Source organism: Meriones unguiculatus, chromosome 10 (assembly GCF_030254825.1).
Source record: "Meriones unguiculatus strain TT.TT164.6M chromosome 10, Bangor_MerUng_6.1, whole genome shotgun sequence".
Classification (NCBI taxonomy): Eukaryota; Metazoa; Chordata; class Mammalia; order Rodentia; family Muridae; genus Meriones; species Meriones unguiculatus.
The window spans coordinates 32774390-33055568 of NC_083358.1; the positions used below are offsets into that span (position 1 = coordinate 32774390).

At 50.6% G+C, this 281179-nt stretch overlaps 7 protein-coding genes, 2 long non-coding RNA genes and 2 pseudogenes across 27 annotated transcripts in view; 5 read left to right on the plus strand and 6 right to left on the minus strand.

Annotated features, from left to right (window-relative positions):
- Positions 1–2128: 2128 nt before the first annotated feature.
- On the minus strand, positions 2129–28073 carry LOC110551172 (large ribosomal subunit protein eL31-like; annotated as a pseudogene).
- Kifc3 (kinesin family member C3) lies at positions 15907–106667 on the plus strand. Of its 9 annotated transcripts, XM_060392164.1 has the most exons (22): positions 71781–71909; positions 76368–76572; positions 79121–79263; positions 84138–84276; positions 86823–87004; positions 95584–95649; positions 96112–96255; positions 96347–96586; positions 96980–97153; positions 97615–97762; positions 97837–97967; positions 98913–99024; positions 99805–99986; positions 100682–100786; positions 102435–102565; positions 102960–103083; positions 103701–103830; positions 103917–104146; positions 104326–104460; positions 104960–105068; positions 105808–105834; positions 106022–106667. In XM_060392164.1, exons 1-21 carry the CDS (start codon positions 71796–71798, stop codon positions 105810–105812), a joined length of 2949 nt encoding a protein of 982 aa, XP_060248147.1. In that variant the 5' UTR covers positions 71781–71795; the 3' UTR covers positions 105813–105834; positions 106022–106667. The 9 variants fall into 9 exon arrangements, with proteins under 9 accessions (XP_021497263.1, XP_060248148.1, XP_060248147.1 ...); XM_021641588.2 differs by lacking the exons at positions 71781–71909; positions 105808–105834 and adding an exon at positions 15907–16043; XM_060392165.1 differs by lacking the exon at positions 105808–105834 and having other exon boundaries at positions 71718–71876.
- Positions 106668–107508: 841 nt separating this feature from the next.
- On the minus strand, positions 107509–127241 carry Katnb1 (katanin regulatory subunit B1). 2 transcript variants are annotated; one of them, XM_021641603.1, is made up of 20 exons: positions 127132–127241; positions 125502–125797; positions 121089–121219; positions 118151–118268; positions 113136–113236; positions 112787–112828; positions 112178–112261; positions 111883–111998; positions 111442–111513; positions 111171–111321; positions 110879–111069; positions 110645–110775; positions 110251–110301; positions 109368–109435; positions 109136–109255; positions 108889–109038; positions 108586–108662; positions 108440–108514; positions 108189–108305; positions 107509–107929 (listed from the first exon to the last, which is right to left on the minus strand). In XM_021641603.1, the coding sequence occupies exons 2-20, from the start codon at positions 125539–125541 to the stop codon at positions 107797–107799; spliced, it is 1968 nt and encodes a 655-aa protein (XP_021497278.1). In that variant the 5' UTR covers positions 125542–125797; positions 127132–127241; the 3' UTR covers positions 107509–107796. The 2 variants fall into 2 exon arrangements, with proteins under 2 accessions (XP_021497278.1, XP_060248153.1); XM_060392170.1 differs by lacking the exon at positions 127132–127241 and adding an exon at positions 126936–127063.
- Positions 127242–127500: 259 nt separating this feature from the next.
- LOC132656829 (uncharacterized) lies at positions 127501–128383 on the plus strand. The gene is made up of 2 exons (XR_009594580.1): positions 127501–127927; positions 128098–128383. It is a non-coding gene; the product is annotated as an uncharacterized LOC132656829 (long non-coding RNA).
- A 1126-nt stretch (positions 128384–129509) lies between these two features.
- Drc7 (dynein regulatory complex subunit 7) lies at positions 129510–153046 on the minus strand. The gene is made up of 18 exons (XM_021641551.2): positions 152995–153046; positions 151715–151945; positions 151162–151336; positions 150109–150234; positions 149382–149576; positions 146748–146906; positions 146251–146469; positions 139893–140018; positions 137217–137289; positions 136359–136487; positions 136091–136219; positions 134869–135089; positions 133106–133321; positions 132439–132549; positions 132241–132351; positions 131198–131392; positions 129836–129975; positions 129510–129752 (listed from the first exon to the last, which is right to left on the minus strand). The coding sequence occupies exons 2-18, from the start codon at positions 151909–151911 to the stop codon at positions 129659–129661; spliced, it is 2616 nt and encodes an 871-aa protein (XP_021497226.1). The 5' UTR covers positions 151912–151945; positions 152995–153046; the 3' UTR covers positions 129510–129658.
- An 11085-nt stretch (positions 153047–164131) lies between these two features.
- On the minus strand, positions 164132–186874 carry Adgrg3 (adhesion G protein-coupled receptor G3). Of its 2 annotated transcripts, XM_060392171.1 has the most exons (13): positions 186480–186874; positions 182175–182322; positions 174622–174757; positions 173088–173234; positions 172266–172400; positions 171732–171771; positions 171497–171588; positions 171257–171369; positions 168808–169088; positions 168561–168654; positions 167970–168244; positions 166448–166492; positions 164132–165368 (listed from the first exon to the last, which is right to left on the minus strand). In XM_060392171.1, exons 1-13 carry the CDS (start codon positions 186529–186531, stop codon positions 165256–165258), a joined length of 1671 nt encoding a protein of 556 aa, XP_060248154.1. In that variant the 5' UTR covers positions 186532–186874; the 3' UTR covers positions 164132–165255. The 2 variants fall into 2 exon arrangements, with proteins under 2 accessions (XP_060248154.1, XP_021497260.1); XM_021641585.2 differs by lacking the exon at positions 166448–166492 and having other exon boundaries at positions 186480–186869.
- Positions 186875–188629: 1755 nt separating this feature from the next.
- Adgrg1 (adhesion G protein-coupled receptor G1) lies at positions 188630–225209 on the minus strand. Of its 7 annotated transcripts, none has more exons than XM_021641559.2 (15): positions 224821–225209; positions 224328–224426; positions 199588–199673; positions 198688–199116; positions 196830–196962; positions 196276–196423; positions 195846–195977; positions 195413–195529; positions 195005–195050; positions 194673–194776; positions 193710–193828; positions 192418–192686; positions 191572–191680; positions 190342–190610; positions 188630–189902 (listed from the first exon to the last, which is right to left on the minus strand). In XM_021641559.2, the coding sequence occupies exons 3-15, from the start codon at positions 199649–199651 to the stop codon at positions 189772–189774; spliced, it is 2070 nt and encodes a 689-aa protein (XP_021497234.1). In that variant the 5' UTR covers positions 199652–199673; positions 224328–224426; positions 224821–225209; the 3' UTR covers positions 188630–189771. The 7 variants fall into 7 exon arrangements, with proteins under 7 accessions (XP_021497234.1, XP_021497230.1, XP_021497235.1 ...); XM_021641555.2 differs by having other exon boundaries at positions 224303–224426; XM_021641560.2 differs by lacking the exon at positions 224328–224426.
- Positions 217987–223266, plus strand: LOC132656830 (uncharacterized). The gene is made up of 4 exons (XR_009594581.1): positions 217987–218095; positions 218345–218656; positions 219775–219865; positions 222862–223266. It is a non-coding gene; the product is annotated as an uncharacterized LOC132656830 (long non-coding RNA).
- Positions 225210–257649: 32440 nt separating the features above from the next.
- On the minus strand, positions 257650–266821 carry Adgrg5 (adhesion G protein-coupled receptor G5). Its single transcript, XM_060393257.1, is given in 12 exon segments — positions 257650–257688; positions 257691–257758; positions 258010–258287; positions 261035–261152; positions 261808–262076; positions 262303–262424; positions 263053–263205; positions 264420–264536; positions 265019–265138; positions 265436–265592; positions 265893–265962; positions 266031–266821. Coding segments are annotated over 12 exon segments (1575 nt in total). The 5' UTR covers positions 266095–266821.
- On the plus strand, positions 259477–259913 carry LOC110551168 (pancreatic progenitor cell differentiation and proliferation factor-like; annotated as a pseudogene).
- A 13665-nt stretch (positions 266822–280486) lies between the features above and the next one.
- Positions 280487–281179, plus strand: part of Ccdc102a (coiled-coil domain containing 102A) — a 15131-nt gene continuing 14438 nt past the window's right edge. Inside the window, exon 1 of one of the 3 annotated variants that reach the window (XM_021654967.2) lies at positions 280487–280602. The gene's annotated coding sequence lies outside the window, so the exon portion shown is untranslated. Of the gene's footprint in view, positions 280603–280902 lie in introns of those variants that run through there. The other 2 variants (XM_060392172.1, XM_021654968.2) reach the window with 2 other exon arrangements.

Consider the following 281179-nt stretch of genomic DNA (forward strand, 5'->3'; position numbering starts at 1 on the left):
CCCATCCATCATTATTTCAACTCTATCTACTCTGCAAGGTGGTCTGGCAAATTGTCAGAAATGGGTGTAATCTTTTCCTAGGAGACAAGTTCCTCTCTTCCTGGCACCAGGATTCAGCCTTTTCCATACCTGCTTGAGGTTCCTGGGGACATTCTAATTCCTTGGGGTTACTTGTTCAGTAGACTGAGGGGTAGGGCATAAGCATCTTTCTTTAGAATATCTTTGCTGCTGCAAGGAAGGTTACAGGTCCTTGTAGACAACAGGGAAGAAATTTTTAAAATTCCTAGAATCCAGATCAAACAAAAGCATAATCTATTAGAACACCTGGGATATAGTAGAGGCAATCCTAAGAGGAGACTATGTTAAATCAGAGTGATAGCAAAGAAATAACCTAATGATGTACCATAAAGTCTTAGACAATCAAGAACAAGCTAAGAAAAACAAATTCAGCAGGTAGCAACAATGAGGATTAGGGCAGAAACTAATAAAATGAAGATGCAAAGAACAATACAAATGACAAATGAAACAAACAGTTGGGTTTTTTGTTTGTTTGTTTTGTTTTCAATAATAAACAAGATCACCAAACCTATGGGGCCAGCAGGATGGCTCGGGAATAAGGATTCTTGCTGCCCAGTCTGACCAGCTGAGTTTGATCCTTAGGACACACATGATGGAAGGAGAGAACTGACTCCCAGATGTTGTCCTCTGATCCCCACATATGTACCATGACACATGTACACATGAACACACACATAAAATAGTCAACAGACGAACAAACAAACAAGAACTGGAAGGATGGTGGAATGGTTAGGAACACAAGTTGTTTTGCAGAGAGGACTGGAATTCAGATCCCAGCATCCACTTCAGGAGGCAATAACTCCAGCCTCCAGAGGCTCAGATGCCCTCTTCTGGCCTCTGTCTGCATACTTACAGACATACACATAAATAAAAAGTAAAACAAATACACGTCACAAACAAACCACAACCCAGGAATTAGAGATGGCTCAGTGGTTAAGAGTGCATACGACCTCTGCAGAGAACCCAGGGTCGGACCCCAAGTGGCTCCCAACAGCCTGTAACTCCAGCCCCAGGGGCTCTCACATGTCTGGTCTCTACGGGCAGCAGTACCCATGCACACTTACTTACAGACAGGTACACACATATACACATTTGAAGTAAGATTCATCTCCAATAAATAGCCAGGCACGTGTGACTCTGCGACTCTGGCACTCCCTATGTGGAGCAGGCAGGCATCCAGCTTACAGCCATCTCCCTCTGCTCACTTAGCACTGAGACTGCAGCTTTGCCAGGCTGCACCCAGCATGGTGTTCAGTTTATTTAGATCTTTTTCTGTTTTAGATGCTAATCCCCTGTTGGATGTACAGATGATAAAGATTTTCTTGGATATTGTGAACTGTCTCTCTACTTCACTGATTTTTTTTTCCCCATGAAGAAGCTTTTAACTTCATGCAATCCCATTTCTCAATTCTTGCTACTGTTCCCTGATCTATTGGGGTCCTTTTTCAGAAAGCATTTTTTTTTTTTTGGTCTCTGCCTGTATCTTAAAGTGTTCCCCCTATTTTCCTCTAGCAGCTTCAAAGTTTCAGATCTCACATTAAGGTCTGTGTATCCTCTCAAAGGCGAGAGCTGGGATACAATTACATTGTTCTGTATGTGGATATCCAATTTTTACAGCACCATTTGTTGAAGAGGTGATCTTTTCTCCAATATATGCTTTTGGTACTTGTGTAAAAAACAAAACAAAACAAAAAATCAGGCCTGCATGGGCTTATTTCTGAGTCTTCTATTTTGTTGTTCTACATGTCTGTATTTGTGTGGGTTCCATGCTGCTTTTGTGTCTATGGTTCTAGAGTATAATTTGAAGTCAGGTATGTGCTGTTTCCAGCATCACTCTTTTTGCTCATTGCTTTAACTTTGAACTATGCTCTCCTCGGATGACAGGCCCAGGGCAGGATTCGTGGACATGTAGCCAGACAAGGCTCTGTGTCAAAAGACCTCTGTTTGTAATTATTGTTGTTGATTATTAATATTTATTATGTATCTTTTAGTTAAACAGCAGTTATTCCTAAACCAGCTTTATACCCAAATCACCACACAGAGACTAGGATTTATTTAATTAACCTAGAGCACAATGCTGGGCAACAATTACTCCATCCTAAACCTCCAAGTCTGCATAGTTTTCTTCCATTCAGATTTTCCACATTATACTTGCTTTTAGTCATATCTTAGGTTCAGTTCATCTTTCCCCATGGTTCCAAGTCCTCTCTTGCTGATCTCTGCCTCCTATTCCCCCTCTCTTCTCTCCTCCTCTCCGGACCAGGATGTCCCACCCTATTTTTCTTCATTGCTCAGCATTGTGTCTGGTTGTTTTATTGACAATGCAGAGAACAAATGGTGGCATGTTTACACAAACTTGAGACAGAATAAGCATTACAATGCAATGTTCAGATTGAAACCAGGTAGTAGGGTAGAGAAACCAGCATTTGAAATGAACAAGGGTAAATTGTATACATTCCACAAGACCATTATACCAACAATTGATGTTTTTTTATTACAAAGTCCAACATTTTGTTTGTCCTGGGCCCCACAAATGATAGAGCCAGTCCTGGCAAGGTGAGTGGTGTGATTGTGATACAAGATATTCCCCAAAAGCACAAGAGTTAAAGGCTTGGTCCTCCATGAAGTGTTCAGAACTGGGCTTTGGAGAAGTGGCTGGATCATGAGGGGTCTGACTTACCCATGGATGGATTTGGACTTGAATGGGCCACTGGGAAGTGGTGGGAACTGGGGAAGCTGGGGCCTGACTTCCCAGGCCATGACTTAGAAGGGTTTGACTTGCCTCCAGTCACTTCCTCTGGATCTCAGCTTCCTGGCTGACATGAGCAGCCTCCTCTGTTGCTCTTGCCAAGTCTTCTACCTCCCCACCAAGCAACAGATCTCACTGACCTTGGATTTAAACCTCTGAAACCAGGAGCCAAGTTAAGGTTTTCCTCCTGGAAGATGAGTTGCTCAGGTGTTTTGTTACAGCTGCAAAAAAATAAATATTAAACAATCAAATAAGTAATAAGTGATGAACACAGTCTATGACACAGTGTCTGAAAAGGCCAGTGGCAGAGAAAAGTAGAGATGTACTTTTTTTTCTCTCCCTCTCATCTTCCATCTCCCATCCTCTAGCTTCTAGTCCCAGGATCCTTTGGGAGGGTTGCCTTTCCATCCTGCCTGGTGTTGTGCAGGACTAGCCTCTGAGCCAGACTGCCACCATTTCCAGGAGTTCAGCTGCTCCTCAAACATCACCCCAGTTGACCTTGTTAATGTTGACCTTCCCTCCTGAAAGGAAGGAGGGGAGGGGAGTCACAGGACTGTCACCTGAGTATCCAGCTACCCTGCCCAGCCAGTTATATGCACTTCTGTCCTAACTGCATGTGGTTTCAAGGGCTCTGGGAAAGACTAGAGGATATAGGTGGAGAAGGATGAGGGGGGAGGAGGACCTGCCTAAGGGGAGTCATCCGTGCCAAGTGCAGACCTTCTGGTGTGGCTGCTTTAATGTGCTCCTGCCTGTCACCTCCCCCCATACTTTTAAGTATGCCTAATAAGATCATGGATCCCCAGAGTAAATTAGGCGGACTCGAACACACCATTGGTTGGTTATCTTCTCCAAGAAGGAATATCAGCAACAAATGGTCACTCAGGCATGGCGGCCTCAAAGAGGCAACAGAGAAGCTGGGTTTTGAGAGCTATTAGTTCTTCTTCCTTACACCGATTTAATTATGCGCCGAGCATGACAGTCCAGGAGAAGAGCCCTGTCCTAAGATGATCCCTGCCTGCTCTCCTCTTGCTCTACACTTGCCTGACAGCCTTCCCTGTTATAGGGGTGAGCATTTGACCCAGTTCTGACCACAGGCTATAAAGGAAGGAGGATGGAAGGTCTTGATAAAATGGATACTCCATCCTTGCTGCCTTTTCTTCTTTTGTTACATGGCCGGGGTGGGGGTAGGGGTGGAGAAGTGTATTTGAAGCTAAAACAGACATCTGGTTCCAAAGAGCCAGAAAATCAGGACAGAGGGATATAGCTGAAGTGTAGAGCATTTGCCTAGGTGAGTGTGAGATCCTGAGTTTGATCCCCAGCACCACACAAACAGCTGTGCAAAATGAGACATGTGGGTCATTAAATATTTACCAACTCAACCCGGAGACCACTCTACACCAGAGTGCCCATCACATAAGACAACTGTATACTGTATTATTTAGGCTGCTCTCTGACCCTGACATCAGCCATGAACGGAGACGAGCACAAGGTAGATTCGGTCAGATAGATTCAGATTAGATCCTCTGAGCAGGTGAGAAATGAAGTCCCATTCAGTTTCCACGGGTGTCTGTATTCCTGCCTTTCCTGGGCTGATCTTCAGCTTTTCCCTTGAATCCCATAAGCTGCCTTGTGTCTTTTGAGTCTATACGTCAATGGGTCAGACTTGGTTTTTGTTGTTCACAATTGGAGAGGCCTTAGCAGAGTAGGTGAGGCACTTCCTGGAGTCTCCGGATGATTTGCTTCTCAAGATCTTGGCCTCCCACTCTGGGTGTGACTCTCAGCATAGCACAGGTCTTGGTTTCTGTTCAAAACCTGTTTATAAACAGGTATTAGTTTCTAGATGTAAATACCAGAGAGGGCAACTGGGGAAGAGAATAAACCGTTTTGACCAAGACAGAGGTCAAATGCCTGTTAGAGGATGGTCAGCTGACTGAAGAGATGGGCTTTGTCTAAGGAGGTAAACTTGAGTATCAAGGCTCTTTGACCCCAGGCTTTTCCCAGATCCCTACAGCACTAAAAGGAAAGGCCACAGGCAAAGGCCCCTCATGGGTGTCTATCAGTCTGGTCCTGCTCCATAAGAAAGAACCATGTTCTGGTGCTTCAGAGAGCTTTCCCTCTCAGTCAGTTTTGACTGCTATGCTCCTGCAAGTTGACCAGGAAGGAAATAATCAGACTCAACTTATAGACAAGGAAATTCAAACTTAAGACAGAAAGGAAACCAAGAGTGGAACACACACACCTATAATCCTGGCACTTGGGAGGATGAAGCAGGAGGATTGGAAAAAAAAAACCTGTCTGAAAAAGAAAATTACAGCAGCTGTGATGGTGCGTGCCTGTAATACCAGCACTAGGGAAGCAGAAGCAAGAAGATCAGGAATTCAAGTCTCACTACTTAGCAGTTAGGGGCCATGAGATCCTGAATAAAAATACAAAATAAGTAAATAATTCTAAACAAAAGGAAAGGGACTTAGTCTGTCGCTGGCTAGAGACAGATTCACCCAAGTGGAAAGTCCCCAGAAAGGCAGGAGTCCACTGTCCCACTCATGGTGCTCGCCTACATTATCACCTAAACTTGGCCACCTTCATTTATACCATTTTTAGCTAGGTGTAACAGTGCACACCTATATCCCAGCATTTGGAAGGCTAGAGGAAGAGGGCCTTGATTCCGCAATCAGCCTAGGCCGCACTGTGAGATGCTGACTTTTATAGGCTAGAGAGAGAGCTCATGCAGTAAGTGTGTTTATTGTTCATGAGTTCAGTTCCCAGCACCTACATCGGGCAGTTCACAACCATTGTAACTTTAGCTCCTGGGGGTCCAATATCTCTAGACCCTGGGAATACCTCACACAGGTGCACATACCCACGCCACACATAAATAATTTAAAACAACAAACTACTAAAAAAGAGTGAAGGAAAGAAAAGAAGAAGATTTTACTGTTCTAGCTACACTTTGCGCCCGAAGGCTTCACCTCTACAGATTCTTATAAGAACACTTGTGTGGGGAGGGGCTGAAGGGCTGGCTCCAATAAGAGAACTGGTTGCTCTTGCAGGGGATCAGGATTCACTTCCTAGAACCCACCTGGTAACCCACAACCATTGGTAACTCCAGCTCTAGGGGAATTAATGCCTTTTGACCTCTGAGGGCACAAGGCATGCTTGTGGTACACATACATACATGCAGGCAAAACATTCATATATATAAAAAATACATCTAAAAAGTTTAAAGTATGTTAAGTAGACACTTGATTAACTAATAGGGACCTAAATGTGTAGATGTGAGCATCTCCTGACTCACTATGTCGGGTACCACCTCCTTTAAGCATCCCAAAATGAAGGGAAGAACAATATACCCTTCATATCTCACTGCCTCAGTGGGCTGAAGGTGCTGCTGGCAGTATCCCTGGCCATCATCAGAGCCAGATTCTGGAAACAAAAACATAGGATGGCCATTTCACTTAGATATCTGATAAGCAATGAATATTTTCTGGAGCATTATTTCATGAAGTGTTTGTTATGTGCCTATGCTAAATGATGTTTGTGTTACTTATCTGAAACTGAAATTCAGTTGGGTGTAGTTCACCTGCCATCTTTAGGCAGAGACCAGTGGCTCCTGTTCTGCAGAATTAGGGTGCAGTCTTGGCACCCCATGGCTTGGAGAGGCGGGCCCAAGCTTTTGAATGGATGCTTTATATAAAAAGAACTGACTTCTCCAGTCAGTTCTGATTGATAGAGGAGTGTTAACTGGGCTCAGGCACCCATCCCAAAATTTCAGCTAAAGAGATGAGAGCTGGTGGAAAGCAGAGGCGATTTAACCGGTGCACATGAGAAGAGGAATAAAATGTCCAGAGACACCACCACCACCATGGGGCAGGGAGGGTCTGGAACAGGGCATTGTAAAAGCTGCAGCAATGTGCCTTTGCTATCCTTCTCTGTGTGCTTTTAGCTGTAAAGGAAAATGAAGTAGGTTAGGCTGTACCCATTTGTTTTGACCTGGAGCTGTGCAGCCCAGGCTTGCCTCAAACTCACAATCCCCCTGCCTCAGCTGCCTGAGTACTGGCATTGCAGGTGTTTCCTATCAGTCTTGTCTATCAGCAGTATTTAGATAGACACTCGGTGACAAAGGGCCTACAAGCAGAGACAAGCAAGTGCCCCAAAATAAAGCAGTCAGATGTTAGGGCTTCATGTTCCTTCAGTTTCTTTGCAGGCCCAAGGGAGGAGTCAGTACTCCTTGGCAAGATTCCACCCCAAGTGCCTGCTAAGCGGGGAGAGAAGGGACTGGCCACAGCCTGCTGTCCCCGATCAGTGCTTATTTAACATGCATCTTAGTTTTGTCTGGATGTTAAGTAATAAATGCATTGCCGTCTCCTGATCTTTTTGCTCATCTCCACGAGCTATGGGCCACGCCACAGGTGAAAAGACAAAGAATCTCATTTCTCTACCAATAAAAGAGAGGGCCAGAGAGATGGTGCATACTTCCCTCCAAAGCCGACAGCCTGAGCGTGATCCCTGGGACCCACACAGCAGGACAGACATAACTTTCTCAAAGTGCCCTCTGATGAGCACTTGTATGCCAAGTCATGCACGCGCCCGTGTGCACGGGCACACACACACACACACACAATAAAACCTAAAGTGTAACTAAAAATGCAGAAAGGAAGAAGGTGGCCATCCCCATCTTCCCTCATGAACGGGAGTCCCCCACAAGCAGGAAGCACAGTGTGAAGTCACTCCAGACTCCTTTGAAAACTCAGAGGTTAGCTGGGTGGTGGCACATGCCTTCAAATCCCAACACTTGGGAAGCAGAGACAGGTGGATCTCTGCATTCAAGGCCAGCCTGGTCTACAGAGGGAGTTCCAGGACAGCCGGGCTACACAGAGAAACCCAGTCTAGAAAAACAACAACAACAACAACAAAACTCAGAGGTCTTTAAAGTCTGGGACTTTGTGCCATTTGGCCTGTAATTGCCTGAAGAGGCAGCTCAGGAATGCCCTTGAGCAATGACCTAGGGACCCCAGGCTACTTATAAAGCCCCTTATAAAGCTACTTATAAAGCTCAGATGCAGCCACTTGTCCCTGTCCCAAAGGTAGAGTTTGTCATCCTTTCCAGTGAAAGCAATTAACTCTTCACATGGCTGAATAGCTAATTACAGGTACGTATGGAGTCCCAGGGCGCTTGGGCCTCCAGCTTTCACACTCCCTAATTCCTGAAACCCAAGAGAGTTTGGAAGGCAGAGGGATTGCACAAAACCCAAAGCACTGCAGACCGATACAAAGAAAACATTCAGGAAACAGCCATGTGTGATGGGGCACAGCTATCACCCCAGTGCTGGAAGGCAGAGGCAGGAGGAGCGTAAGTTCAAGGCCACCCCAGGCTACTTATAAAGCCCCTGTTTCAAAAGGTAAAAAGGAGCCATGGCCCCCCGCACAGAACATCACAGATGCTGGAAAGCCCACTCCTGAGTGAGGCGCTACTGCCAGCTAATGGTTACTGAAGAAGTCTGCTTGGTTTGTTTACTTTTTAACACTTATTTTCTTATGTATATAAATGTTTTGCCTACATGTATGCAGGTACACCACATGTGTGCCTGGTGTCCACACAGCGGAAGAGAACATTTGGTCTCTTGTAACTAGAGTGATTGCAGGGAATCAAACCCAGGTCCTCTACAAAAGCGGCCGGTGCTCTTAACCACTGAGCCACCTCTCCAGCTGTTTGGACAATGGATCTCGCTGTGTAGCTCTATAGACCAGGCTGGCCTTGAACTCTGCCTTGCTCTACCTTGCCTTTGCCTTCCAAGTGCTGGAATTGAAGGCACAGACCACCACACCAGCTTCTTTTTCTATTCCTAGCCATGCGTTCCTCAAGCTCTACACAAGAGTGTAGAATCGCACTCTGAATTGAGGTCCTTAGCATGCTTTCCCCATCACTGGGCTTTCTTGCTGTCTCTCTGACTTCTGTGCCTTGCTTTAGGTGTATGACTTTTTTTTTTTCTTTTTTTTTTTCTCATCTCCCCTCTGGTTACTGTTCCGTTGTTTGCCTCTCAAATTTTAAGCACTTTAAAATCAGATGTATCTCAGTTAAAGTTCGGTGTAGGATAATATACTGAACTGCCTTCAGCAGATCCATCAGTAAGTGGTGCCTGCCAGGAGAGAAGATTGCCAAGAAGAGATGGCTGAGCTCCTGAGGCTGGACCCAGAGGCTGTACTTTGTAATGTCAGCATCAGCATGCTGCATTTATATGAAAGGATAGAATCAGGGGCTGGAGGAGGGGGGTCAAAAATAAAAGTGGCAGATCGTTTATTTCTGAGTATTCATGAGCATCACATGACAACTACGGCGACGGCTGGAAACTGTGATTCAGATTTGAAATGTCCACTGCAGGCTGCAAGTCATCGCCCAGAAATGACTAATTCCTCTGCGGACAATTAAACCAGGCAGAAAGGATGTTGAATCACGGATTTCCAGCTCTGGGTGGGGGAGGGGGAAATGACAGGGCACCTACCCAATTCTAATTAATAAGCCAGCCCTAAAAATATCTGCTTGACTTTGCTGATGGGAAAATGGCAGCGTTACCGCCGTAGTAAATCTGTCAGCAGGTGACACGCCGCTGCATGGTGCAATTGTCAGTGCCCAGAGTCGGGAGGAGTCCCAGTCGTTCTCCTTGGTAGTTATTTTACCTTAGATGCTTGCCAGATGGTTTAAAGAAAATTCACTGGAGGAGTATAATCAGAAGAGAGTTTTAGGACAAAGTAACAAAATGAGGAGATGATCATTGTACGCATTGCTTAGATGTTTGGTAAACTTTAGTGTCTGGTAGAAGCTGGTTGAGTCCTTATGTTCTCTACTTTAGAAAGCCATGGAGCTAAAGCTGGGCATGGTGATGCCCGCCTGTGATCCCAGTACTTGGGGAGGTAGAAGCAGGCAGAGCTCTGAGTTCAAAGCCAGCCTGGTCTACAAAATAAGTCCAGGACAGGCAGGGCTACACAGAAAAAGCCTGTCTGGAAAAACAGAAAGAAAAAGAAAGAAAGAAAGAAAGAAAGAAAGGAAGGAAGGAAGGAAGGAAGGAAGGAAGGAAAGAAGGAAGGAAGGAGGACACAGATCTGCTCTCTTCCAGGAGCTTCTTTGCACTGCATTCATTTGAGTGTCTCATCACTGAGACTTCTCAGAGCCCTGTTCTCATCACACTGGACTGTTTGTGGGTGGTGCCTTATCATTGGTTTATTTCTTGCTCATGACCTCAAGCATTCTAGGGGAGGGCTGAGCTATATTGAACTTCACCCCCAGCACCTTTAGCAAATCTAGATGTTGCTCTGATTTGGTGTGGACCCACTGTGGTTTGTACTGTTTCCTCCCAAAGATCACACTGGAATTTGGTCGCCACTCAACAGTGTTGAGAGGCTTGATGGGCTATCAGGGCAAGCGGATGGAGCCATGTTTCAGGACTGGGTTAGTTATAAAAGCAAGTCTGCTGGGCATGGTGGCACACACCTTTAACTCCAGCACTCGGGAGGCAGAGGGAGGATCTCGGTGAGTTTTGAGCCAGCCTGGTCTACAGAGTGAGTTCCAGGATAGCAAGGGCTACACTGAGAAACCCTGTCTCAAAAGAAGAAGGAGGAGGAGGAAGAGAAAAGAATGGAAGGAAGGAAGGAAGGAAGGAAGGAAAGGAAGGAAGGAAGGAAGGAAGGAAGGAAGGAAGGAAGGAAGAAAGAAAGAAAGAAAGAAAGAAAGAAAAGGAAAGAGGAAGAAAGAAGAGCAAAGCAAGTCCAAGTGCTTTTGAGGCCAGCCTGGGCTGTGAGAAGGAGGAGTTTTTTCAGCCCTTCTGACCCATCAAGTTTCTCCAGTGCTCTCTGCTTGTGAGATGCCTTTCCTTGTGTTGTCTTGCAGCAAGACATGACCCTTCACCTTGCCTCTTCCAACCTCCAGGATGTGAGAAATCAATGTCTTTTCTTTATATGTCATCCAGGCATGGAATTCTGTTACAGCAACAACAATGGAACTAAGTTGGTAATTTGGCTTGGCTTGGCGGACCCAGGCCCTGTGGAGCCTGAGAGTGCCATGCTTCCTTGCCTGCAGTGTCCTGATTCCCGTTCTATCTGGGCCCTGATTCCCGTTCTCTGTTGGCCCATTAACTGTTAACCATTTTCTGTTTTTTCATGGTTGTGGAAATCACACTCTGATACTCTCCGGTCTTCGCTTCTCGAAATCTACATTTTCTGTATCTGTCTCCCAAGGACTGGAAGACGTGGCCATTGGCTGGTTTTGTTTTTGAGCAGGGTCTCCCTCAATAACCTAAGCTGACCTTGAACTCGGGATCTCGGTGCCTCGGCCTCCCAGGTGCTGGGCTCAGGTGTACATCACCATGTCCAGTTAGGGTTTGCTTTGGTTATTTTGGCTTTATTATTAGTAGTGTGTGTGGTGTGTCTGTTGGTCCAGCCACAAGCACAGAGGTTAGAGGACAGCTTTCAAGGGTCGGTTCTTTCCTTACACCGGGACTTTTGGGATAAAATAGCAAGTGCTTTTACCCATGGAGCCATCTGGCCAGCCCCTGCTCTGGTTATCTTGTTTGGGCCTCAGCACAATTACATAAGTACTGTATTCACACACTGGAATACAGTTTTAGGGTAAACCCATTCTTTTTACAACTTTGGGCTCTCCAGTCTTCAATCCTATTGAAATTATTCTACCCATCTGCCCGCCATTTCCCTAGAATGATAATGTCTGATGCAGCTGTGTGGAGCAGCCCCTGATTCTACGCATTTGCCATCAGAGAGCTCTGTTTTCCCTCTGAATAATCTCAGCGACTATATACACGTGTAAGCAAAACTGACTGTCAAAGCACACGCCTTTGGGTTCTGCTACAGATTCTATTTCTACAGTCTCCATGCCTTTGACTTGTAAGGGTGTGGTGCTGGTGATGAATCCCAGGCTTCCCGAGTGCTAGAAAAGCACTCTATCACAGAGTAAGCCCGCCAGGGTTCCTTTAAAGGACTGTATCTTTATTACAGTCATTCATTTATTTTGTGTAAGTGTGGGGTGTACATGCATGGGGTCCCACCGAAGAACTATTTTTCCTTCTCAAGCAACTCTGTTATGGAACGCTGTGCCGGCTAGTTTGATGTCAACTTGATATAAGCTAGAGTCATTTGTAAAGAATGAACCTCGTTTGAGAAAATGCCCCCCTCCACCAAATTGGCCGGTGGGGGAATTTTCTTGATTGATGATTGATGGGGGAGGGCCCAGCTCACTGTCATCCCTGGGCTGGTGGTCTTGGGTGCTATAAGTGGAGCAAGCTGGCCAACAGCAGCCCTCCATGTCTTCTGCATCAGCTCCTGGGGCCTCCTGACTGTGGACTTGTAACAATGAAACAAACCCTTTCTTCCCCATGTTCATTTTGGTTATGGTGTTTTGTAACATCTCTGGAAACCCTAACTCAGACACAAGCCTTTACTTACCTCTAGGTAAAATCTGCGTTGCTTAAGACTGATGGATGTACACATGGATTTATATGGTTCCATTGCAGTGTAACTGTCGGGAGTGAAAAACTGAAAAGTAAAAATGGGGGTAGGATGACGCTTACCGTGCAATGCACATTATCTGACAAAAGAAATTATTTCTGCCAAATTAAATAATTCAATGATCCACTTCAATTTGTCACTAATAAGGTGACCCTTTCAACTAACAAAACCCCACATGAAATACAGGGTGTCCCCGGAGGCTCCCAACGCTCACGGAAGAGAAGGGCTTGGACAACAGGGATAAGAAATGACATTTTTCAGTTGAGCCTTTGCGGGTGTGATATCAGCTCCTGGAGCTGGAAGGTCCATTAATCAGGGGACAGTTACATCCAGCAGGCTGGAAAGACAAGCCTGAGCCACTGAGTGTTCATTACACGGGGGAAAAAAGAGCCTCTTGCAAAGAGCCTCAGGCAGAGAATTCTTATCAAGGAGAAGAGAGGAAATGAGCATGGCATCTATGGGGCGACAGAATTCCAAATGGAATTTCAGGACCAAGCAGGAGAGTTTGGAGACAAGACCACATTTACATTTCAATGGCGTGAACACAGAGGGTAATTTTTCATGTGTATTTAATGAATTTTAAACTGCAAGCCCTGAGATTCATTGTGGGCATGCTCCTATCTGGGTTTTCTTACCAAGCTGACGATTCTGAACTGGACTACAGTACTATTTAAGCCCCAGTAGAGTGGATATTTATTTATTTAAAACTTGTTTTCCAGGAAGGCCTTACTCTATAACCCCAGCACTGTAGGGGCTGAGGCAGGAGGATTTTCGGTTTGACACAGCTTGGTGTGAGAGAGAGAATTCTCTCAAAAATACAGTAGATACAGCCAGAGAGATGGCTCAGCTTGTTGCCAAACCTGAGGACCTGTGTCCAGTTCCTAGGACCCATGTGGAAGACGACAATAAACCCCATTCTCTGCACACATGTCATGGCACAGGCAGCCATCCCACCCCACACAAATAACTAGATGGGAGGGAGGCAGAGGCAGGCAGATCTCCATAAATTCAAGGCCAGCCTGGTCTACAAAGTGAATTCCAGGACAGTCAAGGCTACACAAGGAACCCTATCTCAAAAAAATTATATATATATATATATTTTAGGGAGTAAGGGAGAGGATAATGAGTGATATGATCAAAGTACATTATATGTATATGAAATTATGAAATAAATACTAAGTAAAAGTCAGACACAGAGCTGGGCCTGGTGGTGCACGCCTGTGATCTCAGCACTCTGAGAGCCAAAGGCAGGCGGGTCTACAAAGCAAATCCAGGACAGCCAAGGCTACACACAGAAACCTTGTCTCAAAAAACAAAGGACAACAACAAAAAAAGTCAGACATGGCGTAAAATGGTAAGAGCTAGAGGCAGGAGGATCAGGGATTTAAGGCAAGCCTCTGCTACCTAGAGAGTTTGAGACGTTCTGATCAAACCCAGGCTACCCAGCCCTAGACAGACTGTTGTTCATCCTTGCTTTGTGTGAGGGGGTGGAGAGGCGGATCAGCGGTGGAACCTCTGCCTAGTGTGTGTATGAGGCCCTGGGTTTGATCCCGCACCACAAAACCCAAACAAAACAGTGTAAGTTTCAAACCCTCTTTGAATTCATCAGATAAAATGGAACGTGTTGTCCTTTATGTAACAGTAAGAACCACCAGAGAGGCCCATACCGTGCTTACAGGTTGGGGCATAATTCAAACCGCAGGTAAAATACAACAATCAGGTACAGGCCTGCCTCAGAAGTCCGTGGCCCACAACTCATGGTGTTCTGTTTTGAGTGTCTGACACACCTGTGCCCAGAGAGCCAGCCCCTCTCTTCAGAGCCATCTTCAAAACTCGCCCCACAGCGAGGCTGACCGTTTCCTGGTTCCGTCACTTTCAGGTTAGTTGTATGTGTGCCAGGAAGGAGACATCTGGAGATGGTATTTAGTTTTTCTGTTGTTTCTATGCACACACGCATGTCAGCGCAAAGTGGCGCTGTTTGGATTTGGACAGTGCAGCGCCTCCATAAAGTGGCCTCACTTTACTATCACGCTGTGTGTGTCTGGGGTCACCACTCAGTACAGTGGGGCGCCATCAGATCCCAGTGAGGTAGGATGGAAAACCATAGGCCTGCAGATCAGCATGTGTGCAAGCCGTCATTACGCGCAGGAAGCTGAAGCAGGAGCACGGCAACTTCAAAGCCTGTCTGGATAACTTCGTAAGACTTTGTCTCAAAAAGATACAAAAGCGCGGACACTGGGCGTGGGGGCGCAGACCCTGAAAACAGCACTTGGGAACCTGGGGAAACGGATCGGATGTTTAGGGTCATCCTCATCTACACAGGGGCACCCTGAATGGAGGAAGACACAGAGAGGCCGACAGGACACAGGAATTGCCTTGTTTCTGTTTACCTTCACCTCCACCTAGGCAGTTTCTGCTTCCCCCTGGCAGCCCCTCCCTTGCTTCTAGACCACTTCCTGCCAAGCCCCACTAGGTGGCGCTATGATTCCGGTTATCACCCCCAGAGACCCTAGGAGACCGCTGAAGCCCAGGCCTGATTGCTGGACCCAACCAAGGCTGCAGGGTAAATCCGTAATTCAGAATCTCACAGTTCTTGCCTCTTCTCTTCCCATAATCTGCTCCTAGCTTCCGACATCATCACACCATTCAGGAAGAAGCAGAGCTCGGAAACGGGAAGCGGGGTTTGTACTGTCCTCCTTCTCCCGGCCTTGAAGAATTGTCTAAAAAAGAAGGAAAGAAGAAAACTGGAAAACTTTTTTTTTTTGTTTGTTTTGTTTTTTGTTTTTTGAGACAGGGTTTATGTGTATAACTCCAGCCTCGAACTCACCGGCAGAAAACAAAAAAGTTCAAATAGTCTAGAGTGGTGACTCACACCAGTATTTGGAAGGCTGAGGCAGAAAGATTACAATGAGCTGGTGGCCTGTCTGGACTACATAGCTCAAGTCCAGTCTGAGCTGCAGTGTGAGTGTCTCATCAGACCAAAATAACAAATACAGCAAAATTTAAAAGAAGCCATGAGCAGATCGCTCAGGGTTCTGGAGAGAATAAAGAACATGAGATGAGGATCGTAGAAACTCTCTCTTAAGAAATAAAGCAATGAAGATCCCAAAATCAGTGTAGATGTGGTTTATGACAGAGGTTTTTATGGTGCTGGGGACAGAGCCCAGGCCCTCTGCTTCTGAACCACACGCCCAGTCCTTACGGCAGGATTTTAAAGGGAAAGTTTTTGGTTTTGTTTCTGTTCATTATGACAAGGTCTCACTGTTCGGCCAAAGCCGGCCCTGAACTTCAAACCCTCCTGCTTTAGCTCCTTGAGTGTCAAGATTGGGAAGATTTTAGTGAGACAACCCTGGAGACTGAAAGACACAGGGGCTCTGCAGTCTCCAAACAGCGTGTTCTTGAGGGGCAGTACTCTTGGAAGGTTTGGCTGGAGGGCGGCCAGTTGTGACAGATAACTAAAGGACGCCTGGCAGAGCCAGCTGGGGAGGGAGGAGGGGGACGGCCGAGAGCCCTCAGGGAGGTGTTCTGCTTAGGAATTTGTACTTTAGCCCGAAGGCTGTGGGGCAGTCGGGAAGGCAGCTAGCTAGCTCAGGGAATGTCCTGGGCTGAGCTGCTGTTTGGAAAGGGGACCGTGGCAGCCTCATGGAGGTCAGGAGACAAGAACAGGTCGGAGTTGGAGACTGGGGGCGCACAGCAGAATGAGGTGAGAACCAAAAGGGTGTGGGACAGTGGGGAGGAGAGGTGAAAGCAGAGAGAGGTTTTCAGGTAAGACAGGTTTCCCTGGCAGGTTTCTCTGCTAGACTTCTGGTGTTACTTATCAAGCTTGGGAAAAATGACTTTAATTAAATTTATGTTTCGGGGGGGGTAAGAGTTCAGAAATTGCCTTTTCAAGTTAACATTTATTTATTTATACATACATATAAATATATATGTTTATGCACGAGCAGGAGCACACACATAGGTGGAGATCAGAGAAGAACCTGTAGGCGTGATTTCTCTCCTCCCACCATGCACTGGCCCTTGGGATTGCCTTTAGTTTAATGGCATTCCAAATGGATTCCAAAGAGCCAATAATCTCTCAACTAAAGGGGGCCACGCTAGAATACTCCCCAGCCCGACTCCACCCACAGCATTGATTAGCATTATAAGTCAATTTCCCAGGGCTGGAGAGATGGCTCAGAGGTTAAGAACACTGGCTGCTCGTCTATGGGTCATGAGTTTGATCCCCCACTACCGTTTGGTGGCTCACCACCATTTGTAATGAGATGTGGTACCCTCTTCCGGCGAGCAGGTCTACATGCAGACAGACCATTGTGCACAAAAAAAACCTTAAAAGTGAGCTATCTCTCTAGCCTTCTTTTTTGAGGTGCTGGATTTGGAACCCAAAGCCTTGTGCCTACTAGGCAGGCACTCTACCACTGGGCTATACCTCCCAAACCCTGTCATTTTGTCTGTTTGTTCTTTCCTTTTTTTCTTCCTTCCTTCCTTTCCTTCCTTTCTTCCTTTCTTCCCCCCATTTTAAAATCTTTTTTGACAGAGTCTCACTACATAGTCCTGGCTAGTCTAGACTCACTATGTATACCAGGCTGACCTAGAACTCACAGAGATCCACCTGCCCCTCGAGAATTAAGATTAAAGACATTTGCCGCCACACCCAGCCCCAGTGTCTTTAATTACCCAAATTCTTCTGCCCTCAGAGCCCTCTTCCTCTGGCTGCCACCACTGACTGAGGACATTATTTCTCTCTCCTTGGCTCACTGTCATGGAGTTCAGCCTCAAGTGGCCTTTGTGGTAGGCAACTAGGCAGGGCCTTGTGCTTGGATAGACAGAATGTCTGGGGTTTGGAGAAAGGGGGTTATTCAGGGATGGCTAGGTGTCTAGAAGCATTTCCCAGTACAGATTCCCTTGCTTCCTTAGGGCTAGATCGGGCACTGATTTAGCCCGTCAATACCCAGGACGTCGCTTGGCATCTCAAACTAAAAGATCTGCAAACTGAATCAAAGTGCAGTGTGTCAGGGAAGCTGGGGCAAAATGATGGCCCTTTCCGTGTTCGAGGCTCCCGGTGAATTTGTCGGGCTTACACAGGTTTCTGAACCTGTTTGATGTTTTCTGAGAGAGCTGGTGTTCACCCCTGCTTGTTGGTTTTGTTGTTTGCCTTGCCTTGTTTGTGATGGAGCCCGGGCTGGCCACCAGATTTCCATCTTCCTTTCTCAGCCGCCAGAGTCCTAGGAGGGCAGGCACACGTCAGCATGGCTAGCTGGTCACTTTCTCTTTTCATGGCTTGTACTGTGCCTTGATTGATCTGGGCTCCCTAGGAGCCTCCAGAGCCTTAACATGATGAGCTCAGGTGACATGACAGGACCTCAGGGCGGGCTCTTTTCCGGGAATAGAGAACCATTCTGAATTCATGCCTGAATCTATGAATCTAATCCTACATGGGGACATAAGAATGGTGAGAGAGGCCTTTCTTTCAGAGGGGGTGCTTTTTTTTTTGGACAGGGTTTCTTTGTGTAACCCTGGCTGTCCTGGAACTCACTATGGAGACCAGGCTGGCCTCGAACTCAGAGATTATCCTGCCTCTGCCTGGGATTACAGGCATTAGTGCCTTGCCACCACTGTCCAGGGTTGAGGTGTCTCTTCTGCTGTGAGCTGAAGGGTGGGAGGAGCTGCTGTGTACAGGCAGACGAGAGGAAGCCCACCCCGCCTGCGGGCTGTGCTCCTAGCAGCCCATCCTTCCTTTCTTCCCGTCTGCACACGCTGCCTGCCAGCACTTTAGCTTCCTGAACCTGGAGCAGTCTCACCTTTAGGGACCCTTTGCTCTCCTGGCCTGCAGTTTTCTTGGGAGCACTAGCCCTGGCCAACTGCGTCGGATTTACCGGATTGAGGAGCTGCACCTGCAGTGGTCTGTGGGCGAGGAGCTGAGGCTCGGTGGCAGAGGGGAAGACTGTGTGAGCTCCTTCCATTCAAGTTGGTTTGGTTTTTCTGAACTTTGCTCCACCTTCCCATAGGTTCCAAGGAAGGGCCAGGAGGCTTTCATCAGAGCTGAGTGTCTGCCTTGTAATCGTGGGCGGGGGCATGTGCGTGTGCGTACAGGGGCCCTTGGAGGCTGGAGGTGTCAGATCCCCTGGAGCTGGGGTTGCAGCAGTGGGCGTGGGAAGCAGCTCAGGTTCTCTGGAAGAGCCCTGGCTGTTCTTACCTCTGCACTCTCTCTCCAGTCCCTTGTTCTATCTGACAGGGTCACAGATAACCCAGGCTTCCCTTGAACTTCCTGTTTCATCAAGGGTGACCCTGAACTCCGGATCCTCCCATCTCCACCTTTGTAGGGCTGGGATTATGAGTTCATAACGCCACACTTGGCTAGGAACGCTTTTTAAAAATGAAACCAACCCTTGTTATTAGTGGTTATTTTAGTTTACCTACGGTTGTCTGCACATTGTGACTATGGCATGAATGAGGGAAATTTCTAAGATCAACGTGGCGGGCATAATCACGGGTTCTGTGGTAGCTCAGCAGGAGCGGAGGAGACCCCTGGGGGGATTCCGAGAGCTGAATACAAACAACTATAATTAGTATTTCATTAAGTGACACTTTTTTTTTAAACTTTGTTTGCTTTCTGTGGGCAAAGGAGGCTGGTGCTGGGATGGAATATAGAGGTAGGGCCTCAGCATGCTAGAAAATGCTCTAGACTGAGTCTCCATTCCTCCTTAAAAAAAAAAAAAAATGAATTAAAAGTCCTCCATGCCATTTCAATAGCTTTAGCCCTGTCTTTGGAAGAGGGAGGGAGGGAGCAAATGCCACACAGCTGAATTTGGAAGTGGAAGCAAGAAAATACTCAAGCAAAGAAGTCACCCCAGTGTTTATTTGGGGTCTGGGGAAAATAGTTCTCTAGTAACATTTCCAGAAAGAGTTATGTCTCTGTAGAATGAGCTCCAAGCCAGCCAGCGCTACGTAGTGAGATCCTGTCTCCAAATATTAACTATTAGTTAATTTAAAAAAAATAAAATCAAAGTCAGCTTCAGATGCTTCTAAGCTTCACGGAAAGGAAGGCCTCGGCTGGGGAAAGCGCAGTTTACAGGTGCTCATTTTCCTCGTTTTCTTTCTTTCTTCTTCTTTTCCTGGCTGTCACAAGGCTCACTATGTAGACAGGACTGGCCTGGAATTCACAGTGGTCCGTCCTCCTGCCTCTGCCTCCTGAGTGCTGCGATTAGTGGTGTGCCCCATCAGGCCTAGACGCCCCTATTTTTCTGACAGTATGAAAAACAGATTTTAGTAGCTTCTTTAAATATCGGATTAAGGAATGGAATCTTATTTGGCCGGGGATGGGTCTTAACTGGACATTCAACTTTTAATGGGTATAGAACTATTTAGCCTTTTCGTTTCCTCTTAGGGGAATTGTAGCAGTTTGAGGCATTAACAAATTGGTCCATTTTCTCCTGAATTGTCAGATTTCTATGTTGCACCTTCTTATTGATTTTGCCAAAGAATCTGCTTCTGTTTTTTTGTTTTGGTTTTTTTCTTTGTTTTGTTGGGTTTTTGAGATAGAGCCTCACTGTGTAGCACAGGCTGGTCTTTCGGTTTAGTTTTCTTCAAGACAGGGTTTCTCTGTGTGATGACAGCCTCGGTTGTCCTGGAACTCACTCTGTAGACCACACCCTGCTTCACAGGCTGCTCTTAAACTTGTAATACTTTTGCTGAGGTTATAAGTAGGCTCCCAGGCACCCCTGTACTCAGCTTTGTGTGTGTGAGTGTGTGTGTGTGTGTGTGTGTGTGTGTGTGTGTGTGTGTGTTTCTCCACAAAGACCTCACTTGCTGCTCAGGTTGGCATAGCGCCCCCCCCCCCTTTTTTTTAAATGTCTTTTAGAATCCTGGTTCTTCTATGTATTGTCCTGGAGCTCACTATGTAGATCAGGGTGGCCTCCGGTTTGTGATGATCCTTCTGTCCTTGCCTCTGAAACACTAGGATCACCAGTGTGAGTCACCTGCCCAGTTTCAGTCTAGAAGTTGCAGGCTTAGGTGGTTGTCTTGCCTCAGCCTTCGCAGTAGCTAAGATAGGCCTGCTCCACCACAGCAGCCTTCGCCTTTTGTTTTCATTGTTCTTTTTTTCTTTCTGTTTTCCCATGTTCAGCATATTCAATGTTACTGACTTTTTTCTCTTAGCTTTATTATTTCCTTGCTTTTGCTTATTTTGTTTGTTGAGGAAGATTAGTTCTCTCTCTCTCTCTCTCTCTCTCTCTCTCTCGTGTGTGTGTGTGTGTGTGTGTGTGTGTGTGTGTGTGTGTACAGGACTTTGAGGTAGCCCAAACTTGCTTTAAAACTTCCTTTTCTCCTGCTTCTCCCTCTTTAGGGCTCGGCTTATAGGCATGTGCCACCATGAGCTATCTAGATTAGTTTTTCAACAGTGGCTCTTATTTCTTCTAAGGTAAGCATTTGATGCCATAAATTTTCTCTAAGCACTATTTACCGGAGTTCTACAAATTTTCATAAGCTGTGTTTTCATTTTTGTTTGGCTTGAATGGTTTTTCTATTCAGACCAAGACCCCCACTTTAGGAGGGTGCTGCTGCTAAGTACGGTGCCACATGCCTGTAAAATTCCAGCATTCAGGAGGCAGAGGCAGGGGGATTGCTGCAGTTTGAAAAGCTAGTCTATACAGTTAGTTCTGGGCCAGCCAGGGCCCTAGAGGAAGACCCTGCCTCAAGCAAAACAAAATACAAATACAAAATTAGACCAAACTAAAGAAGTATACTATTTATTCCTAAGTATTTTCCCAGGTATTTTTTTTTCTATTGGCTTCAAATTTAATTCCTTTTTGGAAAACAATTTTTACATCATTTTAAGTCTTTTATAGAAGGCAGGAGAGATGGCTTAGCTATTAAAGGCTGGGCTTACAACCAAAAGGATGAGCTCCTTTTAAGTATATTGGGATTTGTTTTATGACCTACAGCATGGTCTAACAGTATCCTACTTGCCCTCGAGAAGGCTGTGTATTTTGTTTTTATTAGATGAAAGATTCCATAAAAGTCAATGGGGTCCGTTCAGGTGCTGGGATGACTCAGTTCCATAGCTATGTATATTTTTTGCCTCCTCATAACATCAATCACTGAGGGAGGTGTGCTGAAGTCCCTAACTATAACGGTGTGTTTCCCCATTTCTTCTATAGCTTCTACAGATTTTGCTTCCTTTATCTGAGGCTATTTTTTTAGGCGCGTGTGTTTAGGATGGTTCTGTCTTCTTGGGGAAGCAGGTACTAGATCCGGGTCCGGGTGTTCATTCTGTGGAAAGACCAGTGCTTGAGAGAGGGGTGCTGGGGATAAAGACTGTATAGCAGTAGAGGGCGAAGGCTGTGTTCAGTGAGCAAGGAAAGGAGAGGAGAGACCTTTGTTCCTGAATCAGGTTTTCCAGCTGGACATGGTAGCAAATGCCTACAAGCTCAGCGGTCAAAGGCTTAAAGCAGGAGAGTCACAAGTTCAAGGCCAGCCTAAACTACCTGTGAGTTCCAGACCAGCCTGATCTACATGGGGAGGAGGGGTTGCTTCTCAAAAAATCATAAGACAAAACAATAAAGAAATCAATGAAATCAGCTCCTTTACCCTATTTAGATAGGAATAATGAGGGAAGAGATGGCCAGTAAATGGGAGGAATGAATATTCATAACATTAATATTATGAATATTCATGACATTTCTGCTAGGTAGGGCTCTTCCAGGCACTCAGGAGGCCCCTTTTTTCACTGCCTTCTTGGTCTGGTGTTCTTAGTCATGGTGGCTGTGGGTGTCATTAGCCTGGAAGACTGGGCAAGGGACCTATGAGGCATGTCTAGGTCAAGTTAACCCTCTTTTATAATTTTGGACAACACATTTCTCAAATGCTTAACATGCTTACGTGTAGAACTCAGCCGAATTTAACCTGAAGGCTATGGCGGAGAGGAGACAGGCACAGGCGAAGGAAAGGCCGCCCTCTCATCCATCCTAATTACCTGTCTGTCATCTGCAGGCCCAAGCAAAAAGGTAGTGTTTTGGGGGTTCCTAAAAAGGACAGCCGGAGACAACACACACAGCAGGGGTGCTGTCTTTCAAGAAGGCAGCGGAGACTAACAGTGTACCGCCTGATCAGGTGACCCCCCAAATCAGTGGTTTTCAGTCCAGCTGGGGAGTTTCTTCATGTTTCCGTGGGGTCATTCTCTACGAGGGAGCTGGTTTAGCTCTGACAGGATCCGTGGCCTCTGGAGTGATTGCGAAGACTTGCCGACAGCATCTCATGGGACGAGGTTTTCTTCTTGGTGACAAGCTGACCCTTTTCTCATTATGTAATAACACTCTATTCCTGGTCACTTTCTTGCTTTGGTATTTATCTAATATTAATATAGGCACTCTGGCCTTACCCCTGCATGGTATGAAGTTTTCTGTCGTTAGGTGTCATATTCCTTTGCCATTGTATGTGAAGTACTTCTTAGGAGGGGGGGTCTTCTTAGAAATCAGAATTCAAATGCTGGGTGTAACGGTTCATGACTCTGATTCCAGTACTTGAGAGGCTTAGGCAGGAACACTGGCATGAGTTTGGGGTTAGCTTTGACTACAGAGTGAGACTGTCTCAAAAACAAAACAAAACAAAACAAAACAAGGGTTGGATAGACTGGCATAATCCAATAATCCTAATACTTGAGTAGGTGAGGATTGGCATGGGGATGAGGCTAGCCTGGGCTATGGCAAAATTTGGTCTCCAAAAAAAAAAAAAAAATCAAACTGAACAAAAGGCCCAATTTAAATCTGGCCATATTAGGTCCTACACATAATCTCAGTATATTAGAGGCTGAGGCAGGAGGATTACTATGAGATAAAGGCAAACAGGGCTACATAGTGAGACCCTGTTTCAGAAACCAAACCAAACCAAACCAAACAGTTTAGTGATTTTTGCATTTCAGTTGGTGTACTCAGACAATGCACTATTTTTTATTGTTGTTGTTGTGTTTTGCTTTTTCTTTCTTTCCTTTTTTTTTTGTTATTGTTTGTTTGCTTTTTGAGACAGGGTTTTCTTTGTTTAACAGAGCCCTGGGCTCTCTTGGACTCGATTTGTAGACTAGGCTGGGCTCGAATTCACAGAGATCTCCCTGCCTCTGCCTCCTAGAGTGCTGGGATTACAGGTGTGTGCCACTGCTCCCGGCTAGTTTTTGGTTTTTCAAGAAGAGGGTTTTACTGTGTGGCTGTCCTGAAGACAATTTACATTTAATGTAATTATATTTTTTGAATCTAGTTGACCATTGGGTTGTTTTTATGTTTGTCTCCTCTATTTTTTTATTTCTCCATTTGCCCCTTTACGTTGTCTTTTAGATTACTTTAAAACTTTTAAAAGCAGTTATTGTTAGTGTGTGTGCCTCCGTATGGTGTGTCACAGTGTGAACGTTCACATTAGCTCTGTGAAGCTGGCTATCGCCTTCTACCCATACGTGGGTTTTCAGGAATGGGACTCGGGAGGTGAGGGCTAGCACCTTCCCTGGCTAAGCCATCTTACAGGCCTGCTGGTATAATGTTCTTGTGGAATGTGTACACTTCACCCTTGTTCATTCAAATGCTGATTTCTCTCCCCCACTCTCTGGTTTCAATCCCAGCATTGCATTGTGATACTTATTCTAAGCATCACCTGTCTCAACTTTGTGTAAACATGCCAAAATAAAGCAACTAGCCACAATGTTGAGCAAGGGAAAGGAAGCAGGAAGAGAGGGAGGAGCCAGAGGACGGAAGGTGGGAGGCAGAGGAGGATGAAGGGGAAGAGAGCTGAGAGAACAGAGGCAGGAGCAGAGATTTTGGAACAATGTGGCGAGATGGACTAGACCTAATATATCACTAAACAGCAAGTATAATGTGGGAAATCTAAATGTTAGGAAACTATGAGGGCAGGATGGAGTAACTATTGCCTATCCTTGTGTTCTAGGTTAATTAAATAAATCATAGTCTCTGTGTGGTGATTTGGTTATACAGCTGTTTAGGATTAACAGCAGCATTAATAAAAGATATATCAATAATAAATCCTAAATACAACACAGGCCCTATGTAAATATTTCAAGTGTACTATTTTAACTTATTTACTGTGTACAGGTTTTATTTTGTTTTGTTTCTGCAAAAGAGTGTTGCTGCATCCTTGCACAGCTTGGGTCCCAGAATCCTGACTAGGGACAACAAGGAAATGAAGAAATGACAGCCACACAGACAGAGGAAAGCTGAGACTGGGTGGTCTGGGCCCTCAGATGGCATTGCACACATCGGAACAGGGAGATGGGGTTGGTACACACTGATAAAGAAAGAGGCAGGTTATCATAATCCCCCAAACAAGGAGGCAGGCTTGGCTGATCCCCGGAGTCATCTCAGCAGGGAAGACTTCCAGCTGCACGCACCATGGGGGGAGCAGGAAGAAGGGTGCAGTGGACATTTTCCGCACACACCATCTATATCTGCACATAGACCACAGGAAGGCTGTGCCATCCCTGTGAGCCTCACCAGTGGAGAAGGCTTTACCACTCCCAGGAGGCACAACCTTGTCAAACAACTCACTCAGAACTTTAGTGTCATTGTCTAGCCCTGGCTTGCCTTGAACTGATGAACCTCCTGCCTTAGCTGCCAAATTACAGGGATTACAAAATGCGCCCCATGCCTGTTCTGCTGTCTACTGTTTTGTTTTGCTTTTTGAGACAGTTCTGCTCTGTAGCCTAGGTTACCTTGGAGTTTACTGTGTAGCCCAGGCTGGCCTCAAATTCATGATAATCTGCCTGTCTTAGACTTTTGAGATTTTCCTGCTTTTATGGTTGCTGATTAAACCTAGGGCTGTGTGCGTGCTAGACAGGTTCTGTAATCACTGAGCTGTGTTCCAGCCCCAAATGCACTTTCAGTTGGTTTTTGTTTATGTGTTTGTTTGTTTTAATTTTTGAGACAGGGTTTCCCTGTGTAGCCCTGGCTTTCCTGGAAATTGCTCTGTAAGCTAGGCTGGCCTTGAACTCAGAGATCCACCTACCTCTGCCCCCAAGTTCTGGGATTAAGGGTGTGCTCTACCACCAACCAGTTTTAAAATGCATTTACTTATTTTTAAGATCAAACTTCATTTTGTAGTCTAGGTTGCTTTGATTTCTCACCCTTCTGCCTCAGCTTTCTGAATACTGGGATTATAGGCATGTAGCAGGGCTCTGCTAGTTTCTTTCTTTCTTTTTCTTTTATTTTCTTTCTTTTTTTTTTTTTTTTGAGACAGGGTCTCTCCTCTCTACATACTCTTGGCTGTCCTGGAACTCACTATGTAGACCAGACTGAGATGGAACTCACAGAGATCCACCTGCCTCTGCCTCCTGACTGCCGGAATTAAAGACATGCATATTTCAAGAGAAAACTAGCAGCTGAGTATGGGAGCTCATGCACTCAGGAGGCAGGAGGATCTATCTCTGTCCGTTGGAAGCCAGCCTGGGCTACATACCAAGTTTCAGGCCTACCAAGGCTACATAGAGCAGTGGTTCTCGACCTTCCTAATGCTGTGACCGTTTAATACAGTCTCTCATGTTGAGAACCACTGTAATAAGGGCTTTATAAGCTAATTAAGTTGGTCATACATGTGCATGCATGCATGCACACAGCAGTTTATCTCAAAGGATGGTTGTAAATTTTATTATCTTAAGCCGGACGCAGTGGCACATGCCTGTAATCCTAGCACTCTGGGAGGCAGAGGCAGGTGGATCATTGTGAGTTTGAGGCCAGCCTGGTCTAAAAAGTAAGTCCAGGACAGCCAAGGCTACACAGAGAAACCCTATCTTGAAAGAAAAAAAAAAGTTTTATTATCATTACCTAAAAGGTAATTTATCTCAATTAAACTAGGCTGTACAAGAAGAAATAAAAGACCAAGCATGACAGCTCATGCCTTTAATCCTGGTGCTCAGAAGGCAAACACAGTGGATCTCTGCGGGTTGGCAGCCAGCGTGGCCTGTGTGGTGATACCCTGTCAATCACAGTCAACCAATAAAAAGAAACTGCTCGACAGAAATAAGTTGATGAGTAGAGTGGAATCTGAAAGCTGGGTTTGACTGTTTTGCCTTTTTAAAAAGAAACCTTTATTTTATGTGTATGGGTGTTTTGCTTTCATGTACGTCTGTAGACCACGGTGCCTTCCTGGTTCCCTCAGAGGCCAGAAAAGGGCATTGGATACCCTGGGACTGGAGTTACAGCTGCTGTGACCTGTCCTATGGGTCCTGGGAATCAAACCCAGCAGCCAGTGCTCTTAACCTCTGAGCCATCTCTCCTACACCCGCTCACACACTCTGTAGCCCTGGCTGGCCGGAAACCAGCTACGTAAACGAGGTGGCCCCAAACTTAGCGCAGTCTCTATCTGGCTCTCAGGTCGTGGGGGCAGAGGTGAGCACCGCCACGCCCGGCTGTGTTGCTTATTTACAGCTTACCTTTTGGACTGAGGTATCCGTTTGTCTGCGGCAGGTTCCGAGAAGTGCTAAAGAGACACACTGGCTTCCTTATTCGTGGCTGTTAACAAAATACCCAACAAGAAGGCAAATGAAAAGAAGAAGGGTTCTGGCTCACCGTCTCAAAGTGCAGCCCCTCCGAGCAGGGAAGGCAGCAGGAAGTGCTCGCAGTTTGCTTTCTGTGCTTCTCAGGCCCTCGGCCCACTGGCGCTGCCCCATACTCAGGATGGCTCCGCCCTCTTCAGTTAAACTTCCCTGGGAATGTCCCCACAGACAGACCCCAGAACGGTGCCTCTGTGCTGGTGCTTTTTTCATTTCATCAAGCTGGCCATTGAAAGGCTTTTGAGCCCTGCAGTCAGGCCCACGGAGCTGAGAGTGTAAGCGCTAATGTGCACAGTCAGTCACTGTTAATTCCCGGGTCCTCTGATCACTCAGCTCTTAGAAGACAGAAAAGGTACATTCTAGCCAATGGCAAAGGGAAGAACCTTCTTAGATTCTAGAGTTAATGTTTAAGGGGGTAAGAGAAAAGTAATTAAATCATCATAGAAGTTTCATTATATGTACATATTTGTGGTTTTGTTTTTGTTAGTTCTGCAACTTTATTTGACATCCTCATCCACATTGACCGTCTGTAGATTTTTGAATGTGGTAACAGGCACATAAATTACCAACATATGAAGCTTGTTTGGTGAATCCTCATCTTGATTACGTTTTCTGGACAAATATACAAGGATGCGATATGGAACATTCCTTATTCCTTTGGTCCAGACAGCTTTATCGAGCCTGGTATCTATGCACACATCTGGAGTCCCCATCTCCTTCATGGCAAACTTTCGATTTCTTTGAGTGCCCGAGGAGCACGCTTCTTGAAACCCACCCCATGGATGCACTTGTGGATGTTGATGGCGTTCTCCCGGATCACCACCCCATTGATGGCAGAGCGGCCCTTCTTCTCTCCATCCTTCTTTGCAGGAGTCGTTCTGCCAGGCCCAAGCTGGGAAAGCTGTTTGTTGCTGACCAGGCTGGCCTTGAACTCAGAGAGATCTGCCTGCCTCCGCCTCCAAGTGCTGGAATTAAAGGTGTGTGCCACCACTGCCAGACATCTTCAAAATTCTAATAGCAACCAGGGCCTGCAGTTTCTCTTCTCTTTCTTTACGGTCTTCTTTCCTTCTTCAGCCTCAGCTCTCTGTCTGCCGTTGCTCCTGCCCTGGGCACTCTCTTGAACTGTTCAGCAGCTTCTTCGCTGCCTCGCTGCCTTGCTGCCTCGCTGCTCTCTCTGATGCTGCTTTCCATTGTTACCGCTCAGCCCACGCTACTAAAACTAGGCGCGTGAAAAGCAGAGACTGACTGAAGGGCTTTTGTTGGGCCTGATGTTGCAACACCAGAGGAGACAGCACAGCATGGTATCTGTGTCCCAGCCAGCTCACCAAGAGTGCCTTCTGAACAGCCTGCCCAGACGCCAACAGAAGGGGCGATTGTAGTAACAGCACCACATTTTGCTCAAAGATGAAGATCTGTGACTACACCAGTCACTGTTTTGTCTCTAGCACCAGTCACTCTGGTCGCTTTGCTGGACCACTAGTGCAAGTGTTGTTCCTCCCGCTGGGTGAAGATGGCTGTAGGATCATCTGGAGTTTACTAAGGCTCCAGCAGCAAAATGTCTGCCCCTTGTTGTCCAGACAGTTCAGGCTGCAGCTACTGCGTCTCCAGGAGAGAGGCAATCGGCTGGGGCTATGTAATTTTCCAAGAGCTCCTGAGCAGCTGATGCTGACAGGAGGACAATGCGGTGGTTCTCATCTTGTGGGCGGTGGCTCCTTTGGGAGTCCAAGGACCCTTTCACAGGGGTCACATATCAGATATTTACATCACGATTCATAACAGAGGCAAAATCGCAGTTATGGCGTAGCAGCGAAAATGATATGATGAGGGGGTTTGCAACAACATGAGGAACTGTATTAAAGGGTTGCGTGTGGCATTAGGAAGGCCGAGAAAGCACTGGGGTAATGGCTGGCTTGCCGCCAGATATGGAATCAGATTGCCCCAACTCCCAATTTCTTTGATGCTTCAGTAGGAGCTTAAGGAGCTTATTCACAGTAATCATGATCTTAACAGCAATTTGCCAGCATTTAACACCTACCCCAGGCAGAGGTGGGTCCCTACTCCACTCCCATTTTGTCCCATTTGCACATGCCAAACCTGTGCTCTAGTCCCCTCCCCCCCATAAGACACCCTGAAGGCTGGTCCGGAACCTCAGCCCTCTGGATGGTCCTTCCCTCAAGTAAACCAGCCCTGTTCCTAGTTTCATACCAGAACCTTGAGTAAATGAGGATACTATCAGACAGTGCATTCTCATCTGGACAAAATGAGTTTAGAGCTTTAACAGACTCCCCAGTTACACTGGAATTTCCAGGCTATAGACATAAAAAAATAAGGACTTACTAGCGGAACTTTGGCATCCAGTTTTTAGTAAACAATAAAGATGGCCCAAACACAATCGCTCAGAGCATTTTTAAATTGTTTTGTAAAGAACTCTTCTGGACTTGATATGAAAATGGGTTTTAATCCCACAGATTGGAAGAAAAAGATCACGGACCCAAGTCATGGCCAAAATAACTAAAGCAAGCTTTTTGTTTTTGTTGTTTGTTTCTTTACATGGGCTGTCTCTCCCTGAAAGCAGGGTTCAAGAGCTCAGCATTGGACATAAGGAATATAAGGGCTTGTATAGTCTAGGAGTGGGGGTTTCCTAATGGGGGATTTGGCAAATAGGTGGGGTTACTGAGGAAGAACATAAGCATTATAAGTTGTTCATAACAACTTGAAACAAAGATGTGGTGGCAGAGTGGTCATAACAAGGCAGTCACAACAACAGGCGGTCATAACAACATTTTGAAACAAAGTCATGCTTGTCATTTCCTGAAACAGGTAGTACAGAACCATTTATAGTTAAGGTAAGGATGGAGCAGATCCTAATCCCTGAGAAACAGAGATTTAATCATAAACAGGAATGAACCTAGTTCATCTTTACCATAAGATGGCTTTTAAGCCTAAGCTCGAGGCAAGCTGATTCGTCATGGTGAGACTCAGTAACAGAGCCTGCACTTAGCTTGTCTCTCCGCCCCAAAACACGAATAAGAGCCAAACTAAATGAGACGTGGAAAGTGCACTCCTGGCATCCCAGCATCAGAAATAAGTTTGGAGTGGCAAAAGAAAGAGACCATCACTCCAATCCAAGTGTCTGGACAAGGCAGACTTTACCCTTCATCAAGAGGGTGGGCTCAGAAGAGCAAATGCTCTGAGACAGGAAGTGCTTGCTCTTGGTTTTCATTCTAGCTCAGGTTTTAACTGTCTCTCCCCCCCCCCCCCATTGCCTGAGGTCCAACCCCACAGTCTTATTCACTTGGCTAGCCTGAAAAAAATAAAAATGGCACACAGGAAATGAAGGAGGAAGCAGAAAGAGGTTACTGCCCCAGACCATCATATCCCTAGAGCAGTGGGCTTCTCTGTGTAAATAGAAGTTCTCCTGAAAGGGGGCACTGAAATGTTTGCATAAAAGTTTTACTTGGTGAAGGAGATAAAAAGCATTTTAATTCCTATCCTAAACATAATATTATAATATTTGATAGGAAATATACCCTCATATTTGATATGGGATTTAACAGCTTTAATAGGAGGAGAGCTATTCTGAAAAAAAGATGCTCATCCTCTACCTTTATTGTCCCAAAGAATAAATAAAAGCTTCCCCAGGACTTCCACTGCATGAAGGGATGGGCTGCAGCCTCCAACCAACCAGAGCAGGAGCTGGCCTTACAGGAAGAGAGTCCACAGTTCTCACAACTTACACTAACACATGCAGATTTTAGGCTTTATTTATTTCTAAGGAGCAAAGGACCCCCCTACCGCCTGGGCATGAAAAAGGGAAGGCTGCGGTAGGAGAGGGGAGAAGTTGGAGAGGGAAAGACCAGCGCTGGCTGCACAGTGAGTCTCTCACAGTGGGCTGAAGAGTTAGAGTCCACAGCGGCAGTGAGGGGCACAGCTTCACAATGCATCCCAAAATCTGGAAGAGGGTTCCTTTATCCTTTTGGGGGACCCTGCCTTCAGAAAAACTGAATCCTTGGCTTCAACACAGAAAGGAATTTCCGAATGAGCCAGTGTGAAGCAGAGTTAGGGTTTGTTTTTTAAAAGGCATTTGAGCCAGGCTCGGGGGTGCATGCCTTTCATCCCAGCACTCTGGGAAGCAGAGGCAGGCGGATCTCTGTTCAAGGCCAGCCTGGTCTACAAAGTGAGTCCAGGACAGCCAAGGCCACCCAGAGAAACCCTGTCTCGAAAAAACAAACCAAACCAAACCAAAACAAAACAAAAAAGCATTTGAAATACAGATTTTTGAGCACAAGGGTTAACAGTAAGATTAAGACAGCAAGGGTGTAGGCTTCTCATTCCTATTTCATTGTCTTTACAATAGCCAAGATATGGGGTTTGGGTGGATCTTAAGGCGTTTGTCTTTCAAGGATTGCAAAGGAACAGAAAGGAGATTACAGTGCGTTTGTGAGGGGCACCGGCGCCCTGCACCTGATAGGGCGGCAGATGAGCCTAGCCCACCACAGAGGCACTTCACTGGGAACAAAGCTAACAGTCTTGTTTGAGGTTCCCAGGAAACAACTGGGGAAAAAGAGGCGAGGCACAGATACACTCAGGCCTAAGCCTGGCTCATCGTTAATTTAACATAAAGCAGCCTCCAGGGTGACTGTGGGTCCTCGAGCTGAAACTTTTCTTCTCAGCTGGTGAGAGGTTTCAGCCAGATTCCACTGTGAGGAGTACTTCTCTATCCTCTCTCTTTCTCTCTCTCTTCTTCATATCCCTGTTATTTTCCTTGTTTTTAAAAATCCAGTACAGGGCTGAAGAGATGGTTGAGAGCACTGACTGCTCTTCCAGAGGACCCAGGTTCAATTCCCACATCCGTCACTCCAAGATCTGCCACTCACACAGACGTACATGCAGACAAAACACCAATACACATAAAAAAAATAAATAAATGTTTTTTTTTTTAAATCCAGTAGAATAGGTACTTACTTAGCATACATTAAGGCAGAATGCAAAGGCAGAGGAAATGTGATGGACTTGAGAAAAGGGAAAAGCCTGTCACTGGAGCATCTGGTCGAAGCCTTTGCAGCTATAGGTCAGAATTCTAGCACAATTAACCACAGCCTAAGGCTTTTCTTCCTTCTTAGCCATGAACCGCACCAGAAATCCCACTGACAGGGAAAAGACATTACCAAACTTGTGTGAGACATCTGTAGCTTCGCTTGCAGCCTCAGACTACTGTGATCCCCTCTAGGGCATCTCTGGAACCACATCAAATACCTCTCTCATTAAAAGAGAGAGGGGGGAACACCCCCTACCCACCTCCACCGCATTCCAACCCCCTCACCCTCACACAGCACAAAAATTTTCTTTTAGTCAAATTAGATTTGTTTGTTTGTTTATTGGGGCGAGGAGGCCTGGAACTTACAAATGTAGATCAGGCTGGCCTTAAACTCACTGCCTCTGCCTCCCAAATTCGGAGATTAAAGGCGTGCACCACCACGTCCATCTAACAATAAATATTTAAACATAAAGCAGTAAAACCCTCCAACTCTGCTCTGGTAAACTGGTCAGCCCTGAAAGTCTCAGTGTTGACGTCAGACTCTGCGAGGTCCTTAAAAGCTCTCCAGGCTGTGTGGAACTGTGTCTGTCCTGTCACTGTTGACAGCGTTGGAGGCCAAGGGTTTGAACATAAGGAAAGTCTGTCTTCATCATTTCCTCAGCACTTATGTCACATGTAAATTCACTTCTGACTCCCTTCCCCCAGGGTGACAGGAAATTGGGCCGTCCTACCTGTGTATATTTGACACACACAGACTCATTTGGGAACCTCTGGTCTCTTCCTACCTCATAAAACATTACTGATGTTTTAAGAGAGATCATTCAAATTATAGCCCTTAGTAGCCAAATCCTCCTCCTGGTCTTGAACCTCCTAAAAGGAAGCCTCCAGCAAAAACCCGGGTTTCCTGAGTACCCCCCAGTCTGCTGTCACCTATTCCTCTGGAATTCCTCTGTTGCTTCAGACTTGTCTTGTAATTGTTGCAAACCCAGTGAGCCCTTATTTTCAGTTCTTTGAATAAGAGGCCAGGAACCTGGACACATCAGGCCCCATACCTGATAACCTGTACTAGTTCAAGGCTATATACTCTCTTCCGAGGCTGGTAGCACATCCCCAGCCGCTAAGCTTTCTGATTGACAGGCTGTAAGTTCAAGAGATGCCACGGCCCCTCCTCAGGAGGGCTGAATTGCTGAACAGCTCCCAGCATGCAGGAATTTAGCTGTGCTTAAACTGATTGGCTTATCCAAAAGATGGAAGACAGAAAGGGCTGGGCCAGGGCTTCAAGCACTTGCCCCTGCCCTGACCCAGGGGTTGTAAATATCTGATGTGCTACCCCAACGGGGTCTCAACCTACTCGTTGAAAACAGCTATTTTAGGAGCTATGCAGAGAACTTGGAACCACAACTAAATATGTTTCCCTACACTGCAGAATCGTAAAGAAACGTGAAGTCCGATCGTCGCCCTGTTCTGTTCATAAAAAGAGCTTCCTCTGGCACAGTAAAGCTTGGGAGATTTCTCAAAACTCAATAAATACCTGAGTGTTTGAGGAGGAAACTGAACCTATGGAAATAAGATGAACATGGGTGGGCCGGCTGGTGGTGCAGCCATAATCTAGCCTTGTGGGAGACATTTTTAATCTGTTTTTCTCTTATGGCTACTAAATGGGAAGAGGGGAGGAATGATGGGCCATAGGAGCCTGGCTTAGGAAGGGCTTGACAAGAGAATTGGCACCTGTCTAGGCAGTGCCACATCCCAGTCCAGGTGGCCAGCTTTCTCACCACGCTCAGACGCCCACAGCTGCATCTTACCTTCTTCAATATTATAGTTCAGAGCCTGTGTCTGGATCTGAGGTACTGGAAGGCCACAGGCAGGGATCTAGCTCTGCTTCTCCTAGCTGAGGCTTCAGGCGTGGGGACCAGAGAGTGAACCTAGGTGCCTTTCTGAGACCCTGGACCTGAGTGTCTTGCCTACCCTACTCTGGAATGGGTGGAGCCCTCCCTCACACCTTCTCTCAGGCATCTCTAGAGTTTTCACTTCTGGGTGGGTGGAAAGGTGGAGTTCGGTGTCTGTATGAGGTCTCTAGCTCTCACCCCAGCAATCTCCCCCAGGGGCAGGAAAGTCAGAAGTATACCCTCTGTTCTTTCTTGCTTAAACAGCTATTCCATACCCTTCCTTCATAAACCTTTGCAGGGCCTTTGCTTCACACCAGGCTGGGGGCAGATGCCTGGGAGCCCTTGGCAAACAGTGTGGACAAAGATCCCAACATGTGGAGCTTGCTGTCCTTCGCAGAGGGCCAGGAGACCCTGGATCTGAGTAAAGCATAAGCCAACAGATGCCTTGTCACAGCATATTGAAAGCCAGTAAAGCTGTAACAACAACAAAAACAAACAAACAAACAAAACAAAAACCCCAAGAGAACAAAGCCAGGCCTGGTGGAGCTCACCTATGATCCTAGGTGAAGGAGGAAGGGCGAAGTGGCAGGATCTTTCAGGGATTCAAGGCTAGCCCGCGCTACAGAGTGAGCCCTGTCCCAAAAGCAAACAAGAGCAGAGTGGGAGAGCTCGATACAGACAGGGAAGTTGAGGGGCAGTTTTAAGAAAGTCGGATGGAGTACCCTGAGGAAAAGGCACCCACACTGCTGGGGAGGGGAGAGTCGAGGGTGCCCAGAAGATTGAGAGTGGAGGGACAGGGGGATAATGGACAGCATGAAGCAGAGTGCTTGAGGGACACTGTGCTTGGTGTATTGCATGAGGTAACATGGGGGCCATTGAAAGCTCTGAACATGAGGGTGATGGCACTGGGCTTTGGCTTTAAGAGGGTCCCTGATGCTAGGACGCAGCTGGAGGTATGGTAGGGCTCCAGGCAGAGAGACATGGTTGAATTCTGGATTATATTTGAAGGGAAGGTCTACCAGAGTCGGATGATAGGGTATAGAGTGTGAAAGAGCTAAATGCGATGGCCTACACTTGTAATCCCGGCACTTAGGAGTCAGGGGTAGGAGAATCTAATGGTCAGGGTCAGCCTGTCAACATATTAAACCTCTTTTTCCAAACAAACCAAAAGACACAAATATGCAAGCATCAGGATTGTGAGCCGGCTCAGCAGGGAAGAACGTTTGCCATACATCCCTGATGACCTGTGTTCCAGGAACCCAAGTGTGTTCTTAGGTGCCTTCCTATGATCTTGGACCTGGAGCTAAGCCAAGGCTCCTGGGGCAGGAGAGAGCGAGCTAACTCCCCCACATTGTCTGATCTCCACACGCATGCTGTGGCTACACACGCACTAACATAATACAGAAACACAAGCAAGGAATGCCTATGAAGCCTCCCCCCAGGTCACTAGGTGGAGGAGGTAGTTGCTGTTGGCTGGGCCAGGGGTGCTGAAGGTGAAACAGGATTTGGGAGGCTGAAAATCACTTGTGGATAAACTGCCAGCCCTCGGGAAGTGGAGTCAGGAGGATCAAGGGTGTTCAAGGCCAATCCTAGCCGAGAAGAGAGTCTGAAGTCAGCCTCAGCTGCTTGGGACCCAGTCTTTGAAAAAACATCTGCACATAGCAAGTTTCCAGTTGGAAGTCAGAAGCTGTTGGCTGTCATAACTGCAGAGGAGGCAGCGTGCCTAAACACCCTTTAGAAAAGGTGGTTGCTCCAGGACCCTCACTTTTGACCCAGGTGATTCAGGTGACAACTCCCTGGAAGCCAAAGCAGATGTCGTCTTCAGAGCCTTTTAAATGCTTTACTAAAACCGAGTGCTTCCGTGTTCACAGGCCCAAGCCACTGCTGGTGGAATTGGTGAACCCAGCACAAAATTCCTGGGCACGGGCTGCTGCAGGCTCCAGCCCGCATGAGTGTGCTGTCAGGGCAAGCCTGGCTGTAGGTGCCGTGTTTGTAGGGCCAGCCCTGGTCTGGATGAGTTGGAACAGCTGGGCCCAGCAGCAGGGAGAAAAGTGGGAGAAAGACGCCAGCAGAGACCTGGAGGGGGCTGCTGGCTGGTGGAGGCCCAGCCTCAGCACCTCCAAAGATGCTTCTACAGCGCCCCAAGCTCGCTCCAGGTTCTTGGTGGGCTGGGAGGCCTGGGCCCCTGAACTCCAGGTAAGGGGTAAGGATCTTCCTAAGGTTGGGAAGTTTGGAAGTGTGTTTGTTTGCTTTGAGGCCCTGCAAGCATGCCTGAAATATATACTATGTTATTTTTTTCCTACTAGCTCCTGTTCTGTCAGAAGTGCCTGCTGTTTAACACAGATATAACTGAAAGAGGCAGACCAGGTGTCTTTTGTTTTTTGTTTGTTTGTTTGGGTTTTTTGTTGTTGTTGCTGTTTGAGACAGTCCTGGAACTTGCTTTGTAGACCAAGCTGGCCTCGAATTCAGAGATCTGCCTGCCTCTGCCTCCTCCTTTGGGCTCCTCGAGTGGACTAGGTGTTTCTAATGATGAGTTTCTCCAGCAGGAACTAAATCCAGAAGGGGTTCCTTCCCTCTGTTAATGAACCAAGCCTGGTTTTTACAGCCCAGTGTGTCTATGACTAAAACGAGGCATTCTGCAGAAGAGGAAGTGCTCGTTGGAGAGGAACACATGGAGGCAGTGAGCTCCTCAGATCCCAGGCTGGAGGTAGGGGAGTGGATGGGGTTAAAATGCAGGGTACTCTGAGGAGTGAGGAAGGCAGCTCAAGGAACAGTAAAGCAGTTGCTGGTCTGCAAATGGCTCCTCAAACACTGGTGCTTCAGGAGCCGTATGGTGTGCTACCAAAGTCTGAGGTTGGAGTTTTGTCTGTTTGACATCAAAAGGTCACACGCTGACACATGTGTAGGGCCCCATAAAAGACCTTGGACAGCTTGAGAGAGGCAGATGGCCTCCTGTAAAGCAACCTTAGGTGCCTTTTCTCAGTGTGTAATACTTCAGAGGTCTAGGCACGTCCTGTCCAGCTGCTGACTTTGATGGGTAGTGTAGCCCAGTGGTGAGCCTTTGTTTAGCATGCCCAAGGCTCTGCTTGTATCCTTGGCATCAAAATAAATGAATGGGGTTGGTGATGGAAGCAAAAGAGTCAAAGGAAGGGTTTCAAAGAGTTGCTGAGTGACAGGCAAACCAGAGGCCTGTGTTTTAGGCAAGAGAGCTTTCAGTGAATCCTGCACCCGCTGGCAGCCAGCCATGGTGCAGCCAAAGGGTTGTGTCAGTAGACGGCTCAGTGGTAAAGGTGTTCCGTTTCTCCTCATATGTTTTCGTTTTGTTCTGTATTTTTTGTGACCAGGTCTCATTCTGGAGCCGAAGCTCTCTTTGCACACTAGGCTGGCCTTGAACTCTCAGAGATCCACCTGCCTGTGCCTCCTGAGTGCTGGGATTAACGTGATGTGATTTTAATACCATAGTATTTCCATGTGATTCTACAATCCAGTTTATTTTGATGAGTTTATAGGGAGGCACTCTTTCTGATACAGTCTAGGGGTCTTGATGAATTTGCTTTTTTTTTCTTTTTTTTTTTTCCTGTCAGTTAAAGAATTAAAAGGCAGGAAAAAGTTAGTTGTGGCAGCTAGCAGTGGAGAAATCTGAAATACAGCAGCAAACAGAATCAGCAGTTGAAGAAAGGCATTTGTTGTGATGAGGACACACACACACACACACACACACACACACACTTTACTAAAACCAGAGAAAAAGACCCTCTACAAAGCACTCCGGAAGCTGAAAATTTCCGTCTTCTTGGGATCTGTTTTTGTTTGTTTTAAGTTTCTGAAGTTCTCTTCCCCTAATTTGGGGTTGGTCAGCTTGAAGAAACTTAGGGCCCTTGATTGATTGGTTGGCAGCTGTTGTGTGTCTTGATCTGGCCATCAGCAGGGGTCCTCCACGGTTGGGAGGGAGAAAAAGCTTACTAGGCTTCTGTTTTCAGCTGCAGACTCCTGTCTCAGGTCAGAGGGGAGGAAGAAGCCAGCCATCTTGGAAGTTTGCCATGTTTATTTTATTTATAGTCATGGTCCCTCTACCTCTACCTGCCTACCAAACAGTCTAACTGCTAGTGTCTCTCTTCTACTTTTAGGATTAAGGTATTTATCAGCCTGTGCCTCGTGGAGGGCCTGGACAGACTGTGTGGTTTACATGTCCATCAAAGTGCAGAATCATCCTCCATTCAAAAAATGGAGTCTTCCAAAGGCAAGGCCTAGCACAGTAAACCACTGTTTTACATGATACGGAGAAACTTAGGGCAGGACTCAGCCTGACCATAATACTTACACCATTCCCAGCACACAGTGGACGTTCAGGGGTACATGAGGGACCTGTGGTCTGGTGCTAACATTCTGGTTCTACCCTATGCTGGCTGTGGGATTTTGGGCAAGTATAAAACATCTTTTAAGCCTTGGGAACCTAGTAACAAGAGAACAATGATTGTTCCTTCCCTGGGTTGGATAAATGGTAATAAGGGATGGGGGCTTAGAATGAATGCTCTTCCTGAGAGAAATTATGAAATTGAATTCTTAAATTACAATTGAATTCTTTTTTATTTTATATTTTTTATTTCTTTTTGTTGTTGTTGTTTAAGATTTATTTCTGAGTTGGAGGTCAAGGCCAGCCTGGTCTACATAGTGAGTTCCAGGACAACCAGAGGTACATAGTGAGGCCTTGTCTCAGAACTTAAAAAATAACTTTTTAAAGTTTATTTCCATAGATGTTTTGCCTGCATGTATACCTATGCAACACATTCAGGCAGTGCCTGTGGGGCCCAGAGAGAGGGGTCAGAGCCTAGCAACTGGTGCAGGTTGCTGTTTGCTGATGTGTAGGTGCTGGGAACTGTACCTGATCCTTTGCAAGAATAGTAAGCACTCAGAACCCCTGAGTTATTTCTATAGCTTCCACCTCCAATTTCTTTTGGGATAAGGTCACACCCTGTAGCCCAGTCCACCTGAGCACTGCTTGAGAGCGCTTATTACTTATTACCTTATTACTGCTGTCGTTGTTGACAAACGAGAAGAGCCTGAGGTGCGGGTTGGAGGTGAAGTCCTGAGTGGGTCTAGCTTTGGAACACTGGAGCAAGTGAATTATTACACCCTCATTATCCGGCTCTGTTTGATCTATTGATTCCCTCACTCCATAAATATACACCGGAATGTGTGCATACCCTGGCTCAGTCATAGCCGGGGAGACCTGACCCTGGGTGATCTGCTCCCTTGGAGTTGGCATTCCTGGAAGAAAACAATGTGGTTTCAGTGACAAGAGGGAGGCTGTGAGGATGAAAACAAAGAAGGAAGGTGAGCCTGTCAGAAGAGGGCTGTCCCTGGAGGAGGGTTAGACGTAAGGGTGACTACAGATGGGAGCCAGCTTTGAGGAATGTGTAGGGGCCCTAGGGGCTTATGAAGGACTGTAGGCTGAAGGTGGTGGGAGGCAGCTTGCTTCTGCACAGTAGGGCACACTGGCCTTGGCACAGGTCTGAGAGGGCTCCAGACACTGGGCTTTTCCCGTTAGCCTCCTGCCCCACTCCCCTGTGCATGCTAGGCAAACCCTTTGCCTCTGAGCTATGCTCCCAGTCTCAACCCTCTGCCTCTGAGCTATGCTCCCAGTCTCAGAATCTTTGATCTGAGCAGCTGCAGAACGTCTGTAACTGGGAGGGTTGGGGGAGTCCATCAGGGAAGAGAGCATTCTAGGAGGTTTCTGGTAGAGCGGAGTTCTCAGCGAGGAAAGGAGGTGCTTAGAGCAGCAAAGACAATGTCCACCTGACAAGCAGGAGTCGCTTGAATATGGTAGAATTTTAGAGTCATGAAGAGAGAGGAAGGACAGAAAGAAATTGGTCCATTTCAAATCTGAGCATTCAGGTAAATAAACCTGGAATCATGTCCAATTCGAATAGGACAATAGTGTTAAAATATGTGGTTTTGCTAAGTATGGTGACTGGCGTGTGCCTTTAATCCCAGCGCTCCAGATCTCTGTGAGTTCAAGGCCAGCATGGCATACAGAGTGATTGATTTCCTGTGGAGGTCAGGAACCTGGGGCGGTGGGGGGGAGTGAGTGGTGACAGAGCCTATGCAGAATCTGGGGAATCAGGCCCTGGAAACCAGACTCAAAGGTGTAGCTCTAACTTTATTATCCAGTGTAAACAGCCTTCAAATGATTGAAAGGCCAATCAGACCATCCCATGCTAGCCTCAAGCGCCAGTATCAATCAATCAATCAATCAATCAATCAGGGAGGTGCAGCTATAAGGAAATGTGGGAGATTGGGGAGGGGGCGAGGTCATCTCAGGAGACTGCCATAAAGAAGGAGAAGCAGTCACCACCCTAGATCCATTTTGCCACTTCACTAGTCTGCTAGGAGTCCCTAGTGGATCAGAACTGTGTGCAGTGGATCAGGACCTTTTGAGGAGTCACTGATGCCTCATTTGCCATTCCCTATGGGGCTGCAAAAGGCTTACCTCAACCTTCCCCACACAGGCCAGCCAAGACTACATATTAAGACTGTCTAAAACTTTTTTTTTAAGCCTGTATTTTCAAGTTAGAGGTAAGGTTAAAAACAATAAAAAACATGTTCTGTAAGCACAGGGGAGTGGTACAGAGAAGCCTCCCATTTAATGATTTGGGAAGGACATTTTAGACACAGAAACGTGTAAAAATAATCTCCAACTTTGTATTTCTTTACCTTGAGGGGGCTGGGCATTACACCCCAGCTAAGCATGTGCTGTACCATAACCTCACTATTTTAGCAGACAGGTGCAGACATAACAAGACCTAGCACTTGAGGAGGCCTGGGCTCAGTCCTCAGCTGGGATGGGGGACAGGCTGTACAAATCAGTGGCCAGTTGTCCTTGGAGGCATTCCATCATTACCTTGTTCCTGGTCTGTTCTTGCCTTGATAAAGTCAAGGGACAAGGGGCAGGCCCAGCTCTACATTGTAACCAGGCTCTATGGGGTAAGACCATGAGGACCCATATCTCCTGTCCCCATGAGGACCAATACTATCCTCGACACTAAGGCTTACATTCAAAATGCTGCTCTGTGGTTTTTGTTTGGTTGGTTTTGGTTTTTCGAGGCAGGGTTTCTCTGGGTAGCCCTGACGATCCTGGAACTCACTCTGTAGTCTAGGCTGGCCTCAGATTCAGAAGTGCAGCTCTGATCCCTGAGTGCTCTGATTGCTCCGAAGGCCTCTGATTCCTGAGTGCTGGGCTTAAAGACACGACACCACCATCAGGCTAAATTTTTTTTAAAGATTAATTTTACTCATATGAGTGTTTTGCCTGCACTTATGTCTGTGCACCATATGTGCCTGGAGCCTGAGGAAGTGGTGGGGCTCCATGGGGGTGCTGGAAACCAAAGCCAGGTCCTTCGAAAGAATGAGTGCTGTTAACCACTGAACCAACTCGCCAACGCTCGCTCCTCTTCTATGTTCTCAGGAAGAGGCCCTGTGCATCGCCCCTCCCCTCCCCCACCGTGATGCTCCTCAGGCCTCCCCCACCTCTCGCAGAGACCATTCCATCTCAGTCATCTTCCTACCTAATTCATCTCTGCATCTGGCAGTGCCTTTGTGTTTGGTTTATCACACACGCATGGCTACTACTGGTTTTTATAGGATGAGGTCTGAGGTGACTTCAAGAGGCAGCAGAGATTCAGGACTCAAAGATGACATTCCAAGCCTAGGAAGAGACTGGTTCCACAGAGCTATGATGAAGTCAAACCCAATGAGCTTCTCAGAAAACATTTCTTTCTTTTCTTTTCTTTTCTTTTTTTTTTTTTTTTCCAAAATGCATGCTACAGCTCCATCGAAATTTCAGCCAGTTCTTTTCTCTCAGGCACATCAGAAAAGCAATATTTTCCACCTAGTGATTTTCCCATCCCTGCAAAAATGATTTGCCGACGGCTCATGTTTTCCTCCTCAGAGCCGAGCTTTCTGAAGACTGTCTTGTCCGTGTATGCTTGGTTATAGACATGCACAAAGCCCCGCCTTGGAGAGAAAGCCCCGCAGACAAGCAGTAAGCAGGTGGCAGTGTTGGAACCTCTCTGGGTTGTGTTTAGTATTCTGTGTGCGTTGTCCTCAGAAAGCTAGTGGTTGTGAAGACTAAGGCAAAGCTGCCTGTCTGTGCAGCTTTCTGCGTCTTAGCAGAAAGGTCTGTAGCAGACATCAGTTGCTATAGCAGATAACTCTGAGCTTAATGCTGTTCGACCATTGCTGAGTCCAGGAAAGAGGCCCCTGACTCTCTTCTCCTGGCCTTTGGCAAATTTGCTGACAGTATGACGTATGATGTGTAAATGAGGGTGATTCGAGAGGATAGAAGGGTCCTTGCATATTTTTTGTGTTTCAGCTATGCTGTGCTGTCTGCATTACCCCCCCCCCCTTTGTTTTTTCAGCTTCCCCTATAGAATTTGTCTTAACAGGCCAGCCTGAAGCAGCTGCCAGCTGTCAGCGGGGCTCTGCTGTACCCACTCTGCATGGCCGTCCTGAACCTCAGCATCCTATCCATGCTGCCTTTACATGGTGAGGTTAGCTTTTCTGACTGGGGATGCTGTGTGCCTGTTAAACACCCCAATCCTCAGGGCCCTGCCTGGGAGTGGTACCATCCCCCACGTGATGAGCACTGGCAGGAGGACGCGTGATACCCTTATTCTCACACATCCCTGAGGACACGTGTCTGCCCCACCTGCCCAGAACAAATGCTTGGGAAATGGAAATGTCAATTAAGCAGGGTTGCCATAGCAACCCCAATCTCATGTTTGCTGTTAATAGAAAAACCAGCACAAGGCTGAAGACTGAGTTGGTTGAATTCCTCAGTTGTTCCATTCACCCTTTCAAAATGCACAAACACTGTACACAGTGGTTTGTAAAGACTATTACAGCCAATGAAGCTGTCTTAAATGGTTGGAGGGAATGAACCCAGGGTGTTATTCATGCTAGACAATCCCTCTCCACGGAGCCACACCCCAAGCCTCCACAAGGCATCTTTGGTTTTATTCATCATCATCATCATCATCATCATCATCATCATCATCATCATCATCATCGTCCTGTCAGGAGGGCACACATGTGGAAGTCAGAAGACAACTTAGCCGAGTTGTTTCTCTCCTGCTTTTATGTGGGTTCTGGGGCTTGAACTCAGGTCCCAGGCTTTCATGGCAAATATGATTCCCCTCCTGAGCCAGCTGGCTGGCCCCCTGTGGATGCACCATCTTAGGTTGGCTTCACATTTGCAGAGCTCCTTCTGCCTGAGCTTCCGGAATGCCAGGATGACAGGTGTGAGCTACTAGCTCTATGGTATACCCTTTTGAGGTAGAACAATGAGATAGAGGCCCAGAAAAATTCTACTATTCTCTTTTTGCCCTGGCATGATTTCTGCTGCTGCTGCTTTTCATTGTATTGTTTGTTTTTTAAATAGCGCCTCTCTATGTAGCCCTGGCTGGACTGGCACATTCTAAAGTGACCAGCCTGGCCTCAGACTCACAAGGGATCCACCTGCCTCTGCTTCCTGAGTGCTGGGATCCAAGGTGTATGCCCATACCTGGACTTGTCCTTAAACTCTTAATCCTACTGCTTTTACCTCCTCAGCACTGGGGCTTCAAGACTATCTCACCACACCCTTCATTTACATGGTTCTAGGGACAGACTGGTGCATTGTAGGCAAACAAGCTACAAACTGAGCTACATCTCCTACTGTTCTCTGCCCCCTCCCCTCCTCAACTTTCTGAGACAGGGTTGCTCACGAACTCCAACTCAAATACCCAAAACTCTATGCCTAACAAAAATCAGAGAAAAACAAAGGAGAAGCCAGGGTCTGATACAAGAATATAGACCCACTTCGGTGTGAGTTCAAGACTAGCTAAACAAGACCCTGTCCCAAAACCAAAGGTACAAAGATGGCACTGTGGGTGTGGGCACACACCTTTGATCCCAGCACTCAGGAAGCAGAGGCAGGTGGATCGCTGGTGAGTTTGAAAGCAGCCTGGTGGCTTTAGGATGTGCCAGTCCATCAAGGGCTACAATAGAGAGTCGCTATTTAAAAAACAAGCAACGCAATGAAAAGCTTAGCCCTCCCAGTGCTGAGGTTACAGGTAGATGCCACACCAAGATGTTTTTTCTTTGTCACGATGTCCTCCCCCATGCCTGTGGCTCTGATAAGGATCAGCTTTCAATTCCCTAGAAGAGTAACCTGAGGCTCAGATCCAAGTGAGAAGCTTTCACGCTGGAGTCTCTCAATACTGTGTGAGAAGCAAGGGCCCAGAGACAGAGGCCAGGGCTGACACACTGGCTTGCTTTTCCATCCAGGTTTCAATGCTGAACGCTGAACCCCAGGCCTCGAGCATGGTGGCAGTGCAAAGATCGATCTTGATGTCCTATTCTTCTGCTTCAACTTCCAGAGTGCTGCCACCCACCCCTGGCTGTTCCGTGCTGGGAGTAAGCCCTGGGCTTCATGCATGCTGGGCGAGCATTCCACTGTGACTGAGTCCCCTGGATCTCTTTCCTGACTTTTGAGATGCGTTCCAGCTGTCCTTCGGAGCTGGCTTGGCTGGGTGTTGCTAATAGCATGTTTCTCTCTCTCCCTATCAATATACAAGCTGACTTAGTTTTGTGCTTCTTCATTTTTATTTTCTACCCTTGCCAGTGCTGGAGCGCAAACCCAAGGCATGATGAGCTGAGCATGTACAAAGGCACTGAGATAACACTCTCCCTTTTAAAAAGAAGGTGGTTCAGGCCTGCAATCAAAGCACGCAGGAAGTGGAAGCTTGAGCATCAGGGGTTCAAGATCATTCTCAGCTACATAGTGAGTTGGAGGCTACCCTGGGCTACATGAGATCCTGTCTCAAAAACAAAAAGACATGTTTAGGACTGGGGTGTGGTTCAGTGACAACACTTGCCTAGATACAGCAGGCTCTGTTGTATGCCGAGCCCTACAGGACAGTTGTGTTTTGTTTTGTTTGATGAATGGTTAATCACAACTACTCACATGTTGGTATTGAACCCCTTGGGCAAAGAGGCAGCATTTCTCCCATGACTGTCTCAGAACAAAAAAAAGGAGCCTCCTCCTTACTCACAGGGCGGAGGGACCTGCAGGAAGTAAGCCAGCCTTGGCAAAGAGGAAGACCGGGAAAGATGCTTTCTTTGCCTCTTTCCCCGTCCTAAACTTTGCAATCACATCCTGCCATCTCCCAGATCCAGCCCTGGAAGGAAAGATGACGGCAGAGGCCTGAGGAGTGCCAATCAATCACTGCTTCTGCAGGGAGACTGCCAAAGAGACGGGAGGCGGCACCCATTCTGGAGAGCAGCCAACCTGCATTTCAGAGTTCAGAATTTTAGAACAGAGTGAAGAGGTAGGAGAGAGGGGGAGGGAAGGAGGGAGAGGAAGAGAGAGAGAAGGAAGGAAGGTCAAGGAAAGAGAGACTAGAGAAAAGAAAAAGGACCAGCAAGATGTAAAGTCTCAGTGAGTAGAAACACTTGCCACCAAGCCTCACAGCCTGAGTTCAAATCCCGGGGACCCACAGTGTAGAAGTCAAAAGAGCGACTTTTTTATTCTTTTTTATGTGCATGGGTGTTTTGCCTGCCCGTATGTTTGTACACCATGTGCTTGTTTCTGAGACCAGAAGAGGGTATCAGATGTCCTGGAACTGGGGTTATAAATGGTTGTGAACTACCATGAGGGTGCTGGGAACAGAACCTAGGTTCTCTGCAAGAGCAGTAACTGCTCCTCACTGCTGAGCCGTCTCTCTAGCTCCCTGTTTGGGATTTTGAAACAGGGTCCGATATTTAGCTTTGGCTAGTCCTAAATTTCTTAACAATCCTCCTGTCTCAGCCTCTCCAGTGTGGAGATTAGAGTACATACCACAACTGGCTTGTAACTAGCAAGGTTCCATTTACATTCATTAAACAATTTATTTGATAATATGTTCCTACACTTACTCTTAGCCTAGAGGTCAAGAGCAATGGTAACATGTTTCTAAACTACAGCACATGTATTACTTTAAAAGCCAAAGGGTAAATGTATTTCCTAAATAGGAACTCTTATTAAACTAATCATAAGCAGTGGGTATAATTCCTCACTGAAAATGTGACTGAGCCTGTCACTGCAGCCTGTAATCCCAGTACTCAGGAGGCAGAGGCAGGAGGACGGAGAGCTCCAGACCAGCCTGAGCTACAGAGTGAGACCATGTCTCAATAAAACCAAAACCAAAACCCTGCAATGGGGGCTGAGAGCAAATGGCTCCATCTGTGAAGTGCATGCCTTGCTGACAAGAGAATCCGTGTAAGGTCCCCAGGACCCACATAAAGTGCCAGTCCTGGTGGCACACTCCTGAATCTCAGCCCTGGGGAGGCAAACATAAGATTCATGGAGCTTCCTGGCTAGCCAGTCTAAACTATTCAGAGAGTCCTAGGCCAGAGAGAGACCCTGTCTCAAAAGAGATGGATGGTGTCCCTAAGGGCGACACCCACAGTGTCCTCTGGCTTCCATGTACACACATATACAACAACAAAACAAAAGTTAGGAGTGTGTACAACAGGTCTGACCCTGAGTTTGGAGAATGGTGGCCATAATTCCCATTTAGTAATTTTAGCCCCTCTTCCTTAAAGTTTAAGTTCAAGTTTAGGTCCCTTGAACAAGGAACTAAAGTCACGGTTGCGGCAGGAGTTCCTTTTGTGTTGTTCTATCTCAGTGTCATGACCTCTGATGCTGACATCATAGGTGTCTTTTGACCTTTGCTTCCAGGTGAAGTATCCCTTGGGGTGAGACTGCCCAGACGGTGCCCGGAAGCTACCCTCACAGGGCCCTGCCTGGCTGCTTTGGTGGTGTGCATACCCTGCCCCCAGGGTAGTCTCATCTCTCTGGGTCCCTCGTTTGCTGGGGTTTGCCTCCCCAGAGTGCAGTTTACGACAAATAGTTGGGTTCAGCTGGAGCTATTGAATTCTTCACCATCTCTTTGCTGTCCTCCCCCCTCCCCCAACCATCTCTTTGCCGGGGGGGAGAGGTGGGGGGAATAAGATTACCTGTCCCACATGCCACTCGAGTCCCTGGCCTTCTTTTCTACAACAGTCTAAGATGATTCTGTAAGACAAAACCCTTAAAAATAACTACGCAGAGGCTGGCAAGATGGCTCAGTGAGTAATGTGCCTGCAGCATTAACATGAAGAACCAAGTTCAGATCCCTAACATCCCATAGAGAGCCATGACCTCTGGGTGGTGGTGGGTGACACCTTTAATCCCAGCACTCATGTACGTGGGAGTCAGAGGCAGCCGGATCTCTGTGAATTCGAAGGCAGCCTTGTCTACAGAGCCAGTTCCAGGAGAGCCATGGCCACACAGGGAAACCCTGTCTTGGTAAAACAAACAAACAAAACAACAAAAACAAAAAGCAAGGCCCAGCCGGAGACAGGATGATCCTAGGGGTTCACGGATCAGCCAATGTACCCTGTGAGTGAGCCTCAGGATTGATTAATTAGAGACTCTGTCTCAAAAACTAAGGTAGCAGGGCAGCCGAGGTGGGTCAGTGGGTGAAGGTGCTTGTTGTGAAAGCCTGAGAGCCTAGGGACAGGACTGACTTCCAAAGTTGTCCTCTGGCTTTCACCTGCATGAAAGGCCACGGCTCACGCGCACCTGCTCTTGCATGCACACATTAAAGTAATAAGTAAAATTTAATCGATTTAATTTATGTAAACAGCAATGGAGAAAGGCAGCTCTGGCCTGTCTATATGCACTGATACAGGCACACTCTTACACACACAAACACCACAAAGATAAAACCAACAGCTCAGACTCCAAGTCCGCCTTTCATATCTTTTTGTTTGTTATTTGACATATTCTCATTCTGCAGCCCAGGCTGGCCTGGAACTCATGTATTCCGGGGCGGCTTTGGATTTGTGGCAGTCTTCCTGCCTCTGCCTCCCATGTACACGAGTCACAGGGCTGGGTCACATCTCATCGCAGGACTAGCTGACTCTTGAAGACAAGGGATTCAGAGGCTCTGCTCTGTGTGGCCGGCGGTGCTACTGTTGCCAAGCTGCCTGCCTCCCAGAGCTTTAGGGGAGCCCTACGAAGCCATCCCCTGTGGGGGCACAGATGGGACTGTCTTCACGCAGCTTGAATATACACTGAACCCAGCCTGGCTCACCTGCCCTTGGTTCTCTTTCACAGTTTCTGCCTTGAGCAATCCCAAGCTTGAAGAGCTCAAGCCCTAGTCACCCTGACTAAAGAATTTCTGTTTCCGTATGCTTGAGTTGGAGGCCAGGTACCCCTTGTGGCCCCAGGGACTTGCTTTGGTGACATTTTCAAATTTATCAAAGTCTCAGGCAAGCCCAGAGCAAAACAATTACTTGAGGCCCTGGGGATTTGCGGTTAATATATTTTTCTTTTTTAAATAGATGAGTGGCCTGGCTTTGTTTGTTATGATGGCCTTGCAATATAGAAAGCATTTGATTACAGACTGTTCTCATTATAATCATTTTTGCAAAAGGGGAAACACGGAGAGCTGAAGTAATCTTTCCAGGGCTGTACAATCAATTACAGAGCAGAGCAGGGTCCAAAACTAGGTCTGTGTTTTTGAAGTCAGAATGATCTGACCACCTTAGGGAAAGCAGGACCAGGCCAGGCGAGGTGCACACATCTCCATCCACCACTCTGGAGACATAGGTAGGTACATCTCTATGAGTTCCCAGTAGTTCTCAACCTTCTGAATGCTGCACCCCTTTAATACAGCTTCTTGTGTTGCAGTGACCCCCAACCATAAAATTATTTCATTGATAATACTGTAATTTCGTTATGAATCATAATGTAAATATCTGTATTTTCTGATGGTCTTAGGTTACCCCTATGAAAAGGTCATTTGACCACCTAAGGGTCATAATCCACAGGATGAGAAACACCAATTCTGGGCTACCTTGGGCTACATACTGAGTTCTAGACCAGCCGGAACTACACAGTGTAAACGTGTAAAAACAACAACAGTGCAGCAATCTGATGGCACAGACTGGTGGCTGCTTCCTTTCCAGTGTTCTGGTCCTTGCCATTCTTGTGTCCTTGCTCAGGGGTAAGCACCTGCCCGGGCTGGCACTGTTCCTGCCTCTTCTCCATGAATGACCATCCTTTGAAATACAGTCTTTCTGCTCTGATGGCTTCCTGGAAGGCCAGGAATTGAGCTCGGGCTGCTTGCCCACTAGGATTTGTGGCCAGCTGGGCAGACTGGCAAGTGGCTGTGCTAGCTGTGACCCTGTGGTCCTCCAGGGGACAGGTATAGATAGTCTCTGCTACTCTCTGAGATGGCCTGGCAAGCTCTTCAGTCCTGGGGATCAGCCAGACCAGCATGGCTTCTGGAGGGAGCATCCGTGGGTTCAAGTTCTGCTTTCACAGGGCTGCATCGTGCTTCTTCAGTCCTGGGCACCTTTGCCTTTGTGAGCTTTCTCTCCACCAGAAAAAGGAGGCATTGGTGGCATTTCACTGCTATAGTAGGCTAGGGAGCAGTTCGTGCTGTAGGAAAAACATCTCATCCTGGAAATTCATATTCCTCCTTTTGGTTTTAATTGAAAATTTATAAATTACTCCTTGAACTCTCTTCCTGCCTCTGGGTGCTGGAATTACAGGCCTATGCTACCACACACAGCTTAAGTTGTTGTGTGTATGCATGTATGCATGCATGTATGTATGTATTATGTGTATATGTGTGTGCATGTAAGACAGAGGAGAGAGAGAACACACAGGGGCACTTCTGCGGTAACTCTCATGTAGAAGTCAGAGGACAACTTGGGGAGTCCTTTCCTTCTGCTGTGGGTTCTGGGGCTCTAGCTCAGGTCATCAGGCTTGTCATCAAACACTTTTAAGTGCTTTTACCCACTGAACCATTTCACTGACTCTAAATTCATATATTTTACGGACTCCTACAAGTATTACGAGCCCTAGGCACCTTGCCTGCCATAACTACTGGACTTGTTTGGTTTTGGTGTTTTGTTACTGGGAATTGAAGCTAGGAACTTCTCTTTTAAGAGATTGTTTCTTTGTGCTCTTCTGGGTAGGCTGTAACTCCCTATATTGATCAGGCCAGCCTCAGATTCTCTGAGAGCCAAGTGTGTCTGCCTCGTGAGTGCTGGGATTAAAAGTATGTGCCACTGTGCCTGGCTAAGGCCAGGAATTTACATGGTAAGCAAGAACTCTACCACTGGGCCACATTTCCCAGCCTAAGATGACTTTTTTGTTATGTTTTGTTTTGGGTTTTTGTTTTTCATATATATACAGGGTCTCTCTGTATAGCCCTAGCTGTCCTGGAACTCACTTTGTACACCGGGTTGGCCTAGAACTCACAGAAATCTGCCTGCCTCGGCCTTCTGAGTGCTGGGATCAAAAAGGCGTGTGCCACCACTGCCCAGCCTAAGTTGACATTTTTGTAGCCAGTTTTGTCCTGTGTAAAGTGGGTATAGGGACACGTCTGTTCTGACCCACCAGAGGGGGGGGCATTGAGGAGGCTCCAGAGCTGTTGGTATCTAGTTGGTACTCCTGGAACCTGGTGGTACTGTTCTTCTTGCCCTCTGAAGGGCCAGCGTCTCGATGGTGGCCAAGCTTGCCATGGAGAGGTGACAGGCAGCTCCTGTCAGGGCACTAACTCAGAGGGTTGTGATCAGGCGTGGTGAACCATGCTCTTAAAGCCCAGCACTCTGGAGGCCTCGGAGGGAAGTTTGTGATTCTGAGGCTCGCTTGTACTACATAGTAAAACTCAGCCTCAGAAGGAAAAGAGGGAAGCAGGCACTATGGTGGGTTCTGCTATCAGCTCTTTTTCTAGCTCCTGCGTCTCAAACAGTAGGGCCTGAAGGTCCCAGGCATGGCTGTCTGTCCAGCTCAAAGACGGTATCTGTTCATCAGAGCCAGGGCCAGCAGCCAGGGTGCCACTGAGCTCTGCCTGCCTGTCTCTCCAGGGTGCTCTCTCGGGCGGACCATGGCAAGCAACCTTGGCAAGGACACAGGCAGGGCTTCTCTTCCAGCCTCCCTCCTCCCATTGGCAGCCCACGCCACCTCCTCAGCCTCACCCTGGCTCATTCTGCTTTCTCATGGCCACACGCACACGTGGACAGCCGCGTGCAATGCCCAGGGAGAACTTTAACGACGGCACGGCCCTGGGCTGAGTCCCAGCTCTGTTGCTGACTGGCTGGGCAGGTTACTTCCCACCAGCTAGCTCCCTTTTCCAGGAAAGGGACATAACCTCAGTTTCTACCTCACAAGTGACACCAGAAGACACAGTTTCGGTGCCTGCGTTGTAGCCAGCACTAGTGTGGGGCCCATCCTATCCTGAGATGGAAGTAGGGAAGGCCATGGAGCTGCTAGAGATTCCTCAGTTGTCCTAGCAGATGAAGAATCACATAAGGACCTACCAAAGTCATAGGTTTACCAGGGTGACAGATTCCAACCAGTGGCATAACTTTGAGTCTGCCCACCACTCTTTGCACCTCAGTTTCCTCACCTGAAAAAGCACAGATAAGGCTAGGACTAGTCAAGATGAAGGAATAAGTGTTATCTTATCTAGTATCCAGAACCTGGTATCTAGTGAGCCTTTAAGGAGATGCTGAGCCTTAATATTATTATTGTTGTTGTTGTTATTTTGGTCTCAGATAGAATGACTGTAGTCTTCAGGGAAGAGCCTTCTAGAATGGACACCAATTTCCAGTCATGAGAGTTCTCAGTTCCCGCCTCTCCTGAGTGTAAGAGACCCATTCTTGTACCTGCAGGAAGAGCTGTGACTCAGGGAGCGCAGGAGAGTTTCTGGGCACCCAGAGTTTCATGAGGGCAGCTCCTCAGCCCTGAAAATGGCCTCCACCAGAGGAAAGGCTGTGGATCTAAGGTCACTGTGGGTATCACAAAGGCAGGATGAGGCTTTGGACAGGGTTTCAGCTCCAAGAACCTGGAGAGAAGGTGTCCCGTGTTCCCACCATGCCAGGCACCCCAAAGCTCCTTGGCTCAGCCCTGGTTTGTGGAGACTAACCTGGGTGAGGAAGCCTTTTCAGGTGAGTGGGCCTGGGGTTGGTCAGCCAGGTCTTTGGCTCTCTGGTCTCAGTTCTTGCCACATTTTCAGAGTGGGCATTACCCTTAGGTGTGTAGCCAGCACGTAAACAGCCTATAGCCACTGAAGACTCTGGATCCCAAGGACACTGAAGTCAAAGCATGGCTTTTTGCAGCTTACTTTCCTTTTTGCTTATCTCTCAGGGGTATCCCTTTAGTCCTAAGCAGCACCCGAATGGAAGACGATGGGGTTCTTGTTTTGTTTGTCTCCTTCCTGAAGTAACTTTTGTTTCTCTTGAGTCCTTCCTGGCTGTTGGATAAAATATTAATGCCTCACTGGGTGTGTGAGCTCCTGAGTCTTCCTGAGCAGGCTCTGGTTTCACAGTCCCGAGGCTGCAGCTGTCCTCAGGGTCTGCAGCAGGCCCCAGGGCCCCACACCTCAGCGTAATTGTGTCCAGCGGCCAGCCCAACACTTACACTGCACGACAGCCACATCCAGGGTGTTCAAGGCCAAGCAGCATGACAGCATGGGAGGTATGTACCCTGGCGATAGATTGGATTTGGACTTCCTTATCTGTTACAGCGGAACATGCTGGTGACTTCCTTAATAATGGCCAAATGAAAATTCACAGAGAAGTGATGGGAGGAGACCAATGAAGTCAGGTCTGTCCTACTACCTGGGTCCTGGGGATCAAACTCGGGCTGTCAGAATTGGTGGCAGGCACCTTTACCTACTGAGCCATCTCAGAGAAAGAGGACTCGTCTGTTTTTCAGACAGGGCTTATTATATAGGACCAGCTGGCCTAGAACTCATTATGTAGACCAGGCTGGCCTTGAACTTGCAGTGACTCACCTGCCTCTAGACTATTGGGATGAAAGGTGTGCACCAAGCCTGCTGCTTCTTTTTCTCCCTTTTCATCTTCCTTAGCATGAACTCTGTGAGCCTCCGTGCAAACATCAAATGCAGAAGAATCACATGGCTTTATATTCTGTTTCTAAAATTAGATTCCCAAAGGGGTGGTGGGAGCTCTAACTGTGTAACTTCAGTCCCAAGAGATCCAACACACTCCTCTGACCTCTGTGGGCACCAGGCATGTATATGACACATATACACATGGAGGAAGACTACCCACATACATAAAACAAAGACAAATCTTAAAAAAAAAAACCCTAAACAAATAATAATAAAATAAAATGGTAGTATAAATGTCAGCAGTTCTCTTCCAGGGTTCTCTGTTACTCGCAGGTGATGGTGAAGATCCAGGGTACAAAGGCTTTCTGGAAACATTGTGGTTGCACAGGACCATAAGTAGCTCTGTTGTTCCCAGGCTGGATGTGTTTTCTGAGGCAGGGTCTCTTAGCCCAGAGTGGCCTGGAATTGATGTGTGGCCCAGATCTCCTCCTTCGGCCTCCCAAGCCTGGGGGTTCCTGGCGAGCACCACCACACCTGGCTTAGATATTTCAGTGTGGTTGGTCTGTGGTTTTCAGTAGATTGATTAAATCAACCGGGCACACTCGCTCTTTGAAAGATGTCCGAACGCTGTGCAGGGGAGGTGGCTCAAAGTGCCTGGTTGTGCAGGCTCCTCGGGAGAGTTTGGTTTGAAGAACCGAGTGCTGGACGATATATGAACCATGCTAACATGTGAGGGGGAGGGGAGCAGTTCTCAGTCTGAGCTGATGAATGGAGCTAATTTCTGATGGTGACAGTGGTCTCAGAGGAGTGGGATAGAAGGCAGAGGGCAGGCAGGGAGCCATACTCTGCTTGCATGGGAGGCTTATATTATTTGAATTTGGATGGTTTAATAACTGTTATACAATGAAATAGTCTCACAGCAAAGTGCTGACTTGGTTTCCAAGAGAATCAAAGCTGACAGGCCTGTGGGCGGCAGAACCAAGGCTGGACAGGGGCAGCTAATTTGGGTGGGCAGCTGACACCCCTCTAAATTAAGCAGACGATCCAGGCCAAACCCTGCCTCACAGCTGGCCCTGCAGTGCCCCAGGAGTTAAGCCGAGTGGCGTCCTCCCGCATTTATATGCACGCCTATGTCCTTATTATGGTCACGAGTGCCTTGGCTTCCATGAATGGATCTCAAAGCTGGGGTGCAAACCCCATTTTCCCTCCCAGGCTGGGGACAGAGGCTTGACATCTGAGGGGGAGGTAGACAGTGACTCATGAGGTGGTGCCTCTCCCTGGCCTGAGTCCTGTGTGAGGAAAGTCCCTGACAAGGTCACCCAGGTGTAGACCAGCCCAGGACTACCCACAGGCCAAGCTAGCAAGCTGCCAGGTGGGCTGGGTGGGGTGAGGTGTACCTCGGGTCACATTCTTTGGCCATGAAGTGCTCTGTCCCAGCTCTTTCATCCTTCACCTGAGATTCCAACCCCAGTGATGGCTGAGCAGACTGGGGATGCAGGTTAACTATTTGCCTGAGGCCCTGGCCAAGAGATGCTTCTCGGGAGGAGCAAGGTTCCTCCTTCTTTCCAGCCAGGGGCCTGAAAAGGGATGCAGATGGAAGGCTATCCTCTACAGAGAACACGCTGTCATGATAATAGGGCCGTAGCTGGCTCTTCTAGGATGTGCTGAGCTGTCTTGTGTGAATTTAGCCTGCTCACTGTAGCCCTGCCTCAGTCACCTTGGTGGTTCCCTCAGTGAAGCTTAGGATTTATCTCTGAGTTAGTCTTCTGTCTCTCTGTCTGTCTCTGTCCAGAGTTTTAATTTGACACCCCAGCTGGCCTCCAGCTCAATACCCTGTCTCAGCATGCTGGAGACACAGCAGTATGACATTGTATCTGGCTCGCCGATAGTTTTCATCTACTGCTTGGGGAGTCTTCATTCAAACGCTTGGGACTAGAAGTATTTCAGATTTTAAAAAAATATACTATTTCTATACACATGATGAGATCTCTTTGGGAGGGGGACCCACATCTAAACCTAAGATCTCTTCTGCTTCATACTGCCTGATGGGAAATTTGTGCCCACATCAAAAAAATTTTTATGTGGGTACTGAGGATTCAAACTCAGGTTCTTCTGCTTGCAGAACAAATGTTCTTACCCACTGAGCAATCTTCCCAGCTGGTATTTATGCTTTAATTTTTTAAATTATTTTATTAGTGTATGGGTGTTGTGCCTATATGTGTATGTATCTCTGTGTATGTGCCACATGCCTGGAGCCTGAGGAGGCCAGAGAAATGGAGGCATAGGTGATGGAGAGTGGCCATGTGGGTGCTGGGAATTGAACTGGGGTCCTCTGGAAGACCAACCTCAGAGCCATCACCTTAGTTTATTTTTAAGATTTTTTTTTTACAGTTTATTTAATTTTATTATTTGTGCATTGGTGTGAAGGTGTCAGAATCCACAGAATTGGAGACAGTTGTGAGCTGCCACGTGGGTGCTGGGAATTGAACCCAGGTCCTTTGGAAGAGCAGACAGTGCTCTTAACCACTGAGCCATCTCTCCAGCTTCCTATTTTTAAGATTTTTATTTAAAAAAATTTTTTTTGCTTGTTTTTTTATCTTTTTTATTTTTTATTAATTACGGTTTATTCATTTTGTATCCCTCCCATAAGCCCCTCCCTCCTCCCCTCCCAGCCCCACCCTCCCTCCCCCTTCTTCTCACTTGTCCCTCCCAAGTCCACTGATAGGGGAGGTCCTCCTCTCCTTCCTTCTGATCTTAGTCTATCAGATCCCATCAGGAATGGCCGCATTGTCATTTTCTGTGGCCTGGTAGGGCTGCTCTCCCCTCAGGGGGAGGTGATCAAAGAGCAGGCCAATCAGATTATGTCAGAGGCAGTCCCTCTTCCCATTACTATGGAACCCAGTTGGATACTACGCTGTCATGGACTATATCTGTGCAGGGGTTCTAGGTTATCGCCATGCATGTTCCTTGGTTGGAATATGAGTCCCTGGGGAGACCCCTGTGTTCAAATTTTCTGGTTCTGTTGCTCTCCTTGTGGGGTTCCTGTCCTCTCCAGATCAAAATTTTTATGTGTTTTGAGAAGGGCCTTGGTCCTCCCGTCTGCCTCTGGTGTGCTTGTATGATCAGGCCAGTGCCACCTCATCTGGCTTGTGCATTATTTTTAATGTGTCTGCTTTTCAACCGTGACCTGTCACATGAGGTCAGGTGTGGAATCTTCCAGCGGAGGCCTCCTGTCGGTGTGCAGCAAGGTTCCACTAAGATGCAATCCTATAATCTCCACACTCTGGGGAATGAGGCAGGAGGATCAGGAGCTCGACACCAGCCCCTGAGGGCTACCTGGGAGCGGAGTGACCAGCCATGCTGATTCTTCACACAGAGCAGGGAGATTTCTTGGACTAGGAGCTTCCAGCACAAAGGTCAAAACAGATCTTGGCCCACAAGGATGGGGCCACCAGCTGGAGACACTCTGCATCCTTTCAGTAGTGGGGACAAGACATGGCTTCTCTTTGGTTTTCCATAACTACAGGCTCGGTAGAAAAGCTGTAGACTATATGCATATATAGTCTGTTAGATATATGTATATATAATCATGGCTTATACCTTTAATTCCCCAGCACCTAAGAGGCCGAGATAGAAGGATCCAGACTTCAAGGGCATGCTGGGCCACAAAGCAAGACCCCATTTGAAAGAAGAAGACAATAGTTCCTGGATACCCAGCCTTCCTTGCATTTCTGTTCCTTCACAGCTGTTTAACCTTGTCTTTTCCCACCTCCTGGGCTCTTTTATTATTATCATCATTGTTTTGTTTGTTTGTTTGTTTTGTTTTGTTTTGTTTTGTTTTTTTAGTCAGGGTCTGACTATGTAATTCTGTCTGGCTTGGAACTCACTCTCTACAGAGAGTGACCTAGACTCTGATCTAGAGATCTGCCTGCCTCTGCCTCGCCAGTTCTGGGCGCTGGGGTCAGAGGTGTGCGACACCAATACCTCGAAGCTCTGACCTCTTTTAAGAGATTTCAGACATAGTGTCTCTTTCCTCTCTCATTCAGAAGAATGTCCTTCTGTAAAACACACACACATAGTGCCACCCTCTTGCAGTGTATGTGCATATTAGCTCGTTCATCCTCTCTTTCAGGGATGAGTGACAGTCTATCTTCTTTTTCTTTCTTTCTTTTTCTTTTTCTTTTTCTTTTGTTTTTTGTTTTTTGTTTTGGAAACAGGGTTTCTCTGTGTAGCCTTGGTTGTCCTGGACTCACTTTCTAGACCAGGCCGCCCTCGAACTCACAGAGATCTGCCTCTGCCTCCTGAGCACTGGGATTACAGGCGTGCGCTACCGGCAGGACAGTCCATTTTCACAGGCCCTGCCAGGGTGCAGTGTCTTACCTAAGGCTGCTGAGCTATAAGGTGAACCCTCAGAGTTTTTCTCTGGGGCACATTTCCTTAAGTTTTTCATTGGACCACCTGGCCCTGCTGGTATTTCTTTTGACTTACAGAGTTCCAGTGTCACCAGATGTCCTCAGGGTCCTTAGGTATCCCTTCCCCATCCTTCCCCTCCTCCCCATGAACCTTCAGAGATAGGCGGATCTTTGTGCTTTCCCCAGACCTTCAAGAAAGAGGGTGCAATTAGCCTTCGGTACCTTGGAGAGATTCCAGCAAAAAAGCAGAGAATTACAGGGCAATCATTTCACCTTTGAGTTTGAAGTACATCACCTAATCCCAGTCACTGTTGTTGTTGTTTTGTTTTGTTTTTGTTTTCGAGCTGTGCATGATGGCATAGATCAAGGAACTCTTCCCTGATCAGTGTCTGTAACAATATCTGGAACCGGGGCAGCAAAAGTGTCACCTGGCTTCTCTTTCTAACTCTGTGGCCAGAGTTGGAGGCTTTTCTCACAGAGCTTCTAACAGACTCCTGTGGCAACCCAGGTTGTTCAAGGCTGGCCCAAAGATGATGTTCAAAATACACTCCCTCAGCCATCCCTTCTGCTTGGCCAGTCTGTCCCCAGTGGCTTCCACCTGGGCCTCACCCTCTTGGGCCAGTCCCCTGAAGCCATCCACCTGTTTGTTCTTTGTGTCTCTGCATTCTTACTAGACTTGGTTAGATTCTTTTGTTCATTAACTGACTGTCTATTGAGGACCTGGTACATGCTGGGCAGTGTGGCAGGTGCTAGGGCAGCAGGGAATGGAGAAGCCTTTGCCTCATGGAAGAAAGACAACTGGGAAGCAGAAGGAAATTGCAGATGGTACTAAATGCCATAAGGAAATGACAATAGCTAGAAATGATGGAGCGGGGGGACTCTGCCTGACTCTAAGGTGGCTCAGGAGGAGACAGTTTTGCTGAGAATTTAAGGGTGAGAAGCTAGCATGCAGCATGCAGGGAAGGCTTTTCCAGGCAGAAGCAACAGGAAGGCCTGGTGACATGTTTGGGAATCAGGAGGAAATCTGTGACTGGAGTTAATTGAGGAGGACGGTGTTATTTGACCATCCTTGAGCAATGAAGGCTGTTTTAAGCTCCACAGGAAAGTGCTGGGGCTTAAAAAAAAAAGAAAAACAAACAAACAAACAAACAAAAAACAAAAGTAAATGAAAGTAAGCCATGTGTTATGGCTCAAACCCATAATCTCAGCACTCAAAAGGCTTGAGGCAGGAGGAATGCCTAGATCTTGAGACTATCCAAGATTACAGAGTGATCTTGAGGCATGACTGGGTCATAGAATAATAACCAAAACAACATAAAGTATGTTAAAAGGATGGGGCTATGATGATGGAATTTAATATAGGAAGAATACATTTAAGTCTCTTCTTTAGGCTTTTATTTGTAAGGCAACAGAGAGGCCTAGAGTAGAGGTAAATATTTCTTGAGTCTTGCAGCAGGCCAGAGACAGGCCATGACAGATCATCCAGCAGCATGTGACCCCAAGAACCCATCAATGACACCATAGCTGCCAAGGGCCTAATTGAAATCCATATGACTAAAGTATTCATGATAGTTAAAATTAACAAAAAGTGTGTTGAATGCTTTTGGAGATAAAAGCAAAGCAAGGCCTGGTAAATCATTGGACAACTTGGGAAATCATTTTAAATAACCATATATAATAGTAACAACAACAAAAACCCAGGTCACTGTCTATAGTCCAGGCTGGCCTCAAAACTTGCATGCTTCTCGTCTTGGTCTTTGTGCTTATGGGAATATATGTGCCATGTCTGTCCTTATTTGTTAAGAATTATTCTTCTGTTTGTGTATGGGTATGTGTACATGGCACAGGTGCCTGTGAGGCCAGAGGAAAGTGTCAGAGCCCCTGAGTCAGGGTGCTGGGAACGGAGCTCAAAAGCAGTGTGTGCACTTAACCACTAAGCGTTCTCTTTAGCTCTTCCCATGGATTCTTAGTCAGATCTCCCCTGTGTGACTACCACACCACTGGCCTTGATGCCCACAGAGAGCAGCAGGCACAGGTCTGATACCTGAGGAGGCCAGCTGGAGCCTTTTACAAGCTCCGCGGGTGTAGCAGAAGCGGATGTTATCAGCAAACACGGTAATGCCGTTGATGACTCTGGGCTGGGAGCTCTGACTGGCTTAGTGAAGCCACAGAATGTTTCCCGTTAGATTGCCCGGGAGAGGCTGCATGGTAGAGCATGCCGAGCTGGACCCGAAGGACCTGCCACTTGTTCAGTGCATTAGCTTGACCAATAAATGGAGTCCCTCCACCCTCATTTCCTTTGTGAACTTTAAACCTAGCTCCTCAAGGTTGTGCAGGAAGCACTTTGTGGGCGATGTGAGGAGGGTGAGGTGAGGTGAGAGGCAATGTCACTGGGACTCTAGGGTCAGAGGAGCCCAGGTGTGGCTGTGTGATCTCTGGCCAGTTGTTTAACCTCTCTGAATCTCTTGTCTGAGAGTTAGGATGCAGGTAAGAGCAGGATCTGCTGTGTCGAGAGAATTGCCTGTGAAATACTGGGTTGAGTATTGTGTGTGCCCTAAACTAGCGACTATGCCCATTTTTTAGAAATACAATCTTTGCAGATGTCTGTGAGGTCACATTGGATTAGACTAGGCCCTTGAGTACAATATGGCTGGTGTCGATCTAAGAAGAGGGAACTCTAGATACAAGAGAAGTTCAAACTATGAGATAGAGACTGGGAGAAGCAAGTCACACTCTATCTTCCAGCCAAGGAAAACCAAGGATCGCCACAACAAGCAGAGAGGGAGAGGCAAGGGCACTCCCCTAAGGCTGGCAGGAGGAGCAAGGCCCCGCTCATGATCTTGACTATGGACTTCAGCCTTCAGAACTGCTGGGAATTTTCTATCAGTTCTTTTTTTTTTAAAGCTACCTGCTTTGTGGTAATTTTGTTCCACGGCCACAAGGCCCTCCCAGTACGGCTTAGGAATGTGGTGTGCAGAACCCCACCTCAGCATGGGGTCAGCTGTTGTCATTGCTGTCACCATCCTCAGTAGTCATGGCTCAAGACTGGCCTCGATGCCTGCAGACACCTTTAGTGAGTCCTCCAACCTCCCTGACCCCACGTCTTACTCCAGTGGCATAGAATGGTGGCCCGGGGTCACATTTCCCCCTTTGCCTTGCTGGACGACTTCTGTTTCTAAAAATCTTATTTATTCTAGGGAGTATGCCCATGCCATGGCCACATGTATGGAGGTCAGAGGACAACTTGGGGGAGTCAATTCTTTCTTTCCACCATGTGGGTTCTGGGGAGCCTCAGCCCATCAGGTTTGGCAGTGGATACCTTTATCCACTGAGCTGTCTCGACAGCTCCAAGGTGGTGGCTGGCTTCTTTGAGTCCTCAGGGGGTGTGTTGAGGTTAAGGGTCCCTCACACATCCTTGTATGAGGGGGTGGGGGCTGTCCCAGACACCGCCCCATGCAGCAGGAGCCTAACCTGGTTTCGAAGCTGGGATGTTTCATAAACCTGTCTGGCAACAACATTCTTCCGACACCGAGCTGTCACCGTGCAGTCTGTTGTGGTTTGGTGAGATAGCTTGGGCTGCTACCTGTGAAGGCAGCTGTGAGTCACAGGGGCCTCAGAACTGGGACCAGGTCTCATGAGCAATGGTAGTCAGAGCCCTTGACTGGCAGCCCAAATTGCCCTGAGATTAAGACTGGGTTCTCAGAGGCCTTCCTCCCTGAGACGGTGCGGGGGGAGCCTCTGGGGTGAGAATGGGGAAGAGGGAGATCACGTGAGCTTAGAGAGGAGCAACCTCAGAAGATCCTCTCCTGGTCCCTTTCTTGTCTTGGTCACATACTCTCTCTTCTAAAATTGACTGTGTGTGTGTGTGGGGCAGTCATCAGGCTTGGCAGTAGCACTTTGATTCACTAAGCCATATTGTTGGTCCCAGATCATCTTTTGGGGACTTGGTTTTTCTCACCTGTATTATTTTTTATGAGACAGGGTTCCTCTGCATAGCCCTTTGGTGTCCTGGAACTCACTTTGTAGACCAGGCCGGCCTTGAATCTGCCTGCCTCTGCCTCATGAGTATTGAATCAAAGGCATGCACCACCAATACCAGCTGGGCTTTTGGGGATGGGCAGTGGTAGGTTGAAACAGGGTCTTTCTGTGTGGCCCATACTGGCCTGAAACTCCTTATATAACCTTGGCTAGCCTCAAACTGAAAAGCTTGGTGCCTTAGCCTCCTTAGTTCTGGAGTTACAAGTATGTATCACAGACGTAGCTTAATGGGAATATTTTAAGACTTGTCCCTAGAACTAGGGGATCTTTCCTCACCTGTCCTCCTCTCCATCTCTGTATCATCCATTAAACAGCTACAGGTAGCCAGACAAATGGCTCAGCTCTATCAGGAAGAGAGTTTCTTGGTATCCTTTGCCAGGGCCTGAAAGTTACACTGAGATTAGGCCTCAAGGGGGAAGGAAACTGGACTCCTAGAAGCCTTCGAGGAGGCAGACAATTTGTAGCAGGGTTCCTGGCCAAGTCCACATGTGAATGGCATTGGGGACCTAGCAGTACTTGCTATGGGGCACAGACTCAATTTAGGTACCCAACCCTGTGTGGGTGTCTGTGGCAGGGAGTAGCAGGAAGTCTGGGGGTGTTTGGGACATTTGTGGTCAGATGAAAGAACTTGGTGACACCATGACCAGGCTACCTTGCTATGGAACCGAGCCTTTGTGCGGCCCCAGGTAAACAGTTCCATATCGGGCCTTCCTGCCTCTCAGAGCTGGAACCTGTGCCTCCTGACAGGAGGATTCCTAGTGGAAGAGGGAGGACAGGAGGCTGATATAGTCCAGCCTAGCTAATTTGGAAACAAAGGGAAGAAAACCTTGAAAGGAGCCCTCGAGGCTTCTGGGAGATGGTTGGAGAGAGGAGACAAGTGTTTGTGAGAAACTGGAGCAGGGCTGGGGAGATGGCCCAGTGGATAAAGTGTCTGAGGTGCAAGCATGAGGACCAGAGTTCGAAGCCCCCAAACCCTATGTCAGGTGGGCATAGTGGCTCACCTGTGATTCCAACACTGAGAGGGTGGAGACGAGATCCCCAAAGCACGCTGGCTGGCCAGGTTGTCACGTTCTGGGGTCAGGTCAGAGACTCTGCCTCTTAGGAAGGACTCCCTATATCAACCCAGTGCCTCCACATGCGTGCACACACATGTAAGTACACACACACAAAGAAGGAAAAAGAGAAAGCACTAAGGTGGGTTAGAGCTTGGAGCAGAGATATGGGGCCTTCTGCCCCTAACTTAGAGTCTCACTATGCAGCTGGGGCCATGCTGACCAAGCTGGCCTCAAGTCAAGCTGGTCTCAAACTCAGTGATCCACCTGCCTCTGCCTCCTGAGTTCTGGGATTCAAGGCCTGGCTGCACACTCTGCTTATTGAACAGCTTCATTATCTACTTATTTATGTGTATTTTTCTTGAGTGTCTTAAACTTTTTAAATTAATTTTTATTTACTCTATTAATATTTATTTACTCCATTTAATTCATGCGTGCATACACACACACACACACACACACACACACACACACACCATGAAGCATATGTTGAGAACAACTTGTGGAGTTCCCCAGGGGCTGAACTCAGGTGGCTTACAGGCAGTCTGTGTGTGGCTAGCCTATTCGTATTGTCCAGGATCACCTGCCCATGGACTAGCACTGCCCACTGTGGCCTGGGCCCTTCTCCATTAGTTAATCAAGATAATCTCTCCTAGGCGTTTCCACAGGCCCATCTGATACAGACAATGCCTTAACTGAGACTCTCTTCTCTCGTGACTCTGGGCTGTATCAAGTTGATGACGAAAGCTGACTATGACAAATATTCACTCACTGGCTGCTTTAAGGATTAGCACACAGTAAATACTTAGTTAATCGCACTGACCCATAACATTGGGGCTCAGAAAGGTTAGCTGCCTTGCCCAAAGTCACACCATGTTGTGGGGGAAGGGTCTGAATCAGGGAGTCCTACTCTGCCTAATGGAGGAGACTGTGAGTTCCCCCTCAGTCACACTCCAGCACTAGGTGAAGTGGGGGAAGGAGGAGGAAGTTCTGGCGACTTTGGACTGGGTATTGTCAGGATGGCCTCATGGAGGAGGTTGTATCAGCCACTTCTCTGTTGTTGTGCTGAAATACCGTGACCAGAAGCAGCCTACGAAAGAGTTTGGTTCCAGATGACTAGAATCCATAGTGGTGGGGTGACATGGGACCAGCAGCAGGAAGCTGAGCTCTCAGCTCTGAGCATCTCAGCTGCCAACAGGAAGAAGAGGATGAGCTAGAAGTGTGCCAAGGCTATAAACTCTCCTCCCCCGGGATGAACTTCCTCCAGTAAGGCCCTGAGTCCTGAAAGTTCCATAATCTTCCCAAACATTGCCACCAACTGAGGACCAAGCGTTCAATACACAAGCCTTGGGGTACGTTTCTCGCTCAAACCGCCACAGGTGATAGTTTCACCGGTGGTCGCATGGTGAAAGGGCCAGCTATGGAATGACCGTGGCACAAGGTCTGCTCTGCTCTGCTCTGCTCTATGAGTTGTGTAGCACAGAGGTTACACCCTGGGCAGGAACTAGCCTGCCTTGGGCCAAGTCCACATGGAACCATACAGCTCACAGCAGCAGGAGGGGGGCCGTGCCCCGTCCTCTTACCTGTGCTGTGTTCTCCCTCTACCTCTGCCAGACTGACCAGTAAGGCTTTTAGTTTTTGGAGGGCACTCTGTCCAGCCCTGTGGCCGCAGCTCTCAGCTTCCTTGAGTCTCTGGGTCCTTGGGCTTCTTTCCTCTGGGCACATGTTACAGGGGCTATGATAGTGAGGGTGCTGAGCCCACCCAGTAAGCAGCTATGGGCTCCTGGGAGGTGCTGGGAACTAAAATTGGAGGTGTCCTTTAGAACAATGAAATCTCAATTACTGCCGTGCTAGCACTTGGCAGGCGTATGGGTTTGACTGGGCCTGATGCTCCAAAGGTGGCAAGTTTACCCAAAAAGCATCCTTTACTGTCTCCCTAGGACTGGTCATCTGCAGCCGCTGGTGCTGGCATTGTCCTTGGGAGGGCTACACCTATCTGCAGGTCCCAGGATTGTCATCAAGATGGGGTACACCAGATAACAGGGACTTTTGGAGACCTGAAGCTCCCAAAGTTTCTGATTCTCATTCTGGAGTGAACTGTGCACTCTGCTGCAGCCCAGGCCCTCTGCTCTCAGGCCCAGCCCCTGCCCTGATTCACCAGCTTTCTCCTGGTCAGGCCCCATCTATTTTTTTTTTTTTCACCTCTTCCCAACTCCAGATCCACATACACAGTCTCTGTAATACCCAGAAAGGCAAACAATAGAGACTGGGGTAGGAGCACCCTTGGCCCCAGTTGACAGCTCTCCCTGGAGCCTGCACTTTGGGTGACATCACACACACACCCTTCTCAGACCCTAGAGCTGCAGCCTATGGGGGAATCCCTGGAGGAGGCTAGGGGCTGAGCCCTCCTCCCGGAAGGCAAACCCTGAGGCATCTCTGGGTAGATCTCTCTTTACTGTGGCCTCCTTTCTCGCCACCCACCTCCTCTTTCAACTACAACCATCCTGAGCGGTCAGCCAACCTGAGCGGTCAGCCAACGTCCTTGTCACTACGGTGCTGGAAGAGCCACGAGCCTGCTCTGCTCTAGTCCCTGACCGGGGAGTGGGGCAAGACCAACAAAAGGGCAGGGATCTACCCCAGATCACACAGTGGGCCGGAGAACAGCTTAGGTCTTGAAATACACCCTCCCCCCTTATAGCTTTCTAAGCTACCTTTCAACAGTGTCCCCTAATCTATACTCATGGGCCTCCCCTGGCCATTCTCATAATATACTATCTCAGTTTCTCCACCTTTAAGATGGGAATGAATGATCGTGCCTGCTGCACATACCCCCATGAAATGAGGTAAGGAGTGTTCGTGGAGTCCAGGCCACCTGGGCTGGGAATGGTTGTCCTTAGGTAGAAGCCAGCTGAAGTGACATTCCAGGTCCGGCACAGCTTGGCTGTGAGGCTGGCTGAAGTTCATTCCTTCCCTCCCCTGGAAGATGAGCCATGGAAGCCACAGAAACTACAGGGATCCTTGTCATTTCTTCCCTGTCACCTGGGTGCTGGCAAAGTCCCATGTGGAAGGTTGAGACTTGTGGGGATGACTAAGAACTGGGAGCCGTGGGAGGCAGGTTAATCAGCAGTGCAGCGTCAAAACTTCCGTTGCTGTTTGCAAACAAGGGCCACCCCCCAGAGGAGGAGGACAGGCTACAGGGAGCAGCTGGCAGTGGTGGCCTAAGCCAGGCAATGCTGCAGCTAACACCAGTAGTGGCTGAGGCAGCTGTGTCACCAGATTGCCACCAGGGTAGTCAGGCAGGGAGCTATGTGTTCTAGAAGAATGAAGCTTCTTTGATCAGGTGTGGCCCTTGGTCCCTGACCACCAGGGTTTCCTTCCTAGAGGTTTCCTTTCTAGACTTTTTTTGCAAGAAGCAGGAAGAAGCTGGTCGCAGTGATGCATGCCTGTAATCCCAGCATTGAGGGAGGCAGAGGCAGGCGGATCACTGTGAGTTCGAGGCCAGCCTGGACTACAAAGTCCAGGACAGCCACAGCTACACAGAGAAACCCTGTCTTGAAAAACAAACAAAGAAACAAACAAAAAGCCTGAATATACTGTCTGGGTGGGGCGGGAACAGGAATGATGTTGCTAGTGGCTGCCTGAAAATAGTGTTCCATTCAGAGCATCTCTGTGTGCTCCTGGATCCTGGCTGACGGGATGTCACATGGTTCCCTGGGAAGATGTCAGAGACTGGAGAGCTGGTGGGGAAGGGGAGCGTGAGCCTGAGCCCGTAGCCAAACCCAGCCAACTAAGGTGACAAACTCCTGGCCTGAAGTCTGCCGGCCTAACACAGCCTGTTCTTGTCAGCCACCTCTCAGAGCCATCTCTTCATGTGCTCCCCCAGAGAACCTGCCAGGGAGAGCATTCCAGATCCAAGGGAAGAACTGTAAATTTGTGTGAAAACTGTTCTTCTCAAAAAGTGCTGCCAACAACAGGGTAAATTTGGTACAGAGCTTCTGAAGGCAATCTGGTAACATGTAGAAAGCTACAGCAAAGTGCTTAAGCTGTGTTCTGGAAGGTTTTCTGAAGCTGATAGCCCCTGTTCCTTATCCCTGCCCCAGGGAGGTTGTGGGGTGAGGGGCAGGGAGCTTGTTCATTATGAAAGAGAAGAGGGAGAGCTATTTAAATATGGACTCCCATTAAATGGCGGGCTCATTTGGGTCCCAGCCACTCAGTGGAGTATCACACAGCCATTTGAAAAACACTGGTGATGGAACTGGGCACGGTGGTGTGGCTCTGCACTGTAAGTTTTTGGGAGGTAGTAGCTGGAGGACCCGGAGTTCAAGGTTTTTCAGGTTCAAGGCCAACCTTGGCTGCAGGAGACTCTCAAAACCCATAAATTTATAAATTAGCCAGGCAAGCTGGGTGGTGGTTGCTCACATCTCTGATTTCAGGGCTTGGGAGGCAGGGGCAGGGGGATCTCTGAGTCAGTGGCCAGTCTGGTCTACAGAGTGAGTACCAGGGCAGCCCGGGCTACCCAGGGAAACCCCTTCTCAAAAGTGATGACAACCCGTCAGGCACCAGGCAAAGTCGCACAAGTCTGTCATTTCAGTACTTGGGAGGTACAGACAGGAGGATCAAGAGTTTAAGGCCACACTTAGGTACAAAATAAATTTGAGGCCAGTCTGTGGGGGTACGTGAGATCCTCTCTCAACAGAACAAAACATTAAATAAGACAGTGGTAAATGGGCTGAGGGGCAGAGCTCAGGGATAGAGTTTGGGTGAAATGTGTGAGTTCCCAGTACTGCAGATAAAATAAAGCAAGTGATTCCTTTCATCAGGACCATTGCTTCATGGGATCTGAACCTTAGCCTTTATCGGGTTCACAGAGAAGAACAGACCTTTTTAAAATGATGTAGTAGCCAGGTGTGGTAGCACTAATTTGTAATGCCAGCAGGCAGCCTGTGTGGTATGTAGCAAGACCCTGATGAAAGGCAACAGAAACAACAAAGAATTACATGGGAAATATTTAAAGTTTTTTTTTTTTTTTTTTTTTTTAGTTTCTCAAGACAAGGTTTCTTTGTGTATCCTTGTTTGTCCTGGACTCACTTTGTAGACCAGGCTGGCCTCAAACTCACAGAAACACGTGCCTCTGCCTCCCTGGGTGCTGGGATTAAAGGAGTGTGACATCACACCCGGCTGGAAAGATTTTTAAAGTGAGAGTCTAGAGTAAAAAATAGCATCCAATCTGTCTACCATCAACTGCTACTTGCATTTTGATACTGCTAGCTCCCTGCAATGGTGGCTTAAGGTGCTTCAATGTGCTCACATTTCTATTCCACAACACCTCATTGCTTAGGTACAATAACCCTATGTTCACGAGAAGAAGCTGAGCCAAGCTGAATGGAGCCCATGTCTAACCATTGTCTGTCTGTGTTGTCTTACTGTAGATTGAGATCTGCTCACAGCCCTTGACTAGGTAGAAATTCTAGACCAACAACCCAAGTAAAGAGCCATAGGATTTGGGGACTTTTCCAAATTTCATTGGCTTCTGTTTAGTTATACATTTTTTAAAAATTATTTTGCACACACCTGCAAATCCCAAGCACTTTGAAGCTGGTGACAGAAGGACTCAGGGTTTTGAGACTGGCAAGAGGGCATCATAGCAGGTGGCCATCTCAAGACAAAAACTTTATTTGCCTTTTTCCCTTTATTTTATGTCTGCGTGTTTGGGGCTGCATTTACACCTGTGCATCACATACATGAAGCACCCCGCTGAGGCCAGAGGAGGCTGTCGGAGCCCCTGGAACTGGAATTAATGGCGATTATGAACCACATTCGGGGAACTGAAACGCTGGTCTACAAAAGTGACAAGCACTTAACTGCTCTGTCCATTTCTCACATTTAAAAGTTTATTTGTTTGTTGTATGCATGTGTGTGGGGGCCGTGTGTGTGTCTCATGACAAGCTGGTGGAGGTCAGAGGACAACTTGTGGAAGTCGGTTCTTCTAATATGGGTGCCAGGGTTTGAACTCAGGGTTAGTGGCAAGTGCCCTTGTCTAAGAAGGCACCTCGAAGTACCTGTACAAAAGCTTTCAAAACACTACTGGGGGCTAGAGAAATGGCTCCACAGTTAAGGAGGCAGAACACCAGTGCCCATGAAATAAAAAATAAGTAAATGAAAACATTACGAGGACCCACTCAGTGTTAGGCACTCGCCTGTCATCGCCAGGCTCTTTGTATTGACCCAGAACCATTAAAAACACAAAGCCCAACCAAACACCAAAACTTCAGACAGGGAGAGATTGATGAGCAAGAAGGAAAAATGGGAGCACTGAGGCACAGGTGATGATGAACAAGGGCAGAGGCCCTGGGAGCAGGAAATGAAGCCAGAGAGTTTGTGGAGGACAGAGGCTTTTGTGTTTGGCTGAGAGGATGAGTCAGGGAGGTGGTGTGGGGGTGAGGCAGGGCTTGTCCACTGTGCCTCCCCCAAGGTCACTCCTGGATTTATTTGTTTGGTTTTTGGTTGTTTTTTTTTTTTTTTTTTGAGGCAGGGTTTTGCTCTGTTGCCCTTGCTGGCCTGGAACTCAGTTATCCACTTGCCTCTGCCTTCAGACTGCTGAGGTTACAGGCCAGCACACACACACACACACACCCCACCCCACACCCCCACAAATATACACCCGTCTCTGGGTCATTCTTGCTAAATCTTTTTATTACCTGGTATAAATACATTATCACTGCAGTGTTTGCATTCCTCTCATTTTTTAGACTACAGGGGATGATAAGGGTGAGAAAGCCTCTGTTTGAATGCCAAATTCCTTAGCAGGTCAGATGGAGATTTTTAGCTGCCCTCTTGGGAGGGTGGGAGCGCCAATTGAATGAGGCTACTGGGCAAAGGGTGACAGGCCATGAGATGTGAGAATTTCAAAGCTAGGTTTGGGTGGGGCAGGGTGCCTTGCTTCCCTGTAGAGTCCCCCTGAAAATGGGAGAATTGTTTCATGCTGTTAATATGGCTTTTAGAAAGTGGAATCAGGCAGGGGTTGAGGGAGCCAGGTGAAAGGTATTTATTCCTTCAGGGATTTCCAGTGTCTGTGGGAACTGAGTCTTTAGCAGACAAGGGCTGGAATAATTTATAATCTGGCCAAGAGTGGTCCAAACCCCTTGGCTTCTACTATGCTCAGGCTCAACTCATACTGTGTGACCAGGTACAGGCTGCTCTTACCTTCTTCAATGATGCACAACTTCAGGACTATCAGAAGATGTGATTTCAATGAGCAGGACCACTTACTGTGAGAGTCAACCCTAGACTGTTGTCTTACTTCAAAGAACCTGGGTGCAGAGGCATGTGCCTGTAGTTAGAGCTCCTTTGAAGCTGAGGTGGGAGGATCGATTCTGTGTAGGAGTTTGAGGCTAGTCTGGGCAACATAGCAGGGTAATCCCTCACCCCTACATCAAAACAGAAACCAAATAAACTAGAAGTTCCTGCAGCACGGAATGACAATAAACTTTCCCCAGATGCAGGGGTTTCTTTCTGGCCACACAAAAACAACCATCTAAGGATCCTTCTTCTGTCTTCTAGGAATTATCTTCCATTTGCCAGGGAGGAAGTCCATTTGGGTAGGTTTCCTGCCTCTTGCTCTCTGAGTCCCACCTGACATGTGTATACTCATGAGCTGCCCTGTATGTGATGACAGGCACCAGAGTGAAACCTTAGAGCTTGTGATGTCTGGAAAGGGCCCTGTCCTCAAGGAGGGAATGGTGTGGACAGGCTACAGTCATGGCCATAGTAGTGGTGTCGTGTGTGTGTGTGTGTGTGTGTGTGTGTGTGTGCCATCTTTAGGGGTGGAAAGTCTTCCTGATGTCTGCTGCTCCCTTTGAATGAGCTTGCTGAACTTGCAGAACTCCAAGGTCATCCGGAATTGATGAGATAAAGGTTAGCAGAGGCAGGTGGGGGTGGCGTAAAGGAATGAGGCCTCCAGGCATTTGCAAAGGCTGGAGGTGACTAGCCAATAAACTTGCAGCCTGCGTAACTGTGGCGGACTTTGGCCACTGTGAGAAAGAGGGTGAAAAAAAAAATCACAGCAGGGTCTCCTCAGTTTCTCTGTTCTGCTTCTCTCTAGGGAAGAGCTCTTGGGTGCTTGGCTACTTCTCATAGATATGTGAGGGGTTTTCATGCCCTTTGAGCACCTAGATGCCACTGCTGCCCCCTTGCCCTGCAGATGTGGGTGGAGGTTTGCTTTCTGGCCACTGCCTTTTATCTGGCCCTAGACAGCTCCATCTCTTCCCTAGAGTGGGCAGGAAGCATCAAGGCCAGTGGCAAGGATTCTGGGAAATCTTTCACTTTTCCCATGGTCAGGAGAGTTGGCAGCCTTCACTGAAACTGCCGGGGAAATGGAGCTGGTATGCAGTTCCCGGTGACATTCTGTAGCCAGCAGACTTTGAACTTAAAGCCTCCCCAGTGGCTAGAATGACAGGCCCGTGCCACCTGGGACCAGCAGAGTGTGAATTCTTAAATCCGTAATAATCATTGAACAATTAGTTCTTACATTTCAAGCTCGAGCCTTGCTGGAATTTTAAAAACGCTTCCTCCTGGTCGGTTTTCCTTTGCTGGCGCTTCCGTGCTCCTATGGTGGTGCTCTGCGGTGCATGTGCACACATCTCCAAGGGATGTGCGCCTCAGCGCTGGCCCATGCACTCTTCCTCCCTCGGGCCCACCTCCCAGGCTCACCAGTGGCAAACAGGATCTTTCTGCCAGAGAGCACAGCACAGTGCCTGGCACTGTGCTCACTAGGAATAAATGGTGTCTATTATGTGTACAGGGGAAAAGGACTATACCAAATAAAGTATTGGCAGACTTATCTCTAGTGGGTGAGATTATGGTTATAATGAACATCTACTACTTTTGTGATCGGAGAAAAGAGAACAATAAATGTTTTTATTAATAAAACAACAACAACCTGGTTTTGGCTTTGCTAGAAGGAAGTTGAAGTTAATGTCAGTGTCCCAAGCAAGACAAGGCATCTGTTTTTATACGAAGACTTTAATGACAGACGAACCCCTTCCCCATAAACAGGGCCTCCAGGAGAGCTGTGGGCCTACCATCCTGTTCGGACACCAGGCCCCCCTCGAGCCCTAAGCCCTGCCCTCTATCGTGGTCCAGATTCTTCACTCCCAGGCACAGGTCTCCACAGCAGAAGCAGGAAGCAGGCTCATCTGAGGCGACATGGCCATCTCCAGTTCCCTCCTAGGCCATCCCTGCCAAGCCTGAAGGGGTAGACCCCCCCCTTCTCCAGTTATCTGGGACCATCAGCCTCCCCTAAATAGGCTCCTGCAACACTCTCTCCTTCCGCACCCTGGAGTGGGCACAGTGTGGCTGAAATAAATGCTCCTCTGTTTGGGAGACAAAGAACAGAGTGGCTCCTCTGGGTCAGCTGTCTCTCTTGGCTGGCTGAGCCTGCTCTCCTCCAAGGCCTCTTCCGAGGCTCCTAGGCGCCCCAGGAAGGAGCTTTTAAAGACGGACTGGGGGCTGTGGCAGTCCGGAGCTGTTGTGCTGGAGCTTAAGGGAATGTGTTACCTTAACAAACCCCAAGCCGGCTGCTCGGAGAAGACGTTCATTGGCTGGGGAGCAGGGGCGCAGCTGGAGAGGGTATACGGCGGGCTGGGCGCCTGTAGAGACAGGGTGCGTGCCTGTGTAGCAGAGCAGGTGAAAGTGTGTATGTGCTTGATCTGGATCGTGTGCAAGGGCATGTGTGAGTTTGCTAGAATGAGAGAACGTGTTCTTAAGAAAATCTGAGTCTGTGTGTGAATCGTAGCTGGAGTGCGGGAAACTTCTGCACCTGGGTTTGGGTGCAGAACCGTTTCCCAATGTTAATACCGGGGTGGGAGAGAGAAGCCTGCGTACCTGAGCGCTGGGTGAGGGCGCGTGTACAGGCACGTGGTGTGCGGTGGAGGGTGTGAGCCTGCTCCGCAGGCGCAGGCTAGGTTGGCCCGGCTGGGCTCGTGCACCAGTGGGTGAGCCCACAAGTACGTACCAGCCTGTGTCGGGGGTAGGACTGGAGGGGGCACGCGCCAGGGGCGGGCGCGTGCGCGAGAGTGCGCGCTCGCCCCGCCGCCCGGGCCCGTTGCCATGGGAACGCGCCGCGGTCGGAGTTAATCATTTCCTGTGGAAAGTGCGGGAGGGGCGGGCGCGGGGCGGGCCGAGGAGGCAGCGGCGGGCGGCGTGGAGCTGCCTCGCGCGGGCGGGCCGGAGCGGGCCGAGCCCCGGGCGCTGCGGCGGCGCTGGGATCCTGTCTCCGCCAGGCCGGTGAGTCGGGGTCCCGGCTGGCTGGGGGTGGACTGGAATGGGCTCCTCCCGGCGCGTCCGGTGAGCGCCGCGCCCGCCCTGCTTGCGGACGCCTGTGTCCCGACCCGCCGCATGCACTGTGATCAGGCCCCACAGAGACCCGGCTTGCGCGGGGTCCCGCTGCCTCGTGCAGCCGGAGGATCTCGCTCTGCCCTGGACGTGAGGGTGGCACGGCCTCTGGGGTCGCGCCGCCTTAGACCCTCTTCAGGTCTCCTTGGCAGGGAATGTGCAGAGCCTGCCTACCTGGGAGCTGCGTGTCAACCAGGGCACCCCCATCCTCCGCAGGGGTCGCTCCCAGGAAGGCTGCTGTTTGGGCCCTCCCTCTGTGTCCCCGGGTAGTTCTCTTTCTCCGGCCAGGCCCGGGGTGGGGTGCGACAACCCCTAGATTAGGAGGAAGGGCCTCAGAGATGCCCCTCGCAAGCTGCAAGCTGTGAGGAATCAAGTCATTGACAGCTGCAGCTGAGGAATCCCCGCAGGGAGGGGGAGCCCAGAGGCTGTCTGCCCCCTCCAGCCTTCCCACTGCAAGTAACTGCAGAACTCTGGCCGACACAGTCAAAGGCCCGGTCCTGAGACCTTTTACAGAGGAAGCTGGATTTAAATTAAGTACCGTTTGTCACTCACCCCATTCAATGCATATCGCAAGGTCCGGGGCTTTGGGACTACCCCTAGCTTCACCTTCCTGAGTGTCCTTCTGCTCCAGACGGTGAATGCCCTTCCTAGCCTGGTAGGACCTACTCCCTGGTGCCCTTCATAAGGGGCAATCTCCTTGGCCGGAGAGAATCATTTGCTAGGAATGCAGCTCCAGAACGGTTTTGTGTATCTTTGTGGCTGTTAGTTCTGCTGTCTTTAGGAGTAGCAGGGAGCAGAGAGTTTGAAATCTGGATGCCCCAGAACATGTTCTGTGTGCCTGGGATGACCCAGATCAGTCTAGCCACCCCCCAAAAAAATGCTCACCCAGGCTATCGCCAAGCTATGAAATCTAACCGCCCCCACTCCAGTCTTTACAATGACTGTGGTCTAGGGCAGCTCCACCATCCTTGCCTAGGCCCAGAGAGGCACACGCCCCTCCCCCAGCCAGGATCTCTGTGTTTCACCCACCAATGGGACACCGCACTAAAAGATAGCATCTTGAGCTCTTTGTATATGCCAACACTTCATACGTGCACTGTCTGATGTTTATACCAGCCCTGTGAGGTGAAGTTCTCACCACTTTATACATGGAGATGATTAGACAAAGAATGGGTAATGAATTCTCCTAGGTGGCAGAGCCAAGGCCTGAACTAGTGTCATAGCTCTACCCCATGGCTTCTAGGTTAGTAGAGGTCTCAAGGCCTTAGAGCCAACACCTGCATAGGAGAGTGTGCCTTTCTCTCTTGGCCTAGAATCCTAGGCCTGTTTGAGATTCCTTGATACTCCTGACCTCATGCCGGGGTTTCCAGCTGCTAAATTCGGCTGCTTTTTCCTCTCTGGGACCTAGCACACACCCTTCCTCTTTCTTCAGGCTGCCTCTCCAACTTCCCTTCCTGATAGCACAGCCCTCCTTGACTGCCTGATCTCCCCTAGAATCCTCTATCCCACATTGGTCTCACATGGTCCACCCATCCTCACCGGTCGGCCTGCAGGGCTGGCTTTGTGCCTGGCTCTGAGCCAGGCTGCTGGGGTAGGGGACATTTGTATCTGCTCCACTTGCTTCTTCCACCTCAGGGCCTCAGTGGTGGGGGGCTACTTACATTGGTCAGAATCTTTCTGACACTTCTCTCCCATATCCCTACCCCCCTCCCAGTGAGTGCCCCACATTGCCTTCAGTCAAGGAAGGAAGAGACCACTGTCTTCAGTACTTGGCCCTGTAAGCATCAGATCTCAATTCTTCAGTCTCCAATGCCAGATTCTTGCTCTTTTTTTTTTTTTTTCCTCCTAACTCTAGATGCTTTGTTCCTGGCCCTCTGTCTACCCGACGTGTTACCGATCACCCATCCTATAGAGCATATTCTCTCAGTTCATCTCCTTATCCTAGCTGAACTTCCCCCCAAAAAGGAAACATCTGCCTCCTAGCCTTCTCCAATTCCTTGAGCCACCTTGAACTTGCTTTGCAACCTAGGCTGGTCTGGGCCTTGAGTGTGAGCCCCCATACCCAGCTCCCCCTTGGCTTCTGTTAAAAGGACCCCTAGGGCTTTCTTTTACTTTGCTAAGGCCGTCTAGCCTGCCCTTCCTACTTGCCCTGCAGCCACTTCTGAGGACTTTGTGCTTGCCCTGGGCAGCTCCTGCCACCTCTCAGTCCTTCCTCTTCCTTCAGTTACTATTTCCACCCCCTGCTCCCAAGCCTAGCCCTGTCCTCACTTAGTACCACCTCCCCTCTTTTTCAGCCTTGCAAATTTTGTCCTCACCTTTAGCAGCGGTGGCCTTTAGCTCTGACCCTAGGTAGCTAGCCTGGAGAGGATTATCCAGTAAACCACCATGGAGCATGTGGGCACAGCTCTGTGAGCCCCTCACCCTCAGGGAGTCAGAGAGTGTGGGGAGACTTGTTCAACATGTTCCTGCTGCCTGCCAGGAAGTACAGTGAGGGGTAGGGAAAGTGAAAATGGCCAACAATCCAGGTAGCTCTGTAGGAAGTCACTTGGATGCCCAACTTAGTCTTCAGATTCCACAATGCCTCTTTAATCTCACTTTGTTTCTGTAACTGGCATCACAGCCTGAATCTGGGGCAAAAGTTTGGTCAGCCTAAATGTCCTTGAGGCTGCTCTGCACACAATAGGTACAACAATAAAGACTTTTGCGGTGAGGAAGATGGAGAATCAAGGCTAGCCTGGGCTACATAGTGACACCCTGATTCAACCAAAACAAAACAAAAACTCCAAGTATAAAGATTTGTGTTTGAATTCTATCCATTTGTTCACTTCCCATGCACACTTACACTTCCAGGCCCGGAAAATCCCTCTGATCTCCCTGTAAACTGCTCATACTGTAAAAATTTGTTTGTTTTGAGACAGGGCTTCACTGTGTAGCCCTGGCTGGCCTGGAACTTGCTATGTAGACCAGGCTGGCCTTGAATGCCTAAAGATTTCAGCCTCTGGAGTGCTGGGATTAAAGGCTTGTGCCATCATTTCAGCAAACCTTTACCTGAAGCTGTGAAGGTTTATTGAAGGTTTGCTCTCTTCTGACTGGAAGTTTGAGGCCCCATTTCTCCTGCTAGGTGCTCAGCGCACAGTAGGCACTCAGGAAAGGATTATGAAATGGGAACTGAATGATGCCTGGCAGAGTGCCTACCACACCCTCAACACTGTATTACTTGCACGTGTGAATGAACTGGTGCCGAGAATTTGCCGAATGTAAACCCAGTTTGCCCCTGGCCCTAAGCCAACCCTTTCCTGAGCTCCCCTTCAGTGAGATGCTGGTACTCAGAGAATGAGCTGCTGGGCCACTGGCTTGGGACACAGCCCGAAGGCTGAGACTTAAGCAAGCAGCTGGGTGCAATTAGATGTAATGGAGGAAAAGGATTAAACTCACCACTGTTTGGAAGCATAGTCCTGGAGGTTTCTCCATGTGTGGCTGTCACCCGGTATGTCCTCTGGCAGATCTTCGCAGTGGGTGGCAGACACACTGACTCCGGGCCCTCTCGGAGATGGCAGTCAGTAGCAAGCCCCCTCCGCTGAGCCCAGGGCCTGTAGGGGTTGCTGCACTTGGGGCTGCTATCCTGGTTGGCAGGTGATCCTTGTTTGTAGACCCTTCCAGATGGTACAACGTGTGGACTACCCACTCCTCTTAATTAAAGCTCCTTTTCCCTTGTTCTCTCCCCAGCCTGCCCGGCACCCACAAGAAGTTGCTGAGCCCCGGGCCATGGTCCCGTCTCGCAGGACGTGGAACTTGGGAGCCACGCCTTCACTGCGGGGCCTGTGGAGAGTGGGCCGGGTCCAGGAGCCCAAGCCTGGGATGGCTCGCCCCGCCCCAGCCAGCCCAGCCGCCCGCCCTTTCCCACACACCGGCCCGGGGAGGTTGAGAACTGGTGAGTCCGCATTTTTAGAATGCCTCTTCATTTCCCTTCCTTCCTCCAGATCCCAGAGATGAGACTGAGGCTTCTCACTGCCGTTCCTAAACTCAGTCAGAGCTGTCAGGTAATTACAGGGTAGCCAGCAGCCCAGAGCCGGCTGGGCGTGGAGCGCAGCGCAGCGTCACCGAGTACTCCTTCCCTGCGTCCAGCCTAGGAGGAGGAGAAGGCTGGGGCCGGTTAAACTTTAACAGTCCATAGCACGGCGGCATTCAGCCACGTTCCCGCCGGCCGAACCAGGTCAGGGACTCTGAGATCTCACTTGGGTCCTCTCTAATGTCAGCTGAAGGCCAGTAAACAAGGTAGGTGAAGCCGACCTCCTGGGTGCCCTGCTCATCACCGACACCTGATTCCGCCAGGCTGCCCTGGGCAGGAGTGAGGAGCGAATATAGGCTGCTCAAGAGTGTTGCCCAGCAGGTCCTAGGTTTTAGGTGTCAGACAGCCCACGGCTGCTTTCAAAGCGATCTTACCAGCAGGTCTATGTGAGAGGGTCCTGGAGCCTGGGCTGCTATACCTTAGGGAGCTGCCCGAAGTCAGCTTTCTGGGTCACATCCCAGGTGCGGAGACTGTCAAGGAGCCAGCAGCTCTTCGTTCTGGTTAGGGGCTGGGTGTGGGGGTGAGGAAGCTGCCTTGACCCTTTCCCTAGCTCTGTGTGGGCAGGTGGGCAGGGTGCCTGGTTGTGTGGGAAGGCAGAGTTATCCTGGAGAACTGCCTTCAGGTATTTGTTACCTTTTGCTCCTGACCCACAGGGAGAAGTGTCCAGATTACCAGTCTGGCCCTCTGGGTCATGAGGCCGTGGAGGTGGGTCTAAGCCTCTTAGTGTACAGAAGGGGATGCGTGGAGGCTCAGAGATGGCCCATAGCACAGTCCTATCTCTCCCTTTCTAACTGTAGCACATGCACTCTGCCAGCGGCAGCCAGGCAGTGCTTTGACCAGCTTCCAACTTCTGTGGTTGCCCCAGGCTGACCATCCCCTTATATCCCAGGGGCCTTCAGGCAAAGTAGGGGCTCTGTGAGTCAGTCAAAGCAGGTTGCTTGAGAAGGGCAAAGCACGGTCTCTACAAGGTTGTTCCCAGGGTGTGAATGTAATGGAGACAAATGCGGCTTTTCTGGTTAAAAAAAAAAATCACCTTGGAAAGCTCACCAAGCTCTTCATTTTATGTGTGTGTGTAATGAGTACTGTGACAGGCAGGTTTAGGCTTGGCACTTAAGAGTCTCAGTCAGAAAAGGGCACCCCAGTCCCCTCCAGATATCCCCTGCTAATGTCGTTGTCATCTTGGAAGGGATAGTCAGCCAGGATCAGTTGGTACATGGGGTTTTAATACAAGCCTTTTGTGACACTAGGCATGTCACAACCATTCAAGATCTCTGGTTTTCTCCCTTTCAGACCAGGGGAATGTCCTCACCTGCTTGGGTGGTGTGATGGCAATCACCGTCCTAATGGCTAACATCTGTGGGTCCTTTGTGGTTTTGGCACAGGGTGGGCACTTGCTGCGTTTAGTCCTCTTTGACCCTCACTATGGGATTATGCCCTCAGGATATTAGTTTATCCCAGGGTCATGGCTGTGCTTTTTTTTTTCTTCTTCTTTAAATACAGGGTCTTACTATAATTTCCTGCTATGTAGACCAGGCAGGCTAGCTTTGAACTCACAGAAATCTGTCTGCCTCTCTCCTTCTGAGTGCTAGGATTAAAATGCATGTGTCTGGTGAAAAAGCTTCTGTTGAATTGACTTTTTAAAATATTTATTATTTTAGTTTTGATTTATATGTATATCTGTGTCTGGTTAAATGCACATGAGTAGAGGTACCTACAGAGTTCAGAGGCATCAGATGGCCTGGAGCTGGCCTTACAGGCAGTTGTGAATGCTGGGGACAGTGTGAGTGTCTGGGTGCTGGGGACAAAACTCCAGGCCTTCGCAAGAGCCGTGTGTGCTCTGGGGCTGAGCCTTCTCTCCAGCCTGTGGCTCTGCAGTCTGACAGTAAGGCCAGTACCGTTTCCCACCCTGGACAGGCTGGAGGGCAGGTGTCCTGTCCCCGTAGAGGCCCCAGAGCATGCACTTCAGTTGTTCCTGGGTATTCTTCTGGAAACAGCGGGGACCAGGTTACCCGGTGGGGTTTGCTTTTAATGAAGGCAAGGGAGAAATTGCCACCTAGAGGCAGCCTGGATATTAAAACTGTTTCTCTGTGGTATATAGCTCAACCACCCAATATCTTGGCTTCCTCTTGCTGCTCTCTGCAGAGGAGCTGCTGAACAAGCTTGGACCCTGAAAGCCACTGTGGCAACTGGGAAGTCCCTGGCAGGGTCTTGGGTACCTTCTAGGAAAGAATCTCAGGGTCCCTTTCAGTAAGGGAATCGGGCAGCCCCACCCTGTCCCTACCTGTGCTCCTTTGTGGAGAGAGCCTGTGAGGCCATGTGAGGCCCTGCTGTCAACACCTGGGCAGATCAGAGGGGGAAAAAGCTGAGCTGCCAAATATGTCATCTCACTTGTCTGTCTGTCCTGGGACAGGGCGTGGAAAAGATATCCTAACTGGTGGTGAGGAAGACTCCACCGCCCGGAGCACAGCTCGGCCGTCTCTGGCACAGTGCAGGGCCCTCAGTGTGGACTGGCCCCGCCCTCGGAGTCCCCACAGACTCTACCTGACAGTACAGGTAAGCTCCAGCTCTCAGATGCAGGGGCAAGGGTGAGTGTGGCTGTGTGCTCTGGTCCTCTGAGCTCCAGCAGCTGGGTCTGTCAGGGAGAAGAGCCAGGCACCTGTTGGCTAGCCCTTTGCAGCCCACAGCTGAGAGCCTGAATGAATGCAACAGGATGCCTTACAGTTTATCTCAGGGAAGATCTCTAAGGTGACGGGAGTGGTTCAGCCACACCCTGGCTGAGGTAGGAAGTGAGGGCTTTGGTAAGATTTGTAGAGCTGGAGGAGATATTGGGGGAGCTGGTTTGGGGGAGCTGTTTATTTCTGTGTGGACAATGCCTGTGTTCCCTTGTTTGAAGAATCAAAGGGAGGGTCAGGCTGGACACGGTGCATGTCTTTAATCCTAAATGAGTCAGATTCAGGAGGATCTCTGTGAGTCTGAGGCTAGCCTTGTCTACAAAGCAAGTTCCAGGCCAGCCAGGGATTCATAGACTCTGGCTCACAGAGTCCAAAGGGAGATGTTGGGGAGTGGGGGGAGATTTTTTTTCCTCTGCAGTTGTCATTGATTTTCAAAAGGGGCGGGGGGAATTTGATTGTAGGAATAATACGAAGAGCTAGTGGTTTTTATTCAACACTGTTTTGGAACACAGGCATTCAAACTCATGTCTCAGCAGAAAGATACTGTCTTATATGAATTTTAGAGATGAGGACAGGGAGGCTCAGAGTGGTTAAGCAGTTTGCTGCTAGTCACATAGTAGGGCTGAGATCAGAACTACTAAAAACAACTACTTGATTACAAATGGAGTAAAGAGGTATAAAAAAAATGGTGTAGGAGGCAGAGGCTGGCGGCTCTCTGAGTTCAAGGCCAGCCTGGTCTACAAAGCCAGGTCCAGGGACAGCCAAGTCTACACAGAGAAACTGTCTCAAAATCACAAACAAAACCCCAAATGGCATAAAGAATTTAAAGAATTCACAGTTCAATCCCTAGCAGCTGGATGCCCATCTTTTAGTCCTTTTGCAAGTCCACTGTGAAAGGTTCCTCTTCATCCACTTAACCTTACCGTACCACCACCAGTTACAGGGTGGTGGTACACTGTATTTCCCCTTCCACATCGCTCTGCGACTTGCTGTCTCCTTCACAGCCATCTTCGAGATGTCTTCACACACGTTAGTCATGGAGAACTACCTCCAGTCCCTCAACTACTGCACAATATTCTACTCTCGATCTTCCCATAAACTCTAACTGGGCTGTGTGTGTGTGTGTGTGTGTGTGCGTGAGCATTAGAGCGCTGGGCCTGGCACACACGAGGCCTGCAGTTCATCCCATCACCACCACGGAGGATGGTAGGATCCTCCGTGTCTGCCCTGTGTGTTGTCTCTGATCACAGTGAGCTCCTTCGATGTCCAAGCAGTCGTGATGTTCATCTTTTACACAACTTGTGTGTGGGGGTATGCAGTGGCATGGGTGTCGGGGCAGCACAGTGCCTGTGGAGGCTGGAGAACAACTTGTGCGAGGCAGCTCTCCTGCCAGGTTCTGGGGACCAGAACTCGGGGCATCAGACGCCTTCATCCATTGAGCCATCTTGCTGGTTCACATCAGTCTGTTGTTGCTTTGTTTCGAGACAGGATCTCGCTATTTTAGCCCTGCCCGGCCTTAAACTCGCAGAGATCTACCCAGTCAGTCTCCCAAGCACTGTGATTAAAGGTGTGTGTTACCATACCCAACTGCCTTAGTTTGGTGTGGGGTTTGTTTGTTTTTAAGATTTTATTTTTATGTGTATGATTGTTTGCCTATATATACGTGTATATATGTGTATACACACACACACACCCCATGTGCATACCTAGTACCTGCTACCTGAGGATGCCAGAAGAAGGAATCAGATCCCTGTAGCTACCATGTGGGCGCTGGGAACTGAACCTAGGTTCTCTACAAAAGCAGCAAGTGCTCTTCTTTTAAAATTTATTTTATTTAAGGTATATTTTTTAAAGATTTATTTTTATTTTTATGAGTATAGGTGTCTGCCTGGGTATGTGTCTGCACCACATGTATTCAAAGGCCAGAAGAAGGTATCAGATCTCCTTAGACTGGAGTTACAGGTGGTCAGGAGCCACTATGTGGGTCCTGGAAATTGAACCTGGGTCCTCTGGAAGAGCAGTCAATACTCTCAATCGCTAAGTGCTCTCTTTGCCCCGCCCCATAAATATTTTAATACATGCATTTGCTGAACAGATATTTATGGGTTGGCTGCTTTGTGCGAATGCATCCTTAGCACAGGTACAGGATGGTGAGAGGGGAAAGAGAGGTGGTAGCCCGGCAGAGGCCCCATGTGGCCTCAGATGCCTGAATATAATCAGGAGAGCACCAGGAACATGACTTCAGAGCATGAGTGCCAGGGTTAAGAGAGAGGACTCAAAATCCCTCCTCTTCTTTCTTTGTTTTTGAGACAGAGACTCCCTCCGTAACGTGGGCTGGCTTGGAACTCATGGCAGATACTCCTGCCTCAAGTGCCCACGTGCTGTGGTTATAGGCATAAGCCACCATGCTTGGCTTTTTACCAAGCTTCTTCGGGCCTCACGCACACATCCTGGCCCTCCAGGTAGCCAGTGTGTGGAGCTGGGATGAAGCAAGTGCGGCTAGGAGGCAGGATGGGTGTTGGGAGAACACGCAGCTTTGAGCCATCCTCCCTCCAGCAGATGCAGTCCTGGCCTGCTGCCCTCGTGATGACGGTGTTTCAGGGACAGCCTTTGTTTTACCGTTTCTCTTGGTTCTCGTGAGATTCTTCTGCAATCTGAACCGACCATACTTCTTTCCTTTGTGAGGTCTTCGAGGAGAGAGGGTCTGGTGAGACAACAGTTAAGGAAACCAGAGGGAAGTTAAATCGGGAGGTTGTGGTGAGGAGCTGCAGCTCAGCTGGGTGGTGGCCCTGTTCTTGAGCTTTGATTATAGGGTCCCAGGCTGTGGCTGCTACGGAGGCCTGGGCTCTGCAGTTCTGCTGACGTTCCATTCAGAAGCCGTTAGCGACTGGCTTCCAAGTTCATGTCCTTCCGGCCCCTGCAGAGCTCTGCCATGTTTATGGATAAGGCTCTCTGCTGAACTGTGTCCCAAGCACAGTGAGGCGACCTGCAGGTCACAGGCTCAGTTAGTCCAGCCTTGCTCCAGCAAGTAACGCCTGAGTAGTAGCTCCAAGGGTATTGTAGGAATTCCCAGCACCTCCCCCCCCCCGCCCCTCTGGGGCGTCTGTCTTTCCTATTCTTCGGCCAGCAGCCCAAAAATAGTGTAACCTTTGCTCCTGTCTGAGGGCAAATAGAAACTTCCAACTGTTGCTGTCCCTGCCACCCCCACCTCCCCCAGCCTGCTTGAGATTGTGTAGCAGTTGGTTGAAGGGTGGGGATAAAATTAAGCTGAGAAATTTCCTAAATACAAGAGAGGAAGGAGAAAGAGGCTGAGGGTGTGGCTAATCAGGCACCTGCCAGGCGATTTTCATTCTTGCAGTTCTTTTGATTGGCATTTTGACGCTCAAAGTGAAAGAGTGGAGATTAGAAAAACTATAAACCTATCCAGGCTATCTATGTGGCACCTACTGTATGCAAGGCGCTTTAAGTGTACCTCGCTGTTGTCATTATTTTGCCCACTGGCACTAGAGGGCAGATATTAGTGGTTCTAGACTGAGGAGGAGGGAAAGGTGCAGGGTGGGTGCAGAATTTGTTCGCAACCACACAGTGTACAGGTGGCATGCTATCTCTCTGGGGCTTTGCCCTCCTTGTACTGAGCGTTTAAAAATAAAGAGATTGGCAGAAACCTTTAATTCCAGTAAAATAGTGAGGAGGCAAAGGCAGATGAATCTCTGTAAGTTCCAGGCAGCCAAGGCTACAGAGTGAGAACCCGTAAATTAAAAAAAAAAAAAAATAGAAGCAACACTTGACTTGAGAAGGCATAAAAGCCTCTTTCCAGATGCCTCTGTGGACATAAACAAAGCAAACTGTTTATAAGGTGAAAACATTGAACCACAGATGGGTCCAGAATGACTTGGAAGGCCCTGTCTGCTCAAATCCTTTTCTCCTGTTGTGAAGTTAATTTCCATTCCCAAATTTAAGTTGCTCCCATTTCTACCTTAGTGGGCCTCCGTGTGTGCACACCTCCCCACTGAGCACACACGTAGGCCCACTGTCTGGGAGCACTCCAGTTCCTGTTCACCTGTATCTCAGGTATCACCCTCAAATGAGCTCACACTTTCCCACACTGTTCTGACCCTTGCTTGGTATCTATTGTGCGCTATACAGGATGTCTTTGAAGGAAGCACCCATTTCCACCCCTCCACTCATCTGTTCCAGCCCAGCCACCTTTGCCTCACTCCCCTGACCAGGACATGGGATCACATTGCCTGTGGATAGCTCCATGGGACAGAGTGTAAAAGGAGGCAGGGTGGTCATTCTCCTGGTCAGATGGTCATGCAGCCTCCTAGTCCTGGGAGTGAGAAGCCATCTGCCAAGGTGTACAAGGTAGTTTCCCCAAGAATGTTGTGTGTATGGCAGGTCTGGAGAGTGACCTGCGATGATGAGGCTTGATAGAAACAGGATGTTCACATACCGGTGTCTCCTGCCCCTTGGAGCCTGCAGGGATATCACAGACCTCACCTGGGGGACATAGGTACTTATTTATGAACCTTTTTTACTGGTGTGGAGGCTGACTACCGTGGAGCCCAAGAGTAAAGTACCGTCATCTTCCTGGGGGACGCTAGTCTGGCCTCCCAGGACCCCAGGCAGGACTGCTTGTCCATCCTCCATGAAGACACTGCTGGGCCCTGGGACCAGAATGCTCACCATCCCAGGGCAAGGGTCCCTCCTCAGCACAGTCCCCTTCACGAGAGGATTCTGGTTGTGTCTTGGCAGCAGGCCCTGCAGGACAAGGGGTGCGAGAGCAAGAGTCAGGGGACGAAAGAAGACAAGCTCCTGAAGAGGCAGGCGCCGGCCCCCAGGCGGGACCGGAAGGCCCCCGAAGCTGGTGGTACCGTGAATGTAGGAAAAACAGGTAAAGGAGGTCAGCCCCACCATCCACCTGACACGCTCTGGCTGAGCTAGTCGAGGAGGGAGGCTCCCGTGCAGTCCTAGCTATCCGGTGCTGTTCCACAGCTGAAGGTGGCACAGCCAGACTGACCACCTGACATGAACTTGAGACTCCAGCCAGCTTCTTCCAGATCCACGGACAGTGGGTGTCTGTCCTCTTTCTTGTCCTGCCCCTTGTCCCAGGGCCACCAGGGCTCCACCCAGTGATAAGAGACCTTGGCCACCAGAGGCTGGGGTTGAATTTCCCATCTTTTTGTCTTTTCCCAGCACCCATCTAAAGCAGGGCCCAGGAGCAGCCTCCCAGACGCCACTGGTGTCTTCAGCAGAGGCCTGGCTATGTTCTGGTGAGAGGCTCCAGAGGGCAGGGATTTGTTTCCCCTCCCTTCAGGCTGAGAAAAATAAGCGTGTGGTTCTGTTATCCTCTTCCTCCCTGTTGGCACCTACAGCTGACTGAATTTAGAAGGTTCTCCAGGCTCCTTTGCAGTCGGTTGGGTTTTTAGCAGTAAGTACTGGCCGGGCAATCACAGGGAAAGAACATCCCAGGGAGCCTGAGGGCAAGGCCAGGAGAATGGGGGAAAGGTGCTGTCCTTTCAGCCTGTGTGTCTGAACTTGCTGGGGTGCTGGAGGAGGTCACTCCCTCCTCTGGATTGGAGCCAGCGCCTGTTCTGCATGAGCCCTGGTCCACCTAGATTCAGGGCAGATGTAGGGTCCAGGTAAGTGATGGGCAGCCAGGTTTTCAAAATGGCCACCATCTGGCCAGCTAGGTAGGATAAGCCCAGAAGAGGAAGGCTAGGTCCTCTTAGCAATGAGGACTGCCACAGCCCCTGAGCCCTGGGCCCTGTGGTGGGCCATGCCTCCAGAAACTGACCTGTTAGGTGGTAGCTCCCTCAGCACAGGGCGTGTTCTGCTCAAGCACCCTCTTGGGCATCACCTCTCTTCCCTTCTTCCCATTCTCAGAGCTCGCTTAGCTTCTTCAAGAGTGTTTCTTCCACTACCCATGACTCCACAGGTTCCACTCAACTCCTGGTCCCCTACACAGGGTACCGTGCTGAGGTTTGGAGCTCAGAGCCTCCCAGGAAAGAAGCCGAGTCACGGATGACAGGACTGCTGAGGCCTGTGACAGACAGTCACATCTGTGTTACCTATGGGATCCTTTCCCAGGCTGCTTTTGCGCTAGGCACACTGTCCCTGTTTGGCATAGGAAGAGCCTGCAGGGTCCCTTCCATGTGACTCAGAAGGCAAGACCAGCCCTCAGCCGAGCCCAGCACATTCTGCTGGGCACCAATGCAGCCTGTGGCCACACCGATCACCTGTCACCCGTGGCAGCCCCGTGTGCTGGCCTAGAAGCATCGGGCTGCCCTTGTTCCCCTCTAGAATAGGTCACAGAGACTGGGCCAGCTCTGTGTGACTTTCATGCTTGTGTCACATGCAGAGCCACACAGCTGAGGCCACTTGCCAAGCAGGGATTGTCAAGCCTCAGCTCTCTGGAAGGAGAGGACACCGGCCCCGCTCATGGGAAAAGAACCCCTCACCCCAGTCATCCTAGCTACAGCTGCTGAATCTCCCCACTCCCGTTTTCCTGTGCCACTCTGGCACTTTACAGAACTGCTGTCGAGGGTGCTAGTGGTATGGGGGTCAGGCGCCAGGAGGCCCCTCACCTCTGGGAGAAGCAGGAGCTAAGGCTGAAACCAAGTGGAAGGCCCACTGGCCAGCAGCTCCCCTCTGCACCCCTGGCACTCTGCAGGTCCCACTTGAGCTGCTGAGGGGAAGAGGCAAATCCTTCTCGGATTCTACTGGACCTCTGCTGGCTCCTCTCTGCACAGGCCGTGGTCCTCTTCAGTGCTTTGGAACAAGCACCATAGCCCCATTGGAGATCACGACCCCTGGATGCTTGTCCTGTCTCCCTCCTGATGACAGAACAGTGGAAAATGTGGGAGGGGGAGCTGAGGCCCTGCCTGCTTTGGTGTTTGTCCCTTTCTTGTGCCTGAGTGGTCCCCATGTGCAGGCATCAGCCTGAGAGTGTGCTGGCCTGTCTGTGCCCTGATGCGTTGCGCTTGCACACTTTCCCTTGTCCAAACTCTTCCATGCACAGGTAACCACTTCCCACAGAGCAGCTGGGAAAGCCTGGTCCTCTCTGCTGTGCTTTTGAGAGAGTGTGAATTAGCATGAAGAGCCATTTCTGAGTAGGCCTCCTTTCTCTCTCAGTGGAAACTGCCTGAAGGCTGGCCACTGAGAGAGGCAGTAGCCCTGGCCTGGAACACACCGCTTTGAGGGGATTCAGTAAAAGTTGCTTTTCAAAGTCTTGGTTTAGGCAGTTCTGTCCCCAGAGCTACTGTTAAAGGTGAACCTGAAGGCCCCCTGCAAAACCATTTTGCTGTAGCCTTCAGACCTTGTCTTAGCCTTCACCTCTTTGTATCCTCATCCCATCCTGATGGTGCGCCCCGTCGTGATGGCCACCTCCTCCAGGCAGACCTCCACAGTCCTGCTGATCAGCCACTACTTTGCTTGTAGGTGGGCGGCTCTTTGGCATCGGGAGGTGCTCAAGCCTGTCGGGGTCACCAGGCCCAGACCCTGTGGTACATAGGACCGTGGAGGCCATGTCCCAGCTTCAGGAGGAGCTGGTAGTCCTTCGGGAGAGGCTGGCCCTCCATGACAGTGACCGGCAAGCCACAACCACCCAGCTGCAGAACCAGGTACCTGGGGAGGCAGGGACAACCAGAGGCCAATCACTGCCCACTGTGGAGCAGGTCAGAGGCACCTGGACCCTACCAGAAATCAGATGGTGTCACTCTTCTGGTTTGGAGAGATGCTTCAGGATGCGGAGGTTCAAACTCAAGTCGTCTTACTTGGCAGCAAGTGTCTTTAGCACCTGAGCATCTTCCCAGCCAAAAACATCTTCACCCTAATTGATGAACTCTATTTGCTTCTTAAGAGGGGAACTTGAAATCGAAGTGCCCAGTTTTTCTGGTATCCCTGGCCCTGTTCTCTCATCACCTTTAAGGAGGACCTCCAACCCACCCTCAGGCCTCAGATGACCTGGGAATTCCAAGTGGTGCCTCGCCTCTGCTCAGGTTGTATCAGTGAGCCTTTAGATTACCTGTTTATTTATTACAGTGCTCTTAATAAATACTTGTAATACTCTTAATTGATACTTGTAGCTCCTACTGTGAGCTGCTCTCCGTAGGGTCTGATCCCATGGAGACATGGCCAACCTTTTGGGCCTGGACCCGGGGGCAAACCCTGACTCATTAGCCCTATGGCCCTGGCTAGTAACTACCAGTCTGCGCCTCATTTGCTCCTATGTAAACGATGTGACAACAGAACCCAGACGTGCTGCTCCCAGGAAGCGAATGATGCTGTTCTGTGCTGCAGCTCGTCGTAGGGGCAGGTGTGGCTTTGAAACCTGGAAATAGATCTGCCCGAGACTGTTCTGGCTGTGACGCCGCAGGGAGCGTTGTCTGCCCTGTGATACTCATTTTCCAATTTCCAGCCAGGCTGGTGAGTGTGGCTCTGTGGTTATCAGAGGGGTCGGTGTGGATAAGAAGGTGGTTATGAACTTTAAAGTGTGGTGTCCTGTGGTGGTGGTGGGGGCGGTGCTGTTCCTGTGGACCCTTGCCTCCCTGAGCCTCACAGTGGGTTTTGTTGCTTTGTGTTGTTGGCTGTTAGTTTTTCTGAGATAAGCTCTTGGTCTAGCCCCGTGTGCCCTGGAACACACTAATTAGCCCTCTCATCCTGATTTTTCTATTAACTCCACAGTGGGTAGTGCCCACTTTTTGGGCACTGTGCTTAATATCGCTACCAATACCTTTGTACAGGTCTTTGTACAAGACACTTCAAGTCTCTGCTCTCAGTTCTGTGGTGTATATGCCCAGAATTGGAATTACTGAACCATGTAGGTTTCATTATTTATTTATTTGTTTTTTAAAAATCTTTATTATGTATACAATGTTGTGTTTACATGTACACTTGCGCACCAGAAGAGGGCACCAGATCTCATTACAGATGGTTGTGAGCCACCATGTGGTTGCTGGGAATTGAACTCAGGACCCCTGAAAGAGCAGCCAGTGCTCTGAACCTCTGAGCCATCTCTCCAACCCCCATCGTCATTTATTTTTGTTTATTTATTGTTGAGACAGGGCTTTCTTTTTTTTTTTTTCTTCTTCTTCATTTTAAAAGACAGGGTCTCACTGTGTAGCTCTGGTTGGCCTAGAACTTCCTGTGTAGAGCAGTCTGGCCTCAAACTCTGCCTTTCAAGTGCTGGGATTAGAGGTGTATGCTGCTGTGCCTTACTAAGATGAGATCTCATCTTAGCTCCAGCTGCTGTTGAACTTGGGATGACCCTTCTGTGCTTGCTGCTTCCTGTACACTGGGCATTATGGGTTTAAGCTACACAGCTGACTCAATTTGTTGTATTTACCATTTTACTTTTTTTCTTTCTTAGACAAGAGTTTTGCTATGTAGCCCTGGCTGGCTTGGAATGCACTACTTAGACCAGTGTGGCTTGAACCCACAGCCAGTAATCTGTCTCTGCCTCCTGAAGGCTGGGACTGTAGGAGTGCACCTCAGTCTTTAATTATTTGAGGAGCTTTCCAAGGTGGCTGTACCATTCCCATGTTCCCCAGCAGTGCCCAGAGGTCTGCTTTCTCTGTATCCTCATTGACATTTATTTAACAGCCACCTCAGTGGGCGTGGAATGGCGTCTCGTTTTGGGTTTTAAGTTCCTTTTTCTTTCCTTCCTCTTTTGTTTTTGTTTGTTTGTTTGCTGGCCTCAACCTCAGAGATCTACCTGCTTTTGCTTCCTGGGTGCTGGGTTTAAAAGCATGCACCACCACAGCCAAGTTCTTCATTTTTCAATCCAGGTGATTTGATGTCTGTTGTTGAGTTGTGGTTTTTCTAGATATAAAGTCTTTCTCAGTAATTGGTTTTCACAGTTCCTCCCACTCAGTGGTTACCTTTCTGCTTGGTGTCTTGTGTTTTGGGGGGTGATTCCTGAAGCTCTGTAGGTGTCTGTAGGTATGTGTTTGGCCTTCTACAGGTACGTGGTACCTGTATGTACCAGAGAGGGTATCAGATCCTGTGGGACTGGCGTTGTTAGCCGCAGTGTGGTTGCTGGGAATCATACCTGGACAGGGAGCAGCTAGTCTTCACTCCCATACCATCTCTCCATCCCCATACCTGTGGTTTTTGTAGGGCTGTATTAGTACAAAAGTTAATTTTTGCAAAGACCACTTAGCTATTTTATTCTAAAGTGTGTTTTAGGGTCCATGTCAAAACAATCACTGCCAAATTCAGTGTCATAAAGTTTTTCTCTGTATTCTTTTAAGAGCTTTATTATTTAATTTCTTGTGTTTGGGTCTTTGTTCCATTTGCTTTTCTTTTTGTATATTACTATGTGTTATGTGGGAAAGGGCCCAGCTTCATTATTTGACACGTGGAGACCCAGTTTGCCACTCCCAACTGCCAAAAAGCTTGTACTTTGCACACCTGTCAAAGTCATTAGAACATAGGTGAGGTTTATTTCTGGACTTGCTTGTCCTTTCTGTCTTCATGTCTGTCTTTCTGCCATAGACACACTGCTTTGATTGCTGCAATACTGCAGTCGATACAGACTCCCACCTTCCTTTTTCTTGTTCAAGACTTATCTGCTCCGTATCTTTTGAGTTTGCATATGACTTTTAGCATGAATTTGTTTTGTTGTGAAGTCTCTAGAAAATGCTGTTAGGGTTTTGGTCTCGGGTCTTAGGGAGTTGTCTCGGCTCTCCAGATTGCTCTGGGTGTTGTTGAAGCCTTGTTTATTGAGTCTTCAACCAACAAGGTGCTCTTCCGTTCCTGCCGTCTTTAATCTCCTTCGACAACCTGTGTAGTCTTCACTGTGCTTTGCCTTCTTGGTGTGTGCCTGCATGTGCACATTCACATGGGTTTGCTGGCTCGTGCACCTGTGCGTGCCTGGGTGGAAGATAGAGGCTCACATGGAGTGTTTCCCTCTATTTCTGTCCACCTTAGTTTTGAGATAAGGCCTCTCACCGAACCTGGAGCTCACCATTTCGGTTAGATTAGTTAGACTGGCTGGCTAGCTAGGCCCTGGGATCTATGTTCCTGTCTCCGTCCTTCCAGCACTCATGTGACAGGTGTGTGCTGCCATGTCTGTTTTTATGTGTGTCGGTGTTCTGCCTGCCTCATGTCTGTGCAGTGCCCTTTGAGGCCAGAAATGGGTGTCAGATACCCTAGGGCTGCAGTTACAGATGGTAGTGAGCTGCTGTGTGGGTGCTGGGAAGTGAACTGAGATCATCCGTACAAGCAAGCTTCCAGAGTTCTTAACCACTGGGCCATCTCTCCAGCCCCAGCCACGCCCAGCTTTTTACAAGGATGATGGGGACCTGAGCCAAGGTCCTTATACTTGAGCCATTTTACCAGTGAGCCATCTCCCCCGCTCCTCTAGTTTAAATTTATTCTGATTTCCCTTTTTTGATGCTACTGAAGTAGAATGAGTTTATTTTCTACTTTGGGTTGTCTGTTGTTATAGCAACAAAACTGATTTTATGTTGATTTCATTCGTATCCTGTGACTTTGCTGAAGTTAATAGTTTTTACTGGCCTGATTTTAAAATCAAATTAGTTGCCATCTTTAAATGTTTGTATGAAAATCTGCCCCTCCTCCGCCCTTCCAGTGCTGGGGACTGAACCCAAAGTTTTGTGTGTGTTAGGCCACACCCAGGCCCTGGCCTTCACTTCTGTTTCTAACATTGGGAGATGTGGCTCCTCTGGGCTGACATTCCCACATGGCAGCCCCTGGGTGAGGTCATACAGTGGTTCTGGTCTTTAGTGGAGTGGGCATCCGTTAGCCCACCTTAGTCCACCCCCCCCACGGGCTAACTTCATCACCCACAGTGGCATTTGCGGGCACTCCTGAATCAGCCTTCGTCTACATGCATTTACTAGGAAGCAGCCTAGTGCAGAGCACCAGGAATGCAGCCCCCAGGGTCACTGCATCTCGCTTACCATCGCCCAGGGTGTGAGCATCCCTAATCCCCCAACCCCAGATGCTTCAAAGTCCAAAACCACGTACCAGCACGATGCCACAACTCTTGACAGCTAAGCCTGAGCAAAGTTTATTTCATGCCAAAAATGTTATTTAAAGTGACCTCAGGCTATGTGTTTAAGGTGCATTTGAGACACAGGTAAACTTTGCTTTGGCCTGGACCCCATGCCCAAGGTGTCTCAATGTCTATATGCAAAGATTTAAAAATCCGAACTCCAGAGAAATTCTGGTCCTAAGCATTTCAGATGCCAGCCATTCAGTTTGTAGTGGAATACGTTGGGTGCTGGCCCTTGGCAGGCACGTTACGTAGATTCTCTCAGCCGGTAGATTCTCTCCCGGACCTTGATGTGGCTGCCTCATAGTGCAGGTCGGGGCTTGGAGAGGTGAAGGGCCTGTCCACGGTGACTCTCATGAGCTGAGGTCTGGTTGGGTTTGACACGGTGTTTTCAAATGCTGTTCTTGCCCCTCAGGGGTGGAGGATTAAGGGGACTTACCTGACACTGGATGTGCTGTGTCCACAGGCCCGGCCAGCCTTCTGCCTGGGAGAGTGTGCTGGGGCAGCAGAATGGGTCAGGCGCTTGTGTGGGGGTTACTGTCTTAATTCCCCAGGGGTTCCAGGTGAAATGTCAACTCAGCAAGGCTCTGTAGTACCCCTGGCAGAGCCCCCCCCCATAGCTGCTGACCATGCTGCCTAGGCACGGTGGGAGGTATAGAGGTAATCACCGGGTTGGGAGCAGACAGCCAAGAAAATGCAGACCTAAGTGGGCACCCTCCCTCCACCCAGCCACTCTGCCATGGTAAATGAGGCTTGTGTCAGGTCGGTAGACAGACAGGCCCCACTCATTCTGCCCCCGCCTCAGTTTCTCTCTCATTGTTTCTCGACCTTCCTAATGCTGCAGCCATTTAATACAGCTCCTGATGGTGTGACAATCCCCCAACCATAAAATTATTTCCATCGCTACTTCATAACTGTAATTTTCCTGCTGTTATGAATCGTAATGTAAATGTTTTTGGACATAGAGGTTTGCCAAAGGGGTCAGGACCCACAGGTCGAGACCTGCTGCTCTAGCTGATAACCTTAGATGGGAGAGGAATGTTGCCCAAGGCCAGGCCAGTGGCCCCTGTGCTCTGGTAGGCTCCACACTCCCTAGGTTCCGGTTCTTTGACTCAGGAGTTAGGCTTACCGCCCTCTGCTTGCAGTTGGATCACACTGAGCATCTATCCATGTGTGCTTGGCCCATGCGCCTTTGCGGCCCTCCCCTCCGAGGCTCACAGCCTCAGGCCAGCTGTGTGTGAATGGGGGAAACCCAGGCTCGCAGGATGCTGTGCCTTGTTCTCTGTGCTTTCTGTTCCTGTCTTCCATCCCGCTCCCTGGGCATTCCATTTGTTTCAGGCACTTGCCTGCTTTCCCAGACTCAACACACTTACTTGTTCTGCCCTCAAGCCTTCCAGAAGCAGAGCAGCCCCCCAAGTGCAGGCAGGGCCCTTTCCTGGCAGCAGGTTCTAATGCCCTGTCCCAGGTGCAGCTGGTCCTCTGGAGCCTTGAAGGATTTAGTGGGTTGTGCCTGATGGGCAGCAGTGGCTACCCCTCACGGGGGTAGAGACCAGCAGAACTAGGTTCCCCTTCTCTGCTTCCTAAGATGGGCTCACAGGTAAGAGCCTGATATCTCAGATCAAAGGAGTCTTTTGTGGTCCCTCCCTCCTCATCAACAAGTCTTTCCCATCACACCCATCTCCTGTGTCCCCTTGTTGGTCCCAGCAGAGCCAGCAGCACCTGAGTTCCCATTGTGATGCAAGAAGGAGCTAGGCTGTAGACAGGCCAGAGGTCCTAACTCTCAGGAAGCATTGACAGCCCCACGTTCCCTACAGCAGGGCTGAGAGGCCAGCATCAGCCAGCATTGGAAACAGCCAAGGTCAGAACTTCAGTCTTGGGCGTGGCGAAGCAATGTGGAGAGGTAGGAAGTAGAGGGAAATGCAAGAGAAAAACCATACACTTAGCACCAGACGGGAAATCACGTAGGGTCTGTCAGCTGTGATTGTATAGACTGGGGCCCCCGCGCCCCTTCGTATTACCCACACGGGTTTCTTTGATTGATGCTATGGAGCCGCATGGAGCAGGCTGCAGAGGTTCAGGGCAGAGTTGTGGAAAAGGACTGAAAAGACCTCCACTGGTCAGAGAATGTTATACAGCAAGTCCACTCTGGGCCTGTTGGGGGCTAAAGGCTGTAGATCTGGGAGACACAGCTGCAAGGTGGCACTTCAGACTTGAAATTTTGCCCTCAGAACACCATTGAGCAAGTAGTTGCTTTTTACAGTTGCCTTGCAGACAAAGCTGCTTCCCCAATGGTAGGACTTCAGACCATCTTGGTTTTATGGCTACTAACTCTTCCTGGGGCCAAAGGGCACACATGCACATGTACCACACACATTGGATTCTCAGTCCCTTATGGGCAGTGGTAATGGATGGAGAAATGACATGGGCTTTGCCTTCTTGCTGGGCTCATGGCTGGGAGTGCCACTAGGGAGAAATATGCTAGAGGTGAGAACAGAGGGAAGTTTTCTCAGTCTTAGCTTTTAGGTCACCTGCTTGTCCCCTGGAGGAAGGGCCTTGCAGTCTCTCAGTGGGGCCTCAGGACACCAAGGGTTGACCTTCCCTGGCCTGCTGGGTCGGCAGAGGTACAGAAGGGTCTTGTGGCCTTCTTCCTCCTGATTTGACCAGAGAAGCTAGCTTGCCCAGCTAGCTACTCTGTCCACTCTGTCCAGTCCTAGGGAACAGTGGCCTCTGAGGCCACATGCTACCCAGAATCTTGTCACATCCAAACATCCAGACCCCACCTCACCCTCTGTTTGACAGGGTCTTACTGTGTAGCCCTGGCTGGCCTGGAACCAGACTGACCTCAAACTCAGAGAGAGCTGCCTGCCTCTGCTGGGATTGAAGATGTGTACCATTATGCCTGGCATTCATCTCTTGTGAGATAAATTTGACAGTACTGGGCATGAGTTGCCATCTGTGGCCCATGGGGACCACACTGCAGATGCTTCTTTGGGTGTCCTTTTTTTGTTGTTTTAAGATTTATATGGTTTTTCTGCCTGCATATGTGCCTGTAGGCCAGAAGAGGGCACCAGATCTCATTATAGATGGTTGTGAGCCACCATGTGGTTGCTGGGAATTGAACTCAGGATCTTTGGAAGAACAGCCAGTTCTTAACCTCTTAACCTCTGAGCCTTCTCTCCAGCACCTCTTTGGGTGGTCTTTAGGCATCCAGGTCTGTGTCGGGGGTGAGGGGTCACCGGCCTTATCTGCCTGGTGCCTATGGGCAGTATTCCCCTTTACCTCATGCAGTAATCAGAACCTAATACTTCTGTGGCCAGGATACATACACCCCGTAACTCAACCGTCTGCCCGACTCTCACCACATCTTTTTCCAAGCTGCACACAGGCATCTACAATGATCTGAAGGAGAAATCCAGCATTTTCTGGCCAATTCTGCCACCAGGGCTCCTGGGGTAGGCTAATGTGGGTTTAGGGTTAATCTGGGGCCTTCAGGGAGAGTAGCCTGCTGGAGGCAGCTCCAGGGAGGAAGAGTCATTCATTGTTCTAGGATTTTTTTTTTTCCCAAGGCATTGTCACCACAGAGGTTCTCCCTCACTGAGTACCTGGCTTGCCTGTGTGTACTTCCCCCTTCCTGGTCGCAGTTCTTCAAGGTCCTGGACATGGTCTGAGTGTCGAAGGCACAGTTCCATGGACCGAGTCACTAGAGACTGTCTAAAGTGGAAAGTGCTGGGGACTGGGCAAGCCTGAGCCCAACAAGTGTTTATGTGTTCTTGTAACTTCAGAGTCCTCTTTAAGAGGAGAATATTAATTTTCTTTTCTCTGTCTCTCTCTCTCTCTCTCTCTCTAGCTCTCTCTCTTTCTATTTTTAAACAGATAAATAGTAGGCAGAACCAGGGCTTCAGAAGAGGAATGTGCCAGTGAGGGGTCCTGAGTTTCCAAAGAGTACCTCTCCCGGCCTTCCTGAGGAGCCATGGCTGGCACATTCCTGCAGGGAGGGGCCACTGAGAACAGGCTAGCTTACCAGAGTTCCTGGCATAGCCTGGTGCTTGAACATAGGGAAACCTGAGCTCCTGGGGTCAGGGGGGTCACACTGGCTATCACTGGAGCTGGGCCCAAGGCCTGTGTGTGGGCTGATGGTGAGGACCTGCGCTTATGATGCCCTTGGCTTTGTGCCCACAGGTAGAGAATCTAAAGGAAAAGTTCATTAGCCAGGCCCAGGAAGTGAGCCAACTGCGATCAGAACTGGTGAGGACCCCAGTACCGTCCTGAGGAGGGGTGGGTGCCGAGCTGTGGTTGCTCTTCCTCCTCTGGCTGTGGCTGTCTCTGTGTCCCCAGGCCCTTCCTACCTGAGCTTATGTTGTCTTGTCTCAAAGGCTTGTCACTTCTCACCACAGAGCAGGAGGTTGGATCTCATTTGCTGATGTAAAATAGGAGTGTGAAACTCTGTGCATAAATGTGACTTTGTGTGACTTTCACACCCGGGAAAATAGACTGAGTGCGCGGCCGGCGCAGCAGGGATGTTCCTGCCTTGCCTTGCTGGCCGCCTTTCCCGTCTTTCTTTTGACTTCTTTCTGAGCCCTGGCCTCTTCCTTTGCCTGCCTGGCCCCTTCTTTCCCCGCTTTCTCTTTTCCTTTGTTCTCCTAGCTTTCTCTCACTTCTACTGCTGTGGCCTCACTCATGCCTCCTCTGGGCCCTGGCTCTCCACAGGGAGGCACGGACGTGGAAAAGCACCGAGACAGGCTGATGGTGGAAAATGAGCAGCTAAGGCAGGAGCTGAGGCGCTGTGAGGTGGAGCTGCAGGAGCTTCGGGCACAGCCAGTGGCGCCCTGCGAGGGCTGTGAGCACAGCCAGGTAAGCTGTCAGGGCGGCCACCGCCCTGAGCTTGTGGGTGCAGCTGCTTTGAGATGACCCTGTACCGTCCTGGCTGCCTTGACTATCGCAGGAGAGCACCCAGCTCCGTGACAGGCTGTCCCAGCTGCAGCTGGAAGTGGCTGAGAACAAAGGCATGCTGTCCGAGCTGAACCTGGAGGTTCAGCAGAAGACGGACCGCCTGGCAGAGGTAGAGCTGCGCCTCAAGGACTGCTTGGCCGAGAAAGCACAGGAGGAGGAACGGCTTAGCCGGCGCCTGCGAGACAGCCACGAGACTATCGCCAGTCTGAAGGCCCAGTCCCCACCTGTGAAGGTGAGTGGCCAGATAGGCCGCAGTGGGCTCAGGGCAGGGCTTTCCCCTAAAAGGGTCTTGTCTCAGAGAATAGCCAGTGTGTAGCTGAAAAGCTCCTTCTAGTCTTGTTCTTTAGTTCATTCCTTCCTCACTCACTGCCAGGGCAGGCTCTGTGAAGGTGCTCGCTCTATGCCAGGTACAGGTGCACCTGCTGTTGTCTTTGTCCTTGTCAGTTTGTGCCCAGCCTGGGCTCTGTCAGGCTTCCTGCAGGGTCCTCTTTAGAAGATCCTAGCAGGCCCTGCGGCAGTCTGCAGAACAAACCTTTCAGCTCCTATGTCGTACCTGTTGTTGGGCTGGGTCTCTGTGGCTCAGCTGCCTGTAACAGTACTGTCCTGTCCTTCCCACTCCTTACAGTATGTCATCAAGACCGTGGAGGTGGAGTCACCCAAGACCAAGCAGGCCCTCAGCGAGTCCCAGACCCGGAACCAGCACCTGCAGGAGCAGGTGGCCATGCAGCGGCAGGTGCTTAAAGAGATGGAACAGCAGCTGCAGAACTCCCATAAGCTGACAGTACAGCTGCGGGCTCAGGTGCGCAGGCCAAGAGGGCTACAGTGGGGACTCCACACTCGAAGTTCAGTGTCTCCTTTGTTCAGTGTGGTCAAGCCCTGTTTCCTTACCTGTAACATGAGCTGGTCACAGGAGCCCCTTCACAGTGGGGACACAGGAAATGATAACAGAGGCCTAGCCCCTGCAGCCCACAGGTGTGCTCAGTCTGTCCTAATGCTGCTTTGGTCTCTCCAATCTCCTGAGCACATGTGCCTTTGGGGGCATGTGGCCTAGCACCTGTTATGTATATAGACCAGATGGGCCAATACAGGGAGGTGATAGCTATGACAGCCCTGTGGGGGGAAAGCAGGCCATTCCACCCCTCTATACCAGCCAGCCATGATACGTCCATGCCCTGGAGGGAAGGACGTTTCCTTCCCCCACTTGCCCTTCCCTTCTTTACCCCCAACCCCCACTAAACCTTTTCCTGGCCTGGCCATCAGATTGCCATGTATGAGGCAGAGCTGGAGCGGGCACATGGGCAGATGCTGGAGGAGATGCAGTCCCTGGAGGAGGATAAGAACCGGGCCATTGAGGAGGCCTTCGCACGGGCCCAGGTGGAGATGAAGGCTGTACACGAGAACCTTGCAGGTGAGCCTGAGGCTGGCTCTGCCCCTCCCCAGCCTCTGCCTAAAGCCCGGATACCTGACACCTGTGCCCCGTAGGCGTTAGAACCAACCTGCTGACCCTGCAGCCTGCACTGAGGACCCTCACCAATGACTACAACGGGCTCAAGCGCCAGGTGCGGGGTTTCCCCCTGCTGCTGCAGGAGGCCCTCAGGGGTGTGAAAGCTGAGGTGAGTGAGCCGGGGGGTGAGCTGGGAGAGGCCTGACACTGAGGCCCTGGGCAACCGTGCCTTGCCGTACTCCCAAAAGACAGATGAATGTGTGTGTGTGCGCACACACACACACACACACACACACACACACACACACTCCTCTCAGGAACTCTCATCCATGCTATAGTATCCCTATATCTGTTATGTTTGTATGTTTATTTTTGAGACAGGGTCTTGCTCCATAGCCCAGGCTGACCTTGACTCTATATTTTCTTGCCTTAGACTCTTGAGCGTTGTAATTACTGGCATCTGCCACCATGCCTGGCTTGCTATGTTTATTTACTTTCCTTCTTGCTATGGCAGGGACTGAGCCCAGGGCTTCACACCTGGTAGGCAAATGCCCTAGCACCAGCCTTCATCCCTAGCTGCTCATTTTGTCTTTTAAGCCATCCTCACATAGTGTGAGAACAGCCTCTTAAGTGTCACCCACATGGCTGTCTTTTACAGCTACTGGCTTCTCATGTTCATAGGCCAACTCTGCAGACACAGATATATTCTGGGGAAAGAAAATAGTTCTTTAAATAATTATGTCAAAAACACACAAATGTGGTGAAGAGGTCAACCCCAGGGCGTTCTGAGCATCATCACTCTTGGGTTAGTGTCATTATGTCCCTTAAAGCGATGGAGGGAACACACTGCATGTGTTCTTGTCCCTAGCTCCTTGGGAAAGGTTACATTTGAGAGCAGCCGAATCACACTGTCGCCAGGTTCTCCAGTCCCAGGTGTTTGCTCATTCTTAGCCTGGAGCTCACTTTTTCTTCATCCGTAAAATGGGGGTTACCGGCTGGACCTCCTCAGAGGGATTATTGGGAAAGGTTGGTCTGCTATGTGAGACACTCGGCCTGGCAGGTGAAGGGGAGCTAACCGAGCCAGGCTTCTGATGGCACGGCGCATGCTCCCCAGATCAGCCAGGCCATTCAGGATGTTAACAGCAACAACCAGGAGCTGTTGCGCAAGTACCGCCGGGAACTGCAGCTGCGCAAGAAATGCCATAACGAGCTGGTGCGGCTGAAGGGTGAGTTATCCCCAGAGTTATACTTGCTGCTGCCACCGAGGATTTGGGGACCCAGAAAAGCCAGGAAACTTGCTTAAAGACACACACCTAGTAAATGGTGCACTTTGGATTTGAACTTGATCTTCTTCAAAGCCCCTTGCCCATGGTGGGTTCCAGTCAGACCTGGGGGATGTGGTAGGGTACTGTGCAGTAATGGCGCTTGCTTCAGGTTGGGGCGTCACTGATCTCGGCCCTGAGAACTAGGGAGTACCTGCTGTGTCAGCTGCTATTGCAGCTTCTGGGAGTCAGCTGTGTTCCCTTACCATGCTGGTGGTGGCTGAGAAGGGACAGTGCTCGCCAGTCGTCCAGAGAACCCCAGCAGTGTCCCCTCACCAGTGCTGGGAGCTTATGTGTAGCAGTCCTGCTGTCTGTTCCCTGGATACACTGCCAGTCACCCCTTCCCTTGCCTTCCAAGTCCTGCCTAGCAGTCTCTGTGCCTCTTTAGAGTAATAGAATAAATCCCTTGGTTCATGGAGTCCAAGCTCCTTGAACAGATGAGGAAACTCAAGTCCACAGAGTGTTACCAATATTGGCTGCAGTGTTTAGCCACGAGGCAAAGCGCCCTGAATTTGTCTGCTCAGGAAGAAAATGTACTAAGTGAATTCATGGACTAGCGATAGCGACTGATCATTCATTGCTTCTGGGTCTTTGCATAAAAGATGGGACCTCTCGGCCACTAGTCTGTCTAGAATTGCAGTCTGGCATTGATCCACACCATCTCTCCATCTTCAATCAATCTAGGGAACATCCGGGTGATTGCGAGAGTCCGGCCAGTCACCAAGGAGGATGGGGAAGGCCCTGAGGCAACCAATGCTGTGACCTTTGATCCTGATGATGACTCCATCATCCACCTACTACACAAGGGCAAGCCTGTGTCTTTTGAGCTGGACAAGGTCTTCTCCCCATGTGCCTCACAGCAGGATGTGAGTGTGGCTCCATGAGCAGGGCACTTGCAGGGACATGGAAGGAGCAGCAGAGGAAAGGACAGACACAAGGGCAGGGGTCAGGACTTGGTGGAAGAAATAACCTTAGAGGGAAGGAGCATGAACCACTCTTCTTCCATTTGGAAGAAAGAAGAGGGTGGGAAGGTACAGTTGGAGGCCTTTAGGGATGGAGAGCCACACAGAACCTGCCTTACCCAGGGACGGCAGCTCTGCCAATCACCATGGTGTCTCCCACTTAAGGTCTCACTCATCTGCCACTAGGCCTGGAGGCTGGTCTCCCCTGCTGAGAGTTCTTTGCCTGTAACAGTCCCACGGAACTGTCTAGAACTCATAACTGTCCCTGACCCTCCCAGGGCCAAGGCTGGGCAACATGAATACCATGGGGGTTACAGTTTCACACTCTTCACATCTGCTCTATCCTATTGGGTCAGACAGGCCCAAGCCAGGGATGTGCCAGGATGTTCATTCTCTGTTGGTTTGGTCAAGCCTCCCCTGAGAATGAACAAGCTGGGATTGGGTCCCAAACTCTGTGCCGGTGATAGTGGTTAAACCTTCTCCAGTGATATGGTTCTCATTGTTGGAGGCGTTAGCTGGGAGGTGGGTGAAGTCGGAGCTGTGGGGCTCCACATGCCAGCAGCACTGGAACCCTTGGTCCCTGCTCCCTGTCTCCCTAGGTGTTCCAGGAGGTGCAAGACCTTATCACCTCCTGCATCGATGGCTTCAATGTCTGCATCTTTGCTTATGGCCAGACAGGTGCCGGCAAGACATATACAATGGAGGTGGGTGTTTGCCCAGAGGGATGGACTGAGGGACCTAGCTTTCTTCCATGACCTTTGGGTTTTGCGTGGTACATGCTTCATCTTATTAGTGTGCTGCTGTTCCTTGCATTGGCTCCAAAATACCAGGCCTGAAACAATATCTTCTTCCCAGGAGCCTGCTTCGTGGGCTTGCATGTCTCAGGTGCAAGCCCGAGAGGTGGGGCAAACCATTAGAGGACTCTTGTCCTTGGTCAGACCGGGCCTTCCTGAGGAAAGGCCTGATCTCTTGGTTGTAGTTCAATACCTCAGACTAGGCTCAATATTCCCAGGATATTGGGATGAGTGAAAGTGGTCTCAGTCTTCAGGGAGGTCCTGAGCCATGGGGGAGACTAGCTAACCTACATGACTATAGTTGTTGGAAGCTGGGCTCTCAGAGCAGGCCTCGTGAGCAAGGACTGGGGTGCCTGTGTTGGACAATTTGGGTTTTTGGGTTTTTTTGTTTTGAGACGGGTGTCTGTGTAGCCCCAGTGGCCCTGGATCTCACTATGTTGCCTAGGCTGGCCTTGAATTCGCAGAGACCCACCTGCCTCTGCCTCCTGAGTACTGGAATTAAAGGCATGCATCAACTCTTCCAGCCCAGAGTTGAAGAATCTTGACTACAGAGAAAAAGAGAAAACTCTAGCCCTGTGGGGTATTGCTTTGTTAGTAGTTTTCTGACTCCTTAGAGGCTGCTCTCGACTCCTCAGCATGGGACAGAGGGACTGGCCCAAGAGGGCTTGTCAGGTCCTGCTGATCAGGCCACTGGTTACTTGTTGTGGCTACCCCCCAACACCCCTCTCCCTCATCCCCATGCCCTGTGTTCTGAGCAGGGAGACTGGTTAGCAGGACAGGGCAGGAGGGCTATGAATGGGGACAGAGTACTTAGCTCTGTCCTGAGCTGTGTAGATTTCAGGTTACTTCCAAGAGCCCCAAAATGTCCATCCTCTGAACCCTCTGCTGAGGCCTGAGGGACCATGACAGAACAGTTTGCCAGGACTCGGCCTGGTGGTTGGGACAGCAGTGAGCACAGCAAATCAGCAGGTGCCCATCCGGTGCCAGGGACAGTAAAGTCAGTAGTGAGGCTTCAGCAGTGATGGGACACCGAGGCATGGGGAAGCCTCTGTGGAAGAATGGGAGGCCCTGAGGGAGCTACCGTGGAAGAACTGCAGTCAGGGGGACCTGCAGGACTTTGGAGCGAGCCTGGCAGCCATCACACTTGATGACAGGGTGAAGGAGGTGCCTTCAAAAGGGAGGGAATGCCTCTAGGGCCCAGGTGGGCTCCAGCTCTCTTCTGAAAGGTGGTCACCTCATCCATTGTCAGGCCCTTCACCCATGAAGCCTAACTTCTCCACCCTCTCCCTCCAAGGAGCCTCCTGGGGGCAATGGGTGGTAATTTATTCATTTCAGCTGCCCCTTTCAGAAGGCCCGGTAGACCATAACCCCTGGTGCTCAGCATGGGTATGCACACCAGCCCTTCACCTCATTGAACCCCTGTCATTCTCACCATCTTCCTGGCAGGGAACTGCTAACTTCAAGGAAGGGAAACTTGCTTGTACCTAGTAGAGGGTATTCTGAGGGCAGACCGCATGCAGCATCTGTAGGGCCACTGGGCCTTTCCTTTTGCCACCAGGGGACCCCCGAGAACCCAGGCATTAATCAGCGGGCCCTGCAGCTGCTCTTCTCTGAGGTGCAGGAGAAGGCATCCGACTGGCAGTACAAAATCACAGTCAGCGCAGCTGAGATTTACAATGAGGTCCTCAGGTGGGCCTGGGCCAGAGCCGGGCGGGGCTGGTGGTGGGGGGGCTTCTCGCTTCTCCAAGTCTAGTTCTAGATGGGGCTGGGAAGAGGCTCTGCCCAAATTTAGAAGGTGGGTCCTCCCTTATCTGGGACTCCTTTCCCTGTTGTGGGCTGCATCGCCCTGGGTAGGGATGGGGGCGGGGATCCCTGCCCAGTTCAAGGGGCATGCCATTCTTGGGACTTTTGTGGAAGTTTGTACTCCCTCAAGTTTTCTGGGTGCAGGGGAGAAACTGGATGAAGAAGAGGCCAGCAGACCAATTGGTCGTGGCGGCACAGACGGGCTAGGGAGTGGGTTGGGTATAAGGCACGCAGAGGCCAGAAGTGAGAGGGAGAAGTAATGTCCCACTTGCCCCTCCAGAGACCTGCTAGGGAAAGAGCCTCAGGAGAAGCTGGAGATCCGACTGTGCCCAGATGGCAGTGGGCAGCTGTATGTGCCAGGGCTGACCGAGTTCCAGGTGCAGAGTGTGGATGACATCAACAAGGTAAGGAGTACTGGGAAGTGCTGGGAGACCCTGCTCTCCAACAAGCAGCGGCTCTGCAGGCAGACCTGGGCTCAGGGTAGGCTTGGCCACCGTGTGACTGCAGCTTGGCTGAGTCCCCAGGCCTCTCCAAGCCTGTGTCCTCATCTGAAATGAAAGGCAGGCATAGGAGCACACCTGTAAGGCTCAGTCAGGAGGATTGTGGCTCTGAAACCAGTCTGCCTAGCAAGAAGACCCTGCCTCAAAAATGTCACGTGGCCAGGTGTGCATAGCTTTAACCTCAGCGCTAAGGAGGCAGAGGTAGGTGGATTTCTGTGGGTTTGCAGTCTGATCTACGTAGGGAGTTCCAGGGCAGCCAAGGCCACATAGACCATGTCTCAGAAACAAAAAATTAAAGACGTAGCAAGACGTGATGATGTACACCCTTTTATCCTGGTATTTGAGAGCCAAAGGCAGGCAGATCTCTGTGAGCTAGAGGGCAGGTTGGTGTACACAGTTAGACCTTGACTTTCCCCAAAACCAAACCAAAAAAAAAAAAACCAAAGAAACCTCAGTGTATAAATAAAACATGCCGGGTGACATTACCTTTCCAAAGAGAGCCCCACTGCCTTTGCCCCCAGGTGTTTGAGTTTGGCTACAACAACCGCACCACGGAGTTCACCAACCTGAATGAACACAGCTCCCGCTCCCACGCTCTGCTTATCGTGACAGTGCGAGGTGCGGACTGCAGCACAGGCCTCTGCACCACGGGTGAGAGCTGCACACTGGGCATTTTGGCCAAGTGCTCCACAGGTAGCCTTTGTGTGGAACTGACCTGCCCTTTGCCTTGCCTGTAGGGAAGCTGAACCTGGTGGACCTGGCTGGCTCAGAGCGTGTGTGCAAGTCAGGGGCCGAAGGCAACCGCCTTCGAGAGGCACAGCACATCAACAGGTCACTGGCCGCCTTGGGGGATGTCATCGCTGCCCTGCGCTCTCGACAGGGCCATGTGCCCTTCCGAAATTCCAAGCTCACCTACCTGCTGCAGGACTCACTCAGTGGTGACAGCAAGACTCTCATGGTAGTACAGGTGAGGGCCTGGGGTTCAGGAAGGGCCTCCTCAGGCTGTCAGCTCCCCCAACCCCCACATAGACCCCACTCACATAGTCCCTCCTCATGCCGCTGGCTTTCTACATTTTTGCTGCCACCTCCTGTGCCATGAGGGCAGCCAGTTGACATGAGTTGAACCTGAGCTCTCTGTCCCCCTAGGTGTCCCCCGTGGAGAAGAACACCAGCGAGACTCTGTACTCCCTCAAGTTTGCTGAAAGGGTTCGCTCTGTGGAGTTGGGCCCTGGGTCCCGACGCACAGAGTTGGGTTCCTGGTCAAGTCAGGAGCATCTGGAGGTGCACCGCCCCCCCCCCATGAGCATGACTCAGGCTGGTACTGAGTAGGGCAGGGTTGAATAGGATGGTGTGGTGGGAGAGGAAGCTGCCACAAGGTGGGTGAAAGTAGTACTCAGTGGTACTTTTGGTTTTTTGAAGCAGGGTCTCTCTTTGTAGCACTGACTGGCCTTAGAATTTGCTTTGTAGACCAGGCTAGCCTCAGACTCAGAGATCTGCCTGCCTGTTTCCTGATTGCTGAGATTAAAGGCAAATGCCACTACCCACAGCTCCCCCTTAGGCCATCTTTAGTGTGGGGGCCAGCAGTAGCCCATGGTAGAGGCACAATACAAATTAAATTCCTCCTTTAATATTTAGTTTAATTCCTGTGCTGACTTCTTAAGGCAGTAGTGTCCTCTGTAGATGAGGAAACATTGTCAGCAAAGAAAGGAAACACGATGGATGGAGGAGAGGAGCCAGGGCAGCCTTGACTCCCATAACCTCCTGCCTTCTCTGCTCACAGTGGGAGCCGGCCTGCCAGACACCACAGCCTACAGCGCGAGCCCATTCTGCCCCTGGCTCTGGGACCAGTAGCCGCCCAGGCTCCATCAGAAGGAAGCTGCAGCCGTCAGGTAAGCCTGTCTAGGACTGGACCGGGTGGGAGGGCAGGGAAGCAGCAGCCTATGGGCCAGGCCTGGTGGCCCCATCTGTTATCCCAGCTACTTGGGACACTGACACTAGAGTGCTGGAAGTTTGAGGCCAGCCCGGTCGACACATAGTCTCAAACAGAATTTTAACAAGGAGGTAGAAGTGGGCATGGTAACTTGTGCCTGTTGCCCCAGCATTTGGGAAGCAGAGGCAGGATTGCAGGTCCTGGGCTTACATGGGTTACACAGTTAAGTTCCAGACCAGTGAAGGTTATACAGGGAGACTGTACCTCCTAAAGGGAAGCTACTTGCCGAGAAATGGGAAGCCCTCCCTGGGTTCTATCCGCAGTTGCGCAAAAACCATGTTTAGGACTAGCCGCCTTCCCTTGCCTGCCCCGGGCAGGAGTCAGCAAGCAAGAACTATATTTACTGAGTCCCAAGCCCCTGGAACGGGTGACAAGAAATCTTGCTTTAGAAGCTCCTGCCTGCACTGTGGACAGAGCCGCCCTCGCCCTGGCAGGCCTCCTCTAGTTCTTGCCTCTACCCGCAATTTCCCACAAAGCAGTCCAGACATCCCCAGTGAAAAAGGGGGCCTCACTACAGGCCTGTGACCTGGGATCCCTGCCTGCTCACTTGGAGGGCCTGGCCTCTCACTGGGTCAAGAGGAGGGGTGGTGGCAGCTGGGCTAACCCCCCAAGTGAGATGTCTATCACTTTGATTTCAGCCTGACGGCTGGGGCTGCAGTCTCCAGGTGAGTGGGGGCCAGTGGCCTGGGGCTGCCTGCCTGCTACCCGCTGTTGGTTGCAAGGCTGTTGTACGGAGCCAGTCCTGTCCTCTGCTGCCTGCTGTCTGTGTGCTTCCGCCGGCCTCCTGCTCTATACTTGCTTTTGGCATGCCTGCTGAGGCAAGAGGCTGAGAGCTCCTTTCTCCTTTTCTAGGGAAGTTGAGGCCAGTGCCTGTGTGAGGATGTGCCATGCTGCTAGGCCTGGAGCTGGGCCCTGTGGCCTGGCTATGTGCTGTAACACCTACCATGAATGCAAGAGATGGGGCCAGGGTGGAGGTGCTCCCATCCTACTGTTCCTCATAGATGAGAAACATGTTCAGAAGGAAGCGAGTCTCTGTGTGGTTCTGGACACCCAAGCATGGGCTTCTGGAGGGGCCAGGGTGGACCTCTGTCTGGTGGCAGGCCAAGGCCATGGAAGTTGGGCCCTTGCAGGGAGGGTGGGCCCTCTCCCCAACCTGCCTGCTGGCTGGGTGTTCCCTACTAGTGGGAAAGGCTGAGGAACCAGCTGGGGGTTTGGAAGAGCAAGAACATCTCTGCCTGCCCTCCTGGGGAGGGGAGCCCCACCCGGGGTGTGTATATATTGTTCCTAGGTGTATATAGGAGCCCTCACCCTGTCAGGGGTCTGGGCTATATTTATGGCTGGCAGAGGCCAGTGGAAGGGCTGGGGCCTGCTCATCTGCCTGACACCAGGCACTCTCCCTGCCCACTGATTATCACCATGTTCCTCCCCCAAATCCTATTTAAGAACTTTTGGAAGCTTAGCCATTTTTACTTATTAAAATTAATGTCTTTTTACACAAGTGTCGTCTGAATCATTGGTATTGGGAGACCCTGTGGATAGATGATGGAGAGGGAGTGGACATTGCATGCCCCGTTACTCTCTATTGCTGGGTGACCGTGTGTCTCCACCGAGAGCCAGGAACTCTGTCCCCATACCTTTTCTATCACTATGAGGCACCCACTATGTGTGTGCCTGTAACTGCTGTCCCTTAGTGGTGTCACTTTCATGTTACAGATGGAAAACAGGCTTTGGGGAGCTTCAAAGACCTGTCACGTTTGCCAGCTCCACTGCTCACCCCGTGCTGGCCTTTCCTCCCAGTCTTTGGAACTGTGGCCACTTGTAATCACCCCACTACCTACTCACGCATTTGTGCCTGGTACTAGCCCTGGAGAACAGGGCCTGCAAGGACTCCTCCTTTCTTGCTGGCCACATTAACAAGCTGTTCTGGAGGTCAGACTCTCAAGGGAGTGCTGCCAGAGCAGAGGCCAGTGCTCAGCCAGCAAGCAGAGGTAGGTTCCTGTGGGCTCTACAAACCACTCTAGACTCTTCCCAGGTCATGCAACCATCCTGGTCTAGTCTCTCAAGGCATCCAGAGGTCAGAGGGAGGGTGATGACAGACTCGTAGCTAGACCCAAGGATAGTTGGGAGTGTGGCTAAGACACCATGGCCTCACCTGTTCATGTCCACTTCCTCAAAGAGAAGCTGACCAGGCAGCCCTTTCTTTCATGCCTGGCACTCTGCTGTCTCCTGCTGGCCACAGCCGGAAGCTGCACTAGGGCTTGGATAGAACAAGTCTCATCCTCCAGAGACCTCTAGGCCACACTGTCTGAGAGAGACAGGATGTCTCTCTCATAAGGAAGTCAGGAACAGTTATAAATTTAATAAATCTGCCTGATAAGTTACAGTAGCAGCTCCGAGGCTGGAGTTGCCCTGAGAAGCAAGGGCTGTGCAAGACTGCAGCTGCTGCTGGACAGGAAGTTGAGTCCACAACTGTGAAGGTGGTCAGTGTGGCTGGCAACAGCACCTCCAGGATGGCCATCTGGGCAAGAGTGGAGGCCAGGCTGAGGCTCATGGACCACAGGCATACAGCGAACTGGAGTATGAGGCCAAGCCAGGGAGGGCTGCTGGTTCTCCCACCCACGAGTTCCTCAGTCCAAACTGGCCATGAGTAGGTGCAGCTCACGGAAGGCACTGCCATGGCGGCCACTCAGACCTGACTTGCTCTTGACGAGGCCACTGATGCTCTTAAGTTGTTTGTAGCAAAGTCGACACTTGTGTAGCCTGTAGGCCAAGAGGCAGCACCTGAGGATGGAGTCCACCTACCTCTCCTAGCCACAACACCTGCCAGGCTTTTGCTTCCCTAACCACTCCAGTTCCTCCTACTAAGAGCACAAAAATTTTCTCCAAGCCATGCTGGTGTATAGGGATAAGCAATGCCCTGAGGGAACCCATGCTCTGGCCACTTCCCAGACACTTCTCTGTAAGCTGTCTGGGGACAGCCAGTTAGAAATGAGGATAAGGAATACACCATACCCCTTACCTCTCCTCTCGGCTGATGTCCACACCCACAGAGGGCGGGGCTGCCATAATGTCATTGATGAGGGGCAGGAACCGCTGCAGGATCAGCTTCAGGGAGGCGCACCCAGTCTGGACATAGCTTCAGGAGCAAGATGGATAGAGTCATACACAGATGGTCCCAGAGGTAAGACAGAGAGATCCTAGATAGAGGGGCAAAGACACACACACGCCTATTTCCACTCTGCTGGCTCCAGGGTGGGAGGGGCTCCCTACCTCTCATACTTGCTCTGCAGAAGTTTCTCAATCTGTGGCAGCACTGTGGTGCACAGGTCCAGCTTCCACAGGGAGCTAGAGAGACAGCTGGGTGTGATGCCATCAGCCAGCCCTGACCACCCCGCTCTTCTCCTGAGGCCACTTACGCTTTCTGGTTGACAATGTTCAGGAGGTCCACCACCACAGACAGGTCATTAATGGCCACTGCAGAGTCCACTGATGTCTACAGACAAGCTCCATTAAGAGGGCAGCACAGGATAGGAGTGGGCGGGGTTTGAAGGTATGTTAACAGACTGCACCAACAAGGAGGGCAGGGCGCAGCCTGACATGAGTGCTCAACTGATGGAAGCTGGTTACTGAAACACAAGGCTGCCGCACCCTGAGGTCCCACTGTGTGGCTTCTTGTTCAGCCTAAAGCCCAAGCAACGGGTGCTAGGGGTCACCCTCACCTTGATATCTCCTGTGGTCCATACAGCCCGTACAGTGTCCAGGTTCTTGTGGCGGCTGGCGAGTACCACACACATGGTGTCGTGGCCTTTGCGTATCTGTGACATGGCATCCTCGTCCACCAGCTCTGCCTGCTGTGGGACCTTCACGGCCTATGGGGACAGTTCCCAGATGCTGGCACAGAAGCAGATAGCACACTCCATTCCCCGCTCAGCCCTCAACCCTACTTCTTGGGCAGGTCCCACTCACGGGCAGGAAGTCAGAGGCCTTTAGGCCAATGGGCTCATTCCGAGTGGCAGGAATGACGACAGGCTCACCCTTAGCTACAGGAGTGGAAGTCATGACCGGAAGTCTTGCTGGGACCTCGAGCTGCAGGGAGCAGAGGCTGAGCTAGCACCAGCCTGAGCCTCTCCTCAGCTCCTGACAGGAAGGTCCCAACCCTGGCTCAGACCCATAGGACGCCCTCTCTGTTCAGACATACATTTGGCACTGGCAACTGCACATCCATGGCTTGGCTGGGTTTGGAGGCCTCCTTTGCTGTGGCTGTGTCTAGGAGTAAAAAGAACAGCTCACTGTCAGCCTAGAAAGACCAGATGGGAAGAGGTCAGAGGATGGGATGGGATTCCAGGGCGTCTGTGATTGAGAAGGTACCAGCAGATGGAGAGGGGAACCAGAGAGCTGGGAGCCTAGCAGTAGGTGTGGGTACTGGAAAGCTGAGGCAGGGGCTATCCTTGGATGTGTGTGGATGGGACCCACTAGCTTCAGGACAATCCTGCCATTAGGAGTGGAGCATATGGAAAGGGCAGATGAGTGCATAGTAAGCAGGAAACAGGGAGAGGTTCTCAGGACATGATCTCACTAAGATAAAAAAGAGGCACTGGGTCCCCAAGAGAAGCCAGGACAGAAATGCTATAGAGGACAGACCCTCTGCCATCCCAAAGCAGACTGGATTGTCCCTTTCTTCAGTCCCAAACTCCTGGCCAGGGCTCTATGGGTCCGGCCTCCAAATTGGCTCTCTGGCTTCTGCTCCAGGTCTGGGTCCTGATGATTTCTCCCTACACAGCTCTTCCCTCCCTCTGCTCACCAGCCCTCAGGCCTCTTAGAGCCCTGCTCCCTCATATCTGCAGTAGACCCACTCCTCAGGAGCATACACCCCAGGGGCAGGCCCACCTGTGTGTGTTTCTCTCCAAGCATTCAGGCATGGGCTTCAAGGAAGCACCTGCCTGCCTTATGCTGCCTCCAGGGCCTTCTCTGGGGCCAGGCACATGGCAGGCACTTTTAGGTAGGTATGGAGATAAGGTCTTAATTGGGTAGGCCAAAAGAGGCAAGGCCTGGTCCTCAGAGGCCAGCACTGCCCAACTCACCATCTTCTGGGGGTGCTGGGAAGGGCTCACTTCTCCGGGGTGGTGTCCGACCTGCCAAGGCAAAGGGGGCTGATAACCGAGTTCTCATTGGCTCTCTGGGAAAACAGGTGTGAGGCCAAGGTCTTAATCAAGATAAGACGCATAGCTTGGAGGGTGGTCTCCAAGCAGACGATCCTGGCACCATGAACCCATATGCACCTATTGACTCTCTTTGCTTAGAACAGGGCAGAGGGCTGGGCTGGGGCCACCAGTGAGCGGCAGCTGGACCTCTGCTTCAAGTGTCCAGGTTCCTGTTTTTAGACATCAGCCCAGTACAACATGTGGAGACCAGGTAGGTTTTAGGGGATATGGCCACAAGGTGAGGGGCCGTGACGGGTAGAGAGGGCGGCCTCACTGATGCTGTTCTTGGGCTGGAAGATCTCATTGTAGTCCTCAGCATTCTGGATCTCGGCTCGGGACTCACGCTCATCCCTGTCATCTTCGCTGCTGGGGCTGCGCCGTTCACTCTCCGAGTTGTGCTTTACCCTAGTGGGTTACAGAGCCAAACACGAGGCCAGGGCCCTCTGTGAGGTTGAGTGTTCTGGAGCCTTCTTGGGACATATTCCCTGCCAGGGCCAACAGCACCTACCTCTGAGGCTTGCTGCAGGTCGTGCTGGGCCGCTCGTAGATGCGGCGCAGGGAGGTACCAGGATTGGGGGTCTGCTGTGTCAGAGGCTGGCTAGCCTGCACAGGGTCCTGGGTCACAGTTCCTGTCCTGGTGACTCTCGTCAGGTCCACCACATAAGAGGAAACATTACTCTGGGAGAAGGCCACACCTATCTGCGGGGCATGCAGAGTTGGTGAGGAGTTGGGCCGGACCCCAGGAGGCCTAGTGGGGGTGTGTGTGAAGGGGAGGGGGCGCTGGGTGACTTGACCCTCACCAGCTGGTCATTGCAGATGGCCAGGTCAGCCACCTTGCCCCAGTTGACAAGGACCACATCAAAGCAGCGCTCAGGCTCCCAGCCATAGACACGCAGAGAGTCCTGGCAGCCACTGTACAAGCAGCAGCCATCGGGGTTGAAGAGGACGCTCCTAGGGCAGATGAGAATGGGCTGTCAGGCCTAGGGCATCTCACTAATACCCGGCACTGGCAGAGGCAGAGATCACCCTTACCCGCATCCCACTACTTGAAGGCCCATGTGCTCTGTGTACCTGACAGGCCCTGGCTCCCCTTCAATGCAGCTCACCACCTGGAACTTCTCCAGGTCCCAGAAGCGGATTGTCCTGCAAAGATGGCCACAGGGAGCGAGTCCCTCATGCTATCCAGGGCCCTCCCTGCAGGGGCACTAGCAGTGATGTCTGGGGCAGGGATGGCCCTGTGCATACAGAGGGAGGGTGAAGATGACCTAGGCTGTGCCTGACAGCCCTGCCTCGTGGTTGGCCCCAGGGTGCCTGGCGGGTCCCTGCACTGTGCCCAACTAGGAAGGGTGGATCCTAACAGGTCAGATAAATACAAGAACAGGGCACTAGCTAGGGGAGGGACGTACCAGGAACCAATCTGGCTTAAATTCAGTCTACAAAGGCTTTTAGGCTTATGGCGGGATAAGAGAAGGCAGGGACAAATGTCAGGTAATGTGCCTCAGTCCTCCTCACCTGTCCGAGCTGCCAGAAGCTAGTAGATACTCATTGGGGTGAAACTCCACCACGTTGACAGGCCCTGTGTGACCAGGGAACTCGGACATCATCTTGCCAGCTGTTAGATCCCAGAGCTGGAGCAGGGTGGGAAGAGGTAAGGGCCAGGCGTGCCCTTGAAGGTGGGCCTGAGCAACCTCTCTACTCCCAACCAGTCTGAAGGCACATGAGGCTGGTCAGCAGGGAGGTCAGGGCACTGTCTGGGTATGACCGGCATACCTCTGGGCCCAGCCTGCATGCCCACATGACGAGTTACCTTTACTGTGTGGTCATCCGCTGCTGAGGCCAGCCACTTTCCATCAGGGCTGAACCGGAGACACCGTACAGCTTGGCTGTGCCCCTGAGAAAGAAAAAAATGAACCGCGCTGTGTGGACGGCCTGCATCCCATGGCACCTCCCATGCCCACGGCCTGCCCCAGAACACAGGGCTATCCTAAGGACCAGCCACAGAGAGGATGGAGGTTCACTGCTGGAGTCATGAGGAACACTTCTATGTCCTCCCAGGCCTCCAGGAAGTCCCACGTGTGCAGCCTGTTAACATGGTGAAAGTGTTTTATGATCTTCTCCAAAAGGCCTAAAGAAGGATTCTGTTGGTCACAGAACTGCCACATACATACCTCAGAACAGGAAGCCCTGCACCCAGGGCCACCTGAGCCAGCTACCTGACTGCAAAAGCAAACATGGACTACTTATATTATGGGGTGCTGAGAACTGGTGAAAAGCTGGGGGTCCAGATAGACCACCCAAGGCACTTCATCCTGTGCCAGGTCTGTTTTGAGGTTTCACCTGCAATGGACTGCTGCCCCCCCACCCCTGTAGTGTGGACCCAAGCTGTGTGATTGATGCCACATAAGGCCATGCTTACCCTATATCGGAATACACAGCCTTTCCTTCTGATGTCCCAGAGCTGTAGGGAAGAGAAGCAGGGGCGGGGTAGAGAAGGTGGATCGTGAGAGGTTATGATGGCCCCGGGGGCTAGGCCAGAGGGGAGAGTGCAACTCTGAGCAGAGAGGACTCGATACCTCTGGGTCACGACAGCCCCAAAGAGAGAGGTTGGGAGGTTTGCCCAAGCTGGACACCCCAAGTTGAAGTGTCTGGGCAGAGTCATCAGGTCCTCTGTCCCAAGGATGGTGAGGTTGCTGGTATGGAGGATTCCCTTACACTTGACAGAGGCAGAGGTCTGGTAGGGGACGGGCGGCAGAGTGGCACCTCACCTTGATGTTTGTGTCCTGGGACCCTGAGGCCACAAATTCGCCATAGGGGTGGAAATCCAGGCTGCAGATGTTGGCTTTGTGCCCCATGAGTGTGCGAAGAACTAATGAAGCAAAATAAAGCACAAGTGCCTTGTAAATGTTAGCTGGCCAGCAGAAGCCAGCCAAACCTCTATGTGTACCAAGGCCCCTGGGCAGCGGCAGTCACAATCGCCTGATCCAGGCCATGCGGCCGTGGAGCTACCATGCAGCGCAAATAATGCCCAGGACAGTACCAGGGAGAGAGCAGAGAGGCTGCAGTGGGGCAATCTGCTTGGCGAAAGAATCCAGGGAGACAAGGGGCAACATCAGGTGGATGGCAGTCATGGGAAAGAGGAGGATATGGCTGGGACTCACCGTGCCTAGTGGGATGGCGCCCGTGTAGTGACCTGGAGGATGGCCCTCAAGCAGGTGGGAATGGAGGATACAGGGCAGATGCAGCCAGCAGCAGGCCCATCATCTGCCGCTGCACCAGGGACACACCTAACCCATGGAGGTCCTGCAGCCTGGTGGCTCCCTGTGTCTCCGGGTATTCCAGGTAGTGTTCAAATCCTTCCCTTGTCTTGCTTCTTGAGAATTTTATGCTTCTACTACCCAAATAAAGCCTACCAGCCCATGAGTGGCAGGCCAAGGGCTACAGAGTCCCGGAATCCTGAGGTTGCACCAAGGTTCAACAGGGAGTGAGCTCTCCCGTTAGGGACAGGTACACAGGAACCGAGTACCTCCACTGCAGAACCCACCCATGCACAGAGATGAGCTTGGCAGCCTGACGAAACTAGGATCAGCTCTGGCCCTCCTGAATTACTGTATGACCTTAGGCCGTTCCTTGCCCTCTCTGACCTTCAGGTTGGTTTCCCTGAACTAAGAAAATAAGAATGGGACGGTGCAGGTTTCAATTATTCCCACCCTAGTTTGCTCCTACAGGCCTGCCTTCACGTCCTCCAGTCTGCCTCAGGATCTCCTCCTCCCCGGACCTCAGAGCACATGTTTTCTCCTTCGTGTGGTCTCATTGAGGATGCGCTGCACAGTGCTATGGCCCCATCACTGCACCTCCACTGGGTATTTCTGGTGTTTAGGGAGCCGACTATACATTAGCTCAGTCCTTCTGACAATGCTAGGTGGGGGGATGACGGCTCAGAGTGAGGAGTCCTGCTGAGGCTGCACTGCAGAGGATGGATGGCAGGAACAGCACAAAGGGAAACAGCTGCCCTACCCAGGACCAGCTGATACCCAGGTCCACTGTCCATCTAGCCTCAGTGCTTGATTTCTTTCTTTCTTTCTTTCTTTCTTTCTTTCTTTCTTTCTTTCTTTCTTTCTTTCTTTCTTTCTTTCTTTCTTTCTTTTCCTTTCTTTCTTTTTCTTTCTCTCTCTCTCTTTTTCCAAAGATGTATGTATGTATATGAGTGCTCTATCTGCATGTACACCTGTGTGCCAGAAGAGGACATCAGTTCCCACCATAGATGGTTGTAAGCCACCATGTGGTTGCCCAGATTTGAATTCAAGACGTCTGGAAGAGCAGACAGTGCTCTTAACCTCTGAGCCATCTTTCCAGCCCCTTGGTGCTTGATTTCTGATGGACGTTTCAGCTGGGATGATGCCTTCTTCTCATGCCTGAGGATTCTGCCAGGGTGCCTGACTCACCTGTGGTATGGATGTCCAACTCAACTACACCCCACAATAAGCCCTTGGCTTTCCCTGTTTCTTAGCTGTCTTGTATTGCTAGAAGTTCAGGAAGCCTGGGTAACATACTGCCCTAGCCACCTTTGACCTTGTTGCCACAGCAAGGGAAACTCAGTCACTAGAGGCTGTGGTGGGACCTACCGAACGTAAGCCAGCTTCCTGAGGTGTGGGCAACTTCCTGTGGGACCCACCGAGCCTGCATCCTTAGCTCCCAGCTGCAGTGTGGAGAGCTGGCAGGACCACATTCTTCTGCCATGACTTCTGCCCTCACTTGTCTTTCCCAGAGGATGCCTAGCCTTGGTCACAGGCTCTAGGGACTGCAGAGTGGAGGAGATGTGGACCTGTCTGCACATGTGGGGACCTCAAGGCTTCCCAGTGGACTGGTTGTTCAGCTTCTGCCCACATCCTCCAGTGTAATTGCGGCTCCCCGAGAGTCCCCTGTGTACCTATAGCTTCTCTGGCTTCTCATCTCTTCTGCCAGTGGGGTGGCAGTGGCCTTAAGGTCTTAGCTCTCCCTTCTGAGGGCAAGCTTGAGAACTGCCAACTTGAAGTAGCAGACGGACAGAAGAAAGCACTGGGGCAGGAGTACTGACCCCAGGATTCAAGTTCCAGGTTCTGCCACCTTCAGCCTCAATGTTTTCACTAAGCCCTGTGCCTCTGATGGCCTCAGTCTGCCCCATATATCAAAGAGGGGGCCCTGCCAACCAGGCTTCACAGTCCATTTCCACCTTGCTATTTGAAGGAATCACTCATCTCCCAGTAAAGCACAGTGGCCGAGGAAGTCTGGGGTGGGCCACGGCCTCACAGCTTTTCCCTTTGGCCCTCGGCTCTTTGGTGACTCATGAAGAGTGGTGCTAGTCACTGGGGACTGGCTGCCTGCTCAGTCAGAGCCTGCCATCGTGGCACGGTCCTCCCTGCCTCCCAGGTCCAGTGAGAAGCACAGAAGGCTGAGGCATGATGTAGCTTGGCGGAAAAACCTCTGCTGAGACACAGTATACAGCTGTGTGTTACAGAGGAATCTGGAGCTGTGTTCAACATACGATCAACATCTGGTCACTTCAGAGGACTGAGGGATGCCATCTGGCCCGGGGGCCACAACACAAAACTGCCAACATTCCTGGACCAAATTAGGCTCGCTGCAGGGCATACATGCCAGTGGCTACTCTATGGCAGCAGGACCTGTGTCAGAAGGACCTTTTAGGCTCAGAGAGCTCTCACTGGACAAGGAGGGCTGGAGCCTTTTAACCTGAAGCAGGTGGCCCCAGAAACAAGCCAACCAATGCTACTAGGGTCTCCTGGGGCTGGCCTGGACAATGGTTGGTAAAACAAAGCTGAATTAGCTGTCAATACTACAGAGCAGGGAGGAGGGGTTCCACAACAAATTTCAGATTCTTGTGACAAATCTGTGGGGCTACTGGGGCTGGCAGCACCCATAGACTAGGCAGGACTCAGTGTAAGCCACAACCCAGGGTAAGAGTTTCTGACCAAGAGGAACCTGTAAGTTACAAGCTCAGATGTGAGAACGCACCCACAGAAAGGCTTATCGCCATGAGGCTGGGGCACATCCTACAAACTGAGGGAGGGAAAGAAACAGATCCCAGGAAAAGGGCCAGTGGAAAAGGGCACTGATTCTGCCAGCAACTCCGGAACCTAAAAGCAGTGCAGCGGCACCCTCAAAATCCCATTCTATTTCCACTAGAATTCTACACTTGAACTCTAAAAGAATAATGTCGCTTTCAGCCATGGACGGTCCCTAACCTTGTGCCTGCCATTTGCCCCCAGGGCCAGAGGTCAAACCGGGGCCTCAGACATGTCAGCCACTGAGCTATGCACTTGCCCGCACTTTGAGACAGGATGGGCTTGAACTTGCATTCTTCCTGTCTCTGTCCCGGCTCCCTTCAGCCTTTTGTAGTAGATTATGGAAGAAAGTGTTCCATCTGGAAAGGAGGAAACCAAAGAAGACCCCGGGACAGCCAAGATAGAGATGAAGACGCCATGGGTGATGGCTAGCTTACAACCTTGGGGCTCCCAGGCATTGGGCCTGAGGAAAAGAGAGAGCTGGATTATAGGAGGGGTTGCAAACTGACTGCTTTAGCAGTGTATCTGTGGTGATGATTGATCATGAGTATGACAGTGATTTTAAAAATGCACATGGAATAAAGAGCAATCATTCACTCCAAGGAAACCAAGTTACAAAAAGAAACACGGGGTCTTTACAGCATGAACGCAGACCATATAAACGGTAACAGAGCAAAGACAGGAAGAGAAATGTGGGCAATGGGATTGGGCCTGGGGTGGCTGCTGAGAGCCAAGTCCTGCCTCTCACTGCAGGAGGGTACCCTTTTTATTTGAGGGTCTTTTGTCTGCTTGTTTGAGGCGGGGGCGTCTTACACCATAGGCTAGGCTGGCCTTCAACTTCACGGCAATTCTCTTGCCTCAGTTTCCTAAATGTTGTAATTTTAGGCAGGCACCACTGTGAGGGGTCAACCTATTTTTTTCTGTTGTTCTAAAGAGAAAAGAAAGTGCAATGCCATGGGTTTAGGAGAGGGATGGTGGTGGTAATGATGGAAACAAAGCAAGGAAGGGAGAACAGAGACTCTTAGAACAAGGGCAGCCCTGCGGCAAAGACCTCACAAACCTTGTGCCATAAAGGTTCATGCTAAAATAAACTTTTCAAAGCATGTGTTATTCCCGTCAAAGTGAAAATTAAAGAAGACAAAGGGAGGGGCTGGAGAGATGGCTCAGTGGTTTAAGAGCACTGTCTGTTCTTCCAAAGGACCCAGGTTCAATTCCCAGCATCCACATGGCAGCTCACAACTGTCTGTACTGCCAATTCCAAGGGATCAGACACCTTCACACTAATGTACATAAAATAAAATTAAATACATTATTAAAAAAAAAAAGACAACACAACAACAAAGGGAAAGGAAGCGAACAGAAGACCCAGCCACCCAGCTCTAACCCCAAGGTGGGACGCTCCCAGTATTAACAGCTCTTCCCACACGCCAATCTACTTATCCACATGCCTGCAGGTACCTCCTGGCATTTGATGTCCTTCCGGGTTGTGAATACACATGTACACACGAACACACACCTTATTGTTTGTTACTTAGGCACCTCATGTCAGCAGATGGCAGTGCCCACTGCTGCTGGGTTGATGGAGTGGTATGGATGACATGACACCCACTCTGGTCAGTGCTTGGGAAACAAAGCACCCAAACTTCCTGAAGGAGGCATCCCAATGTCCCAAGCTGGAAGCGGGGCCCGCACACAAAGGAACAGTAAGCAGGGAGGCCTACTTTTGGCAGCTTCCAGGTCCCAGACGCGGATGGAGCCGGACTGGGAACCGGCTACAATGAGCTCCTCAGGGGTGTTGAGGCGGACACTCTCCACAGGAGACGTGTGACCTGTCAGGCTCTGTAGAGGGAGGGAGGTAGTTCCAGTGAACTGCAGAGGTAAGCTACCCCAAATTTAGGGTCCCTGAGAATGGTTTCAGTAAGAAGTAATATGTGGTGACCTGTTTTCTGGGGCCCCACCTATGCTCTGACTCAACTGAACTCAATCATCAACATGGATAAAGCAGTACTTCAAACATCGGTGACCTTAGCATTTGGGAGACAGAGGCAGGAGGATTAATTCCAGGCCAATCTGGACTACATAGTTAGACCCAGGCCAGCCTTGGCTATATGCTGAGACCCTGAATTTTAAAAAGGAAAAGAAAAAAAAAGAAAGAGTCCAAACTAAACTCAATCCCTAGGCATCCTTCAACCGTGGCCCTTCTTCAGTGCTCCTGGCATGGACATCACCTATAGGAATGGCTCTGAGACACTAGAAGGGAATAGGAGATCAGGGTGACATGCTGAACCTCTGCCCTGAGTCTGAATGATCCCCTCCAGCCTATCCCCATCTCTATCTACTCTGTCTGAGCATAGAGGCCATAGCAAGCTAGGGATTCGTCTCTACTGCCTGTCCCTGGGTGTCTGTCCCCCTGGAGGCTGCCTGTTTTATGCTCCCAGGGGCCTGGAAGGTCTGCTGAAGAACAGGGAGGTTCTTGCACATCTAGAGCACCCAGAGCAAGGAGAGCTGGGCCAGGTGAGGTGGGAGCTGTTGTCATTTTCAGCTTTGCGGAGGGAAGGCCAGAACCCAAATCCGTGGTGTCTGACACTGTGCTCAATGCTGGTCAAAGCACCGTGGCCACTTCACTGCTGCATACTAAGGTTTCTAAGGCAACAATCCTGATGGGGACATTTGGGAAACAGGGGCATTCCTCAGCACCAGTGCCTGAAGCCTTGCAGTTAGTTGTAGCAGCTCATCTGACACCTGTCGGACAAATGCTAGGGGCCAGGCTTCAAGGTCCACAACTGGGCAAAAACTTCAAATCCACAATCCAAGGCTGGGTGTGGTGACACACATCTGTGATCCCAGCAGTAAGGATTACCCCTGGTCTCTGAGGCAGGACAATCTCCAAGCTCAAGGCCAGCCTGGACTATACAGTAAGATCCTGTCTCAAAAAACAAACAAACAAACAAAAAAAAACAATAGAACCACAATTCTTCAGGGACCTTATTCTCCTCAAGCACGAACCCAAGGTTATTCATGGCAAGAGACTACAGTCCATGTAAATGGCCACCACAGTAAAACCCTTCAAACATAAGGAAGACTGAGCTCCTCAAGGCTAGGGTGGTGTACGCAGAATGAGACCACTAGAAGGAAACAGAAGTATTTAGTTGTCCATGGACTAAATAATTCCAGCACACAGAAGGAGGCTTTGCTATCTCCTGGGAGGACACAAAAGTCACTGAAGGGAGAAGTACTTCAGCATTTACCTTCTAATCTTTTGGTGAATCTTTATTTTACTTTAAAATATTTAGGCAAACAGTCTGCCGCTGAGCTACGTCTCTAGCCTATGCTGATTCTTTTTCAATTTATGTATATTACTTTGGCATTTTATAGGGAATGAAAATATTTCAGTTCCACAGACAAAATGAAACAGGAGCTGGGGAGATGGCTCAGTGGTTACAGGAACTGGCTGCTCATCCAGAGGCCCTGGAGTCAATGACCAGCAAAAAAGCGGCAGCTGCCAACCATCTGTGACTCCAGTTCCAGGAGATCCAATGCCACCTTCTAGCTTCTACAGGCACTGCACGCTCACGGTGCACAGACACACATGTAGGCAAAACACCCACATACATAAAAACTAAAATAAATCCATCTTAAGGAAAAAAATAAAAGCCTGAGGTACTGGCTATGACCTGAGTGGGTCTCCGTTTCACTCACAAAATCACTGAAAAAGCCAACTTCTCACTAACAGCTATCACCTTCCTCCAGTTTTTGTTTACTTGGTCAAAAGTCAAAAGAATGACAATTGTTCAAGGTGGCAAGGACACGGGCATAGCCACGCTCCCATGCTGTGGATGAAATGTAAAGTAGCTTCTGGAGCCTGCTGTGACAACTTTTTAGAACCGCACATTCTGGGCCTAAATGCAGTTATCACAGACCTGCTCAAAAGTGTGGACAAGCAAGAATGTTCGACATAGTGTGGTTTAGCAGAAACTAAAGGCTGGAGCCAGCAGTTTTGCTGATGACAGGGTGTGGCAAAGCTAATTACAGCTCATCCCTGTGATAGAGACCAAGAAGCCACTTAAAAGCATGCTGTAAATCAGTATTTGTTGGCAAAGGAAAATGCTCATGACAATGTCATTCTATAGAACCACGTCCACGGGAGTAAGAGAGTACTCTGAGATATATGTGTGTATCAACAGCTATGTGCTTCCATTTTGCTGTCTAGAAAGGCACAGACTAAAACCTGCTCCTCTCTGGCCAATAGGACTGCCTGAAATTACTGGTTTTCCCTTCTGCTTATGCTGGCCTGCCTTGGAAAGCGGCCCGAAGTCTTGTATATGGTGTGCGACCAATAAAGCTGCTTAAAGAATGCCCTCACCTGAGCCTGCTCTGATCCTTTCTTTAGACAAAGAAATGCCCACACAGAGCTGGCAATGGAGAGTGGGACTTATTTAATCCTTCCATGAATACTCTGGAGTTCTGTCCCATATCTGTGTCACCCCTCTTCCTGAGGGCTGGCCACCATGCCAGCTGTCCTGGGCTATCCTGGGCCATACTGAGCAGACAACTGGGGTAGCACTAACAGTGTGCTGGACCACTTTGGTGACCTGGGATCACCAGCGCCTGCCAAGGGTGACCCCCCCGGGGTGGGGGATGGGACGGTTCATCACTCACCATGATGCAGTTAGGCTTGTTGATGGACCACAGGTTGACACGGCAGTCATCTCCACCAGTGGCCAATAGCCTCCCCGAGGCCTTGCCCAGCACCAAGGAGGACACATTGCTGGCATGGGCAACGATCTCCTCTACATAGGAAAGGAGGGAAAGAAAGTGGTCAGGGGACTTTGACAGGCCGTATGGAGGATGCTCAGCCACCAGCTCTGAACACAACGGCCAGAGAACCCCCAGCAGCTTCAGGACCAGCAACAGGGCCAAGTGTAAGCCGGAGACTGAGATGATTGTCTCTCTACCTCAGACCCCCCGCTCTTAGGCCTCCTCCTGAGTTCCTTTCTCTTCACATCAGCTGGCAATACAGACTACACAGTGCGCCCCTCATACACACATACTCAACCCACCGCTAATGGGGCATGCTTGGGATAGGTGCATCCGTAAGGCTGGGCGCATGGTGCATACTTGCAAACTCAACACGTGGGAGGCTGAGGCAGGAGCATGAGCTCCAGGCCAGCTTGGGTTACACGCAAGACCCTGTCACAAAACAAAACAAGCCCCTGTACTTATCAGCGTGGATAGACTTTTCCTCGTTGCAAGTCTATAAACAATATAATATACAAAACAGTTAAACAACGCTGCACTATATTAAGTATCACAAGAAACAGAGCTGAGTCAAAGTGCCCAGAGGAAGTGCAGATTTCCCCACAAATACCACGTCACTGTATAAAGGACTGAGCACACGTCCTATCTGTGTAGAGGGGTCCTAGAACCAGTCACCACAGGCACTATGGGAAGACAAAGATCACTTTTAAAAACTGACTTCCTATTTTTTTTATCTACCTGTTTTAAGCACCAATATCCAGACAGACTCATAATACTTCTTCTATGATAAAAAAAAAAAGACATTAAAAAATATCTATTTTAAAGTGGGCTCATATACCACCTAAGCGCCTTTCAACTGCTCAGGTGCCCCCCATACAGAGAGCGCCCACCTGGGACACACCTTCAGAGGAGTTCAAGTTCTGTCTAGATCCTGAATCAGGTGCTAATCTGAGCTCTGCCAGCTGCACAGCCTTGGGCATGCCATTCACCTCTGAGAGAGAATTCCTGTCTGGAGAACAGAACAACTCCTGAGCCAGGTCGTTGGGAATGGACTGACAGGCAGACAGAAGGACTGGCCACTGGGACAGAGTAGTCACCAGAGTCCCAGGAAGGCAGAGAGTATGTTCCATAGAGGTAATGGCAGGAGGAGCTGGAGAGATGGCTCAGAGGTTAAGAGCACTGGCTCTTCTTCCAAAGGTCCCGAGTTCAATTCCCAGCAACTACACAGTAGCTCATAACCATCTATAATGAGGTTTGGTGCCCTATTCAGGCATGCAGGCACACATACAGAATACTGTATAAATAATAAGTAAGTAAATAAATAAATCTTAAAAGAAAGAAAAGATAGTGGCAGGAGGCAGCAGACTCAACAGGAGCTGGGTGGGGAGAGGCTGACACTTGACTGGGAGGCCTATGGACAGTCCACCAGAGCCCCTGATCTAGACCGTGGCAGGAGGGTCAAAGTGAAAAAGGGTCAAAGGGAAAAACAGGCAGGAACTGTGGGCACTTATCAGGGTTCTGAAAAAAACAAACTCAACAGAGAATCAAGAAGCAAACTAGGCCTCCAGGCCACCAGTCTCTGGTCCCCAGCTTTCTCTGGGAACAAGCAGAAAGGAGAGGGCAAGCCTCTCATGCAGGGAAAGGGAAACCCCAATAGGCAGATGCCCTAAAGGAGCTGGAGGCTGGCCTGGGTGACATGGAGAAGGACATCATGGCTGTTGGTAACCCCCAACACCCACCCCAAGCCCATGTTCTACTCTACCCAGCCGTGGGTAGCTCTTATGTGAACAGGTCCAGGAAAGCCAGACAGTTTGGGCTTCCAGAGATGCACACCTTCTGAAATGACACCTCGCTGCAGGGCCTGGCAGGGCACAGCTGGCACAAGCAGGGTGGGCGGTCCTTGTAAGCCCAGATTCTTCCAGTCTAGGCACTGGAACACCTACCCAATGGAGTAGGGTCTTGCTCTAGTTCTCATCGCAATCACAGACCTGTCCTGCACATGTGGGGACAGCTGCCTGAAACTTGAGCCATAAACCCTTATATATCTGTCCATACATAGGAGGGCTATGCAGCTGTTCCTGAGCATTCTGCTCTGGTGGCTCCACCCCGTTTCTGCAGTCAGAGACACCCCACCCCGCGGGTATCTGCCTTGGATAGCACTCTTCCCAGGCAAAGAGAGAAAGGTCTGGCTGAGCTCCACCTCAGCGAGTCTCAGGACCGCCTCCAGAGCCAGCCATGAATGGGCAACAGAAGACATCGGCTCTAGGCCTGGCACTGCTGTGGAAGCAGAGCTTCCTGCCTTCAGGCTCTAGGGGATCAGATGGATCCTGGGAAGGGCCTGAAACTGGAAGAGTCGCAGGCAGAGAGTACGGGTATGATGACTCGTAGGGGCTGATGGGAGCCTTGCAGACCGGAAGACACAGCACAGACACCAGCAAAGGGATGCACAAGCCCTCAAAGAAGGCTCCTCTCTAGCTTAGCTTAGCAGCAATGGCCTGCACGTGGTACTCGATTTTCATACAAACAGATCAAATTCTTCAGTGTCTCCTGGCAGGCCAACAGCACCTCTCTCAGCCCCACCCAAGCCCCAGCAGTATAGCTTGGCACATCTCAGCCAAAGCTGGGAATCACTCTTAGTCTGCTAAGGTCTTACATCCTAAGAGGAATATACAAAGGGGTTCAGCAATCCCACACTGGTAAAGATCCTCACCACACCCTGGAGCCCCAAAGAAGCCCCAGCCTGTGTGGCCTCAGGCTATATACCCATAAACCTCTGCACACAAGAAACTGTCAGATCCCCAGCATACTTGATCACATTACTGCCTGCTGCTTAAAGACTTTGATGCTTGGGGTCTTTGATGACAAGGGTCTTGGCACTTGTGCCCCTGCAGAACTCACTAGGGTACGTGGTACCACTTTCTCCTTGCTGATATGTGACAGCTACATGGTCTTTGTACTTGCTGCTCACTCACCCTCTACCCTCATCAGTAGTTCAGTGATTCAAAGTGAGGGCGCACATGTACACATACACACTCAGAATTAGAGCAGAATTGGAAACGGATGTGGTTTTGATTCCTGCCTGTGGTCTCCCATGGCTGAGCTCCCACTATCCGGTGGCCTTGGCTATTTGGGCCTTTACTTGCTCGCCAGCATCTGCTTCTACTTTCAGGCAGGACGAGCCATTAGAGAGCTGGACACATAATGCCACTAAGTGCCAAGCTACTCTGCCCAAAGTATACCTTTCTTGAGTGCCGTCAACGGCGTTCTCCCAGAACCCCAGAGCTCTGGAGAACTTGAAAACAGTCCCAATCTCTCCTTTCACAAATGAGGACACTGAGACCCAGAAAACAGCTTTGTCTGAAGTCTCCATATCTGCTCATGGACAGTTACAGCAGAGTGGGACCAGGCACAGCACACTAAACCTACTGACAACCAAACACGGATAGAGATGCAGTTCCTCCAAACACAATCTAAGGATCCCCAAGAGCCTTTTAGAGGCTCCAGAAGAACAAAGCTATTATCTTAAATACTCGGATGGTATTGGCCTTTGGTACTCTCATTTTTTTCCAGAGGAGTCTTCAAGAAGACACACAGCATGTGATGCTATCATCACTACTGTCAGGTTTTTGTTTTTTTTTTTTTTTTAAACATAGCATGTATGGATAAGTATAGCATTTGTAAATGAAAGCCCTTTGGGGTCCTCGATAATGTTTAAGAATATAAAGATGAAAGAGCCAGGGGTGGCGGCACAGTCCTTTAATCCAGCACACGGGAGGCAGATCCACGTCCCAGCTCGTCCAAGGCTCTGGGGACCCCTTATCTCAAAACAAGGAAAAGACGACCATAAGAGAGTTTAGACTAAAGGATTCGCAACTGTTTTCGTTCCATTACACTTCATCTTTGAGTACCCTCCCTTTCACTCCCATTCCAAGAGACTTTCATCTGATGGAGGAAAGGGGACTTGGAACAGGTCTGAGATTCCTAGAACACCCTTTAGCCCTTCTCAAAACACTCTGCCCATCAGCCTGACTGAAAATCCTTTACAAATTGCTTTACTGTTGAGATCTCACTTGATCTCAGAGCAACCACAGAGCATATGTATAGGTGCAATTATTTTGCTGCACAGGGAAGGAAACTCAGCCTCAGAAGGATTAAGCCACCTGCCCAATGTGATCTGCCTATCTGTCTACCTTAAAACAAGGACAGTGAGTCACCCTTGTGCCAAGAAGAGACAGAGGGAAGGGTTCAGACTATCCATCGACTGAGCAGCTCCCAAAACAACAGTGTGATAAAGAAAAATGGTTAAGTACTTACGCAACTTCCAGGCAGTCTTGGTGACCACAGGGGTGGCCATGCTTCAGGGGGTGGCACCTGAGACCCCACCCACAAAACAGATAGTGTATTCTCTGTGGGGTGGGGGTGGATCCCCCCCAGATCCGACAATCAAGTTGGCAGGGAGTTCCCACACATCCAGGCAGAGAGTCCTCCTCTCCTGGCCCAGGACTGCCTGGTGGTTTAGTTCATCTGCTACAAAGCAGCAGCCTGTACGCATAGGTCAGGATCCCAGATCATGGAATGTCAGGCTTGGGCCATCTCAGCTCAACACTGGGCTAGAATACAAGCAGAGGTGAAGGTGCATTAGGAAGTGCTTGAGAGGAGTTGTAGTTCCCTGGTCACTTGATACAGACCCACCCAAGCCCCCAGGGCCTGCAATGAATGCACACTGGCTCTGAAAACCTGACCAGGAAGGAGCACCCCTGTGACTTAGATGCCAAAGATGAAAGACCTTTCCTAAGTAGCTGGGCCTGGAGGTAGCATGTCTCTAACCCCAGCACTCAGAAGCCCGGCAGGAACAGGGGGATCTCCGTCAGTTCAAGCCAGTCTGGTCTACATAATGAGATATCCCTATCTTGAGGAGGAGGAGGTGGAGGAAGAGAGAAAAAGAGGAAGACACACACACACAGAGACAAACAGAGAAAGACAGATTGAGAGAGAGAGAGAGAGAGAGAGAGAGAGAGAGAGAGAGAGAGAGACATTAACTTCCTAGAGGCCTAGAGTGGTAGTCCAGGATGCTAGTTGTCTTAAGTGCCAGCACCTGCAGGAGAGGAAGGAGGACCACGTGTCTGCAGTTCATACAGATTTGCACCTCTTGTATTGGATGGTGCTCTACGATTAGGGGCCCATGAGAGGCACCCAAAAGGCAGAGACACACACACAAAGACACAGAGATAGGTTGAGAGACAGAAAGACAGAGAAACAGAGTGAAGAGAGACTAGACTGTCAGTAAAGGCCTTCCGGGGAAGGCCTTCGGCAGGATCCTGAGGGTCCCATCTTCTGGCTTCCACCTTCCCCAGCTCCTGGTAGGGGAACCACGCCCACTCCCTACAACTCTCAAGGACATAGCCAGGAACTGAGTTTCCAGTCCAGGTGTGAATCGGAATGACTCCTCAATTCTAAAAGGCCAGAACATGGATGGAGCCTCCAAAGCCTCAGCCCTTCACCTCTTGCCTAGGAGCCCTCTAGCTGCATTCTTTTTCTCCTGTCGCCTGTGCTCCCCCTCAGACACATCTTGAGCTCCCTAAGTTGGCCACGCCTCGCCAGACCCTCTTTACTTCTCTTTCCCCGCTGCTCTCAGAGTCCCCCATTCATTCGCTCCCCTGTTTCTGGAGCCCCAGCTCAATACGGTCCTCCGCACACCCTCGGCTCTGCTTCCGGCCCTCTAGGTTTCCCTCTCTGGTCTCCACACACCGGTCCTGCTCGCTCATCCCAAATCTGCTACTGGTCCCTCAGTTTCGCCTGTCTCTCCGCCCCTCTGTCTTGAGGGGCACTGGCTCAAGCCTGGCCTGGCCGAGAGCCCTCTGCCGGCGACTCGACTGTCCCCTCCAGGTTCGGCGAAGACCCGGGCCATCTTCCCTTGATTCCAAGACCCTGAAGGCCACTCTACCTGCAGCTGTAGCTCTGGAGGCCAAGGCTTCCCACCAGGCGCGACCCCTACTTGCCTCCATCCTCTGCCCTGATTGGCCGCTGCTTGACAACCGACCCTCACAACAAAACCTCCGGCCTAGAGTCCCTCCCACTTCACTTCTTACACCAATCAGTCGCCATGGACGCTCCGCCTTCCTCTGGAATTGACCAATGGAAGCAAGTGCTTCTACCGAGCTTCGTAACTGCCCGCCTCCTTTTCCCGACTCAGACTAATCACGAGAAAGAAGCGTTTACGGGCCGCCCTTAGGTCTCAAAGGAACCAATGCGGGCTTTGGTCTCCTTAGTCCCGCCCCCGCGCCGGGCTGGCCATTTCCGCCCTTCCCCTTCGCTTCCTGGAACCCGGTAATGTTTGAAAAGTCCGCGAGCCGCACCCGTGGCGGCTGCACCAATCACTTCGGCAACAGCCCCAGTTCGACCAGTAAAGGTCCGTGTTATTGGAGAACCGATTCCGAGCTAACCAATGGGAAGGGGAGAACCCTGGAGCAGCGTGAAGTCGCAGATCTTCCATATTGGAACAGGGCCGCCCGGACCCCGCCCTGCGCCTGGGGGTGTTGACCGCGTGCTCGGAGGTCTTCTCTTCGGAGGCCCGCGTCGGCTTGAGTTCCCTCCGGGGAGTTGATGCTGAGCCCCGGGGCCCTTCTCTTAGGATGGCGGCGGGATGAGTAGGCTTGTGTCTGCTGAGACCACGGAACTAGGGAACCGGAGAAGGGCTGACGTGTGTGACGCCTCGGGGGGGAAAGGCTGCGTGACCCAGCGTGAGTCGGGGGTTCGGAGCTCTCACTGATGAGAAACTCGATTCCAGCCCATGGCAGAAAAAGCCTCCGACCCCCGTCTGTCCTCCACTCCCGGTCGCCTCTGCTTGGGGCCGCTGCGTTTGGCGTTCTGCTCCACGCAGCCCTAAACGGTAGGAATTCTCCGTTTATAGATGAGGAAACCGACGCTGTGGTGAAAAGGCGGAGCATATGGAAGAACGGGCCCCAGGATGTGAACCTTTGTTCTTAAAGTCAAAGCGTGCGAAGTCCCTGCTTAAGCGCAAAACCTCTCCAGAAGACATCCACCGGCCTCCCGTATTCTGGGAAGCCTGCCCTTGGGAATTATTAAGAGAGCCGGATTCGGAGAATAACATTCGATCAAAACTTTGTCGCTTGCTGTTCCCTCCGCTTTTCATTACAAAAATTGTCAAATTCTTGATTTTGACACATTTTGCCCTATCTGCTTTGTCTATGTGCAACTATTTGAACATAACCGATCCCAAGACATTTCAATGATGACAACACCGAGCATGAGGTTCTTGGTTGTCATCCCAAACTACAGGCTCAGTGAGAGACCCTGACTCAAGGGAATAAGGTGGAGAATGACAGAGCAGAATCCATAGTGATAGTGTGGGACTTCTGTACACACGGACGGACACAACACACACAGTGTATCTTAACTAGGAACCAGACAAGATTCAGCATTCTTGGCCTACTTGGCTCTTCCAAGTTCACCCTATTTCTGCCCCTCATATCTCTCTTCCTCCACCTCTCCTCTCTCCTCTTTCTGTATCAGGATCTCACTTTGTAGATTAGGCTGGCCTTGAACTGACAAGAGATCGAGAGCTGGGATTAAAGGCATGGACCACCACATGTGGCATGAGCCTAGTGTTTAATCATGGGTTTGGAACTATGCATTGAAGCCTGCCTGGTGGGCTCACCTTTGAGTAAAGACAATGACTGCCCCTCCTCCAGATTTCATCAGTAGTCAGTAGTTCAACATAGAGCAGCAGGCCCCCTAAGTCCCTCCCTGATCCGTGACTGCCTGTTCACTGGCCCATGTTTGCACAGGCAACCACAGCTGCAATGTGATCTTTCACAAGGGCTGTATCATCATGCCCTTGAGACGACTGACAAGTTTTTCTGTACTTTTTTTTTTTTTTAGAGAGTCTCAGGTAGCCCAGGCTGTCCTCAAATTCCCTAAGTAGCCAAGGCAGATCTTGAACGCAGATCCTTCTGCCTCCACCACCTGCTGGGATTACAGGCATGCTCTGCTATGCCCAACTTTCTCTGCTTTCTAAGACTTACTTGGGGAAACAATGCCAGCCCCATTTCACAGGTAGTAAACAGAAGAACCTGGATTCAGTCCCTTGTCCTCTAACCACAACGCTTGGTCCTGGGTGTGCTACTTTAGCCAGGCCTTTCCCACTTCATGAGCTGGCCCACCATCAACATACTGAGCAGATGTTGGCAGGAGGCCCTGGGACCATCTGCAGGCGGTAAACACTTGATGTTCCAGCAGGGAGGATGACAGAGAAAAGTCTTGGGGTGGTGGGGACTGGGGTTTGTGAGGACTGAAGCATAAATGACAAATAGGAAGTATGTTTATTTGAGGGAGAGTAGGAGGGGCAGGGATCCAGGATGGCAGTGAGGCTGGTATGGGGTCACAGTGGCTGGGGAGAAGGGAGGGATTCTGTTCTCCGGCAGCACCTGCTGTGTTCCCACAAGGGACCATCAAACAAAGACTTTGACGAAGTCTACCAAGCGTGGGTCCTTGTAGAGCTTCTCCTCCAGCGCCAGGTACTTCAGTGGAGCCAGCTCTTTGTGCCTGAGCAGAGTGAGAAAGGAGAAGGTGAGGGATGGCCAGGCGATCGGAGGGTTCCCAGGAGTCCTCCCAGCTGTGCCCCTTACCGATTGAGCCGCTGTTCTAAGATTCGGATGCGGAACATGGCCTGAGAGCAGTAGCTCAGGTACAGGTCTTCTTCCTCCGGCGTCAAGGTTACCTGGTTCTCCTGGTACCACTGCTGCTTCTTCTGCAGCTCCTGGGTCTCCTGGAAGCATGGTGGGGTGGCATATGGAATGTGTGAACTGGTCCATAGCCAGGCCGTAGGCCCATAGATGACCAGGTATCCCCAAGAGGATTACAGAGCCACCCACAACCCCCAAGCTATGGAACAGTTAGAGGATCACAAACATATCTTGAGTGGGAACTGCTGGAGTCATGATTTGAAAGACAGCATGTGCATGCAATCAGAACAGGGTCGAAAGAGCTAGTCGGGGCCAGGAGTGTGCTTTAGTGCACAGTCCTGGGCTCTTCCCCTAGCTCCTCATAGACAAAATCAAAACAGCTGGGTGTGGTGGTGCACACCCTAGCCCCAGCTCTCATTAGGCAGAGGCAGGTGGGTCTTTGTGAACTTAAGGCCAGTCTCATTTGCACAGCAAGTTCCAGGCCAGCTAGGGCTACAAAGGGAGACCCCTTCTCAAAAAACAATGCAGGGCGCTCGGTGCTCTCCAGAGGACTAGGGTTTGATTCCTAAAACTCACATGGAGGCGCATAATCATTTGGAATTCCAGCCCCAGGGGATCTGATGACCTTTGCTGGTGTCTGAGGGTACTAGGCATGCACATGGTGTCTACACACGTGCAGACAAAACACCCAGACACACGAAATAGCCACCTGACCCAGACAAGTTGCTAATGTGCTGAGAGGGACCACTTGTCTTCAAAAAATGAGAATTATTGTGTCCCACCCCACCCAGCTCTGCTCTGCGAACTCTGTGAAGTGCAAGCTGCCGCAGGGGATCGCGTGGTGTGTACCTCAGCTATCTCAGCAGTGGGCCAAGGACTAGGAGCTGCGCTAAAGCACCATCCCTCAGTCCATCTGCACACAAACACACCCACCCATTCCTCCACCCCTCTGCCCACTCGTTCATCCCCCCTCTCATCCATCCATCCGTATCCCACCCTTAATCCTCAGCCACATCCATCTACCCACACATCCGTTGCACACACCCACCATCCCCCCACCTAGTCACCCACCATCCACTCAGTCCACTCACCCATCTACCCGCCAATCCATGCATTCTCACCGAGCCACCATCCACCCACTTACCCAGGAACAATGGGGGAGAAGAAAATCAGGAAGTTACAGACACTCTCCAACCACCCGTCTCTCACAGATCTGTGAGGCACTGAGCAAAGACATCAGGCCCCATTTTCTGGCTGAGGATGGTGAGGTCTCCTCCCCTGCCCAGGCCTGGGCCTGTGCCGCACCTTCTCAAAGCGAGCCTGGATGAGGTTAGCCTTGTCGATGAGGCGCTGCTTGAAGTCGCTGAGACACTCGTCCTTGAGACGCACCGCCTGCCAGCGTGTTAGCTTCTCGCCTGGAGGAAGCTGTGCCAGGAACGGGGCCAGGTAGTCCAGCTGGGTCTCCACCTGCCGCATGTGCTCCTCATGCATGACACGCTCCTGTGGGCCAAGAAATCAGCTGAGAGAGCAGGACCTCCAGGAGACCTCCAGGGCAGCTGAGTCCATGGTGCGAGAGCACAGAACAAGGTCCCAGACCCAGGTCCCAGCATAGTTCCTATGAGAGAGGATTGCCTCTTGACCCATGTTTAAGGGTGACTGTTTCTGACTCGAATGCATCTCTCAGTTTGAGCCTCAGTTTCCTCCTCTGAAAACAGACCAGCTCAAGTCTGGAAAGCACAGCGCTCAGGCCTAACAGTCCACAGCAGGTGTTTACAGTGAATGGTGGCGGGTTAGCAATGATGCTGAGCCCCCATCAGTTTCCTCTTTTGCCCACAAGGCCCTACATGGGGCACACAGGAGCCAGAACAACTGGAGACACTGTCCTTCTCTATGGATCCAAGAACGATCCAAAGCCCAGCCTTGCCAGGCCAACTCTAAACTGCTTTATCTGCACTTCATGGTGAAGAGGATCTAGAAGCGAGCCTGGGAGCACAAATGGGGCTTCCCAGTTGGGAAGTTAAGCCAAAGCCCTGTGTTGCTGAGTCCTGCTGCTCAACTTGTGCCTGTGCCTGGACTCCCAGCTCAGGCCACAGCCTCAGTGGAAACCCTGATGGAGGCGGACATGTGGCTTTCATTTGACCATAGTCCTGGATAAGTACACCTAGCCTGGATCTTAAGTGCTCTTTAGGGTGACACATCAACACAGTCCATTTGGCAGGTTAGAGTCAACAAGAGTATTCACCTGCTGTCACCAGTGACATCGCCCCTTGCAAAGGGTTCTCATGTTCTCCCTACCCTGGAGGCCAGGCTCCGAGGGAAAGAGACTCAGAAGCATCAGGGAGGCTCACCATGGCCTCCCGATACTCCTTGCTCTTCTCATTGCGTTTGGTATCATAGATGGAGACAGTCAGATTATGCGCCTCGTCCTCCTCTTCCCGAAGCTTCAAGATCTCCAGCACCTTGATTGCACAAAATGGAGGATATGCACAGCTAAGACACCCCCCCCCCCATCTCCCTGCTACATCCTCTCTCTGGTAGGACCTTACCTCGAGCTCTGACTCCCAGGCCTGATGTCGGGACAGCTTTTCTTCGTGCTTCAGGTGAATCATGGTCTCATACTGGTAGAGAAGTTTCTTGGTGTGCTCCATTGGCTCCACCTGGGACCAGAACCGCCACAGTGATGGAGAGGCTGCATCTGCTCAGGTCCAGGGACCACTTGGTTTAAATCTATTGTCTTTTTCTAACTGTGACCTCCAGCAAGGTGCTTAACCTCTCCAGACCTCAGCATTCTTCTCTACAAAATCACAGTAACAAAGAGGGCCCAGAGAAAGATGCAGAGGCTTAGGGTTGTGCTAATTAGAATAGGAAGGTGAGACCATTCTAGATTCTAAGACATAAGAATATCCTGCCACCTCTAGGTTGGGTCCCCGGGACCTGGGTTCTAGGCTTCCCAGAGGTGCAGGCAGGGACTGTGAGGAAGTCTCAGCCTGCTATATTCTCATTTTGGTGGAAACAGGATGATTTGTTTCAGAGGAGCTGCAAGGGAAAGGGCTTCAGGTGGGAGATGGGTTTCCCAGTGGAGCCTTTAAGATGGGCTGGGGTGGGAGTGGGGGCGGGGATCCACCTGGGCTTTCCCAAGTTGCCAGAAGACTCTGCTGGCATAGTTTCCGGAGTGCGCCCACCGTCCCCTGTGGCACGCAGCCACCAGCCCACCTCGAAGCTGATGCACATGTCGGGAGTCATGATGATCTTGTTGCCTTTGCTGTCCACCTCCATGCGCCGCAGGAACTCCCGCTTGGATGCGGTGATGTAGTCATCGCGGCAGTGGTAGCGGAGCTGGATGCGCTCCTCCTGGATCAGAAACACGCGCTCGGCAACGTCTTCATCCGCAAGCTTCTCTGGATTGCGGAAGAACCGCTCTGTGATTTTCTGTGGGTCCAGAACATGCAGAAGAGGGTCATGCGCATGTTCCGTGGGCAAGAGCAAAGGACTTGGGACCCCAGGAGTTCAGGGGTGCGGCTTGTGGATCAGCCCCTTCTAGCTAGGCAATGGATTCTGTGACCCACGGTGGGTCAGCTTCTGAAAGGTATTCAGCCTTTCTCCAGTTTCCTTCACCAGACTCTGCTTGCCTGCTCCTAGATGGCAGGAGCTCACACCCTCTCCAAGTGCCCCTTGCTATGGAAGGGACCACCTTTGGTGTGTGGCTGGAAGCTCAGTGGCCAAGAGTTTTGTAGCATCTTAGAGGAAACAAAGCCCCATCTGACACAGAATGGGTGAAAACAGAGGTTCTAATCACCCCAGATCACGATAAGTTTAAAGCCTGTTGAGAACAAATTGAGCGTGTGCTTTGGTGCGCAAACACTCATTTGTGTGATGACCAGAGGCTAACACTGTCTCTCTCCATTGCTCTTCAGCTTATTTTTTGAAACCAGGCTTCCGTTTCAAAACCTGGACTCAGCTGAGCTTGAAGCTTACTGGTTTGGCTTGACTGACTGGCCAACAGACCCTACGTTTGCCTCTCTGGTGCTGGGATTACAGATGTGTGTCACAGTGCTCAGCTGTTTTTGTGGGTGCTGGGGATCAGACTGGGGTCTTCGTGCCTACAAGCCCAGCTCTTTACTGAATGAGCTGTCTCCTTGGTCTATTGAGATAGCATTTTATGTGGCTCAGACCAGCCTTGGACTCACTACATAGCTGAGGTTGCCTTGAGTTTTTCTTTCTTTCTTTCTTTCTTTCTTTCTTTCTTTCTTTCTTTCTTTCTTTCTTTCTTTCTTCCTTTCCTTCCTTCCTTCCTTCCTTCCTTCCTTCCTTCCTTCCTTCCTTCTTTCTTTCTTTCTTTCTTTTCTTTCTTTCTTTCTTTCTTCCTTTCCTTCCTTCCTTCCTTCCTTCCTTCTTTCTTTCTTTCTTTCTTTCTTTCTTTCTTTCTTTCTTTCTTTCTTTCTTCCTTTCTTTTTTTCTTTTCTTTGGTTTTGTTTTCTCAAGACAGACTTTCTCTGTGCAGCTCTGGTTGTCCTAGGACTTGATTTGTAGACCAGACTGGCTTTGATCTCACAAAGACCCGCCTCTCTCTGCCTCCCTGAATGCTGGGATTAAAGGTATGCACCACTAGGCCCGACCTTGCCTTAAAGTTTTCATCCTTCAGCCACCACCTCTCAATTAATCAAGGGCTTAACTGTCCAGCTAAGAACAAACCTACAGTAATATTGGAGAGACGTCGTTAGATGTCTAGTCATAAGTGTGTGTTTGTTCATTACAATGAGGAAACAGTGCTTTGTTTTTCTAGCGGCTGGGGACACAGCTTAGCCCTAGCAAGCCCAGGAGTCTGCTTGTTTAAAGTGCTTGTTTCACATTTAGAATCCTGGCAAAAGCGCAGGCATTGGTACCATCCCAGAATCAGGACTTCCCCTGGTCCTGATGACCTGCTCTATCTGCCAGAGCAGCCGGACAGGCCCCCAGCCCAAGCACAGGCCTCTCACCACCACGGGCCTGGGGTTGGAGTCTGCGCTGTTCGGGGTGAGCTTCTTGATTCTGGGTCCAAAGATGATGTGGCGATAGGACAGGAAGTCTGAGCGCCCCTGGAAGTACTCTGTCATTGTCACGGGGGTCTCCTCCCGCTTTTGCAGGCCGTCCACACGGATGTTCTCATAGAACTCCATGACTCGGTCCATCTCAGGCTGCATAGACTTATAGGAGTGCACTGTGGGGATGGGGAGGATGGAAGGAGCCAGGTGAGCACCAGGAGCTGTGGCGCTCCTGTACACATGAGCGTCAGCCAGGTAGCAAGTCCCCACCTCCTGGGTATTTCGGTTACGTCTGGTTCTTTGTTTTTATACACAATGCGGTGATGAACATTCATATCATAATTTATGGTTCTTGCTCAGTCTTTGCTAAGAACAAACTCTTACCAGAGGAGTCACTGGGTCAAAAACTTGCTCACATTTTAAGGCCATTATTGTTGCTGTTAGAGATGAAGTGCCGGGCCTCCGGCATGCTAAGCATGTGTCCTACCACTGAGCTACATCTCCATGGTATTAACACGTTCAGCCCAATTATTCTACAGCAGAGAACTACCCGCCATTATCAACAGGGAACAGCTTTCTGCTGCTCTCAACCCCTAGCACACGCATCAGGTTAGGGTAATCTGCCCACACAAAGGCTGTGGCGTGGCCCCTTGTTGGTTTAATCTTGAAAGTCTCAACTCCCAGATGTGGATGATTGGATGATGTATCTCCATGTGTTTGTTGGCTCCAGACTTTCCTCTGCTGACGTATGGGGCAGGATATGGATCTCAGAAGGTGGAGCCTTTCTTTTCTCTCTTCCCAAGCGCATGGACTCCTAGCAGTAGCCCTCTGCTCCTGCCTTTGCCCTTGGTGGTGGTGGTGGTTGGCTTTACTGCCCAGCATTCTTAGACCCTTTACATATGACCCACACCATGTACCCACTGGTGGAGACTCTGGCCCGATCTCGGCCACAGAACAGCACGTGGCCATGGCTTTGACTTTCCTTAGAAAGCCGTTGGCCACCAGATCTTCCTTTTCTGAGCTTCCTTGGCTGTCTGCACACCTCATTACTTTACAGAGGTAGAGACAATGTTCCTGTGTGCCACCCAAGGATCTCCTTGAGAGCTGGGGCTAGTTCTCCCCATCCATGCCCCTCCCCCCAGGCCTCTTGGTTTGCCCGGTGATGGGATCCATGTACCACGCAGAGACTGAGGATGGCCCGGCTTGAAGTAGTCTACGTGCAGGCCTGTGATCTTGTTGATGTGCTTCAGCTCCAGCATATCCTCCCGGTTCTGGTACCACTCCTTTACCTCCAGAACCTTGGTACCTGTGGGGACCCAAAGACGGTTGCTGTAGGCAGCCCAGCTCCTCTGGCCTGTGCCACGCAGACACCAGGAAAGTAGAAGTGATGTGCGCAGAGTCACCCAGCACAATATTGGGTTGTCGCCATCCCAGCCCGCACTTACACTGTAGGTCCTCGTAGGTGGTGAGGCGGCACACCAGGCCATTGCTGTTGAGGTACGGGGACCACTTCTCCACCTGTGCCTTCTTGTACTGAATCACTTTCTTCCCACTGGGGCACCGGGTCTCAAACTCTGTGGATGCAGAGGGGGCTGGCGTCTCTCGTCGATCCTTCCACCCTTCCTGGCCACTCATCCACCCTCTGCATTGCCTATAAAGTGCCTCTGGGCCCACAACCAGCTCCAGGGAGGAAGAAAATAGTCACCAGTGCTGACTTCAAATCTGCCCAAGCTACCCTTGGGCTAGCCAGAACTCCAGAGCCACCCCTTACCTCTGCCAGATCTTTACCAGTGAGAACACTGTGCTGGAATGACGCCCAGCCCCAATGACCCCTACTTTTTAAGGCCCATTTTGCCTCCTCCCTTATCTAGGCTGTAGTGGGTGCTCCCACCCCAGGGTTCATGACCACTTCTTTAGCATGTTGCCACCTGATGAAACAGCCTGTGCCCTTCTTCTGGGTCTGGGCATTTGCAGGCGGGCATATGCAGACCTGTGGCAAAAGGTAACCCTTCCTTCTTTGCCCACGCCTCCCGGGGCCTGACCTCCTTACACCATATACTATATGTGCTGTCTATGGTCTTCTCTGAACAGGGGGCGTGAGAGAAGAAGAGAGGTTATGTCCCAGGCCCTGGTGGTCATGCTGTTAGCAGTCCAGCTGTGTGCCAGATGGTGTCAAGCCCTGGGCACAGAGCTGGCAGGGTATTGAGAAGGGTGGAAATAAGGGCCCAGGAAGCCTCTGTGGCCCCTCTGCTGAGCTGTGGCCACAGAACTGCCTGTGGGCTGGGAACCAGCAAATGACAGACCGTCCTGGGTGATCTCAATCGGGGAGACCCATGAAGGCGGCATGTCGAAGCTCTTATCGTCTTCCTCTTTGACCTGTGGGGAGAGGAGGAGGTTGCTGGCCAGGGCCTTGGAGCAGAGGCCATGGCACAGTTCTTTCCCCTACCCCAGATCCAGATTTGCTAAGGGGGCTATCAGTTTCTCCGAAGAGCCAGAAGTCAGGAGATGATCCAGGACAGGGCAGAGGAGGAGACATCTTGGGCAGAGCCCATACCCTAATTGCCTGGTTGGGGTTTTGTCTGATGCTTGTATTTTGATGCTAAATACTTGGCCCTCAAGATCTGGTTACTGCCTGGATACACCTATCCTTGTTGTGTAAACCTGCCTAAGACATTACTCCTAATTGGTTGATTAAAAGGCCTAAAACCTGGGCAGGGTAGGATGCAATAGGCATAGCTAAGGTTCCTGGGGCTTTGGGAACAGGAGAATCATGGGAAACAGACAGACAGATGAAAAGAGACGAGGCAGGAGGATACCACAGTGAGTTAGCACAGAGAAGGAACCACGTGGGCCAGGAGTAAGGACTCTCCAAGGATGGCATGGATGGAGAAAACACCAAGACTAGAAAATATAAGCAAGTATGTTGGGATTATGAATGGAAGGTAGCTCAGATAAGGGTGGTTAAGACGGATGGCATTGGATGGGGGCTGGCAGGCGGATGGTGAAGTTGTTGAGGCAACATAAGTGAAATATCTGCTCAAGGTAAATAAAGCAATTAGAACAGCTAACAGGTATCTATGTCTTATTAATTGTGATAGCATGTTAAATAATACTGCTGTAATAATTATAGCCAAATAATAAACATTTTATAGCCCAACACCAATTTTATCTACAATAGTAGTACCTGCTCTCATAACCACAACCTTTTGACCAAACCACCTACAGCCATGATGGCTACTCAGGGATCCTGTGTCAGAGGGGCCCATACCCTTTGCTATACCTAGTACCAGATAAGGAGGACTGGGCAAGTTCTTCATCCACTCGAAGCCTGGGTTTCCTTAGCTGTAACTGGGCCTCTTGGGAGAACTAAAGGCTGTTATGAGCAGGGCTTGGGGCTCTGCAAGGCTGTCCTTTATCCATCTATGAAATAAGTCTTGCTCTAAACAGTTGATCCTCAAATCAGACTTAGGACCCTCTGTGTGTACACTTTCTGCCACAAACAATGCTCAGACCCTGGAGACTTGCTCACCTCATTGTGACTTCCTCCGGGGACACACAGGGTGATCCGTCAGCAGGGGGCAGCCTGGAAAACCCCGTGCTATGTCTGGACCCACAGCTGAGTGCGGACTCTCAGGGTGTATCATGTCCTGTCCATACTGGAGAGAAAAAGGATTCTCCTTGCAGGGAAGTGATGGGGCTTCCAGAGGAAGCAGGGTCCTAGGTTTAAGGATGTTCCCCGTGTTACATGCCCTACACACGGCTGACCCATGCCCACAGCCAGCAGGGGTGCCAGAGCTCAGAAATGAGTTGGAGAACAGGGTGGCCTCAGTCACGCTCAGGCAGCCCTCAGAGCTGGGGACCTCGACATGCGGCCAGACTGTTCAGGTTTGGTTCCTAGCTCTCTTGCTTACAGGGGGTGTCCTTTGGCGTCTCATTTTGCCCTGCTGTATTCAAGTTGTCCTCAGCTTCCCAGGTGGCAGAGATTTAAATGGGTGGACTAGGATTCCACACCAAGACCAGAGCCTGTCCCTTAGCTTCCCAGGTGGCAGAGATTTAAACGGGTGGACTAGGATTCTACACCAAGACCAGAGCCTGTCCCTCAGCTCAGCCTTCCTTGGTGTTGGGCTATAAAAGTCACATGCCAAAGCCCTCACCCTTGGCCCCTATGAACCCAGTTGCATGTGGAAGTCAGCACTTTACAGATAAGGCAACGCAGTCTAACTGGGGTCTATCACAATATGCTAAGAGTTCTTATGAGACAAAGGATTTAGGACACAGCTTAGCAGAGAGAAGGCCAGATAAAGCACATTAATGGCCATCAGGAAACCCAGAGGCTCTGGAAAGAAACCAGCCCTGCCAGCTCCTTTGATCCAAAACTTTCTAGCCTCCAGGAGCATGGGGCTCCAGTCAGTAGAATTTTCTTACTAGTGGGCTGATACACTGTTACTCTTGCTACTGATACCAAACACGGACTGTGACCCTCACCTAGTTTTACCTGTAAGGGAGGAATGGAAGATCCCAAAGCAGGGGGGATTTGCCTAAGGCCCCTGGGCTCCTAGTCTCTGACTTCTCACACAGGACCTCATGCAGGACAGGAAGGAAAGGCCTGCCTTGATAGACAATCACAAGGGCAACCAAGCAGGGGCGGGCAGAGTGGCATGCCCTGGGACTCCTGCTCCAAAGAGATGTGGTCTCTAAGGAACCCAGCTCTTGATTAGGGCTCCAGACGGGAGAGACTGAACTCAAGTACTGTCCCTCCCCTAACCTACTGGAAGGTTCTGGGCTGGTCACTAGACATGCCTGGGCCTCTGTTTACCCATCTGTAAAATGAGGGGCTCTACAAGACCTCTTTGCTTTGAAGAATGTGTAATTGCTACATCTGGACTTCCCCCACACATGCACGTGTTTTCAGGGACTGTCAGGCTGCCTGATGCAAACCGGGTTGAAGCCTCTTAACCTGCCCTCCTGCTACCACTCACTGTATCGTCGTCATCATCATCATCCATTCCTTCATCGTCTTCATTAGTCAAGGATAGGTGAGCCTTGTCGGTCCCCAAGAGCATGTACTCCCATCTCACTGGGTCTCCCAGGTCGAAGACCAAATCCTGATGGAGACAGAACCAACTGAGTGCGCACCCCCCCAACCTCATGACTGTGCCTGCTCCTAGGGCAATGGCTGTTCCCAGAGGCCAGCAGGGGCTGTGCGGAATGTCAGCTCTATCCAGCCTCTAAGAGTCCAGACACATTCTTCATCTCAACAGGGAAACTCAAGCCCCATTCCCATCCCATCATCCCATTTCCCAAGAAATCCTCTGTGCAGAAGAGACTCATCAGTGTTCCCTGCTGGGGATAGTCTGTATACACATGAGGGCATTGCACGTCAGTACAGAGCCTTTCTGAACAGGCAAATTATTAGGAAATGACTGGCTTAAAGTGAGCCTCCTTGGTTTTTTTTTTTTTCTTTTTCTTTTTGTTTTCCCTGACCAGGGAGCCAGGAGCCAGAAATCAGGAGCCAATTGCTACTCAGGACTTAGGAGGATACAAGAGACCTCAGGAAAAACCAAACCTTCCAGGCCTCAGTCCCGGATTTCCAGTCTCCAGAATCTTAAGTCAAACAATGTTCTTTCAGAACCTAGACGGCAGCACTTCCTGGTGGCAGACACAGGCACTAAGCAAGGAGTTGTGGTTCCCTCCATCTGCCCCGGCCCCCGGGATCATCTCCCCAGGTGATGTGTTCCAGTGGGAGATCGAAGCCTGAAGAAAAACTGCTCAGAGGAGGCTGAGCACCCATCCGTCCCGAGGCCACCCGGGTCATGGATTCCCTGTGCTGTCCCGAGAGGCTCCTGTGTATTGTTCCCTGTCTGGTAGCTGGGATGGAGAAGTGGACATAACAGGAGGGAGGGAGGGAGGGAGGAGAGGAAGGCTTCCGGACGTAGCAGTGACTGGGGGGAAAGATTAACGGGGAAGAGCTTACTGTGTAGATGGTCACATATCATTTTATCTCTGCTAAACCCTGTCACTTTTCTCAGTGGCAAGCAGTAGTCACACACTCTTGCTTTTATGCCATGTTCTGTCTCTAAAGAAGAGAACAGGCAGACAATGGCTGCACCCCACATTCCAGGAGCACTTGCTCTCTGTAAGGATGCTGTCCCGTTCCCTGACCCCCAGTGCCAAGCAAGGTTCTCAGAGGGAACAAAGTCCCAGTGCTATTTTAGCACCGTCCGCACTGGCCAGTGTCGTGGTCCCTTCTTCCATGCCCTTATGTGGTGACTCAGCACTGGTTCCCTGGCCCCCCTCTGCCTTACCATAAATGCCCTTCCCATGGCACTGGTGTGGTGTGCCCCACAATAGTGGCGGGCTCCGGAGTCAGGCCATGAGTTAAGGAGGATGCAGAAACACATGTTTCTGGATTCCAGGAATTCAACTTCCTTCTACTTATAGATACAGACTTACTGGTCACCTAGTGGAAGCATGTCCATCCTGCCTGGCCCCCAAGGGGCCACAGTATCTCTTGGATAGGCACATTGCAACTGGTTCTGTCTAGTCAGGAATAGGGGACACTGAGAATAGCAACAGAGCATGGGATACGGAGGCCTGAAGCCTGAGCTCAATTCCAGTGGCTTGTTGCTTTCCCCTTCCCCTGGACAGGAAGTGTCTAAAGGACCTTCTCTGTGCCATTTGCTGTGTGTTCCTAGGCTGGGTACAGGACCTGGCACACAGCAGATGCTTCATGGAGAAGCTGACCACACTGCTTCCCCTCCCAGAATTGCCACTTTCCACGCAAGATGACCCCACCAGATGAGTTAGTCACATATCTGTCCCTTGACTGCAGTCTCTCCCACATTCCCTTGTGTCAATCCACATTTAAACGTTTCTTCCCCACAAGTAGACCCATGAGAGCTGGACACAGTGATAGACCCCACCGTTCAGGAGGCTGAGGCAGGAGGATTGTAAGTTTAGGGCCAACCTTGGCTATAGAGGAAGATGCTGTTTCAAAAACAAACAAGAAGAATCACAATAATTAAGAAGCTGTGCTGGGAATGTAGCTCAGTGGTAGAGGGCTCGCCTAGCATGTGAGGCCCAGGTTCCATCTACCACTGGGGGAAAAAAATAAGCCAAGATTCATTAAAAAAAAAAAAAAAAAAAAGCCTGAAAGATGTTTCTAGTTTGTGGGATTTTTCTCTGGTCATGGGTCCAAAGCAGTTAGGAAGAGCTTCTGGGAGAGATTGAGATGTAGCTCAGTTGGTGGAATGCTTGTCTAACATGTTTGAGGCCCTGGCACACATCCTCAGACCCACATAAACTAGACATGGTGGCACATGCCTGAAATCCCAACATTTGGGTGTTGGAGGCAAGAAAGTCTGGAGTTCTGCTGTTCAAGGTCATCCCGATTATACAGTAAGTTCAAGGCTAGCTTGGACTGCCTGTGACTTAGTGGAAGGGAGGAGAAGGAGAAGGAGGAGGAGGAGGAAAAGGAGGAGGAGGAGGAGGAGGAGGAGGAGGAGGAGGAGGAGGAGGAAGAAGAAGAAGAAGAAGAAGAAGAAGAAGAAGAAGAAGAAGAAGAAGAAGAAGAAGAAGAAGAAGCAGCAGCAGCGGCCTTCAGTTTACCCATAGTACTAAGGGGCAGAAATCCTCTTTGAAGGATGTTGAGTTCTCCAAAGAGAAAAAGGCAGCAAATCTCCCAGTCTGCACTGGGATTCTGATGGACCACATCAAAGGAGTAAAGATAACAGAAAGGCTTAGTTAAGGTCATCCAGGATTGCTAGATCTTCTCTTTTCCTACCATAATCTCATCCAACATCTCTGCAGAAAGATTAAAGCATCTAGGTATCTAATTATCTCTAAAAAAAAATTTTTTCAGATGTAATTTTTAGCAACGCACACACACATGCACAAGTGAAACACAGAACTGTGCTCATGAATGAAAAACTAGATTTCTCCAATGATGTATGCAAACCACTGGGTATGCAAACCACACTTAGAGCAGGCCCCATGCCCCATGCCCAGCAGAAGATGGCCAACACAAAATGAACTCAATGATATTTTTGGAGGGTCTGATAATGCTTTGGTTTTTGTTCGTTTTGTTGTTATTGTTCAGTTTTTTAACACTACAGGTCTTTTGCTTATAAAGTATAGTTTCTAGTTTTGTGTTTTTTTATGGAATTTCTGTACGTGTGTATATATGTACATTTGTATGTGTTTCTTGTGCTTTTCCTTTTGTTTTGTTCATTTTTTGTTTTTTTGTGCTTGTTTGTTTGTTTTCATTTTAACTTCTATTATTATTATTATTATTATTATTATTATCACTATTATTGCCTGTCTGTTGTAATGAGAGAGAGAAAGTGTGCAGATTTGGGTGAGTGGGGAGGTAGGGAGGATCTGAGAGGAGCTGGGGGAGGGGCATCCATAATCAGAATATACTGTATGAAAAAATTTTATTTATTTTTGAAATAGTATGTAGTCACTATTTGGAGCTCACTTTATAGACCAGGCTGGCTTCCAACTCACAGAGATCCTCCTGCCTCTCACCTTGAGTGTTGGAGTTAAAAGAGTGTACCACCATGCCCAGTTTAAAAATCTATTTTCAATTAAGATTTTTAAAAGGTTCAAATTTGAGCATTTATATAGAAAAATAATACCCATGAACTTACTTTTATTTTAAAAAAATCATAGTAAGTGAGATGGTCTAATCACCATAATCAAGAGGCTAAGACTGTCAAAATAGATAAAGGAAAGGCCCAGCGATACACACTTGAATTTAGAATATAGGAATAGAGTTTTGTTTAAGAGGCAAAGAGAGTCCATGCTAGCAGAAACCAGAAGAAAGTCAAAGAAACTATATTTGTGGATTTTAAATAGATATCAGGATAAAAATGCTGGTAGGGGTAAAGGAGGGCATTTACAATACAAAGAGGTCAATTTATTAAGAAGGCATGATAGTCAGGTGTAGTGGTGCATGCCTGTAATCCCAGCACTCTGGGAGGCAGAGGCAGGCGGATCTCTGTGAGTTCAAGACCAGCCTGGTCTACAAAGTGAGTTCAGGACAGCCAAGGCTACACAGAGAAACCCTGTCTTGAAAAAAAAAATTATAATCTTAAATGTTTGTTCACTAAATTATACATCTTTAGAATATTTGAGGCAAACACCAATAAAAGGAACAAAGAAATCCAACATTATAATCCAGCATTTGGGTAATGTTGAGAACTTTAAAATATAGAAAACAGTTGGGCACAGTGGCACATTCCTGTAAACCCAGCACTCAGGGAAACAGAGGCAGGCAGATCTTTGTGAGATTTCATTAGAGGAAAAATACATGTACACCATCAGTCTCAAGACTGGGAGCAGATTCCATCACTATGGACTCTAAATATTAAAAGGAAAATAAGAAGCTATTTTAACATTTTATAGCAATAATTTGAACACTTAAATGAAAGGAAAAAAACATTTCCAAAAGACAGAAACTACCAGAACTCACTCAAGAATAAATGCCTTGGGCTAAGTGTGTGTGTGTCTCGATGCTAGAGCATTTGCCTGAAATATTCTGGTTTGGAGTTCATCCTCAACACTGCCAAAATAAACAAATTATCCCAACTGAATGTGTGATCTGAAACATTCCAGGAAGAGCTGGGCATGGTGACACACCCCTTTGATCCCAGCCCTGGGAGGCAGATTTCAGAGATTTCAGAGTTCAAGTCAGTCTGGTTTACAAGGTGAGTTCCAGGACACCCAAGGCTGTGCAGAGAAGACTTTAGACCCAGATGTCTTCAAGGAAGAAACAATATCAATTCAGATTAGAAGTGATCACGAAGATAGAAAACCCCCAAATTCTTTCTAATTTTTATAGAGTTCATAAGCAGGTTTTAACTTCCTGGATACAAGGACGATCTGCAACAGGTCAACTGTAGTTTTAAAACAGCGCAACACCACCTTCTATGGAACGTGGGGAAACGAGGCAGGCACCGGTGTGCGCGCCTGTAATCTCAGCATTCGGGAGGCTGAGGCAGAAGACCATGGTTCCGGGGCCCCCCCGGCCTAGAGCGAGACCCCATCTCAAACTCTCCCAAACAAATGTTGAGTGTTGGCAAGGAGGGCAGGGGTGCCCAGACTGTCACTTAGAGCCGGGGTTGGGACTATAGATCGGTGCAGTCACCTTTGCCAGTGATGAAATGTGACTCCCCTGAGTCTTGACCCAGCAGAAGCCACTGTGTGTTCACTGAAATGCAGGTGGGAAATGGTCACTGTAGCACTACTCCAAGTAGCCCCATGCTGGGAAGGGTCTAAGTGTGCCACTCTAACGTAGAAAAGCAGCTTCCGGCATGCCCCAAGAACAGGGGATGGATGAACAAAACACTGCACGCAGAAAACGACGGATCTAACACACATCTCTGTGACTCGACAAGTCTAATACAGAGAACACACAGTGCAGGACTCAGCTGATGAACTGTGTTAAATCAGGGTAAACTGATCAACCCTGTAGGAAGTCAGCACGGGCTCCCTCCCACCTGCCTCGCCTGCCACCCCCCCCAATAGCATCTCAAGTGAAGTGTGTTGGTTTACATAAATGAATTTTTCGCCCATTGTTGTAGTATCGGGAATCACCCCCAGCCTCATACATGCTAAGCTCCTGTTCTGCCATTGAGCTTGTGGCTGGAGCGGTTACTGGATGGGAGGGGCCGGGTCCTGGCTATGTAGGGGAGTTCCTTATCACAGACTAATCCAGGAAGATGTGCACGTAGGATCGCGTACCTGTGTGTGTGTGTGCGCGCGTGTTGTGGTGTGAATGTGCAGCTCACAGGACAATTTTCAGGAGTCAGTTCTCTCCTGCCACTGTGTAGGTCCCTGGTATCTACCTCAGGTCGTTAAGGTGGGGGGCAAACATGTTTTACCCACTGAGCCACCTACACAGCCCTTGCCGGTGCTGTTCATATCCTTACAGTACAAGCATGCATCTGGGAGGGGAAGAGGGAGGACACAAGAGGATTTCTGAGGCACGGGCCGTATTCCTTCTTGTTCTGGGCGCAGGAAGCAGGGCCTTCAGGGGCGGTGTGTAGAGAGCTTTAGCCTACCCACGTCCCTGCGTGGGTGCTATGCTTCTACCCACGGTTCATTCGCACAAACCCACAGCCCGCGGGTTAGAGAGGACACACACAACGGACTGGAGAAGTTCACCTTGCCGGAACAGTCCCTGATAGGCGGGGGTGTGGGTCCTGGGACCTCCACCATAAAGGACCCTGCTATAACGGTGTGTGTGTGTGTGTGTGTGTGTGTGTGTGTGTGTGTGTGTCTGCACACGGTCCGCACCCCGGGTCTCTAACCTCCCGGCCTGCTCCCACGAACCTTGCAGCAGTTCCAGCAGTCCTGCATGTTGATCCAGTAGTTCTTGTGGTTCCAGAGGCTCTCGATGCCCAGGAAGTGTTCGTCCTTGGTGCTGTAGCTGCGCCCTGTCAGCGGGTCGATGAAGAAGCACTCGGGCACCTCCCGCTTCCCGGCCAGCACCAGGACCCAGGAGTGCACCCGCAGGCCGTGCAGGGGGTCGGGCTTCGACTTCTCAGCCGCCTGCACGGGGAAGGTGGGTGACCACCAGCTAAGGGAAACTCCCTAACCGCCCTCCCTTGGTGCCCCAGGTTTCCCAGTAAAATGGGAGGGGCCAACCCCATCTGTGGTTCGCTCTGCGGGGCGACAGCATGCGGGATTAGTTTCCATCCCAAGAAAGGCAATGTCTTCTCCAGGTAAGCGGTGCTTTGGTCAATCTTACAGAGAAGGCCTTGAGGTATGTTATCCCTTGGGCCGGCTGTAACCAGCCATGGCCAAGGTGCAGGCCATGGGAGACCCACCAGGAGGCGATCTTCCTCGTCTTTGAGCCGCTTCTCTTCTCGGTCCTTAATTGCCTGCAGTCTCTTGTCCTCCTGCTCCTGCTCAAACCTGCTGGTCAGGTCCCGGGGCGGCTTGATGGCGTATTTCTTAGGCACTGTCTTCTCTTTCTCCTTGACTATCTGTCACCCAACAAAAGAGGAAAGTTAACTTCCAACCTGCACCCTTCACAGGCTTTATGAGACTAGGGCCTAGTCCTGACAGAAAAGGGAGCTGTAGTGCCCTGGAGGAAACCTTGTCGGGATGAGGGGGAGTCCACGGGGATCCTCCCTGCAGATCAAGCCTAGGTGCACAGCAAAGACTGCTAAGGACCGCCCCACCAGCCAGAAGGGGATGGGGTAAGAGTTTTCAGGGGTTATCATTGGGCAGTTTCATACATTGACTCCAAGTTTGTTTTCTGGGCCAGTAAAGAAAAGAAGTGTGCCTGCGTGCTTGCATGTGTGCATGCATGCATAGGTGTATGCGTGCACACACATGTGTGTTTCTACATGTGTGTGTACATGTGTATGTAAATATGTACAAAATGATGATACATTTTCCCAGGAAAGAACTCTCCAGGGGCTGCAGAAGTAGGTTTGTGACAGTCAAAGAAAAGCAATCAAGTAAAAAGAAGTAAAAAGAAAAGCAATCAATCACCAGACAGACCCAGGGCTGTAAACATGTTACCACATTATGGTGGCTCTAAAAAGATCACGTTTTTCCTTTTGAGCATGCCCTTTTTAATTTTTATATACTAAGAATGACAGCACTGACTACACAGGGCTGCTATGGGTAGCCACTGAACCAACCCATGGCCACATTAAAATGGTTTATCATGCTGTTATTGATAGAAACTTGGTTCTTTGCATTGCAGCTGAAACAAGTAGGCCAGGAGGTGTAAGCTCTGAGGGAATGGAAGGAAAAGACACTAGAGTGTTTGTTCATCCCTTGCGTGGTGCTCTGAATGAAAATGGCTGCAATAGGCTGATAGGAAGTGGCGTTGTTAAGAGGTGTGGCCTTGTTGAGTGGGTGTGGCCTTATTGGAGGAGCTGTGTCAGTAGGGGGTGGGCTTTGGGGTCTCGGATGCTCAAGCCAGGCCCAGTGTCTCTCTCTTCCTGCTGCCAGCAGACTGGGGTGTAGAACTGTCAGCCTGTCATCATCTCATCATCTCCTTCTGCAGTGCCCTGTCTGCCGATGTGCCTGCATGCTTCCTGCCATGACGATGATGAACTAAACCTCTGAAAGTGTAAGCCAGCCCCAATGTTTTTCTTATTGAGAGTTGCCATGGTCCCTTCAATCCCAGCACTTGGGAGGCAGGGGCAGGTGGATCTCTGTGGATTCCAGGCCACTCTGATCTACAAAGCAAATCCAAGGACAGCCAGAGTTACATAGAGAGACCTTGTCTCAAAAACAAACAAACAAACCAAAAAACAAGGGGTTGGAGAGATGACTCAGTGGTTAAGAGCACTCTCTGCTCTTCCAAAGGAACTGGGTTCAATTCTCAGCATCCACTGTAATGCCAATTCCAATGGATCTGTCATCTTCACACTAATGCACATATAATAAAATTAAGTAAATTGTTAAACAAACAAACAAAAGAAGAGTTGCCATGGTCCTTTCACAGCAGGAGACACCTTGTTTGGCATCCAGGCCTGAGCAAGCAGACAATGTGGCACTTCTCTCTCTTTCTTGAACTCCTTTTTAGTGTGTCAGGCCCCTGGGTCTCCATCCTTCAGCTACAGCAGGGCCTGACTCTTGCCACAGATCCCTGCAATCCACCCAGGGTGTGGAAAGCTCTTTCTGTGTACAGCGTGGTATTTTTCCAAGTGTGAAGAGATTTTTTTTAAGGGTGGTGGTGGTGTGCATGATTCTGGCATGAAACATACACATAAAAATGCCTCTGTTACCCACAAGCGTAACCACACTTTCGTGCAGTAGTACTTCCTATACTAAACTTTAACAGTTTTAAATTTGAAAAGTGCTTCTTTTGTTTGCAGAAACTCTGGTGATCACTGAGTTCTTAATGAGCAGACAGAAAACTCAACCATCACTCGTTGTGGGTAGGGGTTACTTTTTCACGCTAAATGGGCTGGGGATAGAACTCAGACCAGCATGCTTGCCCACCACAGTGGAGGTTCTTGATGTGTGTGCTTTTGAGCGTGTGTGTTTAGCTGAGTGGGAGGAGGCCTAGAATTAAGCACTCCTTTGGCCACTGTTTCCCACCATTAAAACAACCAGACGGGCTTTTATCAGATGCGAGGGAGGGGTGGCGGGTAAACTCGTGATAGCTGGATATAAGGCAGAAGCCACGTGAGCCATCAACTTTGCCCAGTGGAAGCACCATGTCTTAAGCTGAGCTAGGGTAAGGCAAGAGGGACGGCCCTTTGGAGAACTGGTCTGTGGGTGGTGCTGAGGACAGAGCAATCACCAAGGATTTGAAACAGGGGGTCTGGAGCAACAGAGGGTGAATGGTGATGGCGCAGTAACACGTAAGTATAAGGACAGCCCACATGGGAACTCGCTTCTCTAAAGATGGCCAGGGCAGGGCCCTGATCTCCTAAGATAGATAGGCATCCCCGGGACTGTGCATTCTCTGGGCTACCATGTATCAGGTGTACCTCCTTGGCCTTCAAGGTGAGTGGACACACTTCCCTTGTCAGGTCCATGAGGCACAGGTCCAGTGAGCCATAGCCATTGACGCAGTAGGCGTCGTAGCCAGAGCCAATGAGCATGGAGCAGAGCAGGGTGCTGGAGTCGAAGCAGTTCCCCTTCTGGAGCTTGAGCACGGTGGTGGAGGAATAGAGGTGTGTGGGCTGAGCACAGGACATCTGTTAGTTCGAGCAGACCTCTTGCCACTCACCACCCACCTGTAGGGGTAGGGACCCTGCTGCTTTGGGAGGCTCTTGAGGACATGACACAAACCATGGAACCCACACGCGCCTGCCATTTTAAGCAACTGGTGGGCTCTCCTCCAATGCCCCCCCCATCCTTTCCACTCTTCTATCAATGCTTGGTTAGCCACTTCCTCGTCTCCTTCCATTCTCAATGAAAAGCTGACCAAACCTTTCAGAAGCCCAAAGATGGGGCTAAAGGTATAGGCAGGTTGGTATCCCCTAGTAATTTGCTATAAACCTCCTGAAATTAAAAATAAAGGGGCACTGCGGCAGAATCCAGCAGATGAGAGACCAGGTTTGCTGTGTCCCCTTAGGCCAGCTGTTGGTTGCCTCTCTGTGTCTTTTTCCCCTACAGGTGTCTCAGAAGGTTGAAGCCTGGCTGAGCTTCTGTGGTCCAGACTCGCCTTAGGCCTGCTGGGCTTACCCCATGTGACCAGGGGGTAGTGCTTACCGGCTTGAGTGGGTCAGACAGGGGAACCATGCTGAGGAAGTCAGACACAAACTGGGCGCAGCCATCCCAGTTGTAGAGTTCGGGGTAGGGCATCAGCGTAGGTCTCAGCGTTGTGCTCACGAACTTCTGCGGGTTAAGAGATCGGGCCAGGGGCCGTGTGTAGCAGGGACCTGTGAGAGCACCTGTGCCTGGCTGGCCCAGCCTCCTTCCTCAAATTCTCAGGGGAACCCTGAAGAGGCCCAGCTCACAGGCCTCAGGGTGGTAGACTGCTCTCCTGCCTGGGAAGGTCTGGTGTTGGCCAATGACGTGGTGGCAATGGCTGAGAGGCACCCGTTCACATCACTAGCTTATCCACATCTGGGCTGGAAAGACTGGGGGAAAACCCTCTCAAGTTCAGCGAGGCCAAGCAAATTGTCTAAGGTCACTCAATGAGAAAGAACTAAAGGAATGTCCTGTTGGATGTGGCCCTTGTGGAGCCTACAGAGGTTGTAGACAGGGGTGGCTGGTGGTGGCCAGGGTGGTCTCCAGTTTCAGGTGCCAACCCATCATGGGAGGGGCAAAGCAACAGGGCAGAGTGGGGCAGAGGAGGCCCTGAACCCTGGCACTGATTTCTTGCTTCCCTCTACATGGCCCCAGGCATCTCTCCCTGAGGCTCAATGGGCCTCCGTTTCCCCCGTCTATATGGTCCCATACACAGGACCATTCCACTCAGGCATTGGAGGTCTCTTAACCCAGGCCAGCCTTGGCTGCATAGTGACACCCTGGTTTCACTCAAGACTGAAAAGAAGGCTGGGGGTGTGGCTCAGAGGCAGGGTGCTGGCCTGCCGTGTGTCAGGCCCTGGGCTCCCCCACCCCCTAGCTTCCAATTCAGATCCCAGGCCTGCATTCCCCTGCAGTAGTCTATACACTCCTCCAGCCCCTGACAAGCCAGAGCTGAGCCACAGCACAGCCATGACTTGACCCAGAAAAGGTAGAGCACCTAGAGACCTGGGCGTGCCCCACCCCTCCACCTTCTGCCCTGTTCTGGCCCTGCCTTCCAAGGCCCAGGCTTACAGGCACTTCGCACTCATTTAGCGGGTGCAAGAAGAGAGGCACGCGGTCTGGGCACAGTTGGCTGTACTGGCGGGAGAAGTTTTCTGCCACCTGCAGCAGGTGCTCCTCCTTGGGCGAGTTGGAGGTGTAGGAAGGGGGCAGCTTGGTGGTATCCATGAGGGCCTTGTTTATGATCCTGTGTCCCAGCAGGGATAGCAATGATCTGAGTGAGGCCACGCTTGGCACCCCCCTCCCCAAAAGCGTACGGGCAGCCTTTGCCTTTTGCCTTTCCTTCATGTGACCCTCACAGCTACACGGAGACAGTATCATGACTCACAATCTCACTTTTACACAGACAAAGTAATGGAGACTGCAAAAGGTTGAAGGCCTTCCCCCGATCACACAGCTAGGGGAAAGGTGAGCCCTTTGGAAGCAGAACCTGAAGCTGAACTGCATCCCTCTATGGCTACCCTCCTTGCCCAGGTGCCACCATTCTGCCTTGGTCCTTCCTGTGCCTGGCCCTTTCTGACTGTGCCGGGGCTGCTGGGTAGAAAACCCCTGGCCCGACACTCACATCTCCTCGGAAGGGGTGGGGACCCGGATGGCTGCTAGCTGTTTCTCCAGGTCTCGCAGCTCCTCCTGTGTCAGGATGGTTCCCTCTTTGCTCGCTGGCTTCACCTTCTCCGTCTTTTCAGCCCGGTCTGCCCTTTCAGCAGCTTCCTCACGTTCAGCCGCCTCCTCCTCCTCCACTTTTTCTCTCAGGACCTCCATCCTGATCTCTCTGGATAGCTAGAGATGAATATCTCTGCAGGGAAAAGCAGGTATGCTCAGAATGGCCATTGTCAGCCAGAAAGAAGTGACTAAGACCATTCATGCATTCAGAGTAACTGGAGGTGCTTTCTCCTCACAGAGAAGAACAGCATCCCTTCCACCGGGGGGGGGGGGGAATGTCTTGGTTTGGTGCTAGCCCATCTCTAATACCTTCTAATACAACTCTACCTCAAAACGAAGACAAGGATTTGTACACAGTAATGCATGCCTGTAATCACAGCACTTGAGGATGAAGCAGGGGTTTTTTAAATGCTAGGCTAGCCTGGGTTACATAGCCAAGCCGCTTCTGAACAAACATCAAAGTTAGTGTCGGGTTACCTAAAGTTACTAATGTGGCTTTGGCAGCCACCTTCTCTTTGCGGCAGATGACACTGATGCCATAGTGACTGCTGAATATATAGTTTCCTATTCAGGTATATTCATGTAGTCCAGTAAGTCGCCTGGATCAAAGGAAGTTATTCAGAGTAGCAAGGCAAAGCGGAAACAAGACCCACAAAACAGCAGGTACATCAAATCTCGTCTCACAGAACTGGAAACTGAGGCACGATTTGTGAGGGCAGAGGTAACAGGGCTGAAGAGGTGGCTCAGCAGACAAGAACACTTATTGTTCTTGCAGAGGATCTGGGTTTGGTTCTCAGAACAGACATGGCAGCTTACAACCATCTGTAACTCCAGTCTCAGGAGATACAATGCTTTCTTCTGTATGCCATGGGTACTGCATGCATGCTGTATACATAATGTGGGCAAAACAGACACAAACACACATATACACACAGACACATACAGACACACACACACACACACAGACATATACACACAATTTAAGACTAACTTTTTAAATGGCAGATTTATCACTAAGGCATGGTGGGGGTTGACAGCCCAGAAGATGGTCACTATCCTGTGACATGTCATGTGTGCGTCCACAGAGCAAGGCCTCACTAAGGTCCACTGTCACCAACCCAAAGATCTGTCCCCCTTCCCACACCACAAGAGCCCCAGGTTTGAATTGGGGTTGCAATGTACCAGGTTTGAAGTGTTCTGCCGATGAAGTCTTGGTGGGGATGTGGCCCAGTTCTGGCAAGTGAGATGTGAGAAGAGAAGATGTTAGAGGACAGAGGACAGCAAGGACACAGCCTTAGATTTGGGACATGCACACCAAGGGGACTGTGGGGCAGCCATTGGTAAAGGCCACACGGGAGTACCAAGGCTGCCTGCTAAGGACAAAGGGAGAGTGAGAGTCAGGTTTCCAGGCATGCCTAGTACCACCCCGAGACTTCCAACACATGTGAAGACCTGGCCTCTGCTTGGTCCGTTTCATGCCACCCAACACCCCTCCGCCTGCCTGTCCTCTGCCTTAGCTCAGGCCTTTCCTCTACTCACCTTTCAGCTCTACTCTTAGTTGAACAGAACATACACACCCCCAACACATAGGAAGTGGTGCAGGCAGGACAGAAGTGAGGATGAGAGAGAAAGGAGCAGGGAGCCAGATTCATCCTCAGTTCTAAGACAGGAATCAGACTAAGGAGCAAAGGGGACCAGGCAGGGTCGGGGTTGCGGGCTAGGATGTGGTCGCATGGTGGTGTGTGTGATCGGTGTGCAGGAGTTCCATCTCCAGCACTGCAGAGTGAGGAGGGGAGGAGCAGAGCGAAGGCTGGCCCTGCTTCCCCACTCCTCCCCTACTCAGCTGCCACAGACTCAGAGGAGGAAAGGGGCTGCCAGGACCGAGAGCCTCAGGGCGGGGTAGGGAGTATCTCCTATTCTTTTTGGCTCAGCTAGCAGCTCTTCCTGGGGCTCACAGGCCACTCCCCACACCTTTCTGGCTCCCATTTCCCCTCCTGCAGTGTGGAAGGGGGGGGGCAGGCAGTACCAGCTCAATTCCAACGTTCCTGGGCTCTATGGCTAGATGTCAGTCTGCCTGAGTCCTAGCTGAGGCCTTGGGTCCAGCAGGCCCACTCAGGACTCCTGTTCCCTGGGGACAGACCTCCAACCCAGTAGCATGGTCTGTTTTCTCAAAGCCCTTGCCTGCCTCTTGGTCACAGGTGAGACAACCAGGGAGGGGGTAGTACCTTTCTAAGGTACTCACAGCTCACTGGACACCTGTTGTGTGTCAAGCTCTGGGGCTATACAAAAATCATATCCTTTATCCTTAACTTACTCTGATGTAGTTAATCCTTTGAGACCCATTCTACAGGTGAGAAAAGCAAGGACTAGAGAGCCTAAGAGAATCACCCAAGCTACAGCTAGCTGAGAACAGATCTTTGACTGGAACCCATGTAAGATAGGGGAGCCATGGAAGGGAAGGGGGTGGGGGACGGGGAGCCAGGAAAGAAACATGACAGAAAGTGAACATGACAGCCAAGGTGTCAGCGGGCAAGCCAGTTCCAGCTGGGGCTCAAGGTCACAGACCGGGTCATCAGAGTGGGCTGGGGTCCAGCTCTGCAACACTACTTTCCACACGAGCTACCTCCTCAGCCACTGTCTGGTCCATTGTCCTCCCTGGAGCTTCTTCCCAGCATCAACCTTCTCCTCCCACAAAACAGCCCTACCCAAGCTTTCATCAGAGGGGCCAGGGCTGGACAGCCCTAGGAAGAAGTACGCTGCACCCCCAGTTTCTCCCACTCCCTAGCTCAAGGGGTCCAGCCATCCCCAGTCCCCAGCTTCCCTCCTTACCCTCTAGGAACACAGCCTTACTATCTGTTAGTTGTCTCCATGGTAACAATAGAGGGCAGGCCCTGAGAGAGGAGGCTTCTGGGAAATGTAGTTTCCAGTGCCTGCCTAGGCTCCAGTTCCCCCTTCACCACCACTAGTATCAGAGTACAAGAGCTAATCGTCAAGCTCTTAGGAATTTTTGTGAGCCAGTTGCCAAATACAGTGTTATTAAATGATAAAAACCTGTACCTCCTGTGAAGTGTCTTACTTTTCTACTGCTAGGAAGAGATACGTGACCAAGGCAACTTATACAGTAGTGTGTTGGGGCTCATGGTTCCAGAGGGTTAAAATCAATGATCATCATGGCAGCAGGCTGGTATGGCACTGGTGAAGTAGCTGAGAATTTACATCCTGATCTACAGGCGCGAGGTAGCTAACTGGGAATGGCGTGAGCTTTTGAAAACTCAAAAGCCCAGCACCGGTGACACACCTCCCCCAACGAAGCCACGCCTCTTCCAGTGAGACCACACCTCCTAATCCTTCCAAACAGTTCCACCAACTCGGGACCACCAAACATTCCAATATGTGACCCTATGGGAATCATTCTCATTCAAACCATCCCATGAGCTACTTACATTAAAAACAAAAGCAGCAAATGTTGAAATGGCTTCCCAGTTATCTGGCTGCTTTCTGTGTGTGCACTTGAGGTAATTGCATGCTGACCAGTGGCATATGGGCGCACTTAAAAGTGACTGTGGGTTATTTCACACCATGGGAATTGGCAAAGGCTACAGACCAAGGCTCCTCTTGGGAAGCGAATGGCTAACCACTGTCAAGCCACCTCTGCCCTGCCACAGGGGAGGTACCCTTCACCAAGACATCTGGAAGCCAGTGTGGGTTAGGGTGGCAGGCTGCCTGCCTGAGTGTGTGCTTTAGGCTAACCTGGGCCTCTTCACGTAGATAATTCATGGTATATGATATAGCCTGGTGGCTGCAGAAGCCGAACTGTTAGGTTTGCAGCCTGGTTTCTTCTAAACATCTAAAGAGGAGCTGGGTATGTTGCTCAATGGTAAAACATTTACTTAACTTAGGCAAAGACATGAGTTTGCTCTCCAGTAACACACACACACACACACTTTCATGGCTGACACTCTCCTACACCCACTCACTGTATTTATTTTTCTATTGCTCTGGCAAAATACTATGAGCAAGGCAACTTATAGAAAAGCTTATTTGGGATTTAGGATTTCTTTCAGACGGTTAGAGCCCGTGAGCATCAAGGTGGGGATTACGGCAACAGGCAGGCAGGCATGGCACTGGAGAAGTAGCTGAGAGCTCACATCTGGATCCACAAACAGGAAGCAGAGAGCACGTTGGGAATGGCTGGAGTCTTCATGGCACGAGCCTTTTGAAACCTCAAAGCCTTCCCCCCACTGGCATGCCTCCTCCAATAAGGCCACGCCTCCTAAACCTTCCCAAATAGTTCTAACAGTTGGGTATTGAGTATTCAAACATATGAGCCAATAGGGGCCATTCTCATTCATACTCGCTCACACACAGGTATTCATTTACACCCACACATGTACCGACCCACTGTCTCACACTGATTACACGTTTATAAACTCCGGCATACTATACACACAAACTGACATATTCTGTCACACTGACACACACATTCATGCATACATACATGTGCCCAACACACACACAATAACAAATAAAATATCAATGAATATATACTTGGAAGTTTAGAGCAGATTATATTTATCTTTGTACCAATACAGTCTCAAAAACAGGAATTTTGAAGACATGGACCCAAACATAAAGGCCAAACATGGTTCTTTGTGGGCAGGGAGTGAGTTCAGAGAAATTCTGTCGATGTCCTGTTACATTATCAGAAACTTAAAGATCACTATGATTATTCAATAATAAATACTTTTCTCTTTGGTCGGAATATCATGCAGCTGTGAAAAATAAGTGTGAAATTTAACTTTAAAAAAAGAAGAGGTTAAATTTGGCTCACAACTTGAAGGTTTCGGTTCAAGGTCAGTCAAGCTCTGTAGCTTTTGGCTCCATGTTGGCATCATGAGATGGCATCCTGGTGGGAGCAGGTGGCAAGGGCCCCATGGCTGGAAGTGAGAAAGGAAGAAACGAGGCTCCCACAGTCTCCTACAATGGCATACCTCCAGTCATCTAAGCCTTTACCACTGTTCAAAACGTATTTATTTAACATACATGAGTGCTCTGTCTTCACGTACACTTGTATGCCAGAGAAGGGTATCAGATCCTACTATAGATGGTTATGAGCCACCATAAGGTTGCTGGGAATTGATCTCAGGACCTCCGGAGCCATCTCTCCAGCCTCAAGCCTTTACCTCTTGAAGAGCCCATCACCTCCCAGGAGGCTGGGGACCAAGTCACAAACCTTTGGCAAACATTGAGGATCCAAACTATAGTAGACTCAGTTTGGTTGGGGAAGCTGATGGCAGAATGTACGGCCACCATTGTACACACGCTGTGCATGCCAGGTAGGCTGGGATGAAGGCAGGAGGAGGACACTGAAAACAGGCGATGCTGGCTGGAAGGTGGGCTTCATTTCCCCCTTCTGTGGCACGCAGGTCTCATTCATTTTAGGTCTTCACTTCCCTTTCTCCCTCATCCCACCTGCAACCCCTACCTAAAAAGGCAACCATTCTGGCAGGCATTTTCCAAAAGAAGTACTGCTTTGCTTCCTGGCGTTTAAAAAAATGTGTGTGTGTGTGTGTGTGTGTGTGTGTGTGCGTGTAGGAGGTTGTGTCACCCTCGTGTGTAGGTCAGAGGACAACTTCAGATTTCAGTGCTTCCTTCCACCTTGTTTGAAACAGTGCTTGCTGCTGCATAAGAAGGTGCCAGTTGGTACTGGGGCCTCCAGTCTCTGTTTACCATTTCTCTGTAGGAATACTGGGGTTACAGCAATCTACCCCGACATCCAGTGTTAGGTTCTGGGGATTCCAACTCAGGTCTTCATGCTTGCATACCAGTCACTTTTACCCACTGAGCCATCTCCCCAGCCTGCATGCAGGTCCTTCCTTCCTTCCTTCCTTCCTTCCTTCCTTCCTTCCTTCCTTCCTTCCTTCCAAAATACAGTCATATTTTTAAATTCTTTTTTAAAAAGATTTATTTATTTATTATTTATACAGTATTCTGCCTGCATGTACACCTGCACACCAGAAGAGGGCACCAGATCTCATTCCAGATGGTTGTGAGCCACCATGTGGTTGCTGGGACCTTTGGAACTCAGGACCTTTGGAAGAGCAGCCAGTGCTCTTAGCCTCTGGTAAATCTCTCCAGCCCACATGTACGGGTATTTTCAAAGTCAATCCTTTGTTCATATTTCATTTCCTTTTTCTTTTCTTTTTAATTTTTGAGACAGGGTCTCTCTATGTAGCCTTGGATGTCTAGATTTCACGGTTATTGACCAGGCTGGTCCTAAACATAGACCACCTGCCTTTGCCTCTTGAGTGCTGGGATTAACGGTGTGTACCCATCAATTGGTTGTCTGATACCAAACAGTCAGCCGTGAAAACATACATAAAGTAATATTATACTAACTGAATAGGTTATATTTAGGAATATATATCTATATGTATAAATACATATATCTATATATATACATATAGATATATATGTATACATATAGGAATATATATCTATACATATATATATAGATATACTTATATATACATATATATATATGCAATACGATTAGGGAGAATAGAGGCCATAAATTTGAAGGAGAGCAGGGAAGGAAGGAAGGAAGGAAGGAAGGAAGGAAGGAAGGAAGGAAGGAAGGGTACATGGGATGGTTTGGAGGGAAGGAAGGGAGCAATGTTATTTCTATCACAACCTCAAAAAAAAATTTTTAAAAAGTGTGTACCGCTATGCCCAGCTCATTTCCTTCCTTAAGTCGTCACTAAGACTTAACTTTCTTAAGAATGACCATGTTGCTCTTATGGAGCCATGATAATTATCTCTTTGCCCCTCCATTGACGAACGCCGGTGTAGGCCCCCAGCACACCCCAGTGTCTTGACCTCTTTGTGCCTGTGCTTTCCCCCTCAGCTTGAACCCAGTCAGGGTCCTGCAGAGCCCCAGGCACTGATGAGGGTGCATAGGCTGTTTCCTGAAATACTGAGTAACCAGACAGTTTGCTAAATGCGTTGAAACCCGTTTTGTAAGCAGCTGGATTCCTTATGTGCTCCTTTGAACTCCAGCTCCTCCCTGCAGACAGCCCCACAGAGGGTGACCTCCACTGTCTGTGCTGTGTAGTGAAGATGTTTGGGGGGCTGGGTAACTCTCTAAAGAAAAGTAGGCATTTAGCTCATGGTTCCGGAAGTTAGGCCCGCGTCTGGTGACTGACCATCTTGTGGGCAGAGTCCTGAGGTGGCAAAGGCCATCACATTCCAAGGTTTGGGTAGCTGGGCTGTGGTGGCTCCCGCCTTCAATCCCAGCACTCAGGAGGCAGGGGCAGGGGAATCTGAGTTCCAGGCTATCCTAATCTACAGAGAGTTTCAGGACAGCCCGGGCTACACAGAGAAACCCTGTCTCAAAAAACAAACCAAAAGGGAACATGTGTGTCCAGGTCTCTGCATATAGACATCCTCGGGTGTCGGGTCTCGCCCGCCACCTTATTTGAGGCAGCCCCTTCTTGCTGTGCATATTAGGCTAGCTGGCTCACGACCTCCCTGCCGGTGGGTGGTTCCACTGGGTGCTTGGGAGGGGAAGGTAGTAGGATCCAGGGCTCACTGCCAGCTTGAGCGGCATGAGCCCTCATCTCAAACAAAACAAATAATAATAAAAAGAAAACTTAATTTAGAGAGCCGGAGAGTTGGCTCATCAGTTAAGAGCTCAGCCGGCTGTAGGCTCACAAGGACCCGTTAACTCCAGTTCCTGGGGATCTAGTGCCCTCTGCTGACCCCCCCCATGGGTTCATGCCTGCGTGTAATGCATCCACACACACTCGGACACGGAAAGTCAATACGTCCATTTTAAATGTGTTAGTTTAAAGAGCGAAGATGTGGAGACTGGAGTAAAGGTGACTGAAGTAGACTGTCCACCAGGGTAAGAGATTCACTAACACACCAGGGTAGCACACAGCTTGTTTCTGAAAGGAGTTCAGTCCCCCCTCCCCAAAGAGGGCTCCCCTCTTAGAGGTTTTCGAGGGAGCCTGGTCCCACAGCACGAGGCTACTACATTATCCACGGTGCACACCTGCAGCCAGCTTACCTCTGCTTCCTAGGCTGCAATAGGAGGGAGAAGATTCGGTCTTTTATTACTCTTTTGTTATTTTTTTAGTACCTTCATTTATTGAGGGGTAGGAGGCTCATGTTTGAGGTCAGAGGACAGGCTGTGGGAGTCAGTCGTCCCCCCCCCCCGCGCCATGTGCTCTGGGGATTTGGCTCAGGCCACCAGGCTTTGAAGGAAACGCCTTTACCCTCAAACCCACCACACCTGCCTTTTCTGACTGCAGAGTCATCCTATGGCCGAACCTGGGGGAGGGAGGCTACAGAGATCATGGCTGGATCTATGAGACACCAGGCCCCACTCTCAGGAAAATCAGCACCGATCACGAGTTGGATTGCTTTGGATTAATATGTTAATTTTGCAAGGATTTCATATCTTTAAATGTTAAGATATTTAATGGGAGCATAGAGCAAACGCGGCCTGTTTTCCATGTGTTTTTTTGTTTTCTCTGTGTACTCCTGGCTGTCCTGAAACTCGCTCTGTAGACCAGGCTGGTCCCTGCCTCTGCCTCCTAAGTGCTGGGATCAAAGGCGTGTGCCACCACTGCCACCACCACCCGGCTTGTAAGAAACTTAAAAGGTTTGCTAGGAAGCGCTCAGGCAGCACAAAGCGACACATAAGAAGTGGTGGAAGGGACTCCCCCTTCAGCTCACCGTAACCACCAACAGGCCAGGCCAGGCCAGGCTTAGCGGCTTTTACTCATGGCAGGGGTCAGGCACCGGGCAGTGCTGAAGCCAACATCTTGGGTAACACTCTGCAAAGTCCTGGGGCAGCAATCGAAATCCATCTCTCCAGGTCAGCAGGTGGAATTGTCCCCAGGAGCAGGAGAGGCAGAGGCAGCCTACCACAGCCCACCTCTGGACTCTGGTCCTTCTACACAGACGTCTCCTTCTCAGCAGTTACTGTTGCCTGGCAATGAGAAGAATCCTGCTTTTCAGTCCCTGCTGTGGGTTCATTTAGGATGCTCTTGGATTCAGCCTAGGAGCGCTGCTGGACACTGGGAGCTGCTTTTGTGGGGACTCTAGAAAAGAACAGGTCCCAGCCCCACAGTCCTTTCTATCCTCCCCTTCTACATGAGAAAGCCAGTCAATGAGGCTGTGGACTGGTTAGCCTATACCCCGTTAAGCCTGCCCAGAAAAGCCACCACCTGAGTGCCCTTGAGTTCCAGAGTGGGAAGAAGGAGAGAGAGTTCTGAGACAGGGTCTGGCTGTGTAGCTGTCTTCTATTGCTGTGAAGAGACACCACCACCAAGGAAACTCTTCTAAAAGAAAGCCTTTGACTGGGGGTCTTGCTTACAGTTTCAGAGAGTTAGTTCGTTATCATCATGGAGGGAAGCAGACAGGCATGGTTCTGGAGCAGCAGCTGAGAGCTTTATATCCTGATTCACAGGCAGCAGGCACAGAGAGAATGAAAGCAAGAGAGACTGAGATGCTGAGCCTGGTGTGGGCCTTTGAGACCTCAAAGCTCACTCCCAGTAGTATGCCTCTCCAACAAGCCCATGCCTCCTAACCCTTCCAACAGTTTATCAACTAGGGACTCAACATTTAAATATATGAGCCTGTGGGACTCCTTCTCATTAAGTTACCACAGTAGCCCAGGATGAACTGGGACTTGCCATCCTCCTGCCTCCACAGTCTCCTTCAGCATTGCTCACTGCCTTCTCATTGGTTCTTCATGATCTTGAGTGTTGAATTACAGGCACGAGCTTTCCTGAATCCAGAATCTTGAATTCCTGGTCCTGGGAGAAGCTGGCACCCCAGAAGTTGCCACTCTGGCTTCACCCCAGTTGTGGGCAGGTTGCTGTCCCTTTCTAACCTCATTTCCACATCCCAGCACCCTTGGCCAGTTATTCTTTAAGTGGCTGTGAGGGGAAGGAAAGGGAATCAATTAGGGCTAGAAATTTCTTTTGCCACATCCCTTAATAATCACAGGACAAGCCAGGGACTCTATAATACCTATTTTATGTTTGGTTGGGTAAGACTTAGGCTCTGAGAATCGAGAGGCCACATGCCCAGTATCACACAGCTCCTGACTAGCAAAGCCAGGATTTTCAAATTCAGGCCTGTTGGTCTGGAGCAGTTGTCTCTCAGACGACTCCATTATCAACTGTGAGGTGTGAGAAACATCTGTGATGATAAGGCCCAAAGACCCTAAGCCTGTCCACTGAAACAGACTGTGGCTCAACAGACATCATGTTCAAACCACAGGATCCTTTTCCAGAACACAATGGCAGCCTTCTTGCCTTTCTTCCCATTACTAGCCAGAAGCCAGGAGATAAGAGATGTACCTAGGGCTACTAGCACACCCAGTTGGGCAAGGAAGGGGCTGGCAGCCCATAGCCACCTCTACTAGCCACCTAGGGATGGAGGCAGTGGGTAGTGAGGGGGACAGGAAGCCAAGCAGAGAGAAAGGCCTGGGAGGTGAGGGGTTGCCCTGCAGGCTGAGTCAGGGCAGGGGTGGGTCTATTCAGCACTGCTCCTTGTCCAATTGTATCAGTCAGGGTCTTTTAAAGGACTAGAACGGATAAATGAATATGTATGGAATTTTGATTGGCTTACAGGAAGGATTTGGTCCAGGTGGTCAAAAAAAAAAAAAAAAAAAAAAAATGGCTGTCTTACACTAGAAAGCCCAAGAATCTGGAAATTCCTGGATGTTTTAGCAGTCCCAATCTGAGGATGAAGGCCTGGAGAGCTACTGGTCTTTAGTCTACATTGGATTCCCAAAGAAGCTGGTTCTAGTATCAGCCAAGGAATGTAGCAGCAGCAGCAGCATAGATGGGCTTATCAGTGGGAGTAAGGGCAAGCAGGCAAAAAGCAAAGTTTCTTTCTTTCTTGTCCTTTTATCTGGGATGCTTCCAGAAGGTGTGGCTCACTTAAGGGTGGATCTTCCTGCTTTAAAAAAAATCTGACCTACAAAATCCCTTACAGGTTGATTTTAATTGATTATAGATGCAATCAAGTTGACAATCAAGATTAGCTTCACACCTCTATTATAATTATTCTTATTTTTTGAAGCAAAGTCTCACTATCTGTCCTAAACTAGCCTTGAACTTGTGCCACCTGAGTTCTGGGATTACAGGTGTAACCCACCACATCTGGCTCTCGCTACTAATTTTTCTTCTTTTTGCTTCTCTTTGCGGCTGGAGAAAGAGGGTAATTAAGGGAACATGGGAAGGAAAGGAGCCCTCACCCTCGAGTCTGATTGAAGACTCTTGACAGCTGAGAGCCTAGCATTCCAGCTCAATGAGCATTTGTTGTGAGGGCTACCCCCCACAGTTATTCTTTTTACAGAGGCATTTCAAATAAGAACACTAACACAACAACGAACTGCACTCCAGGCCCAAGCATAGATGATGGTTTTCCTTCCCCAGCTGGAAATCTATCACTTTCTAGGAACCCCATTTACAGTAACAGATGCATTTTAACCCCCTTGTGCAGCCCCGAGGCCCATGGTTTTATCTGACCAGATAGTAGTCCTACATGGAATCCCTGAAGAAACTATATAATCTCATTTGTCCAAAAGGAAGAAGAAAAGAAAAGAACGTTACTTACCAACTGCCTAAGTTGTAACTTGGAGCCACTCAAATCACACAAGTATTGATAGCAGCTGCTAGGTCCCTGGCGCGGGAGCCTCACTTGAGGAGACACACTCCTGTGCTCAGGTGTGTCCTGTCCCTTCCCTTCTTTCTCTCTCTTTCTCTCTCCCCTCCCTCCCTCCCTTCCCCTCTTCCTTCCTTTCCCTCCCCCTCTCCCTTTTCTTCCCTCCCACTTTCCCTCTCCTTCCATCTCTGATCCCCTCTCCATTCCTCCTTCCCTTCTTTCCTCCCTCCCTCCATGCCTCCTTCCTCCCCTCACTCCCTTTCTCCATTCCCCTTTCTTCTCTCTCTCCCTCCATCCCTCTCCCTCCCTCCAGCCTTTGTCCCTCCCACCTTTGTCCCTCCCTTCCTCCCTTTCCATTCTCCCCAACTCTTAACAAAATGCTTCACACTGACTACTGAAATGCCTTTTTTTTTCCCCACAAAGTAAGGGTAAGACAACTCCTCAGGCTGTAGGTGGCAGTGTTGGCCCACGTCTGCAGCAAGGCTGCTGAAATTACAGAAGAGAGTGGTCTGCCTGTGGTTGAGGAATGAAAGCTGAGCCACTGGAAAACAAGCTTATCCTTAGTCCTCCCTGAGGCATCTCCTTCTTTGGGGGCCCTATCATGTTAATGCAAACAAGTACATCCATTCGCTCAGCCAACAATTATTTGTTTATTGAAATCCATGTGACAGTTACTAAGCCAATAACTGACATGACCAGGCCCAATGCTCAGGTTGTGTTGAAATGGTTGGTAAGGCTGTCCAGGTCCCTGTTCATGAGAGTACAGACACTGGCCACATACGCTAATGTAGATGGAGCAGCTCTGGGCCTCTACTTCTGTCCCCACAATGACAGCAGTCAGACCAAACACCTGGCAGTCAAGTGGGGCAAGAGGTGAGGACGGAGGGAGTCCTGGAAACTCACCCTGAGTGGTATGGTCTGAAAGTGTCCTGGGCACCTAGAAGGACCTCAACAGGTCGATGATGCAGTAATTGCAATAAGGATGAGCCCCAACTGGACGGCAAAGATGGCGGTAGAGTAGATATGAGATTATCATAGCCCTGAACAAACCTCCTGTCCTCGCCTCCCCTAGCACACATGAAACAATGGCTTCCTGAGTGTCCCTCAGAGGGACAGGCAACCTCTGAGTGCTCCTCAGGAGAGTGACAGGGGAAGAGGGGGAAAGATGAGTTTCTTTAAGGGGCTTCACCAAGTCTGCCCTCTTTGACTAAGATTCCTGGTGAAATGAGAGGTGGTCAAGGCTGAAAATAGCTGCTTAGCTATACAGATCTGTCTCCATAGCAGCAGGGGTAAAGATGATACTGTGCTGGCCGGACTCTAAGGCTTACATGGACTTCAGATTCCTGCAAATCTGTATTTGTGGCTTTTTGGCCCCATGAACACATCTGAATGGAGCTTTTAAAATATATTTTTAAAATTTCTACTTTATGTGTATGAGTGTTTTGCCTGCACATATGTACATGCAACACCTTCAGACCTGGTGCCCTTGCAGGCCAGGAGAGTGTCAGATCTCTTGGAACTAGAGTTCTGGACAGTTATGAGATGCCAAGTGGGTGCTAGGAACTGAACCAGTGTCGTCTTCAAGCTGTCTCTCCAGCCTCCTGAATGGGAACATTGAAGCCACATGGCCCCAGCCTGCTCCCCATCCTCTCCTTCCTTAGACACCCTGCACAGAGAAGGCAATGGAGCCCAGAAGGAAGTAGGGAGCTGTTCAAGGTCACACAGACCAGCCAGAAGTGAGAGCCACCTACACGACTACTCCTGGGACACCGAGGGGGCCTGGTCCAGGCGGGCAGTGCCAGAGGAGGAGGCTGTGGTGCTCTGAGTTGGAAAGTAGAGGATGATGAACCAGGAGAAGATGAAGAGTCCTGTATTGAAGAGAGGGTTTCCGTGAGCCTGGGACAGGCTGGGACACAGAAGGGGCTCCACTGTAAATGTTCAAGCACTTAGTGAAAACGTTATGCAAAAATAAAACCTAGTCCTGAAAGCCAAATAAAACACCTTAGTGATCACAAACAACAGCCTTGAAGTAAAGTGCACAAAAATCTGTCTTACAAGGAAGAGCAAAAACAAAAGTATTTTCAGATATATAAAACCAACGCTACTACCGCATCAGGCTCCCTTTACCATCCTCCTGTAAAGAATTACTAGAACATCCTTGTCCACCAGATGAGAAGGGAAGGGGCAGAGGAGTTTAGAAAAGTAGAGTAAGTACAGAATTGACTTTGTGTGTTTAAAGGGAATTTATAATGAAAACACTATACAACAATAACACTATCGGGAAGTTAAAAGGTACCAAGGGCGTCGTTGTGCATGGGAGAAAGAGGAATACTGAATAACTTTGACTCATCAGAGGGAGACATGCAGGCTTTAATATTAATGTAGCCCAGGCAAGGATAATGATGTCAGTTCTCAGTTCAAGATGCCTCTCTCCCCAAATTCTAAACCTCTGGGAATTTTCAAATGTGTACTCGTGATCATTTTTCCTGGAGTCCATCTCAGTTGGCCCTAAAGCAATCCTCTGTGTGTGTGTGTGTGTGTGTGTATTGTTTTTAAAGATTTATTTCTTTTGTATGTGTGAGTATATATGTTAGGCCTGTGCACGCACACACACACACACACACACACACACACACACACACACACACACTCACACACACCTGATATCTTCAGAAGCCAGCAGAGGATATTGGATTCACTGGAACTGGAATTACAGATATTGTGAACTACCCTAGTGGGTAATGGGAACTGAACCTAGGATCTCTGTGAGAGCAGCAGGTGCTCTTAACCACTGAGCCATCACTCTAGCCTATTATTTGTTTTTTTTTTTAATTAACATACAAAGTAGAAGGTTTTGCTGTAGCATTTTCTTTTAAGAAAAAAAGATTTGTTTATTTTGTGTGTACGAGTTTTAACCTGCACGTAAGTACACTACATGTGTGCCTACCTGTGTGCGACAGGGAACCAGAAGAGGGCACTGGATCACCTGGAACTGGAGTTACAGATGGCTGTGAGCCGCCATGTGGCCACTGTGAACCAAATCTGGGTCCCCCGCGAGAGAAGCCCGTGCTCTCCGCCACCTCTCCAGGTACTCACTGCAGCATTTTCTTACCTAGTTTGTTCTGGTTGATCTCCTTCTCCACCCTTCTGTCTCCACCCCTCTGCCATCTCGTACCCTTCCACTCCCCGGAGTCCCTTATCCATTTTCATGTCCTATGTATCCATTCCTTTCTTTCCACCTTCTCTCTTTAAACCTCTTTTTCCTTTCTATGGTCCCTTTCTAGTTTAATGATCTTTGCACACACCCCAAATACATACTTACATAAAACCTAGAGCTAGGACCTTCATGTGAGATTATCTGTGCTGTTTGATTTCTACTGCAATCAGTACAGTGTCTGTAACAGACTAGAGGCCACTTTGCCAAAAGCATAGGTCCTCGCCTGGGCCAGCAGATGGCAATGTGTAACTAAAAGCAGGGTGAAAGTTTGGCATGTCTGCCCTTTGCTACCTTAAACTAGTTCAGATTGGCTTCAACTCTGCACACAGACATGCTAAATAAGCATTTAAGGAGTATTTGATTAAAATAGTGATCCCCCACCCCCGCAAGGCTGATATAATCAGTAGATTATTAACCAGCAGCTTTCGAAGGGTCCTGCTTCCTAGCACGGGAGTGGTGCTGGTGGTCCCCGGTCACTGCCCTACGTGTGAAGACCTAACACATCCCATCTTGCCTTTCTGACCTGTTCTTTTCTCTGCGTCTTCCTCTCCTGTAGCCTCCCTAGATTTCAGGAACAGTAGGTCTAAGAAATGAACATGTTTTGACGAAGGTGGGAGTCACTTTCTTATTGCAGACAGATCCTAAGTAATCATCCTAAGATAATGGTTAACAAGGTCCTGCCTGTCTATGCTGCTTGCCTTGACTTTTGTCCCCTCCTGTATAACCCCAAGGCTGGCATCATCGTGAAGTCAGGGCGAAGGATGCTGTTTCTTCCATTCCTCCAGGATAGCAATTCTCAACATACTCCTCTTCTATTTCACTGCTGTTTTTTCACATACTGGCTGACTGGGGCAAGTGGCTATGTGTGCTCTACTGAGGACCTCTGGAGCTTCTGGCTTAGGACTCTGGTAATAGGCCCAGTGTATTGAAGACCTCCTGGATCCCGCACATGCAATTATCAGTCATGAACCATGGGATGAGGGAGGAACAAGGACTTCCCTGACTTAGAAGTTAGATGGGAGATAACGCTCAGCTCCAGAGCAAAAGGTAGGGACAATCTGCTTTGAAATACATGGCTTTTCCTGATCTTGACCTCTATGACACCAGCCACCCCAAGAGTCTTGAATATCTAAAATTAGCACCTTTGACTTGAGATTCTGTGAAACCCTGTAGAGTGCCCTCCCTGCCCCCCCCACCCCCGCAGTGGGCCCTAGTGCCAATGAGACAGCCTGTGGCCTCCCCGGAGCCTCACCTTGCAGAGAGTTTAAGAGGGTGAAGATGTAGACGGTGGACAAGCCCAGGGGTGCTAGAACGGCCAGCCCCCAGGTCATGCCCACCAGGCTCGAGAGGCCCAGCACTGTGAGGACCGACTTCCAGGTCTGCCCTGGTCCTTTGCCCGCTGTGACACTGGAAAGAGTGAAGATCTTCCAGGCTACCAGAGCCAGCACCACAGCACCGAAGAGGAAGGTGACCAGGAAGTAGCCATGGACAGTAGCATAAAGGGCAAGCTCTTTCTGGAACCAGCACCTGGAGGAGGTAGATAGCCACTGGGGCTGGGAAGGAAAGCCCTGACCATTGAGCCCTGGGAATCTTCCCTGGTTGATCCTTACTGACCAAGGAGATGCCCCCACCCCACCCCACCGCCTTTGGCTTTTCCTAGGCTTCCTCCCTTATTTCACCTTTTGACTCCAGACTTTCATTTACCTTCTGTACCACCAGCCAGCCAGGTCTGACTGTCCTCCCAGCCTTGACATTACTGTTCTCTCCCCAAGACCTCTTCCTCTCTTTCCCTCCACTGATGCCGAAGGCCTCCATACCCTCTGCCCCCCTCAGCCCCACTCACAGCTCCAGAGAGGTGCGGTTCTCCTGGTTGCGGATGGTATAAATGCCGTAACTGTTGCTACTCCCAGCACCAATAACCATAAGAACAGGCAGGCCTGGGGACAAGGGGAAGAAGCAGGCACTGCCAGTGTCTCTTTGGTGGAGGCCTCCAGTCCCTCCAGCCACCCGTCACTCAAGCTTTGAGGCTTCCCTGGCCTCTTCCCCTTGAGCCCTCTGGTCTCCCTTCTATCCCTCCAGCCCGTGCCTACCCCAGCCCAACAGGCTCAGCTTCAGGAAATAGTGTCCAAAGTAGGTATTGAAGACCCTGATGGCCAGCAGGTAAAGATGGAAGGCCTCCAGGCCCATCCAGGTGAAGACACAGAGCAGAAAGTAGTGGAATATGGCAGCTCGGACCCAGCAGGAAGCCGGGGTTCCTCGAGTGCCACTCCCCATATTGATCAAGAAGGTAAGATTGAGGAGAAACAGGCTGACGCTCAAGGCCATGTGGATCTTAGGGGCATCTTCAGACTTGAACCTCTGCAGAGAGAACCTAGAAGAGAAAGGCCAGTGAGCAGCTCCAAGGAGCCACAGCCTGCATGGGGTTCCTAGGCTGGCCTCTCTCCCTGCCCTCATTCCAGGCCACAGCTAGCCGCTATCATCCTCATGGGCAGCTCCTGCCTGACCATTCAGTTTCCACCTTTGCCAGGAGTCACTGTGCAAGTTCTCAGGTTCAAATTCACAAACCCTTTAATGGCTCTCTGGGCTCTGGGGGTGCCGGGTCCTGCCAGCCTCAGTTCGACAGATTCTTTAGCTAAACTGTGTAACTTGAGACCCTGAGGGAGTTCTGTTTTCTCGTGCCTTTCAGGCTTGGCTTTGCAGGTATCTCTCAGCAGCACAGCGGAATTCTCTGCCAACCCTTGCCATGGGGAGTCTACCCATGCTGGGCCTCAGAGTCTTGCCCAGTGGGCAGGAGGGCTCGGGATATGTTAGTTCAGTGAGTGGATATGCGTGTGGGCAAATGTATGAGGCCTAGAATGTAACAGTGAGAGGAGCTCAGGGAGGGCCAGAGACTTGCTCAGGGTCCCCCCACAGATTCTCAACCCAGTGTTCCCTGCTTCTCTGTGAGGCTTCCCTAAACCCTGACCTCCCAGCAAATGAAGTCCAGAAGGGCCCTCACTCAAAAGACAGAGCCCGGAGTTTTCTGTGGTAGAGAGAAGAGGCAAGGTCTCCCTGAGCTGCCAGGCTCCCACACTGGGAGCTGCTGGCAGTTTCCTCTAGCACTTTAAGCTCGGCTCAAGCAGCACAGCCAGCTGGCAAGGTACGCTCAGCTCACTGAGGATGGGGACAGGGCTGGGGACTATGTTCTACACCAGCATTTGGTGGAGTGGGAGAGGTGAGGGATGGCATGGGTGCAACTCCCAGGGACTGAAGCCCAGGGATGCTTGGTGATTGAAGCACAGAGTCACATGAAAAGGGCAGTCGGGACCCCTGGACTGGAAAGATGGGAAGCCCAAACAATGCTCCAGGTGGGTTCCGGCGAGCTCGGGTTCAAGGGGCTTGAGATAGGCAGAGGCTTGGCAAGCAAGAAGCAGAGGCTGTTCCCCTGGCCTCCTTCCAGTCAGCAGGTATGAGGGTTTCTGGGCCACAGCCTGGCTCCCAGGTGACAATGCTCCCTGTTCCTTGCATCTGTCCTATGCCTGTGCCTTGTTGGAGAAGCTCATGCGTCCCTGAAGGGGCACCCTTTCCCACATTTAGCCACAAGGAACTAGGGAGGTGGTGGCTAGTCCCTTGTCACTTAAATCCAAGAGTAGCCAAATGGCTTGGCCATTTGTTCTACCCTGTGCCACTACCATAGTGGCCCAATGGCCTGTGATAAAAAACAACTGAGTACTCATGAGATAAACATGCACACACATAGAGCATCCAGCACCCCAGAAGTGTGACTCCTAAAGTCCTGTGCCCACAGGGACCCACTGTTGCAACTAGGAGTCCTCTGAAGTTTCATTTAGACAGGGCCTTGCAAATCATGTCTCCAGTCTTGTGTGGATGTGGGCACACACATTCGTCCTTGTACACACACACACACACACACACACAACCACACATTCACACAGGCTCACGGAGACACACAAGTACACAGATGCTATCCAAAGCAGTGGAACTGAAGGGGTCTTGAGACTACTTAGCCATGCTCTACCGCTGCCAACTTCCTGGCTTTGATGCCACTCTACAGTTACATATGACATGATACTTGGGGGAGTTCCAGGAAGGAACCACAGACTGTCTGTGCTATTTTTGCAATTTCCAGTTAGTCTATAATTATTTTGAAATGTTTCTTCTTAAAGACTTCAATTCTGGAGCTTCATTTTTGCTTGAATATCTAAGGAGCTGGGGCCTGAGCCTGAAGCACTTGAGACAACAAGGTGAAATTAGCATTCGGACAAAGGAGAGAGCAAGCTGTGAAAAGTAAAGAGCCCCTAGTTCTAGCCCTGGCTGGAGGCCACTAGCTGTGAGTTTTCTAGTTCTATGAAACACTCACGCCCTGTGCTGGCCAATCTGAGTTGAGTTTCTGACACTTTCAACCTAAGCCCCTAGTCCTACCTTGTTAGTGGGCAGACGAAGGACCAGAGAAGACAGCACGAAGCCACAGGACAGATACTTTATTCCTTTCCTATACCTTCCTGAGGGCAGGAGGGAGAGGGGATGGTGGCCACTCACCTGAAGGTAACATAGAGAACCATGGTGAAGGCCAGGAAGATCATGGAGACTCCACAGCCTGCCTGGGAGATGCGCGTGAGAGTCTGCACCGTGGCCAGGTCCAAGATCGGCCTCTGTAGATGACCCCGAGTCTGGATCACATCACTGAGACCCACATATCTCCCAAACCCCAGCCAGCCAGGCAGCCTCTCCCAGGGACAGAGGCTGGACCATTGGGATCAGGATGGCACAGGAGGTTACCAGCAGCAAGGCGAAGAAAGTCAAGTGGTCACAGCGGCAGACGGTCCTCTCATCCCCGAGCTCTGTGGAGCAGCCTTGGGAATCCCAGTCTCCTGTGGGCCATGGAAAGGAAAGGGCAGAGGAAGGGCAAGGGAGAAAGGGGAAGGGAGAGCCTGGCCCTGCCCTCACCCTCAGCCCTATGGAAGCCTGTAGCTTCCTCTTTTCCCATTCTAGGAAGAAGGTCTTCCAGACCTACCTTTAGCAACATCCCAGAATACGCAGGTGCGGATCATATTCTGAAAACAGAGAGTGTGAGTCAGGAGAGGACAGAGGAGGGAAAGGGGGGAAAGAAGAGAAGACAGGGTGTCATGAGGGGTCTGCGTGTGCCTTAAGAGGAAGGCCTCTGTGGGCGACACGGTGAGGTGGGGCACTGACTGCATCGATTGGTGCTCCCTAGACCGTTGCTGTGCACATGGGAGACACAACGATAGGATATGTTGCCTGGCTCTGCACACATGCCTTCAGGATCAGTGCCTGGTAGCTGTGGAAACCATGCATCCAGAAGGGTTCTTCAAGTCTTCACACGCTTACGGGGGTAGGAGAAAGCGGGGACAAGTGTGTTCACATGTACAGGGCAGGCAGATGTCTTTGGGCGTGACTGTGCATGACCCTTATGGTTTATTCTGGGTGTATGTAGAAGGGTAAAGGGTACAAGGTCCCATGCATGGCTTCTCAGAGCTCATGCACCATGTGCCCCTCAGTAACCGCCAGGACCGGGCAGAGGACTCACGGGTGGCTGATGCTCATGGGAGAAGGTGATCTCCACAGGCTCCGACAGCCCGGTGGCATGCATCTGGCCCACACTCAAGCCCACCATTCGGTTGTTCAACACGCTGCTGCCATTGTCCTGAAGGAGCTTGGGGCCCTGGGAGGGGGTTGGCAGGAGGCTAAGCTGTGGAAAGGGCTGACCTAACCTGACCTAGCTAGGGGTCTTGGGAATTCTAGGATATTCCCTGGATGGAGTCAAAAGTCTGAGACCAAGGGATCAGGGACCCAGGGGCCATAGGCACCCTTTTTTTCCTGCTGCTCCCTATATCAGCTCTAGGCTCCACACCACCTTGCTGAAAAGCCAGCCTCTTACATCTTTGAACTGGACGAGCTTGAGGCTAAGATCAGCCAGGAAATGCGGCAAATGCCAGGGACCACTCCCAGGTGGAGTGATGAGAGCTTCCAGATCCAAGGCTGTATATACATTAAGGCTTAAGTGGATGGTCAGGAGCACACATCTGGCAAGGGAGTGTGTGTTAGCCCATGTAGAGACAATCACATCTGAACACTCAAGAATACAGAAGGATGTGTGTGTGTGTGTGTGTGTGTGTGTGTGTGTGTGTGTGTGTGTGCAGGTGAAAGGACACACAAGCATGCAGGAGCACACTTGGCATCCATATACAGCCCACAGGGGCTGATGTCAGGGTAACAGAATAGTCTCCAGCCCACACCAGTAGGAACGGTTCTTGGATGGCCTGGCTGCCTTAGAGACAAGCTCAGTGGCCCCTGTCCCACTGGGCATTTCTAATTTTTTAGTTCCCTGGGCTACCAGAAGGCCTCTTACCTTGAAGACATTCCCTGCACCAATATTCAGAACAGTTATGGCCAGCCGGACTGCAGACCTGTTGCCAGGCAGGGCTCCAAACAGGCTCTTGGGAAGTCGGACTCTGTCAGCGGGCTGTTCCTCACCCTGCATCACCTGCCTCGGGATCTGCAACCATGGACCCATCAGCTCCCACCTTACCTCAGGATTCTAGCCCCAACTCAGGTGCCGCTACCATCCTAGCTGGGAGGAAAACTGCAGCATGCCAGGTGAAGGTGCGGCATCTGAGGGTTAGGTCTCGGGGACAGAGCACCTGGCTCAGTCCAGCTCTGCTCCTCATGGGCTGGGCCCTCGCACAAGCATCAGCAGTGGGGGCCCAGTTTCCCCATCACAGGACTCAGCTGAGTATGTCTGTGTTGGTACAGCCATGCTTGTCTTTTAAGTGTGGGGAGGGCCAGTGAGGGGTATCCTGGGAAGAAGTGAGGGGAGAGCAGTGTGGTGACAAGGGACTCATATTCATCTTGAATGTGAAGTCGGTCCTGGCCAACAGTAAAGTGTTTTAGAAACCAAGCAGGGTTAGAATGCAGAAATCACCAGGCATGCTTTGTCTGGTGTCTGACTTCCTGGGTATCCTGGGGCTTCAGCTTGCAACCACTAGCTCCCTGCTTCAGAAGGATCTGTGTTCATGGAAATGGGAACTAAGAGTTGGGGCTGAGGCCCCAGGTTCACCTTCCCAGTCCAGATCTTGTCAAAAGGACACATGAGTGATGTCTTGGACCAGATGTATACCCTATCCAGAAGGCACAGCATCATAAAAGGCCGAGGAAGTTGGATGATGAGCAACTCAGCCAGCTGCCTGGACCTCCATCCTCAACTTCCTCCCTGCAAGGAAGCTGGACTTGCTAAGCTTTCCTTGGATATTAACGCAGATGCTCTTTCTAATATGTTTATGGCTTGATTTATTTTGTTGGTTTTATTTGTTTGTTTGTTTGTTGAGACAGAGGCTATCTATAAAGCCTGTGCTGGCCTGGAGCTAAGGAGCAATCCTCCTGCCTCTGCCTCCAGCGTGTTGGGAGGCAAGTATGGATCATCCTGCCTGTCTTCAGATATTCTTGAAAGGAGGCAATACTCTCATCACGAACAGGTGAGGAACCAGGGGATCAGAAAAGTAAAGTACCCATGATGGAAATGGCTGGTAAGGGCAGAAATGGGGTTTGAGTCAGAGCCAATGTAAATGTAGAGCTCTCCCATTCAATTTCTCTGGGGGCAAGCATGTCCTTACTTTGACTTCAGAGAGGCTAATGGGTGTGTTAGGCTTGGACGAGACAGAGACTCATCTTCCAGATGAGCACCCCACGGAGGAAAGAGACTTCCTGAGGACATCAAAGGCAGTGGTAGGAGGACCAGTTCAGGGATCTCCCAGCACCCTGGCTAATCCACCACCAGGTTCCATCCATTCAATTCACTGACAGAGCTATGCTGAATAGGTCTTGGGAAGGACAAGTTTTGACAGGCACCAACAGAGGTCTGAACCAGCCAGCAGGAAGCTCATCACCTGGGAGGGCATAAGAGAGAACAGCAGGTCTTCTGAGATGTCCATACTGATGTTCTGGATCAACGCCTTAACAAAGGGCATGTCCACAGTCTCCACGGAATTCTCTAGCAGGTAGGACTCATAGTTCAGCCAGTATCTGCAAAGGGGTAAGGGATTGGAGGAAGAGGAGCTTGTGGACTGAGCTACCCACTTATTGGGCTCTTGGGATGATAGCTATCCCAGAATCCCGGAGACCACGGGCTCATAATGTGAAGAAGAGGAGTAACTTGGGAACTGACCCTGAAAGGGTCCAGCTGAAGATTGGGTGTCTTAATGTTTGTCTTTTAAAATGTTTATTTTGTGTGCATGAGTGTTTTGCCTGTGTATATGTGTGTGCATGCCTGGTGTCCTTGGAGTTCAGAAAAGATTTCATGGCATTGGCATTAAGGATGGTCATGAACCACCAAGTGAGTGCTGGGAACCAAACCTGGGGCCTCACAAGAGCAATGAGTGCTTGTAGATGCTGAGGCATCTCTCCATTCCACGCTTATCTTTTAAAATAGTAAAATATCAGATACAGTCCATGCATTAGCCATTTTAGACAGGAGTGTTCAGCGGTGTTGAACACATTCACAATGCTCTGAAGCCACCCCAACTGTTTACTTTAGAGCAGCCCCATCACCAGGGAAGGAAACCCCATGCTCACAACCCCTTCTCTAGCCCCTGGAAGCCATCAATCTAATTTGCGTTGTGCCTCTATAAATCCCCCCTCTTCTTCTTTAGACAAGGTCTCATGTGGCCTAGGCTGGACCTGTACTCACTACGCAGCCAAAGATAACCCCACAGCCTGATCCCACAGGTGCCTCCTCCTCCTCTGGAGTGCAGGGACTACAGGCATGTGCTAACCACGCCCATTTTTTTTCCAGTGTTGGGCTTTGCGCTTGCTAGATAGAGCACAAGATTTTACCAATCCAGCCGCATCCAGCCCAAACTTTGCCTATTCTGAACTTACAGTGTATTGAAGCACAGACCCTGTGACCCTCAAGTCTAGCTTCTCACATTTAACACATTGTTTCCCACTCATCTTTGCTGAAGCCTGCATCGTGGCTTCAGTCCTTCTGAAATGCACCATCCACTGGTGGGCTTATAGATCTGTTCATCTTTCCACTGGTGGGCATACAGATACACTGCTCCACTGATAAGCACATATGGGTTCCCACCACTGATGGACACATGGGTCTTGGCACCCATCCTGTGATGGACATACTGCTCTGCGTATCCACCCACTGATGGGCATTTGAATACTTCCCACTATGCTGGACAGTTTTTGTCAACTCGGCACAAACTAGTCACCTGGGAAAAGGGACTGGGAGACTGACTCCATCACACTGTTCCGTGGACATGTCTACAGGGAATCTTCTTGATGAATGATTGATGTGGACTCGGTCCACTATATGTGCAGGTGATCATAGGTTGTATAAGAAGCAAGCTGAATGGGTCATGGGGAGCAAGCCAGTAAGGAATGTCCTCCCAACTGTCTGCTTCAGTTCCTGCCTCCAGGTTCCTGCTTGAGTTTCTGTCCTGGAATCCCCTCAGTGATGTGGACCTGGAAGCCAAATAAACCCTTTCTCCCCATAAGTTGCTCTGGGATGTGGTGTTTATCACAGCAACGGAAAGCAAACGAGAACACCCAACTTTCAGCTATGGTGAGTAGGGGTGCTGTGCAAATGCATGTATGGTCTTATTTTAAACTATTTTGGCATGTACACATGAGTAGAATCATTAGGTCATATGGTAATTCTCCGTATAGCTTCTCACAGCAGCTGCGCCATTTCACGCTCACACCTGCAGTGTATGACAGCCCCAGGAGCTCCAGAGCCTTGCCAACACAATGGTTTTGTTTTGTATTTTTTTGTTGTTTTGAGACAGGGTTTCTCTATGTAGCTCTGGCTGTCCTGGCTCTGGCTATCTCACTCTGTAGACCAGGCTGGCCTCGAACTCAGAGATCTCCCTGCCTCTGCCTCCCAAGTACTAAGATAAAAGAGAGAGAAAGACAGAGAGAGAGAGAGAGAGAGAGAGAGAGAGAGAGAGAGAGAGAAGCAGGGTTTCTCTGTGTAGCCTTTGCTACACAGAGCAATCTCCCTGCCTCTGCCTCCTGAGTGCTGGGAGTGCAGGAGTGTGCCACCGCACCCAGCATGTGTGTGTTTTAACTGTGGCCATCCTCATGGGTACAAAGAGGTCTCTCCTGGTGCTTTGATTTGCATCTTTTTAATGACCAGTGAATGAGTGCTAATTGTATACTAGAAATTCAGCACTTGAAAGTTTAGCCACAAAAGAAAGAGGAAGGGAAATAAGAGAGAAAAAGAAAGGAAAATGGAGCCACAGACCAGCAAGATGCCTCAATTAGGAAAGGCACATGTTGAGAAAGCCTGATGACCTAAGCTTGATTCCTGGAACCACATAAAGGTGGAAAGAGACTGACTGGCTAAAGCTGTCCACTGACCGCTACAGTGTGCAGTGACATGCATGACTCCACCCACGCCAGAGATGCAATAATAAGCAGTTTTTAGAGGGCTTTTTATTGCCTTAAAAAAAACATTTTAAGCTGGAGAGATGATGGCTCAGAGGTTAAGAACACTGGCTGTTCTTCCAAAGGTCCTAAGTTCAATTCCTAGCAACCAGCAACCACATGGTGGCTCATAACCATCTATAGTAAGATCTGGTACGCAGGCAGAATGTTGTATAAATAGTAAATAAAACCTTTAAAAAAAACATTTTAAAAATTTATTTTAACACAGTGCACCAGAAGAGGGCACCAGATCTCATTATAGATGGCTGTGAGCTACCATGTGGTTGCTGGGAATTGAACTCAGAACCTCTGGAAGAACAGACAGTGCTCTTAACCACTGAGCCATCTCTCCAGCCATAGAGTTTTTGTTGTGTGTTTGTTTTTTTAAGATAGGTCTTGTTATGTAGCCTTGGCTGGACTGGAACTCACTATGTAGAGCAGGCTAGCCTTAAATTCATAGAGATTTAATACCAAGTGCTGGTATTAAAGGCATGCGCCACTATGATTGGCTTAAATAAATCTTTTGTTTGTTTGTTTTTTAAGAAAGAAAAATAAGCCAGAAGGGAATCGATTTCCTGGGGAGCAGACGGTTAGAGACAAACAGAACAGAAAGACTGGTCATTTGTTCTATGGGGAGGCTGGCTGGTGTCACTCTCCGTGGTGCTGAAACTTAGGCCGGTCTGGCTCTTAGGCCCCTCTCACTGCGCTGGGCCCAAACTGCTGCTTTCTGAGCACTTAGATCACAGCCACACATGGCCGCCTCTTGCCTAAAATCTTTTTAAATACCTTTATTTATTTCCTTATTGCATTGCATGCCACAGTTTGCGTCTGGAGGTCAGAGGACCACTTGCAGGGGTTGGTTGTCTCATTCTTCAATGTGGGTTCTAGGAAATTGAAGTCAGGTTGTCAAGACTGTGTTAAGAGCCTTCGCCTGCTGAACCATTTCCCCAGCACCTTCAATTCAGTTTTGTTTTTCTTTTAATGTGCTCCTGGAGATGAGAACTCAGGTCCTCGTGCTTGTGTGCCAGGCACTTTACTCCCCAGTCCTCTATTCACTATTCACCTTCCCAAGAAACTCTGGATAGGTGGAGGCTGAGGTAGTGACAGGAAGCAAGGGGACTAGAGGGAGACACATCCAGGCTGAGGCTGTGGAAAGGAGTAGATATGGAGACAAAAGGAAATTCCCACTGTGTGTCTCTCTGTTTTTCTTCCTCTCTCTCTCTCTCTCTTTCTTTCTCTCTCTCTCTCTCTCTGTATGTGTGTGTGCATGTGTGTGTGTAAAACACAGGATCTCAGGCACCCTAGGCAAGTACTCTACCACTAAGCTACACCACAGCTGTTGCCACTGTGAAAAGCCACAGTTATCAAAGAGAAAGGGCTATATAGAGACAACAGAAAATAGACTGTAAAACAGATAAGTAAGCCATGCAAATATATGCAAGTATTCTTGGGTGGAGACAGCATAAGAAAACCATTGACCAGAAACAGAGAGATGAGGCTGTCAGAATTCACTGAGCAACACAGATTATCCTGCCTTGAGTGTCAGAGAAGCATTGGCTTTTATTGGTACCAAATAAAATAGAAATTGTAGACATATTAAGATTTTTGTTGCCACATAAAATGGTAGATGATGAACTGAATATCTGTTTATATATGTTCCTATTTTACCTACTTAAATAGCTTTCCCATTTTTGCAAAACTGCCCAATTCACAGTTCTAAGGAAGAGTCCCCAGGGTGGTTCCTGGGTATGGTGAACCCTCATTATTTTATGTTGCCTTGGTGCCGCCCCTCCTCTCTTGTGTAAGACAGGCCCAGGCTGACCTCCAGATCACAGCCCTCCATTTCCACACCCTCACCCCTCCTGCAGTCTTTCTATGGGTTCAGTGCAGACATCTGCCTCACAGTAAGCTGCTCCTGATGACCACCCCCCATGAGGACAGATAGAAGTTAAGATACTTGGCTGAGCCCCCGCCCCAAACCCACATATGGAACATGCAGATACATTGAGGTGACCACCCTCTGCCAGAGAATGACCTCCTGGAAATTCTGACAAAGAAGCCAGAAGAAGGAGGGAGGAAGGAAGGAAGGTGGGGGGAAGAGAGACAGAGACAGAGGGTTAAATGACCATTTTACCAAAGAAAACCTCCAAATGGCCAATGAGCACACACAACAATGTTGAGGTTCATTAAGCACGATGAAATGCCAATGGGAACTTCAAGTGATGCATCTCTTCACTAGAGTGGCCAGAAACACCCGAGGTTCTGCTGACAGGAAGCAAATGGCACCACAACTTTGGGAAACAGTTTGGCAGTCTTTTATGGAGCTCAGCATATATTCAATGTATATTCCAGCAATTCTGTTCCCAGGCGTAGATCCCCCACCAAACGGCAACATATGGCCTGAAAGACTTGAATTAAAATGTTCATGGGAACAGTATTCAGACTAATCAAGAACTGGCACCAATTCAAATGCCCATCAATTGGCAAATGGACCACACAGTGTAATATATTTGCATGGGGTAATCGAACTAAAATAAATACCATAGAATATGGATGAGCCTGGCCGTGCTAAAGGAAGGAAGGAAGGTCAGTGTAAAAGAGCTCTCTTCATACAAAATGCCCAGAGGCAACCCTAAAGAGGAGGTGGCTTTCCAGAGCCCACTGTGGGGGAGCAGGAGCAGCAGTGGGGGTTGCAGACAAGCAGGAGAGAGTGACTGCAGTGCCGGCCTCACACACCATGTAAATACCCTAACACTGAACCCTGCTCTAACAATGAACACAGTACATGGGGCATCGGGCACAGTACATTGTGCGCACATCAGGGTACCAAGACTCTGTGGTGGTGCTCACTCTGACGCCCGTACTTAGGAGGTGGAGGCAGAGGGGAGCTCCAGATCATCCTTAGCTGCACAGACAAGTTGAAGCCTGGGCTATACGAGACCCTGGCACTCCCCACAATCCCCCGAAAGAAAAAAATGCACTAAAATGTAAAACCAAATGAAATGTAGCATGCCAGAATCCAGCACTGCATAAATCAGCTGTGGCAGCACACGCCGGTAACCCCCTCACTCAGGAGATATGATCGGAAGGGCAAGGCTATCTTTGGTTATATAGTGAGTTTTAGGCCAACCTGGGCTCGGGACTATCAAGAAAGTGAGGGAGGGTGGACGAAGGGGAGAGAGACAGAGACAAAGACAGAGAGAGGGTCTGGTCTGCTCCCACTCCATCCCTTCAGTTTGCCCTTTATCTTCATAACAACACCATCTTGGGTTACTTTTCTTATCTCTATAACAGGATACCTAGCAGGAGCAGCTTAAAGGAAGAGGCTGGTTCACAGTAAAGCGTTCTGTCCACCATGATGGGAAGGGCATGGTGGGCAGAGAAGCTCTGTCCATGGCAGCAGAGGCATAATGTGTCCATATCCAGCTTGTCAGGGAGAAGGACAGGAAGCAGAAGGGAATAGGAAGCAGGCCTGGCTTATGTTCTCCAAGGCCTGGCCCTTGTGTTCTACATCTGCCATTGAGGCCCAGCTTCCCATGACCACAGTACCACAGAACCGAAGATGGTGTTGTTATGAAGATAAAGGGCAAACTGAAGGGATAGAGTGGGAGTGGACTAGACCCTTCAGTCCCAAGGCTCCGGGTTTCTCCATGGTGCTTACCCAGGCCCTAAAGCCACACACAGGTGCCTGGGCTTTGCAGCAGCTAAGAAGCTGCCAGAGTAACCGCAGGCGGGGCTGGGAGCATTTTCAGGCCACTGAAAGAACTTCAATCTGAACACTGTCTTAATAGCCAGCCTCGAGCAAACATTTCTATTTATCCCTTCAACAATCCCTCCTTTCTGAGTTCTGGCTGTAAGCCGGGCACTTCTGTGACACCCCCGGTGAGTTTTGGGTCCCTGTACCTAGAGGCCAGAGGAGAGAAGGAGAGGCAGAGCAGGTACAGCACCTGGAGGCTTCCCCCTCTCCTGCCCCATCTTGCCAGCCTCTTGGTCTCACAAAACCCACCTCTGGCCTCCCCAAGCCATCTTTCTTGAGCAGCTTCATGGTGCCTGCAGAATTACGCCCTCCCTGCCCTCATCTCTACATATGTCCCCACCACTGGGTCCTTCCCTGAAGTCCAAGCAATAGGTCTAGAATGTGAAGTTGTCCACACCCTTTTTGACTTCAGATATGCCATTTCCCCATTTCCCATAATGGTCTAGTTAATGTGGCCCTTCACATCTGAGTCCTTGCTTATATTCTCAGTTCTGTCTTCTCCCTGTCCCATCTTGAGACTGGCACCTCTGTCCCCGGCACCTCTTTGCACTCTCACAATTCAAAGCATTGTGGTCCTCTCCCAATGCTATGAAGCTAAGCAGCCGTATCACCCAGCATTGCACAGGTCCGCTGGAAAAGTGTTCTGTGCTCCTCAAAGCCCTCTCCCAGGCTGCCACCCGGACGAGGTCTTGGCAGACTTCCTTTTCTGTGCTAAGCTGACTCTTTGATCACACTCTGTGTGTGATCAGTTACACTCATGTCACACTCACACTGAGTCATCACTGTGTGCATCCCTAGTTTATCTCTCCATTGCTCCCAGGCAGAGATAGGCTGATTAATCTCTGCATCCCCAGTCCAATGGCTCTCAACCTCCCCAACGCTGAGACCCTTCAGTACAGTTCCTCATGTTGTAGTGAGCCCCCCCAAACCAAAAACTTACTTGTGGCCCCTTTATTACTGTAATTTTGCTGCTGTTATGAATTAGAATGTAAAATTTGTGTTTTCCAAAGGTCTTGGGTGACCCCTGTGAAAGGGTCATTTCACCCTCAAAAGGGTCGAGACTCACAAATTGAGAACGAGTGTCCTAGTCTGTAGGGACTCTGATAGCCAGGGTAGGGCCAAGCCTGGCGGAATATGGAAGGGTAAAGAAGAGAGCCGCACTGTTGTTCTAGGGCCTTGGGGGAATGTGACCTTACGGCTTCCCAGGAGGCCACGCCTCCCATCCCGCCCAGACTCCAGCCCCCTCACCTCTCCAAGCTCCCCACATCACAGGATCCGTCCTCCGACTGCTCACACTTGGTGAAACACTGAGCAACGTCATTCAAGTCGAAGGTGTCATACTCGTGATTCCCGTGGTGCCGGCAGACGTTCCTGGGCCTTTCAGTGAACATCTCACCTGAGTGGGGGCGGGGTGGGGTGAGAGCAGAGTGAGATGGGGCAGGCGGGCGGGGGAGGGGCAGCGGGCTGCGAGAGGTGGTAGCTGCACCTACCCTCCGGCTAGCAGGCTCCGCCCGCTCCAATCCTTTCAGTGGAAAGACAAAAGCGTTTTCACCAGGCCCTAGACAAAAGCTTTGCATGGTAGTGCGCAATTAAAAACAACAAAAAGTATTGCCACTCTTCAACCACCGCTTCCACAGACCCTGCGTGGCTTCCTGCCGTAGCTTCATCAGACCCTCCAGGCTGGGCAGCTGTGGCCGATTCTACAACGCTTAAAGCATGCTGGCTTGTTTTGCCTTGGCCTCCCAGCTTTGCCTGGAGCAGGTAGAGGCTGCACAGCAGGCTGAGGCTGCCCAGCAGAGTGACTGGAACAGTCAACAGGCGGTCGGGAGCTGCTCCAGGACTAGCTAGAGACCTAGTGCAGAGCCCTGAATTGGAGGCAAGAAACTTCCTGTCACCGTTTAGCTGTTTGTCCTCAGGCAAATTACTCCAACGCTCCGAGGCTCCGGCTTTTCACACTGTATGTTTTAGATGATAAAAAGAGATAATATCCCTGGGCACACAGTCCATCTTAGGTGTTTTGGAGAATGTGATTTTATTGATTGATTAATTGATTGAAATTGAGTTACTCTATATAGACCTGGCTGTTCTGGAATTCACTGAGTAGACCAGATTGGCCTCGAATTTACAGCGATCCACCCCCGCTCTGCTTCCCAAGTGCTGGGACTTAATGCCTGAGCCACCACACCTGGCTACAGTGTGATTTTTTGTTTTGTTTTGTTTGTTGTTTGTTTTTCGAGACCGGGTTTTCTCTTTATAGCCCTGGCTGTCCTAGACTCCCTTTGTAGACAGCCTTGGCCTTGGCCTTGAACTTACAGCAATCTGCCTGGCTCTGCCTCCCAGAGTGCTGGAATTAAAGGCATGTGCCACCACACCCAGTTTCTGGTATGTTTTTTTTTTCTTTGTTATAAATTTATTTTTTTGTTAATTACAATTTATTCACTTTGTATCCCAGCTGTAGCCCCCTCTCTGATCCCCTCCCAACTCCACCGTCCCTCCCTCTTCTCCTCCTTTGCCCCTCCCCCAGTCCACTGATAGGGTAGGTCCTCCTCCCCTTCCCTCTGACCCTAGCCTATGAGGTCTCATCAGGACTGTCTGCATTGTCTTCCTCTGTGGCCTGGTAAGGCTACTCCCTCCTCAGGGGGAGGTGATCAAAGAGCCAGCCCATGAGTTCACGTCAGAGACAGTCCCTGTCTCCCTTACTAGGGAACCCATTTGGACACTGAGCTGCCATGGGCTACATCTGTGTAGGGGTTCTAGGTTATCTGCATGCATAGTCTTGAGTTGGAGTATAAGTCTCAGAAAAGACCCCTGTGCCCAGGTTTTTTGGTTCAATTGCTCTTCTTGTGGAGTTTCTACAGTATGGTTTTAATTGAAGCAAAATTGGTGTGTGTGTGTGTGTGTGTGTTTCTATCCTCCACTGTTTGTCAGCTTCTGTCATAGGAATCTGCATCAGATTTTCACCAGGTGTGTGGGGATTGGCTTGTGGCTCAGAAGAGCATGTGTCTGGCATGTACAATGGGTCCATCCTTAGTATCCAAGGCAGTCATTGTAGGCAAGGGTGGGGCTCACCCTTGTGGGAAACCCTGTCACCAAAAATAAACATTGCTATCAGAAAGAAATGCTGCGAGGCTTTCTCAAAGCTCCCTTCAGAAAAAAAGGCCCATATTACACACTCCCGCTGAAGGTGGCAAGAGTCAGCATTTGCACACATGCTTCCAATGCCCAGACTTCACCAGAAGTATCTGCCAATCTCCTTCTAATCTAAGAAAGAGTTACTCATCCTTCTGTGTGTTTGCTGACCATTCCCACATCTTTTTTCTGGGAACTGTTGGGTCCTTTGCACTCTTGAGTGTGGGAAGGATCTTCTCATTATGGTCTGTTCCTTTCAGGTTGGTCCACCAGGAGCTGTGACAGAGCTAAGATGTGGAGTCCTGGGGGAGAGGAGGGTTGGGCATTTGCTTTTTAAATACCTTTTGCCAGTATTTTATTTAAAAAACATTATCATGGACATTGCTACTTTCAATTTAAAGGAAGCTGGTTCACTTTCAAATATTAGGACAGAAAATAAGATTCATGATAAAGGAATGGCAGAGCAAAGAGTGAAACAGGGTAAAATGTATTAGAGCATATTTTATAAAAGTGGGGTCTGTATGTGACAAAGTTTAAATTTACTTAGACTCTTGGCTTCTTTGTGGGGGCTATTTAAGATGCACTGAGGCCCAGTGCTAGGCTCAGTCTCTGGGAGAGTTCACACTTTCATTCACATGAAATCTGAGGAAGAGTGGAGAGAAGGAAGGACTCAAGGAGGGCAACGTGAACAGGGATCAGAAAAGGGGACGGGCGGCCTCAGGGTGGGTAAGAACACAGATTTCCTCCATCTTGCTGTGAACCCCAGCAGGGCACCCAAGGGATGCTCTTAGCACCCAACACAGAAGTATAGAGAAGAGTCCTTGTGATTTAGCCCAGGCTGCACCTCAAACTCAAGATTCGGGGGAGTGCTGCAAAAGCAAGTATGTCTCCCTCCTCTCTCCCTCCCCACCCTTTCCCGTGCTGCACTCAGTGGGAAGATTGTTAAACATGTGTTGTGGGGTTGTTTTCTGAGGACTTTGAAAGCCTCGATGTGAGTTCAACAGTTGGGAATGCAAGCAGGTGAAGGCAAGCTGAGGTCAGAGGCCAGAAGGTAATCCACTGCCCCTATAACCCAATCCTTCTCTCTTCAGTCCCCTTCCTACACTCACCATCAGCCTCTTTCCCTTCTGCAGCCACAACCTGAGCACAGCCCAATCCTTACCCTTCAGGCTCAGAGTGCCAAGAGCCTCCCCCAGGCAAGCAGCTACCACGTTTGTGCCCCTTTTGGGCACCCTGTACCTCCTGAGTGAGTAAATAGCCAGTGGGTAAGTGGACAAATGGCACCGATGCATCAATGATCACAAAGGACAGAATATAATGTCTAATCTAAAGCCATTCAGATGACTGGCACATCACCCAGTCCTGAGCATCTCTGCCACCACTGGATCCGTATCATCACTGGGAGGATCCTTGTTGGCCTGTCCAGGGTTGCCTGGACTGCCTGCTCTGCCCCAGATGTCCCCTGACCATGAGGAAAACAGCACTGACACTTTCTCTCCAGAGTCTTCAAAGCTCAGGCTGGCTTCAAACTCCCCATGTAGTGGAGACAGAATTCAGAGATTCCTGCTCCTTCTGCCTCTACCTTCTAAGTGCATGTGTCACCACACCTGGTCCACTCTTGAGCCAGACACCTAACTCTGTTGTCTACTGACTTCCCCAAGGAGAGGAGACTTTTTTGAACCAAGAGATGCTGATCCATGTGGCCAGTCACATGTCCACAATGACAGATGCTCAGAGAGGTAGACATCTAGGATACTTGCTAAAGTTGGAGCCAACAAGGAGGGGCTGGGTGCTGAGACACGAGTGCCTCGACACTCCACAGAGCTGTCACTCAGCAATCAAGAGGAACACAGAGCCCTCCACGGAGCCAGGGGTGGGAGCTGGCTGTCCTGGGGAAGAGGCAGGACTGAGAACCTTGTTGGTGTGTTAAACTGAACTGCGTGAGACAAGAGTGGTCTGCGTCCCAGCTCCTGTCACTGATGGCACTGTGATCAGTACTGATGGGCGGGGGAGCCTGTGATGGATGGGCTACAGGGGCAGAACAGCTGCCTACCAGTCCAGACTCGACTTTGAGAGGTCCCAATGCCGTCACCTGGAGCCCAGGGGCCAACTGAATAGCTCGATTGGCCTACCATGTCTGAGAATCTGGCTCTAGGCAGCATGGGTAGATATTTCTCTTTCCTCCCCACCTACAGCACCCTGTAGAGGGACAAAGGGAGCCTGAGACCCAGCATGATGGACTTTATTAGCAGAGAGATGACCCAATGGGACAAGGCCAAAAGACATGATGAGATGGTCACTGCAACTCCTCACTTTCCCGCCATGTCTGAATCCCTGCATCTCTTCCCATGCTTCCCAGGGCCCTTTGTAACACAGGGTCTCCCAAGCTTAGCAGGAGGGCTAGAGGAACCCACACTTGCTCACCTGAAACCAGAAGTAGAAAGAACAGGAGGCCCGGGCTCCCAGCTACTGCCATCAGTAGTCAGCAGAGTCCTGTGGCTGCGTGGTCACCCGGTCCCAAGCTCTGCTCAACTGACCTTCTTCCTGCCGCCTAACGTGTAGACACTGTTTCCTGTGGCCTCTCTCTTGTTCTTCCTGTCCAATGAATGGCGCCATCGGTGGGGTTGTGAAAGGTGAATGCAGGGAACTGGGCGGTGCTCCTGGCTCCAAGTCTCACGCGCCCCTGAGACCACCCACAGATGGAAATGGGCTGAACTCCCACCACCCTGCTGGTGGACACTGAGGAGCTGGAGGCCATCAGCCACAGGAGTCTCTGCCCAGAGAAGCCCTAAGGCTTGGAGTCACACCTTCCCCATTTCCCTAGTAAGGGTGTCTGAGGCTCATTCCTATTTCGGTATGTCTGTGCGCGCATGTACTTGATTCATCTTCTTCCTGCCTGGGCCAGCAGCGGCCATCTTGGGAATTATCTGATTGATTACTATCACACGCTAGTGCTGGTTAACTGATTATGCAGCTCACAGAGCGACTCCATGCATCTCATGTCAGCAGTCCTTCCCATGACTGTGAGAGGGGCCAAGCAGTGGACAGTTGCCTCAGGGTCACACGCAAGCTGACTGCCAGTGTCCAGATCTGAGACCTGTAAGCAGCCGAGCACACCCATGACATGGAAAGCATACGGGCAAGGCCAGATGTGAACCCAACCCACTGGGCCCTGAGAGGAGAGAGGAGCTGACGCTGCAAGCCTTGAGCCTCTCCCAAGGCTGGAAAACTGGGAGAATAAACTGGAACGGAAGGGTGAGCCCTGTGGAGGTGGGGGAGGTGACCTCACAGACATAATCTGTGGAGGCCACTGCCTGGCCTGCTGACCCTGCAGGAGCTGTTTGCTGCTTGGCCCCTCTCACATGGACAAGGCCAGGCTCTTGGTTCTCCACAGCCACTTGGGTGAATAGGAGAGCTCACTAGGCACCCCTGTGACTAGACCCCTGTCTGTTCCACTCTGGGGTCTTTCAGGGGAGCTGTCCAGCTATAGCTATCCTCTATCTCTCCTTCCTTCCACATGGTCTCCTGCTGGGCCCTTTGGACCTGAGGGGGTGTGGGTCACTCCTGTTCGGTAGAAGGTGGGTGGGGATATGGGCTGGAGTCCCAGGTCAATATCCAGAAGTTCCTGTGTCCTCAAGCTTCCTTTGACAGGAAGATGGGAGCCGCTGGGCCTGCCCCTCCTCCAGCCAGCCTCCTCTGGCTGTTTGTAACCTCCCTCCTAGAGCTTCAGGCGAGGGCAGGATAGTGAGAGATGGTGGTCCCTGACATGTTGACCCCAGAGTTCTCCCAGCTGCTTTCCCTGGAGCAGTGGGAGATGGGGGTCGGGCATGACTGTAGACCTGGGCTCATCTCAGACTTCAGAGGCAGAGGAATGATTCCCTCCTACCCTCCCCCCTCCCTCACTCCCTCCTGCTCTCCCTAGTTTCCTTGACAGTCTCACTCTACAGTCCAGCTGGTCTTGGACTCTCAATCCTCCTGCCTCAGCATCCCAAGTACCGGGATCGCAGGTGCCCCACACCCTGCTTTTTATAGATCTTAGCACTTGAACACAGGCGGGGGCGAAGACTCATAACCTGAGGGGACAGACGCCGGAGACATGCCTCACCCGTGTCACACAGGGGGAGGAGAGATGTGAGGAACAGTCTAGAAGCAAAATCATTTCATGTTTGCAGCTCACCTGCTCCAGACTGGTGGCCAAACTGGTCCCTGTTGTGACATGACCAAAGTCTGAACTCACCTCAGCCCTCAAGAGTGGCCTCTTTGGCTAGGAAAGGTTTTACATGTGCCAAATTGTGAGGTCAATGGATTCTACACTCCAGGCTGGATCCCCCTGAAAGGCAACTGATGTGGCTTCCTGGGTCCTCCACAGCAGTGATGTCCAGCTGCAGCTGACGGTCACCATCTCCAAAGCACACACCAGCTGGCCACCGCTCCTATTTTCCTGGGAAAGTGTCCCCAGGCACTTTCTCTCCCACACTGCCCTCTCCTCTTTGCCATTTCTTGATTATCCCTGATTATCACCTGACTCAGCAATGCTAAAAAAAAAAGACGAGATGAAAAGTCTCCAAACTGTGTTGCTTTGCCATGGCATTATATAACAGCTGGTTTTTATTTTCCTTCTCAACAATCTCCTACAGTTTCCAGACTCTCTACAAAGAGCTTTAATATCAAAAGACAAATGAACTGGTACTGAAAAAGAACATCCTTCCCAACTTGAAGGCTGAGGTCAAGATGAAATGCCGCCTCCTGAAGGAAGTCCTCCTGGGTTGCCAGCCCTGTACCTAAAGCTCCAGGACATTGTGAGAGCTTTCAGGGGCCACTGCCAGGTCTGGTGATTTGTATTCTTGCCACCTGGCACAAACCAGCATAGGTGTGCTAGTAGGACAGAATTCACCACAATAGGCAACCCAGTGTCCTCAGAGCCATCTGCGGTGATTTTGAAGACCACCCCCTCACGAGAATATCAAGCTTGGCCAGTGTCACCAGAGAGGGGGCTGTCTGGATCTTCAGCATGCTGGGTTGAAAAAAGTGCCATATCCCACAATTCTTGCTGGAGGGAGGCTTCTGGAAAGGCAAAGGCCCCTCTAAGGTGTGAGCCAAGGTGAGGCAGCTTCGGAGAAAGGCTCAGACAGGTTGGCCTGGTCCAGCCCAGGAACCAAGGTCCGCACATTAGACAAAAGTTGATGGCAGGCACCAGGAAACTCCTGGAAACTGCTTCTCCAACTGCTTCACAGCATTGGCCTGGGACCCCATCTACCTCAGGATGCCACCCTCAGGATCAGAAGTCAGAGACAGGCGAAGTGCTGCGTGGTGACCACAGGGACAGAGCGGCAAGAGCCAAGGCAGCCGTGCCTCAGGCAGGATGTGTCAGCCTCTTAGATCTAACCTAAACCCTAGTTTGGGCCTGCAGGTCTCAACACCCAGCAGCTGGGCCCAGAGGTGGCTAGAAAGACAAGGCCTCAGCTCCAGGCTGAAACAGCTGTGAGGACAGCCCAACAGACAGAGTGGCAGCGTGCTTCTGAGCCCTTTGGGGACCAGAGTAGTTCCCCAAGACCAGCGAGGTATCTACCTATCAGAGCAACAGCCCTACCCCTTGCAGGACCAGGGCCTTCTCTAGCATGCCACTAACCAATGAAGGCAGGGCACAGCACCAGGCCACAGACAGTGTGAGCGGACTCCATGTGTGTGTTCTCCCAAGGGCAGCTGGGGCGGTGACCTAGATGCGGCTGGAAGAGGTGCTGCCGGAGCTGATGGGGAGCTTGACGCTGTCAGAGTTGCTCTTCAGAGGTGAGGGACCACCTTGGGCCTGGAACCGCATGGACCAGTACCACAGGAAGATGAGGAAGCCTGTGGACAGCGAGACAGGGGGGTCACCAGGCAACAAGACTGTCTAGCCCTTGCTCCTTTCTCTAAGAGTGCCTCTGCTCCAAGGGTCCCGCCATGTACTCAGGGCCCTGGAGCTACATGGAATGGTTCAGGACACTGTGGCTTATCTGAGTCTCCTTGGGTGGCTGAAGCTTTCTTGACCACTCTGTCTGCCTCACGGGAACTGAGTGGGTAGCTCAGGCTGCCACCCTGGGGTTTTTTATACATAGCAAGTGCCTAGCAACTTCTTGTCCTACCGGTGGCCTGCAGGCACCCATTTTGGAAGGAGACAAATGAGGCCCAGAAAAGGGAACATTTGGGGTTCCCTGGCCACCTCTTCCTTCCGCTCCACGTCTGGACAGCCTAACACCTGGAGGGGCAAGGTGCCATGGAATAGGACCAGGGCCCGTGCCATGCCTACCTTGGAAGGAAGTAACGATGCTGAAGAGGTAGAGGATGACAAGCTGGAAGGTGCCAGAAGCAAAGGAAAAGAAGACCAAGGCCCAGGGAAGGCCAAGGACCAGGCTGAGGCCCAGCAGGGTCAGCACGTGGGGCCACTTCTGGCTGTGTGGACGAAGCCGCAGGATCTGCACCACCATGGTGGCCAACATGGCCAGGTTGAACAGGAACACCAGGCTGAAGAGGCCCAGGTTAGTGACATAGCTAACCAGGGAGTCACGGATCCAGCACCTGGAAACAGCAGGAGGCTGGGCTCAGCTCAGGGGTGGGAGCAGCAGGGCCCTGGAGGGTGCTGGGCAGGGTGCCCGGACCACTCATTATTTACAGACACTGCTGCCCTTCTGTTTATAGTCTTCATGTGATTTTAAAAGTTAGTTTAAAAGATACATTTATTTTTAATCATGTGCATGCGTCTCTATGTGGCTATGCATAGGAGTGCTGGTGCACATGAAGGCCACTGAGGTCAGAGGTGTCAGACTTTTTGGAACTGGAGTTATAGGTGGTTGTCAGCTGCCTTATGTGGGTGCTGGGAGCCAAACTCAGGTCCTCTGCAAGAGCAGTATGCACTCTTAACCACTGAGCCATCTTTGGTGTCATTTTGAAAGAAAGGAACGTGTTAAGGAACCCATGTTCTTGACAGGGCAAGGTTGAGGCAAACCTACGAGGCCTTGGGGGGTGGGAGGCAGGGAAATGTCTTCAACACGGAGCCAGTGGCAAGCATTCTCCCTGGCCTGGTGCTCAAGCACCCTGGCTTCCTGTTTCAGAGTGTCCTTTCGCAGCTGACGTGAGTTAGGAGGGTGGTGGAGGGCTCATCCTGACCCCACTTCCGTACCAACCCCACCTCCACACCAGCTGACCCACGTGCTAACCACTGTTGGTCAAGAGTGAGTCTCCATGCTCTCTGGGCCAAAGGCCTCCATCTGCCTCAGAACCAGTGACTGTCCGTGGTAAGGAAGCCTGATGGGAAACCTCGTGACCCCACACTCCTCCGCTGAGGCTCAGAGAAAGGCCAGGCACCTGACCACTGGCTTCTCTTAGTCCCTCTGATCTTTAGCCCGGGCTCTAGCCAGCGCCCGGGCCCAATCCTCCAGCACACTGGAGCCCACAGCCTCCTGGCCACACTGGCCAGGGAAGGCTGCTGTCCCTGCCCATCTCTTGGGGCCATCCTCCTGCCCCTGGCACAGCCACTCACATAGAAGGGTATATGACGTGCTCTGGAGTCCGTCGCACAGCTAGGATGATGGGGCCATAGTTGTTCACATCCACCAGCGCCACCAGAGTGACCAGGGAGACCGGAAAACCTGCGGGCAGTGAGCAGAAGCTCAGGCTCCACCCTCCAAACCCATTTTCTCTGCTCCCATTAGGCCTGAGTGGGTCCTCTCTGGTTTCCCAGAAAGGGTAGGCTCTCTTTCTACTTTTCCCTGTCCCTTCCTGGGCCTCCCAAGAGAAAAGACCTGTGGCCCACTGCTGAAGCATGGTCAAACATAGAAGATAAACAGGATGATGGGGCTGGTGGGGTGGACAGTAAGAGGGCAGCAGGAACTCTGGCAGAGAGGACATCTGTCTTGGCCCTGGTGCACTGATACGTCAAAAGAGAAAGTTCCTTGGGGGAGGGGCCGTCCACATTGCCAAGGCTGCCACAGTCAGCTAGAGTTTTGTAAATCCTGGGCAGAAGGTTAATGAGGGAGACAGGAAGAGCAGCAAGTGGGGTGGGGGTCATGGAGAGGTCATGATCTGTGCAATGTCCAAAATGACAGGAAACTCCGGACCCCAGTCTGACTTAAGAAGTGTGGGTCACAGGTGAAGTAAATTGTCACCAGCCAAAAGAACAAATGTCGAAGCCACGGAGACTCTGTCACAAACTTCTTGGGGAATCTACAGGTGGCGTCACTGCTGCTGGGTAAGTGGCCCCGGGCCCTGTGGAGGAACTGGTTGATCTCCCTAAGTGTGGAGGAAGAATCTTCTGTCTGTGCTTAGTCCGAAGCCTGGTGGGCAGCAGGATGAGACAGTGGGTTCTGGGGTCCCCTCTCCCACTTACCCCAGCCCACGATGCTCAGCTTGAGCAGATAGCCAGGGACGTAGGTTCCGAAGACCTCAACCACCAGCCGGTAGAGGTTGTAGCCCTCGAGGCCCATCCAGGAGAGGCACGCAAGCAGGGAGAAGTGCAGGAAAACGGCACTGGTGCGGCAGGCTGCTTCGGAGCCCGCCAGTGCCACGGGCTCGCTCAGCAGGAAGCTCACATCCAGCAGGAAGACGGCCAGCAGCAGGTTCATGTGCACTTTGATGGTGTAGTCACGTGACTTCCTCCTACAGGGAGCACGCTGACGGTGGGCCAGTGCAGGGACAGGCGCATGGCCCTGTTCCGTTCTCCCTCCTTAGCCTCCTCTTGCTTTCTTCCCTAGCCCCCTCCCTCCAGGAAGCCTTCCATGTCGGCTCCATGGCTGCCTGCCCGTGTGGCTATGCGCAGATGTGGACATCTTCCCAGCAGCACAGTGTGGACCTGTGTGCCAGGCTTCTAAAGAGTTCCAGAGTCGAAGCACAAGTTGCTGGCTCACCATAACCATCCTCGGCTCACTCTTCCAGCTGGCACTGCCCTGGGCTAATCCAGTCCACCTCACACCGCCTTCTCCTCTACGCGGTGTAAGGATGGCTCTGGCGAAGGGTCTGGTGCAGGAAGCATGCATTTCCTACTAGCCCCTGCCCGTCCCTGCACCTGTTGCTCAGCGCTCTGCCCACCTCAGCCTCCACAAAGGTAATCACTGTCCATCCTCGGAAGCACCTGTGCAGCCTTGGTTACACCTGCAGATGCACCTGGCCGTGATTCTCCTGCTTATGACACAGACATACCCAGCTCCACCCTTCCCCCCCGCCTCAGGACAATTGAGGACCTGTAGGGTGTCTCCTAGAGCCAAGGCTGTCTCTGCTCCACTCAGGAAGGCCCAGGGCCTAACCGACCTCAATGCAGGCTTACATCAAATTGGACAACCTCTGCCACTCCCTCCCTGTGAGCCTTCAAAGTCAAGGACCCTCTTTGGACAGTGGGAGGCACGTGGGCATTCCACGTGAAGTCGCCTACTTCCATTTCCATCACTGTTGTGCCATCGCCACCCTGTGTGCGCTCAAGCTTGGGTTCTGATTGTGCAGATCCTTGGTGCTAACACTGGATTAACTCATGTTTACCGTTGCTGTCCAACAGCTGGAGTGAGGTGGTCAGCAAAGAGTCTACCCACAGCTTCCCAATGATGCACATGTTTGGGTGAAGCAAGCCTGCAGGGGAGGAGTCCTAGCCTACAAGGATAACACGAGTCCACCTTTCTTCTCCTGGCCTACCTGGAGCAGAGGTAGGCAGCAATGGTGAAGACACACGCCAAAGCAGAGATGACACAGCCCACGTAGGTCAGGAGTGTGAGGTAGTGTTTGTGAATGGCTTCTACCTCCATGGATGACACCTGAGTGGGGACAGAGTGGTGGTCTCAGCATACTCCCCTCCCCAGTGGCCAGCGTGTATTCCTGGCCAGATGGGAACTGGCAAGCCCCTCGCACCCGAGTGCTCTTCCAGGGGCCTCTGTGACTTCCTCCCATCCCTGAGGCAGTCTCTGACTCACAAAGAGCAGGCACCCTCACCCAAGAAGTATGCTCTGGCCTGTCCCAAGCCACACAAAGCCCCAGCTGATGCAGCTTTAGCTGGGTATTGTCCACTGGACAATGGCACTCAGGCGCCAGTTGGCAGCAGAAGCTGTGCTCAGAATTTAAAATGTCCTGGGACCACTGAAGCTGCATCAGCCCCGGAGCCCAGGACATGCTCCCCCTGTGTGCTACCGGGAGCTGGTGTTGGGCAGTCTATATACTTTTTACTTAGTCCATTTTCTCCTCAAGGTGAGTTTATCAGGATAGAACCATATCGTGAGCCAAGAAGAATCCTAGTTTTACGATATTCGACACATATCGGCTTTACACACCAAGGGATTCTGGGAGCGTGAGATCATGTCACTATAAGAAACAGTTTCCTGGCCCAGGCCTGCAGGTTGGGAGCAGGAATCCGCATGTTCATCACACCCTAGCACTTGAGAACAAAGAATGAACACAGGCTTCACAGGCTGGCGGTTAGTAACCTGTGCAGCCTCAGGTATGTCGCTTAGCCTCAGCAACATCCTTTGAAGTAGGATGACGACAGGAGCTACCTTGGCAGGTTATTTGAGATTAAGTGAGTCAACAGGTTCTGAGTACGTAACACAGGACATGAGCTGTGGCCTGTGGCTGGACAGCAGGGGAGTTATGGGAGGAGGCACCTACCATCAGCACTGCAAAGTAGGTCAGATGGTTGCACAGGCAGGATGTCTGTGTGTCCCTGCTGACAGTCTCACAGCCCTCACTGCTCCAGCTCCCAGGGCTGCTTGCTGTGGGCAAGCACAGGACTCCGGTCAATCCCAGCCCTCAAGACCCCACCACGCCCTCAATACAGGTCTGGGCCATTCCTGCAAACGTTTGCGTCACACCAGCAGATCCCTGGCCTCCATCACTCCCTCTAAGGCCATCTCCAGAAACCCAACCGGGGGATCCTCATCCCTCCCACCCCGACAGAACTCCACATCTCCTCCACACATGTGTTCCCCCACTGTACTCACACGTTGGGTCTTCAACCCAGAACACACACTGCAGAGTCACATTCTTCTGTGGAAACAAGAAGCACAAGCCCGCCGTAACTCACCCTCCACAGCCTACCCATGCTTTCTCTACATCCCACCCCGTTCTCTCTGCTCACCTCCCCTGTTCCCGCTACAGCCTGCCCTCGGTATCCCCCCTCCCGCCCCGTCTACCTTTCATTCCTTCTAACGCCCACCCCTCACATTCTCATCACTACCCACCCTGCAGTCCCCACCCCCCGCCCCAATCTGGGACCTGGCTGGTGGGTGCTCTCCATCGGGCAACCTTTTCATTAAAGACAAGTTGACAAGAACTGGGAGAGATGGGAAGCAGACGCATGACCCAGCGGGAAAGGATGCTGGCCCCGTGGTTGGCTTGCTCACACTTACCGGCTGTGGCTGGTGCTGGAAGGTGAGGACCACAGGATCCGAGAGGTTGGTAACTTTGGTGTTCTGTACAACGATTCCCAAGACCTTCTCGCCCAAGACTTGGCTAGAATTCCTGTCCTAGATGTATGAGATTGGGGTGGGGAGATTGGAGGTTTATGGCTGAGAAGAAAGGCTAAGCAGGCTTCTGCCTCTCTTGAGGACTGTGACTCCCAGACACTTTGCTCTGAGACCCTCGTGGGTCATTCACACTGGTGAGAACAACACTGCTTACACCTCTCCCAAGAGAATTGCGCACTGTGGTGCCTTTTCTGCCTTTAGAAGAGAGGCTTTGACTCCTGGGGGAGGGAGGTTAGTAGCTGTCTCCCCATCTCTCTGTCAGACATTTAAAAAAAAAAATCAGTTCCCCAAGGAACAGATGAGGGAGACTCCATACCTGGAACAAGGCCTGGCTGCTGAAGTCCACTACCAGGAGCCTCTTGGCAGCATCCCCGCGACGGCCTCTGGTCTGCTGGAAAACCGCCCGGGGCAACAGCACGGAGTATGCCTGGACCTCACTCTGCTCCTCCTACACATCAAGAACCCTCAGTACCTCAGTACCGGGCCCAGCCTATGCCCCAGGTCGCCCTTGCACCAAACACCCCCCTCCTAAACACTGTGTTCTGGGCCACCCCACAAGATGCCGGGGAATCAGGTGGCAGGAGCTAAGGCTGAGAGGCCCTCGGTGGAGTCTAACAATCTAGAACTTCAGCCACCAGCTCTCCCGTGGGCTATGGACTATCCCTGGACCCAGAGGGGTGCCACCATGCTGCATGGAGTGGTCCCACCTGCCCTTCTAGCCTACCCCCGACCCCAGGTCACCGGACCTCCTGCTGGGAATGAATCTGCAGATCCTCTAGCCCGGCTGTGGGTGGCAGCTTCCACACTGTGGCATTGACCCGGTCCTCCTCAAAGGACACTGTGTCTCCCAGGAAGTTCACAGAGGTCAGCTTTGACTCCAGGCTCTGCAACTGCCTGGTGTGAGGGAGAACGTGGTAGGTGACTGAGGGAAGGGAGGAGGGACGGTCTGGGTACATGGGATAGGCAGGAACGGAAAGGAGAGGGGCCAAGGGCGAAGGACACAGCAGCTGGGTATGAAGATGGAGGGGGTGGCATCGAGGGACAATGTTCTGGAATTCGGCCCGTGACTATGACTGACTTATGCCTGAGCTGCTCCCAGCCTCTCTCAGAGATTCAATGTCCCAGACTTTAGTAGGGAAGAGTCCGGCCGGGCATTGCCTGGGTGTGCGTTGGTCTCTGTCTTTATTGACAACCCAGCAGGACCCACTGGAGGAGGTCCAGCCTCAGGGAAGGCTTCCCAGCTTCCCTCAGCCCAGGTTAGCTCTCCCACCAGCCCCCTAGGACGGTAACCCACACTCACTGGCTGACGAGAGCTGCTGAGGGCCGCCGGGAGGCCTTGTGAGGGTGCTGCAGGAACCTGCTGAGCAGCTGAAGTTCCTTCTTCAGATCACACATGTCCACAGAGGCATTGTGGGAGACCTTGTGCGGGGCATCTGGGAAGGCAACAGACCGCCTGAGCCTGCCACCTAGAGCAATGGGCAGCACACAGCCCCATGCAACCCTCCTGTGGTACTCCATGCTTTTATTTGCTTTGCAGGAGAGGGAACCGAGGGCCCCAGAGGCAGAGGGGAGCCAGGTCACTGGAACGTGAAGGCAGCTAAGCAGGGGCGTTCTCCTAGGGCCTAATGCATATGAACACGGAAGGTTCCGAGGTCTCAGGCCCAGCAGATCTCCTTGGGAATTATGTGGGTTCTGTGTGGCAGTCCAGGGGACCTCTCTGCCTCCAAAATCCTCTGCCTGAGCACCTGGGAACCTGGGTGTCTCTACGGACTTGAAGAGACCCAGGTGAGAAAAGCACCCATTTCCTGACCCACAAGGACATGGTCCTCAGGCCTCCCTGCTTTCCTGACCTTTGACCCTCTTAATTCTTCCTGCCCCTACCAATCAGCTGCTAGATTCGTACCTTGAACACCCACTCTATTAGTTGTGTAGCTCTCTGTAGCTCAGTTTCTTCTTTGTTGACATTGGGGTATATGGAATGCCCACAGTTTATGTTGCTTCTACCCATTCTTCGTTTTTAATTTATATATCTGTCCATCCGTGTGAGTGTGTGTGTGTGTGTGTGTGTGTGTGTGTGTGCATGTGTGCACACACTGAGTTCCTGCAGAGACCAGAGGATGGTGTGGGGGCTCCTGGAATTGGAGTTACAGTTGTTTGGGGGCTACCCAGTGTAGGTGTGCGGGGAACTAAACTTGGGTCTTTGGCAAGAACAGCAAATGCTCTTAACCACTGAGCCATCTCTCCAGCCCCTGCACTTTTGATAGAAGCTGGGATTTATGGCTGCAGTGTAGTTCTGCCAGTGCTGATATTTTTTAGTGTTATATTTCCAGGTCAAGTTGCACTCCCCCTACCGTCTATCCCCCACATCCTGACCTTAGTGTATGTACATAAGTATGACCTACTGAACCCCAGGACCTGTCAGCAATAACTTCTTTTTCACCATCCCCTTACTTTCTGTGATAATTAATATTATCTAGAATCACCTATGCCACAAGCCCTGAGGCATGTCTGTGAGGGATTAGATTACATTAACTGAGGTGGGAAAATCTACCCTAAATGCAGACAGCACCCTAGACTTGGATCCTGGGCTACGTAAAGAGGAGGGAAGCTGGCTGAGCAGACATGTTCATCACAGTCTCCTTTCTGACTGCAGATACAAATGACCAGTTGCCTCAAGCACCTGCTGCCAGGACTTTCCCACCACAATGGACTATACCCTAGAACTGAGAGACCCTAGAACTGTGAGCCAAAAGAAACCCTTTCTCCCTTAAGCTGCTTTTGTCAGAGTATTTTATGGTAGAGAGAAAAAGTAACTAAGGCAACTCTCCTAATGGCTGAAGAGATGCTACGGCCATCACAAACAGGAACAGATAAACGGTCCAGATCACGGAGAGCAGGGCCGACACAGAAGTTCTCCAGGGTTCAGCTGCTGCCCACCTCCACCATCCTACCCTCACCTCTGCCTTTTCACAGAGCTTCCAGAAGCTCTCCTTGGATCCCACTCCCCCACTCCTCAGACACCTTTCCTGACTTCCTACTGCTGGAGGATGGCCAAGTCCGGTGACCACAGCAGCCATCCGAACCCAGATCCTCCTCGAGGGGCTTTCCACTGTCTTCCGTGCCTTCCATCCCACACCCATCCGTTCCTCCAGCCTTACTGTGGAAGGAGAAGACGAAGCTGGCTGCCCCAGGCAGGCTGGTGTTCTGGGGGCTTCGCCAGGAGCTGACGGAGGTGGCGACCAGTGGGGGGCCCTGCTCCAGGCTCTGCTCCTGTCTCTGGAAGCAAAGGAGGCTAGAGGCTCTGTTACTCAGCAAGTAGTCATTCTTGCCATAGCGCAGGTGGAGCCTCCCGCTGTGGCGGCTCCAGTAGAGGCAGAAGTGGTAGAGCCCCCTAGGCTCCGGGAACTGCACCAAGAGGGGGGCCTCTGGGGCTGCAGGGAAGGGGGCCTTGATCCTGAGGACCTTCTCCGTGTTCGACACGGAGATGTGCAGCTCCGAAGACTGGTCATAATGCAGGGTGCTTTTTTGCGTCTGGTTCCGCTGGCCGCAGAAGCGGAAGTCTTCTCGGGGACTGCCACCTTGGACACCTGAGGAGGCAGAGGTTATAGACGGGACCAGACACATCCCAGAGCGCTATACCTCAAGGGTCTACAATAATGTATCTATCCTGCTCAAAAACTACTGTTTCCTTTTTCAAAACATGAAAAAAAAAAAAAAAAGAAAAACAAAAACTGAAAATAAAGAATGGTTTCAAAATGGTAAAACAAAACAAAACCAAAGTTTAAATAGAGATTGTTTAATGAGGCCATAATTGCCATAGACTGCTGCACAGGTGTGCACTGTCCAAGAATGCGCCCTTCAAAGTAGATGGGGAGGTCACCCAGCCCATGACCCCCATTCCAAGGCATGCTCTGTGGGGCTGCATCTCAGAAGGAAGAGGTACCTTTTCGCTTCCCCCACGGTGTCCTCAACCAGCTACGCCGTGCCTTGCAGACCCATCCCTTCCCCAGGGAGTCACACACAGACACGGATGCATTAAAGTCGCAACGAGCGCCTACCTGGAGCCAGGAAGAACAGGCTCAGTAGGAAATATACCATCTGCCGCAGCACCTGGCCAGCCATTATCCTCCGCAGAAGTCACCACCTGGAAAAGAACGCGAGTATTATGACGTAAGGGGTGTGGCTGGGCCAGCCCCACAGTGGGAGGCCTGTGAGTGGGTGGGGAACGAGCTGCAGGCCATGCAGAGATGGTTGGGCCTCGCTGGAGCAGCAAGAGGCTGTGAGGAGGCGCAGCTACCGCTCTGCCTTTTGTTGCTCTGCCACATGTTTTAAGTGGCTCACAGCGGGGCCCAGCGGCCACAGAGTCTAGAATACACCTGTAGCCACCATTTTGCCACCACCAGGCCTAGAGGGGATGCAGGGCAATGGGCTGTCTGCGTTTTCCCTACAGTCCCTGAGGTCTGGCTAGTTGCAGGAAGCCTGCCTTAGGGCCCAGCCTTAACTGCATTTGATACCCCCACCCTTACCCATTGTCTGAATCCTCTATCCCCACGCCACGAGCTGGTGCAGTCCCTCCTCATTCAGTGTGGTTACTTAACTCCTGGCTACCTTTAGAAACAGCCTAGCATAGAGCCTGAAGCAGGAAAATAGCAGGGTGAACTGCTTTCTGAAAGTGCTGGAGGGAAGGTTGCTTTCTGTCATGACCACCAGGGGGAGCCAGCCACCAGGGCCTGGGAAGCTAGGGCAGGGAGGTGCGCGGTGGGGGCGGTTTCTCTGTGTTCCCGCCCTGATGAGGGTCAGTTCCAATGGGCTCACACTGAGTCTGTGGGCCACTATTAGCTGAGTGCCAGCTGGCTACTAGCCTGGTGCTTCCTGACCCTACACCTATGTGAACTCACACCAACCCTGGAGGTGTCCTCCATTGTGGACCCTCCCAGCTGGCCAGTGACCAAGCTGGGGGCTGACATACACAGACTGCCATCCGCAGCCTGTAGGGAACTATGTCAGACCACAGCGACAGACACTCCTCTGCCACAAGCTAGGCAAAGGGAAGTCTGAAAACATGGGGCACCACAGGAGTCTGAATTTGGGGGGATGCTAGGAGGGCCTCCTAGAAGAGGCAGATGTTAAACTCAGCGTCCAGGTGGCCCAAGCCGGATCTATATGTCTCATTCTGTCACCCTGGCCCAGTCCCTCACACCCAAACATGAGGAACACCCAAACGTGGGGAACAGAACTTCAGTTTCTGAGACTGTGCTCCTCATCTGGTGCAGAAGCATTACACAGAGAGCAGGAAAGTTGTAGGGAGGGCAAGGGCTTCCTCCACGGGGGCACAGAGTTTCCCTGACACTCTCAAACTGCCACTGGCCACCTCTAACCAGCAGAAGAAAGGCCAGCATCTGGGGACAGGCCAGAGCCCCTCTTCCCTTTTCCTCTCTGCAGCCCCTGTCACTGCCCACTCAACCTTCAGTCCAAATGCCTCTTCTTCAGACAGACCCCCTCACTTCAACTTGAAACCCACAAATCATCATCCATTTTATGACGTTTAGATCTGAAGCCCAGAGAGAGCCGACGGCTTCATGAGGTCACACAGCTGGCTAGGACACCTGTCCCTCTCAACGTGGGCCATCACTGTTAGTACAGGGCTGGGGACAGGACAGAGCCCATTTGTCTTACACTGATCCTCTCCAATTGGCCCTTGACAACAAAAGAGTGAGCTCCCCCTCAAGGGAGGGACATGGTGAGGCAGGGTTACCCTGGCAACCCATGGAAGTGATCAAATACAAACAAGGGGCCCCACTGCCCCTCCACTTCTGTGCTCCACCCCATCTGTGTGGAGCCATTCTAAGGAAAACACACACACACCCCACCCCCGGCAGTCAGCATTCTTGGGGGTTTTGAGGAGCAGGTGACTGTGGCCTGGATCTCTTAGTGGACTGGACTCCAGAACCTGACCACCTGGATTCAAATCCCTGCTCCTGTACTTTATTAGCGGTGCGCCCTGAATTTAGTTACCATATTTGGGCTTCATTTCCCTCTCTTGTAAAGGGGATTGCAAATCAAACCTACCTCAGATGTCATTGTTGAGAATTAAGTCTACCGGTTTCCATAAAGGGCTTGGAAGTGGGGTGCGCATAGGGTACCACTGAAGTCAGATTGCCCCTGCATACCTTCTGTCCAGCGCATGCCTGTCCCTGACCCAGAACCCTTCCCCCCAAATCCACATTCTATGTTTCCTCCCCAGGCCTCTGTCCTCTGCAGGTGGCCAGCCTGGCCTTTAGAGCACTTGAGGGGAAATTCCTCAACATGATCCTCCCTTCCGGACACAGTATCGGGAAGGCTATGACCCCACCCAGAGAACTTCCCTCCTCCTAGCTGGCCCTGAGTATCACAGGCTCCCAGGAGCAGGAGAGGGAGGCGGGGGGGGGGGGCTTCTCTTCAGACAGCTAAGGGATGTCCTCATGGGTCAGGGGGAGGACTGTCCTATCTGGCCACTTAGCATATTCCTGCCCGAGCCCCTCCCAGGGCTGTCCCAGCCTCACACCCCAAAAGGCTTGGCCAAAGCCTATGAAGTGGCCCTAGGGTCTCCTGTAGGCATCCTAAGATCTGGTCACTCTCTTCCCTGCAGCCTGCCTCCTGGCCAGAAAGAGGGAACTCCGCATTCTAGAAACCAACTCTCAGAAGCAGGGGCCCACCTCCTGGGGCCCACCTCAGTGCTGATGAAGAATGGCAAAGCAGACCAGTGTTAGTCACCAAATGCCAGGCCACGGCGAAGCTGTGCCATGTGCCACAGTACTGCCAGAACCAACAGTCACCGAGAAGGTGGGTGGGTCAGTACCAGCAAAGTCTGGAGAGTAACAGGGTCCCGTGGTTTACCATTTCACAGATGAGAAAACCGAGGCCAGAAAAAGCCATCTCTCCCAAGAGCACACAGGGCTGCTGCTGAGCCCTCTCAAGAGTCCTGGAAGTACACACCCCCTGGCTTGGGAGTCCCCTGAAGACAGAAAAACAGGAGCTGTAGAGAGGTCAGGGGCACACAGTAGGCACGTCCAGCCCAGAGAGAAGTTGCTGGGCTGAGCCACCAGCTCCTCTTTCAGAGCAGCTGCCTTGACCTCAGCTTCCTGTAAATAGGCAGCGAACAGAACAAGCTGAGCCAATCTGACACAACGGACGCCATCATGGGGTCCCCAGGGTTCCCCGGGACAGAGGGGGGCTAGGGTTGTATGAGTCCAGATACCCCCCAAACCATTCCTAGCATGGCTGGCTGCTGGGGAGGGGACCCCAAACGGTGGGCAGCGGTGCCAGAGCTCACTTTCTCTCCTGAGGCCTGAGTCACTTCCCCTGCCATTCTGTGTGGACCTGCGTCACCTAGACACAGCCAGTTCCTGGAAAACCCATTTCCTCCTAGGATGGAGGTGGAAGTTGAATGGGGACTAGGAGGGCTCTGGATTAACCCTTCCCAGGCAGGTACCTCATGTGTAAGTGGGACCCTTCATACCCACTAGGGTTACAGGTTAGCCTCAGGGTGATGGGTTCTGAATGACAGATTTCCACTGTGGCCTTCTGCTCAAAGCCTGAGTCTCCAGGAGTACCTGCCTTCTTTCCAGCCACATACAGCCCTGTGTACCTCCTTGATAAGGCCTGGCCCCATCAGAGGTGCCCCAAACTGTCAGTGCACTGGGACCCACCCCAGGAAGATGCTTTGAAGGACATGGCCTGGGTCCTGCGCACCACAGTTCAGGTGGGGCTTGGAGCCTGGCTTTGGCAGTAACTGAAAGGTCATATGTGGGAACCAGGGGTACCCAGCAGCTGGGCTCAGGCAGCATCAGAGCAAAGCAAGGGCCTGCTGCATTTACTCAGCTGAGAAAGAGCAAAACCTGGACAGGGACAAGAGGCAGGCAGGTGGTCTTTCCTAATTCTTGTCCATTCCCCACGACACAACACATAGTCCCCCAGTATTTAGCAAGGGGCTGGTCATCTGATAGGCCTACCACAAAACAGCCAGAAATGGAGATAAAGCTCATAGGAGGAAGAAAGGAGCCAACTAGTTTCCAGGTCTGAGTCTGCAGGGCCTTTCTGGGGACATTGAGGAGAGGTCCCAGCTTACCATCAGCTACTTTCTAACTCGGGGCTTAGAATGTGTTCCTTGAGAGCTACGGAGGCTCGGGGGGGGGGGGGGAATAAGCACCTTCAGAGCATAAGCATGCAGAGCTTCGAGTGTGTGTGTCCACGAGCCCCTGAGCGTGCACTTGCAGTGTGCATTGGGTGAGGAAGGCTGGTGTAGACTACCTTATCTCTGCAGAGGAGGCGGCACAGACGCACAGCCAAGGCCTGAGTGGGAGTGGGGCCTATGAGGTGGCACAGGCTTGAATGTACTGCCTCACAGAGCACAGGGATGAGAGGATCCCCCTTCCAACACCTTCCAGGCTTGGCTCACCAGCAAGTCCCTCCTTACAAGCATCACATACCCGGATGCTCTAAGGAGATGTTTACCAGACCCAGGGGACCAGCGCTCCCCTCCCCACTCAGCCAGACCTCACTAGGCCCCGGCTTCTGAGCACAATGCCTGTAAATGCTGGACTCTGCCTTCTGCATCTGCCCCTGCTTCACAGTTGGGTGACTGATGCCCAAGGAAGCGGACCCTCCAGAGCCTACCCCTCACTGAGAAGGAGCGCTGGGGTCACAGGGCAGCACAGTGACTTCAGGCTTCAGGAATCTGTCTAGACTGCATGATAATAAAAATCAAGTTGGCACCTGCCCTGGAGGCTGGCAGGTTCCCAGGCCTTACCTACTTGGGCAAGGCTCACTTTTGTTTGTTTTTGTTTGTCTTGATCTTAGCCCAGGCTGGCCTTGAGCTCACAGCAATCCCCCTGCCTCAACCTCTCCAGTGCCAGGATTACAGGCCTGAGCCACTGTACATGGCTGCCATTCTAGACCTAGCCTTGCTCTATAGGGCTGCACAGCAGGCACAGGCTTCACCTCCCTGTGATTTCCTGCCCATGTCCATGAGCTGCATGTCTGCCAGACCTGCCCCACGGAGAAACCGAGGGAGGGGAGCTGTGGGCATTGAGTGCCAGCCCAGCAGAGGGCCTATGGACAACAAAGAACTCTAAGGCCTCAGCAGCTGACCATTTTGCAGCTTCCTGTTCCTACAAGTAGGCATGCACATGGGAAGCCCTAGGAAGGCCAAGGATCATCACCAAGCAGGGATGAGCTGGCCTTGGCCACTCCCTTAAACTGCCCTTACCCACAGGCCCTTCCTGGGGTGCTAACATGTAACGTATCCACTGTCCTGGGCTCAGGCCTCTGCCTCCTGCACAGCTTCCATAGTGATCCTCAGGCAGGAGACAGTGTGTGGGGCTCAGAAGGGACCTGGCGTCCTTGCCACATCGTGGCCCAGGGCTCTCGACTCTGTAGCCCACTCACCTCCCACTAATTCTGAAACAATGCTTATCCAAAGATAGGGATAATGCAAAGGGCTTACACCACAGCCCAGATCACAAAGCAAAGAAGGAGCCAGGCCATGACTCAAACCATCTAACCTCAAAGGAATGGTTTCAGCCACTGTGGTTACTATGGACCCTTCCCTCTACCGAGTCTCTCTGGCCTCACTGTAGGGGAACCTGCCACTTATCCTCTGATTAGAGAGACCTTTGGACCCTACTTTCTCTTGTGCCCTAGCACAGCAAAAGCTCTGATAAGTCCCGTAAGTAGAAACAGCACAAAGCTTACTGGGGCCATCCTCTAAGCCAATGTGACAGGCCCCTTCAGCCACGGACACCTGTCACTGACGTGAAAAACAAGCCTCCAGGTACCTTGACACCGCACAGACAGTAACCTATCAGCACACACGTCTTCACCTAAGTGCATACGTGTGTGAACACACATCCACACTCCCCAGCCCCTGGTCTTCTCTGAGCTGTCCCCAAGGCTATTAGCTAAGCACAAGACGGGCCACTGAAGCCATTTAGGTTCCAGTGTTCCCCAGGGCCCCTCATCACTATCTCTGACACTTCCAGGCAACAGGTCCCCTGTGAGCTTGGGGTGTACTCAGGCTGAGCCTGCCGCCCTTCACCCGCAGCAGCAGAAGCTCGTGGGGAAAGGACAGCCTGAGCCAAAGCGATCTGGTCCATTAGTTTTCCCTAGCCAGCTGGGTTTATGTTCTAGTCTCCAGCAACTAAGACACTGAGAACGCTGGAATGAGCGAGAAGAGTGAGAGTCCAAGGATACAGATGCTCAAAGTCCTAGGGAATCTGGGGGGACAACGGAAGGGTCTGAGAAACGAAGGGAGAGAGAGTAGGGTAATGGCGGAACCCATATCTGTCATACTGTAATTAACCCAGTACAGGCTAGGGCTTAGGCAGTCCAGGGACTCTGGTGCCAGCCTTGGTCAACTTGTCCCTGAGTGTTCTAAGCCAGGTCAAAGCCAAGTGTCCAGCACACAGCTGTATCCAATGAGCCACGGTGGACAGCATCTTCGATTGGCACACAGGATCAGCATCTGCCTCCCAGGGCCAGGTGGCAGCGGTTACCTAGGCCTGGAATCTCGGGCCAGCCTGCCTCTCAGTGGGCTTCACTTGCTTACCTTGTCCATGGGCAACTACGATCCCTGTCCCCTGCCTATTGGGCAGGTTTAGGGTATGAGCAGGTGAGGAAAGGCCTTACCTCTGCGCTGGCAGTGACAGACAAAGAAGACGCCCAGCCCTGGCCAGACTTTCTTCCCTTTCAGACTACAGCAGTCTTGGTGTCTGTCCAAAGTTCCCCTTTCCCATCTGCTTTCCTGAGTTGCCCAAGGCCACTCACTGGCTTTCTGGGAGCTGTGCTGGGCTCCCCTGGACCAGGCAGAATGCCCATCTGTGGACTGTAGGATCTTTCTGTTCCCAAGGTCAGCCACCAAACCTCCCTTTTCTCCTCCTCCTCCCTTGCCCAGAGACTGCCAGCTCAGGGGCACAAAGCCAGGCAGCTCCCAACTGCGGCTGGATCCAAGGCCCCTCCTGCAGGGAGGAGAGAGCCCCTGACCAGAGCCCCCTCCCAGCTCCCTGAGCACACAAAGCTTCCCTCAGCTCCTCTGTAACACCCACAAGCAGGCACCTGTCCCTGCAGTCACACTTAGTAAGACAGTAAAATCACCTCAGAAAGGCAGCGCAGGACTTGAAGCTAGTTAAGCAATGAATACATTTATTTGCTTTGTGTTTTGAGATTTCTATGTACCTCAGCCTGGCAATGAATTTATAATCCTCCTGCCTCAGCCTCCCAAGTGTTCAGACTACAGGTCTGAGCCACCAGGCCTGGCTTACACCAACACATCTAATCTCCTTTTAAAAACCCATGAGAAAAGGACCACAACCCAGTGAACAGATGAACATGAGGTCTCTGGGAAGCCAAGTCGCCCGCCAGGGTCACACAGTGAGGAGTGAAGGTTGCGTGGGAATCCAAGCTAGCTCGGGAAGAGGCCAGCTCTTAAATGGAAAGCTTACCTGCTGGAGAAAGCCTCTATTTAGAAGCCACCGTAAAATGGTCTCCTTGAGGTAAGCTGGCTGCCATCTGCACAGGACCTCAGTTCAGGGGACTGCAGAAACTTACCCAGGTGACCATGGATCCCAGCTTCTCAGGCTCTTCCCAAGGCTGTGGTGTTTCCAGCCCTCCTTGTCCGGTTATCCCTCCCAACCCTTCTCTGAGACCTATGCTGTGAACACGGCTGCAGCCGACACTCAAAACACGCTCAGCTAGAGAGGGAAGAAGCGTGTGGCTACCCCCCAACCACTTCCTGGTGGTTCTCCAGGCTGCTGCTGTCTGAGTCCCCTTAGAGGGCCAGCTATGGTGCCCCCAGGGTCCCTGGCAACCCACCACCATTAGCCACATGTCAGTGTCAGGGAAATGGGGGACGCAGGGTTTACAGCAAAGAGAATGAAGAAAGGAGGCTGCAGAGGAAGGGAAGAGTGAAGAAGGGGGAAAGGAAAGGAAGGAAAAAGGAGATGAAGAGGGCGGGAGCGAGAATCTACCTGGCTTCCTTCTCCAGGCAAAAGAGTGACTGGGCCAAGACTCCCCGTGTGCAGGCAGCAGATTGCGGGAATAGGGGGGACTATCCCCTCGTACAATGGGCTGAATGCCGCATGGACGCCGGGCACCCCCGAGTCACCACCCCCTTACCAGCGCTTCAAACAAAGGGGGCAGGCGGGAAGCTGGGCTGAGAAGACGGGCCTCCAGCGCCAAGGGGGAGGAAGGGGCGCAGGTGACAGCAGCCCCTGGCAACCGTTCCCCCGGCAACCGTTGGCAGCTGCATGGACTGCGTCACTGCCTGGCTTAGAGCGCGGGCTCTCTAACTTGTCTATACCCGACCGACCGTGAGTACTTTCATCCTGAGGCTGCCTGGGCAGACACGGGCAGGGACAAGCCTGCGTCCAGGCTCAAGAGAGCAGGTCCTGGAGCAACAGGCCATCTCGGAAGGGGACCTCGAAGCCCCAGTGCACCCAAGTTCCCTAGAGAGGCAGAATGGTAGATTTCCACATGAAATGTTTGGCTTAGTACCCCCTCTGGCTTCTCTCGTTGAGAGGAGAGGCTTGAGGGGAAGGTCCTGCAATGTAGTCCAGGCAAGGCTTGAACTTGCTATCCTTCCGCCTCAGCCTCAAGCAGTGGGATCATAAGCGTGTGTCACCGAGTCTGACCCTCAGCAATGACTTTAACACCACGTGGTTTTAGAACAGGATGGGAGCCAGAACCTTGATCAAATGGTACCCGTTGGAAGCTGGCTGCCTCCCTATGCCCTTGGCCATAACCCGGGTGAAATACCCTCTAATCCCTACCACTGGCTGCGGTGAACAGAGTGTTTGCCAAGAGTCTGTCTCCTCCTGGAAGCCTTCCCAGATTGACACAGCTCACTCAAAAATCCCATTTCTGAGCCAGCCCAAGGCTAGGCTCCTCCTGCTTTTCTTCTAGAACTCCCTGGCTAGGGTGGAGGATTCCGGGCCCCTCTTTACCTGCCCAGGAAGAGCACAGGATAGAGTCAAGGTCCCTGAAGCAGTCACTAGGTACCAAGCACTTGGCGTTTTAGGAGCTCATTTCTACCACTCTGCACAGTGAACCAGGTTGAACCCTGACAGGTTCAACAGGACCCTAGAGGCCAGGGAGGGGATGTGATTACTCAAGGCTGTCTAGCTGGGAGGGGTATGGTATGGAACCTAAACACAGATCCCTGAAGACCCTAAGCACCCATCTCATCCTCGCAGGTTCCCTCCCCAGCGTGATCGTACCTCCGAGCTTGATTTGATTGGCAGGACACGGTGCTCACCTACTTCTGAGTGGGCACAGCTCTTGCCTCTACGGAGCTTTCCTACCCAGCGAGTCAAAAGGGAAAGACATCAGACATTCGGGGTGACCTCTGAGCTCCAGACAAACTCAAGTGAGAACAGAGAGGTGTCTAAAGGCCTCCAGCTCCAGGCAGACAGCAGATAGGGACAGGGTGGGGGTGGGGAGGCTGAAGCACAGGGTCCGCCAGCCCTCCACTGAGTGGTGGCGAGCCATTTCCCAGAGCACCAGTGGGAGCTCCAGGCGATCCCATGCCGAGGAAGGGCTGGCTGGCATGGGCCCTGGGAAAGGCAGCAGGGCTTGGAGCCCTGGGTTCACTAGCCCAATGCCTCCAGCCCATGGACCGGGGCCAGCAGGCTGCCTCGGTCAGGAGGCCACTATTGTCTCGCTGCCAGAGCTAAGGACCATTCAGGCTCTATTTTGGGCCTGGAGGAAGAGGAAAAGAAAGCAAAGAAAGGAGTTGCTGTCCTTGGCTGGGGGTGGGGGTAGGGCAGGGCCACCTTCCCTTGCCTCCAGAAAGAGCTCCAAGGCCCACTGGCTGGGAAGGTAGCCATGCTGTATCAAAGGACCCTGAGACCTCAAAGGAGCCGGTGGGGTACTGGGAGTTTGGAGAACTGGTATGTGTGGGGGGACACGACACCCAGACCCTTAACACACTCACTATAGCAAGACACAGGGGCAAGCTGCTCGCTGCCATGTCCAGCTGCTGAGCCTCCTACCCATCTTCACCCATGAGAAGCCTGACAGAAAGCTAATAGCTGCTCAGAAACCACAGCCAGAGACAGACCAGCTTAGCTCTCCCTGAGCTTCTACAGAGCAGAGAGGAGGAGGGGATCAGACATGTCTGTCAGATCTCCAAGGCTCACAGGGCAATCCGAGATGGGGACACACTCCAGACCCACCTTCTGCCATTCCTGCCTCCCTCACCTTCACTAAGTCCAATCCACGTCGGCTTCACATGGGGGAGAGGGGCTTTGCACCCGGTTTCCCCTCACCACGGTGGGTGCTTTCTAAGCCCCCGACTGGCCTTCTTTCAAATGTCCCCTTCTCCTGAGATGTCATCTGCGACTCCCCAATTCAGACTGACTTCTGAGTCCATCATGGTGTTTCAAGTCGCCTGTTTTTGTTCCGAGGGCCCTTGGTCATTTCGGGAGTGCCCCTGCAATGAGCTTGTTTACTCCTCTTTGGTGGCATTAACTGTCTTTTTGCTTTTTGAAGCTATTATTGTTGTGCTTTATTTTTTCCCAAGCATTTGTCTGCTTCTGTGTGTCTGTGCATATGAGCACAGGTGCTATGGAGGCCAGAGGTGTAAGATCCCCCTGTGGCTGGAGTCATAGGACTAGGGGTAGTGAGCTGCCCACCATGAGTGCTGGGAACCCAACTCAAGTCCTCTGCAAGAGCATCATTGGCTCACAGCCACTGAGCCGTCTCTCTAGCCCTGTCTGTCTATCTGTCTGTCTGACTGACTGACTTAGTACCTCTGACATCCTGCTGATACATGGGGGGACCACAGCAGCTGCCCAGTGCCACTAGTTAAACACATGGACAAATGAGAAAAACTGAGGCTCAAAGCCAGGCCACAGGCTCCGTCTCCCCAACAGCTGACTCCTGATTTGTAGACCCAGGCTAAAGGCATCTGCTTGAGGACAGAGCCCTGAGCTGTCCCCAGCCTTTGACTAGGAAAGGAGTGTACACACACCTCTGCCAGGTGTTGGGAAAGCGTAGGGTTCCCGATGCCCAGCCTGAGAGCTGGAAGAGTCTGAATCTCTAGGTTAACGCCCCTCCAGCACACCTCAGCCTAATGAGAGCTCTGAGAAGTCCCTGAAGCACCCAGCTTTCTTCCTCCTACTCCACCTTGGGGTGAGAGCCCCACTCCAAAGGCTTCTGGATTACACAATGCCTGCACCCCAACCCTCTGTGAAGAGGAAACCCCAAGTTTCTCTTCGGGCAATGTTACCAACCTGTAACCCCCTCCCCCCCTCAAGGGCTTGCTCCTATGGTAAGGGATTAAGGGAGACCAGGAAGAAGCCTCAACTCCAAAGCTAGGCCTCGTGACTATTACTCTATGTCATGCCACATTCCCTGCTGGGCTCCTGCAGGAAATCTGAAGTGGATCAGGAAAGAGGATCAGGGTGCTGGGGTATAGGAATCCAGGCTGGGTGCCTCTGAAGACTAGGATTAGGCCCACGGAACAGAGTTAGGTGACGGCAGGGACCATATTCTGTGAGCCCCATGACACACACCTGCCTCCACACCTCCACTGCCACCTGCGAGAAACTGCGCAGGAAACAGGCTTGGAGAGAAGCTGTCTGCCTCAGGCCACGGAGCTGGTAAAACTGGACTCTAGTCCAGTCTGTGGCACCTTCATCTGCGTGTCTCTACTGTACTCTTGCAGCATACCTCCCTGCACCCAGCCTCACAGCACACCCCCCTGCACTGGTGACGCCCCCCCCCCCGCCAGCACAGAGTGCTAGCTGCCTCTGCAGAGGCTCGGGTTTACCACAGCCCCAAGGCCTCCAAGCTGAGGGACTGTGCCAGTCACCCCTCTATGGTCACACAGTGTATGAACACCACTGCAGCTCTGAACTCCGGTTCCCTTAGTGGGGCACAGAGGTGAGACACCTGCCTATGTTGAAACCCACGGCAGGGTCTCCAGGGAGAAGTGCCAACTGTCTTCCCCAGTCATAGCTGGTGACGGACGGTTCATCCTATGCCAGGTTCAGAGAGCAGACCCTACCCTCAGGGGTCCCAAGGGGACAGAGTAAGAATAGCTACTAGCTGGGATAAGTAGAGCTTGGAGGGGTCTGGCGGGAAGGTTCCTTGCTGCCCTACCCTCTGCCCGAAACCCCAGCAAGGTGGTATCGTAGCCGCTGTTGGGGAGGAGGACTGTGGCAGCATGGGTACCCTGCCCAGATTCAGGACTAAAGGAAGATCAAGAGGCCTTGAACGCTGCGGATAGATGGGTGCCTTCTCTGCACAAAACAACCTCACTTGCTCCTAGCTCCTCATGGGCTGCTTAGAAAACACCCCTGAAGATGTAGTCACACACACCAATGGGGAAGAGCCAGGTACGGTGAGTGACGAGCCAGGCAGTGGAGGGGCATTATGTCACTCACGGACATCACCTGATAGACTAGAACTGCCCACGTGCTAGGTAACTCTAAAGGACGTGGCCACTGATGCCATCTCCCCAGGGCTGGAAAAGCTCACGAATGGAGAAGAAGAGTCTCATCATCCCCACCCCCCACCCCAACTACCTTCTAGGTCTCTGACCAACTTGAACACTTGCAAAGATGAAGCGCTCACTACCTCTGGTGGAAACAGCCACTGTGACAAAACAGGGGCAAGTCTGACCACAGGTAAGCGACCAGAGTCCAGGTCCCTGCCACCATGGACTATCCAGGGACCCTCAACTTGCCTTATCATCTCTGAAATGTGGATAAAAATTTCAGCCTTGGAGGACCCATAAGTACTGAAGACAGAATGAGGGCCTTGGGCAGTGAAGTAGAGGCTAGGGAAGACAGGCTCTTGGCCAAACCCAAGACATTTGGCACCTGCCCAGATGATGATACAACAGATGGGAATCTGGCCCAGGCTCAGCGTGACTCAGCTACCCTGGCCAACTTCTTGAGGTCCACCCCTCACACTTGTCACATCAAAACAGGTGGGTCTGGGCAATTGTCACCTACCGTAAGGTGAAAAACCCAGGCTTCCAGACACAGCCATACCCTGAGAACTTGACTCAGCTGGGAATGGCCACTCACTCGGCCCAGGCCCCAGGGACCAAAGGAACCCAGTCCATAAGAGAAGTGACCATGGAGTGCTGCTCAGGCCACCAGCCTGGCTGGAACGCAGGTATTCCCTCTGAACCCATGAAGATGGTCAAACAGGCCAAGGTCTAACAGTGGGCAATGTCCAATCATCATCTCTCCTTGCTGTGCCTTTGGCAAAGAGGTCTTCCATCTCCTCCCCCGAACCTGAAATTCCAAAGGCCTCAGCTGGATGACTGTAGTGCTAACTGTGAAGTCATCTCTGAAGACTGCAGAAGCCAGGGAATCCGGTATCCCTTAGACAGCGTCAGAACAGGCGCACTCCCGGTACTACAGAGCAGCTAAGAGTCAGTGATCACAGGGAATAAACTATTGTGAGATTTCTCTTGCAGACAGTGACATCTGTTCAATGGGCCATGGGAGCTCTAGAAGGTCAAAGTCAAAAGCGGTGCCTCCAACCCCTGAAAAAAGGCTCAGACACGGCAGGTAGCAAAGACTGCTCATCCTGGAGTCTGTCTTACGACTCTTCTCCACAAGAGGTTCTGTGCACAAGAGGACCCCAGATGGAACCCTGAGGAAGCACAGCCTCGAAGGAGGTAGCTCTTGAATAAAACTGATTGGCTTTCAAGTGATGCGCAGCAGGCAAGTGCGTGGCAGTAAGGCCCCAGGTCTCAGGAAGCAGGATCGAGTCGCACACAGGACAAATCCCCACAACAGCACCCAAGCCCCTGTCAGTGGAATATCTAAGGGCGTGGGCTGTCTATGCATTAGAGCCTTCCTGATGACATCTTGACAGGGGACAGGCTGTTGCTCTGTGATAAGCTCTCTGCCACCACCCACCACCCAAAAGGTTCCTAATGGTACCAATAGCAGCACATTGGGAATGGTGCACCTTAAAATCTCATGGCTCCCTCAACCCTCTCAAGATGCCACTGTCACTCGCTTTAAAATTAAGGATAACCAAGAGGCAGGGTGATCAACACCACCATCCAAAGTCACACAGCTGCTGGTGCTGTGCTGGAACCAGGCTTGACCCAGAGCCCACACTCTAACTACCTATGTGACCTATGCCAGGGCACTGCCAAACTGGGAGAAGGTCTGGGGGCAGACGGGGATGAAGCCTGCTTCTCCTGAGCCCCAGCAACATGTGGCTATCCCGACTTCAACCCCCACAGTGCCTCTTGAAGATTCAAGTATCTTCATCCTGACCTTGGAGCAAGGAAGCTACCTGCCAGGCACGTTTGTAATCTCAGTGCTTGAGAGGCTGGGATGGGAAGGTCATGAGTTTGAGGCCAGCCTGGGCTGCATGTGTGAAAAAGCAAGAGGAGGGAGACTGAAGAGGAGGGGAGGAGGAGGGGAAAAGAGGGGAGGAGGGCAGAGAAGGGAGGAGAAGAGAGTGCCACTTGTTCAAGGTGGCTCTTCAGGGATCTGAACTTCGCTGGAACTGAAGCACCCCTCACTATCTGAACAGGGCTTACTGAGGACTCCCAAAGCTGCAGCATGCTAACTAGACATTCGCAGCCCACGCTGCCCTGCATTCCAGCAACAAACCTTAGGGTTTGGTTCTTTCCATTCACAGGCAAGAAGGCCCAGAGAAGAGGCCCAGAGAAGCTGTGATCTTTGGCAGGGTAACATGAGTCTCTGGTGCTCACCCACTTTCTGTCATGGGAATTGAGAATCCCGGCAGATATTGCTGGAAGGCGGAGGGCAGAGGCCCGGGACTGAAGGGTGGTATGAAGAGGCAGAAAGGACAGTTTTCTATCTCATCATTTTGGAGTCAAAGTGGCCTTGAAACAGGGCAGGCAGGTTAAGGCTATAAACCCATCAGGGGCCTAGGAGGGCCGGCGGCCCCTCATCCCCAGCCATTCTCCCATTAGTGCAGAGAGGACTGCCTGCTGATGTCAGATGCTCTGCCAGCTTCTCAGCAGTAAGCTCTTATCTCTGCTGCCTGGAATTGCATGCCAAGCATCACCAACGTCAGTGCCAGCCTTGCTGCCGACACACAGAGGGACGAGTTAGGGCAGGCTGACTCAGTCTGGTGCCCAGCTCTCCCATAGGCAGTGGAGATAAGTGATATCTCTGGCTTCGGTATGCCCATCCATCCAATGGGAGCGAGAAAGACAAATGCCAGCTCCTCACGACGCAAACGCTTTTCAAAATGTTTTCATGTTAACTCCGCTACGCTCAGACCAGCCTCCCCAAAGATATGATTAAAGATGAGAAGACAGGGGCACATGCCCCAAGCCCACACAACCAGAGAGGGGTATGGCCAGGTTCTCTTTGAGCAAGCCTGCCTGAATCCATCACCAAATGTGTGGGCTTGCCAGTGGCAGGGCAAGGGGACATGCCCTCCGACAACTAGCTGAGGACCCAGACAAGGACCTCCCTGCTTCCCACAAGAGGCAGAAAAAAACAGCAGTGGAACCTGGAGCCCCAGAGATTCGGATCCCTCGCCAGGGAAGCCACCTCACCCCAATCCCTTGGCACTAGAGTAGACATTGAGTGCTGCAAGGAAGTTCAGGACACATGGGGCCCCAGTCAACGCCTCAGACCACTTCACACCAGGCAGACCAGTGATTAGCCGTGGGCTACCCTTCTTCCCTCTCCTCAGCAGCCCAGGCTCGACCTCAGAATCTACAGGCTCCCCAGGGACAACCCCCTCCACACACGCACCATCAACTCCAGACGGGGCTGGAGGTCCAGAGCCTGGAGCAGGGACAAGCTCTCAGCCGAGCAAGGGACAGCTTGCCAGTGCTCCACCCACTGCATCTGAGAGGCCCCTTTGTGCCAGCCCTGCCCCACCCCCTACTTGCCATCTGCCAGGTCCCTGGAGGCTGGTCACCCTTGCCTGCTGGGTGCTCTCACATGATGCCCCCATCTGATGTGAGTCAGAAAGCAGAGCCATCCCGAGGACCAGGATGGGAGTGTGAAGCCCTCCTCAATCTTAGGCGGAGGGTGCAGCACTGGGGTTTGGGTCCTGTGTTGTCACACTCCCCCCAGCCTCTCCCACAAGGCCCTGCGCCTTACCTATTGACTAGAGGCTCATCCTGAGTCCCAAATCCCAGTGAGGGCTCAGCATGTACTGGACGGGAGATCCTCCACAGTGGCCCCCTTCATGGCTGTCCCGTCCATGCCTCTTTCCATGCAATATCCTGAGAAGCAGGCTCTCCCCCACAGAACACCCCGCCCCTGTCACAACTCTTATCTGCTGTCTTCCCTTCTTTGTGGTTGGACTGTCAGTTTCACTTCTTCCCCGTTAGCCAGGGAGCTATCCTAACCATCCCCAAGCATGAGGCTCAACCTGCAGCCAGGGGCCGAGTAGTCAGGCCCGGCCCAGAGCATTCATTCCCTGCCTTCCCCCCTGTTGCCTAGTCTTCTCACTATTGCCTGCCCTGCACAGAAGACTGAGACCCTCTGGCATGGCACCAAGTATGTTAGAGTGACCCATGTCAGGCTGCAGTACTGTTGCGGGCCCCATGCCCCCAAGCTTTCATTGTTCCCTCAAACGCTTGCCAATTATATTCTCCGCCGTGGACATTCCACTCATCTATGCTCAGACTCTGTCCCTCCCTCTTCCCTTCTGCCCAGTTTAGGGCCGGACTCATTCCTTTCTCACAGACCCCAGCTCCTGCCTTTTCCTCTAGTCATCAACCCCTGCAATCACACCTCCTCACCAGACTGCCCCTAAAAGGATGGAAATGCCACAAACAAGCAAACCTCCACAGCCTCCTCACCAAGCATCATACCAGGAACCAGTCCCTGCTTGGGACTCTTGGAGCCACATCCTCAGCCACAGAGGCAGGGTGGCTCGGATCACCCCCATGGCAACTTAGCAACCCAGAGAGAGGCCAGGTGAAGGGACCTGGACCAAGGTGGGCCATATCTCAGGTTCCTGGGGATCTAATAGGAAAAGAACATGAAGTCTGGACCCCAAAATAGTAAGTCTCTGAAGAGGGCGGGGAAGACCCCACAGGGACTGGCCTGCACTCTGAGGACCCCTCAGCAGCCTGCCACTGCCAACGACCAGAGCTGCCCCCTCCCACAGCCTCTGACATCTGGGAAGGTGGGGTAAAGGGAGGGGCCACCTGAAAGTTCCAAATGACTTTATTTGCCTCATTGCTCATGGTGCCCATAGGACAACAGGAAGCACACAGTAGGCGCTTAGTGAATGCCTAAAATCAGCAACCTCCCTTGGCCTTCTGAAGGAGGCACAGGATTTTCTCCACCCACGCCACTCTCCCCATGCCACAGCTGCCCAGGTGGGGAAGGGGGACAAAAGGAGTGCTGCCTCTATGAACCCCACCCCCTCAGTAAAATGAGTCCCTTGGAGGCCCTAACAGGTACTACACACTGGTAGGAGAGCGGGAAAGACAGGAACCCTGCCCCCATTTCCCACACCAGGGGAAGGGGACTAAGGTCCTATCAGGCCCAACCAGCTGGGGGCCCTTAGGTCTTGTGGCTGGAGGGTAAGCAGCTCTTGGAACCTCAGCCTCACTTCCCAGGACTTCTCGTTCCCGGTGCCTCCTGCTCAGACCAGACGGTCTTCCATCCTGGGTTTCAAGCTGTTAAACTGCCATGGTTCTCTGGGGGGCCCTGTCCTGTCCCTAAGAGAAGCTATAGGGGAGGCCAGCCCCGGGGGGGCACCAGCTCAGTCTACCACAGTGTCCTCCTCTGGAGCCTGGCTCTCTACCTCTGGACTTGCTGTGTGACCTCAGGCAAGCTGCCTGCCCTCTCAGAGTCTCCCTTCCCTTGCTTTTGCGCTAGAAGCAGAGATCGCTGTAGGCCAGGCAGGCCTTGGACTTGAGAGCCTCCTACTTGTGCCTCCCCAAATGCTGGGATTACCGGTGTGTGCCACAGCATCTGGCTGAGAGCAGCCAAATCTATCAAAAGGCCCAGTCAGCCCATGCTGCCACACTGCTGGGCTCACTCAAGATCCAACAACTAATGGCCCAAAAAGTCCTTTTCCTTCTGATCCCACCCTCTTTCTAGGCAGCTCTCAGTTTACATGTGTCTACAGTTGTTTGAATCTGATCTAAAGCCCCTCCTCCCCCAAGATATCTTTACATTCTATACTCTCTGCTTGGCAGCCACATGCCCTCCACCTCTCCTCCCACCTACTGGCCACCCTTGGTCCGGTACCTGGTGCCAGGCAGAGGGTTCTGGAAGGAGCCAGGCAGCTGGGACCACCTTTCAGGATTCACCTCCAAGGCTGAATCTGCCAGTCTGGGTTTCTTCATAAGAGTATGAGCGAGAGTGAGAGCTAGCAAGTGCACTGGTTCAAGAAGGGGGAAGGGGGGGAGGCTCCTGCCAACCGGCAGCCCCTTTCCTATAGTAGAGCCTAGGCGGCAGCCTGTGTGGAGCCGTAGAACCGGGGGAGGGCCGGGACACCCTCCTGCCCGAGCTCAGCTCCTCCCTTCAGGCTGGAGATGACTGGCTAACTGTGAGTCATGGCTTTCTCAGAGGGAGGCAGGAGGAGGCAGCGCTGACAGAGGTGAGGTGGGGACCCTGGGGGGATGCCCATGACTCAGGCTTGGCAAGTGGGGACCTGGGTCTCTCCTCTCAGCATCCCAGCACCCTGGTGCCAGATTTAAGAATGGGCATCATGAGCTGGGTGACTGTACCTTCTCACTTACACCCCCCCCCCCATTATTAAGTCCCTGGGGGCTGCTCCTTGGAGTTTTGTCATGGAAACCAGTTTGCCATGGCAACAGGTCACTCAGATGCTGCCCCCCTCCTCCAGGCCCAGCCAACAACTGCCCCTTCCTGAAGGACAGTCTAACCTCCGAGGCAGCAGGCAGAAGGCAGTGCTGACTGGCAGAGCGGAAGGCCCTCCAGGAGGAAGGGGGTGTCAGGCCTCAGGCCGTCTGGCTGGAGGCCATGAGTGGCTGCCTGCTGACCCATGTCTCTGAGTGACTTCCCAGCAGCGAGCCAGATCACTCTCCTTCAGTTTCAGCCTTTCAAGACACATGTCCTGGACCCTGACGCCCTAGGGACTTCTGGGAATAGCCTTTTGTAGCCTGTCTGCTGAGCCAAATGGGAAACTGAGGTCCAGGTAAAGAGCCTTTCCAAACCTCAGAAAGAGCAATTTGGAAATGGGCCAACCCCACCATGCCCTCTCTGGCCGCTGTCTGTTGGCTGTTGCTTCCACTGCTGAGGTTCACTGGTCCCGCAGAGCCTGCAGCAGGAATGTTTTGGATACCCATAGCCCCTCTAGAGTGAAGCCTCCTGTCTTTCCTCTCCCATACAGGGTGAGCAAAATGAGTCTCAGGTCGAAAGGGTTGTGAAGATTTCACAACCTAATGAGGGCAAGCGCTAACAATAACAGTAATGGTGGAAATAGAACAACAGCAATCACCCTGACTGCATTCCAGGCTTCCCGCGTGCCTTCTTTCTCACAGTGCCTGCCCAGACACCTAATGAGTCTCAGGAAATATTCTCCAGGAATGTGGTAATGAAGAAGGAAGAGGGCAAGGTAGAGACATAGAAATTAGAGAAGGGAGTCAACTTGGTCAAGGTCACACAGCTGGGGAGGTTAGAGGGCTCACGCAGGAGCCCAGCGGTCCACTTCATAACACCTCCACTATGTCAGATGAGCCCATCAGAGACCATCAGGGACTTATCCAAGGCCACACGGCTAAGACACAGCTGGACTTCTGGCTCTCACCAGGCATCCAGCAGGTAGAGGCCCTTAACCTCATCATCTCCATCATGTCTCCACCATACAGAAGAGGCCCCAGGTACAGAGAAAGCAAGGGGCTTAGCCACACCCTTCAAGGGCTGGGAGCCAGGCATGAACCAAAGGGCTTCAGAGCCCCTGCTGGATATTGAAGGAGACAGGAACTTTAATAAAAGGAGACCCTTGGAAAAGCGACCCACGGGACAGAAGCAGGGATGGAGAGGTGGGTAGAGCTGTTTTGTGGAAGAAAGAGGAAGATTCTGAATGCATGGAACTGAGGAGGGTTAATCAAAGGCACGGGGGATGGGGGGGAGGTCACAGTAAGTGTTTGAGTAGAAGACACCTGTGCTCAGCACTCAAATCATGAAAGTCTGCCCGAAACCTCAGATTTCAGATGTGCCTAAGATCCATCCTATAAGACCCTCAAATGTAATAGGAAGCCCAGGTGGTTATGGTGGGCGATAAAGTTTAAGTTAACCCATCTCTCCCTTAAGGGCTTGAACAGGTGGGCCTGGTGTGAGAAGTGCAGACAGGCGGTTGGGCTCCAGCCGGTGCCTTGAAGATGGAGACAAAAGAAAAGCTGAGGTAAAGTCTCTCATCCAAGAGACCAGAAACAAGGTTAGGGAAAACTCAAACAGGGAGAGGGGAGGTATCAAAAGCACACCTGACGTGTATAGTCGGGTGTGTGTGTGTGTGTGTGTGTGTGTGTGTGTGTGTGTGCAGAAGATCTGGGAGGCGAGAAAAGGCTGCCCTAATAGAAGGGGGGTGGGAGTGGATCTGTGGCATGAGGGAGCCATGTGTCCTCTCCGCTTCCCATGGCCGCTAATAAGCAGCAGCTGTGGGTTTACAGGCTGGTGACAGAGGCAGGCTGGGGGGGAGCACAGGGAGCCGATGGGTTGCCCTTCTTTACAAGAAATGGAGGAGAAGCTGGGCATGGTGGCACACAGCTGCAATCCCCAGCACTTGGGGAGGCAGAGGTAGGCAGATCTCTGTGAGTTTGAGGCTAGCCCAGTCTAGGACGGCCAGAGAAACCCTGTCTCGAAAAACAAACAGAAAAAGAAAGGAGCAGCAGCAGAAGCAGAAGCAGCAATACGGATGCTGATCTGTGGCCAACTGGCTACAGCAGACTCTGCCAGCTGGTGACTTGGGCAACCGTCTCTACCCTACCACCCCTTCTCTGTCAGCTGAGGACAAAAACGGCACCTGCTCCCTGGGCTCTGAGACCTTCAGGGGCACATGAACCTCAGGATATGAATAAGAAACCAACAAGGCTTGCTGCCTATGGTAGCTGCTGGCCACACAAGGCCTGGGCGCAGAGAAGGACGGAGTGTGTGGCTGGTGGAACCACAGGGGACCTTCAGGCCTCCATCTCTTTCTAACTTGCCTGATAGAACAACAGGTTGCACAGGCCAGCCTCGTGAAGAGCAATGAGCTGTGCCCGCCCCTGCCAAGGGGCCTGAACAGCCCCTGCCTGATCAGGTTTTTACTGCATCAGAGGAGTTCAAGTACAGGCTTCCATTGAAAGCTCAGTGACTTTGTGTATTATGGAGCACAGTACCTGGTATACTGATGTTAACGTGTACACAGGGCCCAAAACTCCAGCTGATGAACACCTGGCCCATTTTTCAGAAATGGAGACTGAGGCCCAGAAGGAGGACCTTCCCAAAGCCAACTTCCAATCCTCTAGTCTGTAACCCAGAAGATGTGTTAGGGCTATACTCCCAGCCATCTCCCCACTCTCTTCATTCCCGTGGGAAAGCCTCCTGCTCAAAAGCGTGGGGCAAACCACAGCCCCATGATAACGCCACCTCCCGTCACCGCCCCAGGGTCCAGAGAGGATGGGGGTGCCCATGTGACTCAGCCACCCTCACAAAGGCAGCTGTGTGCCAGTGCCCAGGACGGCCTTCCCTACTAGGGAGCGTCCCCTTCCCTTAGCCAGGGAGCAGCAGAAAAATCTGGCTGGTCCAAGAGCAGGGGAAACAGGGCCTCTCTCTGCCATTAAAGTGGGCGGAGCCTGGTGGGGATTCAAGCCTGGGCTTGGGGTTCAAGGACATCATGCCAGATAAAGTGGAATGAAGGCTAGCAACAGGATGTGAGCTGAGTCTGCCCACGTCAAGTTTGCCTGTTTTCTGAGACCTTATTTGGGGTCCACTCCAGGTCCTTGGGGATGGAGCCAAGAAGGTGCCCCGCCTACAATTACCTGCCTCAGATTTCCAAAGCCCTGGGACTGTGGTCTAGGAAGTGTTGCATCCCCCAAATACTGGCAGAAATTCTTTAATCCCCTCCTAGCTACAGCACCTCCTGAGAGACCCTACCCATCTCTGAACCCATCCCTCTTCAGCCCTTGCTGCAAACAGAGGTGGCACAATTGTCATATGCCATACAAGTGGCCGGTGTTTTCTCTACAGGCCTGCTAAGGGCCTTCTGCCTTATTTACAGCAGGAAAGGGAGGGAGACCACCAGCCCTGACTCATGACTGGAGTCAGACCTGGCTCTGACTTTCAGGCTAGCACCTTCCCCTAGGTCTCTCTCCCTGGTCCCAGTGACAGCTGGCCACATGCCAACAAGAAGTGGCCTTATTCCTTGGTATGGGCACACAACCTTTCTCCCTGTTTCCCTCATTCCTGCCTGCAGGGAAGAGTCTAACCCAGTATCCCTAGCCAAGTTCAGGCAGGCTGCCTTCAAAGCCTCTCCGACTGACTGTTCTAGGAGGTGGGCATGCCTGGGTGCCCAGCTACCTGAGACAGGCAAACTGGGCAAGAGCCTCCTGCTCATGCTGTGGCATGACGGAATGTCTGACCCTCAGCTTAGCTACCCCCACACCACGAGGACTTAGCAGGAAAGCTGGATCTAGCCAGATCACGCTCAGGGAGTCAAAATGACCATGCCCCTGCCTCTCGAGCATTTAGAAGTCCCTGAGTCCAGGCCAAAGATGAGGCACCTAGAACAAGCCTTCACTAATCCAGCCACATCTGCTAGCATGGGCCTGTCCTTCAGGATCCAAAGGCCTCAGGTCCTCCTGTGTGGCTCTACCCATCTCTGAACAGAGGTTCCCTCTGCAGTCCAGGTGATGGGTGGGGGGAGCTGTCATGATGAGGCCTCCCCAGTACTGTCCCAAAGCCCTCCGAAACTGCCTCGGGAGTCTAGCACAAAACTGCCAGCCTTTGATCTTTCTGTGCCTCAGTGTCCTCATGTGTAAAATGGGTACAGAGACCTCCTGACTACTGGGTTTACTCTTGAGCATGTGATAAGTCAACTTCTAGTGCGTGTCTTCCTCTGTCACTCTCCACCTTACGTGTTAAATGTTTTAGGAATTACATTTGTGTGTGTGTGTGTGTGTGTGTGTGTGTGTGTGTGTGTGTCTGCAGATACCGGTGCCACTGTGTGTGTGTGTGCAGAGATCAGAGGATAACTTGCAGGAGTTGGTTCTCGCCTTGCACCACGTGAGACCCAGAGATCTAACTCAGGACTTGAAGAAGGGGCAGGAGTTGTGCAAGGGGTATGGGTGGGGGGCCCTCTCACTGAACCTGATTCGATAGAGTTGCTGGACAACAAACCTGGAGATCCTCCTGTCTCTCCAGGGCTGGGGCACAGGCACAAACGACCAAGCTTGGCTTTTTAACGAGGTGCTGAGGATCCAAACACCTTCATGCTCGAACAGCAAGCACGTTACCAACTGAGTTATCTCCCTAGCCCCATGGGCCTGCCTTTAAGCCAGCCTGGTCTGCAAAGTGAGTCCAAGATACACAGAGAAACCCTGACTTGGAAAACAACAACCAAAGCAAATATCCCCAGTGTGCAGAAACAGACGGACATCAATTCTCCACAGGAGCCACCCGCCTCAGCTAGAAAGCCAGACCTGGTCTGAGGTGATCAGCATTCCCCCAAAAGCCATGCCAGCTGCTGCCAACTGCTCCACACTTGTGCCCCACCTGTGCTGCCCCTCCCCAGTTCTTGTCCTGAGGTTTGTGTGGCAGCTGATCAGACACCAGACTCGGTCCAGCTGTCGCTGACCAAGCAGAGAGGCATGATTTCACCTGTGCCAAGGCGGGCAAGGGACGCCCAGAGAGGTTTAAAGACTGGGTCAGAAGCACTCCATCTTGATGAGAATGCTATGCTAGGTCACCCGCTGCTAGAGTTTCCAGGACCGGAATCTTGGCTGTGGCCTCGTGTGTGCCCAGTTCCACTTCTCAGCATATACACAGCACAGAAGTGCTGAGGTGTTGGCTGAGACTCACTTGGGGATTCACAAAGAAGACACGTACCTGTCTCCTCACCTGAGAACCCACTAGACTGTCACCACTTCCTCTCCCTCTCTTTTGAGATAGGGGTCTCTTCATGTAACCCAGGCTGGACCAGAACTCAAGATGGCTCAGCCTCAGCCACCTCAGCGTGGAGATTATCTCTGCCTAGCTCCGGCGCTTCTCTTTTGATAGAATGAAGAGCTGGAATCCTAAGTACTCTGTAGAGATCCCAGAGCATGGGCCCCTAACCCCAGGAGACCCTCCCCCAGCCCCTCCCACCTTCTGCATGCCCCTCTGCCCAGCAACCAGGGAACCCCCGGGGTCTCCCACTAATTGCTGGGGCACAGGTGGCTCGGGAGGCATAATGGAGTGATGACAGATGCTCATTAGCAGGGTCCCACTGTGCAGCCCACATGCCTCGGGGAGCCAGGCTGGCAGAGGCAGAGCAGTGGCGCCAGCGGCCCACCTTTGTCTGGTTGGGTGGGGGCCGTGAGCTGGGGCTGGGGGCTGGGCACTGGAGCTTTAGAAACAGCCTTTGCTTTCACACCTGGGGCGCTGTCTACCTCCATCATGGTACAGCTGTGGGCATGGGTCCAGACAGAAGGAATGCCAGGGTCCCACCAGGGGCCACCCCAAGCCCAAACTTTTCCTTTTGCAGCTTTGGCCACCAAGTTAGCGAAGCAGCTGGTAGGGGGGCACACCTTTGACCAAACCTGCAGAATCCGGGACACACCTGTGCTCCGTGGTACCCTTGGCAGGCAGCAGTAAACAGACCTACCTGTGCTCTGGCCAACCTGGCTTACCAGGAAAGGCGGCGTCTGCCTTCTCTTCCTCCTCAAAAGTCAAGCAGAGTGCTGCTAAACCGGTTCCTCGTGGATCTCAGGAGGAAATTGCTCTGGAAGCTTTGGGGACAGAGGCGAAGGTGGGGGGGGGGTTTCGTGCCACCAGTCAGTCCTCATCCACGCGCCAGGGCCCAAGCTTCACTCTGGTCCTCACATCTGTGTGTCCTCTTCTGAGCAAAGAGGGACACACCTCACACCTTGCTAATACATACGTTCCAATGCCTCCAACGTGCGCATGCCCAGACCACACACTGAGCAAGGAATGACTTTGGAACAGCTAGAGCCTCTAACTCAGTCGTTCCCAGGGAGACTGCAGGGATCAGGCGCACTCAAGAACCCCTAAGCATTGAGCTAACCCTGAGACCAAGGTCAAGTGGGCTGGGCCGCGCTACAGCCATGCCATACCCGCCGCCCTTTCTTACCTCGCGTCCCACTCTGAGCAGTAGCCTCTTACCTCAAAACTTAGGCAGAACTTCTGTTGACAGCCTTGGCTGCCGTTCGCCTCCTCCTTGCAGGTGCCCAGCACCTAGTCCCAGCCTGCCTAGGCAACAGAAGACTTAATCCAGGTGAGGCTCCGCCTACCCGTCTGGCTTCCGGTGCCAGAAGGTGCCGCGGCCCTCTGACACTCCTGGGAAACTGGCGGGGTTCCACAGGGTCTTCAGCCTCCGAGGACTTTTGACATCCCTACCCTGGACAGTAAGAGCTGTCCTGTGTGAGGCTGGGGTCACCCGGTCTGTGAACCTCAGAGACACTTTCAGGCTGCGGGAGACACGCCCACGCCCACCTGCAAACTGCTGCCCCTTAGTGGCTCCCCGCCGCCTCAGCTTGGGGCCACACCTGAATCCTGCCCGGTATCCCGCCTGCAGTCCAACACAAACCAGCCACAGGCTGCATGCGGGAGGCTTCTAGGGCCGTGGGTGGGGCTCTCAAATTGCCACGCCCCGGACCAAGGTGGGATCAGAGCAGGCAGAAGGTGGGGGCGAAAAGGGGAGTTTTCCTAGGCGTGGGTGGCGGCGGTGGCCCCGCGTATCTTGGGAGGATGCCAAGGGAGATGTCCAGGCAAGCTGCACCCTGCAATGAAGGGCCCCTGTGCTTGCACTTCCCCCCAGCCCCTGCCGCCCACCTCTTTTCAACCTTCTTACAAACAGGCACCAGTATGGGGGGGGCGGTGTCTGATGCACACCCAGCCCCCAACATTAAGATCTGCTGGCTGAGCCATATTACTCCCAGGAAGCCAACCCTCTGAACAAAGTGTTATCAAACAGGGTTGCGGCCCAGGCCACGGGGTGTCTCTCCAGTAGGATTTACCCTGGAAGCCCCCTCCCTCACCCTCTGTGCGCTTTGCTTTGCTGTTTTTCCTGCCGCAAACCCAAATCAATCTCCCTGCTTTCCTTGCCTCTGTACCCCAACCATTACCACAGCAGCTCCAAGATAGGGTCTGGTCTAGAGGGAAGATGGGTGACTGGTGAGTGAACAAGAAGATGGGTGGCTGGGTGAATGGGTGGATGGATGGATGGATGGATGGATGGACGGACCCGCGGGTGATTGTGGAAAGCCTACTGCGATCCAGGCGCTTCGCAGGGCAGAGGAGATTCAAACCACACGCTAAAATGGCTGCCCTCTGAGCTGCTTGGATACACATCATAAATTAATAAGCAATAAACATGAAATCTCTCCAGATCTATGGTAAGAACGGTGGGGAGGAAAAAATAGGGGGAGTGGTAAAGGGGCGGGGTTGGATTCTCAGTGAGAAATGAAGCTTGAGTATAGACAGCATTCAAGGAGGTAGCCTTTGGGGTACCTCGGGGAGAGCGTTCTAGTGGAAGGAAGAGCAGGTGCAAAGTCCTGAGGTGGGTGGTTCTGACCTAAGCGATGAGGATGAGGTTGTTCATCACCTGTGTGGCTGAATGAAGGCACCAACGGTAGGGCTGCAGCCCAGAGCAGATAAGCAGATGGGATCTGGAAAGGATCCAGGTGGGGTAAAGTGGGGTAGGGCCAGCCAGTCCCTGAGATGATGCAGACCCCTGTTGTCTGGCGACAGCTCTGCACAGGCCCTGCCGAGACTCTCGGTCCTAGCATAACCCCTTCCACATGAGAACTCCTGGCCCCCAGAGCCTCCTCAGCTACAGGGTGGACACACACACCTGCTCTGCCCAGCACAAGCTGGGACTCGAGCTGAGCAGATGAGGGGTGCCAAGGAGGATGAATGTCAAAGAGAGGGCCCACAGGAAAAGCCTGACTACAGAGTCACCTTGGCCCCGGAGACAGCATTCACCATGATAAGGACCCAAGGGGAGTCCCGGTGATTTCCTGTGTGCCCACTGGTGACTCCCTCACTTGTGACACCCACACTTAACGTCTCTTCCCCTGTGTCCTCAGAGCCCCTGGCATATGATGTAACTACCAGTCTCTGTCACTTAACAGCAAGGGCTGGGGCTAGAGTCCCAGTTTTGAGCCCTCTTTTGCTGGGTGTCCCTGGGAAGACTGCTTAACCTCTCTGTGCCTCAGGTCATCTAGCAAATGGGGACCCCTGCCTTTGGCCTGCTTGCCTTCCCCAAACAGCAAGAGTTGGGAGGTTTAGTGTGCCCTGGCGGCACAGGCACCTGAAGAGCATTTGTGAGTCTCCTGTGTCCGGACCATCCCCTGGGAGAGTGGAGTTAGGGAAACGAAATGTAACAATGTGTCCAAGTCTCAGACCTGCCATCTGCAGACATGAATTGTAACCACAATGATCCAGGCAAGCAGCCCTGAGCCAAATGCAAACTGTGGATCAAATTGACTCCTCCCTCATCCTGGAGCTACCTGATGCTGAGGGGCAGGGTACTCCTAAACAAGGCTGCAGCGGAGAGCAGGAGTCTGGTCCAGGAACACACAGGAAGTCACACCCAGGCAGTTGGACTCCAGAATCAGCCCCATTCCTACCACCCCTCACTGAAAACAGGAAAGAATACAGACCCCTCTCGGTTCTGGGCACACCACGGGTGCGCTGAGAAGGTCCTCAAGTCTGTACCTCATGTTTTCAAGCTAAGTTTCCATGTTCCCTCTGAGAGCTGGTGGAGCCCACAAGGTCAGGGTGTGAACTCCCGTCTCTGTGGCGAGCCGGGGTTGAGCTCACCTTGGTCATTGAGAAGGTGGCCGTTGTTTCACCTGTGGTGATGACTGTGTGGGCTTCCTAGTGACAGATTAACAGACTTGTATTTCACTAGTTCCTGTATTTATCCACTGAGCTAATATTTGCCTAGTAAGTACTAGGTACCGGGGCCTCTGTTTCAGAAAACAAACACCCGGTAGGGCGAGGAGAGGAGATGGCAAGGCCAGGGGCCCAGCTCCACCTGCTGGAGTCATCTCCTGTATTTTTGAAAATCAATTTTATTTAGGTTCTTATACATCTACCTCCCTTCCAAGCCCCAACACTAGGTAGGAGAAAAGGAAGGTTAGAGGAGAAAGAGCTGTAGCCCTTTTTAGGCATAGTTCCTTGCAGCAAGTCCAGTCTTTGTAGTCAGGATATCCAGCAGTCCAGCAAACACAACAGCAGGACGAACCAGTAGCAGCGGTGGGCCACAGCAGGAAGAGGAGCAGCCCCACATCCCACACCTGGGATTAAAACAAAAACATATTTATATACCACAACCGGGTTTTTAAAGGAACCAAAAACTTCCACTGCAGCCTCCTCAGCCTCAGTCTGCATGCACAGCAGGTGTTAGAGGCACTAGCCATGCTGTGAGGAGTCCGTGGGAAGATGCTAAAGCCCTCTCAACAATGGCTGACATGTGTTTAAATGCCCCGCAAATGCTCCCCATCCTCAGTACAGAGCAGAAGGTATGGCTTTTGGCAACCTTTCATGTGCTCAGCGCTCTTCCTGCTGTTAAATAAAGGTGGCCCCTGCTGCTTCCAGTCACAAGAACTGTCTTCCCTGTGGTCGCCCCTGGCAGCAGTCATTCTTCACAGGTATGTGGGTGTTCTCAAGAGACCACGCCAGCAGCATTCTGAGCGGCCCCATCACACTCTGCAGAAAGGAGTCAGGATGGAGAGCTGGTGGCACAGCCTAGCCCTTGGTGAGTTCATGATAAGCCAGGTGTGATGACTATCACCCAGCAAGAAGCTGAGGCAGGAGGATTGAGAGTTCAAGGCCAACCTGGGCTGCGCAGCAGACCCTGACTCAGCTAAATTCAAAGTGAGCTCATTCTCAGTTTTGCATCCTTTGGTCATGTTCAAGTCTAGCCATCTAGGTTCTTCCATCCAGAGCCATCCACCTGTGCCCAGTCTAAAGCCAGGAAACCCCATTGTCGTCTGAGTGTTTGCCACTCAGTAAGACTTCAATGCTTTGAAGTTAGAGCCTTTCTCTGACCCATAGTCAGCAGGGGGACAATAAAAGGTCCATTCTGATGTGACATGAGGAGATAAGGTAGGGGGCCTGCTGGAAGAGATACCCATGCCAGCAGGCAGCAGATCCAAGAGCAGTATCTGTCCTCATTGCATAGATGGGTTCAGAAGGCAGGAGAGCTAGCTGTGTCACTCCACCATGAAGGAACACTATTGGACCACATCCTCAGTGTTTCGTGACACTGCTTTTGAGTAGTACCCGGGCCTCTCCTGTATCGGTCCTGTGTCTTGGGGTGACTGAGTCACACTTGCAGCCCCTCACCCCCACCTCAGCCTGGAGTTGGCACTCACCATGAGCCCACTAGACAGACACAGGAAGCTGGGGGAAACCAAATGTCACATCTGGGCTCCCAGCAGAAGAGCAGAGAGGGGGTTGGCCCCAAGGAAGGGTTCCACCCACACAGGGGACCTGCTTCCCCCCACCCCACCCCCGACCTCTGCCAGGAAAACTCCACCTGTCTTCTCACCCTCAGTCTCCCTGTGTAGGAAGTCAGCCGTTTCCCTGGCAGCCCCGAGAGTCCCACCTCTTTACCTGTAAGAGCTTGCGGATGAGCTCCTGGAGTACCTCTGTGTACCAGGTCCCTTGCAAACCCCGAGGCTCAGGCTGTATTTAGATTGCACCTGAGATTGGACCAGGAGGCTGAGACCCAACTGTAACTGCCTGGCCAGAGGGAGGAACTGAATGAACGCCCCCTGACCCTGGTGTGTCTTCGTCAGGAAGCTTCTTACCTGAAGATGTACTTCACCCGCTCATTCAGCAGCTTCTAAGCGTTGAACTGGTCTCGGGGACCAGCCAGACATTATGTCTGCTTTTAGGGTACTCATGTCTTGATGAGGAAAACAGGCAAGAGATTTAAAAGTTGAGCCAGGTGTGGTGATACGCCTGTAATCCCAGCACCAGGGGAGGCAGAGGTAGGCGGATCTCTGTGAGTTCAAGGCCAGCCTGGTCTACAAAGCGAGTCCAGGACAGCCAAGGTGACACAGAGAAACCCTGTCTTGAAAAACCAAAAAGGAAAAAAAAAAATAAAAGTTGGAGAAGTAATGCGAAAACCCAGTAAATAGGAAGACAAATGTTTACATATAACCAAAGAGTGATGAAGAGAATATAAAATCCAGAACCCACATTTCCTAGGAAATCAGAGAGGCCCTCTTGGAGGAGACAAGGAGATGACAGCCATGAGAAGAGTGGACTCTGGCCACAGGCAGGATGAGCAGCACATGGGAAGGTTCAGAAGGGGCTTGGCCCAAGTGCAGAGAAACTGACAGCTCTGAGTGAGGTAGGACAAGGGGGAGGACTGACCTGCCACCCTGCACTGGTCAGTGCAGGCCTAGCAAAGGGTTTGAGATTCTGATCTGATCTGTTGTGAGTGTTGTTCTGATTTGAATGTGGGCATTTTCCTTTATATTAAGTAGGAGGAAACCTGGTGGAGCTTTCTTTGATTGTCAAGGACACAAACTTTTTTTTTTTTTTCTGAATTAGAGACTAGAGTTTAAATTACTAGGTTGCTTAGCTTACTAGAATCTTTGTTTCCATTGTCTGGCATTATTCATGATATGACCATTATAAGCATGGAGGCCTTATCAACATTCTCTCCACCACTTCCTTGAATCCCACACCTCAGCCTCAGAACCATCAGTGTGAATATACCAAGTATTGGACACAGAACCAAGGAAAATGCACAGAGACACAGCTTTCTATAGTATTGCCATGATGCCCGTGTAGTAAATGTCACCAACCTCAAGAGGTAGGTATATGGGTCTGCCCGGGTACTGTAACAAATTACCAGAGACTGACTGACCTAAAGAACACAAAGGTGGTGTTGGTTCCAGAGTCCGAAGGTCAAGGATTAAGGTGTCCACAGACTTGGTTCCTTCTGAGGGCCCCAAAAACCTTTCTTCCCAGCTTCTGGTAGATAGCAGCCATCTTTGACATTCCTGGGTGGGGTAGCATTGCTGGGTCTCTGTCTCCACATTCTGTGCGTGGCTGTCTAGGCTCACATCACCTGTGTTCCAAGGCTTGACCTGAGGAGCCTCCAGCTAACTCGAACAACTCAGGAAAGACCCTGTCTGTCCACACACTGTCAAATCATCATGTGCTCAGGTACTATGACAAAGAAAGCAAAGGGAGACAGGAGTTGAACAATGGTAGCAGATTATAGCCAAATGTAGAAATTAGAAGGTGCTACATTGTGGGGCATGAGGGCACACACCTTAAATCCCAGCACTCTGGAGGCAGAGGCAGGCAAGATCTCTAACTTTCAGGCCAGCCAGGTTTTCGTAGTGAGACCCTGTCTTAAAAGTGCAGAAAAAGAGAAGTTCCTCACTCTGAGTATTTTTACTTTGTAATTTCATTTATGTAACCTAATTTCTCCTCTCCTCTCCATTCCCCCTCTACTCCCCCTTTCATCCCTCACACTCCTCTCCTTGACCCCCACCATCTTCCACCTCCCCTTCCTCTCTTCCCCTCCTCTTTCTCTCCCTTCTCTTCTCCTCTTCCTCCTCCTGCTCCCTTCAGCCTTCCTTTCAGACTACTTTTTGTGGTTGGGCCTTGTTATGTGCAGACTGGTTCCAAACTTCTGGCCTCAAGCAACCCTACTGCCTCACCCTATCAAGTAGTTGGGATGCCAGGCACATGCCCAACTTTAATTCTCATAGACAGACAGACAGACGACAGATTGACTGACTAGAGAAGAAACCCAGGGCCTCATGCATGCTAGGCAATCCCTGTACCACTGAACTCCCTCCAGCTCCTGTCATTTCAACAGCCAAGCCACAGACGGTCTAAACATTTACCAAGCAGCTCTGTGAGCTAGCACATGCAGGTCACACCTATCATTGGCATCTGTCCCTCAGTTCTATCCTAGGTCCAAAGGTGGCTTCCTATGAGCTCAGATAAGAGACAGGTTACAATATGGGTTTGAGTGTTGTGTATCTCCTCTGAGAAACTCCAGAGGCCTGGTCTCCTTATCTCTAGGAAGACCCTGAGGAAGAGGTGTTCTGGTGACAACTGACCATGACAACGCTGTCAGCTCACAAGCAAAGAGCTAGAAATAGTCTATCATGCTCAGTGACAGGAAAAAAACTTATCCCAACTTTCATCTTGAGGGTAACCCAATGTCTCATCCTGTCTAGAATTGTCCTTTCCTGGAAAGGTCTGCACTCTAAAAAAATGCTTGGTTCTAGGCAAACCAGGTCACATGAGCCTCTGCATGGCAACAACAACAGCAAGCTTACTATAGTGGTAAATTCAGTAGAAATAAAAAGATCACAAAGGCTACATCTCTGCCGGTCTCAAGAGTATTTCTCCTCTAAGGCAGGCCTGGGACCCTGGAAAGCCTCTATCTAGCAAGAATTAGAATATTTGAGCCAAGCCTGAGGGTGGCAGAGGTGTGGGGCAAGGAGAGATGCTCTGAGGAGAAGTAAGGGTCAGACCCTGGAACTGGGTTCACGTGACCTGAAGAAGGCGACCTACCCCTGGGGCCTCGGCTTCTTCTTCCCCGCATGGCAGTGTCTCGCTTGTCAGCCGCTCTCAGGCAGTGCAGCCAGGATGCAGAACCATGGGCTAGGACTGTGGGTGCCACTGAAAAACCACGCTAGAATTCTTTCCATTGTGGCTGTGCAAATGTTGCTTGTTCAAAACAAAACTCATGAGTATCTAGGCATATGGGTTATCTAGAGACCGAAACCAGATGTGGTAGGGATGCAACAGGTGCTGAGCCCAGCTCTGAAGCATGTCATTCCTCAGAAGAGGGAGCTGGGTCTCCTCAAGGCTATACCAACCTTAGCCAGGCCATAGCTACACCCCCAGAAGGCAGCCCTGCGGCTGGAGAAATGCAAGGCCAGCAGCCCTGTTCCTCTATCCAAGGCGGCATTTGTGTTTTCAGGGCAGCCCAGCCGAAGTGCTGCTCCTCCACAGCCTGTCAGGGACTGTTCTCACCACAGAACCTTTAGCACCACAGTGCTGCCACAACCGCAGAGGAAAGAGACTGCAGCTTATAGGGCCCTGGTGGCCACAGGCCCTCCATGTCACATGGCGATATAGACCTTTGCTTTCCCACATATCCTGAGTTCCCATTACATCTAGTATAGCTATGAGAGCCCACACAGTAGACATTCACTGTCAAGGTCCCCATCTTGAGCCCCAAGGAAGCGCACTCTGTCATTGCCTTGCCAAAAAATAAAATCTGAAGATGAGGCACAGAGGTGGGGCCTTTTCTATCCAGAAAAGGACAGAATCCACGTTGGAGGCCAGGCCACCAGACTCCAGCCTACCTGTTTATCCACTAGGTCGTCCTTCTCCCTGGGGACAGAAGCACCTGGCTGGGCCTGGGGTGTCCTGTGAGGCATGAGCTGTGCCGAGACCTTCCTAGGGGCTCCTCCCTTGTTCCTCTGGCCTCAAGTTCTTTGTCCCTAGGTGCCAGTAGCTGTACAGAGGCAAGAACTACAAACTGTGGTGCCCATGGGCCAGGCTACAAAACTGGCCAGTACAGGGGGGATGGGCAGGCTGAGGGAAGGGGATGAACTGGGCACAGCCATGGCAGCAGTGCCCAGCTCAGAGGATGTTCAGTTATAACAAATATGGGACAGTGTGGTCTGGTCCTCAGTTTTTGCCAGAGAAGCTAGAAATGTGATTTTTGTATATAAAAAGAAAAATGCCAATTATTAAGAGGTGGGCAGTCGCTGAAGGACTGAAAGCCATTGCAAGTCAAATGGAGCCCGTCAAAAGCCAGAGCAGGGTCCCAGCTCCAGCAGGGCCCTTCCAGAGTCTGTGTTGCTACTTCCCGTTGCCATTGTCACTGTTAGGAATAGAGCCTCTGCTTTTCGGCTGGGTCACCTTGTAGCTCAGGGTGGCCACCTGGCTGAGTGCTGGGCAGTAGGTGGTCACTGAAGCTGGTATGCACTGCTGCCCCCCCCACCCCGCCTAAACAGGAGGGGCCTGGGGAGTGAAAAGGCCTGGGGTAAATGCAGTGGCCACCACTGACAGCCTGGACCCACATGGTGGAAGGAGAGGGCCACCTCCATACGTTGACCTCTGACCTCCACATGCACATGGTACGTGTGGCCAAACACACACACACACACACACACACACACACACACACACACTGAAAGGGTTAGACTAACTTTGTAACCTATATGTCTTCTAAAGCCTATAGTTTTAAGTTTTAGATCCAGGTTAAGCCAAAGCCTCTTAGTACCTTTCCAGAGAATGGAGGAATGTGACCCTATCTGTGAGGACAGATATAAAAAAAGGGCAAACAAGCAATGACCTTCACTCAGCAAAAAGAACGACCAGACCCTTGTCTTCAAGATAGTGTTTCTTAGCAATGAACCCAGACGGCCTCAATCCTTCTTCTGAGTAGCTCCTGACCTCCAGCCAAAAGTCTGCAGCCCCAATCTTCAAGGATGAGCTAACCACCCCCACCTTCAATTGCAGCTGCATCCACACTTGGCAGGACTGGCCAAGCTTGAGCACCTAAGACTAACCAATTATCTTACTTTATAGCTTCCTCATCCAATCCTGAATTGCCAAGACTGCAACTTTAAATTTCCCACAATTTTTCTTTTAAAAACCTAAAGGCCTTTGTCTCCCAGTGCCACTCTTTGCTGACTAGCAGGGGTGACCCCACTGCGCAGTGGTTAAATTAAACCTCTTGTTTTTTGCAAGAGTCTTGGTCTGGGGGAGTTTCTGGGAAAGGCGCAATCTTGAACTCCTGAGCTGTGAGACCCCAGGTCTTACAACACTAAACAAACAAACAAATAAATAAATGTATTAAAAAAAATAAAGTTTTTAAAAGAAGAGTCAAGTCATGCGTTCCTGTCTTTCCACTTGCCTGTCTGAATAAGAACAGATGCTGTTGGCCCTAAGCCTGGACCAAGACCATATCTTGGGGTGGAGAGCAAGGAAGGATGCATATCTGGTACCCTGCCTGGCCATATTCAACCTGAACAGCACAGACCATTCCCTGCCTGACAGTTACCCAGTTAGTGTAGCCATAGCAACAGTCCACCTCGTAAGGCTTCAAGAATCTTCCTCAGTCATCATTATTTGTTTCTTTTTACATTTCTTTCTTTCTTTCTTTCTTTATCATGGTGCTGGGGATAGAAGCCAGGACCTTGTGTGTGCTAGACAAATTCTTTACCCCTGAACCAGTCTCAATTCAGAATTTCAAAACCAGAATCCTCAATCCCCACCTCTGCTGACCACATGCCCATTGTACAGGTTAGAATGCAGAGGCAAGGAGAGGTGGAGAGTGTGACATACTGACTAAAGAGCCTCTCTATTTGAAGGGACCCACAAAAAGGACCTATGTTCTTTCCTAAGATAAAGAAGCTTTAGGGACTCCTGTGCCCTTAACAGTTATGTGGCCTCTGCCAATCTCTGTCCTGTCTGGGCAGCCTGCCATCCAGCTTGGCCTCCCACTGTAGCCTCTGATTTACCAGGTTTGAATTGGTGCCTGGTGTTGATCCTGTCATTTGGAGTGCGCCGACTAGGTGATGTAGGGCTTGGCAATGGGAAGGCAGTTCTTCTTCCCCCAAAGCCTCGAGTGCTGGATGCCAGCCTTCTTTCACTGGCTCATCTCTCCTCAGGAGACCCAGGGCCTCTGATCTGGCAGGCCAGATGTGCAGAAACCCCTGGGGTAATGAGGCGGCCAATGACGGAGAATAAAACTCCTACTGGCTTCATGTGCCCCTCTCAAGTACACCTGCCCATGCCTCTGAGTGGCATGCAGCCTTTGCCAGCCTCTCATAGGCACTCAGCCAGGGCACCCACATGGCCGTGCTGAGTCTCTGAGAGCTACTCAAAGGAAACAGGCCAGATAGGCCAGGTTCTCCCTCTACACTGACCCAATCAGGGCCAGAGCCCTTGACTTTGGACTAATCTTGGAAACAAGGTTGCAAATGCCCAAGCCCCGGGGCCAGGTAGGAGTGCGGCAGCCAAAGCTTATGGTTACAGAGCAAGGCAACAACAGGAAGCAGAAGTAAGCTGCCTGCCTTGAGCACTGCAGAAGTTGATAGCTGGAGTCCAAAGTTAATAAATCAAGAAATAACGGGCTGGCCATGTTATTTATTGCCTAGAGGCAGCCACAGAAACCAGAATCGTGTGGAGGAGTAGGCTGAGGGCCCAGGCTTGTGTTATAAGCCCTCTTTATTAGTTTGGATTTTAAGTTTGTTCAGTAGCATTGTTTGTTTAAAAGTGACCATACTGTCTAGCGCTGGTTTGTGAGATTGCTGCAGTTTACAGACCTCTTTGGGTCTTGAAAGCTACACTCAGGGCTCCATGCTGGAGCTGTGCAGCCAGGTTGCATGATTGTGGCTCACTGGGCAAATTTCTTAGTCACTCTGGGCCCAAGTTTTTCCTACTATAGGAGTAATTCCAGGCTCCTGGTATGTGCAGTAAACGGCCACTAGGAGGCACTGTTCTTATTAACCCTTAACTGGGGCAGGTTTCTCCCTTTCCTTGCCAAGGTGTAATGATTGTCACTCCAGATCGGTCCGGAAAGTTCTAGTTGGTGCAAGAATTCCACTGCACAGAATGTAAAAATAGTTAAAACCACAAGGCGGTTTTCACGCTCAGTGTAGTGCACTTTGCAATGATTAGCTGGTCTTCTTGGGCAAAAGAGTGCCTCTTTCTGACAGAAGCATTTCTAAAAGAGATGAGTAGGGCGCAGACAATGTGTAGTCAAAGTTTTTACTAAAAAGTGGTAGCAATTTAGAACGCACAAATGTTGCAAGATAGCTTTAATTGGGTCATATCCATATCGTGTACTTTTGTTTGCTTTTTTGTTTTTGTTTGTCTTGGTGGGATTTTTCTTTGTTTGTTTGAGACCAGGTATCATGTAACCCAGACTGACCTTGAACCTTGACCTTGCTGAAAATGACCTTGAAGTCTTGCCCCCCCCCCCGCACCCACCTCGTTGCTCTGAATCTCCTGACTTTTGTCTCTGTGTGTGACTGAACATCTTCCATGTTCTTTTTTTTTTTTTCTGTGAAATAGAAATTTGCATCCTTTGCTGATTTTTATTAGACCTTTTATAGTTTTCCCATGGACTCATAGAGTCTTCTGCATATTAGATTATCCATTAATTTCTTAATGGATACAAGACATACATCCTCCCAAGGCCTGTTCTATGCCTATTTTCTTGGTATATCTATGATCATAGAAAAGTTTCACGATGTCATATACTCAGATGACTCCCGGATTTCTTGACTTACTTGAAAAGGAGGGACTGCCACACCTCTGCCCAGTGGGCAAAGCAGGTGGACCGTTGAGGCTTACCTACACCTCCTCATACCACAAAACTGATAGGGGACCCAGCCCAGAGAAGGGCAGGGCACTGGAGCGAGGTGAGGTAATATTTTTATATACTCGTTAGCACTTTTGCATCGGAGTGTCTGTATGTGCACGTCATGTGAAGTAGTAGGGTTTTGTTGTGAGATCAGCTATCCCAACATCCTCTATGGACAAAGCCACTGTGTCCCACAGACATGACAGCCCATGGACAGACATCTCTCTGACATTTTGGCCACTGCTGTCAAGACTGACACATGGTGGAACTCCATAACCACTGGCTTTGAGAACAGCTGGAATGACAGCTGGATGAGAGCTAGCCTCAGCACAGGCCAGGTGAGCTCCCAACTCAGAACTACTACAACTAACAATTATGACTTTGGCTTGGCTTCTATTCTCAAATCATCTTGATTTGTCTACCTTAAAATTTCCACATTTTATGTTCGTTTTGTGCAAGCCACAGGACAGTGACTCGGCGTGTGTGTGTTTGTCTCTTGTGCAACCAGACCCTCACCCAATCAAGATATGCCCATCTTTCAGGAGTCCCCTGTTCCCTGTGAAGTCTGTCTCCCTCCCCCTTCCCCACAAGCAACGGTGATTGTTCTAAATGTATGTGTGCAGGCGGTTGATAACATTTTTCAGAGAAATAAGCAACCAGCCGTTGGCTCGGGAGGAAAGCTAACTTCCGCCAGGGGCCTGCTCTTAGAAGCTGACCAAGGAGCAGAAGGGCTGCAGGGGCAAGCAGCCCCATGGGTCTGAAGGCTTTCAGGATGTCCCTCATGGGGCTGACTAGTACCTCCCAAGCCAGAGAGAATCCATCCCAGGTTACCTCAACAAGTTCCCTTTTGACCAGTTCCTCTAAAGCTAAGAATAAAACCTGTTAAATATTTACCTAACATCATCTTCTACATCATTTTTTTTTCTTGCTGCTGCTGTCATTTTGTTTCACTATGTAACCCAGGCTGGCCTCAGACTCCCAGCGATCTTTTTGCCTGAGCACCTGATGTCTGGGGCCAAAGGTGTATAGCTCCATATCTAGTTGATATTTTTGTGTTGATTCAAAATAACTGCTTTTAAAAAGAAAACACAATATCCCCCCCTTATTTCACATGACCTGGGACATAGGTCATAAAGAATGGGTTGATCATGATACTAAAATTCAAAGTTAATCTTGTAGCTGAGGAGGCGGCTCAGTGGGCAAAGCACCTTCCACCAAGCAGATCTGAGTTTGATCCCTGAGACCCACATGGTGGAAAGAGAGAGCTGGTGCCTAAACGATTGCCTCCTTACCCAACATGTGTGCCATGGCATGTGCGCCCCCCCAAATAAATTAAAGTGATAAAAAATAAATATTTTTAAAGTTAATCTTGGGGCTGGAGAGATGGCTCAGAAGTTGCAAGCACTGGTCACTCTTCCAGAGAATCTGGGTTCGATTCCCAGCACCCCATGACGGCTCCCAGACATCTGCAAGTCCAGTTTCTGGGGACCCAATGCCCTCCCCTGGACTCTGCAAGCACTGGGCATTCATGTGCACACATAGCCATGCTGATGAAAGACATACACAGATAAAATAATATTTTAAATTTTTAAGTTAATCTTAGAAATTGAGTGTGCCTCAATGCTTTGGAAGTGGGAAGCCAAAGAAGAATCTGGAAATAGCAGGTGGAGGCTGGTAGCTAAGGGGCGGGCCTGCCTCATGGGTCTGGAGTCCTGAGGGCTTCTTCTGTGGCTAGAGAAGGGGAGTTAGCAGGAACAGAGGTTGAGTCCCCACACTTTCTTCCTGGAAAGCCGTGAAGGGAAGGCTGGGAAGCTTCTCCTTAACATGCAGCCATAAAAGGAAAGAAAAGGGACTTGAGAGACCTCAAGGAAGAGACGTCACTTGACATGATGACATATGTATGTCATCCCAGGACACAGGAGGTGGAGGCAGGAGGACCAGAAGGGACCGTCTCCACTGGAGAAGTGGGTGAACTCTCTGGGGCTCAGCTCCTTCTTCTGGACAACGGTCACGGTGACAGCACCCTTCTGTATGGACTGAGAGAGGCAGGTTTATGGAGCACACTGCCTGGTCTGCAGTGTGCCTTCTAAAGTAACAATCCATCGCCCGTCGTCTCCCGTAGAATCTCGAGGGATGTAATCCATCCACAGTAGCCTTGCCTAAGTGGCTAATAAGATTGGTCCCACTGAGGGAAGTGAGTGGTTCTGGCAGTCGCCAGTTGCTAATTAATTGCTCATTAAAGCCTTTGTGTTTTACTAATAAAGCAATTACCTGCCTGTAACCTGGGAACCCTACATCACTAATTCGGCCTTGGTCTGGAGTCAGGGCAGGATCTGGGTATATAGAAGAATCTCCTGTCCAAGAAGCCTCCAGGAACTACTCCAGAGCTCCCAAGACAAGGCCGTCTAGTTCCAGGACCTGGCTCCAGCCATGATTCTGGTGAAGGAGTGGGTTACTTTTGCCTTGCTAAGCACAGATCCAGGGACAAGCTGTGGGTGAATGACCTCCAGGAGCCCCATGGGCACCAGGGGTGGGAAGGGGCATGATTGACAGCACGGGGCCCAGAGAGGTCAGGTAGCTAGGTAGCTGGGGACCTTTATTCCAAATAGCCTGTATTCAATATGCCTTCCTTTCCATCCCCAGGTGGGAAATGAAGAGGGAGACCAGGCCAGGCTCAAAGGACTGTTACGCTTCTGCCTGGTGGGACTCTTGAGAATTAGCTGTGCTTCCTCAGTCGCATTTCACTGAGCACCAACAGCCTAGAGAGAGCAGAGGCTGCTGGGAGGCCCAGTTAGAGGCCAGTTCCCAGTGTTCTAGTGAACTTAGGACCTAGAAGAGCTCAGAAACCCAGAGAGGGGAGTGTGCCTGCCAGAGGTTTCCACAGAGCAACAAGTCTCAAGGTGCCAGGTCCACACCCCACACCCTGCGCGAAGCTCTAAACCCAAGCTGGCAACACCTATTAAAAAGCACTGTGGGCGTGGCGGAGCTGAGGCTGAGTCTCCTCAAGCTTACGGGTTTGGGCACGGCAGCTCCACATTGCCCACTGTCCATGCCCAGCCCTGCAAGGTTCTAGGGTCACCCTGGCAGCCATGATCCCACCAGCCTCCCTGCACAGACCTTGGACTTGGTCATAGTATCTGTCCCCAGGGGTCAGATGGAGCTAGAAGGTATAAGTGTTACAGCTCAGCTCCAAGAGGGAACCTGGCAATCGGGAGCCAAGGAACACCACAAAGTCATGCTGCAAAACAAACCTCACCCAAGAGATTTGTTGGGAGTGAAAAACCCAGGTGTGGGGGATGCCTCCGCTAGGGTGAAAAGCAGCAGGGAACCAAGCAGCACACAGGCCTTATAGAAGGTTTCTTGTGTGTGAAGCGGGGAGCTTTCCAGGGTGGCCTCATCTTGGGGCAGGCTTAGGAACTAGTGGGATTTGATGCTCAGGGATTGATTGGGTTTGGTGCTCAGGGATTGGTGGGCTTCTGTTCCTTGTCTCTGGACTTGGGTTTGGACTCAAGTCAGGGTCAGGATGTTTTTCCCTTTGGCTCTGGCCCTTTTACTCTATAGAAGGGGTGACTAACGCTTCCTCTTGGTTGATCAATGGGGAAACAGAGGCCAGGGACAGTGTGGATGAGGCCATAGCTGCACAGCATCACTGAAAGCAGAGCTAAAAGCTTGGATTCTTGCTTCCCTGGGCTTCTAGTGGGACTTTTTTAAAATTTAAACTTTTTTAATATTGACTGATTGGTTGATGTATATGAGTGCTCTATCTGCATGTATGCCTGCATGCCAGAAGAGGGCATCAGATCCCATTATAGATGGCTGGTCGGAATTGAACTCCAGACCTCTGCAAGAGTAGCCAGAGCTCTTAACCACTGAGCCATTTCTCCAGACCCCATAACATCTTTTTAAAACAAGTTTTGTAACACTAACTCCACAGCAGCACCCCCTTAAAGACAAATCACCTTTCGAATTCCCCATTCAGTTTTCTGAGCTAGTTTCTGCTTTGATCATCTCCTTGATTCCGATCTAGACAAGGCAGCATGGAAAGTCCCAGGTCATGCTGCCAACAAGCAGGGAAGCTGGGATCCCTAGCAGACAAACCTGACTTCCGAGTTCAAGCCCAGTTCCCACCAGCACACTGCTCTCAATTCGTAAACCATGGGAAACGAGGCAGGAGGAACCTCAGAGCGATTGTCTGGGGACAAGTAGATAAGGGAGTGGTCCCTGGGATGTGTGAGCCACCGTCCTGCCTCCCCAGGGTTCTCCTCAGCTTCCCACTTGCCATGTAAACTCACTTCCAAGCACACCATCTCAGAAGGCAGAGCGTGCTGGCCAGGGCACATGGTTTGTGGCAACACTGCACAGGCTCAGTGTAGGTAGGCAACAGTGTTACCGGGACATGATTTATGGAATGCAACACAAGATGGCCCCTTAATGAATGTATTTTTTTGTAGCCTCAAGCTCCAGGAATGTAAAACTAACTGCAAGATTTCCATTTCTGGAAATGTAGGGCCTCCTCCTTCTGCTGGACTTAGAAAGGATGCTGGAAAGCTAGAAGGGGGTTGGAGAACCTGAACACTGAGTCTAGCAAGAGGAGTTAATGAAGCCACCTTAGTGTCAAGGACACCTGCAGATATGCACATGTGGGCTTAGGTTCAGGCACTTTCTAGATGAGCAAGACAGAAGCCAAGCCCAGGGCTGGCCAGAAAGGGAATCGTTAAATAGACCCTAGACTCCGAGAGCCACGGAAGCTGCAATGTTTCTTATCTAGCACTTTAGACAGAAAAGGTAGCAGAAAAGGGCTAGAGACAGAACTGTCAATCAAATTCAAAAAGCAAAAACAGTGATAAAATAGACACAAATAACTTTTAGAGGACAGGAATAGGATGAGTGGGATTCATAACACAACAGAAGGTAATAGGGTTTATTTTAAATATTTACATTAAGCGTGTATTATATTTATGTTTATATGAGATTAAAAATGGATCAAATGCTCCAGCTGAAAAGAACTTACTTCCGATTGGATGGAGACAATCATAAAAAGAGACAAAAGATTTAAAGCTAGAAAGCACAGCTTTATATAGGAAAAAGGCTCCGCAGGTAAAGGGGCTTGCTGCTGAGCGTAACTTGACCTGAGTTTGATCCCTCAAACCCACAAGGTGATAAAGAGAACCAAAAGTTGTCCTCTGGCCCCCACACACATGCTGTGGTGCCGATGCCCATGCCTGTTCACAAACATATATGCCCACAAAATAAGTAAATAAAGTTAACAAGAAGGGATAGAAACCCCGAAAGGACCTATACACCGAAGAACCTGTAACTGAGTTCACAGATCTTCCCACAAGGCCAGGTCAAGTGCAGGCAACTTCACCAGCAGTCCTGAACAACATTCCCAGGAGAACTAACTAATAGCTTCGAGTTGTTCCAAGCCCTGGTGAAGATACAAAATCTTTTTCTGAGATAATTATAATCAGACCCTCAAGCTCAACAACAAGCAAGAAAAAAATACAGTGTTTCCTCTCCTTCTCCCTCTCTTGCCTTCCTCCCGCCCTGCTCCTCTGAGGCAACAGTTCTTAAAATATTAGCAAAGTAACTCCAGTTCTGATGAAAACACTCAATGTCTAATTGAGTTTTGTTCAACCAAGGCAAGATAGGAAAATGGCTGTGGCCATTCGGGGACGGATCAAAGTGGGAAGTTCAAATAATCATTACAATACAGCCAAAAGAGGTGTGGGTTGAAACTGGGCATCTAGTCGTGCTTTTTATTTTTTAGGGTTTGTTGAGACTGGACCTTATTATGTAGCTCAGGCTGGTCTTGAACTCACAATTCTGCCTCAGCTTTTTAAGTGCTGGGGTTAGAAATACTGTAGCAGTGCACGCCTTTAATCCCAGCACTTGGGAGGCAGAGGTGGCTCTCTTGAGTTTGAGGCCATCTGGTCTACAGAGCAAGTTCCAGAACAACAACGAGACAGAGCTACAATGAGAAGCCCTGTCTCTAAAAACAAAACAAGAGAAAAAGAAATTCACTATCATACCCAACCCATTTAAGATTGAAAGAAAAAAAAATTAGCGAATCAGAAACAAAAGGGAACTTCCTAAATCTGATTTTTTTTTAATGAAAAAAAAAAAAAAAAAAAAAAACAACAAAACCAAACCAAAAACACCTCATCAAACATTATACTTTCAGGTGAAACTGTCAAGAACTTTCCCTTGAGATCAGCCGTGAGATAATGGAGCCTACTGTCACCACATCAGCACACTGTCCTAGGAGCTGGGGTGTGGCTGGGAGGCAGAGTGCATGTTCAGCCCTGGGTGTGATCCCTCAGTACCAACAAGAGCACACACGCGCACACACACACACGCCCGCAAATGCATACACAGCGATGTTCTCGAAGTAAGGAAGGGAAAACAGAACAGTCAAAAACTGGGAAGATAAAATCAATTTCATCACTCATCAGGATATTCTGAGTACATTAAAAAAACAACAACCCACATACAGAGCATTGGCCATATTTTTGACTGTGTCTGCTTCTCCGTATGGTGGCTAATCTTGGCAGTCAACTTTACACACCTGGGAAAAGAGGACCTCAAGAGAAGAAACTTTCTAAAGAGGACTAGGGATATATATATATATATATATATATATATATAGAGAGAGAGAGAGAGAGAGAGAGAGAGAGAGCTATATAGCTGAGTGCTAGCAATTCCTAGTGTACACAAGGCCCTGAGTTTAAACCCAGTAAGGAAGAAGAGAGGGAGGAGTGGGGGAGGGAGGAAGGAGTTGGGGGGAGAGGCAGGCAAAACCATGCTGCAGGGCTTAGGTGGGGAAGTTAATATAAAACCAGGGGTTTTTCTGAAGGCTGGGACAATGTTCCACTTTGGTGCAGGGACACTGTGGAAAGAGGACAGAGCCTGCTGATGTGGCATCCAGGCTCCCTTTCCTCATAAGGATGGTGCTGACACGTGTTTTGTCGATTATTTTTGTTCAACGTCCTGCCTATTGTCTAACAACCCCCAATGCAGAGGCAGAGGCAGGCAGATCTCTGTGAGTTCGAGGCCAGCCGGGTCTGCATAGCAAGTTCAAGCAGCCTGAGCTGGGACATGGGGACCATAAAACCACTCTTTCACTGCAGACCAGACAGTGAGGACCTCTTGACTCCTTGGAGAGAGGGAAGCCAATATGAGAGGCTGCCGGAATTGAGCCTTCAATGCAAGTCTTTCCACTCGGGGACACCAAGTCACGGGTGAGGAACTTAGGAATACAAAGCTGACTGAAGGTGCATCTTCAACCTCCCTACAGATCCATTTTGTTACGGTTGTTTCTTGTTTCTTTGTTTTCTTCTTTTTAATGTTTTTAAGTATATGTGCATGTGTGTCTGTACAAATGTATATGTTGTGTGAATGTAGGATCTCACAAAAACCAGACGAGGGTCTTAGAGCCCCTGGAGCTGGAGTTATGGGCAGTTGTGAGCTGTCCAACATGGATTATGAGGAACTAAACTCAGATATTCTGGGATAAAAGCAAGTGCCCTTAGCCACAGAGCCATCTCTCCAGCTCTGTAGATTCCCTTTCTGAATGCTTCACTAACTGTTAAAGTGTTCTCCCCATCAATATTTAAATAAAATACTTGTTCATATTCAAAATTTTATTCCTATAAAAGAGACAGAAACTTTGGGCCATTTAGGGTTCTTTAAGTTGTATTTTTTTTTCTCCCTGTCATAAGTACACTTGCCCAGCCCTTCCGTTCTAGCTGTAATGAGCATTGTGGTCTGAGTGGGTATCACACCAGAAAGGTGCCAACATTTACCCAGAGAGAAATGACCCCTCTGGGAGCAAGCAGCGCCTAGGCTGAGGTGGCTCTGGTTGCCAGTCTCCATCTAAACTCCTTGCATGTTTTGGGAGATCTGGTCACTTGCCTGTGTTTTCCCAGACTGGCCAGTCTTGGCTGTCTGGAAGGCCCTCCAGCTGAAACATTCACAGACATAGTGCTCCTCCCTGTGGATGGCTCTGGGGTCTGTGTTTTGCCATGACTTTAAAGTTTGTTCTGTTAAGATTGTGTGTATCCTGTGCATGATGTGTGTAGGCATGGGGTGGTCAGGATAAACCACAGCATGCATGAGGAGGTCAGAGTCAGGTCTTGCCCTCTGCCTTCATGTGGGTTCCAAGGACCAGAGTTGCCCAGGAAGCATCTTTGTGTGCTCAGGTATCTCAACAGCCCCATATCCATTTGAACTGCTAAAGAAGTCAGGTCCCTGTTGCCATTGTTTGCCCATTAGAGTCAAAGGCCCATCCACAGTCCTCTTAGGAAGGACCAGTCCTCCATCTAACCTGCCACCTTGAGTGATCATCTATGGGATCCTGCTGGCTGGAGTGGCTGCCCTGCCCTGCCCTGAGTGAGACTCTGTGTGTGTGTGTGTGTGTGTGTGTGTGTGTGTGTTCTTTGTTGGCATTTGTTTGGCTCTGATTCCAAATCTTTGGGATTTCCCATGTGGTCCCCCCGCACAGCAGGTCAGGGTAGGTGCTGTAACTCCCACCCAGGTTGTGGCCAGGTGCCCTCTGCCAGAGCCTGTTCCCACAATGACTGTGGCTAAGTTCCAAGGTACCAATCCCACATCCCACCTTACTGGACCCTGCAAGGCCCAGCTTAGCTTGGGGTTCTCAGTGTCCAGAGTTCAGTGGTTCGATGGTGCTTGTAGGAGGATTGGGGCATCTCGGGGCTTAAATGTGAGGCTGAATGAAAGGAAACAATGAGTTCTCCTCTTTAAGCTTTGGTTTTGCTTTGGTTCTTATGATAGCCTGTCGTTGCCTCAGTGTTAAAGTGCCAGAAACTACCTAGTCATTGCTGCCTTTCCCGTCCTTCTGCCCCATCACTTATCACAGGGACTTCTATCCTCATGTCTGTCTCAGCCAGTGTCAGGGCCTCATAGGAGATGTTGACATCTGTCTCCCATCCTGTGTTGGACTGTAGCAAGCCCAGAGGACAGGTACCTGCTGTGGTAGTATTCCTGTACACCTAACCTGCTCTGTCCAAGCTGCCCCACACTTCTGTGTGCAGGACCTATGCCTTTCCCTGGCCTCCTTCAGGGGTGTGGCTCGGCATCCTGACAACGGAGATCTCATCGAGTTGTGTGGTGACAAAGAGGGGTGAGGGCACAGCAACCCTGGGCTGAGTCAGACTCTTTAGGGGACAAACCTAAAACCACCAGTTAACCACCTCACTGGAGCCCTCAGCAGGGACTTTCCACCAAGAGCCAACCGGGTGTCTGTCACACCTTCTCCTCTGGCCATAAAATTGTCATCAAATTCTCTAGAGGGGAAACCCCTCAGAGCAGGAGACAGGTGCCAAGGCTCTAGCTGGCCAATGGGCTCCTGACTGGGAAGAAAGGGTCTCAAGAGAAGAGGGTGGTATGAAGGGAGCAAATGATAGTGAGTGTGTGTGTGTGTGTGTGTGTGTGTGTGTGTGTGTGTGTGTTCCATTACACAAATGATAGAGAGAGAGAGAACATACACTTCTTAGAGTAAGGTCATTGTTTACCCTAAAGAAAAGCAGTACCACACACACCACCTGGTCACCTCTCTCGTTACTCTGTCTTAGTTAGGGTTTCTGTAACACCAAGACCAAAAAGCAAGTTGGAGAGAAAGAGGTTTATTTGGCTCACACTCCACATCCCTGCTTATTACTGAAGGAAGTCAGGGCAGGTACTCAAACAGGGCAGGAACCTGGACGCAAGCGCTTATGCAGAGTCCATGGGTGCTGCTTTCCCCGGCCTGCTCAGCCTGCTTTCTCATGAATACAGGACCACCAGCCCAGGGATGGAAACTCCCGCAATGGGGTGGGCCCTCACCCATCAACCACTATTTAAGAAAATGCCTCACAGCCCCATCTTATGGAGGCACTTTTTCAATTGAGGTTCCCTCCTTTCAGGTAACTCTAGTTTGTGTGTCAAGTTGGCATACGACTTGCGAGCACAACTGACCACTTGTCACTTTGACACTCAAACGTGTTACTGTTAGGCCACAACCTTTTCTTCCTTTTTGTTTGTTTTGGGCTTTTTGTTTGTTTATTATTTGTGTTTTGTTTTGTTTCCAAGACAGCATTTCTCTGTAGCCTTGGCTATCCTGGACTTGCTTTGTAGAACAGACCGGCCTCTAACTCGCAAAGATGCACCTGCCTCTGTCCCCAGAGTCCTGGGATCACAGCCCAGCTTTTCTGTCTTATTCATCAACCAAGACCCCACATTAAAACATAAATGACATTAAAAGTCCCACAGTCTTTACAGATTCAGACATTAACATTTTAGTCTCTTCAAAATATTTAAGCTCTCTAAAAATCCAACATCTCCTTTAAAAGCTCAAAGTCTTTCGGCTGTGGGCTCCTGTAAAAATCGAAATTAAATTAAATACCTTCAGGAGGGAAGAACCAGGGCACAGTCACAATCTGAACAGAGCAAAATCAAACTCTCACAGTACAAATACCTCAATGTCCAGTTACCTGGGAGTCACTCAGGATCTTCTGGTTCTCCAGAGGGCTAGGGTCACCTCTCCAAATCTGCCCTCCGCAGCACACACAGGTGTCTTCCAGGCTCCACTCCGCTGCTGCTGTTGTTCTTGGTGGTCATCCATGGCTCTGGCATCTCCAAAAGCCTGGGCTCTTTTGCTGCACCTGGCCGCACTTTCACCAACAGCCTCCCATAGGCTCTCTTCATGGTTCCGAGCCTCACCTTCTCTGAACGACCCCTTCATTCCTGGGCCCTCAGCTGCCACTGGGGCTGCAGCTTCACCAATGGCGTCTCCTGGCCTCTCACGGTGCCAAGCCTCAGCTGCTCTCCATGACATCCTCAAGCCTTCAAAACTAGTTCTACCTGGGTGACTCTCACACTACCCCGGTCATTGTTAGAACAGTGTGCCTCAGCTTGAGGTACAACCTTAGCCAGCACTGGAACACAGCTTCTGCGTGCTGACTCTGAGCGAACGCTTCAGTCCAGCGGATTGGAACTACAGAATCTTAGTTCAGAATAGCAAATGGTAGACTCTTTAAACTTCCCTCTGAGACTTCACGAGCCAGGCCTCCATTCCCAGCACTGTACTCAACCTTCTTACCTTCCAAGCTCCCACAGAACACCCCACTGAGCTCCTGTCAACACTCAAAGGCTTTTCTAGCCCAAAGTTCCAAAGTGCTTCCACAAATTTCCCCAAAACACATGGTCAGGTCTCTGGTAATCCCATTGCAACCCCATTGCGCTGGTTTCAACTTGTCTTAGTTAGGGTTTCTAGTGCTGTGAGGAAACACCATGACCAAAAAAACAAAACAAACAAACAAACAAACAAAACCCACCAAGTTGAGGAGGAAAGGGTTTATTTGGCTTATATTCTACATCACTGTCATTGAAGGAAGTTGGGGCAGGAACTCAAACAGGGCAGGAACCTAGGGGCAGGAGCTGATTCGGGGGCCGTGGAGGGATGCTGCTGACAGGCTTGCTTTCCCCAGCTTGCTCGGCCTTCTTTCTTATAGAACCCAGCACCATCAGCCACAGTGGGCGGGGTTCTTAGCCATCAATCACTAATTAAGAAAATGCCTAGTCATGGAGCAGTGGCAGGATGATCTCTGTGAGTTCGAGGCCAGCCTTGTCTACAGAGTTCCAGGACAGCCAGGGCTACACAAAGAAACTCTGTCTCAAACAAACAAACAAACAAACAAACAAACAAACTGTGGTGCACACGGACTGTGCCACCAGGAAACCAGCATGGAGCTAGAGTGAGGCCAAGATGTGTCTAAACCCGGAAAATCTCAGTCCCGAGACCTCGGATCACTCCCCCCCTGTTCTGTGCCCGCCTGCCTCAGCATAGAAGGCCCCCCCTCGCAATTCTCAAGGTAGTCACGTAGCCTGGTGCCTGGAATTCCTCTCCATGCAAATAAAGCATCCACAGCCAATGATGTGCACCCCCCCCCGAAAGCCCCTCCCCACTCCCCAAGGTTCATATAGAACCCTTGTTCACCCCAAATAAAGTGCCCAGGCTGTTTCACTGACCTGCCTGCCTGGCTAAGCTTCCTTCCTTCCTTTGGGTAGCTGCCTGCATGTTTAGCAACCCGAAGGGAAGAAGCGGGCCCTGGGCTCTCGACCAACACTTTAAAGCTGGATCTTATGGAAGCAATCTCTGAAATGAAATGTTTCTCCTCTCAGATAACTCTAGTTAGTTTCGTGGGCCATCCCACATACCTCGGCATTCAAAACCTTGATCCCAGCCGCCCACTGTCTTTCCTCAGGGTCAGCATGTGGAGGCCGGGAGGCACCCGCATCTCCTGTCTACTTAAGGTCAACCGAGGACAGTCGCTCCTCCCTGCAGCCCTTCTATCTCCACTCACTGCCGGAATGTGCTTCTTGACATGGAACAAGGAACTGGAATGCCTTGGACAAAGACCTTCAGTTTCTCCCACTGCCCAAGTTCTACCATCGGATCCCTCTTGCCACCCTGATGTCCAGGTCTCTTTCCATCATGGGTACCGTATGGCTGAACAAGGCCGGGCTCAGGAGAGGTTCTCTCTGTATGAGGGATAAAGCTGACGTTTGGGCCGGGGCGTGATGATCGATGGATGTGCACATAAAGTCATAAGATGGCACACATTAGGGTGGACAGACAGACGGAGGGGAGGGAGAGAGGGTAGATGGATAGTAAGTGGAAGATAACGAATGGGTTGATGCATGAAGGGGCAGTTGAGCAAATGAAAGATGATGGAGTAATGGGTGGATAGACAGATGAGAGAATGAACTAAGAAATGGTCAGGGGTCAGAACAAACAGATAGCAATACTTCTGTAACGGAAATTGGATCAAGCCAGAACCCCAAGGGCACTCTAGCGGGAGACTGTCCACCCAGCAGACAACAATGCTGAGCCTCTCCTTTGCCCTCAGCAGCTGCCTGGACGTGGAGAAAGGCAGAAGTGGTCAATACTGCCCCCTCGTGGTCACCATGGGAATGACCACTCCAAAGCCTGGCCTGGCAGCCCTGGAGAGTCTCAGCTGCTGGATACTGGTAATAGACCTGCAGAACAGACTGCTGTACCCGAGAGGAGGCTCCATCAAAGACTCTGAGACGGTGTGCGGCAGCTTCATGGTCAAAGGCACTGGTCCCATTGTTCCCTGACACCCCAAAGGATCCAGTCTTGGCTAAAATCTGTTAAAGGATGCCTGAAGATGTTGCCAGCGATGTTCGGAGACAGGTGCCCAACAGTCTAGACAACAAACTCAAAGGCTTGCCGCGTGGGGCAGTGGGCCAGGTGCCTCACATTTTTCACACCGTCCTGAAGCACAACCAGGATGCAGATATGAAAATACAGTCACCTAGAAGCTTGACAAGCCAAGGCAAGCAGCTTGAGCCCAGCCTGCCCAGAATCCATGCCTGTACCTTTCTGGCCCCGGCAGTATCGTTGAGAAGAATCTTCTGGTTATTCTGGTGTGAGCACACACCAGCCCTCTCTGGAGATTGCTGTCCTGGGGCTCACTCCCACCCTCACATTTCCAATAAGGAATGCCTTGAATCTCCGCATCAGCAACAAGAGAGTATGTGACCTCAGGTAAGGCGCTCTACCTCTCTGTGTCCTTCAGTTTCCACCTGTGAGTTAGCTGATATGGATTATTTCACAAGTCTGTGGTAAAAAACAAATGAGCTGATGAAACATTTAGAGACAATCTGATACACAGAAAGTCTTTTTTTTTTTTTTTTTTTTGAGGGGAGAAAGTAGAGCACAAAGGAAGAACATTTTGAATTCTCAAAAGTAGAGATGTCTAGGGCTGGAAAAAATATTCAGCAGTTAAGAGTGGTGGGTGCTCTTTCAGGGGACCTGAAGTTTGATTCCTAGCACGCATGTCAGACAGCTCACACCCCTTGTAACTACAGCTCCAGATGATCTGATGCCCTCTTCTGGCTGCCACAGGCAACTGCACATGCATGCACACATCCACACATTTATTTACATAATTTAAAATAATAATAATCCTTTTAAAAAACATAGCAATTCTGTACTATCTTTTATCATTTTTCAAAAACTGGGTGAATGGCTGGGGTTCTAGTACTAGCACACCATGCACAAGGATCCTGAGTACCATGAGGACCAAAGAAAAGAGGGAGAGGACGGGTGGTGACAGGAAGAAAGGAAACAGTGTCCACTTCCTTCTGCACATAGCCCACAAATTCCCAGGGCTCCCCTGTACCACTCAGAACGCTGTGCTGCTGCGGTGCTTTGCCTGAGTAACTCACTCAGCACAGTGTGTGCGCTTCCCTGGTAATTACTTCTTGGTTTAAATGGCACTGGACTGTGTTCTGTGGGACTGTTTGCTCTTAGGCCCTTTCCTTCAGTAAGTGGAACTGTGGTGCTCAGCATTTTATGTTTATAACATTTCACTGTGTGGCCTAGCCACACCCACTTTCATGGTGGGTGGGCTGTGTCCCACACTCTGCACTCACAAACGGTGATCAGTGAGGGCCAGCTTGGGACTGTGACACGTCATGCTGGGATCCTGGTGCGAGCATGTGCCAGGGCTTAGAGCTAACAAGTGAGCTAATTTGCTTCTAGCACCATTTTTTGTTGTTTGTTTTTGCTTATTTGTTTGTATGAGAAGCTTGTGTGACTCTTGTTTTTGAAACAGGGTCTTACTTTGCAGCCCTGGCTAGCTATCCTGGGACTCATTATGTAGACCTGGCTGGCCTAGAACTCACAGAGATCCACCTGCCACTGCCTCCCAAGCACTGGGATCAAAGGCATGTGCCACCGTGCCTGGCCTGGTTTTAATTTTTGAGGCTTTTGAATATTATTTTTTATTAGTCTCACTTTCTCTTTTTCTTTTTTTTCTCTCCTTGCCTTAAAAAAAAAAAAAGAACTTTGAACTGGAGACTAGGCTCAGTGGTTAAAAGCATATCCTGCTCTTGCAGAGGACCAGGATTCAATTCCTAGCACCCACATGGCTGCTAACAACCAGGGGAAATCTGAGGTCCTCTTCTGTCCTCCATGGGCATGAAACACTCATGTGGTACACAGACATACATGCAGACAAAACACCCATACACAAAAAAGAATAACAAGTACGTATTTTAAACATAGTTTTATTTACTTTCTTTTCCTATACCACTTTTTCCTCCCCTAGAATAAAATGTATTTCATTCCGTTTTATTTTCTTTATCATTACCCTGGAAGTCTTGCCGTGTACGTTTAAAGAGCAACATCCAGTTGTATTAGCCCACTTTCCGTGGTTGTAACAAAATACACACGCCTGGGCTTTTTGCACAAAGAGATTGACTTGGCTCATAGTGAGGAGGCAGAAGACTCCAGACCGGGTGGTTGCACTGATCTAGCCTCTGGTGAGAACCCTAAGGTAACAGTGGAGAAGAGATCATATAAGACAAAAAAGAAAAAGATGAGGATCAGAGCTTATTCTCTCTAACAATACCCCGTCTGGGTCTGTCGGCACCCACCTGTGATCCTAGCACTCGGGGAAGAGAGAACAGGAGGACCCAAAGTTCAAGGCCATCCTGGGGTAACAGTGAGTTTGGGTGTATTGGGTGACCATGACAAAACAATCCATCCTCATGGGAATTGACTGTGGCTCTGTGGGCGCCGAATGCATCCCTGTCAAGGCCAGGTTCCCGTATTACCATCCACCAGCCCTCTCTGTCGGCCTGGGCTTCTGGCCTGTGAGCTTTTGGGGAGGGCATACTTGAATCCTTTGCAAACCACAGCTTTAACATCAATGTACTGACAACCTTTGTAACCTCTAAACACAATAGTTTCTGGCCATTGTGGCACTATCTTTCCCCTCTTGACTTACACTCTGTTCTCTGGCATTTCACATTTGTCTGTCTTTAACAAATGGAGACACTATTTGAAACACATGGGCGTGACGGGCCTTGCTATACCCACTGTTTTCTGTGCCCGCCATTCCTTCTTGTGTCTCCGGGCGATCTTCTGGAATCACTTTCCTTGTTGAAGTACAATCTCAAATCTCTTTGAATTGCTCTCAGCTTTTATTCACCTTTAAATGTTAGAAGGAATGTATTTTCCATTGTGTCTTTGTTTATGAAAGGGCTCTTTGCTGCAGGCAATCCTAGCTGACATTTCCTGGTGCCCCTCTCTTTGGGGACCTCATTTCAGTCTCCCAGCTATTGTAGCTACTGCTACAACTCATGTCCCCATGTTGTCTGTGCTTTCTCAATGACTTCTCTCCTCACTTCTCTACCCTTGGCATCTGAAGTTTCTGTCGGATGTGCCAAGTGCAGGCGTTCTACGTGAGACGCGCCGTGCTTCCTGGCTCCGTGGGTCGGCTCTTCATCTCTTCTAGAAAGCCTTTGACTGTTGTGCCTGCCTTCTTCCTTTTAGTTTCTTCTTCTGGGACTCCATTGTGAGATTTTTCTGATTCTGCTCTCTGAGCCTCTGCCATTCTTCCTATAATTTGTGTCATAACCCTTGTCACCTTATAAGCAACTCCCAACTTCCAAATCTGTTTGGCTGTGGATGGCTGATTGAATGTCTTGGGATTGTTTTTTAATTCTAGAAGTTCCATTTTGCTGCTGTTGCTCTTCCCCTTCCCTGCCCTTCCTTCTTCTTTTTGCTCCTTCTCTTTCTCCTCCTCCTCTTCCTTTCCTCCTCCTCTTCCTTCTCCTCCTCTTCCTCTCTCCACACCATCCTTCCTTGTCTTACCTATGGATATATCCTGTTATTGCAGCTTTTATTTCTTTAAACATCTCCTATGGCCTCTTGGTGTTCTGTGCTCTTCCTGTGCTCTCTGCCTTGCCCCTTGTGGTGGCTCACACTCTTGTGGTTTGGGAAGGTAGATCTGGAACCTTTTTCTTGAGCTTACTCACAGAGAAAATCCTCCTAACTTAACCAAGAGATCTTTTCCTCCAGGTTGAGACTGCTACCTTCTTACAGAGGGCTTCCTGACCCAGAGCCACCCCAGCTCTGTAGGAGATTAATCTCATAGGAAACTTGCCATCTCATTCCCCCCTACCCCTAGCTCCCCCCCAAATTCACTATCACCACGTGGAAAAATTGTTCTAGGAAACCCTGCCCGACCAATGACCAGTTTGGGTCCGCTCCCACCAAGTCTAACATCCCAGCATGTCTCTGGTGAAACCAGGGTTGCAGCCCCCCCCCTGCTGTTCTCACCTTCTCTCATGTTTCTTCACAGTACATGGTCCCAGCTGTCATATTTTATATCCACTTGCTAAACTGCTTCTTGCAGGACACCCCCACACGAGAATGTGATGACTTGTTCATTTATATATCCTTAGCAACTAGTGCAAGGCCCAAAATATAAGTGCTAAACCATTATATGATGGATGAATGAGCAAATGAGACACAACACCTGTCTCCAAAATGCTCTCCGTCTGGCAGCTGAGCCAGACAGGGACAGTTAGTTGCAAGACAGAGAAATAACTTCTGCTATGGGGAAAGGGAGCTGAAAGGAAGCTCCATCCAGACCGGAGGTCAGGGACGTCTCTGTTCAGGCTGGAGGGAGTTGGGGATCTACCGAGCTGAACTGCTAAGGATGTGTGGCCATCATTATATAAAATAAAAGGCAGCGGAGAGGGGGGGGATTTCGGAAAAAAAAATATGAGAAGTATGCTGTATAGGGAAATGAAAGTTGTTTGGTGTGGTAAGACTGAGAAAGGGGAACTGGGCTAGAGAGAGGTCACGTCTAGAACTCACAGAGATCCACCTGCCATTGCCTCCCAAGCACTGAGATCAAAGGCATGTGCCACCATGCCTGGCCATGTCAGGCACCCTGTGCTCCCAAGATCCACTGGCAGTTTGGCAGTGAGGAAGAGGAGGAGGAGGAGGAAGAGGAGGATGTGAGATGATTTCAGCTGCAGCGACAACAGACTCAGGCTGCAGGAGAGGGGGTCCCTCTGCTTCCAAGGAAGGCAAAGAGGCCGGTAAGGAGGTCCAGAAGGGGGGCCTTTGGGGTTTATGCTGGTGGCTAGTGCTGGCAATAGGAAGAACTGAGTGGGCTGAGAGAGTGGGCTCATCTCATGGGCAGAGGGGCTGCTCAATTGGTATTGGGTGGGGTGATCTGAAAGATGAAGAGCCCACACCCAGACTCCTGAGCCAATACTCTTTAATTAGGGTTGGATTTAGCAACAATAAAGATAGATATATGGGCCACGAGGCTGAATTTGAATTTCAAATAAACGAGTAACTTCTTAGCGTAAGCGTGTCTTCAAAAGTGGAATTCATTTGCATTATCTGGAGTCCTCTTTTCAACAGACCCCAGGGCCTTCCTGACCTCACACCCACCCACCGTCTGCTCTTCACCATAGGCCTCCTCAGAGTCCTTCTCTGAGCAGCGCCCTCAAACTCCCTCCCAGACCCCTGTGCCCTCCTGCCAGTCTGGAAGCTCGGGAGCTGGTCCACCACCTAGGTTGAGTCTGTTGGGAAGACTGAAGGACAACTAGAGCCAAGTGGGGAGCCCATACCTCCCTTGGCTACCCCCACTCCCCACCCCCACTGGAGTATTTACATGAAGTGCCACCCCAGAGCCTGGGCCCCAGTGGGGCTCAGAGCCTGGGGCCTAAGGCTGTCACTGTGACCACATTATCCTTTGGGTAGCTCTGGACTTATTTGTTCTGAAAGACCTGGCCCTGCTTCACCTGGGTCACCTCTCCCACCCTCCCACCCAGTCATCCAAACTCCCATGATCCTTCAGCACCCTCATTAGCGTGGATAAGCCAGACCAAGGATCTCCGTGCTGGACTAACCATGAGGATCTGATGGAAGATTCTGCCTGGGACCAGAGTGGAAATGAAGCCTTCCCTGTGGTGCAAATGTGGAGGTTTTGTGAAGGCTGTGCTAAATGGGCCAGAGGAACTGGGCATGGGGGCATGGGCTAGCCTGCAGTGGCACTGTGAAGCCACTGGCACCCCAGGGGCCAGAAGGACTGAGCAAGGTTCTCCTCCAAGAAACGTGGGGGAGGAGGCCCTAAAACAGGAATGAAAAGGTAAGTCTGAGGAGGAGCTCTGAGGTCAAACAGCACCAGGCCTGGGACCTGAACAGCTTGACTCAATTGAACAACAGGGGCTGAAGAGCTAGTTATAAGAGCATTTGTACACAGGCAGGAGGACCTGAGTTCAGACCCCCGTGCCTATGTACAAAGCCAAGACTGGCCACATGGACCTGTAACCCCAGCACTGGTGTGTGTCGGGGGGATGGGAACAGGGGCGTGAAACTAGACTCTAGTTACTAGAGGATCGCTGGGCTTTCCGGCCCTCAGTCTGGCTCCATATTGATTAGAAACCCCATCTCAAGGGGATAAGTCAACATTCTCTGACTTAGTACACATGTGCAGGGGTGTTGCAACTGCATGCATATGCGCACATCCACACGAGTACACACATAATAAGGATAAAAATGCTAATACAAACCTAGCTCAGGCCGTCACCCTACACTGAGGGCTCACCGCGGTAAGACTGAAGCGGACTCTTTCTTTTACTGACTCTTCCAAAGATTTACTACGAAGAGTTGTCCCTGCTGTAGATGGGAAACTAAGGCACAGAGAGGCTGGGCGTCTTGTCCACAGCCACAGAGCTGGCATCTGAGCCCAGGCAGGGAGCCCAGAGCTTGTACCACACTCCTCAGCCAGTGAGAGGCTAAGAACCCAGAAACACCCAGAAAGGCGGAGGACCCCATGGGAGGATGGAGTCCTCCTCTGATTCCCTTACTGAAGTTCAAGTACAGCATGTGTCTGATGGCTGGTGTGGGCCCAACCAGCTACCCCAAACCAGCTGCTCTAGTGCCAGGAATGCCTGGGCACATTCCAAAAGCCCCCAAAGTGACCTCAGTCTGCTGCACAGGAAAAGAGACAATGGACGTGTGAAAGGTAAAGGCGCTGGAAGTCCTGGGCTTCTACTGGTCAATGGATCTTCAGACAGGTAACAGCTGCATTTCCAGGGGCAGGTTTGGCACCAATGCCTTGGGTCACAAGCCAACAGCGCCCCCTGCTGTCTATCCTTGGGAAAGCACTAACTTAATGAGCAGATGGTCTCCCACTGTGGGCAGAAAGTTACTAAATGCTGAACACACACCCTTGCGTCCATCAGGAAAATCCAGTCCAACAAAGGGGTCTAGCATCTAGATCCCTCAAGCCCAGTTGGCTCAGCTTCAGGGAAAGAGACAGAGGCCTGGCCTTGGCTTCTGGTCTAACCATCTGTGAGGATTTGAAGGAGGAAGGGCTGGATTTCCTGACCTTTGGAAAGATAGAAGGTTGGAGCGATCATCACGTCAGACTGGTAAAAGAAAGAGTGGCTCCAGCCAGAGGCCACAGTACTGTAAGTATCTATAAGTGCTGAGCAAGGGGCAAGGTGTGGTCCAGTCAGCGCAGGCTCCTGACTCCCAAGCCAGTGCTCTGTGCCAATGGGCTTGCACCCAGACAAGATGGACCAGGAAGAAGAGCCACGCGCTGCCTTCCACCCTCGGTGAGTCTAGAGGCGGAAGCCATCCCTGCAGGTTACCAGGTTACTGTGGGCTCTGTTGTCCCACTGCCGGACTACCACCTTCCCTGGATGAGCCAAGGCCACGGATTGCTGGCAGTAGGAAAAGCGGAGGCTGCAGGCCAGGAGCTGGGTTAGTGTGTCACCTGGGAGGAGCTGACTGCCTCCATCTCGCCATCTCTGCCTTGGCTTCGGCATCTGAGTAACGCCTTTGTGAGCAGAACCACAGGAAGAGGAAGAAACCTGCAAGACAGGCTGGTCAGTGAGTATGTCACTAGAACCCAACAGTCTCCCATTGTTGGGAGACAAAGGAACAGATCCAGAGAGCGCCTCCGTGAACTTTGGAGGCAAGCTTCTCCTCTGGGTAGAACTGCCCCTAGACCACCTTAAATCACTGAGCTGTGGCTCAGTCATCATCCACCCCTTGGCTTAGAGGCCCTCAGGGACTACCCCCATCCGAGCGCCCGCCATCCCGTGAGTTCTTGCAGCCTTACCATAGAGCGAGTTGAAGATGGTGAAGAGGAAGATCTGAGGCAGCAGAAACACACCGAAGGAGAAGAGGGCCAGGGCCCAGGTGGTGCCCAGTAGCACAGTGAGGCCCAGCACCATGATAGTGTCTCGGTAGGCCCCGGGACTCAGCGCCTTCTCCCGTGCCCGGAGCTTGCACAAGATCCACAGAGACCACGCCAGCACCACTAGGTTGAACAGAGATGTGAGGCCACCGTAGCCCATGACCAGGACACGGTGTACAATGGGACTGCGTACCCAGCACCTGCAGGAAAAGGGAGAAGGCCAGGATTAGCACAGACCTGCAGGAGGCCAAGTGCACCTGAGCCTTGGGACCAGCTCTTATCCCTCACTGGTCTTGCTGTTCCAGTGGTTGTAACCTGCCTGGTAGTTCATATACCAAAGCCCCACAGCATTGGTCACCACAGCAGGATCACCCACTCACTGAAGTACCTCCTTTCAGCCATGGTTCCTCAAACCTCGAATCGGACCCAACAGAACCTCCTCCCCTCCTTCTGTTGTCTCACCTCTCCCATGCCAGCCTGAGAAACATCCCAGTGGCCTGGGCTCTCGCTCTGGGAAGCTTCCTCTCCCACCCTGTCCCACCATTATCACCTTTATACAATGGCACATGCCTCCTTTCAAGACAGGTGCTGTTCTTCGCTCAGGTCAGATACCAGGCCCCATGGCCAGCATGGGTTATCCCAGGCAATCTTCATGGCAATCCAGGGCCAGGCATCTAACCTTCTCCATCCTACAGTTAAGAAAACTGGGGTTTCTGCTCGGGAGCACACATTAGTTAGGGGCAATGGTGGGCCTGGAAGCCCTTTGCTCTGGGTCCTGACCCCCTGTTCCTGTCACAATCATGTATCTAGAGCCCCCCTTCCCCTGGGGCTCTGACATTGGAGTCCCGGTGTCTGTGAGGATCATTTGCAAGAGGCATCCACATTGGTGCATTGAGCGTCCTTTGCTTTTGCTGCTACAGAACATTCTAGCACGAAGACGCTACCATTGCTCGCTACTCCAGCAGCCCCGCTGCATGGCCGGACTGTGTCTGAGGTGTGCTTTTTAAAACATCATTTCAGTTTTTAAAACATCATTTCAGAAGCAGATAGATGAAAGGTGAGAAGACCGGAAAGTAGGTGATAGGTAGGTAGATAGGTCGGTTAGGGAGGTAGGTAGACAGACAGATAGATGATACATAGATAGATAGACACATACATACACACTAGAGAGACGATAGACAGATGACAGGCAGATGGTAGAGAGCTATGGGTTTTTAACAGGAGATAAAGTCATCAAAGCGAGGCCGGTGAGGAGGGGTCGCCCCTGAGCCGGCTGGAGCTGGTTGGAGCCACTCTGTTGAAGGGCCTGGGGGCCTTGGGACCCACTCCGGTGTGCGGTGACCAGGCCTACATTCTGCTCAGGTCACAGCAGCACCCCTGCCCTGAAGCATGGCTTCCATCCCTTCCAGCGGCTCGCTCATGGCAACCCATGACTACTATTGGCAACACCTGAGCTCCTCGTCCAGCAACAGCTCCTACGGAAATGCCGAGTACCCGGGAGATGCTGTGCCCCAGTCCCCGGGTCTCCCCAAGGCCGATCTTGGCCACTGTGGGCCAGCTTCTTTTTCGGGAAGCCCACCCTCCCACTCATGGCCACAGTGTTGGAGTCCCCTGAGCACTCAGCAGAGTCCTCCCAGACCCCCAAAAGCCCGATCACCAGTAACCTGGCTCCTGAAACCATGAAGAAGCAGCCAGTCATCCATCCTGGCCAGGCTAACACCAGGGTCCAGTCCTGATTTGGCAGAATCACCAGCCAGCCCCAGCCTAAGTGGTGCTAGGCCAGAGACCCACCTACCCACCCTACCCTGTAAACTAGGAAGGCTGCAGGAAGCAACGGACAGCAGCAGGAGCTGGAGAGAGCCCCTCTTGGTTCACAGCACTGACCCCATAACTGTGCCTTGCACCAAGCAGAAAATAAACTGCTAGCAGCCATGAAAAAAAAAAAAAAAGGACAGGAAAGGGTGAGGGAAATGCAGGGAAGTTGGTTCGGAGGTTTCCATTTGTACACCGCTGTGTTTTTATCCTGGGGACCTGTCAGTTAAGCTCTTTTGCGTGTAATAAAATGAAATACATCTCTAAAGGAGCTCACCTTCAGTAATATCTATGCCACTCCTCACTCTTCCCCAAACTCCCAGTGGCAGCCAGAAGCTGCAGATAGGCAATGTCTGGGGGACCACGCTGGAGCTGCTGGTGGGCTGAGTCCTAACTGTTGGTTGTTGACATCCTGGGATCCCTCGTGGATGAGTTCTTGAGCTGCCTGTGTCTTGGTGGCCCTATTGTGGCATGGGGCTGGCAGTGGGGCTGAGCCCTCACTGTGAGCACTGTACATGAGTTTACTCACCAAGTGTACTGCGTGAGCCTTCAGCCATGCTGAGCTGCCAGGCAGAGCCGTGGGGGCGAGGCTGCCTGTCAGCTCTCCAGATGGCTTCATGAGGGTCTTATTATTATTTTATTTATTGTTGTATGTATATGATGTATGCAGGCATTACACACAGATGTGGTAGTCAGAGGACAGCTCTCGGGAGTTGGCTTCTCTCCTTCTACCACGGGTTCCAGGGATAGAACTGGGGTTCTAAGGTTTGTGCCTTTACCCACGACCCATCTCACTCACCCTCCACAAGCATCTCTTACTCTACTGTATTGTATCCAGATGTTGGAAGTGGTTTGTAATGATAAGCTTGATGTACTTTCATGTAGAAATCCACGTCAGGGTTTGTCCTTCCTCTGATGCTTCCTCCAGACCCCATGGAGGCTGAGCTCACCCCGACCCCCACCCCCAACCAGCATTTTCCTCCCGCAGGATGGCAATGTCCTGTGCTCTGTGCAAGAAAGGAAGAGCTAAGCTGAATCCCTCCATTTACACCATTGTTCCTCTTTGCCCCTCAGCCATCACTTCACCACAGGGAGCCCCGGCCTGGGTGGCCCTTCTATCTCACCGGGCACTCACATGGACACATTCTGGAAGCCTGTACCATTTTCCTGGCTTTTGGAGAAAGAGATCACGCAGGGTCCATACACTGAGCTCTTGATCGCCAGAAGAAGAAGCACCAAGAGGGCTGGAGAGCCTGAGGGGGTGAGATACAGACTCAGGAGGCCCCAAGGTGAGCTGGCTCTGGTCCTTGAGCCCGCTGACAGAGGAGGGGCACACACACGCTGTGCTAAGCTGTAGCCTCACACAAGGTCCAGCTTTAGAGTCCAGAACTTGGTCTTGGAAGAGGCTCATCTCCAATATGTTGTTAGTGAGATTCCAGGGCCGAGTGACAGCAGTGGTGGTGGTCACCTGCGAGGTGGCAGGGAGCTAACAGGAGGTGGCGTTGGTTGGGGAGCTTGAGGGGAAACAGAGACAATAGAAAGATGGCCTAAAGTGGTGGTGGGAGTGTCTGCGATGGTGCTGATGTGGCAAAGATGAGTACAGGGATGGTGGTGGGATGTGGTGAAGGTAAGGAAGGCGATGAGAATGACAAGCGGGGGGTGGAAACGAGAGTAGAGGCAGGCATGGGTGGCAGAGGCAGGGACGGACGTAGTGGTGGTGACAGCAGGAACAGCCACCGATAGTCATAATGATAGTGCTGAAAGCAGAAGTAGATATGGCAGTGAGGGCAGGCGCGATGGTGGCGCTGGGAGTGGAGGAGATGGTGGGGCTGATGTCATTGATGGGGGTGGAGTCGGACATGATAGTGCGGACTCAGTGACACGGCAGGTGAGGCGGACGTCCCTTACCCCAGCCCAGCACGCAGAGCCTGAGCAAGTAGCGACGGATGTAGACATTGTAGACACGCCCCAGCAGAAGGTAGAGGTTGAAGCCTTCGATGGCCATCCAGGTGAGGCTGCTGAGCAGCGCGTAGTGTAGGAGGGCCGCCAGCACCACGCACACTGAGGTGGGCACCACGGGCGGGGCCATCTGGGAGCTCAGAAGGAAGGCGACGTTCAGCAGCAGGACAGAGCCGTTCAGGTTCATGTGGATGTGTGTGATGGAGTCACTTTGCTTCCTGTGGGTGCGACATCACCCAGACAGTGCCATGGCCTGGCTCACAGATGCACAGTGATGGGGAAACTGAAGCAAACGGGGAGGGACCCAACGGCTGCCACACCCTCAGGCTGGCTCATGCCCCGTGGCCCTTCCCTCTGAGCAACCCCACCTGCCCCGGGGAAGCTAGGGTAAGAAGAAAGGCAGAGTAGCAGTAGGGCAGGCGGGCTGGGCAAGGCCAGGGTTACCTAGCATGGGCATAAAGCAGTATGGTGAGCAGCGAGGCCACGATGGAGATGACACAACCCACGAGGGAGATGTACTCAAGAGGCAGCTGCAGCTCAGCAGGCACCGGCTCTCCAGAGAGCTGCTACAGGGCCAGAGAGGAGGAGGGTCTGAAGATAGAAATGCCCAGCTCTCTCTGCGCTACACCAGAGAGGCCTCCCAGACCTCAGCTCCAAATCCCTTCCCTTCAGCCCAGTCCTGCCTTGAATGAAGCCATAACACTATGGTTTTTGCAACTCTTATCCCTGTTCCTCCTTGAAAATACTCTCATCACACTTCGTGCACACAGGTTAGGGAACCACTTCTCCCGCTGTACAGACAGGTATCCCAACCCTGGTCTATCTGATTGCCTCAAGAGCCTCCACCCTGATTTGATACAGGACTGAGGCTGGATAAGGGAAGCTCTTGAATTCCATTTGTCTGAAAGCCAGCAAGGCATTAGTATCCCATAAGGGCATTCTAGCTGAGGGCCAAACCAGGACAGAGCAAGCATACTGAGGGCTGGAGATGGAATCCTATCTTAGTGTGATTTAGCCCCTGGATCAAGCCATACCTGCATCCTAACAGACTTTTAAAGAACGCAAGTCCCTAAGTTTTAAGCCTGAAAGGTTGGGCTCACTGTCCTTAGGCTGTCCTCAGCCCTGCTCCTCCACCACATATCAGGGGCTCCTGCAGCTCTCGTCTTCCTCAACTCAGGGCGAATGTCCACATACCATGAGCACAGCGAAGTAGGTGAGGTGGTTGCAGTGGCAGAGCACCTGAGAGGGTGAGGGCCGCTCTGTGTAACAGCCCTCGGGGCTCCAGAAACCCCAGCTGCGCTGGCTGGCTTCCTCCTTCCAGAAGACACAGGTTACTGTGTACCCTTCCTGAAATGAGATGTGGGGTTCAGTCCAGAAGTGCAGGACAAGATCCCGCGTTCGGGGCTGGGGGGCCTGGGTCCCAAGAGAGATTCAACTGCACCACTGTCAGCCTTTTGTGGGAGCTGGCTGGGTTTTGACAATCCCAGACACCAGCCCCACCTTCACCACAAGTTCTCAGTGTCCTGGACAAGAGATCAATCTTTTCTGAGCCTGGGTTTATTCGTCTGTAAAATGGACCATACATATCCACGTGACAGGTTGGCAGAAACACGAAAGGCCATTATTCAGTATTCGGGGTAGGGGGCAGTGCTGGCCCTTTGTGCCAAGGGTCTTCTATAACCCGCTGTTTGCTGCCTCCTCCCAGGCTCAGACCCACTGTGAGAAACTCATTGGCAGCCAAGTCCTGGGTGGCTGCATGGAAGGCAGCAAAGGAGGGACAGAAGTACATGGATTAGGGGTACATGGATTGAATGGAAGGGAAACAGAACACTCATTCCAAAAGGAAGGGCAGTGACAGAGCTCAGAAGGTGCAAGGAGAGGTCACTGTGAAGTTGGGCATGCAAGCCTTCCTGCCCGGTCTGGAGGCGTACGGAGGCAGAAAACAGCACTGTGGGCTTCCTCACAGGATGCAGACAGGCTGGGGGCCCAGAAGCAGCAGTATCGGGACTTGTGTATTCCGGGTACCCTTCTGTGTTCCAGCATCAGCACCAAGATCACCCTCACCCCACGTGACCCAGCCTAGCAAATGCACACATCTCATCGTTCTGGACACAGCCTGGTTCAGCCATAGACACGAGTCAGCTCTGGTTTGCACGGGTTGGGGGGAGCCTTCTGAGAACAGAAGGAAACATGGCGTCTTCAGCATCCACCTTACCATAGAAATGAAGCCAAGGCAGGAAAACATTGCTAAGACTAGAGAAGACTGAACTCTAACAGCATTAGATCCATGCCTGGATCCAGCCAGACCTGAAGGTAGAACTTGCCTGAACATCCGTTGATAGGAACACCTACATCCTCTTTCGTGCTTAAGCTGGCACTCTAGCCCTAGCAACCTAAAAAAATAAAATTGTGAAAAACTTCTTCCTGACTTCTTTGCAGAAATTTTCAAAGAAGAGATTTAAAGTTGTTTCCAGGACAGTGCTACGACTTTCGGTTTGGCTGAAAACAAGGGCTGAAAGGGAAAGTGTCTGAGGCCAAGGTGGAGGCAGGCCCAACATTACCAGACTTTGGTTGTGCCAGAAGCTGATGTTGACTGGCTTGGAAAGGTTGTTCAGGGGCCTGTGATCCAGCTGGGCCCCCAGAACGTAGTTATTGAGCAGGGTTGAGTTATGACCATCCTAGAAGTAGAAAAGGGGCTATGTAGAGGGGAGCCAGAGAAACCCTGGGTGAGATGAGAATTCTCCTCCCAGCCAGTCCTCCCCATTGCTTTCTGTCTGTCTGTCTGTCTCCCATCTCAGAACAGACATTGACAGCCGAAGGTCTTGGGTCTCATTTGCAGGTTGCAGCCCTCACGAATATTGCCAGTTTGACAAGATCTCAAATCGCCCTGAGTCAAGGTTCTGGGGCCTGTGAGGGGTTATCGAGACGAGGTTGGACCTGTGCACCCTTGCATGACTCCCACCATGATGCACTGCACCCTGAAACTGTGAGCAAGAACCAACCCTTTCTTCTTTAAGTTGCTTTTGTCTCTCCCTAAAGCAGGTAAGGAAAGTGGGGCCCAGGGAGGCAGTGAGCAGCCGCAGCGAGCAGCCACAGTGAGCTGGTCCCCGTCTCCAGGCCAACCCGTGAACAGAAGCTTCCTTGGCCACCCTCTGCTGACCTGGAAGAGGTGACTGGTGAAGAAGTAGATGCAGATGAGCCTAAGCTCGGCAGGCCGGGAGGTCTCACAGGCGTCCTTGGTCAGCTCAGCTGGGAACTGCATGGCATGCGGCTCCCAGGCCTGCGGATAGCAGCAGACAGGATGAAGACCACAGATCCAGTGTCAATACCTTCGTGCTCCCTCCCCATTGAACCTTACCAGGCCCTGCCTGAGCCTCGACCCTCTGACACAGGTGGCCCTGGCTGTTACCAGTCCCAGGGACCTGCCATCCACCCACCTCCAGGCAAAATCAGGATGAAGACCCTGACCACGAGGAGTCATAGAGCACCCCCTCTTTCTGTTCTTCCCCACAGCAAAGCAGAGGAGACTGCTCCCAGCCAATCTGGGCAGAGCAGGACTTCCCTGGCTGTCTCTGACCTTGGAGATGTTCCTCATAGTGACGCTGGACAGGGAGAGACCGGGAAAGTCACAGTTCAGCTTGAAGACCAGAGACTGGATGGAGTTTGTCTGCAGGGTCAAGTTGTGCCCATAGAAGCTGGCATTGAGCAGCTTCTGCTCCAGTTGGTGGATATGCCTAGGAACCGGTAGCAGTGGGGTAAGAAGAGCTGAGACAGCCTAGGGGTGGGGCTTCTGACCCCCACCCCACTCAGCCCTCCCACCATCAGATCTTCTGTTCCGCCCAAGCCTTAGCGCCCCTGAAGGGACCCTTTCAGTTTAGAACACTACCTTGAAGGGCCCCAGTAGGCAATAAACTGTGAGAGGCTATGTCAAGCCTCTCCTGCAAGTCCAGATCCTGGTAGCAGGCACGCTGTGGGTACTCAGTCACTGCCTGCCGTATATGGACAGTGGCCGAGGGTAGGTACACCTGACTCACCTCACTCCGTAAGACCGGCCTATGGGCTTCTCAAGGCGCTTCATCGTGTTCAGTATGTCCTGCAGTGTTTCTGTGGACAATGGGACTCAGACCTTGACCCGGATTCTCAGCCTCCTCCCCCATGGAGCCGTCACCTACCTACTAGGACACCGGGAACAGCCAGAAGGCACAGGCAGAAGAAAAGGGACCTGTTGGCGTCCATGTCCTCAGCTGTTGTTCTCCTGGCCTTGGAGAGGGGATACCACGGTCACTGCTGTGAGGGTGCTGCCTCTGCCTTCTAGACAACTGTGTATTCCCCCAGCTTTTTCTTCTTCTTTTTTGTTTTGTTTTGTTTGTTTGTTGTTGAGATATCATCTTCTGTAGCACAGGCTGGCCTCAAACTTGCTATGTAGCTGAGGGTGCCCTTGAACTTCTGATCCTCCTGCTTCCTCCCAGGAACCCATGCATGCTAGGTAAATACTCTACCAACTGAGCTACATCCCTGACCCAGGATCGTCACTGTCTTCTCTGCTTCTCCAACTCCTCCGATTACCATGCCTGGCCTTACAACTTTTTTTTTTTTTTTTTTTGTGCTATAGCAACATTATTCCTTTAGACAAAGGCAAGATAGCCAATCTATTTGATACAAAAATCTTGATAGAAGGATAAAATAATACAGAAGAAACTCCAGGCACGCTCCATGTATACTGTGTCTGAATGAACCTGAAGAATTTTGCTTAGTCTTTTTGCCAAGAAAGCAGGATGAAGATATCCATGACTGATGGCCATGTGTGCTTTTTTTCCCCCTTCTTTTGACATATCACAGCATCAGACCTTAATGTTTTCCAAATTGTATTTCTGTGTTGGACTTTATTCAGTAAAATGCAACCATGAGCTCTAAGGGATAAAAATTTGGAAGGGAAAGCGGTATAACAGAAATAGGCAAAACAATCCCTCACACCATTGCATGCAGTGTTCAAAGTCTGTTTATGTAATCATGGCTTTAGAATGTGCCTACCCTGATCAGTGGGGCTTTCTTTTCATTAAACGACTTTCAGGAATGAATTAAAGCTACTAAGGAAAGAATTTTTTAAAAATAGGGCTCGTGAGATGGCTCAGAGGGTAAGAGGGCTTTCTGCATGATAAACATCATGACCAAAGCATTTGGTGGTGGGGGGGGCGTGTTTCTGTTTACTGCTTACATTCCATCATGAAGGGAAGTCAGGGCAGGAAAGGAAGCAGAAGCCAGGAAGAACATGCTTGTTGGTTTGCTCCTCATGGCTTGATCAGCCTGCTTTCTTATAGATCCCAGGACCAGCAGCGGCACCACTACAACACCATTAATCAAGACAACATCCAACAGGATAATCTGATGGAGGCAATCCCGCAACAAACATTTCCCTTTCCTAAGATGACTTTAGCTCATATCAAGTTGGCAAAAACAAAATAACTAACTCATTAGCAGTCTGTGCAGGCTGGACTTCCCGAGTTCCTTCTTCAGAACTCACGGTGGAAGGAGAGAACCCACTCCCAAAGGCCCCTGACCTCCACATACACACTGTGCAGGAACATGACCACAAAGAAAAACAAATAAATAAGCCACATATGTGTCTGCACTCACACAGGTGTGTGCACACTCGTGCCCAGCACAATAATCAGGTAACGCGCTGGCTAGCTTTATGATACAAGCTAGAGTCCTTTGGGAAGAGGGGACCTCAACTGAGAAAAATCACTCTACCAGACTGGGCATTTGATGATTGATGGGAGAGTCTCCAGATCATTGTGGGAGATGCCACCCCTGAGTTGGTGGTCCTAGGTGCTTTAAGAAAATAGGCTGAGAAAAAAAAAAGAAAGAAAATAGGCTGAGGACTGGAGATATGGCTCAGCAGTTAAGAGTAATGAGTGTTCCTCCAGAAAACCTCAGTTCAATTCCCAGCACCCACATGATGGCTAACAATTATTTGTAATTCAAATTCCATGGTTTCTGGTCTCCGTAGGCATCAGGCACCTACATGGTGGATAGACATACGTGCAAGCAAAACTTCAATATGCATAACTTTTAATATTTTTTAAAGTTTAGTTTAGAAACAAAGAAAACAAGCAACCATGAAGAACAAGCCACTGAGCAACAGTCCTCCATGGCCTTTGCTTTTGTTCCCTACTTCCATGTTCCTGCCTTGAGTCCTTGCCCTGACTTCCTTTCAGGATAGACCGCAAGATATACGCTGATATAAACCCTTCCTCCCTCAGGTTGGTTTTGGTCATGATGTTCTATCACAGCAAAAAAATAAAACAACAAATAAAATAAAGTCTAAAGACTACAAAAATACAAAGGGCTAAGGAGGTAGCTCAGTGGTAGAGCATTCACCTAGCATATGTGAGGCCTTAGGTTCAAACCTCAGAAAAAGAGAGAGGAGAAAGGAAGGGAGGAGGGAAGGAAGGAAGGAAGGAAGGAAGAAAAGAAGCAAGGAAGTAAGGAAGAAGGGAGGGAGAGAAGGGGGAGGGAGGGAGGGAGGGAGGGAGGGAGGAAGGAAGGAAGGAAGGAAGGAAGGAAGGAAGGAAGGAAGGAAGGAAGGAAAGCCGAGTTTTGGTAGTGGATGCCTTTAATCCAAGCACTTGGGAGGCAGAGGCAGGTGGATCTCTCTGAGATGGAGGCCAGCCTTGTCTACAGAGTGAGTTCCAGGACAGCCAGGGCAATGCAAAGAAACCCTGTCTCAAAAAGAAGAGAGAGAGAGAGAGAGAGAGAGAGAGAGAGAGAGAGAGAGAAAGAAAGAAAGAAAGAAAGAAAGAAAGAAAGTGGTGAGCTAGCGTGGAGCTGGAAGATGGCTGCACAATTCACAGTGCCTGCCTGGCACTCACGAGGTCTGGAATCCAGATCCCAGCCCCATAACAAGGCAATGTTCCCTACCTGTAGTCCCAGTGAAATGGATAGAGTCGGGAGAATTGCGGGGGTCTAAGGCTTCCAGCCTAGCAAAGGCATAAACCCCGGGTTCAAGAGACCCTGCTTAAGAGGGATGGGTAAAAGTCATGGAGGATAAGTGTGTGGGGTACACTCCTGTAACCTCAGCACTGAGGGAGGCAGAGGCAGAGGCAGAGGCAGGCAGATCTTTATGAGTTCTGCAAAGCGAGTCCAGGACAGCCAAGGGTACACAGAGAAACCCTGTTTGTTTGGGTTTTTTTGGGGGGAGGGTGATGGAGGCTACCCCGCACTCTCTTTGGCCTCTCTGTACATGCATAAAGAAATTTGCACACACAGAGACAAATAAAAATCTTTTATTAAAAATTGTGCCAGCAAGATGGTTCAAGGGTTAAAGGCACTTGATACCAGGCCTGACAACCTGAGTTAAATCCTCAGGACACACATGGGGGAAGAAAAGAGCAATCTCTCACACAAGTTGTCCTCTGACTTCCACAGAACTACTAGGAACTGCACACACGGACACACATGTGCGCACACACGTAAGCAATGAATAAATGTATTTAACAATGTAAAACCCAGTTCGGCAGTACAGAAGCAGAGGCAAGCAGATCCCTGTAAGGTCTGGGCAATCCTGGTCTACCTAGGGTGTCCCAAGACAGCCAGAGATACGTAGTGAGAGCTTGTATTTTTAAAAATTAATTTACAGAAGGAAAGCTGAAGGTCTGGAGAGATGGCTTAGCAGTGAAAAGCACTTGTTCCTGGCAAAGGACTTGAGTTCAGTTCCCAGCACCTACACAGCAGCTCACAACCATCCGTCATTCTAGTTTCAGGGGACCTAATGCCCTCCCTTTTTATAGCCTCTGCAGGCAATGAGCACACATACGGTGTACGTGTACACATGCAGGCAAAACACTCATAAAATAAAAAAATAAATGTTTTTTTTTAAGAAAAACTTAAAAAAAATGTCTATCAATAGAAGGATAACTGGATAAGACAGGGTTCAATGACTTCTGGAGAACAGCTTGGCAATTGTGTGCGTGGGTGCGTGTGTATGTGAGAGAGAGAGAGAGAGAGAGAGAGAGAGAGAGAGAGCCAGAGCATGTGAGCACGGGTACAGTACAGTGGTATTGTTCGCCTCGTCCTTTCCATGGCAGCGTCACAAACAGAAACTGAAAGTAAAACTAAACATGCCCCTAAGTAAGCGTCTACCGTATGCGCCTGAAATAGCTCGTAATCGTTTATCTGAAAAAAAAATAATAATAATCTGGACAGAAACAATGACATTAGCTTCATTAATAACATCCCAACGTTGGGGGACTAGCAAGACGGTTTCAGTGGGTAAGGGAACTTGCCACAAAAGCCTGGTGCCCTGAGCTCCATGCCTGCAACCCATTGCAAAGGTTGGAGAGAAGCGAATCCAGGAAGTTGTCCTTTGACATCAGCATTATTTCAATGGCACACATGCATCACACTCATACACACATCATACATGTCAGTCGGTAACAGTACAACAATAATGATGATGAGGGCCAAAATAAGGATCAGCCCCAATGTTCTGGTTGATAAATGGTTAAATAAGCTACAGGACAGCCATGCCATGAGATGTAACTCGGCAATTTAGAGAAATATATTTTTTTAAATCTATATGCTTTCCAGGTGTGGTGGCACATGATATTAATCTCAGCACTTAGGAGGCAGAGCTAGGTGGATCTCTGTGAGGTCCAGGCCAGTCAGGGATACATAGTGAGCCCTGTCTCAAGAGGAAGAAGGAGGAGGAGAAGGAGGAGAAGGAAAAAGAGGAGGAAAAAGGCCAACAACAACAAAACTATATACTTAGATTGGCCTCAAGGGATGCCTACTGAGCAAAAAAGAAAAAAGAAAAAAAAAAAAGAAATCTACATATGTTAAAACAGTGTGATGTGACTAGCAGAATATGCCTGAAATGAAAATTACAGAGACACAGATGAGAACAGCGGTTGCCACAGGCAAGCGAGGGCTCCTGTGTGTCTAGGAAGGGGGAGCATGAGGACCCGTGTGGTGACGGAGCAATTTGTGTTATGACTGTGTTCACTGTTCCAGGAGTTTACATGTGATAAACTGCACAGAAGTCAATCCTTACCCATGCTGTACTGATGTGTACGTGAACACACATTGAGCGGATGATATCTGTGAACTGCACCAAAGTGAAATTCTTACACCTGAGATTACGCTATAGGTGTAAAATCCATCGCTACAGGTGTGTAAGGTGTCACTATAGAGAAAGCTGGGTGAACAACGCACAGAACTTTCCTGCATGAGTTTTTAAGCAACTGTGAGCCTGAAACTTTTTCCAAAATGAACAGTTTAAAACAAGGAAAACCAGGGATGTAGCTCAGTGGCAATTGCTTAGCAAGTACAGGCTTAGGTTTGACTGCCAGCGTTAAGAGAATACAGAGAATTATACTTCTTAAAGTTAAAAATGAGCACAACACATCATCTTGAGTGAAAGAAATTCTGAAAGTTACAGCCTGCTGAGGCAGGCTCAGTGGCAGAGAACTTGCCTAGCACATACAAAGCCCTGAGTTTGATCTCCAGCACCAGAGGAGAAAAAAAAAATGTTTTAATGTCTTTTTTAAAAAAGTGAGGGCTGGAGAGACAGCTCGGGCAATTAAGAGCACTGGTTGTTGTTCCGGAGGACCTGGGTTTGATTCCCAACACACACATAGCAGCTCATAACCAACTATAATCCCATCCTGGCAAAAACAGGTCACATTTCTTCTATGTGCAGAAGCAGGAAGCTGTGCATCTGTGTGGAGCGGCGTCAGTTCTCTGTCGGCCTCGTCTACGTTTCTAAGGTTTGCCCATAGAAACATCTCTGTTTCTATTTACTTTCTGGACCGCTTGGACATCTACATCTTTCAAAACTTAGTACTAAGTAAAGGGATAAATACAAAAGGCTACGAAAAGCAGAGCAGCCCTCCATCTGCAAGGACGGCTGCTCAGCCCTGGGTCAGTGAGGTTACACTGCAGGATACTCCCTTCCTTGGAGTCTGCTCAAGCTCACTTCTAATGTTTCTTTACGCAAATACAGACAAGCGAGACTTCTGCCATTTAATATGCAGAGCAGAGCCTGGACCATTCTGTTCTGCCTTGAAGGCACGTCTGGGAGAGTCTGCTCTAACTGTATCCTGGGATGCCACCTCTTCAACTGCTTGTGCGAATGTCATCTTAGGGATGAGTCAGGATTTGTTTCACAGTCCTCTGGTAAAAGCATGAACAGCGCAGGGATTCTACTGTCCTCTGGCCGGTTCCAGTCCTTTGCTCTTACATCCAACGCAGCCAGGCTGGGATGTCGCACAGGGGCAGAGCACTCGCCAAGCATGACCAGGTCCTGGGTTCCGTCCTCAGGGGCGCATTGTATGTGCGGCACTTCCAGCCTTTGCGGGTTCACCGTCTGTACAATGTACCTGTCACTTCCTCCTAGCACTTTCTAGGAAGTTTCCCTGATAGGAAAATCAGCCCCTGTCTATCCCGTGAGCACAAATAGTTTCTAGTTTGACATTACTTTTTAACACCCGTGATTTTTGGTTTGCGATGTAGAGGCATCATTTTTAATCCTCTGATTTGGTTTGGCTTGGGTTTCGAGGCCAGGTCATACTGTGTAACCTGGGCTAGCCTCAAACTCACTATGTAACTGAGGCGTCTCAGACTTAGTATCTTTCTGCCTTTACTTGCCAAGTTCTGAGATTACAGGCATGCACCGCTACACCTCATCTTAAGGGATGCTGGGGACCAAACCTAGGGCTTTGTGTGTGCTAAGCAAAGCACTCTACAAACTGAGCCATATCTCCACCAGTTTTTTTTTCTTTTCTTTTCTTTCTTTCTTTTTTCTTTTTGGTTTTCCAAGACAGGTTTTCTTTGTGTAACCTTGGCTGTCCTGGACTCGCTTTGTAGACCAAGCTGGCCTTGAACTCACAGAGATGCGCCTGCCTCTGCCTCCCTGAGTGCTGGGATTTTATGCATGCACCACCACGCCAGGTTTCCACCATTGTTCTTAACACCATGTATTAACAAATAAACCAGTCTTAAGACTAGAGCTGGGATGCTAGACTGCATGATTCACTTACCTTCCTGGGATCTCAGAAAAGATGCCAAGCAAGGTTTGGGAAGATTTAGAAGACACATGAGCTGTTTCCAGCAAGGTGACAGGGGTATGGTAGTGAGGACTCCATAGCGCAAAAAACCTCAGCTGATGGAACTATTAGTGGGAAAAACTGAAAACCAGTGGGCAGAAGAGTTTGACCTTCATGGTCTGGGCCCGAAGGCCTGACTTCTGTTAGCAGCATGGCTAAAGCTGCTCCCAAGCAGACAGAGAGAAGAACAGCCTGACCCTTCATATAGCGATAAAAATCAAGGCAGGAGCAGAAGTTTCCCACCCCACCTCCACCCCAACACCTCAGACTGAAGCTGTGGTTTCCATTTCACTCCCAAGGCTAAGCAACTACCTTTACTTTTGCTTGCAACCTCCAGTTACCCTCCCTGTCACTGCTGAGCAGGACCCGCCCGCCATCGCCCTGTACCCTCTACAGTTCATCACCAGAAGGCCCCTGGGAAACAGGAATCCCTTTCCTGACTTTCCAGATGGTTCCAGGAGACTACAAGACAACACAATACCACAAAAGCAAAGGGTTTGCTTAGGTTCAGCAGCATTCCTGTAGCCAAGCTAGGATCCAAACCTGGGCTCCAAATTCCAAGCCAGCACTGGTAGCAGCTTCTCAAAGGTGGTTGGAAAGCCAAGTGGTGATAGCCAAGTAAGACTCTATTTTAGGTTAACAAGGAGATTAAGAGATATGTGGGCAAGGGAAAGGGCAGTAGGAAATGTGGATTTAATAGCCAACTTCATTTATTCAGTGCCCAGGCTGTGTGGCACTGGGTTAAAAAAAAATGGGCCTCACTGACCCTCTAATTTCCTCATGTGTAAAATTGGGCCAAAGAGAACTATTCCCCAGGGAGAAGAATTCAACCATTCCTAGGATCCTTACTTGTGGGAATCAGCTCCCAGGTCTAGTCCTCTAACCAAAGGCCTTAGTCAGGAATACATCATCAGTGCATGAGACTTGGGAGTCCCTGCTTTCTCCCCAGCACAGATGTCCCCAGCAGCAGCAGGCCCTGCGCAGCTCAGTGCTCATATCTATTCATGGCTCCCACAGACAGCTACCCCTGCTGGGTACAGGCTGGGGCCCTGCCTCTGGCTTCCTCTAGTCGCTCCTGGCCTGGGTGAAGAACGGACCAGTGAATTAGCAAGGCACAGCCCAGGGAGATGCTACTACCAGTCTTTTTTACAGGCAGGCAAAGAAGGCCACAGAAAAGCTACCAAGGTGTCTGACCCAGCCTGTCTGAAGGCCCTTTCCCTGAGACCCTGTGTCCCCAAGCTGCTCAGCTCCCATTTGCTGGGCACAGGCTTGGCACTAGACCTCGTGCCAGAACATCTTAGTCTACCCTCTGTCAGACTTGGGGTGCAGGACTCATCTCATTTTACATATGAGAAACAGGAAAGCTAAGCCCCCCCCAAAAAAAACACACACACACAAAAAAAAACAAAACAAAACATAATCTTGCCTTAACTTCAGTGACCCTTTCTGAAATCAGGGCTTTCTTTTGGAGTTGGAAGGAGCAGGTCCCTAGCTTGCTATTTCTGGGATGTCACGAGGCCTGTACACCTGCAGATGGGGACCGATGGGCGGGAGGATGGAGGGGTACGAGGGACTAACCTGCAACGCTGCTGCAGCCACGTTCTCACTGCTGCCTCAGTTCAGTCCTCCAGCTTCTGCAGGGAGAAAAGGAAGTTGGGAGGAGTCTAAAGCTGCGGCTTCTCTGTTCACCTCAGTCCATTTGCCCCCTGGCTTTTCTGGCCTCACGTCACCCTATGCCCCTGCCTCACTTCTTCTTTCGTGGTAGCAGCCTGTTTCCTCTGAGCTGTTGGCCAGATCAAGATCAATGTCTCTTTGATCTCACTCCGGAGTCTCTGCTGCACTTCCTGAGAGAGGGCTGAACCTCCAAAGAGGTGCCAGGAAGGGCAGCATGGTACCATGGTGGGTGTTCAAGATGGGGCAGCTCTGGGAAAGCTAGGGATGGATCTTCCCCGAGTCTCAGGCTCCCCATTTATATAAAGGGGAAATTTATATTTTAATATATATGTATATTTCCCCATTTATATTAGCACTAAGACTGGCAAGTGCCACAGATGCTGAGCTGATAGTGTAGAGTGGACAATGTCCAGCTCCAGGTGGCCCAGGACAGAGCTCAGAAAGTATGGCCAGAACATCAGGGGAGACAAAGCAGACCAGCCTCTCCTTTAGCCAGCAGCCCCACAGGCTATAATAGCAGGCATGCTCTCTACAGAGTGCTAAAGAGAATGAGGAAGTGATTCAGGGAGTGGGAGCACAGCTGCTATCCCTTGCCTATCCCATCCTGTCCCCCTGTCCTCTGGGGGAAACTATAACCCAACAACCAGCCCTTCTACTCCTGGCGTGGGGTGGGGGGGTAGAGATGCAGCCAAAGAGAAGAAAACAACACAGGCGGGTCCCAGCACAGTGCTCCTCCCCTCTCCCCAAGCCAGCCTCTTCAGAGCCAGCTCAGCACAGCTTGCAGTGGGTGCAAGGGGCTCAGAGAGAAAGGGGACCCCCACCTCAGATGCCATCAAATGTTTTACAGGGACTCCTTGTAAAACAGGGACTCAGCTCCTTGGCCATACCCCCACTGGGTGACTTAGATAAGCCTTTGCCCTTTTTGTATGCTTTGTTTCCCTTGCCATTGTCTGTTGTGGTGCTTGGCCTCAACCCCGGGCACGGCAGGCGTCTGCACAATGGACCACGCCCCACACTTTACTTGACTTTCACCATTATAGCCAGACATTCACCTCCTGGCCTTTCATATCAGGGCTCTCCTGGCTGCCTCCAGGACTGAACTGCCAACTCATCCGTAATGAGCAGATGAAGGCCCAGGTAGAGCTCTGATCCCAGGCCTCCACAGCCTCTCTATTTCCTACCTCACTATTTTCACCTCAGCTTGGGATGCTAGTTTTCTCTGTATACAACACCTTAGAACTCACTTTCAGACATTCTCATGCTCAGAAGCCCGACATGGCTCCCTATTATCTTCATGGTCTACCGTCCAACCAATTTCTACTCCTGCCCAGCTCTGTACATGCCAGCCACATTTGAGCCATGTGCCAGTTGGGACACACATGGACTTAGGCAGTCCCCCAACTTCACTCCATCCCTCAGGGCTCAGCCCCAATCCTGCTCTTCAAAAAACAAGATGGAGTCTGCAGCATGAAGAGACAAATCAGTACCTTCCATAGTCCCTCGGATGTGATGATGTCCTTGTCATCCAGTAACAAGGGTCTCCCAACGTGGGGGATCTGTGAAGGACTATGAACCTGACCGGACATTAGAACAGGTGTGTAACACCACCAATGAGTCATTTATCCTCCAAATCTTCCCCAGTCTTGATGGCAATTGGAAACCTCCAACGAGAGACAAAAATGTCTTTCGCCTCTTTCTGATGAGCACAGAGGTTCTGACCTGTTGTGTTGCTGATCTGGGCCAGTCTTTCTTCCTGAAGCAACCTGTTGGTTGCCATCTTGATGCAGCACTTAGTGGGGACCTCCAATCAGCACAGCACACCTCAGTGCAGAAGTTCTGGGCTCCAGCATCCCTTAGAGTAGCTGGGACTACCTTTGAGCCTGACAGGCTTTCGCCTCTTTCCAACCCAGACTTATTATGTCCCTTTTCTTCCTGCCTCCTCTCCATTCTTCACTCTTTTTTTAAACACAAAAAGCATGATCCTGAGCCAAGCATGGTGAAACCCAGAATTCATGACTCTGCAAAAGGCCCTTCAGTCCAAGGCCAGCCTTGTCTACATAGGGAGATCGCATTCCAAAACAAAAACAAAAAACAACAACAAAAAAACTTTAAAAATTTTATTGTGTTAACGTATTCATATATCACAAAATTTACTATTTCATCCACTTGTAGGTATTGAGTTCTGCAAAGTGAAGTGCAAACACCGTCCTGCAACCATCACCATAGTCTATCAGCATCTATCACCAAGCCTTTTTTATTTTCTCAAACATAACGCCCACCCACCAGAAGTCCTGGCCACCGCTTTTCTAGTTTGTCTCTACCAATGTAACAACTGTAGGGAACTCTTATAACCGGGATCATACAGCGTGTGTCCTTTTCTGACCGGCTAACTCCACGATGCAAGATTCAGTCATGCTATACATAGGTCAGACTGGCCTTCCAGACGGATGTGATGTCACCTGCCTATGATCCCAGCAACGGGGAAGCTGAGGCAGAAGGACGGGGAGTTCAGAGTTATGCTTACCTCCGACAAACACCGGAATCTGTTTCCTGTACTCGGGAGAAAAAGTCAGGAGGATCGAAGGTTCCAAGCCAGCCTGCATTACATAACCTCGTCTCAAGAGGGAGGGGAAAGAGTGTCCTTTTTAAATGTTTGATAGTATTTGCTGTGTATGTGCATCCCATTTTTCTTTTCTCTCTATTTGCCTGTTGATGAGCAGGGGCCCCTTCGACTTTCCCACTGCTGTTAATACCCCCAGTGTGCATGGGGGTATGCAAACAACCTTTTTTTTATAAAAGAGAAAGTTTCTAGATACATTTTATTTATTTTGTTTTGTTGAGATAGGGTCTTACTGTGTAACACTTGGCTGCCCTGGAACTCACCGTGTAGACTAAACTTGTTTCTCAGAGACCTGCCTGCTTCTGCCTCCTGAGTATTGGAATTAAAGGCACAGGCCATCACACCTAGCTTTCTAGCTCAGGTTTTCATAGCACTGTTTTAATTTAATGCTATTAATTTTGTGATTTTCTTCTATTAACAGCACCTTATACACAGACCTCCTATTTAATCAAGTAATATTGAAAGGGTTAGGCTAACTTTGTAACCTATATGTCTTCTAAAGCCTATAGTTTTGAGTTTTAGGTCCAGGTTAAGCTAAAGCCTCTTAGTACCTTTCCAGAGAATGGAGGAATGTGACCCTATCTGTGAGGACAGATATAAAAAACAGCAAGCAAGCAATGACCTTCACTCAGCAAAAAGAACGACCAGACCCTTCAAGATAGTGTTTCTTAGCAACGAACCTAGATGGCCTCAATCCTTCTTCTGAGTAGCTCCTGACCTCCATCCAAATCTTAAAGGATGAGCTAACCACCCCCACCTTCCATTGCAGCTGCATCCACACTTGGCAGGACTGGCCAAGCTTGAGCACCTAAGACTAACCAATTATCTTACTTTATAGCTTCCTCATCCAATCCTAAATTGCCAAAACTGCAACTTCAAATTTCCCACAATTTTTCTTTTAAAAACCTAAAGCCTTTGTCTCCGGGGCCACTCTTTGCTGACCCGCAGGGGTGACCCCATTGCGCAATGGTTAAATTAAACCTCTTGCTTTTGCAATGAGTTGCGTGGTCTGTGAGAGTTTCTGGGAAGGGCGCAATCTTAAACTCCTGAGCTGTGAGACCCCAGGTCTTACAATATGAAGCATTCCCTTAAAATATACTTACCTTCTACAAAGTTTTTTGGGTTTTTTTTGTTTTTTAATTCCAATGTGTTGATGGTAAACATAACAGCAGAGGTAAAGAACTGACATATAGAAAGACTAACACAGGCTCAATCTCCAGTGTCATGAGTCTGAAGACAAAACTCCTTGCCCATTCACTGATGAGGGAGGCTAAAACCAGATTAGCATTTCACTAGAGATCTGTAGAGACAACAGATTTGAGAGATACAGGCTCTGTAACTTCCCAGAGTGAGTTTAAGGCAACCAGTGGGTTTCCGATATTCCCTGGGCTCACCAGGACATGGTGGCAATGACACCAGCACACAGAGTGGCTGTGCAGCTTGGTAACCTGAGGGAGCGGTCTAAACTCTGGCCAGCATGTACTGAGTTCCAAGAGTGAGTAGCTCCCCTCACCCACCCTATGTAAAACATACGTACACACCAAGGCAGTATTCACTTCCTCTCCAAAGAGAAAGGGCTCAGTTGTGATGAAGCAGAGGCGATACCAGAGGCTAGGTATACCATCAGCCCGACCTCCATCACCACGCACTAGGGAAAGAGCTCCCGGATGTTGGTTCAGAGCTTTCACTGTTGAGACATCCTGTCTTCCTGGGAGATCTCACTGCTTTGAGATCCCATCCAAGCCAAAAGCCAATCTGAACTTTCATTTCCCCAACTGTAAAAGAAAGATTTTTTTTTTTTTTTTTTTTTTTTTTTGGTCCTGAGTTCACCATGTGGGCATCTCAGAGGTTCCACCTGTACATGAAGCAGGGGACAGCCACCGGAGCTCTGCAGGCTAGTCATGTGTAGATGCTAACCAGAGTACAAGCATTGGCACCCAACTGTTCTCCTGCAGGTCCTCGAGGCTGGCCGGCATCCACCGAACCCTACCCACACAGCAAACGAGCTGATAAGTGGAACTACAAAAGTTGCAAAACCCGTGGGATTTCACGAGGCTGGTGGAGGCAAGGCAGAGAAGCAGGCCGATGACCACAGAGAAGGACTCTGGGAGGGAAGTGGCTGACTTCAAAATGAAGCACCCAGCCCACAGACGGTCCACAGTGAGGGCTGAGGAGGCGACTCAGAGCTTAAGAGCACTTGGTGCTGTTTCACAGGGCCCCGGGTTTGGTTCCCAGCACCCACTCAGCGGCTCACAACCATCCAGAACTCGTTTCAAGGGATCTGAGTCCCCTCTTCTGACCTCAAAGGCCACCAGACACACAGTGATCTTAAGGACGGTGGGAAGGTTCAAAGTGATCCTTGTTTTTAATGAAGCCCTGGTTTCGTTTGGGTTGTTTTTGTAAGACAGGGTTTCGCTACAACAGCCCTTGCTGTCCTGGAATTCACTATGTAGTAGACCAGGCTGGCCTCAAACTCCCAACTGTTGGGATTAAAGGTGTGCACCACCATACCTAGACAGCCCTGGTATTTTTGTAAAAACCAACCTCTTAGAGCAAATCGGCAGGAAGGATCCTAGTACTCAACCTCGTGAGAAAACACACACACAGACACACACAAATAGGTCAACACTCAGTAATTGATTCATTCTTCACAAACCACTATGCACGTGGCCATAAGTTAGAATTGAAACATTCATTCTTTATGTCTTCTGGACAACAGTCCGACCCGGCCTAGCTGCCCACACAGTTCTATGACTTTTGGTCATGTCTGTAAGACAGATCAACCTCGCAGCAGGATGTGGTGGGGAGACACTATCCTGCCTTTCCTCTTCCCAGACAAGACTACAGCCACCCTGACCCCCGGGAGAGAGGTAGCCTCAAAGCGGCTGTGCACAAGGGGGTCGGAGGGCTCTGCCAAAGCATCATGGCTTGGCAGAGGAAAAAACTCCAGTGGGGGTAGGTCCCCATCACGCTCCTTTATAGGCCTGAAGTTGCTTTGGTTGTACAAATAAGGGAAACTGAGGCCCGGTGAGGACATGGCCTGGGTCCAGCCGGTGACAGCGCTGGCAGTGGGAGGAATGCCATGAGAATTTGGTGAAGTTCCACCTGGGCGCGAAGGTGCCCATTCCTGTCGCCGGTGGGCCGGCGGGGGTCCTGCGGCCCGGCCCCAGCCCGCGGCAGGCCGCGCCCCACGCGGGGCTCCCGCCTGCTCCCCTTCCCCTCCCCCGGAGGGAGGAGGAGACTCGGCGGCCCTCCCCCGGCCTCCGGACGGCCGCCGCAGCCAGCCCCGCGCCCCTCCACCCTGCGCAGCAGCTCGGACGTCCGGAATCCCGACCTCGGTCCGAGGTGAGCGGGGACGGCGGGGCATGAGGTCCCCGCGGCCGGGGACTCACTGCGGCCCGGAGCCTCTCAAGCGCGGGAAGAGTTTCGCTGCGGGAGGGACGGGAGCCGGGGCGGGGCCCGCCGCACCCCGAACTCTGAGGCCAACTTTTCAGTCCCCTCTTGGGGTCCCCCGGTCCGCCTCCACCCCGGTGGAGGCCAGGTCCCGCGGCGGGACGGTGGGGGAGGGGGCGCCCGTGGAATGCCGGCGGGCCCGGGAGGGGCGGCGGGCGGGGGCGGAATGTGGAACTCTCCCGGGGGACCCGACGTGGTCACCATGGCGAAGGCCGGACGGACGGGTTGCGCGGGCCTATCAGAGCACGGCTTCACGCCCGGACCCGCTGTGCTGCCAATGGAAGCCACGCGGTGGAGTGGGCGGGACTGCGCCTTTCAGGACCGGACCCCCGCGCCCCCGCCTGCCGCTAGGGGGAGCGGGGCCGGTAGCCGGCGGAGGGGGCTACTAAGTTGGGACTGAGGCTGCACTGGGCCCTGGAAAGCAGAAAACTAACTGCACTGGGGCAGGTGGGGCTCGGTGCTAAGGCAA

Coding starts and splice junctions, on each gene's coding strand:
- Adgrg1 (XM_021641560.2), bottom strand. CDS start 199,651: ATGGCTGGCCAGGTGCTGCGGCAGATGGTATATTTCCTACTGAGCCTG. Junction 193,829..194,672: donor CCTACTTTGCAGTGCTGATG/GTAGGTGCCTCC, acceptor GTCCCCACTCAG/GTGTCATCCATGGAGGTAGA. Junction 192,687..193,709: donor GCTGCCTACCTCTGCTCCAG/GTAGGCCAGGAG, acceptor TGCTCCCTGTAG/GAGGAAGTCACGTGACTACA.
- Katnb1 (XM_021641603.1), bottom strand. CDS start 125,541: ATGGCCACCCCTGTGGTCACCAAGACTGCCTGGAAGTTGC. Junction 112,262..112,786: donor GCTGTGTATTCCGATATAGG/GTAAGCATGGCC, acceptor TTTCTTTCTCAG/GGGCACAGCCAAGCTGTACG. Junction 111,070..111,170: donor CCATCTGCAATGACCAGCTG/GTGAGGGTCAAG, acceptor CATGCCCCGCAG/ATAGGTGTGGCCTTCTCCCA.
- Drc7 (XM_021641551.2), bottom strand. CDS start 151,911: ATGGAGGTCCTGAGAGAAAAAGTGGAGGAGGAGGAGGCGGCTGAACGT. Junction 146,470..146,747: donor ACGAGGAAGATCGCCTCCTG/GTGGGTCTCCCA, acceptor TTCCCCGTGCAG/GCGGCTGAGAAGTCGAAGCC. Junction 135,090..136,090: donor CCATCCTCAGTCTCTGCGTG/GTACATGGATCC, acceptor CCATCCCCACAG/TGCACTCCTATAAGTCTATG.
- Kifc3 (XM_060392162.1), top strand. CDS start 71,796: ATGTGTTACCTTAACAAACCCCAAGCCGGCTGCTCGGAGAAGACGTTC. Junction 97,763..97,836: donor TGTACACGAGAACCTTGCAG/GTGAGCCTGAGG, acceptor TGTGCCCCGTAG/GCGTTAGAACCAACCTGCTG. Junction 103,831..103,916: donor CACAGGCCTCTGCACCACGG/GTGAGAGCTGCA, acceptor CCTTGCCTGTAG/GGAAGCTGAACCTGGTGGAC.
- Adgrg3 (XM_060392171.1), bottom strand. CDS start 186,531: ATGGCAGTAGCTGGGAGCCCGGGCCTCCTGTTCTTTCTACTTCTGGTT. Junction 171,370..171,496: donor CTTTCTTCGCCTTGCTGCTG/GTAACCTCCTGT, acceptor GGTCATCTACAG/AGGCCGATCTTGGACCTGGC. Junction 169,089..171,256: donor GTTCTCTATGTTACCTTCAG/GTGAGTGGCCAC, acceptor TTTCTCTTCTAG/GTTCTCTCTGCAGAGGTTCA.